This window comes from Episyrphus balteatus, chromosome 2 (assembly GCF_945859705.1).
Source record: "Episyrphus balteatus chromosome 2, idEpiBalt1.1, whole genome shotgun sequence".
Lineage (NCBI taxonomy): Eukaryota > Metazoa > Arthropoda > Insecta > Diptera > Syrphidae > Episyrphus > Episyrphus balteatus.
This window is the reverse complement of record NC_079135.1, coordinates 123,124,141-123,412,498: the sequence shown is the minus strand read 5'-3', so window position 1 is coordinate 123,412,498 and position 288,358 is coordinate 123,124,141. Positions and strand designations below refer to the sequence as shown.

Below are 288,358 nucleotides of genomic sequence, written 5' to 3'. Positions count from 1 at the left end.
CATAAATAATTTTTTGGAAGAAAAGTTTTAAAATAAAATTGGTATGCCATTTTGTAGAAATCACTAATCAAAATCTAAAAACAAAATTTCAAAAAGACTAAGAAGATAGACCTTATCTTTAAACTTACATTTGAATTTAAAAAAAAAAATCGTTGAAGCCGTTTTGAGAAATTTCAATTTTACTAAAATCGGTAAATGACAAGTACCGTTATTTTTGGTCCAAAAAAATTAATTCCAAAAACCCCTCTGGAGAGTCGCCAAATTAGAGTTTGACATTAATCGGTCCATCCGTTTAGGCCGTAGCTCCTTATACAGACAGGCAGACGGACTTCCGGGACCCACTTTTTTGGCATTGTTTACCATCGTAATGTCATGGAAAAATGTTATCCCAACTTTTTTTTTTTGTACGAATGCATAACTTGATATATGGTACCTATATCGCAAGTAAAAAATTGCTTCCAAAAAGATTTATAGAACTAACTAAGGGTGGATCGATTTTATTTTTTTTTTACTGATAGAAAGTTGTGCCCTACAAATATAAATTTTAAATATTTTCTAATACTAGTCCAAATACTGCCCCAAACTATTTTCTACCAAAAAAACTCGAAAACCAAACGAGGAAGAGGACATCTTTTGACTAAAACTATATTTAATTTGCTTATAAAGTATAATTTCAAATAATTTTAAAGTATTTTGGCTTTTCTGTTATTTTCGGTCACTGTGGTGTATACGTAACTTTTTTTTTAAATAATTAATTTAAAATTAAATTAATAGTTTTATCGATAATTCTGCCGTCCCAAAGGCATAACAAAGAGTTAATGTGATAATGAACACACTGAAGTGTAAACAAAGCAAGTATATCTGTGGCAATGTGACAGAGTAGCTTATGTGAACATAAGAAATTTTTAAAAATTACATTTTCAATATTATTTTTTTAAAGATTTTAATTCTGATAATTGTTTTTATATTAAAGAGAAAATATAGATAGAAGTAGATCTGTTTTCATATCTTTTGTTTCGACTTAAGCTACTCTTATTGCCACAGATATGATCGCTAGAAATGTTATATACTACTATTTTTCCTACTTTTTACCTTAAAACACACAAATCTCAGCCTAAGACTGCTGAACTTTGTCACTTAGCAAAGATTTCAATGTCAGTATTTGCTGAAAATTCTCTGACCTTAATTAATTGAATTAATTTCCACTATTTGGCAACCCTGCATTATCAGCTACGCGGCGTTATTCTTAGTTTTGGACTGTGAAGTGAAGGAGGACACTTTTGTTTTATTTTATTCGCACTATCTGGCTTCCTTCTTAGCCCTGGCCTAAGCACCATCGAGCAGATGTAACACTTGCCACCGAACAAGCGTGATGAGTAAAGCCCTCAAATTGCCAGTTGGGTTTGTTGGAATTTTGTGTTATAATTTGTTTTTTTTTTTGCGTTGCGTTCGCAAGTATCTTATTTTGTGTCCCAATCCCATTACCAACCCCCACCCTCTGATGTATTCAATGGCATTCCTCATCATTGTTGTTTTAAGCTGCTGGCTTTTCCCATTGAGAAGGTGAGTCGTCGTCGTCGTAGTCGTCCAAGAAACATTCAGAGAGAAAATAAGATGCTCCTCCAACACTACCGCAAGACATAGCACCCGTGGGGAAATATAAATGTGAACCATCTCTTCCGTAAGTTTTTTTTTTTTGTTGTTGTTTAGGGTAAAACAGAAGAAAAGAAAAAAATAAAATGAAATGAAAACAGAAATTATTTTAATTTTACGGCCGTAATTGACATCGATGTCGTTTTGCCACCATCTCGCACCGCACCGCACTGCTTTTGCACATTCAACATCATCACAAAATCATAAGACACAAGATTCGTTCTACTAAACAAAAAAGAGTCTGTGATGGTCGGTCCCTACTACCACCGTTTTTGCGTTTGCGGTGGTCATTCATTCCCGCAATGATGCGAATTTAATTTGTGATTTCACATTACGCACTTCATAAGCCGCACTAAAGAATGCAATAAATTAGCGATATGGCCCAAAGGAAAGAGATTTTTGGCGGGCAGTATTTTCTTGTGTGTTGGCCATTTTGCGATGAGGTGTTTTTTTTTTTTTTAGTATCGCGCAGTTGGGTTGGGTTCGCTGGGTTATGGGTCTGGAGTTGAGCTCGTCTATTACCACAATCTAATTTTTCTAACTTTTTTTTTCTTTATTTTTTTGGAGGGTTTTTTAGTTAAGAACAAGGGAGTTAAAGTTTGTAATTGGATGCTTGGAGATGAAATATAAGCAATTGTAATGGGCAATCAAATTGCTTTGCGGATCATAAAACAAACGTGGTCCACGCTGCTATAGAAGACTTTATTTTTATTCCCAAAAAATGGTCGAAATATAATTTACTATGAAAATTTAAATGGTTCGCTTTGGGGGTGAGAGATTGTTTTAAAATGAAGTTTTAAGTTAAAGCACAGATTTTTTGAATATTCTTATTCTATTTTTCTTTAACTTTTATCTTTTATCTTAATTTGGGCTTAGTTTATTTTATTCCATTGAGCAGAGGTCATGAATGATTTTGTGACATAATTCATTAAAAGGGCATGAGGCCTTTTTGAATTTTGATTATGTAAAAATGTCTCTGTGATTAGTTTTTAACCATTATGGCCAATTATATATGAAGCGTTCAGAATAATAATGGGTCAAGTCCACTTCTCTACAGGTCATAATAAATTAAATGTTTTATGTTATCTTAAATAGAATGATAGAATAAAATTCTGGAGAAATAGAGCTATGAAATATTTTTGACGTGATAACGTCTTATAAATCGATGAACCATGGCAGCCACCACAAAAAAGTGACGCCATTTTCTAACGTTACACTCTCGCACTTTCGCAGTGCGGTAAAAAATTTCAATTCAAAATTAAAAATAAACTATTAGAAAGAAAATAACCTAAAGCTTAATCCAAATGAAGGATTTTGAAAAATTCCGTCATTTAATAGGGTAAACAGGAGTAAAACGGAAAGATGAAATTTGGACTAAAATCTAAAAGCGAAGTTGTAGAGAATTGATTTTTCTTTGTTATAGATAGATGAGATTAATTTAAGAATAACTGCATTTAAGAAAAAATTCTAAAAAAATTTGAAACTAAGCTATAACGTTTTGTTTGAACGTTGTACACGTGTTGAGGCAATGACAAAATGATGATTTTGGGTAAAGGAAATTTTTTTTTGACAATTCTAAAGATGCCAGGTTAAAGATGAGGGAAAAAAACTTAGGAGTCTGATACGGATTTTTTTTCCAACACTCTGCGTTTTGAAATATGAATTTTTGAAAAACGCCTTGTTTTTTAGCGGTATTTTTGGGTAATTTTTGTTTTTAGGTTTTTTTTTTAGCGTTCAAAAAATCTCAAACTTATAGGACATGCCTCACGCATTCATGTGCAAAAACTTGAAAACGTTTAGTGTGTTTTGATTGAATAACGGAAGAAACAAGTTTTTAAAAAACACGTTTTTTGACCGTTTTTAACCGATTTTCATCGTTTTTTATTTTTATCTTTTTTTCTTTAATAGATACAGGAATAAAGTATATAGAGTAATGATAGACCATGACCACGACTAAATTAGTGCGAAGTTTCAATCATTTTCGTAAACACAATTTTGAGATAACGGTTAAATAAAATTTTAGAAATCAACAGATTATAACTTTTGACCAAGAGCAGATAGAAATTTTATTAAACTTTTATGAGCATCCTGATACAATTACCTTTCATTTGGTATATCGCACATAACGGTAGACTAACTACAAGCTACACAATGTTAAATCAAGAAACTTGCGAAAAACCTCAACACACCAGTGGAGATTTGTTGCCCCCCCAACAGCCAACAGTGTGGGAAGTACCGTAATCTCAGTCTTGAAATTCGAAATGGTTGACTTTAAAAAATTCTAACTTCTCTTGTAGGCATCTTTGAAATGAGATTTATACGTCATTTGAAATAATAAGCTTTCACATTGCAAATTTGTTTAGAGATTGTCAAACAAAAAAATTGATTCCATAGCCTGAGAACATAAAAATAAATGTTTTTTTTGCTTTTTTTAATGAACTTTGATCGAGTTCAAAAAATTCTAGCTCTTTTTGTAGATGTCTCATAGACCCGATCGACAATAAGCTTTCAGATGGTATAAAATTTTTTATAGGTTGTTAGGGAAAAAAATAGAATTAAGATAAAAGATAAAAATTCATGTTATTTTTGCTTTTTTTTTGATGAAAATGATTGTTTTCAATAAATTATTTTTATACTTTTTGCGCATAATTGTAAAATTTTAAAAATGGATTTATTCTTAAGAAGAAATACTTGGCTTTTAAATTGCATGATTTTTTTTTGTAAGCTTTTAAAATAAAAAAATTAATGTAATGAGAAAATAAAAAAGGTATTTTTTTTATGCTTTTTCTTGTAAATTATAATTGTTTGAATAATTAAACGCTTCAATTGATTCAATTTTAAACAAAAGCACACAACCTGTTTTCTTACGACGTTATCACGTAAAATCATCGTCCGTAAACCGGCTTTACAGACAACCTCTTTTTTGAAGTTAAAACTTCTTTAGTATCGTAGTGATTTGAAACAAGATGAAACGAAAACGCGACACGACTTCAACTTGTTATAGCTTTTTTGTTTTAATAGATAGATGAATGAAATTTGTACTGTAGATAGGTAATTAAATAAATTATAATTGTACAAAATTTCAATTAATTTCATATTCAAAATTCGGAGATAACGGTAAAAAGATGTTCTTTTTCAACACACGTTATATCTTTTGATCTAGTGCACATACAAATTTGATTTAACTTTAATACGCATGCTGATAACATAACCTTTTATTTGAGATATCACACATAACGTTACGTGCTCTACAAGTTACACAATCTTAAATTGAAAATTTTAAAATACCTCAAAACACCTGTGGAGATCTGTTGCCGATGACCAGCTACCAGTGTAGGAAGTACTATACCGTTATCTCAGTTTTAAATTTTGACATGATTGGCTTAAGAAATTCTTACTTTTTTTGTAGGCATGGTAGAAATATGATTGAAGCGTCATATAAAAGGTAAAATAAAAAGCTTTTAGATGATATAAAATTAATTATAGGTTGTCATTTAAAAAATATGGAATTACAGTTGATGGAATAAAAAAAGATTGATTATTTTGTTTTTTTTTTTTGCAAGAAAAATTATTTTTTAAGGTTTCACTTCTACCGCGTGTGAACTGCACACATGACTTTTTTTTAAATTTATGTACCCAAAAATTATTTTTTATTGTTTTTTAAATTTTCAAAAAAATCATAAATTTTTCATACAGGATATCGAATGGAATACTTAATTTGAAAGCTAAAATCATATAAAAAGTTGTTTTAAAATCAACCATTAACCCTCTGTAGGCACACCTCTTTTTTGCGAATTTGGTTTATACTTTTTCATGTCGCTAGAACTTTTTTGGTCTGATTTATTTTATAGAGAATCATATATGAAATTGATGTAGATTTTTCCGAGGAATTCGAATATTGTATTTACAATTCCAAAAAAATTTATTTTCAAAAGACTTTTTGTGACCACTTTTTATTTTTGTCCTGCCAAATTCGCACCCGTGTGCCGACAGAGGGTTAATACTTTTTGGCCATTTTCACTATTTAAAATTAATAATAGGTAAAATTAAATATTAGCATTTATTATTCATTTAAAATAAGAGCAGTACGTGAAACCCATCAAAGCAAAAATGCATTTTAATTAAAAAAAACTTCTAATTTTCGACGAATTTTAATAGAAAAACTGCTAATATCATAATTATGAAATAGATGTTTCAGGAGCGATCCTTGAACATAAAAATCGATTTTTTGACCATTCTAGTTGTACATATCACCCTTTAAGAGTTTTGCATGAGATAAAAACTTCACCATAAACACAAATTATAAATTAACTCCAACTAGATTATCGGAAACACTTTGAGCAGAGGATTTCTCAAGTGTTTTTCATTCTGATACAAAATAGCCATAACATGAAACCATACGCTTGGTATGCAATTAGATAACTACGAGTACGGCTAGTGAAAAGTTGATTTCAACTTTTAATAAAGAATTGGTGTGAATAGATTTGTTAAGAGTTATAAAAATTTTATTTACAATATTTTTCCATTCAAGAAATCCATTCAGCGTAAGTTATTGATCATTTGAATATCTCAACCACTTGATTTGTTGGTCGGCTGATTGAAAAATGAAATTGAAAAAATTTCATCCTAGTTCTTTCAAAAGTTCCATCAACCGAAGAAATTATAGGTAATTTTTTTAATATTTTATTTTACGCTTCAAATGATCAGATAGATAGAGATTCTCTACTCCATCAAATAAAAAATATTATTATTTAAAAAGAAAAAAATACACACACTTATACAATATACACATTTTATGAAGCATATTAAAAGGTTTGGTTGGTTGCCCGAAAGTTTTGCTATAACCCACTGTATGCTCGATCGAGCTGAAATATTTGCACTTCATCCCCTAATTAACATTCACATCCTATTTATGGATCAACGGACTTTATAAATCCACGAAATAAGTCTACGCAAACATTTTTATAGAAAGAAAGAAAAAAAGTCGGATCCACGACCACTCCACTATACCAATCCCTTGCAAATAATTTAATTTATCTCTCTCTTTCTTTTTTTGCTCTCTTTTAACAAAACCCGAGAACGAGAACAAAAAAAAATATATAGGTATATAAAAAATCGAACAAAAAGAAATTTACGGCAATCACCATCGCAGGAATCTGGTAGAAAAATAAGCATGTGGGAGAAATTAATTCAACTCAAACCTGCGAAAGTCCTTCAAATAAGCGATACAAATAAAACAAAACCAAGTCAACTAAAAAGGTAGCTTTACCCTTTTGCTATACCTACCAGCTCTGTCGCAGCTTCAGCTCCTTCACTCTGCTGCCTTTCACTGCACTTAAACTCACAAAACTCGGCCAAACCCATCACAACATGATCATTGCCGTCGTCGTCGTCATCGTCATCATCGTTATAAAGTCCAACGACGGACTTTGCAATCATACGTATAGCACAAAAAGGACTCTCACAGGACACTCACTTTGGCACTCGAGAAGAATGGGAGAGCCAAAACTCACACACACAACCCCATTCACGCATCACACTCCAGCACAATGGCTGCCCACAAAAGTGCATCTCACACACTATACTCTCTCTATGCCATAGAGATAGACTACAGCGCCACCTACCGGATGGGGTGGAATGGGCATAAGAGTAGGCTGCGTATATAGCCAAGCATCTGGATTGCCTTCCAGCTACCGCTAATATGAAATTCGAATATCACATTATCGGTGGGATTGCAATAAAATAAAATAAAATAAAAAGAAACACACACAAGGACCTCTCCTTCTACCCCCCCAAATGGTGAGGGGCAAAACAAAACCAAAAAAAAAAAAAAAAATTGAAAAAAAAGATACAAAAATAAAAATAAAATATAAAATTTCAAAACAAAACAAGAAAAACTTTTACATGCGAACGTTTCGCGAAAAAAAATCCACAACATTTTTATATCCTTCTCTAATGCATTCATCGATGATTGGGCATGTGGCCCACTGTCGCACTCCGTATTCGCATCCAGCATCCACACACATATGCGTGTGTGTGTGTGTGTGTGTGTTATGCGAGACTGAATGCAAAACAAGGAGCACTAGATAGATTGGTCGCACTACACGCACGAAAATAAAAATACCAAACGACCAGTGTACGCGATTTTCCCGTTATATTTTCCACGAAAGCCCACCAACAATCATGGTGGTTGGGGGTGATTTTGTGTTTTGCTTTTTTTCGTAACTTTTTTTTGTACTTTTTTGTACTTTTTTGTTTTGTTTTTTAACTTTTTTTTTTTTATTTCGTTGCCATACACTTTTTTAAACGTGTTGACATGTTCTTCGTTTTTTAGTTTTTTCCACGGGGATACCACGAGCCCCCCCCGCTCACACTATACATACACTTGATATGTGCGATATGCGGATGGTAGGCTCAACAAAACCACCCCCTCATCACGATGAACAGTGCCAATTTAATTCCTGGACAGTATCGAATGCGAATATGCATTCTGGTACACGGTAAGGATGTGATGCGATTCAGTTTTATGATTGGAATTGTGTGCTGGCATTGATTTTGATGTGGATTTTCGTTGGGGACTTGTGTTAGCCAATTTGAAATAGAATTCGATTAGTTTTAGAATATTTATTTTATGTTTCTATTTTGTTTTATTTTTGATAAACTATGTAAGTGTGAATTATAAACTCTAAAGAATATTTTAGACTGGAATGTCATTTGGCACTTTGAAAGTTGTTAAATTGAATGCATAGAAGTTGTTTGTTCTGTCAATTGTTTTGGATAAAAATTTTAATATTTCCATTCGATTTTATATTTTGCATTTCTCATGGTTTGCATCCAAGTTTTCTTGAATTTTTATTTAGGAAATAAGAGAAATTTATTTGACCCAAAAATCGATCAAAGTTATTTGTTGGTATTTTTAAATAAAAAAAGTTCTTAAAAAGTGTAATTAATAAATACAAAAATTAATTTCCATTATTTTCAACCAATAAGATATTTAAATTAAAAAAAAGTTACACATACGCCACAGTGAACAGCAGTTAGGACGCAAACAAAATAATTAAAACAAATTTACAGCTGACTTAACAATTACACCAGCTCACCAACTAACCACTAACCCAACAAAACAGAAAGCAAAATGGCGAAAGTTGAAGAAACTTTTTATTTTCTGACCAGTTATGAAAAAATACTAAACATCCATAACTCGAACTTCCTTAAGTCGAAGTCTCTAGAAGTCGAAGTTTATTTTTAAGCACTTTGCGTACATAACAATTTATATTTTCATTTCTTTAAGTCAAAGTTTCTCTAACTCGAAATTTTCTTCTTTCATTTTGAGAGTTCGACTTATAGACATATGATTGAAACTATTGCATACATTCAAAACAAAGTCAGAGTGGCACCTCAATTAACTATGGGGTTATGATGAAAGTGAGAAACTCACACAACAAGCAGAGGCGTACATTGAGCTGCCGGGGCCCCGGGGCAAGACTCCTTTGATATTTGGGGGCCCATTTGATATAGAAAATAAGAATAAATAAAAAAGTACGTATTCACCCTCCTTTTTTTAGGGGCACCTGATGTATCATTTGTTGGTCGCCAAGACTATTCAAGTAACATTTTTTGGGGCCCTAAGACAATATATAATTTATTTTTTTTTTTTTTGGATCCCTGAGGTACACAATGGTGTGTACGCCACTGACACCAAGACACAGCCACGTAAACCCTAGCTCAAAGGCCACACCAACAATATTTCTAAAAAAAAAAAATACACAACCATACCAATAATCACTTAGAAGCTTGACCTGACCAAAAAAGTTATGCAAAAGTGACAAGTTTCAAACGAGATACATAATTCCTAGCACATATACAATTTAAGGACCATAATGAAGAGGATCTTAGCATCAAAATGTACCAAACAATTCTTGGAATAGACCTTGAACGTGGTCAATAATTACTATTAAAGGTAGGCTGTAGAATGTTCATATACATTTTAACAACAACCATTTCAAAAAAGGTTAAAACCATCAAAACAGGTGATACCAGGAAACATGAACTCCAGAAAAGTAAATGACAGCTACAAAAGTCCTGGGATGGACTTATTCTACGAAAACTTATTCCGTTCTCAAAACTAACGGTTTAAAATTTCACCCTCAAAGCCAAATTTTGAATGAAATAAACATATAATTTATTTAAAATAAAAGTTTTAATGATAGCAATAGATTAACTTTTGATAGAGTTTGAGTAATCAAAACAAAAAGTGTTATACATAGTAAAACAAAAATTTTCTGTTATGGTATATTTTTTACCGACTTCCAAAAAGGAGGAGGTGTTTGTTACCTTATAACTTTGGACTGAGTGAACCAATTTTGATAATTCTTTTTGTATTAGAAAGCTGTGTGACTGCCATTTCAATTTCGTTCAGTTCTTGCCATAGGAACTATTACAAAAACCATAAAACCCAGTTTTAGCCATGGAAGTCGGTTATGTTTTTTGATAAAAACGATTATTTGCTTGAGTAAAGCAAAAAATGGGAAAATTAAGATACATATGTTTGAAATTCGAATAGTCAATCTTCGATTAATTTCCATTTGGAAGGAAATTTAATCTTCTGTTTTTATTTAGAGCAATGCATATGACTATGTCAGCCCGAAAAAAAAATACCTTTAAAAAGGCAAAAAAACTCAAAAAATGGCTTTTATTTACTTTTTTTATGTTTTTTTTTTTAGACTGTTTTGGTATGGAATTTTTTTTTTTTCAATTTTTAAAAAACATTTTTCCGATATTAAACTTGATTCTCTTCAACAAGTTTTAAAACATTTATCAAAATTATGCTTTGTTTACGAGATATATTGAAAAAAAAAAACAAAAAGGGGGCTTTTGCACCCCTATCTTCAATTTCGACCCTCTCATTTAATAGCACTCCGCGGTTTTATCTTCTCTTATAACATATTCAACGTTTTATGCAATTAAAACCCGTCAACGTCTTAGTTAAGACATAATCAGTAGCCTGAAATCCTGGATTTATTCTGTTCTTCAAACTTATGAAATTTTTCACCACCTGTAACTTCGACAACCAAAATATTTTTTTTCGTTTTTTTTTTCGACTTAGATGATGTGTCGACGTCTAAAGTGAATTTCGAAAAAAAGTGGCGACTTATTCCGTTCTCACAACTGACGATTCAATTGAAGTTTTCGGAAAAAAACAATTTTCTCAACATGAGTTCTTTCGACGTATTAATAGAGCCAAATTTCTGATAGAGGGAATTGATCAGGGATAAAGTTTCTTAATCCACCTCTGTTCTATACTAAAAGCTCTCTGATAGTAGAAAAAGACGTAAGGCGTCTTTGAAAATACATTACAAAAGATCCGATATAAAAATCAATTCAACTTTATTTGGCATACTTTAGAAGAGCCGTGAGACTATCAATTCTAAATTTTTTGAAGAAACACAACTGACAAAAAGTCAATGACTTGAATATAAACTTTGAAAAGCGAGGAGTGGTTCTCAGCCAGTACATGTCCTCTTGCAAAAAAGTAAAAAAAAAAAAAAAATACTGTAAGCTCCGAGTTTTTGTAAGTAGTATGGTTAGGTATCGATATGTTATTGCTAATAATCAGGGATAGGATGTTGTGGAATTTGCCTTTTTTTCTTGCTTAATCCTACGACATTATAGATTAAAAACAAACACGTTTCACGTCCCCCTCGTGCCAAATATATGTATTTTATTTTGCCTTTTTTTTGCCTTTTCTTTCGTTATTGCCTTTTTTTGCCTTTTCTCCTGTTATTGCCTTTTTTTTTGCCTTTTCCTATGTTTTTTTATCTTTTTAGCGTCTTTAAAGTAATGCCTTCACACAAAATTGTATACTTTATTTTTTTGTTCAGAAGTGGATACCTTGAAAGATATGTAAGTTCCGATCGGAACGGGCCATCGTTTCTCCTAACGGATACCTCGATAGGCCTGAATATCCATATTTAGTATTCACTAATTATCCCACACAAACAAATTCGAGTGAAAAGATCTACCTATGCAACTTGTTTGTCTGCTATTGCTACCATTTATTGCCTTCTACGGTCTATTGCGCGGCCGGCAACCGACACGTTCAAAAGCTAACTTCTTCTTCTTCCTTTTTCTCGGCGCTGTTATGATCTGGATGTCGAAGGGATCATTACCTTCCCACTTTACTGCTTCACACTAGTGATCCGCCTGTGGGGTTCAAAAGCTAACTACTCAAGCTAACTTACGCCTAGTACGCAGCTGAAGCGAAACGAAAAATTTTGAAGTCTCCAAAGTCAATAGCGAACATATTAAAGAAAAAATACCACAAATAAAAAAATTCAAGAAAAAACATCAGAAAATAAGTCTTAAAGCAAAAACAAAACAAATTTAATTTCGTTCAAAATTTCGTGAAAATTTCGTATGGAAAGTTTTGTATGGAAAATTTTGTATGGAAAATTTCGTTTCGCTTTAGCTGCGTACTAGGATTTACCGTATACGGCATTTTTTGATTTTTAGTTAATATATACATAGTTAAAATTTATCTTTTCTACAATTGGACATCTGAAATTCGTTTAGTATTCAAAATATTTAAATTTTTGTCCAAAATGAGTTTGCCGTATACGCCATGAAAATCAGAAGTTTCTTTTGTTCATACACGTTTGTACGTCAAAAAAAAACTCGACGTATGTATGTATGTCAAAACAATTCTCAAAATTTTCATAAATTGCAATAAAAATTTTGACGTAAATGCTAAAATTTGGTGTTTACGTCAAACAATACGTGAATATCTCAGCAACGAAAAAAGATAGAAAAAAAGAATAACTGATTTGAAAACAGCACCCTCGAAAAAAAAAAGTTCTTTAATTCGGCTCAACTCGTGTCTACAGATGTAGAGAATTCTTTTAGCCCCTTTAAAGTACTCTTAAGGGACAATCACAGGCGCTTGTTACCTGAAATTTAAAAAAAAAATCATGATTGTTCAAATTACTACAATTAATTTTTATATTTCATTTTTTCTCTCAATAAATGCCTTTTTATGCCTTTTTGGGAGTCTTATTTTGCCTTTTTTTAAGTTTTTAGGTCCACAAGATCCTATCCCTGCTAATAATCAAATAAATTAATATTACACTGCTGGCTAACACTGCTAAAAAACATATGAGTTTCTTAAGTATTTTTCCAAAAACCACTGTCGAAAACTATCACTAACCAAAAAAGAAACCTTAAATATCATACGAAAGCTTGTTCGATATGAAAATTAAACAAATTAATGAATTCTGTTCTTACATAGGTATCACCCATCCATACTTCCGTAAAGCTTCGATTAGTTTTTGGGGCATGTGCTAGTTTTGACCTTAATAAGGTCTTTGGCAAGCCTATTTAGCAACTTTAACGAAGGTCATAAGAAACTTAGACGAAACTGTGGATTTTGAGCACAGGCTCTAAATTTGATCGACTAATTCTTCACATGGAAGTCAAAAAATATCGCTAAAGTGCCAACTGTTTTTATTTTTGTGGTAGAGTATATTTTAGTGCATGTCTTGTGTTAGTTTTTTTAAGAAGTATTAACCGATTAGCCATGTAAAAAACAAAATAAATTTATTTCTAAATATTGTTTAAGTTAAAAATGCAGCTCAACGATTAAATTTTACTAAAAATGCTTTTATTAGCAAATATTTTTCTCAGTGCATTTCAGCCCTTTCCTATGTTGAATACTTTTTTCTATTAATGCGTATGCACTTGCATTAAAATTACCCCATCGCCAACAATTCTCTGTCCACCTCATTCTCGATCAACGCGCAGCCATCGATGTTAAAACAAAAAGAAAACTAAAAAACAAAAAAATATATCCACACAACACAAAAAAAAGTTGATACAAAAAAAAAAAAAAAAAAAAAATAACAAAAAAATAAAAACTGTACACTGAAATTATTTCCGCAGGAGAAAAAAATACAAAAAAAAAAATGCAAAAAAAAAAAAGAAAAAAATTATTAAAATAAAAAATTAATAGATCGGGGGTAGGGTTTACACATTTGGCAGTGCCGCACGAAAAAAGAACATCCCTCCAGTTTAATGTTTTTCAATGTACGCACATTGGAGAGAAGAGTGCTATAAAAAAATATTTATTTTTTTCTACACTTTTTTTTTTTTGTTTTGTTTTTTTTTTATTCATTTTTTGTGTTTTATTTTTTAACTTTTGCATACTACATATTTTGATTTTTATTTTATTTTTGTTTAAATTTATTTATATATGCGTTTTTAATTTTTCACGGGATAAAAATCAACCCTATTACATAGGAGAGTTCGGTGAGCAACACTATACACAGAGACAACATTGTTGGCGTGTGGGGGGGGGGGGGGTTAGTGGTTCGAGGGGGGTAGTTGCATCTAAAAAGCACGAGTTAAATAGCCGAATCGTTCGTTTTCAGGAAAAAAGTTTCACTGGCGAATAGGAGTGTGTTAGGATGTGGCTTTTTGTAGGGAGATGCTGCTCCAACCCAAAAAGAGGATGTTCTATAATAAGTTTTTTTTTTTTAATTATTTTTTTTCTATTTTTTTTCAACTTTTTTTTTTTTTTTTGTTTAGTTATATGTATGTATGGACTGGGTGGCATAATGCCACCCTCAGCATACCAACATTATATTCCTATTAACTCACTTCAATAGCAATTGATTTTCTATTTAATATACAATCTGATTTTAATTAAACTCTCAAGTCACAAGCAAAAAACAAGCCTTTAATTAAACTCCGGTCTGGGTTGACATGGGTTCTGAATTTTAAAAGAATTATCTATCTCTCATCTCTGTATTTTATATTTTTACTTATTAGGAAGTATACATTCGCTTTTGTGATAAAGAAGAAGTTTCTAGTCCTAAGGGATATCCGCATATTGATCGGGACTAATATTAACTTTTCATAGAAATTGAGATACAAAGGATATCTCGTGTAGCGCGAAAAGAAGATTTTTTAATATCAGGGTTTTTTTCTTTTTTCTTCTCAATATGCTGATTAGCTGCCTTGAACCATCTTTAACTCTAACCAGTTATAGTTTAATATGCGTTTTGAACTTCATTTTAATTTAGATTTTTTAAGTAATTTTATGCTGGTAATAAGAAAATTAAGACTGATTTTTAAATAACGTTAAACAAGCTCATAGAGTTATTTCACAGAGAAGCAAATCGTGCCAATTTTTGAACTGGTTCCTGGGCAAGCGATGAACATACCGAAATCAGACCAACTAAGATATTTTGAAACAAAAGCACCACAATGACTGCAGTGCACAGTGGTGTTTTTTTTTATGCATTTTGGCTTTAAAAATCTTTTGCATTTGCATTTCTTGACTAAAATCAATAAAATTTGCCTTATAAAAAACTTTAGATTAAATTTAAAAAAAGTGTGCCAATGTTTTGTATACAAAATTTGCTTCAAAATGGCCGCCATTAAAATTATTAAAATTGAATTTTATACTGATAAGATAAGTAAGTCATCATATGAAAGTTAGAAATCTAGCTTTATTGATATTAGTTGGGTAACTAAAGCTCAAAAATTGGCAATATTAGGGAACCCGGCCGAACAGCTTAGATTTATTTTAATGATCTTTTTTTCAAATGTCGGTAACTAAAAATATTTTAAGTCTATAGATTAAAAATTGCCGGTGTTGCCGTTTTGATTTTTTAAATTTAATTGAAGATTTTTGTGAACAAAAAAAAATTTTTCTTAAATTTCATAAAATAATTGATACCAAAAGATTGTCAACGAAATTCAAGGAAAAACAATATATGGGAGTAAGGGACAACCTTCCATCGTTCAAGCGATAGATGCAATTTTCTTATTAATTGACTTCAAACACAAAAAAAAATATTTGAACACAACGGCAACACCTACAATATTTAAATATACATTTTTAAAAAGTTAGAAGCTTAGTCACATTTTTAAAATTAAAATTAAGACAATTGAATTTAGGACTTTTGAAGAAATGGTAATTGAACTCAGATTTTGAAAAAAAAAAAAAAATATTATTGACATTATTTTAACATGTCCTTTTTAAATAAAATGCATTTATTTTTCAAATTTTGTAGGCCATATTTATTATGATTTGAAATTATAAAAGAAAATGTCAATATGTATTAAAATTTATGAAAAAAATTACAAAGTATTTCATTTTCGAAGAACTTTTTTTAATAGAAGTTTTGAACAAAAATGTAACTTATTTTTTTTTAAGTTCAACATTTAAATATAATTTTTTTTATTTATTAAATAGCCTTTATTGAAAAGCACATTGAAATTGAAGTAATTTTTAATTTTTTTTTTCAAAAGTGTGATATATATTACCTTTTCTGCTTCGGAATTCAACTGATAATATTTATGGCCAAAAATTTTTTTTAAATAAATTCATATATTATTAAAAAAAGTTTGGAAAAAAGTCATTTTAAATTTTTTTAATACCTAACATTTTTTTTTTAAATTCTTCTAAATTTATATAAATAACTCCTAATTAAATGTAGCGGATTTAAATTTAAGAGATAAGAATGAGCTCCTGGCTTTTTAAAAATGTATTTTAAAATATTGTAGGTGTTGCCGTTGTTTTCAAAATATTTTTTTTGTGTTTGAAGTCAGATTGTGAGAAAATTGCATTTATCGCTTAAAAAACTCGTCAAAATCAGAGCTGTTCGTCCGGGTTCCCTAATAATTTGCTTTAGTTACTCTACTATATCGAGAATGAAAAAAAGATAAAATCTTAATGAACAAAAATTAAAAATTTCAAAACCGAAGTTCCGGTAGGGTGCGTAAAAGTAATAAAATAGACTTTTTTTCTTTTAAACTGACAACTTTCTTGTAAACTTTCATAATAAGTTTTGCTTTTTGGCTGAATTATTGTTGCCAACTTTGTTTTGAGGTAAACATTAAAAAAAAAATAAATACCGTTGAATTTATACTTTCCAGAAAAAAAATCTATAAATATAGGTAATCTTTACAAAATTGTTCCAACTCCGTAAGCCCTGATCTATTGTTTGTTTTCTAGGCTCATTTTTTCAGTTACTGATAATTTTTTTGTTAGTGGTCCGCACACTCTCAAAGCTTGAGGACCGTTGATCTAGACATTAAAATACATTAAAATAAAGTCTTCATTAATCCGTTTTGGAAAAAATTTATTTTAGAAAAAAAATTGAAATCTTATTTTAAAACCTGAAATTGATTTTTTGGAAATTTTATCAAGAAAAAGTTAAAACGGTACATTTATTAACGGTTCAGCAAATGTTTTTTATTTTGAAAGAAGGAACTTATGGGCGACAGTAGTATTTCTTTGTATAGAATTAAATGAGAATTTAAAATTTATCCTTAAGGGGGGAAATCCCTCTGAAATTTTTGTCCGTGCCGCACAGTGGGGCGACCAATATGGCAATGTTGAAAACAATTCAAAAAATAAAACAAAAGATATCGGTGTTTTTTGTTAATTTTCCGTCATATAACATTCCTATGCATCAAAACCACACTCATTTTATCTTGGTGCATGATTTCTCACTCTAAAACGAGCACTTGAAGTTGCTACATTAGTTGCATTTTAATTGTGTTGTAAAAAAATTAACAAAAAGGTTTAATGTTCAACTAGCTGCCATTTTTGTTAAAATAACAGTATAATTCTGATTAAACATGGAATCGAAAGATTCGGTTGTATATTTTATCATTAAAATAAAAAAAATTTAAATCAATGAATTATTTTGCTCTATTTTGTATTAAATGTAGAGTGTTTAAAATTGTTAGTTGGAAATTAAATTATTTTCTAAAAACTTTAGCTTAAAGTTAGTTTCCACACACTTCCACATTGAGATTTTAGTATTTTCATATGCCTTGAGTTATTATCTGTGGAATTCTAAAAAGAAACGGTGCTCATATGTGCTCCATTTTTTGTTTTAGTTTTTTAAAGTACATCCTCAGTATATTTTAAAAGGCTTACTTTTTGATCCAGCTTTATTAGGAAGGTTCTTATTTTTGAGATATATATAGTTTTTTGCTCCCATAATCTCATATGGTTGAAAAAAAATAAGAATTTACATTCCTCAATGAAAGTTCCTGACTTAATTCTAACCCGTTTTTCCAAGGAACTGAAGTTTCTTATGGGAACAGTATGGGATTTTAGTCCTTGCCTTGAATGGTAAACTTTAGAATCTAGCGCTAATATTGCATACTTTACTATAGCACTACAAACAAATAGATTATCTCACTTCCACATTAATTTCATCCATCAAAAAAATTAAAATAAAAAACGTTGAAAAAATGGTCAAAAACTTTGGGGCAAAATAAATATTTTTCCCCTTTATTCGGTGAAAATCATTTTAGAAATAGAAATTTTTGCACACTAACATAAATCAATCTCACCTATAAGAACTATAAGTTTCAGATTTTTTGCAAGCTTTCAAGAAATCCTAAAAAAAAAATACAACTCAAAAATACTCCTACAAAATAGCTGTTTTTCAAAAATTCACGTTCTACGACAAACGGTTGTAAAAAAATAATTTTTTTCTTACCATGTCATTTTACCCCTATTTACCCTATCTAATTATTGAATTTTTAGAAATCCTTTCTCAGTGTTCACTTTCAGGATATAAACTTTTAAATAAACTATATTAAATTTTGTCTTTTGGCGTCATATGAAATAAGATGAAACTCCAATCTATACCACATAGCACTTGCCGTTAGCAAGGAATAGTCATCCTTTTTCGTATTTTCAGCACGGGTTCATCGATTTATAACATTTTACCACGTCACAAATATAATTCAGCCAACTAAATTTCGCAAATGAATTAATTCCAACTTTTGGGGTATCTTGCCCCATTGTGCGCCGTGCAACGTAACTCAAAAACTAATGAAGCTTTCGACTTGAAATAAAAGGCAAGTTACTTGTCAAATAATAATTATAAATAATTGGCCATTGCATGAAACTAAAATATTAATAAAATAATTACAATAAATATTTTTTTTAAACAATTTCTTTATAAAAAAACATTGTGTTTTTTAGTTTTTTTGGTCTCTAATTTTTATTTTAGATTTGTTTTTACTAAATTAAGGTTCATGCAATGCGTATTATTATATTTCATTGGAAAAAATATCTTTTTTGATCATAAATAGCTTTCTGGACCAGGGCCATTGCACGGCGCAAACGCGAGGCGTCAACTTCAAAGAGCTGTAGAGCCGCCATTTTGTTTTTTTTTTCTTACTTCAAAAAAATTCTATCAATACTTCATAATGTCAATAATATCATATACTTTTCCAAATTTCAGCAAATGCTTTCGGTTTTCCAAAAAAAAAAATATTGAAAAAGCTGTCTTCCAGAGGGATTTCCCCCCTTAAATATTCTGTAAAGTGATCCGTGGTTGAGGTATTGATAGCTGATAGCTTTTTGATGAAAATAAATGTTTCAAAAAGATCAACATTTTTTTTTTAATGCCTAGTTCTTGCAACACATAAAGTTAATTTATGCATTCGTTAAAAAAAATCGAGTCTGCCTGTTCGTATGAGGAGCTATGGGATGGGTTGATTCACTTCAAACTATGTGTATTTAGCAGTACTGAAAACTGAACGATTAAGTTAACAAAAACTCAAACAAGGTCTTTCTTTTACTGAATTTTTATTTCAAAAATCATTAGATACTAACAATAACTCTCAAACGTTTTTTAAGTTTAAATCTGACTCTCTTACAACGAAATTTCTTAAACAAAATATAATAAATAAAATGCATACTTACATATTTTGGAGCTTAAATTCAATTAAGATGTCGTTTTCTTTTTTGGAAAAAATGGAAAATGTTTCGTTTTTCACCGCTCTTACGATTTTGACTAAAAAATACTGGTCTCAATTTTATTATAAAAAAAGAGTTTGTCTGTAAAGCCAGTTTACGGCCGATTATTTTACGTGATAACGTCGTAAGAGAACAGATTGTGTGCTTTTGTTTACAATGAGTCAATTGAAGCGTTTAATTATTTCGAACAATCATAGTTTACACGAAAAAGCTTAACAAAATTACCTTTTTTCTTTTCTCATTATATTAATTTTTTTATTTTAAAAGCTTACAAAAAAAATTATACCAATAAAAAGCCAAATATTTCTTCTAAAGAATAAAACCATTTTTAAATATTTGCAATACGCAAAAAGTATTAAAATAATTTATTAAAAACAATCATTTCTTATGAAATAAGTGAAAAAATCACTTCCATCGCCCAAAAATCCCCAAATTTTTGATATAACAACCTATAATAAATTTTATACTACCTGAAAGCTTATTTTTGAAGTTATACTTCTTATGGGAGGGTGAGTATGAAAATTTACTTTTTGACAAGAATGTCAAAGGGATTATGACGCGATCACGATCACACTGGGTAGCAGGGCTGTCGTTTCACCTTTAGAGTAGGCAGTACTTTAGTATTTAAAAATGCAGTACGCCGCAGTACGGCAAACATAAAACACACAACACGTTGCAAGTTACATGTTTCATGTGGCAAGTTGCATGTGGCAAGTTGTATGTGGCAAGTTGCATGTGGCAAGTTGCATGTGGCAAGTTGTATGTGGCAAGTTGCGTGTGGCAAGTTGCATGTGGCAAGCTGCATGTGGCAAGTTGCGTGTGGTAAGTTGCATGTGGCAAGTTGCGTGTGGCAAGTTGCATGTGAGAAGTTGCATGTGACAAGTTGCATGTGGTAATTTCCATGTGGCAAAATTGGCAAAAGCTCACATTTCAGCTCAGCTCACAGCTCAGCTCAAATTTGAGCTAGCTCACTTTTGAGCTAGGTACCATAGCTCAGCTCATTTGAGCTGAGCTGAAAGTGAGCTGAGCTGAAAGTGAGCGCCCCCAACTTCCAACGCCTATATCTAGGAATTTTGAAGAAAATGAAAAAAAAAAAAATGTTTGATGCCAAAAGATAGCGGGGACTCTAACCTACATTTGGGTACAACTCTCATTCCTGTAGGTACACGCGTTCTCAAACCGGGAGAGCTTAAAAGTAAAAAAAAAAAAAAAGCACGATTCTGAAAAAATAGGCATGATGTGGCGGTTTAACATGGAAGGCAATTTTTTAAAAATCTGACAATGTGCAAAGCGTAGGCCCATGACACAAGCTTTCATTTGGCATCATTCCCAAAAATTGCTCTCAAGCGGTTTAGCTTCTAGGAGCGTTCAAAGATTCGGGAATTTTTCGAAAAAAAATTTTACCCCAACTTTCAAAGGCGATTTTCTCGGAATTTTGAAAAAAATCGAAAAACCGGATTATACCACTATCGGGTAGCTGAGAATATAAGCTTTCATATGGCACCACTCCCCTGTCTCTAGATCAAAGCGTTCGAACGCCTATATCGCGGAATTTTGAAGAAAATGAAAATAAAATTTTTAATGCCAAAAGGAAGCGGGGACTCTAACCAACATTTGGGTACAACTAACATTCCCTGTAGGTCCACGCGTTCTCAAACCGGGAGAACTTAAAAGTAAAAAAAAATTAGGCACGATTCTGATAAAATAGGCATGATGTGGCGGTTTAACATGGAAGGCGATTTTTTAAAAATCTGATAATGTGCAAAGCGTAGGCACATGACACAAGCTATCATTTGGCATCACGCCCAAAAATTGCTCTCAAGCGGTTTACCTTCTAGGAGCGTTCAAAGATTCGGGAATTTTTCGAAAAAAAATTTACCCCAACTTTCAAAGGCGATTTTCTCGGAATTTTGAAAAAAATCGAAAAACCGGATTATACCACTATCGGGTAGCTGAGAATATAAGCTTTCATATGGCACCACTCCCCTGTCTCTAGATCAAAGCGTTCGAACGCCTAGATCGCGGAATTTTGAAGAAAATGAAAATAAAATTTTTAATGCCAAAAGGAAGCGGGGACTCTAACCTACATTTGGGTACAACTCCCATCTTTGTAGGTCCACGCGTTCTCAAACCGGGAGAACTTAAAAGTAAAAAAAAATAGGCACGATTCTGAAAAAAAAGGCATGATGTGGTGGTTTGACATGGAAGGCGATTTTTTAAAAATCTGATAATGTGCAAAGCGTAGGCACATGACACAAACTATCATTTGGCATCACTCCCAAAAATTGCTCTCAAGCGGTTTACCTTCTAGGAGCGTTCAAAGATTCGGGAATTTTTCGAAAAAAAATTTACCCCAACTTTCGAAGGCGATTTTCTCGGAATTTTGAAAAAAATCGAAAAACCGGATTATACCACTATCGGGTAGCTGAGAATATAAGCTTTCATATGGCACCACTCCCCTGTCTCTAGATCAAAGCGTTCGAACGCCTAGATCGCGGAATTTTGAAGAAAATAAAAATAAAATTTTTAATGCCAAAAGGAAGCGGGGACTCTAACCTACATTTGGGTACAACTCCCATCTTTGTAGGTCCACGCGTTCTCAAACCGGGAGAACTTAAAAGTAAAAAAAATAGGCACGATTCTGAAAAAATAGGCATGATGTGGCGGTTTAACATGGAAGGCAATTTTTTAAAAATCTGACAATGTGCAAAGCGTAGGCCCATGACACAAGCTATCATTTGGCATCATTCCCAAAAATTGCTCTCAAGCGGTTTAGCTTCTAGGAGCGTTCAAAGATTCGGGAATTTTTCGAAAAAAAATTTTACCCCAACTTTCAAAGGCGATTTTCTCGGAATTTTGAAAAAAATCGAAAAACCGGATTATACCACTATCGGGTAGCTGAGAATATAAGCTTTCATATGGCACCACTCCCCTGTCTCTAGATCAAAGCGTTCGAACGCCTATATCGCGGAATTTTGAAGAAAATGAAAATAAAATTTTTAATGCCAAAAGGAAGCGGGGACTCTAACCAACATTTGGGTACAACTCCCATCCCTGTAGGTCCACGCGTTCTCAAACCGGGAGAACTTAAAAGTAAAAAAAAATTAGGCACGATTCTGATAAAATAGGCATGATGTGGCGGTTTAACATGGAAGGAGATTTTTTAAAAATCTGATAATGTGCAAAGCGTAGGCACATGACACAAGCTATCATTTGGCATCACGCCCAAAAATTGCTCTCAAGCGGTTTAGCTTCTAGGAGCGTTCAAAGATTCGGGGATTTTTCGAAAAAAAAATTTACCCCAACTTTCAAACGCGATTTTCTCGGAATTTTGAAAAAAGTCGAAAAACCGGATTGTACCGGAATTTTTTTTTTTTATGATAAAAAAAGAAATATTTTACTAAAAAAATAGAAATATATTTACTATTAAAAAAACCAAGAAAAAAATCACGAAAAATTATCTGTTTTATTTATAAAAATATCCATGTGTTAAAATAATTCCATTAATAACAAGAACCAAACATCTTAAGCTATAGTGTTTTATAAAAGTTTAAAATATCCTCATATTTTATTATACTTTCCAAATAAAAATCAATGTATCCCTCACCCATCACAGCTCAGCTCAGCTCACTTTACTTTAGCTCACCCAACAGCTCAGCTCACCGACAGCTCAGCTCACCCAACAGCTCAACTCAACCATCAGCTCAGCTCAACCATCAGCTCAGCTCACTTTCAGCTCAGCTCAAATGAGCTGAGCTATGGTACATAGCTCAAAAGTGAGCTAGCTCAAAATTTGAGCTGAGCTGTGAGCTGAGCTCAGCTAGCTTTTGAGCTTTGTAGCAACCCTGCAAGTTCCATATTGCTACTACTAGGGCTGAAACACACACAATTCTCAAAAAATTACCATATCGCACATTTTATGCGCAATTCATTTACTTTCGTTAAGCATATAACGTACGTTCTGAACCGCACAACATGAGTAAATTTCACAGAATAAATTGAAAACTACATGGACGCAAGGAGGATGAAAGAATTAATTTATTGTTCACTTGATAAAAATGTAAAAAAAACTAAGTGTGGATTGATTACTTCATAATAGAAATTAAAAATATCAAATGAAATTCATTTACAATGAGAAGTATAACTTCAGTCGCGTGTACATGTGTACACACACTCTTTTTTTTTTTTTAACTCGATCAGTTTTCATCAAAAAAGCAAAAAACATATAATTTTATCTTCTCACGCTATTTGATCAATTTTTTCAATAACAACCTATAAAAAATTTTATATCATGTGAAAGCTCATTATTTCACCTTTCAAATGACGTTTCACTCTTATTTCTGCAAAGCCTAAAAAAAAAGTTATAATTTTTTAAAGCCAACAATGTCGAAATTCCAAACTGAGATTACGGTACTTCCCACACTATTGGCTGTTCATGATCAACAGATCTCCACATGTGTTTTGAGGTATTTCGCAAGTTTTGTATTTTAACATTGTTTAGCTTGTACTGCATGTATAGTTATGTGTGATATATCAAATGAAATGTAATATCATCAGGATGCTCAATAACGTTTAATCAATTTTGTATTTGCTCTGGATCAAAAGATATAATCTGTTAAAAAATAGAACTTTATTTTACCATTATCTCAAAATTATGTTTACGAAATTGATTGAAATATAGTCCTGTCTATAGTCTGTCTTCAACATAAATTTCATATATTTATCTGTTGAAGAAAAAAAGATAAAAATAAAAAAACAGTTAAAAACGGTCAAAAAACTCCTGTTATTCGGTCAAAAATCATTTTAAAATACCAATTTTTTGCACATGTATGCGCACAGTAATAGACTACATGGTCTATTCTATAAGTTTGAGATTTTTTGAAAGCTACGAAAAATTAAAAAAATAAAAACTCACGAAAAAATACCCCAAAATAAGTAGGTGTTTTTCCAAAATTCATATTTCGAAACACAGAGAATAAAAAAAAACCGTATCAGACCCCTAATTTTTTTTTTATTATCTTTTGAATGACGTTTTTAAAATTGTCAAAAAAAAATTTCCCCTACCTATAATCACTAATTCGTCAAAAGTCTACTTAATGTCTAAGTTTTACAAAACCATTTATAACTTGGTTTTGAAATTTTTTAGAATTTTTTTCAATCATTGTCAGTCTTGTAATAAATTTATCTATCGATTCAACTCTTTACATTGTCGTGTTTACAAAATAGCTAATTTTTTGAAATTTTGTTTTACCCCTATTTACCCTATTAAAAGATTGAATTTTTTAAAATCCTTCAAATTTATTTAACTTTAGGTTATTATCTTTCAAATAAGCTATAGAAGATTTTTGTATCTCTAATATGTAGTTTATTTTTAATTTTAATTGAAATTTTTGCCGCGATGAAAAAGTGAGAGAGTGGAACGTTAGAAAATGGCGTCACTTTTTTGTGATGGCTGCCATGGTTCATCAAAAATGTTATGGTAACCTTTATTTTGAAATTTTCAAACAAGAATTTTTGGATTTAAAAGAAAAAAATTCAAATTTTTTTTTGAAAATCTGTTTGTTGAAAACGGGTCAATGAATTTGGCCGGCATACCAAATTTTTTTTTTAAACTTTTTATAAACATAAGAAACTATTTAAAAAATGACAACTCTAACGATTTAAGATCTAAAAATTCTTTGTTTAATTAAATATTTTGTGATATTATCTATGTACCTATTTCGTTTGGAAGTCAAAACCTCTTAAAGACATTTATAATTTTAAAAACAATATTATTTTTTTTCAGTTTTGAATTAAATTTCTTATAGAATTAAATTAATGATAACCTTTAATGAATTAAAAAAAAAAACTTCAGTATTTTCAAGCAAATGTCAACATAAGAACAAGTAGATGCGACCAAGTCGGACATTTTATTGTGTCGTATACATTTACCAAAATTATATAATAGCCTTGACATTTTAGCAATTTCAATTCTTAGAGTTCCTTGGGGTTTATTCCCGATCTGTGAAACTGTGAGGTGATAAAAAATTTATCATTTCAGTTTTCATATGAAAAATGTTTGAAGTTTGTTTTAATTTTTTGTTTTTATTTAATTTTTTAAGTTTGTTTTAATTTTTTTATAAAACCGAATTTATTATTAAAACTTCACTTCACAGTTTCACAGATAGGCAATTGACCTCCTGCTCGCTAAATAAAAAATTAAAATATTTATTTTTCTTAAAACAAGAAAGAATTAAATTTATAGAAGAAATAAATCGGTTATTGCATCAAAAACACCTTCAAGGAGTCAGAGAAATATTTTAAATTTCTTTTTTTTAAACAATTTTTCAATTTTTTTTTCTGTATCTACCTACCTACTTAATAAAGGAAAGTGTATTGACTTTTCGATTTCGTTTAAATGTGTTAAAGATTTGTTAGCACGATAGCTTTTCTTGAAGTTTATACAATAGAAGTCAGTTAAAGCCAAACGTTTGAAAAATTAAAAAAAAAAAGTCAAGAAAGCTTTTTCAGTTTTTTACATTTTGAAGTTTTAGATCTTTTTCGTTGCCAATGAGCTTAGTATACCATAAAATTACTCTTGGATGATTAATTTATAGGTATTATGTGTTTATGCTACTAATAGAAAAGTGTTTATTCCTACCTTATTTTCAGACTTTTCCACTGAAATTTTTATATAGATTGTCAATCAACCAAGCAATCTTTGTTAGTCCAGCTTTGTAAAACTCCAACAAAATTGAGTATAATTTCAGTCATTCCTCTCCCTGACCTGACTCTCGCACTAGGAGGAGTCCCAACCCATTTCTATCACACCATACGCACTCACACACATATTATTATTATTTCTTTTATCACGTGAAAATATACAAAAAAAAAAAATGGCAACCATAATGACAAACGAAAAAGTTTTTGTTATTTTCATTTTTTATATTTTATATCACACATCGAATGTGTGTTCTTTCCCGCTCTTCAACTACCTCTAACTATACCTTCTTTTATGTTCGTCCATTTTTGTTGTTGTATATTTTCGGAAGCAAAAACCACCCAAAAAACCCAACTCCGGTCCCCAATCACCTCCCCTACTCATATATGCATCAACAATTTTTTAATATTACATTAACTGAATGCATGTACAAATTGTTCTCCCGCCGTATAACTGCGTATATTGTTTTTACCTATGTGCATAGTGTTTGTATGTGGGTTTTTTTTTTTTTTTTTTAATTTTTATTTTTATTTTTCGATGGTTGCACTATAGGACCTTTCTTCTACAAACTAACTACCCCCCTTTTACCTTCGCCGCAAAACATAATCTTCTGCATTTTTTCCCGAATTCACAACACGAAAAAAAAAAACGAACACAAAAACTCCCCACGAGTCAGTTTGTCCAATTTTTTTTCCATGCGTGTCACACTCACTCACCCACCCACCAACCGTCCCACGTGTTCACGTGTGTATGATCGACCAATTGTGCGTCGCAATGTGTGCCGCTTTGTGTATGGTGTCGCCGTTGTATCATTATTATCTTGTCGTAGATATTTTGGCAATACCCTATACCCTTACCCTCTCTCCCCAAAATCCAACATCACACACAACAACCATATCACACACCCCCTACCCACTTCATCCCTAAATGCAACATCAAAGTGCTCCACTCTGCTGATGGGAGCGAGAGTATGTGTGTGCGTAGCTTTAGTTTGTTTTGATGGCTCCTCTCGTTAAACTTGTTCTATTTTTATTTTTCATTTTTTGGGGACAAAACACGAAAAAAAGGATCCCTCGTCCTGTTTTTTTCTTCCTTCTTCTCTATTCTTACACACATGTTAAAAAATACCCCCCTTTTTTTTAAACTGTGTGGAAGGGGGAGAGAGAGATAAGGGTAAAGTGTGTGCAATTGGGGATGCGCAGGGTGGTATCGCTTTTTCCAATCTCTATATCCATCGGTGCATCGCTCCAAACAGCTCCAATAGGCCTACTATACTACTCTTCTATACCAACTTGCTGCACTGCCATCCACTGCCACCTCTCTCGCGCTCACTTTACGGCCAGAAACAACCGCAACAAACTGAACTGAGAGTGTACCATCACACCAGCTCCATCACGAGGATACAAGCACCAGCTCCTTTTTTGATCCTTTTTTTTCTATTTTTTTTTTTTTTTTTTTTGTTTTACTCCTGTGGGCGCATTCAATGTCAATGTGTTTAAAAAAACGAATTGGATCCTTTTTTTAGTTTATTTTTATTTTTGCCAAGTTTTTGGTGGACGAACCTTTTTTTGTGTTGCTGCGTTTTACGGGGCTTATTATTATTGACTGGGCTGCTAAATGATGTGTGCGTGAGCGTGAGTGCACTTTCGAGTGTTGGTGCTACTGCTGCTGCTGTTATGGATGCTCACATAATGAGTGTTGTTGCATTTTGGTGTAGGACACTGAATAGGGGTGGGAGGGGTTGCATTGAGCGAGGGAACGAGGGGTAGGTATAGCATGTGATTGCATTTTCTGTGCGAGAATGCATCGCACAACAACAACAGGGGGAGGCTCTGTGTGGAAAAATATAAAAATTGTTATCCTGCATGTTATGCGTGTGTTAGGCCAGTCAGGATATAATTCGCTTGATTTTTTCTACTTTTTTTTTTGGTTTATTTTTAAAGTTTTTTTTTTTTTTATTTGGGGAATGGGGGTTGATTGGGGATTTTTTTTTATCGCGCGCACACGAATTTTTATTTTCCGCTCACACATTTTATTTGTGATGGCCGTGCACAGTAGAGCTATAGCTTGATGACAACGAAGGACGGGATGGTGGCGAGGAGAGGGGAGTCGCACATTTTTAGAGGCAAATTTTGGCCACTGCACTGTAGTGGCACGCATACACTTGCAACACGCACTACCAGAATTTTTATTTATTTGGCAGTTTTTTTTTTTTTTTTTGTTTTGGATTTTTTTATTTTTATGCAATTTCTTTTTTCGTGTGTGCATTTTTTCTCTCGTTTATTTGCACACACTCAGAAAGCTTGAATATCGTTGTTCCGTGTTTGGGCAAACGATAGGCTCGCTCTTCTAACCGGCCTTCCCTCTTTGGCCCTTATCCCTCTCGTAATTTTTTTTTTTGTTTTTTTTTTTTTTTTTACACACATTTTGCTTCATCTTTTTCGTTTGGTTTTTTATTTTTTGTTTTTTTGGAACAAAAATTTTTATTTATTACACTAAACTTGTAGTGGTCTGACGATGATGATGACGGTCGTTTTCGGTCAAAATACATGCCTATAATGGGTCTTTCCCATACCATTGCATCGTGTGTCGAATAAAAATGACCCTTCTCGCCCTTTTTCCCGTCCCTTATTTCCGCACTTTTTAAAAGCGGGAATGGTGGTGGTAGTGCTCACGATATTCGCAGTTAGCTAGCAGCAGCAGAATGGAGGAGAATGGTGTGTACCTGTGTGTGAGCTCAGAGCTGCATCTTTTGGACTATGGCATTGCATTTTTATAGGATTTAATGTTGATCCTTTTTGCGCTGTTGTGTTGTTCCTTGTTTCATATTACTTTTTTTTTTATTTCTCTCCCAATTTGGATTATTTTTTTATTTTTTGGGCTGATTTTTTCGTACACACATTCGTCGATAGAGAGGAGGACAAAAACTCAAACCGTGTAGTTTTATGTTGTGTGGTGTGTTGTTGTTGTTGTTGCTTGCTGGTTAATATCGAAGAGGAGCTCCAATGTGAGTGTGTAATACTATAAGCAGGCGAGTAAATATACATTTAAAGTAGACGAGAACATTGACAAACAAAATGTAAAACAAAAAAAAAGCAAAGCAAAAAAAAAAAAAACCAAAACGAAGAAGAATTTTTTTTTTTTGGAAACAAAAATTTACGAAAAAGCAACTTGCAACAGCACACAACACACATAGAATGTGCATTGCTGGTCCTCCAACACTACACATCACATCATCATCATCAACATCATCAGCAGTATAGTAGCACATTAAATAAATACAAATAAAAAAAAAAAAAAAGAACAAAAAATATACCTATACTTCTCATCATCTCTCTCCGCACCACCAAAAAAAAACACCACCATCAACAACACAAATAACAACAACAACAACCAAGAAGAACGCAACATCACAGCAAAAACTTTGACCGTAAAATAATTTTTCGGATAGTTCAGATCCGTTTAGATGAACAACAGAAAGCTTTTGGATTGGTCGTGTTTTGTGCAGAAGTTGCCATCCGTATACTATTAAAAATAATAACCGTTTGCTGGGAAATATATTTTTATTTCAAAAATATTTTCCAAAACTAGTAAAATTCCTTGAATAACTTGTTTTCAACTAGTAAAATAAAAAAAATAAAAAAAACTTGTTCAAAATTTTCAAAACATTAACTATTTGAAAAAATGTGAAAAAGTGAAGAAAGTTTTTCAACTTTTTTTTTGAAAAATATTTTCAAAATAAAAAATATTAAATAAAGTGTTAAACCTACCTACAACGAAAAATATTTAAAAAGAAAAAAATATATATATATATACAAATACTGTCCACAAAAAGGACTTTGGAGAAGAAAATGTCTCAAGTTTGTTTTTGAAAAACTAGTGTTTCTGACCTACATATTTAGTGAAAAAAAAAGTAAAACTTACTTCCTGAAAACTACAAAAAAAAAACTATTTTTGGTTAGTGTTTGTTTGGAAAAAAGCGCCGAAATGTAATTTTTTGTTCCTTTAAAATTTGTTATGATACAAATTGTTGCATTTTTAATATATATTTTTTCCTGTGTTTGTTTTTTTTTTTTTATATTTTCCAATTTTGACCGCGCCTTTGAATGTGGTTACTAAAATTGAAGGATTTTATTTTTTCTTTCTTTCTTAATTTTGTCTTTAAGTCAAAGTGTAATCTAATATATATTTCTTTCGTTTTAGAAAAAAGTAACAAAGTTGGTCTGCTGATAATATTAATAAAAATAAAACAAACAATCAAAACAGTTCGTGAAAGGATATGTCAAAAAACTAAAACCAATTTCATAAAAAAAAACTAATAAAATAAAAAACTGATTTTTGTGGAAAAACTGTTCATTTTATTGATATAACAATACAAACTTAAAGGTGAGTGTTTTTTGTCAATAAGATAATTTCAATAAGAAAACAGAATATAAAAAGATTGTCAATCTTTGAAAGGATACAAGTAACCAATCTGCGCATAAGCAAAAATCTTTGCATTCAAAAGAAATGAAACTAAAAATAAAAATTTGTTTTGTTACTCAAAGCAATCATTAATCATAAAGACCTGTGAAATCTGTCTTTGGGAGCTAACAAGTGGAAATGACATTTCAAAAGTAAGATTAAATAATAACATAATGCAAATTGACCCGTATTTTGTTATTTAACATCATAAAGATAGTTAATAGTTAATTTCTGCCAAAATTACTTGTGTCAATTGGGCATCAACGTTTTTCCTGCCAAAATTACTTGTGTCAATTGGGCATCAACTTTTTTCCTACCTCCTATAATCTTTATTTTAAACTACACTTAAGATTGGCCGTAAAACATGGTACATTACAACTGTCATTAGTTTTGCAAAAAAAAAGAAAAAAAAACTAGCAAAATAATGAATACACTTCTTATTCCCTTTTGTTGTTCTATCAGTTAAACTTTCATCCTAGCAAAAAAAAATATTAGCGCAAAATGTTAAACGATTAGGTAAATTGCTAAAGCTATTTTAGTCAGTTACTTAGCCAAAAAGCGGACTGGTTTTCAAATTAGTAACTTACTAAATTGCTTTGGCAATTTTCTAAATCGTTTAAAATTTTTTGTGAAATGAAGAACACACACTATTTACACCATATCAATATTATCAGTTCCACTTGTTAATTTCCTATTATCAAAATTTACAGATTTCAGACAGTTAATGATCAACAAATGCGTCAGAATATGATAGAGACTATAATGTGTCAGTCGTGTAAAGCAATAAGCCCACCATAAGTTCACATTACACCTTCAAATAGCTAGTTTTGTGTAAATATCTTAGCTATAGAAAACAAACAAATAATTGAGTCGTTATAAGTGACAGTAGTTTAAGTCCATGCAAAAAAAAAAAAATAAAACATTAAGAACCTGCACCAAAATATTGAAACAGACATGTGAGGTAATGTTTTCTATTATATTCTTGACCAAAAAATCTGTAAAATTGTTTCTTCCGTTTTGTTAAATTAATTTCTTCCGAAATTACTTTCAAATGTATCCTATATACCACTTTCACTTATAACGCTACTCAATTAGTCAGCATACTTATCTCGCTTTATATCAACTGATAAAATTCTATACAATTTGTCTGTTTTTACATTTGATTGTTTTTTAAGATCCTCATAAAACTGCAAGCTTCTTAAAGCTTCTTCTTATTATATCATGTCTTCGCCACAAACACGTAGTTTATATTCTTCTTTTTAAAACCTAATCTTTTTTAAATAGTTATACTCACTGAAAATCAACTAATTGCATGAAATCCTTTAAGTTTATCATAGGGTCTAAGGATAAATGCTTACTTTGTTATCAATTTTTTAACTGCTGCACAAATCTCCAATGATGATAATTTAAACAACATACAGAAGTCATAAAATCGTAACGCCCCATATTATTTTTGAAAATCAACCTGACAATTCATTATGTCATCCCTCTTTCATCATTTTTTCCTAAATTCATAGTTTTCTTATTTGTGACGGAATGCATATAAAAACATTTAGTACCATATGGTTTCTGGTTTTGTTTATTTGTTTTACAATATTATTTGTCGAAAATCCAAAACAAAAAGTCTACTAAATTGTATTACCAGTTACTTTTTTATCGCAAAATCTTCGTTTTTTGTTATATTTAAACACAAAATTTACTCATATTTACTTGCCTATAGATTTTTATAAGGTAACTTAACTCTATAGCTATATTGTTAAAAAAAATTAAAGCCAGTGTTGAGGACACCTAAAAACCAAGACATTCTTATAAACTTCACTTGTACAATAGCAGTTGCAAATACTTGTTTAATATACAATTTTTATCTTTTTACCTTCTTTCTCCTTGTCTTATTAATTAATTTTACATACATTGATGAATCAACACTTCATGAAACATTTTGATCAATATGTCTAGTTTCTTCGATAATTTTCAAAAATACCTTCTGTATATCTTGTATCATTATAATTCAAGATACTGATTTTTGAAATACAAAATATTGTAATACAGCATTTTAATATAAAGTATTTTACTTAAACAGTATTTTCAGTTACATGATTCTGAATTTATAGTACATAGCTATTTTGAAATAAAGAATTTTGTTCATAAAGTATTAGGATCATACATTATCGTACAGCATTATACAGAATTTTGATCGTACAGAATTTTCAAATACGGTAATAAGACCCGCTCCTTAATTTCACATTATCTTTGTTTAAAGCTATTATTATTCATCTCAAAAACTTATTATGTCAAGACCACTAAAAATCTCTGACTTGGAGAAATCGTGTTCTAACTTAATACGTCATTTAACTTGTAATCGATTCCTTTATTCACTACGTCGATCCCAATCTCACATCTGTTCCCTATAAGCTTAAACTATCAATTCCAAAGTTTCCATACTTTTGCATGGGTTTCCAAAAGTCTGACTGTTTATAGATTAAATGTGGATTTTGATTTTAGTAATTCAATCAATTTATTTACAATTTATATCTACAACTGTGATCCCATTACATTTCTTCTTAAATAATAATTTTCTTTTTAAAACAGTTTTCAAAATAATGCAAGTCAAGTAACTATCAAGAGGAACGGAAAATTTATTGTAAAAGTTGATATGCTGCTTCCGTATAGCAGTACTGATACCTGTTGGCATTTGGTGGAGAAGTAGATATGTATCTATAATCATATAAGAAAGAAAGCACAAGCCTTGTTAGTAGTTTGGATATCGTCGGCTTAAGGTGAAAGACTGCTAACTCAACTTTTACAATTCTTAGAAAAATATTAAAAAATAAAATATTTCTTGATATTTGAGTAAATCCAAAACAAATTAAATTATTTTTAAGACTCCTGCAGTACTTAAAGTAAAAGAATTGATCAAATTTGATACCGTTTTTGTTTTTAATCAATTTATGAAATCATTATTATGTGGAATTAGTAGGTGGCAGTTATCAGGTTTGCATTCTAAGCCGACAATATTTCAGAATAGGGGTCAGAGCTCATGGAATTTTTCCTGACAAGGCTGCTTCCACTGTATCGCTTGTCACTAATAATATATATAGACCTTTTACCTTTGCTTTTATAACAGCAATGAAGTTATCCAGGATACCTGTATTCTTTAAAGTAAGCCAAATAAAATCACTTTTGACGCTGTAAAAAGCCTTCTTGAAATCTATTAACAGCAGGTGAAGTGATGATCGACAGTGGACTACTCAATAATGATCCTCAATATGTTGAATACATTAGAAAACTCGTTTTTTTTCAGCATCAAGTGTGGCTTCAGATGTTCTTTTATGCTTTCCAGAACAATTTTCGATAATATCTTTTTTTTCAACCACAGGAAGAACGCAAATCCCTCTCCACTTTTTAATAAGACTGAAGATCATTTCTTTTTCCACTCTTCCATCCAGGTTTTCTTGGTAGCAGAAATCCGGTTGATGTTATTTGTGTTTCTTGTAACTGTTCTACGAAAATGCCGTCAAGTTCTAGCTTGTTGTTCTTTAAGTACTTTGATCGTGTAACAGATCTGATCTCTACTAGATAGTGTAGAACATAATCGATAATTCGGGCAGATCAGAAAAAATCGGTTGCACATTTTCCAGCAGGGGAAACCGACGAAGTTACGAATACCAGAGTTACGGGCGACAGAGTTACGGCCGTCAAAGTTACGCGAAACCGAAGTTACGAAAAACTAGAGTTACGAATTCTAAAGTTATGTTAAGCTATGACATGTGATTTTTGGGTTAGCAACAATTGCGAGGAACGACATGGAATTATGGAAATACAAACAAGAGATTAACATTTTTCTCATTGGTCAGAACTAAATGAGTAAAGCGAAAATGGGTGTTATTTAATCTTGTAAAATTTTGATTGGATAGGTATAGATATACATATATGGTTTTGTTTTTGTGAGAAGATCGCAAAAACAATTAACTTCTTATTTCTTTTTGACGTTATTTTGGTGTCTTGAACTGTTGTTGCAATTGTTGCCAACCCAAAAATCACATGTCATAGCTTAACATAACTTTAGAATTCGTAACTCTAGTTTTTCGTAACTTCGGTTTCGCTTAACTTTGACGGCCGTAACTCTGTCGCCCGTAACTCTGTTATTCGTAACTCCGTTACCATTTCATATCAAAAAGAATCCTTTGCTTGTAGTTCGATAAAATTATTGAACTTCAATATTCAACACACGCTGACACATACTTAACATAAACTGATCACTGATCTTCACATATCCCCTAGAAACTTATCAATAATCTCTAAGGACATAATAATTCTGTCAACTTTCCCACACCGAAATCATCATCATTACCATCAAAACGAATGAAAGAAAGAAGAAACTAAAAAAAAAAACACATTAAACCAATCAACTAAATCTATAACTAATCCCAAGGCTGTGATCACAAAAAACTGAAAAAAAGCACTTAAACTCATAAAAACTCATTGCCAAATATGACCTCCGTAATTTGTTGCAACAAGGCCAATATACAGCAACAGCCCAGCCAAGCATCATACAATCCTCCAAAGCATTACGACAGACCATAAAATTAATCCGGTTTTTGTCACACAACCCATCAGCTGTATCCGCATTTCGAAGCAATAAAAAAAATGCAATTTCAATGAAAAAATGCAAAAAAAAAAGTGAAACCACATGCAAGTATTATAGTGGAGTATTATAGTTGACTCCTAAATACTCAAGATCATCAAGTGGATGACACAAAATCTGCCCCCGCTAAAATAATACCGCATCAAAACAAATCACATCCACTATCGACACTATTGACCAACAATACCATAAGAGCCAAAGCCAAGTTCCGTCGGCATTTGATTTGAATCATCATCGCATCAAATAAAAAACCAACAACAACAACTACTACCATTTCCTCAACTAGAGGCACAAAGTGGCAATTAAAAGGGTGCCACTGCATGCATAAACAAATATCCAACTAGGAGATAAATGTTTTTCGACTAAAATACACTTCCGACACTCTCGGTGAACCACACACTTAACTGGAACACCCGCCCTAAGAGCTCCGGCCGCAAAAGAGCGCGCTCTCCCACAAAAAACCCGCACTAGCTCGGCTTTGGCAAACAAAACACGCGAACGGAAACAACAACAACAACAAAAAAAATCACATTCTCCTGCTATCTGGCCAAAGCACTGATGCAAGACCAGAAACTAGCTTCATGTGCATACAAGTCCCCATTCCCTACATTCCTGCCGCAACTATTCCTCGTCTAAGCACGGGACGGACGGATCCTATGAATAATGTTCCCCACCTACTTTCGGAATCAGATTTCATTCAAAAAGCGCATTGCACACGTGATCCCGTATCCTGGCGCTAGGTTTACACAAAACAAACTGTAAAAAGAATAACTCATAGAAAAGTGCTGCTTCAGTATGTGAATGTGGGCTTGCACGAAGTTGAGTCTAGTCGAGTTTAGTTGAGGCTGAGTTTGAGGCAGCAAAGCGTGTATAGAAAAAGCCTGGCAAAGCGACGGCGTTTTTTTTTTTTTTGCTGCCACCTTCTGGTCTAGGGAGCACTTTTCATCGTAACGTTGACGATGCGGAGTTCGGTAAAGGGAAGAGCGGGAAATTGCAAAGTGGGTGCTATGGCATTCAACGTCGTCGTCGGTCGTCGTCATGCTTAGCGCCAACTACACAAAAGAACACAAATAGAGCTACTCCGTCCGCACTCTCCGGGAAATAGGGAATCCCCATGAGGGAAGTCCGCAATCCGCTTTTGCACCACACTGCACCTTGCTTGCTGCCATTGCATCCACATGGCATAGAGGAGGACTAGGAGCCAACAAGTTGATGTTCAATTCCTCTCTTGAGGACGTCGGTAGTCGTCGTCGTGATTGCAAATTGCTGTTGCTCGTGCTGCTTGCGCTGGTGGCTCCTGCATTAACTGCTGTGGTTAGTCGGAGTTGATGTTTTATTGTCGTCGTCGTAACCCGTCGTCGTCTAGTTCTCTAATGCAGTGGGTTGTGGTGGTGCATCTGTGCATCAGTGCACCGCATACTTGACCTGTTTTTGTGCTTATAGCAAGCACATGCGGTACGCTCTGAGGGTCTGCTGCTATGATGCTGTTCGGACACGAAGACACGAAGACGGAGTTTGGTGCAACAATGGTGGCCAGAAAGTGGTTTAGTTTATGTTACGCTGGAAGCATGCATATACGACGACGGTGATGACGAAGTGATGATAAAAGTGAAAACAAAGGGGCGCGATGTGATGCGGATATTAGGTGTAAAATGGGTGAAGGACGCCAGTGGATTATGATGAAAATAGACGAGAAAAAAAAAAAGGTTGGGGGAAGAATTGGAGGAAGAATAAATTTGCATTTAGAAAAAAAAAACTGGCGGAAATTTTATTCAATTTTGACTAAATGGTTTTTGCTTGTAAAAAGTTTATTAAACTGTTTGATTTGAGTTTAAACTTACAAAAAGTTTTAACATTTCATAAAAAAAAAACAGACTTGAAAAACAATTCGAGCTATTCAATATCAGCACCTACTTGTAATTTAGATTTGACAATTCAATACGCTGACTATACCTAGTTGAAATTTGACAGATTTGATAGACCAATTCGGGTAAAACTGCAATGTCAAAAATATCTCTGTTTGTTTTTTAGCACGCTCTGAATTCCATTTTTTTTTTTTCAACCGTCGATAATTTTAATAATGGTCTTATGAACTACTAACAAACAACATAAAAACCTTGCAAACAATCACAATTCCCTCTTCAGGCTTATTTAAAGGTTACATTCTTTGATATCAAACAATTCAGGGTGAAAATGACTAACTAAGACCTCTGGAAAACTCCTAAGGGTGCGGCCAAACAATGACCTGGTATGGATTTCAGGGCTATCAAAAATCGCCGATTTCAAAGGTTTCCAAATTTTCTGAATACCAAGAAATTGACTTTATCTTATTACGAAGGAAATGAAAAACACTGCAATTTGGTTTAAAAAAAGAGATTTTTAAGTGGAAGCCAAAATTCTTGATGCGACGTCTTATCGGCATTTTGTATTATAGAAAACTTTCTAAGTAACGGTCTCAAATAAGCAAATAATTAGATGTTATGAAGAAGTAAGTGAATTTATAGGCAGAACGAAATGTTAAAAATGCCAACATTCACAAAAATGAAAGTGTCCAACGAAATGTTACTTTTTTTCACAAAATCAATTTTTCAGTATCAGTAGAATAATATTAATTACACTGGTCAAAAAGGTTTTTGCCACAAGAACCAAAATATACTTTTCTATATGTTTTTGATGTGCTGAACTCGAACCTGAAATCAGAAAATATTTATTAACCTCCGTTTTTAAAATACAACCGTTAGAAAATGCCGAAAAACGTCAATTTGGCTGTATACTATATTAATGTTTAAAGTTGTTGCTTAAGCTCATGTAGGTACTTGATGCATTTTGCTGTGAAACAAGCCTAAGTATTCAGAATTTTAAATAAATAAAATAAACGACTGGGTCTTGTCTTTGCTCTTGCAGTTCAAAGCACTTTTTTGTTAGTTTACTTGTATATTTTAAAAGCTCCCTCTATATAAATTTTAAAGAAATTTTGTTGATGTTGGGGAAGAGCCGACATTTAGGGCAAAATTTTGTTAGTTTTATTACGTCTGTAAAGTTTAATCAAAATCGTAAGAGCAGTTTTTGAGTAATTTGCTATAACTTGAAAAATTTGTATTGGAGGAACACAAAAAAAAACAAAAAAACAACTTTCAGAATTCCATAAAAATCATCTATACTTACCAAATTTGAAGAAAATCCGTCCACCCGTTTAGGCTGTGGAAATGTATACAGATGGACGCACAGACGCACAGAGACGGACGGAACTGCCAGACCCATTTTTCAGACTTCTCCATCATAGTAATGTTGGTTTTAATTAAAATCTCAATTTTTTTGTTCGATACCAAACCAATACTTGCCCTTGTCTATAGAGCAAGTTAAAAGTTCATAAAAAGTTAAACTGAAAAAGCTAGCCGAAAGTCAACTTTTTTGTCTTGTAATACTAGCATTTCTGACAATATACAGGAATTTGTCGTGGATTGTTTTTGATTATATCTTTGATATGATTGATTTCAGAAGCCGGTTTTCTTATTCCAAAAAAAGCATTCAAAAACCAAAACTTTCGTGTCAAAACAAATTCAAAATGTAAATCAAACGAGTAGGTAGTGCATACCAAAATGAATCTCTTAACGTCAGAAAATTAAATAGAGAACACGTTTAACTTTGTGCTCAGTGTTGAGAATTTTTTTTAACATTTAAACACACGAGTGTTTATAAAACATTCAAATTTGCAAATATAATAAACATCGATTGATCAGTCCTAAAATGAAGAAGTATTCTGTGGTAAGAGTAGTCCAAAAAAGTATTTTATGTTTAGAAAAGATTTTTTCACAAGTGTTTTTCAGAAAAAAAAATTCCCTTCTTTATTTTTTTATTATTAGTAAGTTTCTCGGAGCTAAAACATTAAATGAGATCAAACACAAAACCATCCGTGAAATTAATTCTCAATAACACAAAAAATTCTAAAAGAAGATTTAAAAGCCATTCATATATTAAATTTTTGAATATAAGGAAAAATTTCCAAGGAAATGTACATTCATTTTATCAAAATGTTGCTGAAATGCATATTTAAACGACCCAAACCAAACTATACTTATAATTCTAAACAATGATTCCAAGTATCAAATATTTATTTGTATTAATTTGATGTAACGATCCGCATAGTCTCACATTAACTAATGAAAAATAATGCCTTTTGAGTAGGTACTTTTGCAGTAGGAAATCATGACATGTTTCTTTAATTTCCAATAAAATATATGAAACATATTTTTTATTATTAAGAACTCATATTTAAAGAAAAGTCAAGTTAAATGTCAACAAATTATCTAAAAAAAAAAAACAATTTAATTTAATTCAAAAATAGCTTTATAGTTGCAACAAATCACTGGACAACAATGGTTTTGTTTCAAATTTTCAAATTTTTCTGTGTATGAAAAAACTCCCGAGGTGACCAAGAAAAATTATTTTTATGTTTCTTGCCTATTAATTGGAAATTCATTAGGGGGAAGCACACAATCTCCAAGATTTGAATACAGAAAATACAGAAGATCCCAAAAACCCAGAATTCCAAAAAAAAAAATGTATACAGTTATATTGTTTTTTACATGTTTAATTTTTAACTTTACGACTTGGATTATTTTTCGAAATCGAAATCCGGAAAAATTATATAAAATGCAAACTTACGGAAATTTTTCATTTTATATAATTTTTCGGGTTTCAGGATTTTTGGTTTTCGGCATTTTGGATTTTCTGTATTCTGGGTATTCGAGATTTCGGATTATCAGGATTTTGGGTTTTTAGTATTTCGGTTTTTGGGATTCTCACCCCAACCCATATCATTACTCAAGATATAACCGAAACACAAAGAATGGTTTGGAACAAAGGTCATAGACGTAGCCGTTTAAAAGTGATTTTCGAGATCAAGAGGTGTAACTTTCCATGAACAACTTAGTTCTTTTCAAGACACATTTTATTCGTTTCTCAAGGTTTTTAGTGTTCTAAGAAAAACTACTATCGGCCATGATTTCGACACATTCGAATTTCTAAGTACGGTCTTAAGAGTTCATGATAACGTCTATGTTCTAGAATTTTCACGAAAAACTAATTTAACGCTGATAAATTATTAACACCATTTAAATTAAATGACGAAAAACCTAAATTCGAGTTGGTAGAGTTTAAATTAAAATAGATTCGAAATTGGAAAGCTCATAGTAATCAAAATCATATACAAAAACTACCTTTTACTTTTCGAAAACCTTGTAGTCAAAAACCTATATTTTTGTCATTTGTACATTATTTCTGTTCCGTACCTCTTAAAATTATTAAATTGCAATGTTACTTTTTACATTGAAAATTAAAAAATGGGCAATAAATTAGAGGTTCTAAAATTTAAAATATAAACGAACTTACATCTTTGATTGTAGAATTATAGCTTTCACTTTTATTAATATCTAGAAAAAGTTTCACGGTGACTTTAAAAATACAAAAATAAATGCTTTTAAGAAAAACAGAGTTTTTGTTAAAAATTTTTGGAAACAATTTTACATTTCTGTTCTTCAAATTTAGGTGAAGGACTTTCAAAAAAAAAGGAAACAAAATAAAATACAACAATTCCCAATCCAAAAATAAGGGCAGCACGAACAAAACGAATTAGTTCTTTTGCCCTCATGTTATACCCTATGTCTTCTGCCAAGTTAATTACAGGTTCGTTCGATAAAGACTCGAATCGCACCTATACTGCCGAGTGTCGATGATGTCATATTTTGTTCAGCACACACTGAATTCAATATGAGAAACACTTGACTTCTGAGCAAAATTGACAGTAAAAACCAAAAAGAAAAAGAAACAAAACAAAAGAATAAAACGGAACTTGAACTTCCACAGTTTTATGAATCAACAGTGTTTCGAGTAGCCTGTCGACAATGTTTTTTTCCTACATTTCGTTGACCATCAACATATCGATCCGAAGACCGACGGCAAAGAGACCGGAACTGTACACATGTAATATTCTTACATGTGCATGTGTGTGGAGAGGATATATTTGACATTGTTATGCAAGAGACGAGTATACTACCGGCACTTTATTTCCTTTTGTCTTTGAATTCGCCTCATCCTTGGCAAATTTACCACAGAGGCAAGGACATGGACTTTTCTGCATCGATATGAAAAAGCCTGCGAACGTCAACTCAGAAGTCATCATCATCATGACGTGCGCATGGCAATTTCAACACTGCTACCACGTTAACTTCATAAATACCATCATCAAGAGGTTATTTTTTTTTTTTTTCTTTTAACTTATATTTTGGTTTTGGCCATCTTCAATTTATTTCTTTTTCCATCATCCAACAGCATCTGCTTGAGAAAAGTCTGAGAATTAAAGAGCCGAACAACAGGTGTTTGTTGTATGCCATACCGCCTTTACGATTTGACACTTTTTTTTTTGGTGTTGTTGTAGTAAAACCACAACAACTTATCATGATCTCGTCATTTACAAAATTTATACAAGCCTTAATAAGTTGTCTATTTTGTCAGGCAACAACAATAACAAAAAAAGAGACACTATTTGGTTTGTGATTATCCATCTGATAGAGCAAACTCTAGCCTAGCTCTCTATTTAAGTGATTTGATGATGGTGAATGGTGAACAATTAGCGCTTTTGGCCAAATTTACATTAAATGAAATTAATTTAGCGACGGCAATAGCAGCATGATAGTCTCTGTGACTCTCTCTCTAAATTGAATATTACAATGAATTGACTGTGGCATGTAAATCAAATAGATGACTGTTAATTGCTGCCATTAGTTTGGTTTAAATGTCATCATGATGGTGTTTGGAATTGATTTCCGGCATACCACAAATTAGAGATAACAGACGCGCATACTTACAATGTGGCTGAAACTAATAAATGTCAAGTTGGAATATATTCTGGTTGAGAATTATGAGAAGAAGGTTTTGTGTTAAACACAAGTCAAATGAAATATAAAAAAATAAATAAATAAAAGAAATTAGGACATAAAAGTGAAATATTGCACAAAACTATAACCTAAATATATTTTGGTTAGATTGACGGCCTTCAAAATGCTTTCATTAAAATTTCACAAAATTAATAATTTAATAATTAATTTTTAAATAAAATTTATAATTTCTTTTAAAATTTGTATTAAAAAAGGACCAATTTTCTTTTTTAATTAATCAATATTTTAAAATATCTATTTAAATAAAAAAAAATTAAATGACTTTAAGGATTTCGTTTTTTTTTTCTAAAAGTCTTTGTTATACAAAAAAAAAATTGCAGTCAAAAAGTTTTTTTTTATTTAGTTCACATTTCTTACAAAAGATGTATTTAACAAAAAAAAAAACCTTCATGGGAATAATAACCCTGGTGCAAAATTTTGACAACTTATCTAATCCAAGGGGTTAGGGGCAGTTAGTCAACAAAAAAAAAAAAAAAACCTTTTTTTAAAGTTTATTGCATGGAAAATATTATCTGAAAATTTCAAACCAATGCAACAAATACTTTGCAATATATTTTATTTTCTGGCTCGGAATAGAAAAGACGTATTATTGTAACCATTGTAACCAAAGTCAACTAACAGTGATCACTGCAATTGAAAAACCACTCTTTGGATTTTAATGAAATTAAAGACAAACAAATTTATTCCTTGATCGAAGAATATGGTTTTTGTACAAAAACTTCCATTTTGTTCAACTTTTTACCGACTTCCAAAAAGGAGGAGGTATTCAATTCGTCTGTATTTTTTTTTTTTTTTTTTTTTTTTTTTTTATGTTTGTTACCGCATAACTTTGGACTGAGTGAACCAATTTTTATAATTCTTTTTGTATTGGAAAGCTGGTGGCTGCAGTGTGGTCCCATTTTAATTTCGTTCACATTTAGCCATAGGAACTATTTTAAAAACCATAAAACCCAGTTTTGATGCATGGAAGTCGGTTTTGTTTTTTTGCTAAAAATGATTATTTAATTTTTTGTTCATTTTCAAAAATATCTCTAACTGCAATTAGACAGTTAAATTACATGCAGGTCACTCAAAACCAACACCTTTAAGTTACTTCATATGTGTTATATTTTATTTATTTAAATTATGTTTCTGGGTCACTATGGTGTATGCGTAACTTTTTTTTTAGAAATCATTAATATTCCATACAATTCTATTCTATTAAGTAACACGAATTAAACGTGGTTGTTTAACGTTTGACAGGCCAGCTAAGAAACATAATGTGGATCAGAACTTTTAAGTTTCGATATTGGCAGTAATAGCTCAATAAACTTTAATATATGTAGAAAATTTCCCGATATAAGCTTTAAGGCTAATACCACTTCTTCCAAGAATTGAAGTGATCTAAGCGATGAAAAACGAATTTTTAAGTTTCGGTAGGATTAAAACAAAACCTTTATTTCGATAAAAAAAGATATAATAATAATTAAGTAGTTTTTTTGTAGAGTTGTATTAACATTCTGATATTCTTTTTACGTTTCTGATACAGTTTTTTACCATAGCATGGAACAATTTTAATTTGAAACAAGATAGGTATTATTGAATGAAAAGGAAAACAGTTTTGAAAGATAAATTTTTTTGATTCATTAAAAAGTGTTCTAGTTTTTGCATATAAGATCATATTATTTTAACTCAAAAATTATAAAATTCATTGCATTATGTGTCTTTTCATTGTCTTTTTTTTAGGTGCTTGATCCAATCGTAAATTAAATTTATCCTTTTTAATGTCATTTTATTATTATTTACATTTACTTGTTAATATATCAATTAGCTATTCGTTTTTCATTTGCCCAATAGATTTTCTATATGTATGTTTTATGTCACGAATTTTTTAATGAATATTTGTAGATTTATATGTATTTGGTAATGCATGCTATTTTGGTCAATAGATTTTAAATGCAAATAAAAAAAACTTTATTCCATCTTTTACCCAATGTTTCGTCGATATTCACAACTTCTTCAGGGGTTTTTTATTGATCTTAAATTTAACATTATAATGAAAACATTTTTTTGTTTATTATTTTATACAATTTGGTTAATTTTTAGAACTTACATGTTGTTTTTTTTTTTTTGTTGTATTTTACATTGTTTTTTGTTTTGTTTTGTTTTTACTTTTATTTTTTATTTTTATTTTCATTTAATAAATTAACATTAAAAACAAGAGACTAATAAATTAAAAAGACAAACATAAATTATCACAGTGTAGTTTCAGGTACTTATGTTATTGCTAATGCGTATCTTACAATGGTGGATTTTAGTTTTTAAAGACTCACTTTTATTTTATGTTTCTCACTTTTCTGCTGTGCACTTTTACTAAGATGAAACGGATAAATTACTTGCCAAACTGGAAATTTATTTCTTTTACGGTTTTTTATTATTGGTTCCTTTTTAAAATTGTTTTAGTTTTTATTTCCACTAGCCGACCCCGCCCTCGAAATTCGACTGCCAATTTCTTTATTTTTTTTATTTGCACAGTTTTAAACACAATTATACCAAAATAGTTTCATTATTTTGTATAGTATTTGTTGTTGTTTTCTTGCGATTAACTACACTTTTTGAAGACAAAATACACAGCTATATATTATAATATACATACTTTTTGATATTTTTTAAACCTGATTTAGATATTGTTGAACTACGTTTTAACTACGCTCAACTACGTAAAAAAAGTATCGAAAAAGAAAATGTGATTCAATCATTCAACCTCCACCAACTTCACTCAAATTTGTCATTCACACCATTGTATGGCTTTGTAGGTTCTCGTCTTAGCTTAGCTTGTAGAAGTTTAAATTTTCGGAAAGGAGAGGGCGTTATTTATAGCACTTCAAGTTGGAATGATATTTGTGAAAATTTTAATGAATGCGTTCAGATATTAATAAGAGATTAAAGATAGGTTCACATTTATTAAAGGTGCGTTCAGGTGTTGATCTTCACAGTATACAGTAGTAAAAAAGTAATCCGTGGTACTGTGTGGCAGTGAAGTTTTAAGCAAAACATCCCTTTGAAAGTGAGAATCGACATTTTTTAATCAAACAAATCAACTCTTAAGGTCTTACCACACCAACTGCGTCGCACGATAACGTTTTTTTATGTTAAAGCCACACCTACAAAGACCTAAAAAGTGAAAAAAGTGGGAAATTTACAAAATTATTTTTTTTTATTTCTTTCTAGCGCTATTTGTTTTTGGAAAAAACTACAAAAATTTTGTTTGAAACCAAAAAATAAGCTTTTTGCATCATAATTTTTAATTTTGTGGTCGTAAAAACTGTCACAAAATGAGTTTGAAATTTCTATCACTTTTTGACTTTTTGCAAAAAAAGGCTTTTTTCGCTTATTTTTTTGTATAAAAAACTTATTTTATTGTATAAAAACAATTTGTTAACTCTTTTTTAAAATTACTCTAGAGAGAAAAAAAGTAAAAATACCTTAAAATCAAAAATAATGATGCAGAAAGCTTAATTTTTGCTTTAATAAACAAAAAAAAAAATAGCGCAACAAAGAAATTAAAAAAAATTAATATTGTAAATTTCCCTTTTTTTATTGTTATTGTAGATAAGAAACAAAAAAGACGTTTTTGTTAGTTTTCCCTGAACCTCATAAGATAAACGTTTTGTCATGCGGCATTTGGTGTGCGATAAAATATTAGTGCCTTTTATGCAAAAAAGTAAACTTCTAAAAGTTAAAACTTGGTAAAATGGTAAAGGAACTGTCAAATTCTTGGGTTCTTTCAAGAGAGAAAAGGACGAAGATAGGTTTCATTTGTATCAAAAGTGCTTACAAAAGATTGGACCTTAGTATCCTACTAACAATTTTGCTTCTATAATGCTTTATAGATACAACAATTGCATCTGTAAAGCTTTATAGAACCAAAATTGTTTGCCGAGTAATAGACTCGATTTTAATAGAATTCGATTTTAACAAAAAAAAATTCATGGTAATAAAACAAACATCTTACTTCTAAACTTAGATAACTAAAACAATGAAAGTTATCCATAGTTAACATGCGATCTTAAAACAACGCACCAATGTGAAACCACCTTAATGTTTTTTGATTTTCGCTGAATGCTTTCATTCATTCATTCAGTCATGAATGACATTTCATTCCAGTCGATTGGAAATTTTCCAACAGATATTCCAGTTGTTTTTGTTTTGGCTTGTTTTTTTTTTCGGTTTAAAAAAGTAAAAAAATAAATAGATTCTGCACTTATAGAGGCCATTCTCTATCGTTCAGTGTATAATTTATGCCCCTTCGGTTTTTGTGGGCCCGGTATTTTGTACCACAAAAACCATGTTCGCCGTTTTATTATATGATTCCAATAAAAGAAAATGTTTTTGATTGAGTTGTTACTGAAACGTTTAGAGCCAAACTATACCAAAACAAACAAAAATTATAGTAATAAGAACTAAAAACTTATGAAATTTCGTATAAAATCTAGTATTTCGGGATGAGAAGTCAATGAAATTGATGTATTATTTCATAAGCGTCTGACAACTCTTTGTAATCGAAGTTTCCTTGGCTTAATAAGCGCAAAGCCTTCTTTTTCGAAAATTTATTTTCTGTTGACTAGTTCTAAAATAAACCATATAAAACTCTTAAATCATGGAAAATACAAGCCTTTAGTTTTTTTCAATACTTTCAAAAAGTTCTGTGTCTAGTCAAATTGTTTTTGAAGTGAAATGTTCTGGTGACATAATTTTTGGTGGCTATTTCTATTAAAAAAAAAAAATTTATGAAATTATCATTTTTCAATTTTTGTATTATAAAAGAAAAAAAATATTACAATTAACGTCAATTGTCCATTTTGTATGCGGCTTATGGTGCAAAAATTCATAAAAAATTTAATAAAAAATTAAATAAGAAAAAATGTATTATTACATATTTACATATTTTTTTCGTGCAGAAAAACTGTTATATTTGTATTCTCAAAATCTATTACTTTGGAACTACTGAAAAACAAATTGAAAACAAATGAAACCATTAGAAACAAAATCATATGCAGGTCTGAGTACGAAAAATCTATTTAATTCAAATGCTTAATTTTATCATTTTCTAAGACGTGTTTACAAGAAAATAATTGTATACCCAGGCAAACAAACACACTACTGAGAAAGTCGCCATTTCAGTGCTTTTTATTTAAAAGTATATTACATTACATTAAAAGAAAGCAAAAACTTATTTCTTAACTAAATTTAATTGTGAGATCTTATCGCGATAATAATAAGTATTCCTCTCAAGTTAGATACTAAATTAGGAACCTTTTTATGTACCTACTTCTTAGATTCTTATCTATTTTCTTACTTGCCTTTTTTAATTCAAGATACAAAATGAAAAACGTCGATATTGCGAAATTAACCACCGATAGCATATACCAACTTGTCTACAACGAAACATAAAATTACAAGAATTTAAACTGAAACTATCTCTTCACATATTGCGTCTTAATGAATCACTTTTTATAAAAATCGTTAACTGCAATCTAATCAGTTTTGTGTTCAAATGAAAGAAATTATTATCTATCAATCGATTCATCCAAAATATCCCCATATACAAAAAATGTATACGCAAAAAAAAAGCCCACCGATCATTAACACCCTCTAAAAATATAAAAAAAAATTCCTTTACTTCCAATCAACTCTTCATAGCTTTAACAAAACTTTTGTTTCCAGTTTTCAAACATCACGCAAGCCCAAAAAGTAAAGAGTCAACTTGAACAAGCAAAAACGAACAAAAATTGCCTGTAATATGCATGCATTCGAAATCATCTCGTCTTTTTTTTTTTTTTAATCTGGCCCAAGCTAGCAAGAACACTCTGAAGATAGCAAACATACGATTTTATAATACCTACTTTTTTATATTTAGGGGGTCATTGGCCCCAATTTGATGCGAGAGATGAATTCTGTTGTGTATTATTTTTTTTTTTACAAAAATGTACGCCAACGTAGAAACATACCTACTACACCAGTGTGCTTGTTGCATTGCACTCCAATCTCAAGTTGCTATGACGCCAACCCCCAAAAAGCCACACAACAGCAAAACCAAAAAAAAAAAAACCTAAAATAATCTCCAAAGAAGAAGGCGGGCTAACGAACGTCGTATCTAAGTATCGTCGACCGCCGAAAATTCATACTTAACTTTCTTTATATACCGTGTTCCGTCCCGCATCAATGTAAAAAACGATCGCACACACATAGAAACATAGAAGCAAAATTTCTATGTACTACTAATACATAGCAACAATAGAAGGTTCTCCGCATATAGAAAATATATCTTCCCAGCGACCCGCCCCCTCTTCCTGTGCACATCCTGTCCCCGATGCACTCATACTTAAAAAAAAGATCGACGATCTGCAAATATTTTTTTTTTTTCATTTTTTTAATTTCGCCAAAAAAACTTGCACATGTACAGAATGTTGACATAAACAAACGAAGAAAACGAAGAAAATAAAAATTGCACACAGCTTTGCGCCAGCCCGCCAGAGGTCATTGTACTCCTCTCTGCCGAAAAAAAAAAAAATGTTGTTTGTTCTCAAAGATCGCAACGAACCAGAATGAAAGAGCAGAAAATAAAATCAACTTGAGATCGGTCGTTTCATCGTTCTTCTTCTATTGGGCTTACCACATGCATCAAGTTGAGAGTTATCACTGGTATTTTATGTCTGATCCTTCTGAAGCCATCAAGGCAGGAATAGCATCGCAGGATCGTCAAGTATCAAATATCCAAAAAAAACAGTGACTGGTGGGATTTCTTCAAAAGAAAGAACAACACACAACATAAATTCTACCCTCGGTTGGTTGGATAACGAGGATGAAGATTCTCTTGGAAGATCATTGAATATGCGCGGGAGTGCGTTGTCCTTTCTCGTATAGAGCCTGGACTGAGATAATTACTGGGTTCCTTGATCGATGGCTAACAATAACCTGACCCAACAATACCGAATGAAGACAAACGAACACAACTCAACTTGGCATATGGGTGGTTGGTTTGTTGGTGGGTATTGTTTTGTTGTGGAAGTAAAGACCCGAAAAAATTGTATCTGACGTGATAACCATAAAATCGAAACACGAAATCACACTGACCTGCCAACCGTTGTTGCTGCCGATACTGTCTCCGGTTCGCCATCTCCCAATCATCATCACCAAAACACACAGCTGGAGAAGATTTTGTTTTGCGATCAAATTTAAAAAGAAAATACCTACACACGCAACTGAATGGCTTGTTGATCTAAAAAAGGTGTACAGCGAGCGGCATGAATTCACAAGAATAAATTAATTAAATACACCTCAATGATCAATTTGCATTGAGTTTGAATTCTTGTTTTGATGAAATTGATCAAAAATTAGTCATTTTGTTGTTTTTTTTTTTTGGGAAAACCCTTTGTATCACGTGAAGAATTTACTTGTAAGAATCTTGTGAATTGCAATAACAGTTTTTGATTTTTAATTTTGTTTTCGAAATTATTTTGCAAAGCGTGGAAATTCTACTCAACAAAAGCATATATTTTAGTATAAAAAAGGGTTTAAAAAAACTCTTATTTTAAAAACACTTTATTTCTATTTTGTACTTTAGTTCCAATTGTATAGGTCTAAAAGTTCAATCCTTATTAGAGATTGATAAATAATAAAAGTCAACTCCTTTGAATCATTGCTCAAAAATAGAGCGATTTACGTACGAGATTAAATTTAAAAAAAAAAGTTACACATACACCCCAGTGACCCATTGAGTTCTATTTATAGTTAATTCATAGAAAAACCAATGTTGCCATTTTTAGACTTTCGACTTAGAATAAAATAATAGATCGAGACGGCAATGACGGGGTTAATATAGTTGTTGCATTTTGTCATGTCTAATATTCAATGCAATTACAATCAAAATGTACAGATTGCTTTTTTTTAGCTTTGAAAAATAAAGTAAGTTAGCTTTAGTTAAATTTATGGATGGTTTAAATCTACTCTTTACTATTTTTTTAATTAAGAAAAAAATATACATATTTAAAAAAAAAAACGACTTTCAATATTTTATTTTCTATATTTTTACATTTGATTGTTTTTTTTATTTTCAATTTATAATTTAATTTCGAGTATTGTTTTCACATCGAAAATTTTGTTTCGATTAAAAAAAAATATTCATCGAATCGATTTTTCGAAAATTAAATGTTTTTCAATTTTCTTTTTAGGTTTTTATAACTATAAAATATGTCATGCCAACTAAACTTAAAATTGATTTTAGCTTTGAAGAAATTATTTATGTACTTATGCCAAATTTTAGTAAATACCTAAAACAAAAACTCGAGCGATTTTAATTTTTTTTTATTTTTCAAACATTTAATATTTTTAATTTTTTACTTACTTTCACCAAGTTTTTATAAATAAAAAAAAGAAAATTTCAGAAACGGGAACTACAAGAACTTGCCGTACATTTTATTTTTATGTAGATGAAGACTAAATTGAATCGTTTATTTCAGAAACGACATAAGTCCATTAGCATAAACTTTTCAGGAGCAACAAAAAACTGTTTTTTACTTAAAATTCCACAACACTTCAAATTTAGAGTATGCCGAGTTATAATCTAGCCTAAGATGCATTTAGAAACCTTTAAAATATAAACTTTTTTTTAGGTCTTTGCGGGTTTTTAAGCCCTTAAAGTCGGTGGACTTATGTCGTTTCTGAAATAAACGAAATTTTTGTGGTAAAACTTTTGTTTTTATTTAGCTATAGTTTTTGAACCCTACTTTCGATTTTAATAAATTAAATAGCAGTAGATAGAGTAAATCTTTACCTTTTTATAGATGTATAACTTAAAGGCTTGCGTGTCATGATGTTTGCCAAAATAATTTAAAACTGGTAAAATGTCATATTATTCAAGAGTTAAAAATGCTGCCACCACCAGAAATCTGGATATAACTTTTGAATCCTGAGTACAATTTTAATGAATTTAATAGATATAGATAGAGTTATTCTTTACCTTTTTATAGATATATAACAAAAGGGGGTGCGTGTCAAGATTGCTGCAAAATAATTTAAAACTGGTAAAAAGTCATGTATTTAACAGTCAAAAATGTTGTCACCGGGTGAAAATTTTCCATATATTTTGAACCCTTTTCTTTCAGTTTTCGTATTTTGGGGGGTCTGACATACTTAATTTTTTTTTCAGAAGATGAATAATTATACATAAATGAGAAATTTCCAAAAAAAAAATTTTTGGAAAAAGTGGACTTATGCTGTTTCTGAAATAAACGATTCAATTAATATACCAAATATAATGAAGTTGCATTCATCATGAAGCAAACACCTTTGGTGTAAAAAAAAAAAAAAACAATTTCGTTTCGCTTAAGTTTCATAATTGGGGCGCATTAAGTATAGCTTTTTTTACCATCTAAAGAAATTTTTTTAAATTTTGTTTTATCAATTGAAAAAATATTCATTGAAAAATAAAAAAAAAAAACTATTTCTTGACCCCGACGTGATTTGAACACGCAACCTTCTGATCTGGAGTCAGACGCGCTACCGTTGCGCCACGGAGTCGTTGAAATATTTCTTGGTAATTAACAACCAGACAACATAGATATTATTGTGCATGTAATAACTCAATAGTGAAATCAATATTTTGTAACTGTAGACTCTGAATATTTGTTATCGTTATCATTATTTAATGCGTTACTATTTTTAAGCGAAAACAAAAATGTGGCTTAGGTATATTTTTGTTCTAAAAATAAACAGGTTTTGCATACAAAAAGTAAAAGTTTGTTAGTGAATGAGAAAATTTCTTAGATAATTTTGAAGATACCCTGTCTATTTTACTGTCAAAATAATTATTTAACAAATTCTTTGCTTTCACTCATCTAAAGAATTTGAAAAAAAAAACGAGATTTCTATATAAACTGAGCAAGTAAAATGGTAACGATAAGAGGATGAAGGTGTTCGCTGAAATTTTCAAAAATTTTCAAAAATTTTGATTTTTCTTTAAAAAGTGATCTGTAGAAATAAAAAAAATAAGAAAATTAAAAATAAATTAAATAAAAAAAAAACACACATTTAAAATATTTTTTTTTTTCTAAACAAAATAAATCAAATTAAAAACCCGTAAAAAAATCAAAACGGTAAAATTTGATTGACAATAAATACATATATTAAGTCTAAATTCATGTTAACGTTAAACTTGGAATCAAAAAAACACAAAAGGACAAAAATTAAAAATTTTTCAAATTTGTATTGTTTTTTACAGCCAACCTTGTACCTATTGGTTTTTTTAGTTATATCAATATTTTTTTTTACTTTTGTCCAATATGAGGTTTTTACAAGTTGAGTATTGTTATGATTTCAAACGTAGTTTGAATAAGATTAAAAGTTGTGGCGGGGAGGAGTATTCATTTTTTTTTTTTTTATAAGAAATGTTTTTATAAGAAATCTTTTTTTTTATATCGTTAGAGTCGTTTTAAAAAAAAAAATAATTATTTCTATATTGAAACTTTTAACATTTTTCAATAGAAAAACTAAAGAAAATCCTTCCATTCGATTTCAAGGCATTTATTAATAAAAATAAAGTTAAAAATAAAATCAAAAATTATGTAAAAACGCTTCTATACAAAAAGTTCGTTAAAATCGATTGAATCCTTTGTAAGAGAATGAGAATACGGTTCTTGATCACTTAGCGTTACTAACAGCATTTATCTATACAAACTTTTGAATATAGTTGGCTTAGACTGAAAAACAGCTAACTCCACTCTTACACACTGCTTAAACATAAAAGAAAGGAAAATATTGCTAAATGTTAAAAGGATTTAAAATCTTTTTGTATTTTTCGTCAATTTTTTAAATAATTTGTGGAGTTAGCAGGAGTTGGCAGTTAGCAAGTTTTCACTCTAAGACCACGAAATAAAATTTTGGTCACTCCTCCAACGGTATGAACCATAGGAAGACGTGATAATAATGATAAATTCTAGTTTTAATAACATTTAAAAAAAGTCCATGCTACTCTGGCAAAATGAAACCTTAGTTAAACAATACAATATTGTTTTTTTTTTTGTATAACGTATACCCATTAAATACTCGTTTATACCCTACTTGCAATATCCCACATGACTAAAAGTACCAGAAATAAACATTTTATTTCCCTAATAAGACTATGTGTGTTCAGTGTTGGCTTTTTAGTGATTTATTGTTATTATTTTTTATTTATTATTTTTTATTTATTTGCTCCATTCTTTTCCTCTTATTTTGTTTGCTGTCTGTTCTGTTAGTGTGTTGTGTGCTCTTTGCAAAATATTAAAAAAAAAAAAAAATAAACACACAAATACACATTTTTTTTTATCAACCAATTTGCTTTCTTTATTTTGTTCGTAGATCGCTTTTTTTAGGCGGTCATTGACTTTTATAAAAAAAAAAATATTACAAAATGCGTTTTGCTTAATGCAAAACATATTGAAACTGAGTACATATGGGCTCTCTCTAATGGAATTCGAACAGATGAAGTGGGTTATTTTTGTGACAAAGCAAATAGAAAGGGAGTTTCTGTAGAGGTACTCAAAACCTCATTTAAGAATACTGTATATAGACTTGTAGTTGTAAATTTTCAAAAACTAAGTTTTTTTCAAATTCAAAATTGGTTTATAAGCCCACTGTCGACCATTTCGATAAGAAACCATCAAATGTAATTCATGAAACCACCAGTGTTGTTATATAGATCTGGAGGCATTATACTATTAAGACCAAATTTTTCAGATAATTTTAGCTAAGCTTAGAAAAGTAGTCCTTAATGAAAATAAATTAGAACAAATGAAGTATTTGGATCCCTAATTAAAGACTTGTGTACTTGGTTAACCTTTCAAAATTACAAGGTTGTTTGAATTCGAATATAACAACCCTGAAAAAAAATCATTAACAAAGACGATTCTTATTAGATGAGCTTGTAGTTTGTTAAATTCAACGTTTTCGTGAGTTTCTATATTCTTTCTACTGGCCTGGACTTGAAATTTAAATAGGAGGGGGATTTTGTCTGATGTACATAAATAAACTTATACAGAAACAAAAACACACTAACACTTTTAGGCAATATACCTAACCATAGTACAAAAATCTAGAAAAACCGGATGCAAGGTTCAGTGCCTTCCTGTGGTGAAAAATCACAATATTTATAAGGATTTCTTATTTCGGAGCTTAAATTGCAACAACAAATACAACAACAAATTTGTTCGTCCACCATGCAACAAGTTTCGGTTCTTTCTGTTTTTTTTTTTTTTAGTTTTTGGGAGAATGTTAGTTTTGTGTTATGCGAATGTTAGGGACTGTATAGTGTATAACCCGCATTAAGGATGTTTTTTTTTTGAGGTTTTTTTTTCGTAAAGGTAGGTAAAAGGAAATAGATAATATTTTTTTTTGTTGCCGGGTGAAACTAAGCAATGCAGTAATTTTTTTGGTGAAATGTTGCACTGTGTGGTTGTATGATGGTAGACCTTTTGTTGATTAAAACAAAAAACGGATGTGGTTGTTATATACATGGGTTTCTATCGATGGTGCAGCATATTGCAATAGCAATTGTAGGGATTCATGGTAATATTAAATTGATGGTTTGGAATTACTTATTTACTTAGTGGTAAGGTTTTAGAAATGAGATTGTTTTTACTCAGTGTTAAAATTCACCGAAAAGCCTCCTGTTGGATAAAGAACTAGGTGAATTAACTTTAACGTCTGGAAAAAAATATTCTGCTTCAATCTACCTAGGATTTAAACGAAAATAGGTATAAAAGTAAAAAGTAAAAAGAAATTATTCCGAAACTATAAATTTTGTAATGATATAAAGGGTTGAAGGTATCAGAAAATACTATAGGTACAAACTAAAAGACTTTACTATTTTCCACAAATTTAAGAACAACAATTTCAAGCTTATTGAATTTAGAATTTAAGGCTGCAGTCAGTTATCTATTTGAAATGTCGATTTTTCTTTTATAATGACTTAAAAGGCCTCTATAATTTATACATAATGGATTTTGACCATAAACTGATTTATTATTTACCATAAAATAAACTGATTTATTTTTTAAAAATTTGGATTGATACATAATTGGCTAATTTTTCTGTCCAAATTTTTTTGACCTTAGGTACTTATTTATGTATAATGCAAAAAAATTTTTAATTTTGGTTTGATTTATTATACCGTTTTTTTGCCGTTTTCTGTTTTTTTTCCAAACAAAACGAGTTTTTGTATACAAAAACTGGAACAAAATTTTAATATAAATTAAATAAATTTTTTTTTAAATACACTTTCTTATTAAAAAATTGAAATTATAGTGGAGTAACTAAAGCTCAAAAATTGGCAATATAAGGGAACCCGGCCGAACGGCTTAGATTTTGATGATCTTTTTTTCCAAACGTCGGTAATTAAAAATACTTTAAGGTCTATCGATTCAAAATTGTCAGTGTTGCCGTTTTGATTTAAAACATTTTTTTTTTCAAAAATTTTTCTTAAATTTCATAAATTAATTGATTCCAAAAGATTGTCTAGGAAATTCAAAAAAAATATATATATGGGAGTGAGGGACAATCTTCTATCGTTCAAGCGATAGATGCAATTTTCTTATTAATTGACTTCAAACACAAAAAAAAATATTTGAACACAACGGCAACACCTACAATATTTAAAAATACATTTTTAAAAAGCTAGAAGCTTAGTCACATTTTTTAAATTAAAATTAAGTTAATTGAATGAAGGGCTTTTGAAAGAATGGTAATTGAACTCAGATTTTTGAAAAAAAAATTATTGACAAAATTTAAACATGTCGTTTTTAAAACTTTTTCGTAAATAAAATGCATTTATTTTTCAAATTTTGTAGGCCACATTTATTATGATTTGAAATTATAAAAGGAAATGTCAATATGTATTACAGTTAATGAAAAAAAATAAAAAGTATTTCATTTTCGAAGAACTTTTTTTAATAGAAGTTTTGAAAAAAAATTTAACTTATTTTTTTTTTAAAGTTCAACTTCTAAATATAAAATTATTTTTTATTAATTTAATAACCCTTACTGTTAAAAGTTAAATAGCAAAAATTTAAAGTTCTTATTTACCAAAGTCTTTGAGAAAATCAATTATTTCAATGCAAAAATTCAGTTTTTATCAAAAAAAAACCCATTGAAATTGAAGTAATTTTTAATTTTTTTTTTTAAACTGTAATATATTACCTTTTCCTCTTCGGAATTCAACTGATAATATTTATGGCCAAAAATTTTTTCAAATAAATTCATATTTTATTAGAAAAAGTTTGGAAAAAAGTCATTAAACATTTTTTTTTAAACATTTTTTTTTAAATTCTGAGTTTGAGGACCATTTTTTAAAAAACTCTTAATTAAATTTAGTGGATTTAAATTTAAGAGATAAGTATGAGCTTCTGGCTTTTTAAAAATGTATTTTAAAATATTGTAGGTGTTGCCGTTGTTTTCAAAATATTTTTTTTTTTTGTGTTTGAAGTCAGATTGTGAGAAAATTGCATTTATCGCTTAAACGATGGAAGATTGTCCCTTACTCCTTTATACTTTTTTTCCTTAAATTACCTAGAGAATGTTTTGCTATCATTTGTTTTATGAAATTTAAGCAAAAAAAATGGTTTTGTTCAAAAAAAATTTAATTTTAATTTTAAAAAACAATACGGCAACATCGGCAATTTTTAATCTTTAGACTTTAAAGTATTTTTAATTACCTACGTTTGAAAAAAAATCGTCAAAATCAGAGCTGTTCTGCTGGGTTATCTAATATAATTTGCTTTAGTTACTCTACTATTAATGAAGTTTTCGAAAAGAATTATTGATTTTATTTGAAATTTTAATTTTGAAAAATACCTAATCACTATAAAATAAAAATGTATTTTATTTTGTAGTGATTATATTTTTCAAAATTAAATAAATTTTTACATGCTTTACATTTTGCATGCTTTTTCTGGAATTCAATTTCATTTTAAAGTGTAAAAGTTCAAGAACAAAATTAATGGTTTCTTAAATTTTGTTTTCAATTTATATTTTCATATTTTTATATAAAAAGTTTAAATTCGTGCAATTTAGGTTCGTGCAATTTTATTTTTTAACTATTTTCAAACTCAATATTTTGTAAAAATTTCATTGGGTTTGGTAGGATAAATGTGTAACTTTAAATATTAGAATAATTCAATTGATCAATACAATATTTTATCTACACAAATTTATAATTGTATTGATAAGAAATTCCATCTATAGCATCAATTTCACTGGTTTGCAAAATTTAACTTTTTTTCCTCCTTCAAATAATTTTTTGATATTATGAAAGATTAGACTTTCCTAAATCTAAATCTGGTTTCAGAAAAATTCTATCAGGTACCATTTTTGTAAAAATGCTTTTTGAAAAATGTGAGTAGTTTCTAAAAAATCACCCTTTTAGATTCATTTGAACTTGTATAAAATTAAAACTATTTGTCGCATTGAGCTCAAATTTGGAGGACTTATTCTTCATAATATGACCTATCGATTGAAACCAAATATGTTCTTTTACATTAGTAAATCCTACATGAAAAAAAGCACCTAAATTAAGGAAAATGTAAAATATCAATGCCCATTATATTTAAAAAGTCAAATATGTAAAGAAAACCAAAATAAAATACATTAAACAAAATTTGTACGTGTTTTGTAATTTTATATACTATTTTTCTATTTATAAACTTCTTATTTGTAATAAAACATTTGATAAACTGCCTTGTAAAGCTTCAGATTTGTTTCTCCTAGAAACAATAGTACACTTTTCTTATAGTTTTTGATGTGCTGAGTTAGAATCGGAAGTCAAAAAAATTCGATCACGTCAGGATTTTAAGATATTCGCATTAAAGTATCACAAAATCAAAATCATAAATTGAAAATAATGAATTTTCAGTAAACTGGAAAATTTTTAAAAATATAAAATGTTTTCATAATTTTTTTTAACTTTGACCTCGAATATCTTTAGAATGGTTAGATTAATGAAAAAAGTTAACAAGACCTTTTTTGTGAAGCAATTAATTTCCAACAAGAATATGTCTTGCGCGTTTGATTTTTATAATTTTTCAATTTGTTACAAAATTAAGAACAAAAAACGAATTTTTAAAGATTTTTTCGATTTTTGGACCTCAAATATCTATTCAACGGTTAGATAAATGAAAAAAGTGTATAAGGCCTTTTTTGTAGAGCGTTCAATTTCCTACAAGAATCTGAAAAGAAATTTGCTAAAAAGTCAATCAATAAAAAAATTATTTTTTTTTAGTAGAAGCTTGATGTAAAAATGGAAAATTGCAAAGCGGAGGACCTTCCCCTTAATATAAAGAGCTCATATTTGGTGTGTATATTCTAGAGGTGTCTAGCAATCGATTTTTCGGAGTACCAAATCAAAAAAAAAAATTTCGATTTTTTTGACCCACCCTAATGTACATATTATATTAAGGATACTTAAAAGGCTTTAGTTTGAAAACACGGATTCTATGAATTATCTATACAATCATGTCTAACCTCGCATAAAACAAGTTTATCTATTTTTTGCAATTTTGTGTCTCACTTAATCAGTCAGTGACTATCCAAAAATAGATTTGACAAGTTCGACAGAAATTTTGTTTTATAGATTTATACACCTCGTATCTTCATTTTTATATATCACAAGAAAAAAAAAAAGATAGAAGATAAAGAAGTTTGTAAGTACATCAATCGTCAATCTTTTACAAATGCTTTGAAGAAAAAAAAAACCCATATTTAATAATTGATAAGGATAATATTGTATAGAAACTTCCAATTTCAAACTTATCAGTCACCAATTTTTTAACAAAGGTTTTTTTATCTTTTTACTTGCAATAAGGTCACTTCCATAGAAAATTTGTACAGCATATGATAACACCCCCCTTTTGTAAACACCTCATTCAAATAAACAATTGAATTTCAAAATGTTTTATAAATTGCTTTTGTCTATACTTCAGACAAAAAAAAAATCAAGATAAAAATTAATAATTTTACACTAAAATATAGAATATGACTTGACTAGTTGAATGACCGATATTTTTCATTTCACATGAACCATCCCCTCTAGTATACAACAAAAAAAAATTTAATTCATATCGCCTGATGAACACGTTAACATTTTCATGTACCTACTCCGACGTACAAAAGCACAAGAAACGTGTTAATCACTCATAAAATCGGTCAATTCGCTGTCACTTATTCGCATTCGCATTATCCAACGCGACCTACGACACCTCATTTTAGGCACCTACATTACCAAAATGACAATAATTTAATTGTGTTTGTATAAATTATCGAACAACTACCCTCACATTGTATATATATTGTGTGTGGTTTGGTTAGAAAAGGCCTTGATCAGAAAAATGTTTGTTTTGAAAGTTCAAAGACCCCCTAATAATAAAAAAAAAATTCTGCAGTATTGTAGTACTGCTGCATCAGAACGATACAAAAGGAAGAGAGGGAGGAAGGAAAAGGAAAAAAAGTTAAATAAACACAGTTCAATGCGTCACAATGAACTCAGTTTGGTTGCAATATGTGAAATACATTCTAATGACAAACTTGACAAAAATACTAAACAAGATGGAAGCTATACAAAGATCCAAAGATCACTGACTTTTTAGCAACTTTTTTTGTTCGATAGCAACGCCAAAGTCGAATGCAATGCTTTTATTTCTGTTTTTATTTTTTTATAGCATTCTTTTGGACTAATCATGACAAATGTGTCGGCTTTTGTTTGCATGATGCAAGTTGTGTACACAAACTTTCCTCCAAATCGAGATATGTGGTTTAAGAAATTTTGCGAAATTCTTTTGGTAAAAGCTTTTTTTCTCACTCTTTTAAAGATTGATGATTTATCACACCTGTACCTGTATAGAATCCATTTAAAAAGAAAGATCGAAGAAATGATCTTTGTGGATGTTGTAGGTACATAGAAACTACATTCAGCCAGTTTGCTGAACCAGACAGCTTATGAAATGACTCAGATATTTTCTAAAGTTATTTATTTTTTGTATTTGGAAAGCACCGTTGTTATTAATGATCAATTCTTTATATGTGGTCATTAGCTTATGATATTACCTAATGTAAATAAAAGATATAAGTATAGCTCTGCGCATACGCAAGTCATGAATTTTTGGATGCTGAAGTTAATGATTTCTGGATATGATCAATAAATTTCTTCTTTTTTTTTTGTCAGTATTTGTATATACGAAATTTTAATAGAATTACAAAGGATGGGAAGTTTATGTTCATGTTTTACATAGGCTTTAACTAAATTAGGTATTTTGGTAAATAATTTAGGAAAGGTTATTGATCCTGACTTTAGTTAGGAACTTTCGTCGAAATACTTGAGCAATGTGATGATTTGAAGTTTTTCTATTACAAATACAGTGACACACAAACTTTAAAATTAAAATAATTTTAAATAGATAGGTAGGTACCTACTATTAATCGAAAACTTTTTAATATTTTTGAAATTTTCTTAAAATCTAGAATTTTGAAAGAAAAAAAAGTTTAAAATAAATCTGTATAATCAATTATATTTGTTTGAAACAAAATTACAAATAAGTTCCACATACGCAACAGTGACCGCTTAAGGTTAAATTTTAGAAATGTATGTAAAATTTGTAACCACTGTTACATACAAAATAATAAATATGATTTGTAAATGTTCGCTTTGATTCTTAAAATATCTACATAAATAAAAAAATTACTCACTTGGAAACTTCTAAAATGATCGCTTTTACGCGGTTTGAATCAAAAATGCATATGAAAATGTAAAAATCAACTGTAACCTCAGTAGATTCAACAATCCCTGAAGTCTAAGACTAACATAAAAGTAGCTTGATTTGTCATTCACGGAGAATACAAAACAAAACATCATATTGTTAAAAAATTGCGGTACTAACGATGACTTTTTGCTCAACCAAATCCCAAGTGTAATTTTTTTGGCATAATAAAATAATTTTCAACTCAAGAAATTGACGAAAAACAAAATGTACGACTATGTAACACGAACTTGTTCTTAGAGTTCAAGTTGCTTAAAATTTAAAACTTATGAAATTCTGTAAATTTATATTTACGAAAAAAAAAAATATAAAAAAATTAAATTCGATTTTCAAGGCTAAAATTATATTTTAAATAAATTTGAAAAAAATGTACACAATTTTATTTCTATTTATTAAAATGAATTTTTCGACAAAAAAAATATTTATTGATTTTGAAAAATATATTTTTGAAAAACAATTAAAAAAAAAGTATGTATGGTTTTTTGTAGTAATTATTTTTATTTAGAAACATTAAATATAACATTTGAATTCCCCAATTTCGATCAAAAAAATCGAAAAAAAAAATTAAAATTAAAAGACGCAATTTATTGAAATTTTGATTTATATTATATGTAACTGCTTTCCAAAAACGACAAATTTGAAGTGGATCGGTCCATTCGTTTAGGCAAAAATTAGTTTTCACTACAGAAATACTGACAGTTAAATCAAAAATAAATTTTAACTTATTTTTTTTTTGAAAATATTTGTGCAAAACAACATTCATATCATTTAAAGAAACCTACGTTTAGTCTACAGTACATTTTCCGTTCAAAGTTACGAAACTAAAATAAAACAGTTGGCGATGTTTTACAACAAATAGATCCAGCTCGAAGGACCAAATAATATTTTATTTTTGAAGTGAAAACTTCTTTAGTATCGTAGTGATTTGAAACAAGATGAAACGAAAACGCGACACGAAACATTCAACTTGTTATAACTTTGTTGTTTTTATAGATAGATGAATGAAATTTGTACTGTAGATAAGTAATTAAATAAACTATAAATGTACAAAATTTCAAATTATTTCATATTCAAAATTTAGTACGCATGCTGATAAAAATAACCTTTCATTTGATATATCGCAATTAACTGTACGAGCTCAACAAGTTACACAATCTTAAACTGAAAAACTTGAAAAATACCTCAAAACACCTGTGGAGATCTGTCGACGATGACCAGTGTAGAAAGTACCGTAATCTCAGCTTGAAATTTCGACATAGCTAGTTGGCTTTAAAAAATTCTTATTTTTTTCTAGCCATGGTAGAAATATGATTCATACGTCATATAAAAGGTGAAATAACCTTTCAGATGATATAAAATTTACTATAGCATGTCATTTAAAAATATATTTAATGGTGTTTAAAGAGAAAAAAGATTGATTTTTTTTTATGAAAAGTGATTTAGTTCGAAAAAAATAAGTTCTTTTTGTAGATGTTGTATAGACATGGACGATACAAATATTTTTAGCTGAATCAATAAGCTTTCAGATGATATAAAATTAATATAGGGTTGTCATATAAAAAACATGTATTTAAAGGAGATAGAATAAAAAATAGGTAGATTTTTTCTTTTTTTTTTTTGCAAGAACATTTTTTTTAAGGTTTCACTTCTACCACGTTTGAATTGCACACATGACTTTTTTTTAATTTTAGAAATGTTCAACTTACAATGTATCTTCTTTAGTAAATAAAGGTTTAAAGTACATAACATATGTATGTGAATTAAAACACATTTTTTTGTATTGAGTTAAAACCGTTTAAACCGATAAATTTCATTTTCTTCCATTTAGTTAATATAATTTTATTTTATCTAACTACCTAAACAACTACCATACAGATTTGTTAGAATTTCCATCCGTCGAAAGGAGCATTTCCTTTCAATATTCTATCCTTCCTTCACTGCAATACTCTTCCATATAGAAAGAATTTCCTACACACAAATTTACCTATCTTCTATCTAATAACATAGAACATAGTCAATAGGAAATTTATGAATTTTTCTTCGATTTACTTTAAATTAAATCAAAAAACAAAAACAAAATGTATATATAAATAAATAAAATGAACACAAATTCCGATAAAAGGATGTCATCCCGACATCTGGTAGGAAGTATTGAAGCATCCTGATTTACTTCACTGTCACAACATTCCAGACCGGAAGACACAAGATTTTTTTTTTTTTTTTTTTACTTACATATTTTATTTTTTTTTTTTTCATTTCATTGAATTTATCATATAATTCCTTATTCTTCCGTTTACCTCTTATATTTTACACTCTCTTCTATACTATCATCAGGAAAGGAAAAATAATTCATGTCATTGCTAAAAATGCAAAAATCTTTCAAAAAAAAAATATATACATATATATATCGAAAATAACATGAATGTCACCTAATCCAATACCTTACCCCCATCCCTATGTTTTTTTTTAAACACATACGCATATTCGATATAGAGAGGTAAAAATATCTCCTCTATATTTTCAAACTCTATACATTATAATCCTCCTTCTTTCGAAAGACATCATTTCCCGGGAAGCCATTATAACTTTTTTTTTTGTATTATTTCGTCGTCGTTCGTTCGTTCCTTCGTTTCGTTCTTTCTATATTTTTATTGATTAAATAATCGATAATGCGCGGCATTATAATATCTAACAGTGAAAAAGAAGAAGAAGAAGACTCTTTCCATCTTTTTATAATTTTTTTTTTTTTGTTATTTGGCTAAAGAACAAAGGCAAGTTTGGTTACTTACCACCCTCAATCTCCTCTCATCTTTCCATTTTATTCATCCTCTCTACTCTATAGCTCTATATAAATTCACTACAATCTGTTACAATGCAAATCATCTTCATGTACTTTGTGCTCTAAGGCGATACACTGTGCCGTCGATGATGCTGCCGCCACCAACTAAAAGAGGGAATATTTTAAATGAAGAAGCAAAACTTTCATTTTAGAAACTTGATATATTTTTTTTTTTTTTTTGTATTTCTTCTTGGAAACCAGCTCACTACTCTCACTCCCACTCTCATTCCTACAACCCAAACCCACCTCTAACACAACCCTGTCAATGAATGAAATTTTTCAAAAGGAATTTCAACCCCCTCCTGATGCTCGAATAAAATATCTTAAGTTTCTTATAGCTAGCTCTACCTCGTGCCAAAGAAAAGATGCGAATAAAAAGTTGAACAAAAAAAAAAAAAATTCCATCACCGCCCTTAGCACCTCTCCCGTTATATAGCATCAACATCAACACCCGCCAAATTTATCATCCCTTTTTTTTGAAGTTGTAAGTTAAAAATAAAAAAAAAAAAAATCTCCCAAAAAAAAAGAAAATCGAAAAATCTTACAGAACAGCCCTCCTTGAAAATAAATCTTCCATCCAGAGCCCGTGTGTCTTATAAAAATCGACACACAACTAGTGGCATATACACATCAATGTCGATATTGAAAAATACAAAAATCCTAAAGCCTCCCCCACCCCCATCGTCGCTCGTATATACACAATTATAGATTTTTCTTGTACATGTAATAGCACCCCCAGGGTAAAAACGCCGCCCGCTGCCGCACCAGGCTCTATTCAAAAATACTTAAAAATAAAAAAAAAAAAAATCTAGCGAAAAAAGAAAATTATTCTTTCTAACCCCTGTGGCACTAACCAACAACCACCCTTACTCAATAACAACTATCTCTCTACTAACCAATTCTATCTCGTTCTAATGCCAAGTTTGCGCGTTCTCCCTTGCTCTCTATATTTCTAATCTCATCCCTTAGTGAAGAAAAAAACCCAGCATCTCGTATAAAAAAACATAAAAAGTAGAGGAGATGTAATAAAAAATAGAAAAACGAAGAACTTTTGAATTTCATAATCGGGATTTTTTTTTTGTTTTGTTTTCTTCTTCTTTTCAGTTTTGGCCTCCCTTTTCCATGTTTCTAGTCTCTACTTTGTTTAGTTTTTATGCCAAATGCTACCCCTAAATTTATAAATTTTTTTTTTTGAAAACTTGTATCGCGGGGGAGAACGAGGAAGAAGAAGTGCCAAGAGCATCAGCGGCGTATAGAAAAACTTGTTAACTGTATGAATGCGACATTTTTTTTTTGCTTACTTCTTCGCTCTATCTAGCTAAAGCAGTAAAACCCCAACCCCATTCCGATGTATATATTCAAAAAGCGAGTATCGCGCGCGGTGTTAAGTTTTTCTTATATTTTTTTTTTCGATGGGGTGGAATTTTTCCAGTTTTACACCCCCAACCAGTGCCTGTTTCTATCTTTTTTAGTTTTGTTCTCTTTTTATGAGCGAGCATCACAGTTAGAGTATAAAGTATAGAGTTTTTTTTTGTATTTTTTTGAAAAAAATCAAGAAAGAAGGAAAGAATCTTTTTTAAACGATAAAAAGCACTTCATCTCTTCAGCTTCTTCTTCCTTCATTTCGTCGTGGAGGAAAAAATAAAAATCGCGCATTTGGCGGCGCCCAAAACTTTTCTTCGACGAACACAAACCATTTCTCTCGATACACAACCCCAAATGAAACAAGTAAAAATTAAAAAAAAAAAAAAAAAAAAAAAAAAACTAGAAGAAAGAAAATAAATCCTTGCTTCCACCTCATCGCTGTGCCACTTTCGCTGCTTCTGGCTGCCATTATTGCCATCTCTAATGGCTCACACAGAGAGAGTATGTGATGGTGTACAGTTACGGATTCGCGATGCTATAAAAATATTTTTCATTCCTTCATTTTATGGATTTTATTTTATTTTTTTTTTTATTTTTTATTCTTTTTAGGTTCCTTCGCTCATTTTCGTTTATATTATTTATTTTTTTTTTTGTTGTATTTTTCTATTCCCACTAAAAATATTGCCCTAGCACAAAGTTTTTTCCCGGAATTCTTCATTCCGACAACCTTCAATCCGCCACACTACCACCCAAAAATAATATCCCCTTTTTTTTTTTGCTGTGGGAAAAAAGTTTGGGGGAGGGGATGGAAGGGGGATCGTCGACGGCAAATGTTGGAAGCTATATAGATGGAACCCTTGAAAAAGTATAAGAAAGGTCTCCATGCTGCTTTTGGTGTTTCTATTTGTAGTAGTTGTAGTGTGTTAAAAAAATGTTTTAACAAAATATAATAATAACCCCCCCCCCCCCCCCCTCAAAAAAAAATTGTGAGAAACTAAAGCAAAAAAAGTTTGTCTTTGATTGTATTGGTTTTCATCATCATCAAATTTTTGGGGATATATAGATTGTGTAGTAGTTTCGTCGATTTTGCAACAAAATTTATCTAAAAAGCAAAAAGGGTGTCGAAGATACACTAAATATGGAGATGATAGAAATGGAAGTGAAACACAAGGAGCTCTTCTATTTTTGCTTCTTCTCATTTGGATGTAAAAAGTTGCAATAATGCAGTTTTTTCTTCTTTTCTTTTCTTTATTTTTTTTTATTTTGTTTTTTTTTTTTTTATTTTATGTTCACTATGAGACTGATGGAGATGAGTTTTGAAGAAAGTTTTGACACAACAGCTATTGAATATCATTAGCTGCATCAAAAGCATCATCATTGTCGTAAAAAGGATATAAAGGATGAGAAAGTAAATAATATGCTCGTAGTTTTTATGCGGATCAATGTAATTATTGGCTTTTGAGAAATTTTGTAAGGAAGAAATTTTGTAAATTCTTGTAAAACTAAGACACCAAAAACGGTTAGGTTGATAATGGAAAATTTTTCAAACAGAGAATAACCTTGGAGTTGAAAAATAACAACAAAAAAATGGTGTTCCTCAAGGAAGTGTTTTAGGACCACATTTTTTTTTAAATTCTATTCGTAATATTCTCCCTTCAAAAAAAGTGCTCTTCTATTCGCCATTTCAATAAATTTGGAACATATACCTAAGTGTTTTTCCACCTTGGATTTACCTTAGTACTGAACTTATATGAACCACGTTAATTTATTTACATTAAAAACTCTCTACATTTACAATTAGGTATATCTTCAAAATAGAATTGTTATCTATTCATAGAAACCTTAGCCAATGTTTTTGAACTTAAGTGCTTCAGTACAATAACTTCCCACATTTTATATATTTATGTGGCCTTGTACACCTAACTCTACAAAAAAAAAGTGAGTAATTTATTAAAAGAATATTACAACAATATTTGTTCATATAATTTATTATTAGAAATATAATAAAATAACCTCGCCTACATTGTTAAAAAGCTAATCAGTCACACACGTTTCAATGACAAAAATACAATAACAACAACCAAAAAAGAAGTACCTAGATAATATATATTTTCTTAGCAAATATAGACTCAACCCAATTTGGATTGACGATTATTATTAAAATGACATATACAACCAGAATCAGCCTAAAAATGATTATGTTATCTCAAAGAAGGTAATAAAATATTGTGAAAGTGCAATGTAATTTGATTGCATTAATATATATAGAATAAATTCTTCGTGAATTTTATTATCAAAAGCAAGACTAATCTTTTGTAATAAAAAAAAAATAAACAATTTTCAATGTAATTAAAAAGGTCAAAATGTATAATAAAATGAAACGTATCTCTTTTTATTTAATACTGAAAGAAATTAATTAATTAAATTAAATTGATTTTAAAATAATGCTCTTAAAGAAATTAGACATACTAAATAAAAGTTCTAATTTTATTTCAATAATTAGGAATTTTACTGCTTCTAGTATCGCTGGTTAATGTACGGATTTTCAAAAAGAAACTGTGCAGCAAGGCCAAAGTCGGTAGTTTAAAAAAAAAAAAAAACAAGTCAGCTTTATCAATACATTTGCTTATACAAACAAATACATATTTATTATTTTATTACAAATTATTTGATTACAAAAAGTTGTCTGTACGTGACGTATTTTCTTGAACTCTATCATTTTTTGTACTTTTCAATTGTTTATTTTTATTTTATTAAAATACATCAACTTATTACCTATTTAAATGCAGTAATTTCGTTGGATTAGCTTATAATTCTGAAAACAACACTAGTTTTTCTCTAACAGTTCTTGTTTTCAAATTATTCATACATAAGTACTAAAAAATACAGGGAGCGGGTCATAATTCTGCTTGTCAAAATTCTGTACGACAAAATTCTGTGGGGTCAAAATACTGTAATACCATAATTCTGTACGTCATTATACTGTAAATACAAAATTCTGTACGTCAAAATACTGTATGAACAAAATACTGACATGCAAAATTCTGTTTTGTAAAATTCTGTACGGCAAAATACTGTATATCAAAATTCTGTAAAAATGCTGTAAAAAAATATCGTTTTGATAATGTAAAAAAGTGCGCGCGCACTTTTTTACATTATCAAAACGATATTTTTTTACAGCATTTTTACAGAATTTTGATTTACAGAATTTTGATGTACAGAATTTTGAAATACAGTATTTTGACCAACCAGAATTTTGCTGTACAGAATTTTGACTTTCAGAATTTTGTTCGTACAGCATTTTGCACATACAGAATTTTGACATACAGTATTTTGGCATACAGTATTTTGAATACAGAATTTCGCAACATACAGAATTTCGACCCCAACCCAAAAATACATTCGAATGCACAGATTTTTTTTTGACTTTTTGTATTTTATTATTTTTTTTATTTACTTACCGAACCCAAATACGCTCAATTTGAAATCATTTTTTTATTAAGACATGTGATAAGAAAAGCTTAAAAAAAAAACAAATAGTATGAACCTTGCCCTAAAATATGAAAAATTAAAATATGTATCTCAAAAAATATTCAAAATTGTTGGCCAATGACATTGATGCCATTTGTAAAAACTATAAAGTCCAAGAGTATAGTGAACTGGTTTCATTATTTGTCTAATAAAAATACAATTTGTTTCTTTGGCACCAAAACTTAAAAAAAAGGTTGCGCATACACCACAGTGACCATTTATGTTTTAACTTTCAACATTGATACAAAGTCTGTTATCACTGCAACAATAAACTAAACAAATTTAAAAAAAAAATGGCATGTCATTTAAAAGAAAAGGAAATTTAAATCGACACATAAAAACAAAATCTCAAAACAATTCATTAATCAGTTTTCAAAAAATTGAATTTTCAAAAAAAAAATAACTAATCCAAACATTATTTTTTTTAGAATTCTTAATTTTAACATTAAAGTTAGGTACTAAAATCTTTTCTTACAAAAATTTTCAATGAAATTAGTTGAATCGTTAAAAGTCAGAAATAAAAAAATCGGTTCCATAGTAGGTAGCATTAATAACAATTCAAAAAATATTTCTATCTATTCAAAAAGTAGTATATTTTTCTGATCATAAGCGAGTTTTGTCTTTCAGATAAATTAGCTAAATTTTGGTTTTGGATTTTTAAAGCGGAATTTATAGCAAAAAATAGGTACTTTTACGCTTATGTGAAAAGCTCCTATGGAGACAGATCATTATGGAAAAATGTGAATTAGTCTTTTTTTCACAATTTTACATTGGCTTGAGAAAAGCGGAAGTGCACTTTAAATTTATAATTTGATATTTTCGTTCGCTAACTTCAATCTTGTTTTCGCGGATTATTGAATAGCAAAAAGTTATAGCTTCAAAAACGCAGTTTAAAAAAAATTTTAAAGTCTTCAAATTTAGGGCGAGCCACGAATTTTTTACAAAAGTAACAGTAAGACATTTAAATCGTTGCATAAAAATTGATTGTTCATTATTGTTTAAAGTCCAAAAATGTTGTTTTTGAAAATAATAGTCTTTGAAATTGGATTACAACAAATTGGGAAATTAGAAGGAAGACTAAATAGCAAATGACGCAGGTACAATAGTCAAAAAAGGATAGGAAAGGATAGGATAGATGAATGAATTTTATTTGGCCTTAATACATTTTCAAGTTAACCATTGAAAAAAAAAATTAGTATTAGTCGAATATAGTCAATTTTTTCTTAAACAAATTTTTGCTGGCTTTCTTTTGATTTTGAACACAACAAAAAATAACATTTTCACAAACGAATTATACCAACATCATTTTAGATTAGAGAAGTGTCTTTAAGAACTTATTAACAAGCAAGCCTTAGGACAGAATTAAAATTTTATTTTCTAACGCTTGCTAAAACGTTTAGTTAAATGGATTAACAACTTAAAATCAACGAAAATCACGTTGATTCAACTATTTTTCGGAATGATTTTGCGTTGAAGACGAAAATTTTAAAATCAAAGTAGAATATCTTTAGTTTAAAGTGGATTACCGTTATAAAAAATCTTTAAATTAAAGTTGTTTCAACTTAAAAAAAAAGCATCAATTTATTAAAAAAAAAAAAGAAAAAAGGGGCAGCAGCCGCTGGGGATCGAACCTACAACTCTTAGGTTACTAGGCAAATGCATTACCAACGTGCTATCTCCTCACTGTTGAAAATTAGAGTGATAAAATGCAACTAAAACTGAAGTCCGACAAAAATAAAAAAATTTCTTACGTTATTTCAATTTTATTTTGAAGAAGTTTCATGTTAATTTTGGAACATTACGTTTTTGGAACAACGTTGAACATTTTACATTTTATGTTGCGTTTTTTCCCTCAGTGTATTAATAGGTACTAAAATATCTATTACAAAGCTTATTTCATCACTCCAAAAGTATATTTATCTATTCCTCCAGGCTTATTAAAAATATGGACCAACAACAATTTCTCTATAACAAATTTACCTCCTCATATTACCACATAGTTATATCTAGCTTTTGATATTATATAATAACTTCATATATCACACAAATAAGTTGCTATAATAATGCATAAATCTATCTATGTGTGGTTTTTTTTTTAAATTACAATACCAACTATATACGTACAAACAGTGGCATTGTTTTCTGTGCTCTCGCCATGGATTAAACTTTAAAACGAAATTACCCCATAAATCCGATTGTAAAATAACAAAGGGCAAACAACACACAGCGACCTCTCTCTCTCTTTCTCACTTGGCCTTTTCATATACAGAAAGATCCTTCTATTGTAGAAGCAAAGCATCGCATCATCATCATCATCATCTGAGCCATCTAACCAAAAATAAGCACAATTCCTATAATATCCCAAACCCCCAATGATATGCAAAAAAAAAAAAAAAAAATCTAAAAAAAAAAAATAATAATAATAATAAAGTTTTTTTAAAAAAAATTATTATAAAAAACGCTTACTCACAAACGAATGCCGATATGAAAACGAGAAAAAAATATATCCCTATTCGCCTATCTTTAACACTATACAACACTCTCCTTCGCCACAACACATTACATTATCATCCCTTTATAGAAGTTTTTTTTTTTTTTTATATTTTTATTTAAGTATGGATTTTTGAACCTAGTCCATCTACCTACGTACCCTTACTATCCCCAAAAAAAATGCCACCTTATAACTGTACTCTGTGCACATTACATTAAAACTTGTATGATGTGTTTTTTATGATTTCGTTTTCTCGCTGTTGTGTTGTAGTTGTTTTTGTTGTTGTGGGTGAGAGGGAGGATGGTTAGGGTAAAGTTTTGGGGTGGTGTCTGTGCCTTTTATATTTTTTTTTTTATATTTTTTTGAATCTCGAGCTAAAGCTTGAGCTTCTGGCTGCTATTACTGTTGCTCTCATTTCTCATTTAGTTTCACATAATAATAATAATAACACAACAAAATAATGTATAGGTAGTACCTTTGCCATCATCATCGCTGCCAACGCTGCACTCCTACTCTTCGCTAGCTCTACGAGCGGATATTAAAAAAATAATAACATTTAACACACTGAAAATGGGTAAGGCCGAGGACAAGCCAGCGCTATGGAAGGGAAGGGGGGCCTAGAGAGGGGGAGCATATCAGCACAAATGGCAGTGGCAGATTGCGGGAGGGGGTACGAGGGGGTAGGTGGTTCATGGCAGAAGAAAGGACGAGCGAAAAAAAATCCCTAATAATTTTCGGTGATGCGCAAAAATTTACCCAAAAGCAGTAAAAAAACGAATATACAACCCGAATGACGGGGACTTGGGCAAGGGGGTGTAGAAGGGCAAGGCGGTTCTTTTAAACTTCCACCTAGGGTATAGAGGTAGATATAGGTACCACGAATATCACAAAGCCCCTTTTACCGCTCAGTTACTCTTCACCTAATCTGGCACTATTTTTTATTTTTATTATACCCTCTGCGCTCTCCTTCCTAGCGACGATTTTTTTTTTTTCTTTCTTTTTTTTAAATGTATTAGTGCCTTAGAAAAATTATACAACAATACAAAGGGGGCGGTGGAGTGGTTGATGATGGAGTTATTTTTTTTTTGTTTGCCTCTTCTATATTTTTATTTCATCCATTTAAATTTATTCTGAGGGAGATTTTAATTTTTTTCCACCTTACCCCCAACCCCCGAAGGGAAATTTTTTTATATTTGTTTGTTTGAAATCGGTTTAGATAACTTCCACTACTTACACAAATGAAAAAAAAAGCAGAAAATCCCCCCCAGCAAACGAAAAAAAAAAAAACAAAAAAAAAAAAGTTGGACCAATATGTCCACGCTGTGTGTATCCCAATGGTGCTTAATCAGGATACGTGCATGTAGTAATTTTATGTAAATTTTTTTTATTATTTTTTTCCCTCAATAAAGGTAGAAACCCCTTCTAATCATACCCTTGAATTTTTTTTTTTTTTGTCACTTTACTGAGAGTATGTACCAAGGTCCAGCATCAAGTTCGTCGACACTCTCATGTTTGGTGGATCCAGCCAAAAAAATTGTGCGAATGTCGTTTTTTTTCCTGTGTAAGTTTGGTGATGGTAACAAAAAATTAACCAAAAAAAAAAAAAGAAAACATTTTTCGTATGAGTGAAAATCATCATTTTGCCCTTAACGAGCAGCAAGGGTTATGAAAATTTGTTTTCATATCAAAAAACAGATCCCATTGAATGGTTATTATTACCATTATGCAGATAACTAACGGTGTTTGTAGAAATGTTTAATTTTTTTTTTGTTTTTTTCTCAATCAAATGTAAAGTGATGGGTTAGGAGACCTTTTTGTATATTATTCGAGGGTTGCAACTTATTTGATTGTTTATGCATTTAAGTTGCAACTTTTGAGGTTTCAAATCATAACACTGGCATTGAGAAAGACTTTTTTACATTAGAGACGAAAAGAGTAATGTAAGTGTATTATTCTAATATTTTTGTTTATACTAAAAATAAATCAAAAACTTTAAAGTTTTTCAATAAAAAACAAGAGAAGAAATTAAATTCTTCCTTATTTCGTGACCTTTCTTTATTAACCCTTTCGAACCCAAGCTACACCGAAAAAAAAACCAATATCAATTTAACATTTTTTAAGGGATCGGGTCAAAATTCTGGCTTCAAAATTCTGCTTTTCAAAATTCTGTTTTTTCAGCGAAAATTCTGTTTTTCAAAATTCTGCTTTTTTTCTATTCTGTTTTTCAAAATTCTGCTTTTTAAAATTCTGCTTTTCAAAATTCTGCCAGCATTATATTTGAACAAAAAAAATTCTGCTAATTCTGTTTTTTTTTTTTATAGCATATGCACTGGCTAAAGAAAAATACACCTCATCAATGTAATTCAACATTGGTAGGTACTTTCCTAAATTTTTTTATTAAGTGTCGCAAATATTTTTTGAAATGCATATACTGACTTTCTTTCAAATAAAATATGTATACTAATTGGAACCGATGTTGTATATTCCTTTTCTTATTCAAATTTTTGAATATTCATCTTTATTTGATAAATTAATAAATTTTTAGTTATCTTCGGAAATGTTTAGTATTAAAAACCTTTTCTTAATATTTTCAAATTTATTCATTAATAAAACAAAAATTAATTCGCATTTAAAAAATGACAAATTATGTGTGTAAGTAATCAAATAAGCAGATAATTTTTCAAAAAGATGATTTTACAGAATTCTGCAAAAAATTAAAAAAGGGTTTGGAAAATGTTTAAAAGCGCGCGCTTTTTAACATTTTTTAATTTTTTGCAGAATTTTGAAAATCAGAATTATGAAAAGCAGAATTTTGAAAAACAGAATTTTGAAAAACAGAATTTTGAAAAGCAGAATTTTGAAAGCAGAATTTTGTTAAGCAGAATTTTGAGAGCAGAATTTTGACAAAAGAATTTTGACCCCGGCAGAATTTTGACCCCAACCCATTTTTTAAATATCAGCCAAAAATGCTCTATAAAATGTGTTTTATGATATTTAAAATATTAAAACAACATTTTTATTATCAGGATGATATTTAAATGTCACATTTTGGAAATTTTTTTGATATTTTATTATCATTTTTTCATATCAATTTCTCATTCCAAATTATTGAAAAATATTAAATACAAAATTCATAATTTGTACTAATTTAAAGGCGCTTTGTGTTTTTTTTCGAAATAAAATGTATGATTTACTGAGAAAATTTGATCGGCACTAAGATTTTACTTCACATAGTTTGGGAAAAAATAACAAAACAATTATATCACCTATAATAGAAAAAATAATATCACCATTATTTTGTAAAGAATATTCAATTTCAGTAATGTTTTGAAAAAAGAAAGAAAATTCTTAAAATAATAAAAATAATAAAAATGAAAAGGAAAGAAATAGGTTTCATTATAATAAACTAAAACGTAAAATCTAGTCAAAATTGATATTTTAATTGTCAAAGTGAAACTTTCACTATCCACTTTAACTTAAAAAAATGTCAAAATGATATTTTAATTGTGAAAGTGAAATTTTCACTGTCCCACCTGAAATTAAAAAATGTCAAAATGATATGATAAAATATCAAAATTGATATTTTAATTGTTGGACGACTTTTGTCACTGAAAAATGTTAATTTGATAGCTGTTATTATCAAATTTTTTTTCGGTGATGAAAATCAATATTAAAAAATGTTTTTTTTAGTATTATCGGGTCAAAAACATCACAACTAAGAAATATGAATAGCAAAAAGTTATTTTCCAAAATAATAAATAGCAAAACTATGTGTTTTTCTCATGCTGCATGTAAGTAACCTGCACTGCCTATGACCACCAAAAAAAGTCGGAGAACTGAGAAAATAACTTTTTATGAAACTATAATGTATGCTAATTCTTCTAAGCAAAAAAAAAACACTTTCTGCATTAACATTTTTATATCTTTTTTTCAAAATTATGACCATATATGTGCCCTTAATTATGAAAGTGGACTAAGTCACTCCTAAAAATGGCATCAAATCTAGCCTAAAAGTAATTATTATTTAAGGGGTAAATTTTATTTGAAAGCGAAATTGCAGTAAATAAACTCCTTTATTGCTCCTCTAGTGATTTCATAAAAGAAATATAATTAAATCGTTATACGAAAATTATTATGTAAGTTTTTCTTCAAACAATGCAAAAAGTGACTAAGTCCACTTTCATAATCATGGGCACATATAAAAAAAATTTTTTTTGCAACAAAAAAAAAATGTGAATTTCAGTCCCTTTCTCGATAAAAAAAAATTAAAGGTATGATATTTGACTAACTTTTTGTAATAATCCGGTAACAAGGCATTATTATCTTTCAATTAAGCTATCGTTACCTAAAAAATTGTTAAATTTAATATTTTTTACGAATTTTTAAAAAAAAATTTACATGAGAGTAACGCTGGGACCGAAAGGGTTAAAATATTTTGTTCTTTTTCGTCGGCTATAGGTCTGATTTGAATATATATTTTTTACCACAATCGAAACGTAGATCGAGAACTAGGTAAAAAAATATATATTCAAATCAGACCTATAGCCGACGAAAAAGAACAAAATACAAGAGAAGAAATCAAGTTGTGTACATTTTTAAAACTCAAAATCACTTAGAAGGTGAATAAATGAACTTTATATTTATTTTTTGATTATTTTTAAATTTTTAGCTGAAAATTGTTGAATTCAATTAAAATTTTCGCCTTAAATAGTACTCATACGCCATACACTTTTTTTTTGTATTTCAAGTTATTTTAAAGCTATTACCCTTTTCATCTCAAGATGAATTTTGTCATATTAAGCATGATATTTTCCTTACTCATTTTTTCTTAAAACAAGCGTAACACAAAATCACAACCATTTTGAAATAATATCTAATCATTTTTCCATTAGGAAAAATCGGTTACAATGTTTTCGCTTAATTTTTTTTTTAATTTTTTTGTTTTTGTTATTTTTATATATTCTAATTTGGCTAATTGAAAGAACTCCAAAACAAGTAAGCAATTTAATTTCTTTTATTAAGATGTATTTTTAAAACAAATATTTTCAAAACCGTTATGACCGTTATTTTTTTATTAATTTTGTATGTATAATTTTTTGGAAAATTCAAATTGAAAATAAACTAAAGTTGCAATTACATTTTTTAAAGTTAAATAAAACTAAAATTAATAAAAAAATATTTTTTATAAAAGATATTATTTATGTTTTTACATTTATTTTTATTTTCAAAATTGGTACGCCATTTTGTTGCAATTTATTAATCAACACATCCTTAAAATCAAAATTTCAAAAAAAAAAACAAAAATTCATTGTCTCGTTTTCGAATTCCAAAAAATATTTTTTTCAAAATTTTATTTTTCATTTAAATTATATATAAATGCTTTCGCATAAAAAATTTCGTTAAAATCGAATAAGTAGTTTGGCAATCTGATTTAAAACAAAAACAAAAACTGTTTTATGGCAGGTAGGTATCGTTAATGAATTTCGACCTTGTCAAAAACTATTACCTGAATTTTTCAAACGAATTCGATGGACCTTTTTTTGAGAAAACAAAACTTTTCAAAAATTGGTCTTTGACAGGCATTTACCGTTATTTTTAATACAAAAAAAAAAACTAAACTAAAAAAAACGCCTCTGGAGTCTCCACAAAAACGCTAAATAAATCGGTCCATCCATTTAGGCTGTAGTTACTAATACAGGCAGACAGTCAAACAGACGGAATATTATTTCCTTATATTAAAAATCATAGTGGTATTTGTTTAGATTTTTTTATTTCCAGTAATGACTTGAATGACATTTCTGAGTTGTTTGTTACCAACACATATAGCCCAAATTTAACAAAATAAGATTAATTTTTTGAACTCCGTGATTGGCTTGACTAAAGAAAAATTGTGTGTGTACTTACGAGTTACAACGCTTTGGCTTGAAAAAAAAGTCGGATGACCTAGGTTCGAAGTGTTTTTTTTTTTAGCTTCTGTCACCAGAAATATTTTTTAAATTTCAAAATGCTTTTTAAAGCTATTAAATTTATCAGTTTGCCTTCCTACTTGAATGCTCAAAACAGGCAACAAAAAAAAAAAAAACACTAACAATAGAAATCTCTATCTTTTCAAAAAAAAAAAAAAACTGATTGACATAACAAAAACATTAGAATTCTAAAACCGCAAATTCAACCCAACCTATTACAACAATACCGATTTTGACATGACAAAAATAAAAAAAAAAAAAAACAAAATTAACATGGCCGCATCAAACTTTTACTTTCGCTTCAACTTCACTTAAACAAAAAACGAAACAAGAAAAAGTAGAAAAGTAAGTAAGACAAAAAAAAAAACTTGATTTCCGTCACAATTCCACCTCGTCAACCCTTATCACGGATGACAAACACAATCACATCGAATAAAGTATAAAAAAAAAAGTATATAACTTGCAAAACCTCACCACTTTCTTTAACTTTTTTTTGTTTTTCTTTATTTTTTAAAAAACAAAATCCATTTTTTTTAAGTATTATTTTCTATGCAAAAATTTATAATAAAACAAGACAAAAAAAATAAATTTAGTTCTTTCTAAAACCATCAAGGAAACAAGTAAAAAAGATATCCTTTAGGCTCAGGCATAAGTCAGATTTTCAAAAAAAAAAAAAAGATGAAAAAAAAAATCCAACATAGCGAATGTCACAAACAGAGAATGCTTCAAATCAAGGATCTACCATGAATAACCAAGAGAAACCAAAAAAAAAACAAAAAACAAGAAAAAAACAATTGAAAAAAGTAAAATGGATGGAAAATAAAATTGCAGTTATACCAGCCACTTTCAAGCACAGACTTCGTCATCATCATCCTTCTCATCATCATCATCGTCGTGATTGTCGTCGTCGTCGTCCTAGAGAGCTGCTCCAAGAAGAGCCAGTGCCGCGCTGCTATAACAGCTGAAAGAGTTCATCATCGTGGTAGTCGTCAAAGTTATCATCAACTTGAAAAATACACTTTTTTTTCTTCTTCTCTCTTCTCGTTCTATAGAATCGTCCTCGTTGTCGACGTCTTCCAACAATTTAACCCTTTTTTTTTTAATTTTTATTTTTTTTTTTTTCTGGTGTTTTTCTAGAAAAGGGGTGAACCTGACCCTTTTTTTTTCAGACAGACAAGACAACCTACATACCGGATATTCAAAATGAGGGTTGATATCCTGTAATTGGACGACACAACACGGACGGAAAAGTTTATTCCCAAAAACTATCCCGCAACTTAAATAAATTCTAATTGGTCAGAGGTCATACTCGTTGACCTTAGCCCATGTAAAAGGTCCAAGTTAAGCTAAGCTAATAATTGTCAAAAACCGGACCGGACCACAAACAACCCTCTCTCTTATGTCCACTTTTTGGTGAAAAACTTCTCTGATCCTCTGGTGACAGAAAAATGACAAACAAACAAGAATGTATGTGTGTGAGATGATGATGATGGAAATTAGACACCAATATAGTTATGTGGCATGTCCTACACTTGAATACAAATGAGACCGGTAACCTCTCTATCTACCATCCCTCTTAACCTTTTTGACATCTATTCACATACCTTATACCTACCCGAGAGCTATCCTGTCACCGCTATGTCATCATGTTGATGATGAAAAGGACGAACAAAAAAAAAAAAAAAAACGAATCAATTGTTTTGTCACCCCTAACCCCGGTCTATAACAACAGACACAACATACACAAAAATACAACATACAACGGGACACAATAAGGACAATGGGGGATTGCCTATATGCCTTTGCCTATATGCCACACGAAAAGAAAATATTGTTACCGAACATGGATAACCCCAGACCGAGTCGGGCTAAGCCGGACATACATATTTTGGAAGATCCTGAAAATTTCCATTTTTATCTGAACGAAGACATCTCTTTCCTTGGAGCATATGTGTCAATTTGCCAAAAAAAAAAAAAGAAACACCCAACAAGTGTGTGCGTATCTATATTCTGTGGGAGATTCAGGGGGGTGGGTGGAGGTTAAGATATGTGTTAAGACGCACTATTGGGAAAGGGACAGACTAATATATTCATCCCTTAAGCGGGTGAGCCTTGGAAGGAAAAGATACTCTCTTGAATTCGTATGTGGATATGGTGAAAGTGAACCAAAACAAGGAATGAGATTTGCGACGTCCTTGGACGTGAATTTTTGTTTTTTTTTTTTTTTTCTTCTTTTTGTATTTGTTGTTGTTTTTGTAACAATATCATCCTCATAGTCGTCCTTGTTGCCTTGTGAGAGAAATTTTCCTTCTTAAGGTTGAGTGGAGAAATTGTGGCTTCATTGGCCTTCATCACTTTACTTTCACCCCCAACTCCTACTATATCCAACCCATCTCATCACTTTAACATTCATTCAGCAAAGAGTCCGGAAGTCCAAACACTTAAGGAAGTCCTGGAGCTGCTTTTGCCTTCTGTCAGTCGTGTAGTGTCGCGTCGCGACACATTTGTGTATATATACAAAAAAAAAAAAAAACGATGAAGACAACGCTAAAGACGACGACGACGACGACTCTGACTACGATAGCAACGGCAACTTAGCCCCGTCTTAGTCTTATGGGGGATGGGAGAAAAAAAAGGGGGGGTTGGTTTTTGAGATAACCAAAAACCTTTTTCTTCTTCGTATATTAACCAACAAGGACGTTAAGTGAAAGTCTGGTGTTTTTTTTTTTTTCGGTTGTGTGGCTGAGTTTTGGTTTGTGAATGTGTACTTTTGTTGGAAATGTGGGGGAGGGGGGGGAGTTCTGTCTGGGGGATGATAGCGTTTTTGTTAAAGATTCACCTGTTGCCAATGCATTTTGTGTGCAAAAAGCATCATTTTCACACCGAAATGCTTCTTCGTCGTTTTTCTCGGTCTGTCAGGCAGGCAGAAAATGGGTGTGTATGTGTTGGAAGTGGGGGAGGGGGTTAGGATTCTTCGCATCAACCTCGGGAGAGAAAGTTGAGGAAGACCCAAGTATCGAAAGTGAAATTTTTAGTCTGAGAAGGATGTTTTTTCCTTCTTCCTTCAAAAAAGTATCCAAAGTGGGCATTTTGGTTTCATTTGTTTTTTTTTTTTTTTTGCATGAATGAATGAAAGAGGGGGAAATTTGGGGGTCGCTGTCGGTCTCCATCGTCATCTTGTATCGCATCAAAACTCATTTTGGGGGTTGCTATGGGGAAAAGTACCGGCTTTTTGTGAATGAAAATAAAGGTCGATTTGAGACAGAGCGGTTACTAAAGCTGTTTTTCATGAAGCAGACAAAAAATATGCAATTGAAAAATGTTTAAGTTCAGAAAAAAAAAATGAAAGACAAAAAAAAACCAATTGACATATCCACAGCAAAAAAAAATCATCAAAAAGGAAGAGTGAGAGTTGCTTGACAAGGTGAAATGAATCCACAGAGAGAGAGAAGAAAAAAAGGACACATATTGCGTCTATGTGGATAGTTTTATATGCATGTGTGTGTGTGTTTCTGGTAATAAGATATCCAGTTTATTCATATATCATATGCCACGTAAACTAGTTTATGAGTTCATTACACTAAAAATAAAAAAACAACAACGAAAATTAGCCAAAGAAGATATTGGTATTTTGGGAACTCTTGAAACAAAAGTGATCATTAGCATATGCGAAGACGTATTGAATTACTAGAAAAAAGTTACTCTTTTTCCTTTTTATGGGTAATTTCTTTTAAAATATGTTTTTTTCTTCTTTTTTTTTATTATTATTAAAAATATCGATAGCCATTTGATGGGCTTTGGTCATATTGTAATTGGCAGAGGCGACATACTGCTGTCAGACTTTGATGAATTGCACCTTTTGGGTGATGAGATGGTTTTACCAATGATATTATATTTCACTAATTTGTATAAAAAAAAAGTAATGTAAAGACAGTAGCTGGGAAAGAATGCTTATAGAAAATGAAGTCAATAATACATTTTTGAGGAAGGAACAGTTTTTGAGGATGATAATAATATCCTTTAAAAGAAAAACTGTGAAGACTCAAAAAAGATGTACAGTCAGTTTAAACATACTAATTGGATTGGTATTTACCTAAATGGCTAAAAATTTTGTCGTAGTTTTTAAGACTACCTTTGGAATTAGGCCTTTTTCAATAAAAACACTAGTTTTTAATATTGCGATTTTATTACACAGTTTTTAAATAATTTTCTTAATTAATTTCAAATACAAAACATTAATTATTAAAACATAAGAAAATTTGAATTTATAACTAATTCCATTGTAAGATACTCGTCTTCTTTTTTTGATAAAAGAAAATTAAATTTTAATTAAACCAAATGCAATAAAAATGTTTTGTGTCTGAATTTAGGGTTATCGCTACCTGAAAAAATACCCATAGGTATAAAACTATTTTTGTTTAGAAAAATGTATTTCATAACTATTTTTTCTTATGAAAAATTCAAAAATATGAATTTGTACTGATTTGAAGGCGCTTTGTGTTTTTCGAAGTAAAATGTATGAATTACTGACTAAATTTTATCGGCAATAAGATTTAACTTCAAATATGTAGTTTTTGAAAAAAAAAAATAAAAGAAAAAAAATATCAGCAATATTATATTTGTGATGAATAATCACTTTCAGAAATGTTTTGTTTCATTTTTAAGAAGAAAGAAAGAAAATACCCAAAATAATAAAAAAGAATAAGAAAGAAATATTATAACAATAAACTTTAATTTAACATTTAACAGAACATCCTTGTTTTCAATACAAACATATTAAATTTCAATATATCTAGTATTAAAAGTATAAAATTTTAATTCAATTTTGGTGTTACCTCATAATGCAACCCAAATTTTCGTAAAAACTACCCCACAATTTTTTCAGTTGGGTTCGGTTTATTGCATTATTGACCTTAAAATTTAGATTTGGCCCTTTTGATTATATTTTATTTCCAAAACTGAAAAAAGAACTTCTCAGAAAATAATTTACGGATGAAATAGCAAATTTCTGCCTTTTTTGGAGAGCTTGACAAAATTTTTGTACGAAAAATGTTAAAAATGCATTTAGCTTAAGGATGAATTAAACATGTTACATTGTCTTCCCCTTCTCTGCCATTCCACGAACTTTTTGACCACCGCTCGTACATTAAAAATTAATTTTCTCTTGAGATATCGCGTACAAAAATTAGTTAATTAATTTAATTTTTTTAATTTTCGATCTTAAGTAAGAGCAATTTATTCGTAAAAAAGATAATTAAATTTCGTAGCTTTTGCATTAAATAAATTATAGTAAATTCTACCTATTAATAAATGAATAAGTGAATAAAAATTATTTTTTGCAAAATATACATTCACAATAAAAAAAAAACAAAAAAAAAGCAAAAACGTGTTAAACATTTTCTATCCGTGTATTTTTTACTATTATTTAAAATTGAATGAAGGAGATATTAACTTAGTATTCCATTTAACTTGACCTAATTTTGGATCTGGAAATGAATGGGTTAGTAACAGTTCAATAACTTGAAATTAAAAAAAAGGTGTATGGCGTATGAGTACTTTTTTACATAAACGTAGGTAATAACTTATTTTTTCGTAAAATTCTGGGATGTGAAATAGGAGCTTTCATATAAAATAAACAAAATATTTGAATTAATTAACAACATCCAAAGCAATGCAAAGAAGCTTAGTATTTCAAATTAAACAAATTGCCACATATGACAAATTATACACACAGACAATAATTTTTGTTTAACATGAATATTCAAAACCCAAATCGAGAAAAAAAAGACAAATACATAAAAGACTATGTGGCATAAAGTTGTTCATATATTATAAAATAACTTAAAGTAAGGATTATTCAAAAAAAAAAACATTAAAGATAATGAAAATAATATTAGTTAAAAAAAAAATTCTTTTTTAACGACCAAATCCGTTAAAATTTATTAAAACTGGAAACAATATGTATATTTCTTCTATAAAAATAAATTTTGGAAAAAAAAATTAAATTAGTAAAGCCATTTTATTAAATATATTTGCCTAAATAATTTATAAAACTTTAAGAAAAAAATTTCAAAATTGAATATAAAACCAAATTTAAAAAAAAAACAGTTAATTTCTTATTGAAAACTTGATTTTAAAATTTTTGGTTTTAACACAAAAAAAAATATAACGTAAGTACTCTTACATACCTATCCTATACGTATACATATTTAAAATTTGTGGAACTGGATTAATTTACAATGAATAAAACAATGTCACTTAAAGATAGATCTTGTTTAAGAAAGTATACAATGATGTTAAAAATGAAAAAAGTTCATATTTGGTGAGTATGTTATAGAGGTGTCTAGCAATCGATGTTTCGGAATCGAAATACATGATTGTATACATGATTGTTTTCGTCACAACCGTGAAAGAAGGTCCTAAAAAAAATAAAAATCAATTCGAAAAATAGACCAGGGTCGATAATTTTTAAAACCAAAAAATATCATAGTAGAATGAAACCCATTGGAAAAGGAGGTGAATATGATGAAAATTAAAGGAAAAATAAATTACGGGCGAGCCGAGTTCGGGAAGTGGGTGGGTTGAGTTTTTAATGGTAAAAAATGGTATATCTCGATTTCCGGCAAAACTACAAATCCTATAGAAAAAAGTTGTATGCCAAAGTTGTAGGTAATAAAAAGATCTACAACTTTTGTAATAACAATTTTTGACATAAACTCAAAATTTATGTGAAAAATTCAAAAAACCGAGTTTTTGGTTTTTTATCTTTTTCAAAAACAAAAATTTTTCTACGAAATTTGGTGAAAACTTACTTTATTATGTCCCAAATACACTGTAATTTATTGGATTTAAAATATTAATTTGTTTACCTTATTTTGACTTAATACCAAAAAAAACACCCTAATTTTCAATCGAAAATTCACGTGTCAAAATATCAGCTTTTTTCAAAAAGTCAGTGGGCATTTCGTTCGTTAAAATGTCTATTTTCTGATTGAGTAATTAAAGTGTAAATTTGAATAAATAGGCCAAAATTGTAAGCAATGATAAAAAAATTTTTTCGAATTCTAGCTTTTTCATTTTTTTAATTTTACGAGAACATGTTCTATAGTATACTAATGTAAATTTTTTTTACACCATCAGAAAATAGACATTTTAACAAACGAAATGCCCACTGACTTTTTGAAAAAAGCTGATATTTTGACACGTGAATTTTCGATTGAAAATTAGGGTGTTTTTTTGGTATTAAGTCAAAATAAGGTAAACAAATTAATATTTTAAATCCAATAAATTACAGTGTATTTGGGACATAATAAGATATGTTTTCACCAAATTTCGTAGAAAAATTTTTGTTTTTGAAAAAGATAAAAATAAAAAACCAAAAACTCGGTTTTTTTAATTTTTCACATAAATTTTAAGGTTATGTGAAAAAATTGTTGATACAAAAGTTGTAGATCTTTTTATTACCTACAACTTTGGCATACAACTTTTTTCTATAGAATTTGTATTTTTGCCGGAAATCGAGATATACCATTTTTTACCATTAAAAACTCAACCCACCCACTTCCCGAACTCGGCTCGCCCGTATTTTATTTTTCCTTTAATTTTCATTATATTCACCTCCTTTTCCAATGGGTTTCATTCTACAATGATTTTTTTGTACTTTTTAATGTTTTTGAAGGCTGGTCTAAAACTTCTTTCAGTCAATACTTTTAGACAAAACTAAAATTCTATTTTTGGTTGTTGTCTATTCAAACAGAAAGAGAAAGAAATTTTATATGAACTCACAAAACTATGATTTTAAAACATAATATTATTATATTATTAATATCTACATTCAAATGCTTAGTCGTCAGCTTCAATTAAGCTATACTACCGACTAGTTTTCGAAAGAGAATTAAGATTTCCGGATGTAAAAAACTGAATAATAATTGTTGATTTCTTCGATAACTATTACCAGAAATGCTTTTAATTCAGAAAATAGAAATTGTTCAAAGTTTTTCCCTTCTTATACCTGTGACCTTCGAAAGTTCGAGGTATTACAAAAATATTAGTTTTAACTTTTGTCTTAAAAAGATTTTTTGTGATGTTTTCACTAAATTTCTAAAATTGTTCTTTCTTCTAAATGTTTTTTTTTTTTTACATACACCACATAATTAAGGTAAGCTAAGTACATCGATATTGATCTTTTTCCATTAGTACTCCTTTATCCAACTTATTATAATGTACCCTGAGGTCCTTTTGTTTTAACAAATTGTTTGCAAGGTAACAAAGTTTTTTTTTTTTAAATGCTTTAAGCAAAAAAACATTAAAACCAAATTATAGATACCAACCAAAGCAACCATCATATATAAAACCTAAAGATAAAAACACTATACACAACATTTTTAATATCTTTAGAACGAAACAAACAAAAAAAATTGTATATCCCCAAAAAACATATTGTAAGCATATGAGTATTTCTATGTGTGTGTTATTATTTTCTGTGTGTGTATATTTACTTCCTTTGTAAAAGACTAGAAAAATAATTAAATTTAATTTAAAATTCAAATCAATTTGCAAAATAATACGAGTTGTTAGCTAACATAAAACTTTTTCTTCCCGCATCATTCTAACATACATAAACACACGCACATTGCCAACATACATATACAAAAAAAAGCATAACTACCTACCTTCTTTTTTCCTATAGCGCTATTTTTTCCCTCCCCCCGAGTTTTTGTGTTTTTCAGCTTTTATATTATTTTTCAGTTTTTTTGTTGCTCGTTTTCTCCTAATTTATATATGTACACAACATCCTTTTGCCATACAAACAAACGAATGAATATGCGATATGTTCGTCTCGTATGTGGTGGGGGCCACCCTTCTAGTTCCTAACAACACACAAAAAATAGAATAGCACAAGAATAAGTTCACGCAACGGGGGGAAAAAGGGGACTGAAGAGGGTTTTTGGACGGGAGTTGAGTGGTACGGCATCAGTCAGTTGATGGAGTGAATGTGGTGTAGTGGTGTATGCTGGAAAAAAGTTGCCCTTAACCGCGAACGAAGGATTGTTGGAGGAGGCCTGGCATTGTCGCTCCACTCCAACGTCATCCCGCCGCCGCCGCCGCAATGCCACGCAGCTCAGAGCTCATCTTCATCCGCACACACAAAACGACGATGTGTTAGATATGAAGGGATGCCAAGGCCAGGGGTATAAAAAAAAAAAAGTTTTTAAAAAAAAAAGAAGCAAAAAAAAAAAAACGTATAAGTTGTGCCGCGCGCTCTACGACTGATTTACATTTTTAATTGTATATACACGAAGGTATAATGCCACTTCATTCCGCTCCTCCTCACGTCTCGTCCTTTACTCCACATAGCTCCGCTCTGCTGCTACAGCTCCCTTTTGGCTTCGAGAGCAGCAACTTTCACGCGGGTACGTGTTCGGATTGCGGGTTCAGGACTATTTTACATTTTGGTTTATTTTTTCTTAGCCCTGGTGGCGGATGGTGGTAGTGGGCGTACAACGTACACAGCGCACTTGACGTACGTACACACTCAGCTTCGTTGGGTTTTTTCGAAGGTTGGCTACGAATGAAAAAAAAAATAAAAATATAAACGTCCTTCGCTCCCGCCTGGGTCCCGGCTTATTCCTTATTTAGTCTTTTTTCTAACAAATACACAAAAATCCTTTTTTCCCGAAACTAAGTACGTCGGGATGCTGGTTGTTGTCACCCGCCCGCTACCTCATCTATATCGTCGTTCACGTTGCTGTGTTATAGCCGCGTCTCAGAGTATATTGTCGTTGTCGTCCTTGGTGCTTTTTAGAAGAGTGAAGCCTGCACTCAAGTGCTGTATAGGGGGAAGGATATAGTGTGTTTAGAGAGAAAGAAATAGGTTTTTAGGGTCTGGAATGGGTAAGGGTATAGTATAGAGAGTCAAGGCTTGATGGGAGCCGTGTAATATTAATGGCAAAAAATGGGGGACTATACCCCAGCAACCCAACACAACCCTTGTGATGTGAATTGTGGAAGGGAAGTACACAGCTTCAGCAGCAGCAACCAGCGACGAGAGCGCACATAAAGCAAATTTATTAGAAAGTTTTTTTTTTTTTTTTTTTTTTTTTTTTGTATTTTTGTACAAACTGCTTTTTCGATGGTTGTTTTTCTATTCAAAGTCGTTACGAGTGGGGTAGTAAGTAGGTAGGTTTGGTATAGTGGGTATAGTGGTTTGGGGGGCAGAATGTATGGAGGGCAAAAAACGTGAAGGGCACCAGCAAACAAATTGTGTAATATTATATATATTATATATATGCGAATGTGTGTGTTTTTTTGTTAATGTAATGTTGTACCTACAGATGGCAAAAGAGATAGGTTTTGGCATCACAATGATACAGATTTTTTTTTTTTATTCCAAAAATAAAATATAGAAGGATATAAGTATTTATATGTATGTAAAAGTATGTAGGTAGTATATTTACTACTTGAGGTTTTAATTGTCAAAAAGTTTTCGTTGGCGTTTGTTGTGATTGCGTCTGGTGAAAAAAAAAATCCTTATTTTTTCATTTCAAAAAATAAACACACATATAGTACAGAAAAAGTGAGAGATATGTAAAGATACATATGGATTTCAATAACTTTTTTTTGTGAAGTTCAAATGAATTTTTTAAGTACAAATGGAAAAAGATATAAACTTTCAGCCTTTGCTTATTTTAGACAGTTGAGAGTATAGAGTGTATGCATATGTTGTCTAATATTTTTCAGTTATAAATTGAGATGGGTACTTAAATTGTTCATAAGAGAAACAATTTTAAAATATCAAATGTTTGTAACAGCTGGCTGGTAAATTTATTAATTTAATCTTATGCTATAGTAATATCATTGTGACGTCATAAGGCTAAGAAGAAGAAGAAGCATTCAATTTAGTTTTTAATTTCGGGCCGTGCCATATTGTATGTGACATTTGGATATTCATTAATCATCAGGAATCACGGTGAAAATTTGTGTAAAATAAATCTTTAACATTTCATAAAAAAAATAATGGTTTTTTCCTTGTTCTTTTAACAGTATTTTCTGATTTGGGTAATTTTTTTCAAAAAGTCGTTCCACAATCCTAAAATGTTTTAACGAGTTCGGAAAAAAATACTAAAAATTATTTCAAAACTTGCAATTCGCTTCTTCTGATTGAATAGCACTCTTCGAAAGGTTCGATAAATTAAAAAAAAAATGTTCTCCATAACAGAACAATTGGGACGTTTAAGGGCAATTCCAAAGATAAGCTATATTTTTTTTTTTTATTTTTCGTTCTAAAGGATGCACTTTGAAAGGCATATCTGACCCAAGTAAAACAATACTTAAAGAAGGTGTTAAGACTTCTTAAGAGCTTCTGACATAGTTCTTTTATAATTATTTATTGTCTTAGATAATCACATTCGTCTTAATTACTTCTTTATTCCTTCTAAAGTAGGTATCTATTACATCTTTGCTCTTAAAAGGTTTTCTTAAATGCGTATAATTCTTCATGTAAAATTTGGTCAAAAACTTCGGATTATTTGTTTTCTTTTTTTATTTTTAATTACCTTTCTTTTTTTATAAGACAATGTTATTTTCCAAATAAATTTTAAAATATAGATATAGTTGACTTTTAGCCTTCAGGTTTTGTTGATTCCTCGCAAGCGACAAACCTCCGAAAATAATTCAAGGATAAATAGGTTGGATTTGAACCCAGAACCTCTGCTGGCGTGACAGTCCATTGTACTAACCATTGGACTATGGGGTACTAAAAATGAAAGAATTTAGTTTATTTTCCAATGAAATATTTTTTAAATTCTTAAAAATGTAAGAATCACTTAAGGAACAGTTGCAAAAAAAACAATCTATCACGACCTTGAAGTGGTGAATTTTGTCTTTCAAAAGCTGCAAAAATAGTGGGTTCTGCAATTCTGTCAGTCTATCTGCCTCTGTATCAAGCAACAGTCCAAACCCAAGAAGAGATTTGCTTAAAACGTGGTAGGTAATGGTTTTAGGTGATTCCTTAGAGTGGAAACTGAATTTTTAAGGCCTGCTGGATAGGGTTGTTTTCTCAAAAACGGATCTAATTTTTATTGAAAAAAATACCTACTTTTTATATAAAACAAGTATTGTTATTGACGGTTCATTGCATAGAAAGTTTTTATGATGTCTGATTTTCCTGTAAACGACTTAACCGATTTCAACGAAAATTTTTGTACATAAACGTTTATGTACCTATGTATATAATTTATAAAATTAAGAAAAATTTGCAAACAAAAAAGAACTTTTTTTTATTAAAAAAAAAAAATTTATAAAGCTATAATAAACATCTCTTTTTTGAATTTTTTTTTTTTTAATACAAAATTTTAAAAAATGTTGCACGCTATTAAAAACCTTTATGAACACAAAAAATCAACCAATTTTTCTGGTTTAAAAAAAAAATGTTTCAAAAAAATATTTTCCCTTTGATCCTTGTATAGACCAGTGCCAATATTTTTTGAAAATAAAAAAATTATTAGCAGCATATGAGTGGTGGGAAAATTTAGGATAAATGGTATATGAAAGGGGAAAAATAAATTGCCCACAAAAAAATTGGAGAAAAGGGGGTGGGTGGGCGAAAAAGTGGGGTGGGTGTCAAAAATCATGGTTTTTTACGATTTCTGTCAAAACTAGACGTCCTATCGAAAAAAGACAAATGCAAAAGTTGTAGGTAGTATAAATGTCTACAACTTTTACTCAAACAATTTTTTTCTAGAACCTCAAAAATATTGGAAAAAATGCAAAAATACAATTTTTTTTATTCTTTATTTTTATCTTTTACAAAAATCGTTGGATTTTAACAAAACTTGGTTAAAAACTACTTTGTTATGTTTTCTATCTGTTAAATATGTTTTTTGAACAAAAAGTGAGTTTTTGGATTTTTGACGAATTTAATCTGAAAAAATAGCCTATTTTTCAATCAAAAAAGTTACCGAAAAAATTTTTGATTTTTGTAAAGTTTGAAATGAAATTATTTAGATTAAAACCTATTATTTAAGATTGTGTGGAAAAACTATACTTTTGTTTTAGAAAATATTGAGAAAAATTGAAAAAAAAAAACAAAAAAACGATTTTTAAGATCGATTTTTCCGTAAATGACAGTAATATTGGCGAGAAATAATTTTCCATAGAAACTAAATTATACTTTTCTAATGGCCTTTGACCTTCTTAATTTAAATCTAGCATTAGAATAGCTCTAACGTGAAAAGTTTTTTAGATATTGAATTTTGAACGTCCAAAACACTATTTTTGTGATGTTTTGCATGGTAATATCTCAAAAACGTGATGTGATAGAATTTTTCTGACTTCGGATTCGAGCTCAGCGCACAAAAAACCATTAGAAAAATACTTTGATTTTTATAAAAAAAACTTTTTGACTAGTGAATTCGAACAAGGCATTCGATTTTTTCTTCCCTGTTCGAATTCACTAGTCAAAAAGTTTTTTTTTTAATATGCTATTGCAGGTAATAGCATATTAAAAAAAAATCTTAACGAAATAAGAATATAAACACATCGTAAGATATAAATCCTGATGTACATTCAGGGTACTAAATGTGGAAAAAACCAGAGGCACGTAATTCGGAGAAAGACCCAAGGCAAATTCACTAGGCGATAGGAAAACTTACATCAAGAAAACATCTTTTAAAAGAAAATGTCTAAAACCTAGATTTCTCTGACTTTCAATCAAGAGATTGGGAAGTTTTCGTTGCATACACAACATACATTTTATTTAAAATATGCGGTTTTTCTTTCTATTTTGTGTCGATTTGGTGACATGAAGTTGTAAACTGTGAAAAACTACACTTTGTTGTTTTAAAGTTCACATTTTGTTTTGACGAAAATATAAAATAGACATCATTCACCCACGAAAATGCAATTTCATTTCTGCTTCGAAACTAAAAAGATCAAAAAGCTTCAACAAAAAAAATAACAAAATGGAACATCAAGCTGAGGCAACACGACCGAGGTCTAACGACTTACAACCATGTTTCTTGAATAGAGTCTTATTTTATCAGAGCATTAGAAATTAGATAAAATATTAGAGGCCAGGCTATTAAGTATAAACGCGATGAACGAACTTCTACGAATGCCCTTCCGAAGAGAACAATATCATAACCCCTATGCAAAGGTAACACTATTATAGTAATAGGTCAAGCAACGAGCATACATCATCAACTCTGACATTTTACTACTTTAGATAGGTAATATTTTAATTAGTTTATATCACCCATTCATAAATCTCATGAGGACTTGACCCTTGCCGGAAGGGTTTTCGGTGGGCCGAGCACTCCCTTCCTAATCTACCCGAACCGGACACATTTGGTTACAAAGGTTATTCCAATAGCTATCCCAAACCCCTATGTTCTAAGTGCAAATATGTCAAAGGTCTTAGACAAAACTAAAATCTACATACTTAAATCAAGTTTATTGTACTTTTTTTTTGATAGCTTGCAATTAGATTCACGCATGGGATCCTTCTTTATCGAATAAAAGATACAACAAAAAAAAACCCTTATAGGTAGATAAGAATAAAACAAGTTTTTGACTTGAAGGCTTGAAATCCATAATCAATATGATATACCTAAAAATAATACCTATTTCTCAATTTTTTTTTCCTGGTGTTTTTGAACTTTTGTTTCCCTTCAAATCCGACAAAAAAAAGTCGGAAACCCTTTCTTCCCCATTAATCATCTCGATATTCCCTCACCTTCAGCAATGACCTATGACCTATATATTCTCGCGATTCAAAAATTCTCCCTTCTCTCCTCAATTCACCACCAAAAAAAAAGACGAACAAAAAAACATTTTTTTTTTCAATTTTATTTTATTTTTTGTGTTTTCTCAAAAGTTTGTGTTTGTGTTTGTATTTGTATTTTATTTTCGTTTGACCAAAGGAATGCGATTTTTACGGTTCACTGGCGCAAAGAAGAGGTCAACTCGTACCCTTTCTATAAAATTTGTATTATTTTCCTGTATTTTTTTTTTTTTTTTACTTCCTCTTGTTCTCTCTTTCTTTTGCTTTGTATTTTTATTTTTTTTCTCTCTCTCACTCTCTATTCCTCCAATTCTATACCACACATTAAATATTTTATATATATCTGTATAGTAGAGAGCCTTTTGTATCGGGAGAAAATCTCAAAAAAACTGATTCAATCAATCAAAAACCCATGATTAATCTAAAACCTCGGTTCGGAACAAGTCCAACCAAAAAAAAAAAAGGGTTGTTTTTTTTCGTTCGTTTATTTTGGTTTTTGTTTTTAATCCCCTTTTGTGAACTAGAGATGGATACCTTTACTTTCGCAAGCATAAGCATAAAGGCATCAGCTTGTGCCCGATGAGATGGCCTATGGCTCTTACGATTAAATGAAAAATAATCGGTCAGAGGAACTATACTAGGTATATAGGTAGAGAGAGGTATGAATCCTTTTTTTTTATCCTGTTAAATTTCTATTGCTGATGCTATGCCCTAATCAACCCTTTTTTTGTGTTCCTTTGGAAAAAAAAAATAAAAAACACCAGAAAGAGAGTTTGAAAAACTAGGCAAGTACACACTGAAATCACAAAGAATGAGGGTGGTTGGTGGCTGGTGGCAGGCAAAATAATAGCAAGAGAATAAAATAAAATAAAAATTTTTTTTAGTTAACAATGTGGCCCAATGAGCGTCTCTTTCGCACACAAACTTAAAAATACTCCGCAGTATTTTTTTTCCATTTTTTTGTATTCGATTTGTCGTCATCGTCGCTCTTCTCTTTATGCGCGTCTCTACTTTCTAAAAGATTTTCGCTTAAAAAATGATTTTTTTTTTTTTTTTCATTCCTATCCTATACATCCTCCACACCGTTTTTATCGTCGTCATCGCTTTACAACCATTAAGGGTAGTTTTTGAAGAAATAAAATAGGAAAAAAAATAGTAGTAGTAGAAAAATATAAACTCGTAAACGACAACAACAACATGGACTAAACTCAGTGGTTGAAGGTAGGGGAGGTCGGGGAGGGTTGGAAAGGGACAAAGAAACTCAGTGAGGTGAGGCATAAAGAAAGGGAGAAAATAAAGAAACTGCTGAAAAACTGTTTTCGACTAACAACACACTCTCTAAATCGATAGTAACTTTTTCCGCGGAGGCTGTGTAGTATATGAGCCCAGGCAAACTGCGAACTATACCACCCCCCTAAAACACTACCCAGTCAAACATTTTCAACTATGGAACTTTTTAAATTTTTAAGAAGCAAAAATTGATTGGATTTGATATTTATGTTGAAAAACGTTCCTACAAATTCTTATATTGCAGCTTTTGTACTTGCAACTTTTTAGTTCCACAACTTTTTGGCTACGCAAATTTTGTCCCCCAATTTTGTACGGCAAAAAAACATTTCTTTAGCATTGTTGTCAAAATTATAAAACAAAATAAGTAAATAATTTCGACAATCAGTATTATTGTGTCGAAAGGTCTTATATAGCTGTTACATCAGTAAGGCAATCTCAGCAACAAAGAACAAGAAAAAGGAAACAACATGTTGCCGAAGACTTAATAGCATCCAACAACAAAATTTTGCAGGTGAATTGAAAATCAGTGACTGATTTTATAGTGGTATATAGACTTCACAAAATGGCTAACAAATAAGGTTCTAGTTTGTGGGACTATTTTATTAAGTTAAGAGAAGCAGATACATATTTTTCAAGAAATATGGAAAAGTCATGTTGCGAAGATTTCTACATTTTGTATGGGAAGTGACCCTCTTTGAAATTGTCTGAAATTTTAGTATGTTGTTCTGTTGAAGCTCCTGATCAAAAGCCGATATGCGCAGAAAGTCGAAAAATGGACAGTTTTTAAGATAACGGGTTATTTCCGATGACTATCTGAAACCTTTTATAAGGGATAGTAACTCTCAATATTGTGTTTTGGGCTATTTATTAGTGGAATCCATAGGTTTTTAGGGTCACTGAAACTGAATACGAAGACCATTCTGACCCATCACGTCAGATTTTCAAGATAACCTCAAAAAATGTTACAGCCTCGAAAAAGTTTTTTTTTTAATCTGGGAGTGCGACTATGTTAATTATATGTTTTTTGGGTCGCTGAAGCCAGATTCGAAGTCTATTTTACTCTAACACGTCAGGTTTTCGAGATTACCTCAAAAAAGAAACGAACAAATTTTTTTTTAGGTTACCGCGGAAACCTGACGTGATAGAGCAAATATTCAAAAGGACACTGAATAAAACAAATTTTGATTTTTAAGAGTTTGGTAATTTGAAAAAAAAAAATGTTCATGTCATAATTTTTTAAATAAGAGGGGACTAACAAAAAAAAAGTGATGTAATTTGTTGGAATTACCAATGTTAGTTCAGAAAAGTTTAAAAAGTTCTATTCGTGTACTGAAAAAAAAAATCACTTCACACTAATTTATATTAGTTGTTACTTTTGAAAAATGTTTGGATAGATTTTACTAAACATGTAGCTTTTCTAGGTGCTTAAATGGCAAACCAAAAAAATCAATAATTTTTACACATTAAAAAATATTTGTTTGTTATGGTTTTTAAGGTGAAATGAAACAATTCAACTTTAGCTTCTTAACAGAAATGTTATATGGACTACATTCAATCAAGTAAAACGCAAACACCAGTGGATTTAATTTTTCTAAATTAAAAAGGTCACTGTGGTGTATGCGTACTTTTTTTTCTTTATGTGGAGAATAAAAGCTAATACTTTTATAACTTTTAAGCTAAGTGTAGGATAGCGAAAATAAAAATTGGGCTACCCTGAGATAACCTTGGGAAAACAGACCACGGTTTTAAACTAACGACATTTTCATTGTAAAAAGAATCACAATTTTTTCAGTTTTTGATTTGAAAAAAAGTTTTTTGTTGTATCTTTTAAAAAAATAGTAGAATAAAAAAAATAAGTTAGGCTTACGTTGGACAAATGAACCACAGTGCAAAACCAACAATTTTTACACTGAACAAAAAAAAAATTATTTGTTTGTGATTTATGAGGTGAAAAAAAAAGTAATGTCGTTATAATTTTAGAACCTACTTAACTTACTTAAATTTAGATATGTGAGATAATAAATAAGATATTGAGAATATTGAAACTGAATTTGAAAGAAAAAAATAAGTTCTTTTATAAACCGTGACAAGTTTAGTTGAAGAAGATTACATTACGCCAAAATATTGCTTCGAAAACAGCAAAAAAATGGTTTTCGTGATTTTCTAACTTGAATATCTAAAAAACGTGAAGTGCTAAGCTAATTTTGACTTCAGATTCGGAATCAGCACACAAAAATCCTTTATAAAAGTATAGTTTTATTAAAGGGACAATTTCTAGTGTAATTTGAGTTTAGAAGTTCTAACGATTGTCCATCGCTTGCTTCAGTGAAATCTAATTGAAGAAAATTAAAGAAATTGTTTGACGACATTTCATTTTTTTTTTCTGTCAAATTGGTCCACTGTAGTCCGCGCCGACCATCATCACCATCAGCATCATCATCATCATCGTCTATATTGTGTTTCTTATTTCTATTTCTCGAGGCCTTTTTTTTTCTTTTTCTTAAGCTACCGTTGTAGTTGTATAGTTTAGAAAAAGATATAAAAGCGATAAAGAAAAAGAAGAAAAAGAAAATATATCCCAAATCCCCCTCAACCTTCTATATTTCTACTCCAAAAAATACCCACATCTTTCTTCATCCTCTTTAAGCGAACTATAGCGATATTAAGGATGAAGTAATAATTTTTAGCAGGTAGTTTCCCATCCTCTAGTTTGTGTTTGGAGTTTTCTTCCTGTGTAAATTTTTAGTTCAATTTCGCGGGCTATATAAAACTAGGCAAAAAGCAGTGATGTAGTAGTGTAGTTGGTAGGTTTTTTTTTTTGTTTTGTTTGTTTGGGTTTGGGAGTTAGCGTTAGAAGAATATTGGGATGCTGTTATAAGAAAAAAGGAAGAAAGGGCGATTTGTTGCTGAATGTTAGTCGTCGTCGTCATCGTCGTAGAGAGCCCAAAAATAGAAAGTAGAAAGAGGGTGGTGATTTGAAAATGAAAACTTTTGTGCTTCCTTGTGTTTTTCACATTTCTCTTATTTTAAACAAAAAAAAAAAACAAAATTTTTTTTTTGGGGTTTTCTTTGCTAAGGTCCTTTTTTTTTTGTTGAAAAAGATTTTTTTTTTTTTCTTATTTTTCTTCATCGTCGTATAGTCGTCCTTTTGCGCTTTCATAAAATTTTGTATAGATACTAAATTTTCTAGTTCCTTTTATTTCCTTTCTGGTATTAGTGTTTATTTTCTGAAAAGAAGATTTATATATTCCCCCCTCGTAATAGAAGGGGGTGAGTTACGACCGTCGTGTGCGCGTTCTGTGTTTAGAGATGTAAAACGGGGGGTCGGTTAGGGGGCAAGGCATGAGGAAAGCTCGTTTTCGTTTTGAAATAACTATAAAAAAATTAAAGGCTGCCGCTATTACACCGCTACTGTTATAGAGCGAGAGTCCTTCCTTCTTCTTTACAGCTACCGCGCGCGCCGCGACTGTATAACAGGACGATTTTTTTTTTTTCTTTTTTTATATTTTATTCTTTCCTCGTCTCGTTGGATTTGGCTTTGTATTACTTAGGTACTGATGGGATGTTGGCAGTGAGTTTTTTTTTTGGGGTGTGAGTTGTGGGGTTTTGGATTTCTCCAAGCATCCCTGTGCTTCATCTTTTTCTTTTCTACTGCTTTAGAGATTTATGTTGGTGATTATTTCTAAGTTTTTGTATAGGTAGTAAGCAGTAAGCTCGTCGTCGTGTCGTTCGCTATAAAATAGCGCGAGTGAGCGAGCATCCCTTTCAAATGATGTGTGTGGTGGGGGCTGCGAAGAGAGGGATTGAGACGAATTGTATTAGAGAGGGGGTAAGGGTTTTTTCTATTTTTTTTTTTCTGATGGTGCCTCTTGTACAAGGACGAAGAAAAGTAATACCACTGTGCTGTAATGTTGTGATGTTACTTTATTTTCTTATTTTTATTATTCAAGTCGTCCTTCTTCACAGTTGCTGGTAAGAGTTCTGAGATCGAGAGATGGAGAGTGGTAGAATGTGGAACTAAGGATTTTTTTTTTTTTTTTTGGTTGCTTCTGTGTAACGGCACTATACCCTCCGCACTATGCTGCCGCGTTGATTGTGTGGTGTCGTTATAGTTGTTGTAGGTATTGGTACCCCTAACAGTAGCACCCATCCATCTAGCATCCTTTTTTTCGGGGGGGTTTTTATGTGTGTTTGAATTTAATTTCTGTTTCTTTTCATTTGGGAGGGGGGTTAGGGGTGACAGCAGAGGGTTGAGAGGGTAGGTCGACATAAATCGTCCGCTATCTTTATATTCAACTATGAAATGTAATACAATGATGCGAGTTTAAACGACATTAGAAGGCGCACACAGGGTGGTTAGAGGGTGTGGGGAAAGGTGCTTTTTTTTTGTATTATTTTCAAGGGAGCTAGAGCTTGTGCATAAGGTAGAAAAGTAGAATAACAGCAGTGGCAGCAGCAGCATTAGTAGCAGTTCTGGAAGGACACAATGGGTTGTCGATGAAATATCTAAAGTAAGAATGGAAAAAATGGGGGGTAAAGGGTATATTTGCCGTAGTATTATTGCAGAGGATGTGAAGGGATATTATTATTGCTTTTTTAGTGGCTGAATGGTTAAGCAGCAAAGGGAATTAGAAATGTTTCTTCTAAAAGGGAGATGAGTTTTTGTATTATATTTGAAGAGAGTGAGAGAGAACGAAGAAATGAAATGATGTTGATGGGTACAAGTATAGTATAGGTAAAAGTGCGGAATATAAAAAAAGAAATGAATGTGCCTGGAAGTAATGGATAGTTCTCTTCTTTTTCTTTGAATTTATATCAGGGATACATATTTTCTTTATTTATTATTTTTTTCCTTAACAACTTCTGTATAGATTTTCTTTTCTTTTTATTTTTTATTTTCTTTTTTTTCATCGTTCTAAGTTTTGGTGGATATTGATTTTTGAATTTAGAGAGGGTATAGAGCAGTTTTTTTTAATGGGAGCTTTTAGATGATTTTTTTTAGAGAAAGATTTATATAGGCATTAATGTGTACATAAGAGAAAAATAGTGATAGAAGAAAAAGCAATAAAATTTGATAAATTGTTAGATAGTATTTTGTGAACAGTTTAATGATTTTATATTTAACTGTCGTTTTTAAAACGGTCGCCTACCTATTTAATAAATACAAGCTCAAACAAAGTTACCTAAGATTGTCTTTTGTACCTAAAGTAAGCGTAAGAATCTCTGGATATTTTGGAAAACAATTGAATATCTAGTGAACTATCATGTAAAGTAACTTTGGTGTTGCTTTGCGTGATTTTTAATTAAAAAGAAAACAAATAATTTCTGTGCAGTTGATTCAATACTGAATTCAAATGTTTTTTTAAGTTTTATAAGCTAAAATTTATGAACACATAGTTCCTGCAAATTTTGTTCAGTTCTTAAAAGAAATTTTATTTTGTATGGAATTTTTACATACCGTTTTGAATTGAGTGCAACGAATTCTGCAAAACGTGATATGTGTCTGCCCGTGTATATTTTATACCCTTTTCTGACATACAGTCACTGTACACTATACAGTGTTATGTATTATTATTGATGAAATAGAAATCCTGCAATTAATAATATTTCTTATATTTCTCAAAAACGGTTCCAAGACCCAATTTAACCTCCATTCAATTTAAAATCGTCATTTAAAAAGAGAAATTTAAAAAATCGATGCGATTGAATATGAATAATAATAAATGTTTTTATTTTTCTAAAATTCAAAAATACTTTAGTTATTTAAATTTAAGTATGCATAATTTTAAATTCAAATTAAAAAAAAAAAAACCATGTAATAATTAGTTTCAGACAAAGTATGAAATAACAGTTTTAGAAAAAATATAATGGAGAATTATATAAAATTCAAATCAAGTTCGCAATAATCATTTTTTTAAACAAGTTTGCACCTTGAAAGACATAATTAAAATTAAAGGAGATAATTTCTTGGAACATAACTCATGATAAAAATCATAAATTTTAATAAAATATGAAATTTAAATAATTTTTGTTCAAAACGATTGATATGATTACAAAAAAAAAACAATTTTGTTTTGAAGTTTCAGAAGCCCAAAAATTGGTTCCTCCAACATTAACTTTAAATTTTCAAAGAATTAATTTTGAAAGCTAAAATCAATTGGAGTTTTACATTTGCATCTCAAAAAATTTAAAAACTGATTTTAATACTTGCAAGAAATTTCAAGTTTTTTTTTCATATTAAGTAATTTAAGAAACACGTTCTCTTACACTGTTATTAAAAAAAAACAAAAAGCCTATATTTTTATAAAAAATTAAAACAACAAACATTGTAAATTACAAAATATGGCACCTGTAATCAGAGTTGTAAAAAATTAATTAAAAAAATGCATTTGAACTATGTACTTAAAAGACAATATTTATTGGGAAACAAAAATTCTTTAAAAATGTAACTTTCCTATGCAGAACAATTTATTTTTTAATTTCAATGCAAAATGTGTTTATTAAATATTTTTTTTCTAATATTCTTCGAATTTATAAAAAAATTGACTATTTGGCCTCATATTATTTCAACAACAATATTCCGGTAATATTAAAACTAATTTAAAAAATATTCAATGCATTGCTATAATATTTTTGCATTGTTTTTCTTAATGCAAACATTTTTTCTTTGTAATTACATATTTTGTATGCAGAAAATAGAACAGAAAGTTTTTTTTACTACCTACAAAAAAACTGTATGTGCGTTACATTTGGTAATTTAAAATTTTTTTTATAAATTAAAAATAAAAATAAAGTTTTTTTTTCATAAATTACAAAAATTACTTATTTTGAGTCAAAATTGTTTTAAATTATGGATATTTTTTTTTCGTTCAAAAAAATCAGTAATTGTATTATCACTAAACAAAGAACAGTTTTTTTTTGGTATAATTTAATACCTAACAAAATATTTATATTTTTCTTTTCAGATAAATTAAAAATCAATTGAAGAAAACTATTCTTAAAACATTTCATTCCAACGGGTAAGTTTTTTTTTTTTAACATAAATTAATTTACAAATACAGTACATTCTCGATTAAGGCAACTCTTGCTTCACGCAACTCCTCGATTTTCGCAACACCTCAATTTTTATCAATATTGATGCAGTAATCGCAATTCGCAACTCTTTTGCAAAAATTGACTCGATAAGTGCAACTTTCAATACAAAAATTCGATGAACCGAACAAAATTTAACCCTTATAGAAAAATTGTTGATAGTTCAAAAACTGCGAGATATGTCAATTTTAAAAATCTAACAAACTAAAAAATCGAAAAAAAAAAATAATTAAATTTGTGTAAAGAACTTAACATCATGTACGTAATTACGTACTTTCCTTAATGAATTCACTTCCATTTGTTTCTTTTCATATCAATTATATTTTAGTGAACACAAATTTGTTGCATTTAATATATTTTTTGTTAGTGTTGGTTTTCTGATATTTTCGCTTTTCATCTCAGATCGAGCCTAAAAAATATTTACTCGGTCATTGCAACCACCCTTGTTTTAATTAGTTGCGGTAATCGAGAATGTACTGTAAATACATTTTATATTTCCGAAAAAAAAAAATTCAAAAATTTCATGAGTGGCATTTAAATAGAAGAATTTAAAAAAAAATAAAAAAAAAAAACAACCAAAATGATAATTTGACCCCGACGTGATTTGAACACGCAACCTTCTGATCTGGAGTCAGACGCGCTACCGTTGCGCCACGGAGTCTTATGTTCATTTGGTGTCAAAATGCATTCAGTCTGAGTGTTACTTTTGAGTGCAGTTAAGAACTACTGTGCAATAAATTTAATTTTAGAAATTAATTGAATTCGAATTTTAAGGTAATTTTTGCAATGAAATTAAACTTAAAGGCTGTTACAACGGGATTATTTTTACTCACAATATACTGATAGGTAATTTATTTTCAGCACTATTTCTTCCAATAGTCTCAAAAGTTTTCCTCCCAAGACTCAATAAAACCAATGTCTATGTCAAATGTTTATGATTCTAATAAAAATAAAAATTCTATCACTTTAAATTTTACAAAAGAAAATGCTTTGAGAAGTCAGTAGATTAAATCGATAGCCCACTGAACTAATTTAAAAAAAAAAATGATTTTGTTCTTACTTTCTGGACCACCAAAGAAAATTAAGAAAAAGAAAAATAAGCAAGCAACCAGTAGGTACCTTAAACCTATACCACCATTCACTCTTCCAACTTCACTTATATATAACTCGTAGGTAGGTCGAAATGAAAACGAAATTATTTTCCAAAGAAAATGTCCTTCCACCATATCGCATCGCAGAGAGTAGAGATCGCCACTCCACATTGTTGCCGGTACACGCATATCCTTATACCCCATCACAGACATCTCCAGAGCGAAACGAGCTTCGCAATGTGCGACTTTCTTTTACCTTCTTTTCAGCATCATATTGAGAAGGACTTTTGGTTTTTGTTTTGATTTCCTGACTTTCCTTTCCATTTTACCATTCAACCCCAAACCACCTTCACCCATATTCACCCCACCCCCCCAAAACGCCCACAATCTTTCTGTCAGAGTTGTACATTTTACTTACATTTTTCGTCTTCTTCGTTGTTGTCGTCCTCGTCGTCCTTCATGTGGGGTAAAAATGGTGAAAGTGAATTTCTCTGCGAAGATATTGCGTTGCGACCGACCCGACCTCCATATTCCATAGCGAGTGCTCGCTCTCATAGGTAGGTTGTAGGTATAGATAACAATGAACCGACAGAACAACAACAATTACGAGTACAAGCAAAAAAAAAAATCATCACAAAAGTCCTTGAGACGGACGACCACCACAACGACGAAGAAGACGTCGACGACTATGATGATGATGATGATGACGGCGGCGACTGCGAAAAATTACCTTGGAAGCACACTCTTCTGAAAATGTAATGAAAATGATAGACGAAAATCATCCAATCGAAGGATATTGAAGGACGAGAATATGTACACACTTCTCGTAGGTGTGTGTGTATGAATTTATTAGAAATTCTTGTTGATCATATGGACTCTTGCTCTTGCTCGCGTGCTAATAGTCAATGGTCTGTGACGGTAATATGCTTGTATCTAGCTATTAAGCGGGTTTTACTTTTACCTATATCCTTTTTTGCTTATCATACTGCGCCACACATGAGTACGGTAGTGAATCCTTTTTTACTTGTTTTTATTTTTTTTTTTTTTTTTTTCATTTAAAGAACAAAGGACATGTCATGAACACTCGTCTAATGACTTTGTATAAATGAGAAAAAAAAGGGCACTTTTAACCCGCTCTAACTTTCCAGGACCTCCAAAACAAACACAATCAATACTTTTATACCAACAACAATAAAGAACAAAAAATCCTTTACATTTAGTAGGTATACGATGCTTGAAACTTATCTTTTTTCTTTTGCAACCAACCCCCCCAACCCCCATTTCGGATGTAGTTCCTATCCTAATTCATCCTAATCCACCACCCCCTTTAACTTTGAGAGAAAAAAAAATTAAAATTAAAAAAAAACCCATACAAAAGCAATATAGGAATAGAACCAACAACAACAAGAACGAGAAAAAAAAAGCGACCTTTATGTCGCGATGTGTATATTTCTTTCAATTTTTTTTTTAACATCTCCACTAATACTATAGCACACTACTTGTAGGTAGGTAGAGGAGGTAAGTTAGTATCTGTTAAAGCATAGAAAAAGAAGCGAAAAAAAAAAGACGTAAAATAAAAAAATTGTTATAAAATATAAATTCATACCTACATAAAATATCCACTTACAACTACTAGGGGATTTTTTTTTTTTTGTTTTTTTTTTTTGTATCAAGCAACGTTACTTCTTGATCAACCCCCATTGCTTGTCGTCATCATCAGTGCCGCCCGACAACGACGACGACGGTTTTATACACAGAGCGTTACCGCCGCCGTCGCCACTACCGCCCGACTTTTTCACTTTTTTTTTTAGAGGCAGAAAAAGCAATAGCAATTCTTCTAAGCAGCATCATTCTGGCTGAATGTAGCATAGAATAGAGTTGCCACTTGTGCAGGAAAATCGTCCTGTGAAATGAAGAGAAAAAAAAAAATCCTTGAAGATAAGTGGGTTTTAGAGGAAACTTATTATAAGCCTATATTATATTATATTGAAGCATAGTTGGTTCTTGAGATTTGATGGGTTTTTGAGTTGTGTATGCAGCTGCTGCTGTTGCGAATTCTTTTTTTGTTTTAGTGGAATTGAAACACGTGACGGTGTGGTAGTGGTGGTCAAATAGAAATATGGTAGGTATAATGAGGCGTTAATGAGAGAGAAAAAGGATCAAATTCTGACAAATTTGAACAATGAAAGTTATCAAAAACACAAAACTGATGAAAGAAACTTCACTCACTTAGTTTGTTAATTTGAACCTTTGAATTTCTAGAAAAAGCTAGAAATTTTATTTTATGATTTACTGTCTTGCTAGTTTCTTTTATCCATATTACAGTTTGTCTTGGTAAAGATTAATTTCAGATTGAACTCTGTAATTAAATAAACTTTGCGATAAGTTATAGAGGCCTGAAACTTTAAACACAGCTCAAAACTAGAGAACAGTGATATTACATTCTTTCTTGCAACCAATTATAAACTAATTTTCAATCAAATTAAACCTTTATAATGTAACCAATTTTTTTAATATATTTTGAATGTAAACGCAATTAGCAGTCGTTTCCAAACCAATATGAAACTTAGTCAATTTTAGCAAAATTTGATAGATTTCAATGCAAACAGCAACAAAGAATAAGTACAAACTTTGCAAAGTATCCGATTATTATGGTTTACAAATTATTTTTTTTCTAAAGTTATACATACATTTTTGACAATAATAGATTTATTAATTATAAATGAAATTAATCATTAATGTGGTACTGAGTTACCACAAAAACACCAGTTATTGAAAATATAATAACCTCTGTAATTGGAAATCAAAACAAATAAAATTTTGTGGATAAATAAAAAATAAAATTAATAAATAAATAAATAAATAAAAAAGTTGAGTATACACCACAGTGACCCATTCAATTAAAAAGAAATACATATTTTTAAAGGTATTACTTTGTTGTTTTGATATTGCAGACCGTGTATTTTGAACACAACAACGAATTTGTGTAGAATAAATCATAAAATGTGCCAGAATTGGCGTCACTTTACATTCACCTGCTATAAATTTATTTTTCAAGTCGGTTGTAAAAAAAAAAAAATTTTTTTTAATCATAAAATGTATTTTTTTTTTTTTTTTTTTTATTTTTGAAAATAATTGTTAATTTTAGTATTAAAGTTACTAAAAATAATATATAAATTTTCGTAGAAATTGGTTGAGTCGTTTACGGTAAAACCAGGAATCAAGAAAACACTTCTGTGACAACTGATAATTTTCAAAACAATTAAGAGAACTTGCAGGTTCAAAGAGATCATTAAAAAATGTAAGAAAAATAAAATGCACGACTGGGTCGCACCATTGAATAATTATATATAGAAGTGACACCGATAGTTTCTAGCGCCACAGAATTTTATTTTTTTCGGCAATTAGATGTACTAAAAAATGTCCAGAGAGAATGGGGCTTGTCCTAGAAAATTATATTTCCAAAAATTTGTTTTTAAAAAAGGAAATTTCACTAATACAAACATTAGAAAACAAATATCAAATAAAAATAAAACGTATCGACATGTCGACATCCTAAATTAGAAAAAAAAAATAAGGAAATTTTACTCACACATAAAACATAAAACAAATATCAAACAAAAATAAATCTTATCGACACATCGACATCCTATAAATGAAAAAAGAAAATATGGAAATTTTACTCATACATACAAAATTACACAAATATCAAACAAAAATATTGAAAAGTTATTTGACATTATAAATGTATCCATAGTAACTCAAAACTAAAAACAAAACATTTATATTAACGACGAGAATTTGAACAAAATTAAATAATTATTGTTGTATATCCTAGGCACGTTATAGCTTATAGGGCATGAAAGTTACACTTATTTCAATAGTCCTATTAGCGTAGGTGACAAGGTGATTGCTCTTTACTTTTGCTCTTTGAGTTCGTATCCCCACAGAGATTGCTATTTTTTTATATTATATTTTTTTTTGGCAATATTATAAATACATATATAAAAACTCCACCTAAAAACTTTACTTCATGACAAATAAATTTGTGCCAAAGAAATCTGAATAAGAAGTTTTATTCACAAAAACTTATAATTAGTAAATTTTAGTTTCTACGGGCCTTACCAATAATCAAATTTAAGGCTGACTTAAATATTTAACTGAATTATATATATTTCACCCTACCAATAAACAATTTAATACTCAGGTACAAGGCTAACGCTCGGCTAAATTTAATAGTTGAGTTTCATAACGAGTACAGCTTTTAACCTGAGTTGTTTTTATACACTAGTCCAAAAAGTTAAAGGAACAAAGCAGAATTCGTGATACCTCCAACAAGTACCTATTCAATTTGATTTCTTCTACTAAGAAAGATTTGTAGAAAAAAAATTTCAAAATCGTTGGAACCTTATAAATAAATTAAAACAAAAAAAATCAAAAATAAAATTGGTATGCAATTTCGTAGAAATCACTATTCAACATTCAAAACTAAAATGTAAAAAAAAATTAATTTCCGGTTTTCGAAAATTTGATTTTTCAAAAAAAAGTGTTCAATTTTTTTTATCCAAAAACTATTATTTTTCCAAATTGTCTTTCTGTTTTATATTCAAACTATATAAATATTTAAACCATATAAAAATTCTTTAAAATTGAATTGGCAGTTTGGCAGAAAATCAGATTTGAAAAAAAAAACGGTTCTACGGTAGGTTAATAATAATTTTAAAACATTTCCATGATTGCCCAAAAACTATTTTATAATTTTTTTAAACAAAATTACTGGTACCGTTTTCGAGAAAATAAAACATTTCCGAAATTGGTATATGGCAGGTATCGTTATTTCTGGTAAAAAAAATTAGTTCTAAAAACCCCTCTGGAGAGTCTCCAAAAAATACTTCATACCAAGTTTAATGTTAATCGGTAGATCCGTTTAGCTATAGACAGACAGACTGACAGATGAACAAAAAAATCTACTATTAGTATTCTCCAATGGAACAGGGCTATAGTAATGCAATATCTGATTGTTATCTCAACTTTTTTTTGGTGAGAATGCATAGCTTGACTATATAGTATCATGACAAAATAAAGAGCATGTAAAAGCTACATTCTTCTAGTTTTAGGATATTAGAACCAAATATTTTATTTCAAATGGTGAAATAGGAAAATCATTGGAACTATCCAAAACCACATTTTCATACATTTGCGATCAAAATAGACCTTTTTACAGTTTTTTTTTTTTTTCAAATAAACTCAAATTCTTGTGAGTTTATTTCAACATTTTATTAATTATTATCGTTTAAATTTTAGATTAAAAAAAAATTAAAAACAGAGAAAAGTATCCAAAAATGGTACGAAAAGATTTTTTTTCCAAAATTTAACATTTTGTAAAAACTGCAAATTTGAACAAAGCCGTAAATCCAAAGTTCTTGTTTGCATACATAAATCATTTTAAGCAAATAATCGAGATAGTTTCGTATTGTATTAAAATATTTGAAATATGCATTAAAATACTTTAAAATAATGTGTAATATGGCCATATTGTATGAACTTGATCCTTACCTACTCTTGCATATGGGGTTTAAGAAAATAGTAAGTATATGCTACAGTGCATGCAGACAACATTTAAATAATGTGAACTACAGCTAGATATTATTACAAAAAGCACCCTAGTCAAAATTAAATAAACTCTCTATAGTTGAAGAAAAATCTTCTTGTCGTTAATAAAAACAGAAAAACAAAATCCTTTCAAATATACATAAGAATCAAACATTCAAAAATAAATGTTCAATTCAAAATATTACAAAAATTAAAAATAAATTCAATTTGAATATTACAGAAACAAAAATAAACAAACACACTTCTAACACAAAACAAAACTAATACAAATACACCAAATATAAATAATATAGTAGTTGTGGTTACTTAGTAACCAAAAGTCCTTTTAAGGAATTTTTCGGCCATCGAATACACAATCCTAAAACGATTGTGGCGCCACTCTTGTAACGATTGTAGCGCCACCCCTCAAACAAAGCGGATGTTTTTTCCGGTGTCACTTCTATATATAATTATTCAATGGTCGCACGTACTTGCTCGTATGGTAAAAGTAGCTCTTATCTTAAAGCTTTCTATGAAAATAAATTACTGTAAATTATAATTTAGGTAGATTATACATAATTTAAAGGAATTTCACCAGTATCTAATGTAAAATATATAAAAATTCTGTTCTGTTCACAAAATAAAGGAAACCATCTGATTTCTTGTATGAAAAGGAATTTTTAGAAAAAAAAATTTTAAAATATTTTTTCATTAATAAAAATTTTCTAACATTTTTCAAAAAAAAAGTTGGTATGCTATTTTGAAGAAATAATTAATTAACACTTAAAAACAAAATTTTAAAATATTTCACTAACCCGTTTTCAAAAAACTAATTTTTGAAAAGAAAATTTTGAATATTTTTTTTTAAATCCAAAAATGTGTTTTTTGAAAATTTTGTAAAATTTTAATATTACGGTTACTTAAACGCTTTTTATAAAAATTTTCGTTAAAATCAGGTTAGTTTTGTACGAGATATTCAGAAACCCAAAAAAAGCGTTCAAAAGTTGACTCTTTTGTGTAATACTGCAGGCCAAAATAGTAATCAAAACCGTTAGAACCGTTTTTGACAAAAAAAAAAGAACTGTAAGCAAGCAAGATTATCTAATGAAAGACAAAATGCGTTTTTTGTAGCTCCATCTACGCACCTTCGTTGGCTTCTTATTTTTGAAAAAGACTCGGTCGTTCTCATATTAAGCATATACCTATTCTATCACCCTAGTACCTACATACAAAATTTCTTCTTCCTTTTCATGAATAAATAAAAACAATATTCAATAACAATTAGTATTATTATTTTTTTTTTTTAATAAATTTATGAATAAGCGGCAACCCATTACAAATCTAACAAACTCCAAGACGAAAAAAAAAATAAATTGCACGACTGGGGTCGCACGTACTTGCTCTTATGCTTAAAGTAACTATAATGTTAAAGCTTTTTATTCAAGAAATTTAAAATTCGATATTTTGAAGAAATTTCATAAGTAGTATAAAAAAATTAAATCTGTTTTTATAATTAATAAAACTCCGTTTTAAAATATCTTAAAAAAAAAAACAAATATGCCATTTTATTTCTCGTATAAAAAGGTATTTTTAGAAAAAAAATTTTGAAAATTGTAGGAGCCGTTTTTTAAAAAAATAATTTTTTATATATAAAATTTTTTTAACATTTTTCAAAAAAAAAGTTGGTATGCCATTTTGAAGAAATAATTAATTTACACATAAAAACTAAATTTCAAAATTTTTCATTGATCCGTTTTCAAAAAATTGATTTTTCAAAAAAAAATTTTGAAATATTTTTTAAAAAACCAAAAATGCGTTTTTTGAAAATTTTCTAAAATTTTAATATTATCTTTACTTACACACTTTTGTATAAAAATTTTCATTTAAATCGGGTTAATTTTGTACGAGATATTCAGAAACGAAAAAAACCGTTCTATGACAGGTACCGTTAATAACGGTACAAAAAATATTTTTTTTATTTAAAAAGTTGGCCCTTATGTGTAGTATTACACACAAAAATTTTAATCAAAATCGTTAGAGCCGTTTTTGAAAAAAATTAACTTTTCTATTTCCGTTATATGGCAGGTACCGTTAGTTTTGGTAATAAAAAAAAAATTTCAATTTCCCCTCTAGGGAATCACCAAAAACTGCTAACTACCAAGTTTGAAGAAAATCACTTCACTCGTTTAGGCTGCAGCTCCAGATAGAGACAGACGGACAGACAGACAGACAGACAGACAGACAGACAGACAGACAGAATTGCCGGACCCACTTTTTTGGCATTCTCCATCATCGTAATGTCATGTAAAATTGTTATCTCGAGTTCGATTTTTTTTACGAATCCTAAACTTGCCCTATAGTACCTATATCGCAAGTAAAAAAGTGAAAAGTACCTACAGAATAGAAAATGTTGCTCTGCTATTCAATAGAAGGGATGTAACTACACACTACCAGCATAAAAAAAGCTCTTTAAATAAAAAAAAAATATATAAATAAAAAAAAGAAAAACCAAGATGAGATTTTTTAACTGTGAACACGTAGTTAAAAATAACGGGAAAAACCTGCACACACGCACATATATACAACAACAACAACACACTCTAATATGCCAGTAACACTCATACACAGTTGAGCCTGAGCATCGGGGCTTTATGTTCAAAATATAGCAAAAGACCACCCCAACAGAATGGAGCGAAGAAACAAGAAGAAACTTTAACTAAGGTTGTTGTAGGGTAGTAATGGGCGCAGTGATGGCAGGGGATGCCGCCCGATGCGGTAGTGGTAGCAAGTTAGGTGGGTGCGCGTTCATTTGTTCGCATTTCGCTCGCTAGCAATAAAAGTAGTAATCAGTCGCCGAGTTAGAAAGAGATGAGCATTAGATGGGAAGTTAAAAAAAAAATATAAACACAAAGTTTTCCTCCTTTTTTTGAAAAACATTTCGAGGGGCTTAAAACAAGTGGTTTGGGAGGTTTTTTTTTTTTTGAAGTGTTGTTGGTTAATTCTTAAACATAAAGCGTCGCTAGAATATCGTCTAAATAACATTCTTTTATGTACCTACAACATTTTATGTTCTATGTTTTTGAGCTTAGGAATCATGTAACTATTCTATGTTTGTTGTAATAGTTGATGAAATTATACTGGAGATGGTAGTTAAACTAAATAATAGGTAGGTATTCGTTTAATTTCTAAGCTTTAACTCTAACAATAAAAATGTGAGATGGTTTTAAATTATGTGCAGAGTAAACTACAGCAAGAAGACTAGGTACACACAAGAACACACAAAATTAAAAGAACAAGTTTTCAACTGATTATATTATAAGTTGAGCATTCCCTATCAGTTTCACATTCCATTTTTTTCTTGTCGGTTTTAATGAAATAAAAAAGTTATATTCGTTTGAGATTTTGATATGGCAACAAGCATTCATAATTTTATAGTTTTAAGAGTACAGAATACTTAACTGAACCCAATTACTTTCATATTTTGCAACAGTTCCAGAAATCGCATAATAAAATTAATTTTCGAAATTTTGGTCTACGCGGTCACTGTGGCGTATGTGGAATATTTTTTTTAACAAATGTTTGTTTATTAAAAAACTAGTTATTTTTGCTGAACAATTAATGGAACCAGTGTTGCCAAAGCTAGCTATCAGACTTCTTGAACTTTTCACTCGCTCCTTAAAATTTTGATTTTCGATTTATCACAATTTGGCTCTTTTAATTTTAAACTTGGCGATTTAAGGCTCCTTTAAAATCGAAGCATTTTACAGCAGAAATCCACCAAGTTGTGAACAGAAAACAAATTTGCATACATCTTTCATTTCATATTCATTTAAAACCTAATTAAACGCCCCTAAATGAGTAAGAAACCTAGAATATATCAACAAAAAAATTATTTGAAAATAAAAAAACAAAAACCTTATACCATTAAAATTTTTTGTGTTGTTTTTTTGGACCATTTTTGAAAGTGGCTACTTTTGGCACCAAGATATTTTAAAATCAGCTCTTTGCCTCAAAAATATTCTGGCAACACTAAAAGAAACCAGTAAAGTACTGACCTTTGTGGGCTTTTCAGGAATAGGGTCTAACTAAATGATGAACCAGATCGTTAAGTAAATGGCGATGGTATGGTATCAAAATTCCTTTGAGAACATTGAAATGCGGTTAAAATTCTTTAATATGGCTATTTTTATGGTCTAATTTTAAAAATCATCTGTAATCTTGTTCAATAAATGCCAACACTAAACTGAAGAGAAGGAGAAATGATGCAAAAAACAATTTTTTAAACGCTTTAAAAAAACAACAATCAAATTCCATTGGTAAATTATTTGTTTTATAGGAAATCAAATAACATACATACTTCTTTCGGAGGATAATAGCGTAGAAAATTGTGTTTTCGTAATTTTAAATTTAAATAAAACATATTGAGACAGTAACTGATACTATACATAAGATCAAGTTGTACGCTATTACTTTATTATTACTTTTTCGCTAATAGCTCTGTTAAAAAGTTACAGAATTTTTTCTGAAAAAGAGATTGTCTGTAAAGCCGGTTTACGGACAATGATTTTACGTGATAACGTCGTAAGAAAACAGGTTGTGTGCTTTTAAAATGAGTCAATTGAAGCTTTTATTTATTTCAAACAATCATAATTTGAAAAAGCTAAAAAAAAATACTATTTTTCTTTTCTCATTATATTAATTTTTTTTATTTTAAGAGCTTACAAAAAAAAATTATACCATTAAAAAGCCAAATATATCTTCTTAATAATAAAACCATTTTTAAATTTTTACAATGCGCAAAAAGGTATAAAATAATTTATTAAAAACAATCATTTCTTATAAAAAAAAAATGAAAAAAATCATTTCCATCACCCAAAAATCCATTTTTTTGATATAACAACCTATAATAAATTTTATACTACCTGAAAGCTTATTGCTTCAGCTCAAAATATATATATAGATCATGTCTATTAGACATCTACAAAAAGAGCTAGAATTTTTTGAACTCGATCAATTTTCATCAAAAAAAAGCAAAAAAAAGCATATAATTTTATGTTCTCACGCTATTGAATCAATTTTTTTCAATGACAACCTATAAAAAATTTTATATCATGTGATATATTTCACCTTTCATTTCATAAAGCCATACTTAAATTTGTATAATGCGCAAAAAGTATAAAAATAATTTATTGAAAACAATCATTTTCATCAAAAAAAGCAAAGAAAACATGAATTTTTATCTTCTCACGTCATTAATTCCAGTTTTTTTCCCTAACAACCTATACAAAATTTTATACCATCCGAAAGCTTATTGTCTTAGCTCAATATATATATCGATCAGGTCTATGAGACATCTACAAAAAGAGCTAGAATTATTTGAACTCGATCAAATTTCATTAAAAAAAGCAAAAAAGATCTCCACTAGTGCTTTGAGGTTGTTCGCAAGTTTCTTGATTTAACATTGTGTAGCAGTTAGTCTATTGTCTATTTTTAAAGAAATAAGATATTTTTGAATAATTTTTAACCTGATGTAGGTAGAGTTTTTCACATGCAAATACGTGTAATGCAAGAAGTCTCATATACATATAAAGTTCGCCTATTACCACAAAAAAATACCAAACCATACAAATATTTTCGTTCATTTCCTGTGTTTCATTTGACTGGACCACCAGCTTAAAAAATAGAGTACATATTGACAGATACCTACTCAATTTTATAATATTGATAAATAATTAATAGAAACTAGACAAATAAAGTGCTTTTTTCAAATGGAAACATAGATTTTTAATTGATATTTAACAATTCTTATAAACTAACACTCGTTTAAAATATAAAAAAAAAAAAACAATTATACGAAACTAAATTGAATGTCATGATTACTGTCAATTAAATTGAATGTGTTATGCATTTTTTCAAATATTACTTAATACAATGTCATGTCATTTTATTGTTTGACTGAAAAAAAAACCTATTTCAACAATCAATTTTATTTTAGGCTTAGAAAACAATCTTTAAATTCTACATATGTTTTGTTGACTTTAATATCAACAATTTATGTAGTTACCCTTTGCCTGTTAGACTTTTGTTGAAAATAATATCTAAAATTCTTTGGTCGTAGTCGCAGCTACAAGAGGGTTTAAAGTTCACAAAGAAAATAAGATTGAAAACTGTAATATGTTTGAAAATTGATGATAAAAGAGTTACTGTAGTAGGTTTAACGTTTTTTGATACCAGAATGAAAGAGCTTACTCCAAAACCTCAAAAATGAAATTTTGTGACTTAACTCTTTAGTACCTGAATAGTGATTAATTAAATACATGGGTCAATATTCTATTTAGTGTCTAAAAAATGTTCCTTTTTTTGCAAGCTTTACAGATGCAATTGTTGCTTCTGTAAAGCATTATAAAAGCAAAATTGTTAGTAGAGTTACGTTGTTCCTATAGTTTCAAATAGGAATATCAGAGAGCTTAATTATATGATTTTAAAAATAAAACTGAAATTTGAAGTAAAATAACGCAGTTAGTTGGTTTTGATCACTTTCTGTTTAAACTGTCATAAATATAGAAATATCATTCCAAACATATCGGTGCAAATGTTATTTTATAAAAGATTAAAGTACATATAACCATTTTATGTCAGCTAAAATATATGTAAATATATTGATAAAAATGTCCATATTTTTTTTTTTATTTCAAAATTCACTGTCCAAAGGGACAACTTTTAAGGCACTAAATAGTATTTTGGCCCACATACTAAAATCAAAGCTCCAACTGACTGATTTTAGTGACAAAAAAAAACACCTAAAAATAAGCGGATTCTATATTAAATTAGGCGGATTTCTGCATGGTTTTTTGTCAAGATGAGTTCTGTGTTAAATTAAACGGACAAATCTTCTTAGTTTCTTGAATATGCAAATTGAAAAAAAAATCCACTTGGTTTAAGAGGAAAATAATCTAACTTTTATCTGGAAACATTTTAATTGAAAAAAAAAAAATGGCATCCACTGAGGGTCGATCGTACAAAGGCGAGTGCTTTACCATATCATAGGCCAATCTCACTGTTGGTAAGAGGTATGCTTCAACTAAGGCTGTGTGCGAATTGCGTTAAAATGTTAGTTAAAATTTGACGTTTGGTTAAATTTTGACACTAGTGTGGTAAATAAAATTGGTTAAAAATTACCCAGCTGCGGAGCAGGGTAAAATTTGACACTAGTAGTTAAAATTTGACGTTTCTCAAGATAGAATTGAAATTTTAAATGTAAAAGTAATAATACAAAGTACTTTTTCCAATTAATATTCATCTTAAAAAATTGAAAATCTACAAATTGTTTGTTTGTTTTTTTATTTTTTATATTTCTATTTTGTTGGCAGCAGAATGAGTGTTCGCAGACTGCATTAAAAATTTCTTTTTGATCGTAATGAAGTGGGAATTTATCATTAAAAATAAAAAAAAGTATGTGAAATTGAAAATTTCTTACATTTTCATACTAGAATATTTAATTTTATATATTTTCAGCTGGGTTTTGTGAAAAAAAAAATAATTAATTGAATATAAGAAAAATCATTTTTGAAGGTAATTTTGTTTTATTTTGAGGGAATTTTAATCAAAGTAGTGCCAAAAAAATGTCCCATTTAACACATTTTAACCCAATTCGCACAGCAAAAAAATAAATTTGATCCCTTTTTTTAACCAAACGTCAAATTTAATCGTGGAAGAAAATTTAACCAACATTTTAACGCAGACGATAATTTAAAAAATTTTATTTTTAATTGATTTCTTATGATGAAAATTCATATCAAAATGAAATGAGATTTAACTTAAATTTAACAGATTTCAATCGGATTCCTCTTACTTTAAGCGGAAATAGTAGATATTGTTTTAAGAGGGAGGATTTAAAAGTAGGGGTGTATTATCTTATTTTAAGGTGCCCATTTTTCTCCATGTATGAATCAGACCCATCATATTAGAATGAGTGAGCCCTAAGTCGTTGCTAAACAAAAATTTTTACTTATTGTTGGTCTTGTAGGCAATGATGGGGAGATGGTATTTTTAATGAGGGATTATATTGCGACTAAAAACTTATCACCTTAACCGAGGGTCATATGCATAAATCGCATGAAAACAAGCCATATTAGAATCCTTTTAAGCCACCGCCAAAGGGCGTCATACTGCAAGGTTTTGATAATTGTTATGCTTCAATATATTTTTAATTTGCAAATGAAAATAGCTTAACTTAAATCGCATAGAAAGTTTATATAAATCGACTGTATGGATGTTGTCAAACAAAAGAAACACTCCTGTGCATTCAACTAGATCTCCTTTACGTTTAATTTTGTTTTTTTTTTTTCGTTCAGCAATGACAAGTATTGTTGAATGACACTCTGGTTTTTATTTTTATTCTCCCTCTAATGATGAAATTGTGACCCAAGTAACAATAGCTTATAGCACGTATAAATCTCGCATATACAATATAACCACCATCAAACACACTGAGCCATCATCCATCCATCCATCCATCCAAGCATCCATCCATCTATTCATCCAGGCAAAACCTTCCTATTTAATTCAGTCGCTTGTTTCAAAGCATCTTCTCACCCTTGAAGCTCCTCTAAGCTTGTGTCTCGGTTTGCAAAAAAAGTGCGTTTTGTGTTTTTCTATAGGTATTATTTTGCACCCCTACATTGGCGACTGGATGATGATGATGATGATGACTAGGACCAAGAACAACAACAAATCCCGAATGATGGAATTTGTTCAAAACATCCATCGTAAATTAAGGGAGGGGTGGTGAGGAGTGATGCAGGGGCTGATTTGGTAGTGCGGCATACTGCCACTCAGTTATACTATATGTACCATCAACCGCCCTTCTAAAAAAAACCCCCCTTTGTACTTTTTTTTTGACAACGGTATGACGACAACGAAACGGTTTCATGGCAGCGCAAAGCGCGGAGCCAAACAGGGGGGTTATACACACGATAGAAGAGCGGAGTGTCATGTCGTTTGCCATAAAAATTAAAATTGTAAAAAGCTGAAGGAGCACATCACCCGAAACGAAACGAACACGAAAAAGCGGAAAAAAGTATTTTCTAACACACACCGCCCACTAAAAAACTCACACACATGTGTGTGTATAGAAATTTTTAACTAATTTCACATATAGTTAAAAAATTATATACCTTACCGTTTGTTGTTGTTGTTCCGTATTACATATACGCACAACTCCATCTCGATTTTTATGCGAGTGAGAGCGCGCACATAGGTAATATTCAAACATTTTTTTGTAATTTTAATTTGTATACCATTTTTTTTTTTTTTTTTTTTTCGTTGTTGTTGTTGTTGGTAGGTGGTGTATACATGTACACTTTATTGGGTGGTAGGGTTAGTTGGGGTACAAAGGGATGATATACAAAAAAAAAAGAAAAAAAAAAAGTTTGAAAAAAAACCCATCCGCGGAAACGCACCATGACAGGGAGAGAGGGTAAGGGTGAAACGATTTTCCATTATAGTGAAAAATAAAAACAAAAGTTTCCAAAAAATCCTATGGGTTCGAGGTTGTGTGTTATAGGGTAAAAATGTATATTTGGTAGGAGTATAGAAGCTCCAACGATGAGTAATAGAAGTATCTAAGGGTAGTGAAGAGAGAGCGAGTGATGCAGAGAGGAGGCAGGAGGTGAAATGGAGGAAGTTTTGAAGGGGTGCGACACAACACTTTGGAGCAATTGTATATGTACCTATACCTACAATATAACACAGCCATGTAACACCCACTTTCCGCGTGTGGTGTTATTATAATAAAAACCCCACATACACCTACTCACACTCTATTTTTTTTTGTGTGCTTCTTATTTACATCAAAAAATTAGGAAGCTGTAAAATGCGAATGGCAACTAGAGGGATTTTTCTGTGGGGTGAGAGAATTGCTCATAGTTAGAGGGTGGAAAAAAAATGTTTAAATATTTTATTTCCCCGTTAATATTTTTGTTCCTAGTGTTTTAGGTTTTTTTTTTTAATGTATCTTACATACATGTGAGTATGTACTTACCTATGCATATAGATATTTATTACATTTAAAAAAAAATGATAAATTGATGCTTAATTGATATAAGCTTTTAAGACTTTTTTTTTAGTTTTTCTTTTAGTTTAAAATGTCGATCAAGGAAAAGTAAATTATTTGTTTAAAAAATTTGACATTATTTTTTTTTTGCACAAAAATAGCAAAATTACCCTCAAAATCTTTAGAGTCCTTTTTGAAAAAAAAAAATACATTTTTTTTCTATTTTCGCTATTATCATAATCCATTTCCTATTAAGTAAAACCCAAAACTGTTAACTACCAAGTTTGAAGCAAGTTGTAGCTCGAGGTACATACAGACAAACATATAAACCGAATTAAGTCGTCGCTAACTAACTAATAGAAATAACTTAAGAATCCAGAAAATCCAGAATCCTAAAAGCCCAGAATCACGAAAACTTAGAATCCCGAAAACCCAGAATCCAGAAAATAAAATAAAAAATCCCCAATACCTACCTATAAAAAAAAAACAAAAATAGTAGTCAATAAATTAGACGAGAATTCCGTGGTAGGTACATCACAAATTTTGAACTTTGTTGTATCTTGTTTCGAATTTACCTAAATAATTTGGACCTTAAAAATGTTTAGAATTTTAAGTCGGTATTTCTATATCATCATTTCAATATTTTGAAATTTTTGACCAAATCAAAGAATATTGAAATTAAAAACTAACAAAAGAGTATTGGAATTTTTAAGTAAACACCAACACTCACAGTTAATTATAATTTAATCTTCAGAAAAGGGTTCTAAAAATATCAATTTAAAAAAAAAAAATGGATTTGAAAATAATAAAAAATATTTATTGCAAATAAAAACAAAATTGCATTAAAAATAAATATTTGTTGCAACTAAAAATAGTTTGCAATAAAAAAAAATTGTATAGCAAATGTTTAAAATTTGCATTGAATATAAAATTTTTATTGCAACTAAAAATATTTTGCAATAAGAAAAAAAAAATCAATGCAAAATAGGTACATTAAATATTTTTTTGAAGTTATACTTCTTATGGGAGGGTGAGTATGAAAATTTACTTTTTGACAAGAATGTCAAAAGGAATTTTGACGCGATCACCCTGGGTAACAGGGCTGTCGTTTCACCTTTAGAATAGGCAGTACTTTAGTATTTAAAAATGCAGTACGCCCCAGTACGGCAAACATAAAACACACAACACGTTGCAAGTTACATGTTTCATGTGGCAAGTTGCATGTGGCAAGTTGTATGTGGCAAGTTGCGTGTGGCAAGTTGCATGTGGCAAGCTGCATCTGGCAAGTTGCGTGTGATAAGTTGCATGTGGCAAGTTGCATGTGGTAATTTCCATGTGGCAAGTTGCCAGGGTTGCAAAAAGCTCACATTTCAGCTCAGCTCAGCTCAAATTTGAGCTAGCTCACTTTTGAGCTAGGTACCATAGCTCAGCTCATTTGAGCTGAGCTGAAAGTGAGCGCCCCCAACTTCCAACGCCTATATCTCGGAATTTTGAAGAAAATGAAAAAAAAATTTTTGATGCCAAAAGGTAGCGGGGACTCTAACCTACATGGGTACAACTCTCATCCCTGTAGGTCCACGCGTTCTCCAACCGGGAAAACTTAAAAGTAAAAAAAAAATAGGCACGATTCTGAAAAAATAGGCATGATGTGGCGGTTTAACATGGAAGGCAATTTTTTAAAAATCTGACAATGTGCAAAGCGTAGGCCCATGACACAAGCTATCATTTGGCATCATTCCCAAAAATTGCTCTCAAGCGGTTTAGCTTCTAGGAGCGTTCAAAGATTCGGGGATTTTTCGAAAAAAAAATTTACCCCAACTTTCAAGGGCGATTTTCTCGGAATTTTGAAAAAAATCGAAAAACCGGATTATATCACTATCGGGTAGCTGAGAATATAAGCTTTCATATGGCACCACTCCCCTGTCTCTAGATCAAAGCGTTCCAACGCCTATATCGCGGAATTTTGAAGAAAATGAAAATAAAATTTTTAATGCCAAAAGGAAGCGGGGACTCTAACCAACATTTGGGTACAACTCCCATCCCTGTAGGTCCACGCGTTCTCAAACCGGGAGAACTTAAAAGTAAAAAAAAATAGGCACGATTCTGAAAAAAAGGGCATGATGTGGCGGTTTAACATGGAAGGCGATTTTTTTAAAAATCTGATAATGTGCAAAGCGTAGGCCCATGACACAAGCTATCATTTGGCATCACTCTCAAAAATTGCTCTCAAGCGGTTTAGCTTCCAGGAGCGTTAAAAGATTCGGGGATTTTTCGAAAAAAAAATTTACCCCAACTTTCAAACGCGATTTTCACAGAATAAATTGAAAACTACATGGACGCAAGGAGGATGAAAGAATTAATTTATTGTTCACTTGATAAAAATGTAAAAAAACTAAGTGCGGATTAATTACTTCATAATAGAAATTAAAAATATCAAATGAAATTCATTTACATATATTGAATGAGAAGTATAACTTCAGTCGCGTGTACATGTGTACACACACTCTTTTTTTTTTATATTCGTCAAATATTTTACAATTTTGGCTATTTGACCTTACATAAACATTTTCAACTAGGTATAATATTAAAGATAATATTAATCAACTATAATATTAAAGATAATATAAAGTTAAAAATTTTAAGAAAATCGACGAGTGTTAAAATAAAAAATAGTTAATGCATACATTTTGCGGTGAATTTAATTTTCAATGTAGAAATTTTTTTTAATGCGACATATTTTTAGTTGCAGTAAAAATTTTAGCATTTTTTTTTATTGCAATTGTTTTTTTTTTTAATGGAAAATATTTGTGCTTGCAATAAATGTTTTTTTTTCTTCAATGCAAATATTTTTCAGTTGCAATAAAATTTTTTTTATGCAAACAGTTGTAATAAATATTTTTTTTATGCAAATTTTTCTTATTTGCAATAAATAGTTTTTTTTTAGTTCTAATGGAAAACAAATGCATTAAAAATAAAATGTTTTTTTACTGGGTTGCACTTGGTTGCTCTTATAGTAAAACTTTCTCTAAATGTTAAAGTTTTTTATTGCACTAATATAAGAAAAATTGTAATATAACTTTATCCTTAATCTTATGAGAATTGTAAAAAAATTGAATTGTTTTTAAAATAACAAATGCCCATTTTTAAATAATCTAAATCTTCAATTAAAGCATGCCATTTATTTTTTTGCGTAACAAAGAATATTTTAGAATTTTGGAACTGTTTTTTTTTTTAATTTTTTTTTATAGAAAAATTTTCAAACATTAAAAAAAATAGGTAATCATTTTTATCAAAAAAAAACAAAACCGTCTTCCATGAACCGAAACTGGGTTTTATGGGTTTTTTGGTAGTTTATCTAGAACCGGACAAAATTGAAATGGGAAAACACTGTGGGCACTAGCTTTCGAATACAAAAAGAATTATCAAAATTGATTCACTCTGTCCAAAGTTATGAGGTAACAAACATAAAAAAACAGGCGAATTGAATACTCCTCCTTTTTGGAAGTCGGTAAAAAATAACAAAACAAAATAGGTATTAACTTGTTTTCAAAAAAATTATTTTTCAAAAAAAAAAAATTTAATATTTTTTTTAAAGTACAACAATGAGTAAAAAATTTTATTAAAACATCAATACCTAAGGATAATGTTAAAAATAAATAAAATGGTTTTCACTTCAAAAGAAGGACCTTATGTACCTATGTCCGACAATAAATGTTTTTTTTTTAATCAAAATCATAAGGGCCGTTTTTGTAAAAAACAACCTTTTTCATTTTGGCCATATGGCAGCTGAAAGGTACCGTTAGTTAAGGTCCTAGAAATCAAATTACAAGTTGGAACTAAATCGTTTCAACTTCAACGGTTAGGACTTTAGAGAGACGCTCTATCATCCTCATCATAATACCTATCATGTCTTATTTTTATATCGAATAGGTAGGTGGGTGTTATCTATCAAATTTTTAAATTTTCTAATTTTAAACAACCATATCATAAAATCAAAATATAAATAATCTTACTTGTAGCGCAATTTCAAAACCAGACAAAAATAATCCTCCATCTTCTTTCATCTCTCATAATATCCAGGATCAAAAAAACAAATCTGTTCTTCCCACAAAATCATCTTCAAAAGAAAAATAAAAAAAAAAAAGAATTTAATTATATTATCAACTCCATTTCGATTGCTCAGGTATTGTACAGAAAAAAAAAAACAAACAAACAAACAAAAAAAAAGGATTCCACAAGACGACAGTCGACAACTTACTCTCACCCCACAATATACCATATCTCTACACTTTTAACCCCATAACGTGTCTGAAAACAAATCCACACTAAAGCAAAGCAACAGAAAAAAATATAATACTAAGTTACCTTACCTTACCTACTGTATACACTACCCCCTGACAAAAATGTAAAAAAAAAAAAAAAAAGAATCCAAGAAAATAACTACACCAACGTCCATAAAAACTGTCTACACGCACCCAAAACGACCAAAAAGAATGAAAAAAAAAATCTACAAGGATCACACAGAAAAATTTTAACACCTCATCTCTTCGATTACACTTTGCCACTCAAAAAAAATTGTGCTCAATTGCCTTGTTTTTTCTTTTTTTCTTGTCTTCTTTTTTTTTGTAGTGTGTGTATAAAAGTCACCCATCATCATCATCAACGGTATTTCTCGTACTTCACACAGCCTCCAAAAAAAAAAAAAGAAAAAACTCTCTACTCTCAAGAACAGATCCTTTTTCAAAAAGAAGACAAACAATACAAAATAGAACTTTCCCCTCCACCATCACACACTAACAACACAACACGCACCACGAAAAAGTAAAAGAAAATCTACCAACCTCCCCCCATCCCCAACTAAAAATAAAACTAGAAAAGAAATAGAAAGAAACCAACAAAAAAAATATCCTATCCAAACCCCCCCACAACTTGTCGCCACCACACAAAACACACGAAAAAACAACAACAACGGCAAAAAATCCCTTTCACTTTCCCCAATTTTTTCCATCAGGATTCGCTCGCACACAGGATTTGTGTGTTGGGAAAAAGAAAGAAAACTACACAAAAGAAAAACGAAGAAGCCGGTGTTTCCCATTTTCCAATATGTACCTACCTACAAAAAAAAATCTTCGTCCTTTTTCAGAGTATCCATCGAAAATCCACACGACACACGGGACACGGCTCCAACTTTGATATAGTGTGTGGGCTTTTTTTGGCTCTCTTTCTCTCGCGTAATCACAAAAAGAATGAGAATTTTAATATTTTCTATGAAAAAGAAACTAGAGAAAGGGGTGGCTGTCTGTCTGAGTCTGAGGCGAAAATAAAACTCACAAAAAAAGGATGTCTCTCAATTTTCTTTTTTTTTTTATAGTCGTGTGCAATTCTACGAAGGGGATGATGAAGTTGTAAGTAGGATTTTTTTTTATATACTTTATAGCGACAAGGACGAGAATTGAGAATATATCAAAAGAGAGTGAATTAAGTTCGAAGGGCGCATTTCTCTTAATTTTGCCCAAAAGGATTCCCTTCTTTTTTTTTCATTGTGGTCTTTGTTTGTGTGTGTGTGTGTGTCTGTTGTGAGAGCTTATAAAGACAGCAGTAAAAAGATTTTCGCTGAGACCCGAGAAGATAAGAGAGAAAACTCTGCCACGCGACTTTGGCGCGATTATTCTAACAACGGTACAACGATAAGAACGGCGAATGAATAAATAAATAAAAAAAAAAAAGTAACAGAGCGGAGACGGTTTATATTCTCTTTGGACGATGTCCTTTCTTTTACTTGTGTGCAACTCCAAAGGCGATGAATATCCTCTTCGATAAATTCATCGTCCTTTTAGACTTCTTGTAGTCCTTCTTGTATTGGAAAATCTCACAGAATGTGAATGGAATCGGCTATTCTCTGTTTCTGTTACTTTGGGCTGCTGTATTTGGCCAGTCAGTGTATCATTTATCCTTCTTCGAAACTGTGTAAGGACGTGTACTGAGTATTTTAGTCCTCGCGATATTTTGTTTAAGTTTTTCATCATCCCTTCAGTTATTTATGCGGGTATTTCTAATAATAATATTGATAACGATAAGACTCCCCGGTTAACAGTTATAGTTGCGGTTTTATTTTTTTTTTGCTATAACTTTGGTTTGGCTTATCACAAGGATAATCCTTTGGTTCAATAATTGGTAAAAAGGATTTTATTCCACTGTTGCTACTGATTTGAAATTAATACGTTTTACTAACTCCCCCGCGTTTTCCCCTCCCCCCACATCTCACTGTTGTCCACAACCTTGAATCTCACATCATTCCTCGTAATTTTGTTGTTGTTGTTGTGAATTTTTTTGGGAGAGCAACAAAAAAAAATCCTATCGAACAACAACATGTGCTCGACGTGTGTGTATTTGTGTGTATGTGTGGTAGAAAAAAAGGAGGCATCCAAAGGATATATTTGAGTGTATGTGTGTGTCTCTCGCGTGGATTTTTTTCCGTTCTTTTTCCACATTTATATTTTTTTCCCAATCGAGGGGGATTTTTTTTCGTCCTGTTCGTGTGTAGGTGGAATGGGAGAGAGAGGGAGGTGGGTGGTGAAATTTTTGTTGGAGGACTTTTTTTGTTTTTCGCTCCCAATATTGGGAGGGATGTTGTGAGTTTTTTGTATTTTTTTGTACTCCCAACCAACGCTGCTTTGATTCTCCTTAATTTTCGGTGGAATTTTTATGAATGTATTTGATTATTATAAAAAAAAAAGGATCCATCCGACATTATTACACATTCATACATAGAGAACCGAATGGAAAAAATAGGATAATAATAAAAATAGGAAAAGAAAGGAGCGGTGTGATAGCGCTCTGGCTTGTTGTACTTTGGGTTGGTTTGGGGTTTTTTATTATTTTTTTTTTTTAAGGGAGCACAAAGCTGGAATAAGGATATTTTTTCGGGGGTTCTGTGTGTTATATTTTTTTCCACACACTCAGTATCTTCTCGCTCCTGGAATCTCTGAATCCTAATGATGGCGAGATGGGCTTCGTAAAAATGATGGTGATGGTGAGAACGAGTGTAGAGTTTACCTAGTGTGTTGTGTATAGAGTCAAAAGGGGGATGAAAAAGCACGACGAAGGATGTCTTCTCATCGACAAGAGCGAGGGGGACAACTCAGATTGGCAGCGCGGGGGGAGAAGATAGATTGTATTCCTTGCCACGTTCGTGTGCAGCGGCTTTTTACTACTTTTTTTTTCCTTCCTTTTTTTTTATTATTCCTCCTGATTCGCTCGTTCGTTGGGTTTGAGTTTTTATTTTTTTTCTCCGCCGCGTGTATTTTGATGTTGTATTTTTTCTCTCCCATTATTTATCCTTTTCGTTTGGTGGGTTATTTTTTTTTTTTGTTGCTTCTGCTTTAGCTTTTTTTTCATTTTTTTTGTTGGTCCTTGTTTTGTTGTTGTTGGTTGGTTGGTATGGATCTCCTCGCATTCGTGTGCTATTCTGGCAATGGTGTGTCATATAATAATGTGTGTGTGTGTGATTATTATAATGGTACAAAACTAAAATACACATAGCATCATAACGTTTAGAGCCAAAAGATTTCTAACCGCCAGACTAGGCAGTCATACATAGTTGGTTGGTCTCTCGTCCGTTCCGTAGTAATATTTGTTGTCACATTTTTTTGTTGGATACTTTAGATATTATTATCAGTTTTTTTTGTTTGTGTTTCTCTGATGTTTGTTTGAAACTTGCTATAATAATTATTGCTGCTAACTGATACTTAAAACTTAATGTAATTGCTAAAAATTGCTGTTGTTGTTGTTATAAATAATAATTTTTGTTTTTTTGGACTTTGGGTACTTTTGAGGTGAATTAGAGATTTTTTGAAATAAACAAAAAATTCTGAAAGTTGTGTTTTGTTAATCGAAAAAGTGCAAATAAAAAATACCGAAATCAAAACCAAGTTTCTGTGTTTTTCGGGAGTGACGAATATTTTACCGGTTTTTTTTTTTTTGGTTTTTGACAAACACACTCAAGTGTGTGACTAAGATATTTTTGAAAAGTGTTTTCAAAACATTGTGTTTTTTTCTGTTTTCTTTTTTTTTTGGGAAGAAGAAAAAAAGTGTTAAAGAATATTTGTTTTTCTTGTATTTTTTTTTTAGCTATCGAAGAAGTTAAAATAAAATATTTTTTTTATTAAAAAAATAATAATAAAGTGCAATTTCTATAACGAGCCTGAATTGGTAACAACAAAAAAAAATATTTAAAATGCAAAACAACTTAGGAAAATTTTAAACTTTCAATATACAAATACAAAAAGTTTAAAAACGGACACAAAACTACCTATACTCAAGGATTAAAAACAAACAAAAATGAAATAAGAAAAGGAACGAAAGCGGAAAGAAATTTAATTTGGAAACTTTAATTTGTGGCGTAAGTGAATAAATATTTAAATTTTTATAATAATATCTACCTTCGTTTATCCATACCTTCTAAATTTTCAAATAATTGAACGTAATCTATTCAACTATTTCACCAAAATTTTTGTTCGCCAATCCAGGGAACATGGTGAAATTGAAATGTTTGAAATATAAATTGGTAAATATAGAAAATGTTCGAAATTCTAATTAAATTTTTATTGAAATGAATATTACTGTGTCTTGTGTAATTTGATTGAGTTAATTTCAATCTTGTTCCAAAAACTACATAAATTAGATAGAGGTAAATTTTTTATCAAAAAAAAAAAGAAAACGAAAGTTAAAATTACCTACGTGTCAATACAGAAGTGCGTTTTTTGGAATTCGAACAACTTTTTTAAAGTAACCACTTTTTTACAGTCAAATAATTCAAAATAATTCGAATTTCCAAAAATTTTAAATCACGAAAGCTAAACGTTTTTGCTTAATAAAATTCAAAAGTAAGAAATTTGTAGGGCAGTTAGATTTTTTTTTCGGCGCTAAGGTTAAAACTTTTAGCAAACTCACTCGAATCAATTTTCATACCTAGGTATTTATGTTAAGACTTTTAGGTAATGAGGTAGTGCAAATAATTTTATTTGAAATATTTTTTGTAAAAAACTATCTTAGCTTGGGCACGGGCAGTAGGTACAAGATAAAATATTTCAAATTACGTTTCACCTTTTAGAGTGACAAGTTCTTTTTTTTATGCAAATCTGAAAAACGCAAAATTATTGGACCTTAGTCTACCAACTTTAAGATATCCAAAAAAAATCTTTAGTTCAAAACAAAAATAATAATAATACCTAACTTTATATTTTAAATAAAAAAAAAAAAACACATCACACACTGTCAGAAAAGTAAAAAGAGACATTTTGTGAAAAGTATGTAACAAATTTTTTAAATTATCATTTTTTTGAAATGAAGTTTTGAAAAAAACTTTAAATGTTGACACAAGATATTGTTCTAATTCATTGTTCCTGTTCAATTTTGTTTTAAGTTTCACGTTAAAATGCCAAAGTTTGAAATTCAAAAAAAAATACCCATACCTACCTATGTAATTTTTAAAAATTATTTTACTTTTGGTTCTTAAAATTAAATAAGTAGGTATACCTTTTACATTTTTGAGAGCTGCGACCTATTGCGCCAACAATTATGACTTTTCATTTCTTCAACCATAACTTATTTTTATGTTGATGAATCATTTTTTGTGTTTTGTTCAATTTTTAATGTAGTTGTTATTTTTATGAGTGAAACAGACATTTCTATTGCCTAAATTAAATACCTAGGTACCTACTCTTTGTTTTGTTTAAAAACAAATAGATTTTTTTCTTTTAAAAAATATTATTGTCCTAAAAACTTTATCAAAAATTGCGGAAAAAGAATCTAATTGATAACCCAACATTTTTTTAATATCAAAGCCCGACTAACAAATTTGCTTCTATAAAGCTTTACAGGTGGTAATATAACTCCTGTAAAGCTTTTAAGAAGGGATATTGTTTGTTGGGAGTAGCTAACAGCTAACCAGAAAATTAAATTGACTCGTTTCCAGCAAGAAGGTACTAAGTGAAATTTCTTTATACTTTAAATTTTTCTCACAAATTATGATGAAAACTTCTGACTATTTTTGTTACTGACAATGATTTCATATACTTTGTATGAATTCAAAATATTTATAACGCTTAGCATTCCTTAGCGTTTCCCAAAAATGTATTTTTGACATCCGAAAAATTAGTTTTTTGGTTCACAGTAAATTATTTAAGTGAAAAAAAAGATTATTCTTAAAAAAGAAAATGTTTTGGACTTTAACAACTTTCCCCCGGTTTCACAATAGCGGAAAAAGTAAATTGAAATATTCACGTAAAAATTTAATTGAATTAACAACACGAAAACACCAAAGAAATGATAAATTTTACTAAGATTGGTCTGTTTTTGCTATTTGCAATATCATCAATAGTTTTAAAAATTTGGTTTGGGATTTCCGGTGGTACAATGACATAAGTGCAAAAGCTAATAAAATTCAAAACCTTCTAATAAAATAAAGATTTACTAAAAATGCTTTGAGTGACAATTTTATTTTAATATCTTTATGATTACACCTACATTTTCTTTAAAAATTAAATTAAAAAATACATACATATGTATTAATAATATTAATTAAATAAACAATTATTTATCCTGAACTTCAAAAAAAAAAAAAAAAACAATATTGAAAGTTGAATAATTTCAATTCTGATCATTCTTTTTCCCCGCGACCCTTCACTCGTTAGAAAAAAATAAACCTGCCTAAACATATCAAATTATACAGCTTCAAAAATTATTTTAAAATATTAAATATTCTGATGAATACAATTACCAAAAATGACAAAAGTGATTTTGAGATCGTTAAGAGACATTTTTTTACATCTAAAGTCCAAGTTAATTTCTATTTTATATGAGTCATATCGAGTTTTGAACTGTCTACTACAATTTTATCTGGCTAAAAAATATAAATCTATACAATTTGTAATTAAATTTTAAACTTGAAATGGTCTTAATCATTTCCGCAAAATAAATCACAACTTATGTAAAATCTTATTAACTTAACTCTCTGCAAAAATAATACCAAAATTATAACAGTTTATATATATTTAAATAAATATTTTTTACGGACTTGTAATGTTTAAAAATTTGTATAAAAAAAACGTAGGATCCGTTTATATTATAAATACTTTAATTCAGTAAATAATATTAAATTACACTGGTCTGCAAAATTTAACTTTTTTTTTCTCCTTCAAATAATTTTTTGATATTATGAAAGATTAGACTTTCCTGAATCTAAATCTGGTTTCAGAAAAATTCTATCAGGTACCATTTTTGTAAAAATGATTTTTGAAAAATGTGGGTAGCTTCTAAAAAATCACCCTTTTAGATTCATTTGATCTTGTATAAAATTAAAACTATTTGTCGCATTGAGCTCAAATTTGGAGGACTTATTCCTCATAACATGACTTATCGATTGACATGAAATATGTTCTTCTACGTTAATGTTTAAATCCTTCACTTTTTAGTAAATCCTACATGAACAAAAACACCTTAATTAAGGAAATTGTAAAATATCAACGCCCATTATATTTAAAAAGTCAAATATGTAAAAAAAAAAACCATAATAAAATACATTCAACAAAATTTTTACGTGTTTTGTAATTTTTTATACTATTTTTCTATTTAGGGCCAATTTTTCAATAGTCAGTTAAACAGTCAGTTTGTACTTATTCCTAAGGATAGAGAAAAAATCAATTTTTCAACAGGCAGATATAGCTTATTCCTAAGAATAAAACTATCTGCTTCTTTCAGAGACGAATAAAAATTATTCTGAGGAATAATCTCAACAAAAATATTGTGTCAGTTGTCAAAGCTGTTTTGAAAGAATTTTGAAAAAAATACAGTGGAAAACAAGAAAACAAAAACAATCATTAATAAAAATGACGTTTAATTTTAAATATTTTTGAATTTGACAATTTTTTTTTGTTATTCTGTAGAATAAATTATTTTTGATTGAAAAATTCAATGTTTTTATCTGATTGTTTATGAGCCTAATAACTTTATTCGTAGAACAGTTAACTGACTATTTATTAGAAGATTGAAACATTGGCTCTTAGAAATATTTTATTAGTAATAAACCTATCGATAAACTGCCTTGTAAAGCTTCAGATTTGTTTCTCCTAGAAACAAAAGTATACTTTTCTTATAGTTTTTGATGTGCTGAGTTAGAATCGGAAGTCTTCTATCACGTCAGAATTTTGAGATATTCGAATTAATGTATCATAAAATCAAGTTTTTTTTTTAGAAAATCTCAAAAAAAACTACTATATCTAAAAAACCAGAGCTGACCGAAATTTTTTGAGTTCGGATTCAAAATCAGCATACTAAAGTCCATTTGAAAAGTATACTTTTGTTCTAGGGAGAAAGATATATTAATTTTTAGAGATCAGTTTCTTTATGGTAAGATATGCTAAACCCACTAAATTTACTTAAATTAAGATATCTCGGAGAAGAAAAGAGATATTGAGAAGATTGAAACTGAATTTTAATTGAAAAAGATAACATTATGCCAAAATATTTCTTCGAAAACAGCAAAAAAAAAATGGGTTTTGAGATTTTCTAACGGGAATATCTAAAAAAAACGTGACATGCTAGGTCAATTCTGACTTCGGATTCGGAATCAGCATACGAAAAGCCTTTAGAAAAGTATAGATTTATTTAAAGGAGGATTTCCTTGCAGACCAGTGTGATTAGAGCAGTCACGAATATCTATTTAAGTTTCAAACATAACGATTTCATATTTTAACTCTTCAACAAGTTAGGTAAATCATTTAAGTTTTTCATTTTAAAATTCTAATGCCATTATTTCAAAAAAATGTTATCAAATTTGTTTTAGTAAGTATATTTGAAATTCAATTCTCGGCCAAAAAAAGGTGTTCAACTTGTTTAGTCTTTTATTTGAACATGCACTAGAAAAAGATTTTTATTTTATGAGCTTTTAAAAAAGTACTATTATTTCTGTAAAATCTACATACCTTTTTAAAGTTTGGCTTTTTAAATTAGATCATATTGCATGAATTCTTGGACATTGAAATAATTTTTTCTATATTGTGTTTGAAAAATTTGACAACCGAAAAGTTGAAAAACAGACTACATATTTGCATCAAAAAACATTATATACGGAATACAAAAAGCTGTTCATGATCATTTTTTTTAAGATTAATTTATATATTTTTTTATATATTAGAAAAAAATGTGTATTTTTTTATTTTGCATCAAATTTAAATATTTTACTAAGAAAATACTTATATTGACTTGATTGAGATTAAAAATTGTACACAACAAATAATTTCAAAACTTCTGACACAATATCTTACAAATTCACAGAAAAAAAAAATCTAAAACAATTAACCAGAGAATGTAGACTGCTTTCTGCCTCCATGAACATGAACATACACAATATTATTTTTTAGGGGGTGATCGACCGCTATAATACAAAATGATTGTTAAATTTCCTAAAATAATATTATTTTGTTCTGTTTTTGTATTGTTTTTTTTTTTTTGTTCATTAATTCACACAATCTGTTTTATTTAAACAATATACACAACAACAAAATTAAAGCTTTTTTTGATGGTAGATTGGTATAATGTAAGTATAGTAGAAGAAAACGTATAGAGTGCGATGAACGAACGACATAGATCAACTACCTTTATCTGGTACATTTGTATTATATATTTTTTTTTTACATTTTTATCTCTGTCTTGTGTTGAACAACCCCCTTCAACCCCCAGATATTTAACCCCAAAAATTGCATCCATAAAGTTTTTTTTTATTCTAAAGCCATTATATGGGTAACTGCTGTCATCTGTCTTCATTTCATATATTCGTTTTCTTTCATTCTTTCCGTCTTTTTTTTTTTTATTTAATATATCGTTGTTTTTTTCTTTAACAGAACTGATCAAACATTGTGTTAACAATATTTCGTACAGTTCATTTCAGCTTTTTACAACGCCACCATCCCCTTTCAAAACCTCCAAATGATCGCTGATCACACTTCAATGTTTTATTAATCAAGTATTGTATTTATAGTTCAAGAAGTAAAATTGCATTACTTCCACAAGTTACCTAAATGAACACTTTTGACAGCTGTCAGTTTTTCAAGTCTCATTTCGAAGTTATATTTTATTTGCATTTTGAAAAAAGTCTTAGTTCGAGTTTTGAAATGATAAGGTAGTGCAATTTTTTTTTTTACAAAGAATGTTTCAAAATCAATTGTTAAACTATTTTAAGGTGGTAAACGTTTTAAGCTAGAGAGTGAACCAACAACACCGTCGGTAAGGTAGTTCACTTTACTATTTTCAATGTATGTAATTTTTCTGCAAACAAATTAAAGGGGCAACTTAAGGGACGATAAGGTAGTCCCAATATTAACATAAAGTGTCAATTAGGTTTTAACGAACTCGAACTTCCTTATCATTTATATTGCAGTGCACTCGCAACTGAATTTAATGTTTTTTCCCTTTTTTATTTTAATATTATCTTGTTTAAAAAATTGTTCAACAGTTGGACAATATATTGGAGACTTAAAAACACCAAAGTTCTTAAAACACAACACTACATTACCGACTATTATATTTCATTTGCGTAGTTCTTGTTCTTGATTTCCTCTTTACAACAATTTTAAGCTTTTCAATTTTTTTTTTTATGCCAATTTTTCAATGGAAGATCATTACGTTCAAAACAGATTCTAAAAATTCAACACATAAAGTCTGGAGGTGTCAATGATCGTTACACTTTCTTCTCCTGTGACCCCATCTTCTTACTTATTATTATTTCCTTGTATATTCTTATTATATTATTTTTCTTAGTATTGGAGGAGAAGATTTCTCTGTAATATTGCAAAAAAAAAAAGGGGTTGTTTGTTTAATTAGCCAGGAAGAGATCCAATCACTTGCACTTTGCTAACAAAATAATAATAAAAAAAGAAAGAAAAAAGCTCTCAAAAAAAAAGCTCCCAAATGTATCTGTGAAAGATCACCTACAACACTGTCCATATCGGGGGTCATTGCAGGGAGGGGATCACTTTGCCTTTGTGTGGGCACAAGAATAGTCGTTTTAGTCATGTTGGGGAGATCCAAAATTGTTGAAGTAGATTTTTAGGGAAAAAGCACCCATACAGAGGCAAATTTTTGGCTGCAGTTTTTTTTTTTTTTTTGTATCTTTTTTGTCGTTGCCCGGATCGACGAGGACGGACGAACGGGCGGACGATAAACGACGTGGAGAAGAGATATGCAATCATGGCCTTCATTGTGTGTGCATTTTTTTTAGCAAATTCTCCTACATACATACATGTGTAATACCTTTATCTGAGTGAGTGTTTTTTTTTTAGCCAACTTTCTTGTATTATTTTTTTACTTTTTGTAAACAAACGACATGACGAAGACGGCGGCGGCGGCACAACAACAACGAAAAATAATATGCGACTACGACCAAAGCGCGAGCGGAAAAAGTGCCAAAAAATGAACAAAGTCTAACGAAATAACTTGTATCTGGCGAAAAGGCGGCAGCACAGAAAACGTATAGCAGAGTATAAAGAGCGCACAGGGTATCTCTATACTCTTACTATGGTGTATAGTTAATATACAACAACACTACTAAATATATAAAAATATAAAAAAAAAACAAGAAACCTATTATGTGGTGTGCGTTTTTGTGTGTTGTTGTTTTTGTTGTTGTTGTTGGTGGTGCGGCGCGCCTCACCACCGCAACAACAACAACAACCAGCAGCAGCAGCAGCACCAGCACCACGGCCCTCCGTGTTGTAAAAATTTTATACAACAAAAATTTTTTGATTCAATTTGAGTTGCATTTTTACGAAATTCAGTTGAGTTTTTAATTCAATCGGTAAAGGTTTAGTTTAGTTGTGTTCTAAAAAAAATTTTTATTTTGAGCAACGCAAAAAAAAAACCAAACGATAAAAAATAATACCGAAAGAGGACAGTGCAATAATATACACGCGACTCTGCAAGTTATAAAGCCCGCATAGAAATTTTTGAATTTTTTTCTTTCCCATATCCCAGGAGGGGAACATTGAATATTTTTTGAAAATTTCGGACAATGATCATATTCATAGAACTAGTAACATAAAAGGATCTATAAGTTTTCAATTAAAAAAACTAGAAAAAAGTGAATTTTGAAAAAAAAAAAAACACCCTGTGCTTAGAATTAGAAAGTACCTAGTGACACAAAGAATTTCAAGGACAATTTTTCAACTATTTTTGTCTATAAAATAAAAATGACAGTTATAATAAAATAGTTGTTTGTGAATAAAAATAAAAAAAATAAGGATAATTTCGTGTGACGATTTGAAAAAAGTGAGTTTTAGTTTTTTTTTTACAGGATGCTAATTTTTTTATCGTTTTTTTTTTTTTTTTTTTGAAAAATTATTTTTAGTATCACAGGTCATTGGATTTTGCTTAGGTTTTTTGACCTTTTTGAGAGGTTATGACTTGTGTGTTAGTATACCTACTACAATTTGCGTCATAAGTGAACTTAAATTTTTAATGAAATATTTGTGTTTTGGAAAAATATTTTCTTTCTAATATTTTTATTTGTATTTTTTTTTTTGGTTTAAATAAAGAAAAAGTTAATAAAATTTAGGGCCATGTAAATTTTGGAGTTTATTCTTTAATGATCTTTTTTTTAATAATTGTGGTCTTTTAAGTAGGTACATAATATAAGAATGTGCGTCAGTTAATTTTATATTCATCATATTTGAACATTTTTTAACTGAAAAAAAAATCGCCATTCAAAATTTACAAAACAATTAAGTGACAATTTTTTTTTTTTCAATTACATAATTGAATTTGTAAAAATTTCAAAAGTTCTTTTTTCTGAAATAAAAAAAAAAATATTTTTAAGTTTTTAACAATTTTTTTCAGTGTTTTTTTTTTAATCTAATTTAAAAGAAAATTGTCTGCACATTTTTTTCTAATTTTCAAAATTCTAAATTCGAATCCTAATGAATGAAATAAGTGGACCAAATTAAAGACATAATTATACTTATGTCGCTTTTCCACTAATATCCTGCTTTTAAATTTTGGACGTGTGTTTGTTATAAAAATTAAACATGTTCGAAACTTAAAACAAAAAACAAATGTCATATTAAGGAAATATATTATACGCACTACGCTACCGACACGACACATGATTTGCTTCTCCCAAATGCTATAGGAAGTGAACATTATTTAATTTCCAAGTTTTAGATTGCATTAAAATTTCAAGCTTGTAGTGTTACCTACTGTCCCTAAATTATCTTCTGTTGTTAATTTTTTTTTATTTTCGTGTATTGGCATTTTTATTGGTTATTCAAAATTTAAAATTATTTAGAATATTTATTTTTATCATATTTTTTATAATTGTGTCATTATCAGATCAATATGTACTACTTCTATTCGCGTATATCACAGATTTGATTTTAACGTTTTTTCCTTTACTTTTTTATTTTGCTCTCCACGAACTGCATTTTCATAATTCAATATAAAAAATATTGTTAATAAGTTTATATGAAAAACAAAAATCATAATAACAATTAGAAAAGGAAAAAATTTTTGTTTATTTGAGACGAGTTCATTCACGTGCACAGAAATGTTGAATTCATAAACGCATCTCTGCTTTTGCATCAAATTTTTTTTTTTAATGGAAAGAAAACTCTACTTTACCTACAAAGCATCACGTTTGCACCAGAAATATCATCTGTCATTTAGTTTGTAGCACCATGCGCAAGGGACTTCCTTACCTACGCATATATTTAGTTGATAAAATTAATGTAGGTTAACCTGACTCATTACATAAAATTGACCGCATTTAATCTTAGGTTTCTTAATAAGAATGGAAACTATGAAAATGTAGTCTAATAAGTACAGTAGGTACCTATATAATATTGAAGTATTTTATGGTTATGCGTTACGTAACGTGAATGTTTGCAAATTCAATAATAATACGTATCTACATTTAAAAAAAAACTTGTTTTGCTAGCGTCAAGAAAATACCCATCATAACTAAGTACACTACTTTATCGACAATGCTTCAAAATATTTTCAGCAAAATTATAAGCGAAGGGATGAGCAACACTTTACATCACAAACGGATCACATGGAAAAATATGATAGACATGATGTAGTATGTCGATAAGGTAGTGTTCCAAGTCATTCAAAAGTGAACAACAAAAAATGTAAATTTACATAATGCAATTCATGGGTAGGGAGGACGATAAAAACCTCCGTGCTTGTCTAGAGCTTATTTATTAGAGTTATTTTAACTTGAAACTATTAATACAGTAGTTTGATTCCACGATACCGAATCCTGATGAATATGTATGTCATTAAATTTCAAACATAATTAAAACAGTTTAGTTCTAAAAGTCACATTGACGTTTATTAAATTTGTCATCTCGTTGCCTACGCCAAATCATAAACTTGTAAAAGCTAAATAAAGACAAAAATACAGCTCATGTATAGATAAGATATAGACCATAATGAAAATGCCGTCGGTAAATTTGCATAGCAAACTAAAAAATAAAAATAAAAATGAAAACCATTCCAATTCTCCGGATTTTCTAAGCTTTATTTAAAGTAAAACTACGCCCACTTTATGATGCCCTTCATATAGCATCCCTTATAGCATTTTATTGAAAAAATCACCCCAATCACATACATATACCTACATATATTTATAGAAAAGGAATTAAAACAAAAAAAAAAATCTCAATTTCTATTAAAATGCATTTTTAAGCTACCCACAATTATACATGCGTAGGTATAACCCAATGCCAAATTGGTACAATGCCCACCCGCTTTATTTTTTCCAACCCTTTTTTTTATACTGCGCTGTGTACAATTCTAAAACCATTGTCATATCGTCCTCGTCGTTTTTTTTATCGTCGTGAAACATTTATTCACCACCCCATCATTTTAAGGTCCACCATCATGTATACAAACTACTGTAGAAAAAAAAAAACTAACTACTGCAAAAAAGCAAAACCAACCCCCATTTTGGCACAGAGAAATATCAATCTTAGCCTAAGCATACAAATCTATTACAATACTTTTTTCTATCGCCTACTTGTAAACAAAAGGACACACATTCAAAAAATATAACAAAAACAATACTCAAAACAACACACACACAAACACATTCACAGAAAAATCCATTACTGCGGTTCTCTAGAGCTAACATAGTAATACTATATCGTATAGCAGTAATCGTATAATATAAAATAACGCATTCCACCCCTCCCGTTACTTCACTAGTATACAATCGCCCACAGTAATGCTGTAATAATTTCCAGATTTATTACAACATTTGTTATCCCGCGTGTCCTGCTTCTTCTTCTTCTCCACCTCCTCCTCCACTTTCCTCCGTACCATCACTATGTGAATATAGCCAATTCTGAATTCAATTCCATCCATTCCAAAGCCGGCCAACCCGTTGGCCTTGCCACACTAATTCACTATAAAAAGAAGAAGAATAAAAATACTAGTTCTCTACTACTATTTTTTCTCTGGGCAAAATTGCAAAACGCTCATCTCTCGAATCGCACTTTACTTTACACAAGAAAATAACAACAACAAAATGAAGAAAAAGAAATCCCTGAGAAAAAGAAAATTGTATAAGATTGAAATTTAAGTACAAATCGATTGTCGTCCGTCGTCTGGGATGGGTATGAGAGAGAAGAGTAGGTAAGGTAGTTTGTTGTTGTTGGAAACTGTGCAAGCTTCAGAAATAGGAAAGGGAAGTATAAGGTTATGGTAAGGTGGTATAGAAGATTTACTTTATGCAGTGATGATCCTTTCAGAGATTACCTACTCTATGTTGTGTGTAAAGATATGTGTGAATGATGAGAGAATATGAGAGGTGGTGTGGTGTGGAGAAACCTGTAAAACATTCATATCCATTTCTACTAAAACCGGATATTTCTAGTAATTCCTGGGCCACAGAAGAGCTCAAGAGCATTATATAGTTGGTAAAGCTTTATTTTTATTATTTTTTTGTTGTGTTTAGTGAGAAACAACATTAACAGTTTTATTCTTCGTTAATACCGGATGCGTCATAACAATCTTTTCCTTGGAACTGGGGAAGTTGTAATACATATTTTATCAATCAAAGATGATTTTTTGTGGTGAAAATTAATACCAATAGCAAAGAAAAAAGGAAGTCCAAAGGGGAGTTTTATTGCCAATCTATTTTAATGTCTTAAGTTTCATTCTTATTTAATATGCATGAAAGAGTGTCAATTAAAAAACTCAGTAACTATGAAACCAATCTGTTCTGTCAGTAGCATCTTTTGTCACCCTGTCGCTGAGTTAAATCTTTTGTTTAAACTGTCAATCATTAGAAGACAATTCAATAGTCGAATATGTGCCTCTTAAGAGGATAATATTGGAAAACTAGTCAATATCTAATTTAAAGTCGGTAAGGTAGCGCGAACAAAGCCTTACATTTCATTTAAGGTTTCTTATATGATTGACTCGACTCTGAAACTAGCCCAAAGTTGTAATACATTCTTCTCTTGTAAACAAAAACTTCCTTACCGACTCTAGAAACTGACTCTAAAATGTCTTTACAACTGTTAAAAATTCAAGCCCACTTCAAGAGCAAGTGACACTTCACCGACAGCACTTACCAATTTGCAAGTCTAAGTACACAAACTGAACTTCCCTACTAACAATTTTGCTTCTATAATGCTTTCAAGAAGCAACAATTGCATATGTAAAGCTTTATAGAACCAAAATTATATGTCGGGTTACACACACGATAAACAATTTTGCTTCTATAAAGCTTTATAGATTGTTGAGCGAGTAACCATAATGATCTAATATTAAAAACGTCAAAACCAATTAAAACTACATACCTATAAGTGTAAGTGACAACCAAATGTCAAATTGAATAAGGAAATCTTATCAACAACTACTGTCAAACTTAATTAAAAAAAGCGTGAGGTGAAATTTAGATAGAAAATAAAATAAAAACAAAGTAGGTAGTAGAATCAAAAAGTAAGTCCATTACTTGCCTCCTTTTACCAAATCCCTTTCTTTATATTAGAAGCTTCTAAAACCCAATCACTATTTTGACACTTATCTTACTTATCCCCAGCTTCATTTTACTTAACGTTATTCAAAGATTCCCTACGCTCATTCTTCTTCTTGGTGATATATTTTTTGTTTTCCTTACAATTTCTACTCTTCTTTTTTTTTACTATTTTGTTTCATCAGAAGACACAACTACGAACGGCTAAAAGAATAGCTCGTTTCAAACAGACGATCACGCAGAAGGATCACTCTACAATATACTTTTTTCTGTTCTGTTTCAGTCAAACATTTCCCTTTCGTTCGAGTGCATGTGTGGAAAAATTTTCTGCGCTCCCCCTATTCGTGTTATATTTGCATAAATTCGTAATACGCGAAATTGGTTGTAGTTTTTGACGTTTATCTGTCAAATGACGGGGTGTATGATCGTGTGTGGTGAATAAAGTGACACAAAAAAAAGGAATAAACTTAATAAATTATCCCTCAATGTCTTCTATTACCTTATTGCAAATATAATTCGGGTAAGTTCACTGCAAAAAACTAAAACAAAGAAACGGATTAATAAATTGTCATAAATCTTTCTATACCTACATTTTCTCAGAATATCTATATCACATATAATAATAATAAAACTTCACCCTCACTTTTTTTTCTTTATCAACATCTTCATTGTCTTGTCAATAGAATCTAGTGTTTTTTTTTATCTTCTCTATAATCATATATGTGGGGGGACAGTAATAAATAAAAAACCGCAAACAGTTCTGCGGGTAGGTTAGGTAGGTTAAAGTATTCCCATTGTCAATGACAAACTCTGATGTCTAGATTGCTTCTATTCTTCTATACACTTTCCATTCCCAGACGGTCATATGAATATACTCTCGTTCAAACATCCGTCACTATTTCTCTCTCTTTTACTCTATAATAGAACCAACTCATTGTATCGGTGCGGTGCGGTTTTGACGGTCAAAACAAAACGACAATAATCCACACACTATATTCCCCCATTTAGTCTAGACGGATCGTTTGTTATTGCCATGATCATGTTTTTTTTTTTTTTGCTTGTTTTGTCTACACAAATTTACAACACAACTTACACACTATTAAGCATCACACACAATACTATTGCCGTCGATCAGCCCTACCCTAGAGCCCACTAGAGAGCTTACAAGACACAGGACAAGGGGTTGCCTCTTCTAAATACTTGGATGTATAAGTAGACCATGAACTGTTCGACTAGGAACTTTGCAAACACTTTGGCACTGGGATGTATTTACTTGGAATAGAGCCTTGGTGCAAGATATTTTATAAGTCCAGCATTCCCTGAAATCTAATTTTTTAATTGTCTATGTTACTTTGACATATCTGTATAAGTGACAAAAGAAACGTCAAAAAAGGTATCATCTGTCAAATTTTAGTTACATAGCCGTTTTTGGAAAATTTCGATACAAACGTGACCAAAATTGTACAGCAATTGACTGTACTTTCAAGGTAATAAATGCAATTCGAATTTATCTATGCAGAAGAGCATGAGTAAATGTACTAGATCATGTTCCCATGAGTAGTTTGCCACCCCGAACGAAATGCGTCTAATATGTAAATGTGCTTTTCTGGCCGAGTAGATGAAAATATTATATAGTTGGTAGTACTAGATTATCGTTTTCTTCTACTCCAATAGAAGTCTGCTACTAGCCGCGTTCCTTTGGAGGTGGTAGTTTGTATAAGTAGATGATTAGTAGATCTTGTACTACAATTAGCACATGTTCAATTGTTCGAGAAGATAAGATGAGTAGTTGGTGGTATTAAATTGCTACTCATGAGTAGTCTAACGCCTTCAAAGGAACGCAGAGATTGAAAGAAAAAATAGGTTTGTTCGTTTACTATTTGTTTTACAAAATAGATTAAAACGTCAAAAGTCATTTCATAATTTTATGTTAGTTATCTGAACGCATCCAATGTGAGTCGTTCACATTCATCATGTGTTAAAGTCAACAATGAAGTTTGGGAAATCTTAGATAAATTAAGGTGGAAACAAATTAGAAGTCACAAGAAGAATGTTCTTTAAAGTTAAGAAAATTAAAAAAAAAAACTGACAGCTCCAGCCCCGTGAATACAGATGAATCTATTCAAAGCTAGCACTATATTGTATAGTTTGGTTAAAGCACTTTCGATTTCAATTATATTGTGGTTTGGCCAATCTATCTTTAATCTACACACATAGAGAAAAAATATACTGATACGGTCATTACACACACACATACATATCTTCCTTCACAATCCGCCTGCATGTCGGATTCAGAATTCAGTGTCGTTCCGTTGCCTAGATCTTGAAAATAAAAAAAAAGAACATATACAAACGTTGTTCTGCTTTAGTAGGTCTCTGCTGTTCCCAGTTCCCATCGAGAATATGTCTATCTATAGATAGAAAAAACCGAGCCACCAGTAGACGACCAAGTCTAGAGAGAGGTGACGTAATCGAAACTACTCCACTAACACATTTTTTCTGGAATCTTGATTCTTTGCTGGTTCTTCGTTGGCTTGTTCTTTTTTGCTCAATTTTTTGCTTTATTTTCTCGGGTGCGCGTTATGTTGTGCTATTCTTAAAGTATAGATAGAGTAGGTATAGTTGGTTCTTAGTCTTCTTTGTTGTGGTCTTTTTTTGTTTTTTGTTCATTTTTGCATTTTTATCGTCGTCGTCGTCGTCGTCGGCGGCGGCAGTAACGATGGCTTCTGGTCTGGACTTCTGGGTGGTGGTGTGTGGTATAGTGCGGTGTAGTGATAGTATGAAGCTTCGGAGTACGCACAAAATGGATGATGATGATAATGATGAACAACATGAGTTAACTTCATTATAGGAACGTTTTTTTTATTCTTCTTTGGAATTAGTACCTATAGAAAGGTGGTATATACACCTACCTATACATTACTAATAACAACAACAAGACAAAAAAAAAAAACGTTTGATGACTAGTTTTTTTTTTTGGAAGAGGTACCATACCAATGTTCAATGATGTGTAAACTGTACAAGGTGTTAGTAATGGAACTAGTATGGCTTCTGGGAAGCATATGGCCTAGTTTGTTGTGTTTTAACAGGAAACTCTGGTGTCAAAAGGTATTTTTGTAAAGCTGGTTTTTTAGCGACGACCCTTTTGACAGATATATAGGATCTATATGTTCTTTTTTTTTATGTAGGTTTTCGTTCCCATTAAAAGTATATAAAACTAACAGTACTTGGTCAGGTTCTAATGATATTCATTTTAGACATTTGGAACTAAATTGAACATTGACAGTTTACCTATTCAACTAAAAAAAATAGTAATCAAACGAAGCTTTTATGCGTTTACATTCAGATGAAACGAGATTGGCTGTGGAATAATTTTAACCTTGGCACCTACTAATACTGCCCTTATTTAAATTGTTCGCATGGAAATGTAGAAATCTAACAGAGCTAAAAGTGACAGTCATAACTTTGATGAAACTGACAGATACCAAATTCGAAGGATACTAAAAAAAATGGTTTTTAATCCTTTTTTTATGAATTTACTTGCTAAATACTTATGAAAATCTTAAAAAATAGTTAAAACAAATAAACAAGTGTCAGATTCATCAAAGTACAAATGACGTTTGAGAGAGATATGTACTTATTTCTGTTGCTTAAAAACCCTATTGAGATGATTATTTTGACAAGTCTAAAGCAAAAACTGATGAAGAGTTCTGTTTGTTTCCTTAATTAAAAAAAGGAAAGAAAAAAACTTTCATAATTTTTACAAAGCTTTGCAAGTTTGTTCTCATCTTATATAACATCCCCATGTTTTGCATTTGAAATCACTTAAAATTATCCTAATTTAATTGGGTTAGAAATGCGTATAAAATTACATTTTGTAATATATAACACTTTTTCATTTTTACTAAAGTAAACAAACAAAGCTAAAACGAAAGAAATTATCTCAATTAAGGTGTAACCACATACAATTTTGTTCTTAAATTTGCGCAATTCCCATCTAGATGATGAAAAAATACAAAGATCTATTATATTATAACACTTTGTAACTTCAACTTCTATAATCTGCGTTGTTTTTATTTAAATGAATCAGAAAAAAAAAAAAGAAATATTTCCCGACGTAGTACGTATACACAACTGCTAGAATATATTGGATATAATCAGGCATAGCAATGCCCTACTATATCCGATGGCCTTGACCATTGTTACATTCAATTAACCGTTAGAAAGAGAGAAAAATAAAGCTATTATAACAACAAAAAAAATACTCTGTGTCTGTCTTGTCTATACAGTATTTATTATTTCGTTTCATCTTTCGTTTTTTTTTTATTTATTTTATTCCTGAACTAAATGCCCTATACTACAAAGCGGGGGATTTTCTGGTACTGTATCTACTTAATAAACATTCCCCCATTCTTTACTATATTCACCGAGCAGGGATGATAAAAAAAAATGAAAGTAGAAAAAACTAAACACATAAGCAAACAGAACTATGACCATGTAGTCGTCTTTTACAAAGAAAAATACATTATATATAGGAGCATTTTATGATTCGAAACCAAATCAAACAGAACTAAATAATCATCTTTCTTCATTACTTCTGAGGTATCTCAAATCTCCTAATCTGTAAGTTATTCGAAATCATTAAAGACAAATACACAATAGTTCTTAAATAAGCATTATAGGATTATTATATGAACTAATTTGACATCCCTGGTTAAAAACCTATCCAATGTCATATACATAGTTTAAATGATATCGTGTTGGTGTGTGGGAAGAAAAGGAAATATTTAATAGGCTTGTTAGAGTAGAACTGCGACTCCCTTGATCATTTTATTTAATTAGAATTTCCAAGGAACTAATTTAACAAAAGTTATTGTGATCGTACAAAAAAGAGAAAAAAGGGTGACACAGTCACAATAGAGAATACATTTCTTAGAATTTTGTCCCAGAAATGGTTTCTGGTTCCCGATTCTATTCTTTAGTTTGTGGAATTCACATTAATCAAAAGGAAATGCGTTATTGTGAATATAAAAGTAGGTAACCAGTTTAAATGTTTATTCACAATCGTAAATTAGACTAAAAATAAATAATTCATAAAAATAAACAAATTTAACATTACGATTATAAATGTGTGATTATTTTACATAACAAGCAAAAAAATTAAGTTAAAGTTAAATAAAATTGCATTTATCTAATCTAAATTTATAAAAAATGAAAAAAAAACAACAATCACAAGTCGCGTCAACACTGCGCTAGTTCAATGTTTGCTTTTTAATCTAACCTTGAAGATGTTATTAAACCCCAAGAGTTTTTTAACCTTTTGTCAAAAAAACACAAGCCAAATGCAAGGGGGGGGGGACAAATAAACACATGAAATTATTTCTTTTCTTTATTCTAAAAAAAAGCTATAGAACAAATTTAGCAAATGCACACAGCCAAAAATATATACAAAAATCAAAAAAAAAAGTGCACACACAAAAAAATGCAAAAATAAACTATACGAGAATTGGGGAAATTTTTTTTCAAATGTGTATTATGCCTGCGTTACCTACCCCTTATACTTATTGCATGCATGTGTGGACTGTGTAATCAGCAAGTCAGATTCTCCACAAATGCAACTCAAATGCTATTGCCAAAAATATGCAAAAAAAAAGTGTATTTCAATTCAAAACCAACACAGTGAAAGTTTTTTTTTGTAACTTGCGTCCGTCCGTTGCGTTGCATATAAAAATCTATTTGCCCCAAAAGTATTTTTATTTTTATGTTGGCCTCTCTCTGACTCTCGTAGAATAATAAAATGGTGCTGCGCTGCTATAAGCTGCATGGAGGGTAACGCACTCGCGCATGCTTTTATACACACAACACCAAAATAATTGTGAATTGTGCCAATAGGGGCAAAGTGTTATACGAACAGAAAACTGCATACAAACAGTTTTTCTAACACAAATTCAAACGAAAGAAATAGGAAGAGAGAGAGAAAGAGCTTTTTTTTTGCGATCAACCATCAACTTTTACAACTACAAACAAAAAATATCTCTCAATTTATTTTCAAAGAGAAATGTATTTTTGTGTGTTAGAGAGAGTGTTAGATCGTTTTTAAGGGGGAATTTTGTGTGTGAACATCTATTTGTGTTTTGTATAAGTAAATTCTAACACAGTGAGATCTGCCGAAAAAAATATGTCATATGTGCATGTATTTATGGCCCTGACCTCTTTTAAAGTTAACTTGAACTTGAATCGACAAACCTAAATAGCTAAGACTGTTACTGTCACTGATCACCATTTAGACTCTATTCACAATAAAACAGAATTAGAGTAAGATAGCAATAGAGGGAATATATTTTAGAGGGTGATTCAAGTTTATCTACCCAACCCAAGAGTCTACCTTACCCACATGATTTAGTTATAAGTTATTTCATGATTTTTATTAATTTTGTTGGTTTCTCTATTTTCTATTAATATGAATTTGTTCATTCCATCATAGAGTGGTTTCTGTTTTAATTATCTAGACTTTTTTTGATTGGTCTTATCATGTATTCATATACCTATGGCAAAAACTTATAATAGATTGCAGATATGCATGCGCGAAACTTTAATCGTTTTTAGAATTAGAAAAAGAAAAAAATAAAAAAAAAATACATATTTAATCAACAATAAGTGTGCAAGTCATAATTTTGATGTCGTCCGTTCTACTACACACACTATCATAGATCAGACAACCTTTGGATTTTTAGTACAATATGTTTTTTTCTTGTCTTGTATTTGTTGTTATTTTTTCTAATTTTTTGGTTGTTTTGTTTTTTATCGCGTGGGAGCTGTTTCTATAATTTACTTTCGTGGGTTTGGCATAGTGATATAGATATTAAACCGTTAAATTTTTTATTTATTTTTGTTTTATAAAATAGGTACATTTAGATATATCTTTGCATTGCTATGGAATTTTTATTTTAAGATTTTATTTTTTATTTTGTTTTTAGATCTAGCAATTATTTTAGATAGGTTGGTAATACAGATGATTCAATTGAGAGAATCACATGATTAGTCAGTGAAAAATGCTACTTTTTCTAATGAATAAGACATGATAACTGTTAAGGAGTAAATAAAATTGGTCCTTCGAGCTGGATCCTACTCATGTGGGATAAATAAATAGAGAAAAAAGTGGGTGTTGTGCATGTGTTGAGGATTTTGAAAAAATTAGTAATGCAACACTGTCAAATAGATTAACGATAAAGAGCAGTTTCATATGTTAATTGAGTGTCGGTAAGATAGTTCATATTTTTACTGCACTACAAATACAAACTATGTAGGTATAGTTGTAAGCCATCAGCGATAAATAGAATGTTAATAGAATGTTTCAACACTTGTGAACACCTCAACTTAGATAAATCAATCACTTTTGAACTATACCTATGAAACTTATTAAAAAAAGTCTGAGAGCAAGTATATGTATCAGTATCAGCTAACAATGATAAGGTAGTGCACATTTATGTAGCAACAGAAAATAAGGCTAAACCCACTCTCAACGCTTCAACTTTGTTCGCACTCGTGTGAACTCGAGTTTGTAAATTTTGAAGGTTTACAATATAGCAATTCGTTGTAATCAGTGGCTGAGTGAATAAAAATAAATGTCATTTTGACACCTGTAAAAAAGTATACTTTCACTCTGATACAAACGCCGGAAAATATTATAAACCCAAAAAATAAATCCATTATAAAAGCAATTAATTGTACAGCTCAGTCAAACACTTAAAATGATTTGTTTAGTAACAAAATCGTCCAGAAATTAAAAATTGCTATTTGTTTTATTTTGCCATTTCACATACCTACCAAATGTCAAATGCTTCAAAAAAGAATTTGAAAGAGTTTGTATTTTTTTCTATTGCAACCTTTACTGATTCTTTGTTAATATAATTTTTATTATAGAGTAATTCTCATTTACGAAATTACAAGTGAACGAGAACTTAACGAAACGCACCAACACAAAACAAGCGTTCAACAACTTGCGTTTCCACCTTAAAGACTTGCCCTCAGTTTCTACTTGTCAATTTTCAAATCAAATTACATTTTTGACAGAAAAGGGTGGGCTATTATATTTTTGACATCAGACACCCTATACTGTCAAATATATTCGTCCTTTTTATAACGACAAAAGTGTAAAACCACAATACACGACTGCTTCTATTTTAAGGATCCGTTCACAGTGTGCTTAATTTTTACACTTACCATTTTTAAAAGAATTATTTAACGCGTAATCCATTTTTGTTCGAATAATTCTTTTTGTATGGTAGGTTAGTTATTCATGTTTGGTTGAAAAAAAAAAAGAACAAAGCAGTAATTATAGAAATCTAGTAAAGGGAAATTCACTTTCACTTTGGTATTCTCTTTTTTCCCTCCCTGAAAGCACTCATTTTTTATCTGTGTATTAGATCACTTAGCAATTTTGAATGACGCATAAAATGAATAGCTTAATTTGAACTTTCATAGGTTGTCGAACTCTGCTAATGAAGCTTGAAAGCTTTTTCCATTGTAAAATAATTTTTACGCACTTTTATAAACATTTCTGGATATTTGTTCCATTTTTATTGGAAATTTGAGGATTCACTTTCATAAATCGCACTTTTGTAAGAGAAAACAGGCTCACAGATTTTCCTCTAAATTTTCCATTCATTTGATCAACCACAACAACAACAAAAATTACCAGATTCCGCCATAGTTCGTACGGTTCGATTAGAAAACTGCAACTGATCGAGGCAAATAATGTAAAAAACCGTTGTAGTATATCCCGAACCAAACTTACACAATTATTACAAATACTATTACAAGCAAATAGTAAACGAGTATAAATTTTCCTCCCTCCCTAGAGAGAATAGTGTAATAGACGAGAGAAAAACAAACTATTTTCAGTTTTTCCTTTGGTATTTATCTATTTTTTTTTTGTTCCTTTTTTCTTTGTGGACTCTTTGAATGATGGTGTGTCTGCTGGTGCGAATATACTACACGACAACACTATACACCAACGAAATAGCAACTAGTTACTTGAAGCATAGAAAACTAGAAAAAAAGGTCTTCTCATCTGGAAATGCGTGCTAGTGTTGTTGTTGTTGTTGGAATAAAAATAGAAGAATTTGTACAAAAAAAATAAAGCTTTTTTTATGCTCTTTTTTAACTCATAGGCCTATGAATTTTATGATTGTGTATGATAAGAGTTTTTTTTTTGTAGACCAAATACATATAAATCTACTTTGAATTAGATGAGCTTTTTAATAAGTAGATAAGTTTTATACAATTTACGAAAAAAAAGATACCGAATTATGTGCAGAAAAACTCTACAAAACTCACTGTCACTCGTAATCAACAGAATTCTGCGAATTTATTGTATATAACCTAGTTTTACACGCACTACTTTAGTAAGGAATGGTAAGGCAAATGCACTTTATTTGTAAAGTGTAATTTATGACCATTTTCACTAGCAAACACTTCTTTAATTGAGTGTCGGTAAGGTAGTTTTATTTTTTTTCGTAGGAATTGACACTTAATTTACCGATATTGGCCACTTAAGTGTCACACTCGACAGACCCTTAAGTTTCTTGAAACAATACCGACTATTATAGGTTTTTAGTGTGCGGCACCTTTATTTCAAAATATTTCAAGCACAAATGTCAAAATTGAGTTTGATGTCAATACATAAATAAGAAACAAAAGTAACGTTATTCTTGTACAAAGACTCAAGTAGTTGACTCACATTTCATCCTATCTAAAAATGTTGCTTCTATAACGCTTTATAAATGAAACTATTGCTTCCTTCGGTAAAGCTTTATAGAAGCAAAACTCTTATTTAAGATTGGATCTTGTTGTGTATAATGAGTTTTTTATAAGATTGAAATTTAGTTTGCAATATTAGTTAATTAAATGTCACGTATTTGACTGCCCCTGAATTTTCTCATCTTCATAGCCACTGCAACTTCAACGTAGCATTTTGAATAGAATCTGTCAATTTCACGTTCTGCTAATACCCTACCCCATTGACACAAGTGACAACATCTCCAGTGATCTTGTCAGAATGTTTCCATTTATTTTCATTTAATACGATAATGAAAGGAAATGGCTTAGTGCTGGCAAAATTATTGAGAAATTATGATTCAAGTAAATGGGACTAATTTACTCGTAGGTATGTTTGATTTCAATTTTAGTGACACTTTCTTAAGGCTTAAACAGAATGCCATGTTTGTTTGAAATCGTTAGAACATTTTTGGTAATGTAGTGTAAATTAATATACATATTAATCCAAAAGCATTGCATTCAAAGTAATTAAGTTCTCAAATTAAAATCCTTTCACTTCTCTCAATGATAAACCCCCGAAGGCTCATAAGTTGATAAATAGGTAGGTAGCAACCTTTAAAGTGTCTTGCATTTAAGTTCACACGAATCGTGAATATAATTCCTGCCTGTCTGTCATAATCCATCAATTTTAATGGCACCTGCTGAGTTAAAAAGTTAAAGGTTCCTTTTTCTTAATAAATATTATTTCAAACAAAAAAAAATCCTGTAAATAGATTAAAAAAAAAAAAACAAAATTCATTCTATTCGCGACTCGCACCTCTGTCATTTTCTGACCTTGATTGAGATTGTTTACCTACTTCTTCTATCTCTTTTTCTCTCCATATATCTGTCTTATTCCTACTCACCATTTCATTTTTATAATATTTAATCTAAATTGCATATCTAACCAAAAAAACAAACAAAAAATATCTATCTCAATAAGAACCTCTATACTATTTTCTGTCTGTCTGCGCAGATACATTCCGCTTTGTCTGGGGATTTGTTTTGTGTTTCTTTTTCTATTCTCTTACAAAGGATGTCCGTCCGATATAACTAAAACCACTAAAAAAAACCAGTTCCTAGAGATCGTGCATTTTTTCTAAAAGTGCAGACAGCTTTAAAACATGAAAAATCACTGAAGTCCTTTTTTTAGTTTTTTTTTTTTGATTTTTTTTAACAAAACGAAAAGAAATAATAAATTCCTTTGAAACTAGAAAAAAAAAAGAAAAACAAACAAACAATAGCAATAGGAAACAGATTGAAATCGCAATCAAGAAGCAGAGAGACGAAGAAAATAATATATATAAAACAAAAACAAAGTCTAAAAAAGTATTTGAGTTTTGAGATACTTTGGAAAGCAAAAGACAAAAAACAAAAAAAAAATCTAACTTTGTGCTTATGTGGTTGTGAATTTTGGGGGTATTTGTAGATATAAAGCTTTTTAGAAGCTAATAATGCTTCTCTTCTCACCCAATAACCACATACCTACTATTATACTCAGCAATATCTAATCTAATGCAATTGTATGCGTTCCATGACAAAAACAACAACAACAAAAAGTAAGCGTCTCCGTCGTAGCTCGTTGTTTTTGGCTCCGTCGTCGACGTTGTCTAATAAATGTGAGCAAGAAATGGAAGCTAAACAAAAAAAAAAAAAATAATACAGACCGCGAAAGGTAATTGACCGTTTGTCCGACACTGCCACTAGGTTAAGGTGAAGGTCATTCTATGCATGCGAAAGAGAGAGAGTAGATACAGATAGATTGTGTGTTGAATAGCAGCAAAAATATCAAGTTTATAAGTGTCTGAGAGTAGTAGAAGTTTTTTTTTTTTGAGAAAACTAAGTCATATCTCACTCACACATGTTTAAATAGTTTATTTGTTAATAAATAACAAAAGAAATAAAATTAGAATTTTAACACTAACATTTGCATAGATTTAGTGCGCGACTTCACGTGCCATTGATTCATTATATTCTTTTGCATTCTTCTTTTGCAGGCTAAAAAAAAAATAAAAGTAAAAAATAATTTAAGACTAGCGAGTGATAGTGAAAAAAAATTTACTGCAGCACCTACCTTCTATTTTTTTATTATGCTTCATTAATTTTTGTTTTATTTGTAAGCTTTTAATTTATTTGTTGACGAAATCTTGACGAAAAATTCATGTCATTTTTTTTTATTTCTTGGGTTGGGTTTCTTTAAAATTTGAATAAAGAATAATTTAATTCATTCCGTTTGCAGACTATGAATGATTCTTTTTTGTTTTAAATTTTTTATTCAAAATTTTTCAATTTTTAAACACTTAGTCCGGGATCTATGACGATTCTTAGATCAGTTTCGCAGTTGGTACAGTGTAGGAATGATAAGGTAGTGTCATTTTTACATGGGAAATGACACTTTACAATATCGGCCACTCAAATGACTTTTCTGGACAGTTTCACAGTCAACACTCTGTTTAAGGTCGGTAATGTATTGTTGCTGTACATATTTTAAAGAAATACGTGCCATTAATATTGGTGGTGAAACTGTTTTAGGATCACTTTTACACTCAAATTACTGATACTTAAAATGTCCTATATGATATGATCAACTGTGAACTGCCCTATCGACTTTAACCTTCAATGATGATGCTACTGATTTTAAAGTCACATAAATTTCGAATTTTTAAGATAATTTTTCTAACAGAACATTCCAGATTAGCTGTCAAAATTTGGCGATCATTAAATATAATTTTTTTGTTCACAAAACTTCAGGTGGTTTTTGTACCAAAATTTTTCGGTGGGTTCTAAAGTCAGCTAGGCCAAGAGAAATGTTTAAACTAAAATCATATAGTGAAACTTGAGCTCTGTGGCGTTCGTTGTAAAATAAAAACCCAAGTTACTCTGACTTTTTTGACAGTTGATTGACATTAATCAGAGTTCCCTGGATTCCAAAACCTAATTATATTTTTTAAAGTTTATAGATTAAAGATGCAACCACAATCACTTAAATCAAACATAAGTTTACCTCAAAAAAGAACAAGTCGTTTCTGTCAAAATGTTGAACTGAATGGAAACCTTCCAATTTTTTAAAAATTTTGATTTAGGTAAAACTTTTCTCCCCTTTTAAAAATTCTAGAGACAAATGTTCAACAAAACGTCCATGGTGTCTTTATTAAATACCATCATTGTTTACTACACAAAAATACCTTAGGGCTTAGGCTTTACATTCAAGCACTAATTTCGTGTGATTGATGTAAAACAATCGAACAACAATCAAACAACCAATAAAAAAAACACCTTTTTTATACAAAATCCTATTCAATATGATATAGGTTCGTTCAATCATGCACAGATCACAGACATGATGCCCTAAAGGTGTTGCATTCATTCTATGGTCAATCTATTTTAAACAAAAACATTCATAGTTCTAAAACCCTCAATGAAGTTAGGGAGATACTCGCCACCTTAAAAAAGAACTATCTAAACTACGAGTGTTGTCGAAAAGGTCAACAAGTAGTGCTTAACAAAACAAAAAACTGAAATAAAACAACAAATGCTTAAAGCACTTCCGACGCAAAAAAAACCTCAACACTGCGTGTCTATCAAAAAATTGTTCTCATAAGTTTTTGTGTTGTCCCGTCAAAGTTCGTAACTTCTACTTTTTACCTTTTGCTTTTCTATGTTTTTTTTTGTTGTTGATGATGTTCTTTTTTGTTCATTTTGACAAAAATTTCAAAAAAGGACACAAAAAAACAACATTCTGAACGAGTTTTTCCTCTTTTACTATGATGCAACTACATCACAACTCTCTGACAAAGCGACCATGAGGTGGTGTTGTATACTTTTTGTGTCCACATCAAGGTTGCCTGCTGCAACAAATTCTCTACCCCATCCTTCTTTTTTTTTCTATGAATCCTTTTTATAACTCTCGTCGTCATCGTCAACATTTTCACCACGAATGAGCGATGCCTTTTCTGTAAAAATTTTGTTTTTTTTTTTCATTTTGTGTGCCCCTTAAAAAAAATATACACTTTCCATATAAAAATGCCGGTATAGTAGTTTTTTTTTTCTTCCACCAACGAAATGCAAAACAAGAAAAAGAAAGAAATGCGATGGGCGAGAGTAGTAGTATAACAACAAGATCAACAAAAAAAAAAAAAAAACAACAAGAACACAAAAAAAGCATCCTTCAAATCGTTTTTATGCTCCTAGAAAAATATTATGCACACTGCACTCTGTTGCATGTGAATAAAACTTATCTCCACTTATCCTTTTTAACATTTTCGGTATTCATTCCACAAAAAGGCACCTCTCTCTCTGTGCTGGCATCATGACGGGGGGTTGAATATTTAACAGAAAACCAGGACACACACGTTTAGGTATGGTAGGTATGTGTGTTGTGTGTTTGCCTCTGAATACAACACCATGCAACTGGCAACTGTGGAATCGGCATCGGCACCTACTAAAGATGAGGATGAGGGAGGACACTACTATACTCCTGGTGATGCTGGGCTCCTCATGAAGGACATGTACATTTTGCACACATGAAGCCTTCACGTCGGCGTTGGTGGTGTGTAGTAGAATGAGTAAAGTGTACAGAGGGCGCCTCTCCTAGTAGTTTTATAAGCTTTGTTTCTTTTCTACAACTGTGGAATGCTCCTCCATACCCCCCTCTACCGTACCGACACATTGCATTGGTTCGTTTGGTGTACAACACACAGTAGGAGACTTCAAATAGTGAAAGCGATAGCGTTCCGTTCGTTTGCTTTTGTTTGGTTTCTCGTTCTCATGGAACTTTCACTTTCACTTTGGTATCCTACCGGTGTGTTGGCGATGTGGAGGTGGTGTTTGCGAGGGGGGAGGGGTAGACCAAGTGCTGTTGGATGGATTTCATGTGTGCTTTTTTTTTCATGTTATAGACGACGACGACTGTGCACACGGGGGTCGTGTCAAATCTAAGGCGAATGTACTGGCCTGACACTCCCACAAATAATATATATATAAATGTCACCCTCTCTCCCAAACCATTTTACCGACATACTCCTTCGTCATCATCTCACCCCCACATACATATGGTATACATAAGTTTCGTCTGACAAACAACAGGTTGCAGGGCTTTCCTGACCTTGGTTGAATTTTCTTCTCTGATGGGACACCCCCCTCATACCATACTCACATTCATACTCACCAAGAGTCCTCGCCTCTCCTTCTCTGACAATTGGTATATATTTTCTCTTGGGTGGGTTTTCTTGTGTGACAAGTGTCCCCAAGTGGGGTAGTTTTTGTTAAATTTCAACTTGAGTGCGTGTGTATAATATTATTATGTCCGTCTCTTCGTATTATTATCAAAAAGAAGAAAGAAAGAAGGAAAATTTATATGCTAATTTGAACAGTTGACCTGGACGGGTGGTGTGAAAGGGTTAACAGTTTTTTTTTTTTCTTTACTTTCTCTTTTTTACATCGGTTCAAGGATATTTATTTATTTTTTAAGGGCAAAAAAGAGACTCAAGGTCGGTCGAAGAAAAAAAAATGACACAGATAAACAAGAACAACAGACAGTTTTATTGGTTAGTTAGACGTTAATTTTAAGTATAACCTAAGGAGCAGTTTTGGCAGTTTATTTGATTGTTGTTTTGGGTAGGTGTGTATAACCGTTAAGCTTGAGAATTTAAGATGTTTGACATATTTAATTCAACAAGTTAGGTGTTGTTTCCTTTTTTAAATTTTGTATTACTTTAAGGCCTGGTTTTACAGTAAGCACTACATAACTGCAGGGTCGATAAGGAAGTTCGCATTTGTTAATATCGGCAACTTTTGTGATACAGTCCTGAAATTTTTGTAACCATTTTTGGAAAGTAAAGTAAAGCTTTCTATGAACACTTAAGTTTACGGTCGGTAAGGCAGTTCCATTTTTTTTCAATAGGAGCCACTTTAGTGCCACTTAAATAATTGGGCAAATATCCATAAGAGTTAGTAACACTTTTGTTACCAATTTTGGAAAGTTAAATAAAGCTTTCTATGAATATTTATGTTTACGGTCGGTAAGGCAGTTCCATTTTTTTTTTTTTTCAATATGAGCCACTTTAGTGCCACTTACTGAACTGTGCGAATGGTCCTAGGAATGAGTGACACTTTTGTATCCAATTTTGAAAAGTTAAGTTAAGCTTTAGGGTCGGTAAGGCAGGTCTCATTTTTCAATATCAGCCTATTTATGAGCACTTACTCAAGTGTGTAAATGGCCCTAGGAGTTTGTATCCAATTTTGGAAAGTTAAGTTAAGCTTTTTATGAACACCTAAGTTCTCATTTTTCAATATCGGGTCACTTTTTGGTCAATTTTGTTTTATTTTAATTTGTTCATTGAATTGCGTTCTAATTCTGTGTTTTAAAAATATCTATACCTTGGACTTAAAACTCATTTATTTACCTCTTTGAAGAACAAAAAACCAAGTTAAACAACAGTTTAAAACAAATAAAGCCGCTAGATAATTTGTTCAGGTGTAAAAAAAATTCAAAAATTTCCCCAAACTAAAAAAAAAAAAACAAACACAAAAAAAAAAAGCAAACAAATAAATAATTTGGACAATCAAACAAAAATTTGAGGAAGGCACGTGTGTTTGCAGTGCAAATAAAATTTGACAGTTTGCCAAAAATAGTTGATTAAAAGATCATGCTTCTCTCTCCTCTCTCTCTCTCTCTCTTTCTTTGCTTTGCAATTTTGCACTCTATTCTCGCAAGTTGAATAAAAAAATTCTTAGACGTGGTATATATAACGTTATTAATCTCTCAACAATAAACTTTAAGATATGATTGCTCAGGAACTATTAAGCGCGTGTAGAAAAAAAAAATTTAAAAAAAAATTAAGAACGACTGTTTTAGAAAAAAATAGAAAATAGCATACAACTATAAAGGGGCGGAGAAAAAAGACAACCTTGCACTATAATAAAAAAAAGTTTAAAAAAAAAGATACATTTCGCCTCTTAAGTGGGTGTACGCGATGTACGTGAAGAGATATTAAATTTTTGTTTTTTAGAAGATTTTTGTTTATGGCAATTCCTTAGATGGAATCTGTTAATTTTTTGTTGTTGTTACTTTAAGGCAGGTAAATATTTGCTTAAAGAGTTGTTTTGTTTTTTTTTTTAGGTAGGTATTCTTGTATCTTTTTGTCAAATTTGATTCAATAGATTTGAATAAAGAGAGTGAGTGTTTGTCATTATTGTTTAGCGCATTCATAGAGTTTTTTGTTTTTTGATTTTTGTGCTGAGTAAAAAATATATATAGACTAAGTTTGGTGTAAATTATAAAGTAAATAAAGTTATAAAATGCAAACTGTAACAAAAAAGGACTATCGTTTTTATTTGTGAAAAAATCTAAAATTTGTTTGTGTAAGAAAAATTTATTTAGTTTCAGAATTTCTATATGTGAAATGCATAATTGATATTTATTAACTATTATCAAATCATTAAATGAATAAAAAAATTCTTCCACAATGTCATACCAAAACAAATACATAAAATAATAAACACTTAGTTGGCAACGAAAAAAAAAGTATGGGTAATCGTAGTTATAGATATCTCAATTATTATTTATTTTTAGGTCTTAAATTAGATTCTGTTTCTATGCATTTTAACTTAATTTCTTTATTTTTTTGTTTAAAATGTTATCACACTGCATCGTTATTATTTGTTTATTGATCAGAAAATTTATTTTTATTTGTCAAAGCATTTTTTTTTTGTATTTACAAATATTTTTTTGGATAAAAGAATAGGAAAAAAATAAACATTATCCTGTTGAAGAAATCAAATTTTCTATTAAAGATTTAAAGATCCGCCTTAAAAACTTTCTTGCACAAGCTCTGCTCTAATGTCAGAAGCCCACACACGTGCAGACGTATGTGCAAACAAATAAATTTCTACTGTTTGCAAGATAAACAAAAATGTTTGTGTGGTACTAAATTCAGACCCCTCCCCTCTTTTTTGTCATCAAGGCTCTTATTAGATCACATTTAATAATGAAAATGAATTCATAAAAGACTTCACCGTTCATTTAATCCAGTGAATTCTTTTAGGGTGAAAAACAAAATTATATAGCATTTTAAGTATTGAACTTTCCCTGTTCTTAAAAAATTTTCTTCCATTTTGCTGATTTTACCTACTTTCGATCTTACCAATAGCACACGGTACTAGCCTTTTTAGCGAAACTAGCCTTTGAAGAAGTATGTTTTTTCTCTTCGACTTGCTCTATGTTTCACAATCAACAGTTAACACGTTGAGTGACGGTAAGGCAGTGCACATTTTTAAACAGGAAGTTTCAAATCAGGCCACTTATATTTTAGTTACTAACTAATAAGCTTCTTCACCCAGCTAAGCTTCTCAAGTTGGTTGAGCAGAGATTTAACACGCCCTCAAGATAAGACTTCAATTTCACTTTATTCACTAGCTCTGAAGCAGGCTTTAAGTCTAACTTATTCAACTGTGCAAACTGACCCTTATTCTTTGTAAATGAATTAAGTAATCAAATGAGCTTCAAATAAGGGCAAACTGCCCTACCAATTTTTTTGCGATGAGTAATCTCTCTGCTACTTGGTTAGAATAAGTAGAATTGTGTGGCTCTTAAAATGCCTTAATAAAAAATCCTTCAAATTCAAATTCCGGTGCAGCTTTTTTCCCAAACATCTTTTCTTGTTAATTCAAAAGGTAAATCATATTGAAAGGTTTTTTTTTTTTTTTTTTTTTTGTTTTTTGTTCTATTTTGCAACAGAACTGCTTTACCTTATTTTTCCCGACGGAAAATAATTTAACTACAGCATACTATTACCAACGTTACGGAAATTAGTTAGATTCACATATAAACCAAATTGAAAAATTTTTTTGCCGTGTTCCAAACAAAGCTTTTTTGTAAGACTCGCAACACTGCCTTACCTTCAAAGCATCAGTTTTTGCATCTGATTTATTTTGTGATGCAAAGATGTATTGCATTCACCATTTTCTTTTAAAAATTTCAAATGTTTTCACAAAACAATGAACTTTGCTATAAGCACCCAATGTTTCGTTTGACTTAGCCCAAAAAAAAAAAAAATAATTTTTTGGCAAAAAAAAATCGAATAATGCTGCGTATCAAACATTTTCTATAATTCCATATAACAGTTGAATTTCGTAACGCATTTTTTTATGATTGACCACACACTTCAAATACTTTGTAAAATTGCAAAATAAATAAAAAAAAACACAAGTAAGAAATATGAAATTATTTTTGCAATTTGACATTTTTTTTTTATTTCGATTGACGTCATTTTCAACTTTCTATAGTTTTTGTTCTATCTTATACGTCAATTTGACTAGGTTAACAAATATTGACATATTGTATGTATGTGTGTTATTATGGAAAAATGTAATACTTTTTTTTGTTTTATTTATTTCAATCGCAAGAGAACTTTAAACTTCTTACATTGACACATTTCTTAGACTTTCCGGAATTTGGTTTGTTTAAACTAAACTTAATTTTAAATAAACACATTGGGGGATAACAACAACTAACAATCTCTTTTTCAAATAAACACTAGTTCGATTATATAGATGTTCTCCATATATAGAATTATAGACAAGGTTTTACCCACCATGTGAATTTGTTAAAATAAAAACCACAAACAAAAATAAAGACAAACAAAAAGGTTTGACATTTTTTTTGTATGAAATATTTTTGAGAAATCTATAGAGACAATTATGAAGACTATTTTAGATTATCCTCTGTGATATCACGTTGTTTTCACATTAAAATTGTCCTTGGTAATGAAAATAAAGCTATTTCTAAAAGGTCACTAGGGTGTATACGTACTTTTTTTTTTAAATAATTTTATTTAAATTGATATCTTAATACAGTAAAATAAGGAGAAAAAAGGGGTAAATCTCGGAATGAATGTTAGTAGAAATTTTTTTTGCTCAATATCTTCCTTTTGCCATTCTATAACATATCTCAAAAGTCTAGAAAAATCTCATGTCCGCTTGTCGCGATTTCAAGGTCAAATCGCGAAATGCAGATTTTCAAAATTAGCAAAAATAGGCTATGGTATTATATACACATATGATACATGATTTCAAGCTATTTTTTAATGCTGATTCCAAAAAATCAAAAATCAAGACAATCTGACGTCTCTGGAAAAAGTTATACCTGTTTTTCATCTGTCAACTCATATTATTATAACAGTTGCAAACTTACTGCCGACAAACCCTTAAAAGTTATGGTAGATGAACCAAATTTTGCATGAAGATTTTAGAATCCATCATTATTAAAAATCAAAACAATCCATTACAAAAAATATATATACCTACGAAATAATGGTATTTTTTTATGGAGCGGCAAATTTTAGGATATGCACTAAAGAAGATTCTTGTTCATCTTAGGAATAAGTGCTAATAGGCTATTTTTTTCATTTTAATCTTTGTTTGGATATTCTTTAACTACCCTCAAAAATCTAAAAAAATCTCATGTCCGCAAGTCCTAATTTTCTTGGTTTGAAAATAAGGTGCAGATTTTAAAAGATCGAAAAACTTCACTTCAGATATTTGTGTCAGATCAACATGAATAAGGTGCATTACTTTTCAGGGATGGTCAGGTTGACTTGTTTGTGAGTTTTGTTGGAATAAGTGTTAAAAAATACCTTTAAATCATGTCGCTTATGTTGGTATACATATACAAATTTAAACTTTTCTTATTAATTTTTTAAAATATGCACCTTATTTTCAAACCAAGAAAATTAGGACTTGCGGACATGAGATTTTTTTAGATTTTTGAGGGAAGTTAAAGAATATCCAAACAAAGATTAAAATGAAAAAATTAGCCTATTAGCACTTATTCCTTAGATGAACAAGAATCTTCTTTAGTGCATATCCTAAAATTTGCCGCTCCATAAAAAAATACCATTATTTCGTAGGTATATATATTTTTTGTAATGGATTGTTTTGATTTTTAATAATGATGGATTCTAAAATCTTCATGCTAAATTTGGTTCATCTACCATAAATTTTAAGGGTTTGTCGGCAGTAAGTTTGCAACTGTTATAATAATATGAGTTGACAGATGAAAAACAGGTATAACTTTTTCCAGAGACGTCAGATTGTCTTGATTTTTGATTTTTTGGAATCAGCATTAAAAAATAGCTTGAAATCATGTATCATATGTGTATATAATACCATAGCCTATTTTTGCTAATTTTGAAAATCTGCATTTCGCGATTTGACCTTGAAATCGCGACAAGCGGACATGAGATTTTTCTAGACTTTTGAGATATGTTATAGAATGGCAAAAGGAAGATATTGAGCAAAAAAAATTTCTACTAACATTCATTCCGAGGTTAAACCCTTATTTGACTGGATTATCTCTTGAAAAAAAATTTTTTTGTAGAAATTTATTTATAATTCAATTTTCCTAGAAAATATCATTCAATTAAATGTATAAAAAAATGCACTGGCCTTGAAAATAGAAACCTTTTGCAAATAATCATCGCTCGATCAACAAACCCGAGAAATATTTTTTTTTTTTGTTTCAAACAACAAAAAGAATTCTACTCAGCGATTTAGACAAAAAATCGCTGAATAAATAGAAACAAATATATAAAATTAACATAAAATTGGAAATTCACAATTTATTGCAATTTATCTTTTTTTTTTTGTCTTTAATAAAAGGGCATTGTATCATTTGCACTAGATTTTGACTCTTATGAATTTAGCAAGGTCAGCTAAAAAATGTTCTAATTCTTTGTTTTCTTTAATTCTTTTGCATATAAAAATAGAAAGAAATATAAAATCTACCTCATAATGATTGTTGGTTATCGACAAACTATTGCTATACAATTTTTTTTTCAAATTCTTTCAATTTTTTTTGCAGTTTAAAAAAAAAACATATACACTCTCATAAATAAATAAAAAATTCAACATAGTGTTGGAAAAAAAAAATAATAATAATAAAAGAAATATAAACGACTGCATGGCGGGGCATAAAAAAACTATGACTTTATCGCACTTATTTTTGGACTTAGTCTATACTCATGCATGCTTCGTCGTGTGATCTTTTCTTCATTGAATTTGAACTTTCAAGGTTATAAGAGGTTTTTTTTTTTGCAATTTCATTTTGTCTATGAATTGTCTTCTTTGGAGTCTTTCTTAAGGTTCTATTTGATTTTTATCAAGGCTTATCATGCAAATGAAATCCTTTGTTCTATATAATCAGACTTCCTCCTTTATATTAGTTTTTTTTTTATGAAAGCTCAAATCTAAAAACTAAAGATAGGAACTATACTGTGCAGGTTTCTCTCATTAAAAATAAAAAAAGCACCACCCAGCTGTCATAACCAAAAAGCGTTCTTTTGTCAAACGTGTGGAGAAGATATAATTTGTGATTATTATTTGTGATATAATTTTTTTTTTCTAAGGGGGTTTCTCTTAGTCAGCAAGCAGCATGCATGCCTTTTTTTTTTGTTTGTTTGGATTTTTTTTTTTTTTGGTTCGCTTCAATTCCACACACCATCACCAAAAAATTCAAACCACTAGACTAGAATTTGTTATTATTTCTATGTCTTTGTGTTTCGGATGTGTTATTTTTTTAGGGGAAATTGCATAGTGTGTGCGGTGCTAAATGCCCGCTGCCGCCACCGGGTGGTGGCACTACAAAATAAAAAACGCGATTCCAATATCAATAAAAAAAAATATAAGAAGAAAAAAAAAACACTAACCAAAAAAAAAAAAACATCATCATAATGAGAAAAAAAAAAATGAAATGTATTCACAGAAATACCGCTTGGATTTGCCGGTATAGGAGTGTTATTTCGGCTAGTTTTTTGGCAGTGCTATTAATGCGCTTTTTACTTTAGAAGCTACTACGCGAAGAGCGCGGTCGTTAAACATTCTACTTTTTTTTCTATCTCTTCTAATAATATAAGTTAAAATTTATTTCGGTTTCTCATTCAAATGATTTAATTAAAAAAGGATTCATAAATTAGTTAATTTTGATCTCAATAAATTTTGATAATTTGTGATACATTTTTCTGGAGAAAATTTAGTGATATTTAGTGATTTTTTTTCCAAATTAATTAAAAAAAAAATCTCAAAAAAAAGCATTAGTGGATATTGAGATATAAAATCTTTTAGTGGAATTTTAAGTGTCTATACCAAACAAAATATATACAAATCTGAATTTTTTTTTTCTTAGTTCATATTGAGATTTTATCTCGAGTGTCTAAATGTACATTATGTACTTTATGTGTAGTTAAACCAAAATAATTAAAAAAAAAAAAAAAAAAAAAAATATATTTAAATTTATTTGGAGAAATATGCAAAGCAGCAAATTAGGTAAGCTTCTTTTAAGATAAATGTTTAAAACTTAAGACATTTCCAATTCTATAAAAAAAGACAAATGAGTGGTATTATTTAACTAAGGATTTTTGAGTTTTAAGAATTCTTTATAAACATATTTACCAAGTGTATTTTCTTGCTTTAAGGAACTTTGGTATAAGAAAACTTGGTTCTATTTTGTAATGAATGATTTTATAAAATTTAAAAAAAAATTACATGAAAAATCTAAAATTTTGAAAATGGGTTCATCTGTTTTGTTTTTCAAAAAAAGAAAGAAATTATCACGATTTTAAATTATAAAAAAGTTTTTTCTGTTCTGATTTCTTGTAAAAAGTTGAGTTTTTAACTTCTAAGAAACAGAATCCAACTTTTTTTTAGTTCGTAAATTGGTTTTTGAAATAACCCATTTAAAACACTGTGTTAAGTAAGGTATTTAGCAAAACACTCAATACCTCCTGGTTATAAATCAATAACTCAAATCCAAGTTAAAAATAAAACATTGATTTTCAAAAAAAAATAATACTTGTTTCAAAAATACAGATTTAGTTTTTTTTATTGTTTTTTTTTTTTTATTAGCTTATATTAAGTTAAATTTCAATTAATATTGGGTTTCCAAAAGTTCAAATGTCCTGTGTTTTAACAGTTCTTCTATAATTTGTGTACTAAGTTTTTAACTAAGTTAAGTAATTAAAATTATTTAAAGTCGTCCAAGTTGCTGTAAAAAAATTACTGTGCAGTATTTAAAATGAAATACTACTTCAGATATTCAGAAAACCTACTTAAATGGAACGAAATTGGACCCACAAACGAAAGTTGCATTTCTGCCTTAGAGTTTTTTAATGGGTCTTTTGACTTACTGCAAAAAAAAAAATTGTATAGTAATAGTTTGTCGATAACCAACAATCGATAAGTAGATTTGTTTTTGTTGTTTTAATGAATGATATTTCCTAGGAAAATTGAATGATACTGAAATAAAATTTACATACAAATGTATAAACAGATATAAATTTAATAAAATTATTTAAAAAAAAAAGTACGTATACACCCCAGTGACCTTTTAGAAATAGCTTTATTTTCATTATCAGGGACAATTTTAATGTGGAAACAATGTAACATCACAGAGGATATTCCAAAATAGTCTTCCTCTTGTCTCTATATACTCAAAATTACATATTTCAAATAAAAAAAACTTTTTCACTTACTCAGTATTAACCAGGGTTTTTCATTTATATATTGCATCTGCTATTTATTAGAGTTTTTTCCTCAACTTATCTTGGTAATTAATTTTTTTTTTTTCTTCGATCAGTTCTATTCGATTTTTCCAAATTCTAATTCTTAAATGAGTCGACAAAAACTACTTGAATTGCTTTCTTTTCGGGGTAACTTCGAGATAAAAATTGAATAAAAACATTACGACAGAAATTAGCTTCTTAGTTAAATTTTTTACAAGAATTGAAAAAAAAAACTGTAAAGTTTGTCTCAAAAGATACAAAATCCCAAACTTTACGTTCTTTATTTTATTTCATTAAAAAAATCTTACTTCATGAGAAATATGAAAATATATTTTATTTGCATAGACAAATTATAACAAGTAAGTAGTCTTCCTATCAAAAAGTCATCGAATAATCATTTTCTTGTTTATTTTTAAATATGTATATAATTTTAAAAATAGCAAACCGATAACAATCTATTTCTTTGAAACTAAACATGACTTGTCTTGTTATAAAATCCCACTATAAAATGACTCATTTAAAATTTGGTATTTTTTTTTTTTATTTTGCTTAGTAATTAAATACTAGTTTCCTTTTCCTCTTGTTTAAACAAAATAATACAAACAACAACAATTTTTTCAAAATCTACCAAAATAAATAGTTCTCAAAAAAAAACTGCGTGTGCATATACTCATATGACTTTGAAAACTGTATCTACAGACAGTAATTAAAGTTCTCCCCAAAAAAACCAAAAAAAAAAAAAAAAAAACATTCAACTAATATACTCATAGAATTTTTATCGGAAAGTGAAAGCAGCAGTTTGTTGTTGCTGACGTATAAAAATAATATTATGCCATAATGTCTTAGATAACACATTTTAGTTTTTGCACATTTTTTGCATTGCTAATAAAAAAAAATTAAGATTAGAATAGAAAAGTTTGTTTTATATTTTTTTTTCTGTGCGAAATTAGAAAAAAAAAAATAAATAAGTACCTACACTAATAAAAATTTGATAACGATTAGATATATACAATGTATTTAGATAATTTTGCATAATCATTATTAAAAAAGTTTAGTTTTTGGCTGCAGTTAGTATTTTTTTTTTTCTCTCCCTCAAAGATTTTGTAATTTAATTAAAATTATCTTCTTACAAAAATTAATTCTAATTTGTGTTTATATTTTTTTTTTATTTTCAGGATAAACTCACATAACCACAAAAATCATCATGGACGATACACAACATTTTTGTCTGCGATGGAATAATTACCAAAGTAGTATCACATCGGCATTTGAAAATCTTCGCGACGATGAAGATTTCGTCGATGTGACATTAGCATGCGATGGGCGCAGCATTAAGGCTCATCGGGTGGTCCTATCAGCATGCAGTCCATATTTTCGTGAATTGCTAAAAGTAAGTTTAAATTTTTTTGTTTTTATTTAAATAGAAAGTTGCAAACTTTAAATACAGTCAAAGTCCTCTAAGACTTATTCATTTTTCTGTCGCATTATTTTTAAAAATAACTTGTCTCTTGGATAAAAAGTAATGATTAGACTTGTTTATACCAATAAGATAATCATAGAAAAGGGATCGATTAAGTCAATTCCATCAAATTATACAGTAAAATGTTTTATTGAAGCAAGAAACTGAATTTTAGACCAATATTTATACCATTTAAGGGATATCTTAACGAAAGTATGAAAAGCAGCGCTTAGGCTCATCATTTGTTTCGAAAGAAAGATAAAAATAAGTGCTAAGTTTATAACATTCCCAGCACTTATATGCTAAGCTTTTATATAATTTCTTTTGTTATTCCAAATAATAAATTTTGATCAATTTATACCATTGAGAGATTGAAGCAATATTTGATTAAGGAATTGTAAGAAATTAGTTTATACCAATTAAAAAACGAATACAATTCAGAGGTTATGCTAATCAAAGTTTGACAATAGAATGTTATGATTGTTGATACCATTCAGTAGACTTTTGTCTTAGCATTGCATTACTCTGTTTTATCAATAAATAATTAAACTATTTATACCATGCAGATGGTATGAAAATTTATTCAATTCCATGAAAAAAATGATAATTTTATACCATTCAAAGAAACAAACATTGCCTCGTGAAGTATATTTTATAATTGTATACCAATTTATACCAATCAAAGCTGTATGGAGTCTTTTAATATATAAGTTTAAAAATGATGTTTTAAATGTCTTCGCATTTCTATTCTGATCCGAAAAATACTTTCTTTGTCTACATAATACCAACTTTCTACCATTAAACAAAATTTGTATCTAAAAGTATCGCATCGAAGTGCCTAATCTTTTAAAATAATTTCATGTATTTAATCTAAAACAGATACATACATTTTAAGTTTTTGTGGAGCTGGCAGCAAACAAATTTTGCTTTATACCAGTCAGAAAAAATGGAAAATTAAAGCTGCCAATCAGTATTTAAACCCTTCAATAAATACATTACTATCATTAAGGGCATTTGTAAACGTCATTATAAATCTCGAGAAACATAATGTAGGTCAAACTGTCCTTATTACCCTCTTAAGAATCGTGTTTGAGGCATGTGACTGTAACAAAATACGAAACAAAAATTAAGTTAGACTGCTTGTCATACTTCCTCCAAACGGAAATACAATCACTTTTCCTCTGCAGATATCATTTATCTTTTTTAGTTATTTTTTTGTTTGTTTTATATTTATAAAAAGGCTTGCGTGACTACTTCCTTCTATAATACTCGTCCACGTTCCTATATATTCTTTACCAGCACCAACCGGTATAATAGCATATACGCAGAGAGTGTAGGTTAAAATATATTAAATCCTTTATACTAAAACTAAACTGCAGTATATTTTTTCCCATACCAAAAAAGAGCAAAAACAAAAAACTACTGTGAAATGCTCAGCCGGCTCAGTTTCGAGGACATCAATAAAGAGATCATTTTTATTAGGCACAGACAGGTTAGGTATAAGGAAACCAGATACAGATACACTATAAAAATAAAGGGTTACACGATTCACACGCATGTGCACCTTGCTTTGATGGTTGATTGTGACTTTTTATATAAGTTCCCCAAAAGCGTAACGAAATCGGCCCTAAAATATAAACTTGAAGAAGCAAATAAAAATAAAAAAAAAAATCCCTCGAAAGAAACAGAAAAAAAATAAAATAAAAACTCACTTACCCTGAACGAAAAGAATTTATAATATTAATGATCTGAGAATAGTATATTGTTTGAGTGTATAAGTATGTTGGCCACTTTTTATTTTTTTTTTTTTTTTTAATATTTTTTTGTTGAGTGTAAGTGACGTTTGCTTGACCTAGATTCCAAGTCTTAATACTTCTTACATCTGGGATGCGTTTGTTTTTTTTATATCTTCTGTTTTTTGTTTTTTTTTTTATTCAAAATTAAAACTGCAAAAAGAAATAAATAATAAAAAAAAATGTGTATAATTGGAATTGGTACATCTGTTCCCACAGCCAGTTTAAACCATTTAAGCTTGTTTGTGTGTTTTACATCAGCCACATTAATTTAGGCCAGAAAATGAATTAAATTTGTTTGAAAAAGAATAAAAAAAATAAGGAAAATTTATAGCATTAATTTTCCCTAATAACTAAAAGCACGATGTTACACTGGGGTTATAAAGTGGTTTATATAAAAGCATAATTCGAACTTAAAGTAACAACCAACAAATTGGATTAAATCAAACCTGAAATTTAATTTATGAGAGGAGGGCCCACTTGCAAAATTGTAATTTTAAAAAGTGAAAGTTAAAAAATTCAAGTCATATCAAAGTTAGAAATGTCAAAATCAAATTCAGAAATGGATACACTTAGTCACCACAATTGGGCTAAATTGTCCATTTTAGTTGAGTCATATTGAATATGAAATTTTAATTAGAAATGTGTCACCACAGTTACGTCAAAATGAACTTCAGAAATAAAGACACAATTTAGTCACCACATTTAGGCTAAATAGCTTACTTGGGTTAAATTGCTTATTTCAGTTAAATCATACTAAATTATAAGTTTCAATAGTTAAAATTTTCAATTTTTTCTCAAACACCACATTTGAGCTAAATTGCGCAATTCGGTTGAATCAAGTTGAATTCAGGAGATCAAAAGCTAATACAACAAAAAATAATGACTCCAAAACTGGAGACACAATTTTGATTTTTCAAGCCACCATATTTGGGCTAAAATCCTTATTATAATTTTAATTCATAGTTTCAATTTTGTAAGGTTTTGAACACAATTAACCCCTAATTGCAAATAATGAGTTTGCTAGTCACCACGTTTGGGCTAAATTAAATTAAGTGACTATTTTCAAAGTCACCCCAGTTGAAGTGAACACGAATGAACAACTTACGGTTGAGTACAAAAAAATAACGAAGTCAAAGAGTGTTTAAAAATATCCTAGTTACCACGTTTAGGCTAAATTGCTCATTTCGGTTGAATTTTGTTAAGTTTGGACCTCAGTTAAATTTCCTTCGTTTGAACAACATATGATTGCGTTGAAAGACAACGAAGTCAAAGCATCTTTCTAAATTTCTTAATAGTTACCATGTTTGGGCTAAATAGCTCATTTCATTTAATTTCATTGAACTATACATATTAAGTTTGGACTTTCAATGGGATAAGGTTATTCAACTTCGAATTCAGTTCAAAGCAATGAAGCAGCCACAGCCTATTAATAAATTTCTAATTCACCACATTTGGGCTAAATTGCTCATTTTAGTTGAATCATTCGAAGATTCATCCTTTTACAAGAGGGATTTCAAATAAACAATAGGTATGCTTATTGGCACCACTGTGCTTATAAGAATTACCACCAATCCATTAGCAAAGGCGGAATAACAATTCATTTTAAAATAAATATCTTCCAAAGGATTTGATATACACATTTAAAAATGTAGAAGATATACCAAAAAAGGCGAAGACAACAATAAATGACACGACCGCCAACGACAACGCAAAATCAGCAGCACAGCAAAAACACAAACGAGCAACTATAATATCCTAAGTTGAACAAAAAAAAAAAAAAAAAAACCCAAAACAACAAGAAAACGACTTAGTTTTTTGGCTAACAGAAGAAAAACTTTTTCCTACTGCCTTGATGTGCCAGCAGTGTGCTGTGCCTGCTGCCTGTGTGCTTGCACGTAAATTGCAAATTTAAAATAGATTCATTTTATTAATTAGGTTGCCATAAAAGTTTCCTGTTTTTCGAAAACGACTATACGACCCGCTCTCTCTTTCTTCTCATCAAAAAACTGCCTAACTCTGTTTATACCTCAAACGGGCCCAATCTGTTTCCTTTAAATACCTAAAAGCCAGTTTTGAAATGTAAATTATAAGAATGGTAGGGAGTTTCGTTGTTTTTCTGAAGAAAGGGGAAAGAGTAGATAGGTGACTGCAATACAGCAAAAAAGATATCCTTGTAAAGGATATAAACAAACAAACAAACAATTGTGTAAGTCTTTCCTTTCTCCTGTCTTTTCCTTCTTTACTATAGACTTGTAGAGTACACACACCCTCCTGTCATCGCCACCGTCATCGTTTACTGCCACCCATTTCTATGTCGTCGTTCCTTATTTCTTCTCTCTAATGTAGGACATCATGACGATAAACTATTTTAGATGGATACAAAAATAAAACAAAACAAAACAACAACAAAAAACAACTATAGAATGAAGTGAATCAAATTTCCGTAATTTCATTGTAAGCTATCTGTACATAGTACTCTACGTTTACCTTTATGTTTCATAAAATAAACTTTTAATTTTTTTTTTTTTTTATTATTATTATTTTCCTTGAACATTAGTCTTAAAAAAAGAATAAAAAAATAAAAAAAAGGACCAACAAATTATCCTCCTTCGTTCAAAGAAAAGCAGCAGCACAGCAGAATGAGAACTTACTAAAAAAAAAATATAAAAAGAAACTTCGTTTTTGAACAAAGTTTTACATACCCGCCGCTAACTTCATCTAAATCAAGTTTCTTTTTTTTTTTGGGGAGACCCCCCAATTTTTCGTCCTTTTTTTTCGCCTAATGAAAACAACACACTGTGTAGAATCGTAAACAATTTTTGGAGAAAATAAAAAAAATTAAAGAAATTGGAGGTAGAGGAGCATAAAATAAAACAACAACAAGAAAAAAAATATATATATAAAAAGAAAAGAAATTAAAGTGTAAAGAGTATATAAAGCAAAAGTAAGTTTATTACAACAACAACAATGATCCTAGGAAATTCTTTTATAGAAAAGGATATGAAGGAATTTTTGTACAGAAGTAAAAAAATAGAAAAAAAATTGAAGGGGAGAAAGGGACTTAGACAACTTAAAAACTAAAAGCAAAGCATGAGTTTTTTTTTTATTTTAGATCCTTGCTGCACTCTTTACATACATATATCTACTCCTCTGTTTAAATATATACTTACTATAGCTGCTAGAGTTTTGAGATATTTCCTTTTGTTTGTTTAAAAAAAAAAATGGATAAAAGGCAGCAATAGATTTTTTTTTCTCTGAAAGGACAAGAGGTTAGAATGTGCAAGGATTTTAAGTGAGCAATATTTATACATGCAATACTAAAAATGAACAAAAAAAATAGTGCCATAAAATATTATAGACTCATTATGGCGCTTTTTTTTGTTAAAGAAGTTATGAGATAGATATGCGATGGGAGGAAATTTTTATGGACATTAATATGCATTAGAGTTGGAAACTATGTAATTTTCTTTTACAAAATGGAGTTATGACACTTAGTTTGTTACATTCTTTTTAGTGCTTCTTTTGTGTCGCATAAAAAAATATTAATTTTGTTACATTTTAAGAATATTTTGCCTAAGAAAGTTGCTTATGTTTGTGGGTTTTCACTATAGAGCAATAAGAGTTTATTTCCATAGATCACAACACTACCTTATCTACAATTTGTTAGCTTCAATGATGTCTTAGATCTTGTTCTTATTTTTATAGTCTTCGCTGTCTTCATCTCGAATGGGACAATAATATCCTCACTTTACTGATTTACCTTAAGAATCTACCATCTACGTGCTTGTTTGCCTTCCAAAAACGTGCGTCGCGTCGGTAGTACTCACGGTTTTGAATTGTTCCATTTTTGAGGTCAACTGAAACCAATTGTTGTTGCATTTTTTGTATAAGGAGTTTTTAGGTTTTCATCTTCTTCTTAAGGTACCTTCAAAGGTACTGTTTTATTTGTGGATACGAAAAGCTTCACAGTCGTATAAGTGGAAACTGGAAACTTAAGCTCAACTTTAAACTTTCCCTCATAAAAGATGCACTGCACTACCATCCTTTCCTTTAACGGTTGACTGTGATATTGGCCCTTAAGTTTTTTAACTAAAAACTTACACTGTAGGTACTCTCATCCATTCACTCAAATGTTGGCTTACCATAAAAGGTTTACTGTCGGTAATGTAGTTAGTTATCTATCATTGCTAGGGCAAAAAAGGCTTCCCGAAACGTGTTTTCTTTATAAAATGTTACCTATGGGAATACAAAATAATGCAACTCAGATTTGACAGCTAAATGCATCGCTGCAACAAAACCACTACATAGTTTAGAAGACCCTTTAAATTGAATTAAAACAAGTTATGTGCTGCCAAATCTCGTTTGAATTCAGAAAGTAGCAAAAAATATCTTGCTATTATATGCACTAAAAATGCATCATGTTATGTAATTTTTTTTTTTTGTATAACCAACTGGTTTCTCCCGACTAACATTAAACTTGTCCAATATAATATCCACAAGCACTGTCATTGTAACAAAAATAGAAAGTTTCCTTTTTGAATAAAACACACATCTTCCCTCTCCTCAAAGATACGTAATTTGTTAAAAAAACATACACAAAAAAAAAAATAAATTCAAATAAAATACCTACCATGAAGTCGTTAAATTCCCTCTCTCTATATTTATATCTTTATGGTAACTATGCGTTATCTCCCTGCAGTCGCCACTGCTGATCGCGTCTAGATGCAGTTTTCACCCATTTTTTTACAACAACAAAAAAACAAACAAACACAACAAAACACAAAAAAAAAAACAAACAAGACTTAAGACAAAAAATAACCGGGTCAGGGGGATCGTAAGAAATTTCTTCAATTTTTCAATTGCTTCATTTGTTTTCTCTTATATTTTATTTATATTTTATATATATAGCATGTAAACACGCACGTTGTGTTAACTTTATAACTGCATTCATTACATACAAACATAATATACAGATGTATGGATGCAATGCATATATAACAGTTTTGCAGTACTAACTTAATTCCTTGTGTGAACAACACAAAAGGCGAACGAAGAAAGTGGGACAAAACCGCAAAAGATTGCAACATGGGAAATGGGAATTTGCTTTGGATTTCTTTTTTTTTTTTATCCCTTTTTTTTGTTTGTTGTATTTTCTGCCTTCATCTTGAAAATATAAAAATAAAAATGAAAAAAAAAAAACAAAGTGTAAAAACCAATTCAATGGAATTTCAACACCCAAAGTCGAAGAGAGAGAGAAAACCACATTATCATCATTTCATCGTCATCATCAACACTTCTTCTATTGAAATGTAGGGCAAGTACATCTCTGGGTTTACACGATACATCTCTCATCTCACTGACATCTCTTCTACTTCGTAGTGCTTTGCTTTGTTTTGTGTGTGAACATTTCCGGTCATCGGACGTTTTGCATTATAATTGTCCAAATACAAAACAAGATGGCCAACAAGGAAATCTGTGATCTCCTTAGATAAAACATAAAAACACCCTCTTTTGCTAAATGTTTTCAGACCCGTTTGGTGGCCATCATCAGGTCCAGGGATGTGATGAGAAGGGGAGAAAGATTAACAAAAAAAACAACAAACGTTCGTTTTATGCTAAATTACTGCATTTCGACTGCAGTTTAAAAACTAATTAAAATAATACTGCAGTCAATTAATTATTCATGTTTAGAGTAGAAAAGAAGTGATGGTGGTGGGGCTTGCTGGCTGGTTTGATGGGCTCTATACCTCCTCCACTTCCTCTATACAAAACACTGTTCCTATTAAATTTTTATTTTTGTTCTGTTCAAATAAGCGCTTCTGCTGAGCAGAGCAGTTCAGTTCTTCTATGCTGCAAAATAGTGCGACGATGGCGACGACGACAACGATGACGACACAAAACACCAATACAACCACATTATTCTTCTACCCATTGGCAATAAGTGGCGCGGTGGGGCGGTGTAGCGTGGCGGCAAGGAAGAAGAATAAGAAGAAACCCTCGACAGCAGCGCCTCTCACAGAGTTGCAAAGCAAATACAATGCAAATCTACAAATCTACTTGTAGATATACAATTTTTTTTTGCTTCGTTTTTTTTTTTTTTTTTTTTTTGTTCTTTTGTATAAATTCGTTTTATTATATTATCCTTGTGCAATTGCAGTTTTGCCTTCGCATTCCACCTTTTCCGCCATTCCTCTGCCCTCTGGGTCATTAAACAAAAAATAGTTTAGGTTGTCGTTGGCCTTTTTTTCGCGAAGCAAAAGTTTTATCTCTCTGTTCTGTTTCTCTATACAACTTTATAATATTTGTTGTTCTTTTTTATTTTTATTCTTTTTTTTTTGTATAAGATAGGGTAAAAGGGGGTGGCATAACTTGATGGGGTCGGTACATAGTTGTTGTTGTTTCTTATTGTTATGTTGAATTGTCAGTTCAGTTAATTTGTGCTGGACCTAGCTTTTTTTTCTATTCTGATACGATGCAGCAGCTCTCGCTCTCTAAGAAATCCTTCTTTTCTTTCTTTTGTACCGACAGCAGAAAATTTAGTCCACAGTAGTAGTTGTTGTCGGTTGTATAGTGTGATGGGTTTTGTGCAGTACAGTATTGTTGTTGAACTACTATCTACTACTTCTACTGGCACAGGGCGAAAAAGATGGTAATGGTGCACAACATAGAATGCAATGGGCATTGGACAATTATCTGCTTGATAATGCTTCTGCAGGTTTTTCTTTTTTTTTTATATATTTAAACAGATTAACAACATAAGTTGACGTTTTATTCAAGTTTTATATTTTTTTTTTTTTTTTGCTTGCATTTTTCTTTGGACTTTGTTGTGTTTTCTTACTGGAAAATCCAGTTTTGTCGCAGTGAATGGGAGAGTGAAATTGTGTCGAAAGTTACAGCTACATAAAATGATTGAGCTTAAAGAAAAGAAGATTTTTTTTCTTCTCCTCTAAATTAAGAGAATAAAAAAAAGGCAATTGAGATTTTACACTGCAGGATTTGACGGCAAATTGATGATTGTATCTTTTTGTAATACAAAATATACCTATTTTTAAATACGTTTATATTAGATTAGAATAGTTTTTAAGATGTTTTCAGCTAAAGGTCTACTTTACCGACATTTGTATTCACTTTTTTTCATTGTTTTGACAGTTCCTCATGCTGATTAGTCCAGTTTGTTGATCGTGAAAATATGAACTTCCTTAACAACATTTTAATCTAGTCTTTACTTTTTATTGACATTTACCCACACTGAATATTCAATTCCACTTTTTTTAGCGTGTAAATCTGAACTGGCTTACCGACATTTCAATCTACGTTTTACTTTACCTTGGCATATTCTCACGCTGATATAGTTTCTCAAATAATATGAAAAGTCGTGATAGACAGCAATTAAAAGGATTTTAAAATTAGACGGAAAAGTACATGCAAATTCCTGATATTAAAATTTTAAAAACTCTAACTATAAGTAACATGGCACATTATAACACTCAAAAGTTAATTTAAGACTCAAAAATTAATCTTGACACTTAAGTTGTTAACCAATGTTCTACAGTTAAGGGTCTTCCCATGTAAAAATGTGCACTACTTTATCATCCATAAACATAAGCATAAGACCGGTCTTTTAATTTAGAAATGGTAAGGTAGTGCCAATTTTTTTACTTTAAGATTGTTATGGAAGTTTCCAATATTAGTCATTTAGGCCTAACTTTTCAACTGCGACACTGCCCCTCAATTACTCTTTGAAATAATGGTAAGGTAGTGTGCATTTATTCATAAAATTCATTGAAATTTGCAAATATTGAGCAATTAAATGTCACCTTCTCAATTGGAAAAACTTTGTTAAAAACTAGACGTAATAAAGTCATCTTTTGCACCTTTCCAACAAGGCTATTCTCCAAAATCTCTTCAAAACTTCATGAATTAATTCTTGTTAATTTTTTGCATCAGTAAAAAAAACATTTGCCTATTTTTATTCCAGAAACTTCCAGCAAAATCAACTTCCCCACAAAGCCTCACACATAACACATAAAAAAGCAAAACCAAAAACAAAAAAAAAAACCCAAGGCTAGCTAGAATTTATCTGTGAGTCATTAGGAATGGAAAATTTAATGCTTCAAGTTTTGCTCCATTCATTTTGTGCTATGTGCAGGAACTTGTGCGCATTTTTCTGTGCCTATTTACTTGTGTGCCAGAGAGAGGATGTAAAGTAAATCGACAATGGTCATAAACGATGAAAATATATGCCTGGTACTGATAGATACCGTTTGTCAAGCCTATAAAAAAAGTGTTTTAAAAAAACAACTACGAAAAAAAAACAAGTATATTTGCACAGACAAACAGAGAGCCCTCTTTATACCATTTTAATCTTGTGCAAGATCACATCAAGTGATTTCGCACTTTACTAATACAAACTCAAATCAAGTGCTGCCTACCTACTAAGTAAAAAAATATAGACGTTGCATTTTGCCTCTTCTATACTCTTCTGGTCCCTCTATCTGTATCTGATGGTTCAAAGTCAGTAGGGCCATCAATTTTTAGACACATTTTTTTTGTTGCCATTGTGTGTGCACCCAGCAGCCATATCAACGTCTCCGTCGCCGCAGCAGCAGCGGCCTCTATACGCAGTCAGTTGACCTAATTTCTGCAATTGGAAGTTGTAACTCAAAGTACTTTTAAGAGTGTATTTGTGTGAGATGGTGATCGAGTGTGCTGCCACGCTGCACCCTTCGTTCGCCTCCGCCTCCACTATAACGCTATCGATCCCTTTCGTTTCAAGTTTGTTTGCTTGACATTGCTGCTTGGTTGGCAATGGATGGTGTATGCATTTGCAATGCAGCACAGCGACAAAAGCGACACACTAATAACAAAGTTAAATAAAATGTTTATTACTTTGTGCAGTTTTTTGTTATTTTTTTTTGCACTGCTCTTTCCCTGTCCCCTTTGAGTTAGTCCCTAAAAATAAATATGATCTACACATACGGAGGCAACTTGACAGCCAGAGCCAGTCACTCTGACAGCCCTGACGAGTTTCGTAATTCGAATTTCGCCAGCTCGATCGGATTGAAGGCTGTTTTCGAACAACCACACTGACAATGACGACTTTTGCAGCATGCATTTTTTTTTTTTTGTTGCTAAAAAACTTTTATAGATACTTTCCGCTTTTGAATTGTTTTGTACCTATAACTTGTTTTTTGTATTTTCTTAAAAATTTTTGTTATATCCTCTCTTTTGATGATATTGAGTAGAATATAGGTTCAGAGGAGAGTCAGCTTCATTGTGACTACTTTTTGGAAGAGTTGCCTTTCTATTTGCTTTAGGTTGCCACTTAATTTAGGTTATAGCTGTTTGTTTTGTTTTGTATTTTTTCTTCATATCTCTATATTGTGGCCCAACCTTTTTCTGTTACATCTCAGGTGTTTGAGATTAAAAAAAAAAAGCAAAAAAAAAAAGATCGAAAACGCATTGCAGCTGTACCTTATGTGGCCTTGCATTGGTGCATATAAAACAAATTTTATTATATCTAGACGAGGAGTTTTTTTTTATTTTTGTGTGGAGGCCACACAAATTTTTATTTTTTTAGGCTTTATATTTTTTTCCATTTTTATGTGTTTTATTTAAGTTTTTTTTTTTCTGTACGATTTACGATGCAACGATAACAAGGTGCGCATGTGCACTTAAGTTTATAATATGATTGTATTTTTAAGGCTTTGCAATCATTTAGCACATTTTGGTGATATTTATTTTTTTTTTGTCGTGGAACGATGCAATGAGAAAAAAAAAGCCTTTAAAAATGTCATTCGCTTTGTAAATGATAATATTGTTAAATATAATTTGCATATTTATTTTATTTGCATTTAACATTTTTTTAAGTGCGATTGTTTAGTGAGAATAGCTTTGACCTAGAAGTTTATTATGAGGGAGATATAATTTAATTTTCAATGAATTTTGAGTTTTAGTTGGGATGTGAAATAATTTCTTTTTTTTAATTTTGTGGCAACTACCATTAAATTAAGAGGTTTCTGATTAAGGTCATGTGTCAAAATGGGTTTGAAATGTATTCAATTTGAGATCTAGTTTTTCTTTTTTAAGTTTGAGATGGAAATACCTCAATTTTGTAGTACTTATTTGTATCAAAAACAAATTTGATACATTGTCGGTAATGTAGTGTCACGAAAACATTCATGCCGTAATGCAAAGAATCATTACTCCCTATTTAGGTATTCTTAGTTATCCTATTAGAATTAGTTTCATTGTGAAGTCAACGCTTTAGTTGAATGTCGGTAAGGCAATGTACGTTCATACATTGGAAATGTCACTGTCGACTTTTGATTTGGCTCCTAATTCTATGATTCTGACGTTTCTTGCTTCAGTTTGCTATTACCTACTGTACGCGGGGTCTTAAAAACATAGAAAAGTCAAAGTTGTACAAAAAAAAAAACACCCTGATGTGCTCTGTGCATAATGTCAGTCGGTGTCGATAATGGGGTTTGAATTTTAATATCTACTACTTTTTTGTAAATCAGTGCTGTCTTCTCTAGATTTCTTATAAAAACATTATTCAAATTAACTAAAACTGTTATATTTTTATATTTTTTCAGAGCACACCCTGCAAACATCCAGTTATTGTTTTACAAGATGTAAATTTCTTAGACCTACATTCACTGGTTGAATTTATTTATCATGGTGAAGTTAATGTTCATCAGAGATCATTAAGTTCATTCTTAAAAACGGCCGAAGTACTTCGAGTGTCCGGTTTAACACAACAGCAAGCAGAGGAAACACATAGTGTAAGTTTTTCTCTATTCTGTTATATTTTTACATTCTGTTATAATTTAATTTTCTTTCTATTTTAAAATAGCAATTAGCTCAAATCCAAAATCTTGCTAACTCCGCCGGTGGACGTACCCCCGTTAATCATCATCCATCCGTTCATGAAGACCCACTATTCCCGCGAAATACTGGCTCACCACCACCCGGTCCCCCCGGTCACATCAGTTCTCAATTATTTAGACGAGCTGCAGCAGCAGCCTCATTACGTCGGGACCGGAATAATTCAACTCCGTCCGGTGTAGATGAATGTACAATGAAACGTCACCGACCCGACAATGGCATTATACCCAGCAATAATAATAGCCCTGACATTCGTAGCACATCTCCACAATTAACTCCGGCCGATTTCTCAACGATTAAGCATAACAACAACAATACACCACCGATTAAGGATGAGAAACGTAAGAATTCACCATGTGGTGAATAAAATTAAAATTGGTACAGATGTTGTAATAATTTATATTTGTTTTGTATACAGGAAATGGACCCACAAATAACGGTATCTCAGCAATTGATAAAGAACATTTCACACCATCCCCACGTGCACGGTCTACTGATGATGTCAAATCGGAACCTATGGAATTGGTATGCTCCAATAATAACCCAGTGATGGATGAACATAGTAATGATTCGACTGGTGAAAATGATGCAAATCGATCAAGCAGTGGTGAATGCGGTAAAGGATCTCTAAGGTGAGTTTAATAATAAAACCCAAACTAAGAAATGACATTTAAACGTCAAAAAATTATTTTTATTTGTCAAATTTTAGCTCAGGAAATGATGATGAAATAGAAAACAGTATACATACGCATCAACCACCGCCATTTCTAATGTCACCTGCTGATTCGAAATTGTTTCCAACGCCTGGATCATTTAATTTCTCCATGGCAGCGTTAACAGATCCTGCTACACTAGCAGGTAATATTTTCTCTTGTTTGTTATAAACTGTTATACATTCATATTTATAACTTTTAATCATTTGTCTATTTCAGGTTTTAATTCACAACTTCAATCTGCAGCTGAAATGGCAGTGTCCCCACAAGGTGAGCATATTTTTTATTTCTGTGTGAATAGTATAATTATTGTCTTTAACAATACTTTATATATTTATAATATCTCTAAAATACATTTAAATAAAAAAATTACAATTTCCCTATCCCTATTTTGGTAAACATTACTTAACTTTAAAATTCCTTTTTATCAAATGTTCCAATCTCAGTATGTGAACAAGGAAAACAAACTAAGAAAAGGATTTATTATTTTATAATTGGTTGAGTGTTTTTAATTTTTTAGAAGTATACGGTTTTTTGTGACTTAAGTTAATAGTTTATCATTATTTTTTTTTGTAACTTTAGTTTTGCGTGTGATGAATGCTAATAATTTTAATTTTAATTTAAGTTTTTAAATTTAATTTTTTAAAAAGTCGTTAATAAACTTAAATCCTTTTCTAATAAATTCCTTGTTCGTATGACTGACATTTTAACACTAACTTCTTATTGGACATTTGCTATTTCTTCCTTATTTGATTGTTTCCGTCGCGGTTAAATTATAATAAATACAAAAATTTGAACGAAGAAAAATATATAAATAAAACAAAATTACCTACCTAATTAAAAAGCGAAGATTTTGAGTTAAAATTGGAAAAAATAAACTTTGAGAAATACTTTTTACTAGGTTATTAGATGAACTACTTTTTAAAGTTTCAAACTTTTATGAGGTCTTATGAATTGTCAAATTTTTTCTACAGAGTATTAAAAATAAACTGGCGACCAATGCGAAATGCCTATACTTCCAACATTGACACCACCAAAATAACTAAAAAGTTAAGATTAATGAGAATTCTAAGGTTCTTGAAGCATCAGTAACATGAACACGGTTATTATGACAGTTTTGTGTTTGACAGTTTGAGTGGTGAGCTGCTGCAAAGTAAATGTCAATTAAGTAGGTAAAGTAGTTCTATTTAAAAACAGGCACTGCCAAAGTGGTAAATTCAAAACTGATCCTAGGTCTTATCTGTTGCTTGTCATACTTACAAGTGGGCCAAGTGTCTAAGTGTCAAAAATGTGTCATTTTACACTAAATGTCAAATAACATGACAATTATATCTCTAAACAAATATGTTGAATGAATTATAAATTATTCATTAAGCATAATTACTTCTTCTAATTAACTACCATTTCATCAAAACAATATTTGTTCAATGTTTTAATTACGAAAACACAACAAATTAACTAAAACAAAAACACCTACAACAACAACAAAACCATATCAACCCAATTAAACAAGCCATTAGACTTAACCAAACTATTTCGCCCACACACAACACAAAATTTTCCCTAAGCCTTAGAGCCGTAAACTTTCACACATCGTTAAAGGGTTAATTATCACTTCAAAAAAAGCTTTTTTCCCATCAAAACAATCCGTTTTTCAAGTTCCTCCTCGACGTCGACGACCCGAACCGAAACCGTTAAAAGTCAAAACAATTCGACATACATAAACAAACACACAACATATCTGCATGCCTATGCTAAACCATATGTCAAAAATCTAAACTCCCATCAGGCAGTCATGATATCTCTTTTATGACAAGCTATGAGATTCGGATGATGATGGTGATCAGGGTTCGGACTTTACTTCGATCGAAGTAGATTTACTTCGATTTTGGGAAAAAAATAAAATCTACTTCCCTACTTCTCTCTTTCAGGATCTACTTCTATTTCTTGATTGAAAAATATAATAAATTTAGGTCCAATTTATTCACTCTCCATTATATTTAAAGGCCCCATTAAAAATAAAAAATCTGTCAAATCACATACAAATTTTAAAATTTCCCGTTTTTAATGGAGACTTTAAATTTAATGGAGTGTGAATAAATTGGGCCTTAGAGAAAGGGATTTAACTTCAATTTTAAATCTGGTCGAGGCATTGAGAAATAAAGCTCAACTGAAATCTCAATTGATGAATGGAGGTCAATTATTCTTCGAATTCAAGATATAAATAAAGTTTATTAAAATAATTTTGACTGATTTTGGAGAATTCCTGATCAAAAATTTGTTAGATTATGCTGAATTAACCGTTTTACCCCAAAGCACCGTTACAACCACTAGATGAGAAAGGTTTTTTGGAAAAGATCATACCTAATAAAAAAAGTAGATAAAGAAAAATAATTTTGTTGAAAAATAATTTTTGTAGAGTAAATTTTTGTAAATAAATGTTCTGAAAGTTTAATTTTGAAATCTACTTCCGAAATTTGGGATCTACTTCACTTTTTTTTCAAATTTGCTTCGAAATTTTGAAACTGAAGTCCGAACCCTGATGGTGATGCTGCTGGATGATGATGTGTGCTTTTGGGAAAAGTATGTGCAAACTTGTCCACAGGCTACACACACAAAACACTAAAACACACACACACAAATATATATAAAACGGAAACCCAAACATCACAAAGTGTTGTAGAGTAGATATTTCTCTATTTTTGTATCCACATCAACTAGGATAAATGATGCAGAAAAAGCACAAGTGTAAACGTTCCAAAAACTATTCAAAATGATTTTACCCGAAGGGAGGTTAAATATGGGAGCATGTCGTCGTTCTCGGTCGGTATCCTTTTATGAATTCACCCAACCCCCCACTCCCATACCACATAAATGTGTAGTGTAGTACCATCACACATCAAACGGCACCGAGATTAGAGGGCCTGCGGTTTATGCAATGAAAACTTTTACTTTTCCATATAACCTTTTTTGTGTGAATTATGATGTAGGAAAAAGGTTTAAGGGCTATGTAAAATTATTAAGCAAATAACAATTAGAAGAGAGTGTATAAAGTTAGAAACAGAATGATCCCAAAATGTGTTTATTGGGGATGGTGTGAGTTTATTTTCATAAACTATGAATGACGAGATACCAACTTGTTGCATGCCACCATATTAAGGCATGCATAAAATAGTAACCATCATCATTCTCTCATAATATAGAGAGTAAAATGGAATTTGAATGATAAAAGGTTAGGAAGCTCTTTGGAACCTGTATATAGAGTGATATAAAAATTTAGCATTTGAAAGTCATATAAAGGCTTATAACCTCTATTATGGGAGCGTCAAATAGTGGTTACTTTGAAGCATTCCGGGTTATCGGGTTTTGGGCTTTATCTTTGATGAGCATAAAAAAAGGATTCAGAAAGTACTTGAAAAACCGTAAGGATATAGAAATGTGATGGTGATTTTATGGTTTAGCTTTAACGGTTTATGAAGAATTTTATTGGTGTGGTAGGTTTTGGATAGAAAATATTAAGGAATTTTTTTTATATGAAAAATATTGACAGTTGTTGTTGAGTCCTACTCAAAAAGTCTGTTAAGGTTAGTCTTGAGGAATAACGTTTGATTTGTCAAGATCATTATCAATTACCTTCGTTTCAATAGAAATGCTCTAACAATGAAATGTCAACTTGACATTTAGTTTTTTACAAAATGCCGAAAAAAATACCTAAGTGTAAAGGCATTTCATTTTGACAAGTTATGCCATTATGTCAATGTCGCTTCAAAAAGCTACTTATGTTTGTCATAAATGAAGGTTTAAAATTTCGTTGTCAAATATTGAATCATTGAATATCTATTTCTTGAGAAATGTCTAACTGTCAATTGTAGTGAACTACACCTTACCTACTGAAATGGTTTTCGAAATATGACAGTTCTACCCAAAAATTTTTTATATGTAGGTATTCGATAACTCAGATTAGTTATATATGAAAAATGCTGAACTTACCGAACTCACCATTATTCAGCCACCAAAGCTAAATGCTTAAAAAGCATATTAGTAAAGTTTTCAAATCTGTTAAAGTGGAAATTGGCAACCCTTTCTTTAACATTTCCCATTGATGCTTTCTAAGAGAAAAACTAATGTCAGTGTCATCAAAGTGAACAATTTGACGTTTGAGAGAGAGATATTATTACTGTTTGCTTAAAAGCCCTATTGCATTCAGGAAATAATTCATTATCTTAAATCTTGGTAATGATAATTTTGTTTGTTATGTTTAAGTTCTTAACACAATGATTTTGATTTAATAACAAAAATTAAATTTTTGAAAGCGGTAAAAAATTTCATTTAGTAAAAAATGCAGAATTCTATAAACTCAAAAGTTAACCTCAAAATTACAAAAAAAAAAAAAAACTCAAAATCTTCGCTTATTAATAATAAAGAATCGTGTCCTTCCTTACATTTTTATATACCAAAAAGTTATAAAACAAATTAACAAATTAAATTTTTTTAAATAAACAAAACAAAAATTACATTAAACATTAAAAAAAATATATATTTTCTGTGAATTGGTTTTTCTGTGTGCTAATTTTGTATTCGTATTCTATATAATTATATATCAGTACATATTGATATTAAAATATTATTTCATTAATAATCGTGCCATTTAATTTTTTTTTTTTGTTCTTATTTTCATATATAATTAAATATCTTATCGTCGTGTATGTGTGTTTCTTACAAAAAAAAAAGAACAAAATATTAAATATTACAAAAAAATTACATAATATTAAAAAAAAAATCAACATTTTAACATTACTTATAGTTTTGTTTTAAATTTTAATTTTTTTTTTATTTTTTTTTTGTTGATTGCGTTAATTCGTTTTCGCTATTTTCATTTAACTTTATTTTTTTTTTAACTTGTTCGTTTCGTTTCTTTATCGTTCTCATTAAATAAAAATTTTCATCTGTTTTATTTTTTTCATTATAATTTTACATTCTTTTTGTTTTTTATTAATGTTTAACCAGAAACAAAATTAATCAAAAAATCATTTTTCCATCTTTAAAAAAACAAAAAAATGTTTCAAGAAGATTGCAGTGTTTATTTTTTTTTTTATTTACGAATACAAGAGTGTGCACCATCTTTTTTTTATATATATATATATATATATATGTTGTATAAAAAAAAAAACTAAATATTGATGATATTAGGCAATAACAATTTTTTTAATTTATTTTTTTGGTTTTATATTTAACACAATCAATTGGCTTAAAAATTTCCCCCCGATCATATTAATCCTAGTTTTGTTGTTATTAACCAATTTTAGCGGTTTTTACTATACACAATATAAAACAATGCAAAAGAAATATGCAAGGGTTATTATTACTATTTTTAATTATTGTTATAATATTTTTTTTTTGTAATTTATAATTTTGGTTTAATGATTGATTGGAGATTTACATATATATTATACAATTGTATACACATGGAATATGTTATACATTATATATATATACATGCGTGGGTGGTTTATTATTATGCTTTTTATGCATTTAGTATTTATATGTATATGATTATTATATAAAAAAATAAATACACGCTTTGGTAAAGCACTAGGGTATGACACATATGAATGTAATTAAATTTTGTTGGAATAATTGTACAAATCAAACAAACAAAAAATAACGAAAAATGCGGATAAATTAAAAGTAGCTCCTCTAGTGCTTAAGAAAATTTATAACATTTACAAAATTGTATTTATTGTAGGTAAATTAGTTGTAAGAAAACATATTTTTTTAATTCAAATAAATTGGATGATTATTATTTTTTGTTTTCCTGTCAAATTTGTGATTTTGATTTTATAATTATGCAGACTGTCAAAAGTCTTTTTTAAATAAATCTAATTTTTGTTTCTCTTAGTAAAACTCAGAAGTGTAAATATTTAAATTTGTCTTTATGAAGAAAAAAAAGTCTCCGAGCTTGTGTTATGACCTTAACATTTTTATTAAAAATTGACAGCCCATGAAGTAAACTTTGAGACTATTTCAAACTGTCATCGATTTCAAAGTTGGAAAATATATTTCGAACAGTTTCAATCTTCTGCTAACTTCCAAATGAACTGTCAATCAACGAATGTTGGCAGAAAAACTGTTATACAAAATAATGTATTTGATTGCAGTGTCTGGCATATCGTAATACAACAGAATGTACAGTGAGAGTTGAAAACAAGTAACGTGTTATACTGTTATACAAAAATTTTTATAAGAATCTGTGGAATCTCAATCATTACAAAAAGTAAGTGAGAGTTAATCACTGATCTCTTTAATACACTAGATAAGTGTTCTGTAAACAAATATAACAGTTGTTTTGTCAGCAAATAAACTTGACGTTTGCAATATTTTTAGTACATATTTGTATACTGTTATATAACATAATAAAAGGTCTGTTTGGGTACTGCCTAAAACAGAAATTTTTCTACTTTTTTCAACATTTTTAGCCCAAATCCTGTTTGGGTACTCTAGAATGGTGTAGTTTTGTACATTATTTTTGACAAAAGTAGAAATATTTCTGTTTTAGACAGTAACCAAACAGACCTAATATAGACACAACTCAATTGTCGGTCATTATTGGAAACTTAAGTAACATATCATAATCGAAAATAAGCACCGCCTTACCGTCCTTAAACGTAAACAGTGATGTTATATAATTCATTTTTCGAAGAAAAGAACAGTCCGTGTTAAAATCTTTAAGTCATAACAATTAAAAAAAAATAATTTGTAAATATTTTGGAAATTAAATTAATAAATTATTGAAAAAGAAACACGATACAAAATCATAATGACAGGAAAACAAAAAATGTAAAAAAACAAAATTTCAAAAAATACAAACATAAATTTAAAAAAACACACAAAATTGTAACTTGGTTAAGGCAAAAACATATACAAATTCTTTTATTTATTTTTTAAATTTTCTTATTTAAGTCTGGATATAAATATTTATACAAAAGGTAGCAGGACAATACACTCCTATACTAATAAAAATATAAGAATAATTTAACACCGCCCGCCCTACAAGAAACACAAAATAATATTAAAACAAAAAAACACACATAAACAAGTCGGATAAAGGGGTTATTTTGTATTTTATTATTGTATTTTTTTTTTTTTTTCAACATGATTGGGTTGTGTTTTCAACACATTATATACACACACACACATAAATATACATGACACCATCACACAAACACACAAAAATGCCAAAATGCTTTATATCGAGGATATATTTGTATTTTTTTTTTTTTTTTTTTTTTTGAAAATGTAGTCTAACTTTTTTTTACTAAAAATAAACACAAAAAGTATACCTACATTCGACATAAAAAATTGAATGCTTTTAAGGGACAAGTTGGAATTTATATAAGAGCGCAGGTTTAGCTAATTGATTTTCTAATATTGTATAAAGTAAATGTAGTATATGATTCCCCCCTTTCCCCCCAATTACCAAACAAAAAAAAAATACCCACAAATTAAAACGAAATTTTATATATATATGTATATGGAAAATATAATAAAAAACATAATTCGGATATATACGATGGTGATGGTGTTGAACACTATTTAAAAAAAAATAAATTGAATGCAAAAACATATAGTAAACGGACAATCAATTCAAAATTTGAATAACCCCCCTAAACAAAAACCAAAAATACAAAATAAAAAAAAAATAACTTAAATGTTAAATACAAAAATAAAAATCTTTTGTTTTTGGGCTAATGCGACGTTTTTTGCCTCTCTCCCCTCTTGTCGTCAGGTTACCTGACGACGACGACGGCGGCTATGACAATTCACCACCACCACAATGATTCACCACACCAATTCAAAACACCTCCCTCTTCCTCAGCTATTACAAGTACATCGTCTTCAATTGCATCTGTTTTATGCGGTACCGGCGGCGGCGGTTCTGGTAGCGTAGGAGGCGGCGGCGGCAACGGTAGCAGCGGTGGTTTAAACCTGTCCACATTTAGCACTTGCAATATGTCATCAACACCTGGATCTCAATTAATGCCTTCATCTATGGTGTGCTCTTCCACACCGCCATCTGGCGGCAGCGGCAACAATGTCAAAAACGAACGCCAATCGCCATCTTCATCACATTTACTTATGGCAGCAGCCGCTGCTGCAAACATGGCGGCGGCTGCCGGAAGCAGTGGCAGTGGTGGAAACACAATGAGCGGCGGCGGCAGTGGAAGTTCCATAGCTGCTGGAATGGGAATCGGAGGAGGTGGCGACGATTTTCGTTGTGATCCATGCAATAAAAATCTATCATCGCTAACCCGCCTCAAGCGACACATCCAAAACGTTCATATGCGCCCTACCAAAGAGCCAGTGTGCAACATATGCAAACGGGTCTACAGCTCGTTAAATAGCCTTAGAAACCACAAGAGTATATATCATAGAAATCTTAAGCAACCCAAAGAGGAAAACACCAACAATAGCGCTAACAATACCCATTCGCCATCAACACTGGGTCATAATCCATATTATTCACCATTAAATCATCGCTCATCATAGGGGTTCGCTTATTTCGATTATTTAGCTAATATAAATTATATATAAGATTAAAAAAACTATTTTTTTTTTAATAATTCTGAATTTCTCTTTTGAAACAAAAAAAAAAAATTTTCTATTAAAAATTTTAAAAGCAAACAACAAAAATGTGTGTGTAAATATAAAAAAAAATCATAGTTAGTTAAAAAAAAATATAAGAAAAACAAATTGCATTGAACAAGTTTTATCAGATATAGGATAAGTTTAAAAGCCGGTTAGCCATTTTATCAATAATAATTACACTGTAAATATACCTAGCCAACTTTTAATTTTGATTTTTTCTTATTATTTTTTTTTTTTAATTTTAATTAAATTTAAGTTTAATATTTTTAAATATTTTTTTTTACTTTGCATATCATATACCTAAAAAAAAAAAGATAAATATAAATAAAATATATTTTCTTCTTCACTTATGGAGTACGCAATAAATCCGATTAATTTATAACTCCTGTTGGAACCAATTGGCACAACGTGAGATAGAAATCCATCCTTATAAAATAATTTCTTTGTTTTCAAACTCTCTCCCCTTAAAAAAAATATTCCCTGTTTTTTCAGTATTAAGCTTAAAAAGTTCAAAACAAACAAACAAAACTAGCAAGACTTGGAATAGTAAAAATACTTTAAAGTGTTTTCGCTCCGCTTAGTCAGATAAACAAAAAATTTGACCGACTAAGTCTGGTGCTACCAAGAACAAAAAAAAAGAGACACTAGTGACAAAAAAAGTAAAATCTTTACAAAAAAAAAATCATAATCAGGCCAAAAATGTTTTCAAAATTTTGCTAAAACAAACTTTATTTTTATTTTTTTTATTTAAAAGTTTTTAATTTAATCCAAAATTTAAAAAAATTCAAAATTAATTAATGTGGTAATCGAGATACAAAAAATAAAAAAAAACAAAACAAAAAACCAATTGGTTCCAATTGGTGAACCTGTTGGATTTCGAAAATAGTTAATTTTTGTTTTTATAAAAATCAAAAATTGTTACATGATTTATTTTACTATACAGAAAAAAAAAATTAATTAGTAAAAAAAACCTACAACACTTACGTGAGATAAATTTTTATATATATTTATACAATACAAGAAAAATCTAACAGTTGTTCCTGCTTCCTTTTGAAAACAAAATTTTTTAAATATTTATTTTCAATGGTTTATATAAAAAAAAATATTTATTAAACTGGGCGGAAATTCGCGTTTTTTTTTTTTTTGTTAATATTCCAAAAAAAGATATCCAAACAAAATTAGCAAAATTTGTAACATTTTTAAAGTTGCCTGAAATCAAAAAAAAACAAAAACAACAAATCACTTCAAATTAAAAAAAAACAAAAACTACACTGAGATTACTGAAAGTCACTATTGTCTCTTTTTTTTCTCTTCTCTTCCTATATTCAATATAGGTGGAAGCACCAGCCTTATCGGTGGCGTTATAGTACCCGGTGGCAATTCAAATAGTAGTAACAATAATCACCATCACCACCATCATCCCTCCCACCACCACCAACCACAACAACAACAACAACAGCAACCACAAGTACCACCTCCTCATAGTCAACATCATCAACAACAACAACAACAACATTCTTCGCCGCATCTTCATTCCCACCATATGCTTCACCATCAGTCGCACTCAAGCCACCACGATTCATCAAAACCTCAACATCAAATCGTTGGCTCACAACAACAACAGATGTCTTCATCGTCTGGTTCTGGTTCGGTGTCATCATCGGCAGCACTACAACATTTACATCATCATAGTGCATCACCAATTGATTCGTTACATCATCATCCAATGCAACTGCATAGACGTTCTTTGTCACCAGGTGGCGGGCAGGGTGGATTAAGTGGACCATCTGGATCATCGCTGACATCAGCAACAAGTAATCGCCTCCTCTTGCCATTACCATTGACAGCTTGTCATCGTTGTGACGTTTGTGGTAAACTTCTTAGCACTAAATTGACACTTAAACGTCATAAGGAACAACAGCACTTGCAGCCATTAAATAATGCTGTTTGTAATTTATGTCACAAGGTATTCCGTACCCTAAATAGTCTCAATAACCACAAAAGCATCTACCATCGAAGACAAAAAAATCATCATTCTTCGTATTTCCATAGTAGTAGTTTGCATCATTCGTTAACAAATAGTAATAATAATGTTGCGGGTGGTAGTGTTGTCGGTAATCGCGGTAGTAGTGCAGCAGAATTATTACTATCACCAATAACACAGCAGCAGCATTCGCCAGGTGGCGTTGTTAAACCATGTATGGATTTCTTATAAGAACAACATCACTTTCTGAGGCAACTGTTTACAGTGTGCGCCCAAAAATTTGCCCAGTAAAATGGAAAATGAAAAAAAATATTCAATTTTTTAAGAAAAAAAGAAAATATATCTCAAAATTTGTGTATGCGCGCGTGTAACATATTGATAAAAATGCCTCAGATAGACTGAGAAGTTAATAGAAAATACACACACAAACCAAATGTAAAAAAAAAATCTTCATGTAAATATTCAAAAAAAACTCTTCATCTTTAAAATAGAAAACTTCATTTTCCATTTTTATTAACAGTTTTCGTTTTGTCCGTCTTGGACTGTGTTTATTTGCTGCTGCTGATGTTTCTTATATTTTTCTGATCTCTAGATGCATTATTTTATGTGTAAACTTGAGAAGAATACCTACCTAAATGCGAACTGATAGAAAGAAAAAAGATAACAAAACAAAAAAAATATGAAAAAAAAGATATATATATGATAAAATGCAATTTTCTGTGATTATTATTTTGTTAGGCTTTTATAAAAAAAAATGTATATTTTTGACAGCGAGTTTTTTTTTTTTTTTTGAATTTTAAATGAAGAAACGACAATTCGCAGACTGATTTAGATATGAATGTTTTATTGATAGAATTTTAATTTTGTTTCTTCTTGAAATGATCTTCTGTTTGAAGATCTTTCCATATTTTTCTCTCCTAGAGTAATTTTCTTGAAAACGTCAAAGCTTATAGGATTAAGAAAATAAATTGACTTCTAGTACTTTTTTTTTATCAAGAGCCATGTTCTCTTAAGTTTTTATCCTTAAATTGCACTATTGCTTAATTGTTATAGTTTTTTTTATCCTATTTTGGTTCATGACGTACAATACAAAATACAAGCGCATCTGACATTCTCTTTTGGCTAATTTAAATTTGTTTAATGACTTTTGATGGTCAAATAGATAAAATTTGTGAAATATTGTGCAAAAATGACGTAATATTGCAAATCATTTTCATTCTGTGTTTGACTTAATGTTGCTGAAGTTATGGCTGACGTGAACTTCTGTCGATAATAAAGTTCTCACTGTGTACGATACAAAATTGCATTTGTGCTTTAAGATGAAAATGAAATCATATCCTGTTTCGATCAGCTCACGTGGATTTGAGATTTATGTGGCAAAATACGTAAGAACTGTCAGATTGCAAAAAAAATTGTGTCAAAACAAAATTCTTGTACATTAAACGTCAAAAGTTGCAAATAATTTTCATTGTGTCCTTGACTTAATTAGCTGAACTTTTAAATATGGCTGACATGATATAATGTCAGTAGACAAGTTTCGATTTATGCACCGTGCACAATGGTAAATGCTAATTTATTTTTTTATTTTTGAAAGTCAAATTTTATCCTATTTTGATCATTATGTCAGATTTTAAAAGTTTTTGTACAAGGGAAAAAGTGCATAAAACGTCAAACATGTGGACTTAATTTTGCTACAGTAAAGAATAACATACACCAACGTCGATAATGAAGTTCCGCTGATGCTTCATGCACAACTGCATAATGCCATATTGTTAAAATGAAATCAATAAATCAGAAAACCAAATGAATTCCTGTTTTTCGAAAAATTAATTCTACATAAAAATTACCTAAATAAAAGAAAATTACCCTGTATAATTTCATTAGTTTGAAACGTGCGATGTTTTCAAAAGTCAATTGTTTTCTTATCCTTAAGCATTAAAAAAAAAGTATAATTACTTTTTTTTATTAAATATCCTGCCCTTTCAAATACTAATCTTAAATGGTTAGATTTTGTCTTAAATATAAATAAATAAAAAAGAAACTAATAAATTTAAGTAAATCGAATATAGAATAGACTTCCATGTGCAATTTTTGTTGACAATATAATGCTTAGGCTTCGTTTATTGTTTAACTTTTTTCTTTTTTTTTTATAATTCACAACTCATATAGTTAGTTACCATTCTGATTCGTGTATGAAAAAATATAGGTTAAAAGAAAAAACCTTTTCACTTTCATCATTAAACAAAAATGTGTAACAAACCCATTTAAAAAAAAAAAAATCACCCCCTCCCTTAATCGGAATTAATGTGTACTCTAAAGTGTAATATATTATCTACTTATAAATATATATATATAATATATACACCCTAAACTATAAGATAAAATATTGTATAATATGCATAAGTGTTTGTACAGAATTCATTTTTTAAAACAAGAATTTTTTATGTAGAAGTATTTTTTCTTTATTTTAAAAAATTATTTTTTTTTATAAATTTTATTTTCCAAAATGATTTTATTTTGAAAAATTCGTTTTTTTAAAACGAAACAAAAAAAAATACTTAAAATTATATTTTTAAATAATTAAAAAAAAAAGTATATAATAATATAACAATTTTTTAACTTTTGGACTGATAAATATAAAGAAAAAACTAAAGTTAGATGGTTAAGAGAATAAAAAGATCTTTCGGTAGAAGTTTTTTTTTAGTTCCATTTTATACTTGTTGTTCTTTATATTTTTTTATCATCGTTCATTTAAGGTACACACTAACATGTGTTCTTTTTTATATTTTAGTTCGTCATTGATTTTTATTTTATTTTATCATAAATATATTATTTTGTTTTTCCTTTAAAAAAACCAATCGAATTCATAATATTTTTTTTGTTTTTAAATATCGAAAGGACTGATAGGTTAGAATGTCTCATTTCATTAAGAAACATTTAAATCGGCAAAATTTAATTTTCCATTTTTTTTTTTTTTTTCAAACTAATAAAAACTTAAGAAAAATATATATAAAAACAAAACGAAAGAAAACTTCCCAAATTATATAAAAATAAATTAAAAAATTTAAATTAAAGAGAAACGAATTGTGATCATGACTATAATTGGCATTAATATTTAGGCAAAAAAAGACTAAAAATATACAAAAATATAAAAAAAAAATTAATTAACTAAAACATATATTTAAAAAGTAAAAAAAAAAACACCAAAAAAACCCCAATGGATATAAATCAAAAGAAAGAAAGAAAAAAAATATTTTTTTTTCATAATTTGCGCAAAATTTTTTTATTATTTTGTTTTAAATGATTTTAATTTTTCTTTTGAACAAGTTTTGCTAAGCAATTTGTGATTGTCCTAAGACTGAATTTTTCTCCCTGCCCTTCCCCTTTTTTTCTTCGATTTTATATCAAAAACTTGAATTATAAAAAAAATCAAAATTTTTGTATACTTTTATTTAACAAAAAAAAAAATTAAAATTTTAAAACTAAAATTTTATTTAAAATTTATCAGGCGAAGAAAATTAAAAAAGAGAGAGTAAGAATGAATGAGAATTCGTATTATATTATACACTAGAAATACTAGATATAAACATTTTTATTTATATATATATATTTTTTTTTATATATGTATACCTACTTTCAAATACATTATTTTTTTATAATTTATTTATATTTCATTGGATTTCATCAAAATTTTTTAAGTTTTTTTTTTGATAAGAGTGATTCTGAAAGAAGAAGAAAAATTTAAAACAAAGTCTGAATTTTATTTTTATTTGATACCAAATTATTTTTTTATTTTACAAAAAAAAGAAAGATTTGTTTTTTTTTTTATTATTAAATATTATTATGAATGTATTTATTTTCAATATGAAAATATGAATTTATTAAGAAAACAAAACAAAAAAAATGTTTAAAAAAAAATCGGTGCATAGAAAACAAAGTTTACATAAATAAAAAAAAATAATTATTGTAAATTATGTGTTATAAGTTCTTATTTTTATGTTTTATAAATAACATGCTTTTTAAATGTTAAGTTTAATTATTACCCTTTTGCTTAAGTTTAATCTTTTTCTGTATAAAAAATATATATAAATATTATTATTCTACAAAACAAATAAATTATATTTCCTATCTCTGATTGATATAACACATGATTAATAAAACAAAATAATAGAGCATAATTTAAACATAACATTTATAAAATTTTAACAAAATAAAAACTGAAAGTTTATGTTAAATTTAAATATATAAATAATAAACAACAAATAAGAAAACAAATTTATGTCAACTGTAAAATGCACTATATGTTAAATGTAAAACATAAAAAAAATATTTTTTTTATTATTATATAATTTAGTTTATATTTTTCCTTCTTATTAGCAATTTTAAAAAGTAAAACAAAACAACAATAAATATATTAATTAAACAACAGAAACTGTACACATAAATAATGAAATCATATAAAAAACAAACAACTAAAATATAATATTACAGAATATAGTAATTATTTAGTTAATTAAAAACTTTGTATGAATACAATGATTAAGATTAAATGTTTTTATTTTCTAAAAACGGAGTATTTTTTAACAAAAAGAAAAAAGAAAGGAATACTATGCTAGATTTGAAATAGGTTCATAAATGGGAAAAAAAACCAAAATATTTTGAGAGAATTTAACCATTTTTAAATGCCATCCATCTATTTATTTTTTTTTGTATATTTCTTGCTTTTTGTCCATTTTTTTTTTTTTTGACATTATAAATGGCAATTCATATTTTCAAAGTCTTATAAAATGCAAAGTTGATATGTAGTTTTGGTGATATTTACATATTATAGAATATTTTCTAAGCATAAAAATTCAAACTTCAAAGTTGTCGGCAAGGTAGGAAACTCTATCAGGCTTTATTCTATTAGGAATGTTACTTTAAGGCCCAGTTAAGAGCCAGTCACAGTCGAATAAGTGCTAGTTAAGTGATCAGTAATAGAAACGTAATTGACTTTTCTATGTAAAAAGAACAACTACCTTATTTTCCCTAAGCTAAGGAGATCTAAAACTGCTCCTAAGGTAAGGCAGTCTAAATTTAAACATAGAAAGTTTCACCTAAATTCTTAATATTTACCACATAAATGCCACTCATTCGATTGTGAAACTGTCATATAACAAAAAATAAATTAGAGGGAAACACCCTTTATCGAAAAGAAATGTCAATTCATTGTCAACTGTCATTTCTTAACTTCAAATAATTCTTGCATGTTTGTTTTAAATGGAAACACTACTTTACCTGCAATGCATGAAATATTTGCAGATCTCTGTTCGAGATGCATATAAGAATTGCACTTAGGTATTCAGTTGTTTTAATTATCATATTCCATCAATTTTGATAGAGTTTTTACATTTTTTCCTTTTATTGGAGTTAATTTATATTCTGTTAGACATTTTGTATTGTTGAATTAAATTTATCAATACACATCCTTTATCATTTCTTATCATTACTTTGTTTGCTTGAATGTTTCTTTTTTTTTTTAGTATAATTAAAGCTTGGAAAGAATCTCTGACTTTTCGGTAACAAAATTGATTTCACCTTTGTTCTGATTTCGGAGATATCTGAATCACAAAATCTCACTTCAATTAGGAAAAAACGAAATTTCCGACAGCAGATCCCTCTATCTGAAACACTTCTAAATTATAAATCAAACACACAATAAGTACTGTTTGATTTGACATTTGAATTTAACAAATCTCTGATTGCAACTTAGGCTAGGTTCGGTAGAAATGGCTGTTAGGAAAACGACTGACACACTTAGACCATTTATTGGTCCGTTGTGCAACTTAAAAGTTTCACTTTGCAAACAATAGTGCCGACCTGTGTTATTACATCCAATATGTCATTATTAAAATCACTGAATAACTGGCACTAAAAATGGTTAAATCACAATAGATAACCTCAACCACATACATTTTCTTCAAAATGAAAATATTATGAAGTAAAAATGTCTGATTACAAAAAAAAATTGTTTGAATTCTTTCCTTCTTGTCGTGGGTCGTTGTCGTTAAACCGCAGGAGATAACGTGTATATGTTTCAAATTACAAGCATCTACCACCACCTCTCGCTCTCAATGCAGGGTGCATCCAGAGACAACTTGAAGCAAGTATATTTTATTTATGTGTGTTACACATCATACTTTCTTGCTGTTTGTACGTATTGAAGCTATCAAAAGACATTTACAACAACAACAAGAAAAGAAAATCCAAGGGCATATAATGAATACAATAAAAAAAAAATCTGGTAATTTTATTTTTTTGTTGTTGCATGGGCGCTCCATGCCTGCACGATTTCGATGACCTTGACATACTTTTAATTATGATCATTACCATGAGTCATTTAAATTGAACAGACATTGCAGTTGTTGCATTCTCTCGATTGCATTGTGAATTATACACAAAAAGGGTTTCCTTATTTGTTTTGTATTTTTTTTTTTTTTTATATTCGTCAACAAAAAAAAATTATTTCTCGCATTGTTTGTAATTGTGAATGGCTAACAATATATAACCAATAATGTAGGTTCATTGTGTTATGACCCAAAAAGAAAAATCAAACAGTGCAATTACATTTGTTTTTGTTTTTATTGATTGTTATTGACTTTTATGGTGTTACCATATTGAAATTTCTGTTGACTTTAAATTAAAGGGGGACTTTTTTATTAAGCTGTCTTTATCTGTTTAGGAAGGAATTTTATAGGAACTGAATTTGTTTTAAGCTATAAACACACTCTTGTTTTTTTATTTTTAAATTGGTATTTAATGCTCCTATACTAACATTATTTTGTGTGTTTGTCTGTTATGTCTTTATTTTTTTTTTTTTACATATTATCTTCATTTTACTAAATATCCACCATATTTTTGCAATTCATGCGTACGCTTAAGCTGCAAACACATTATTTTTTCTCAAAACCCTAAAGCTTATTTAAAAAACAAAGGAATAGCTAATCGAAATACTACTTTTAATTTTAAATAAAAACACTTAACATCTTTTTCTGTTAATATCACATAAATAGATAAATGTAAAAAATTGTATAAATTCAAACATAAATTTAAAAAAAAAAAGTACATAAATAGTAAACTACAAATTGAAAAAAAAAAAAAATAGAAATAAACATAATACCATCTCATTTTAAACAAAAAACAGAATCCATTAAAATTAAATCCATTATTAAGTAAGAAAATAAAAGTAAAAAAAAAAACTACAAGCAAGTTCTACAGTAAGAGAAAAAAATGAAACAACAATTTATAGAAAATAAAATTTGTTTGTTATATTCGAATTTGAAACAAAACAAAAAATCCATATAAAAAAACTACTTATTTATTAATTATTTTCTTAATAGTACATAAAAATATTATTATTATATTATTATTTTTTTTATATCTTATCTTTTCTTTTCTAATTAAAAAATTTAAAAGAAAAAAAAACAACTATTCGTACATAGTACATAAATGAATACCTTTTTAGAGAATATATATATATATATATACATAAAATATTTTCGTAAATAAAAAGAAAATTATTGAGTTATTAAAGAAAATATAAACAAACAAAAAAAAAATCGTAAAAAATTGTGTGTATTCTTGTGTTTTCACCATCGCTATAATTTTTTTGTTGTCGTTGTATTTTTGACATTTAAAAAAAATCTCAACAGATTTTCTCTTCTTTCACTTAAAAATAAAAACATATACTAGATGTGTGTGTGTTTGTAATCTCTCCTTTACTTGGAACGATTCTTATACTAAAGAAGAAGTTAAGCTTTGGGGGCCTGAAGTTTGTGTCCATCTTTATTCATCTTACAGGATATACATACTATGAGGTTTATTAATTTTATTTATTTAATTATTTATTTATCTAAATATATTTGAGTGCACACTCGGCAATAAAAAAAAAGAGAGGAATTTAAAAATATAATTCGTATTATAAGTTTTTTTTTTTTGTTATTTTTTAATTCTAGTAGTCGGAATGAAGCATTTATATTTTTAAGAACATAAATTGGAAATTTATTTTTTTGTTAATAAAGAAAACCTATAGAATATAATTCCCATACTATAATCGAGAAATAGGTAGGGCCTATAAATTCCACCTTCTATCACTTGCTACCACAACCACCATACCACTACAATCGATACAACCACTTCTATCTCTCTCTCTCGTATCTCTTTCTCTCTTAAAACAAAATAAATATACATTATTATATTCCTTAAAATCTCTGAGATAATGGTGTAAAGTTCTAAAAATCAAAAACAAAAAAATCAAATCGAGTGTGTGTATTTTTATAAAACCTAGTTAACCAAATTTCCAGGCTGTTCACCCAAGAAACTGTTTTCATGCCAGCTCTGCGGTAAGGTACTGTGTTCGAAAGCTTCACTTAAACGTCATATTGCCGATAAGCATGCCGAACGTCAGGAGGAATACCGTTGCATCATATGTGAAAGGGTCTACTGTTCACGAAATTCCTTGATGACGCACATATACACCTATCATAAATCACGACCTGGCGAATTGGAAATGAAAGATATTAAATTCTTTTAGGAGGTGCTTGCACTTGCCAACCATCAAGTGCTACCAACTCCCTTCGTATATTACTGATCAAACAAAAATACAAAAATGAAAAGACAAGCAAAAATCAAAAAAATGACAATCAAAAGACATAAAACAAGCAAATAACCATGAGCAAAAAAAAGACAAAAAGTGAATGAACAAAATTTGTGTGTTGTGAGGAATATGCAAGAAAACTTGCCACACACACAAAAAATGATTAAAAAATTATAAATCAATATAAATTAAAAAATACAACGACAAATAATAATAATAATTATTATCTTCTCGAATTATGACAAGCAATGCCATATACACAATATTAGTATTAGAACAATAAATTTTAAAAAAATCAAAAAAACACTAAAATACTAATTAAAATTAAAAAAAAAAATAACTATCTCTATAGTAGTGATATATAATCAGTAATCGTATCGTTAACATTGATGTGAATATTAAGAAAAAAAAAATAACTACACTACCTGTGGACAATCGCCTTCTATACATTTATACATACATTTTTTTAGTACTATCTACCTTCAAATCGTAGTCAATTTATATACATTTATATACATTATGTGCGGATATTATAATAAAAAGGCATCATCTATTATGCTGCTGCACCGTCTACACCTACGCCTCTACCTCCATCACTCCGTTCAACACAGGAGCTTCACACACAACCAGTGCCATCTACTCTGCCTACAATCTACCTTCATCCTCAGAAAAGAGAGACGAGTCCTTTTAACGTTCGCCAAGGTTAGAATAAAAAAATCTCTTAAATCTCCTTCTACAAGACAATTAAAAAAAAAAAAACAAGTTTTATATCCTGTTTTTTTTTACATATTTTGGGGAGCTTTCTCTCTCGCTCTCTCACTCTCTCTCTCTCATCTGCTGTAAATTATGATATCTCTCTGTATATTTCTCACTCACTCTCTATCTAAGTGATTATATACCTCTCTCTCTGTCTCTCTCTCATTAGAAATTTGTAAATTATATTGTTTCATTGAGAAAATTTAAGAAAAATAAGCTTAGTTTAGAATTGCATCATATAATTATATTACTTTCTAATTATTGCCTAATTTTATACTCTATAATCTATTCTACTTGTATTATAAAAAAACAAGGTTTGATTAAATAAAAAAAAAAACTATTTTATCATTCACTCTTAACATAATACGGACAACAATTTATATAGCTACCATCAAGGCCTCTTATATTTTTAGATACTATTTTTATTTAGTTTTCTTTGGAAATTTCTCTGCGAAAATTGTCTCTTTTCTTTTCCCACATTGATCTACTTCTGCTGTTGCTGAAAAACTTAACCTACATCCTACAAACTATTGATTGGTCTATTATCTTCTTTCTACATTATTAAACAAACAAAAATGTACAAAACAAAATTATAATATCAAATCTCATCTTTTCATCTCTTTTGGGTTGTAGATACTACTTTTATTTCTCTTAATTTAAAATTTGATCTTAATTTTTTTTAGTACTAAAGTGCTTGTACTAAAAGCTTTTCAAAAGCTTTTTATATTTTTGAGCTAAAATTAGACATAACAATTGGATATAAGCTAGTTTTAGCACTAAAATTAAGTACAATTGTAATTAGTACACAATTTAGTACTTAAGTTCTAAATTATTTTTCATTTAAAAAACAAATTAAATTTAAGTAGAAAATAAAATTAGAAATAAATTTAACCAAAAAAAAAAATTATCTCGAGTAGATTTATTTCAATGCTTTTAAGAATTATATTTTTATATAAAAAAAAAAGTTAAAAATTAATTTGTAAAAGCTAATTATTACAATTTATTTTATATACATATATCAAACTACTACAATTATAAAAAGAATATTCTCAAAATTACAAGCAAATAACTTCTAAAGAAATGCATCTTCCGACAACTATTTTTTATTCTCTAAATTCTATTTTAATATTTTTTTTTTTACTTAAACTTTTAATTTAATTTTTTATTATTTTGTTAAATTTAATTTTTAGTACTATTTTTGTTCTATTATTGTTTAACTTTGAATGCCGTTCTCATAATGTGTGCTTTTAAAGTTATTTTTTTTTTTTTTCATTTTCAAATTTTATTTTTATATACAAAAAAACTGCTTTATAATTTTATTTTCTATATAGAGCTTTTAATGAATATTATATTACTTTTGTTGTTTTACAAGTAAAAAAAACTGAAGTCTTCACTTTGATTTTCCTTCTTAACTATATTTATAATAGAAATTATGTGCATTTTGGGCTTTTCTTTGATGAAGCTATAAATAGGTTCTTATACATAAAATATAAGCATGCTAGCTAAGGATTCATAGAATATTTATATAGTCTTCTTTCATTGCATTGGAGTTTGGTGAAATAATTTTATAATTTCATTTTGTGTTACGTTTTTTTTTCTCTTGGTTTTTTTTTTTAATTCTTGCTATGCAGGAGGATACAACTTCAACTGAATGATAACTTTTGGTGTCATGTTACTCTTACAAATTGTGCTATTTTTCCAAAAATAGTATGTAACTACATTTATTTCGATGAGCGTTCGAATAGATACAAAGATGACAGAATCCTTACAAATTTGCATTACGAACAGATCTGTTGCACTGCTGGTAAGGTAGTGGTGCCAGTTAAACAGTTCCAGTTTCCTCACATCTTTTTTTTAAGCAAACACAATCGGCACAGAAAATACTGTCAAATGTAAACCACGACTATGACTGTGTGAATTATTTCAAACAAAACAGTGCTTTTTTAACTTCATTTTTTCTATGGTTTTGAGCACTACCTTACCTGCAATATATCATATTTTCTTAACTAATTGGTGGCCAATGTTGAAATCTTGAGCTACAAATCTTTTGAAAATATGTGAACTACATACCTTACCATTAAACATTTATTCGGAACTTCTTCTTAAATGATCAATTAAAGAGCCGCCCTTAAGCTTACAGATGTAAAGGCAGTGTATTTTTCATCAACGGAAGTATTTATTAAGTTCCCTATATTGACCACTTGAGAGCCACTTACCTAAGTTAACTTTAGAAAATGAACACTGCCCTATCATTTCTTCACAGCTTAACAGTGTGCACTTAATTTTACGGACGGTAAGAAAGTTTTTTTTTTACATCCGAAGTCTCACTAACGTTCATTTTTACAGTGACTAAAAATATTTTGTTGTTTTAAATTGTTGCAGTAATTACCAGTGTTTTTCGAAACTCATTACCCTTGTACTTTTCTCAAGATAAGGCATCTTTGTCCATGAGTTTTTTTTTTATCCGCCCCTTAATTATCTATTGAATAAACTTTGAACAAGGTTCAAACTTTGCTTAGCATTTAGGTCTTTTATAAATGAAAGCTTACATCTTGCAGGCAACATCACATAGCTTTAATTCATATCCATGCCTTCATCAACGCAATTCTCATGCTTAAATGTTTGATTTGTATCTCATCGTCCATCGCACCATTTAATAAAAAACACAAATTCAACGCCATTCCATTGAAGTTGCATCCTTTTATCATGTGAGTAACAATTAAAAAACAAAACCTAATTTTTATCAATTTTCATTTACCTACTAGTTTGTGTTTTGTGTGCAGCTTTTTGTCTTGTGTAATTTGTAAATATTGGAAAATATATATAAAACAAAAAATTTAAAATTAAATAAATTTATAATAAAATTAAAAAAAAAAACTATAATTTAACTTTAATTTTAAAACATTACAATTTCTTTTTTTGTTAAATTTCATTTTTCTCCAAAAATGTAATGTTTCAAAATTGAAGATTATTTTTTATTATATAAAAAAAAATATTATAAATTTACAAAAAATTATACAAAATTGGATTTAAAAAACAAAAACTTACAAATTTTTTTGGTTTTCTGTTTTTTTCTTGTATATTTTTTCGGTACACGAATTTGTAATGTGTTACTCTACCTACCTACTACTACTACTACCAACCACCAACCATCTACCAACCATCTTCTACTCCACCTATATACCAACCTGCACACAAAACAAAAAAAAATGTTTCAAAAAAAAAAATTAATAAATTTAAAAAAAATCGTAACACTAAATTAAAAAAAAAAAAAAAAATAACATGAAATTACAAAAAAAAATTGAAACAAACCCAAAAAAATAAACCACCCACCAGGCCCCCAAATTGCTGCTGTCTCAGCCGCTAATGCGCAACTAGCACAAACACCACTGTCAACATCGTCATCGTCGACAAATTCTACCTCATCCCCTTCGCCGATCTCACTGACATCACCGAATTCTTCGCTGGCGTCTGGTGGCCTCCTTGGCGCTATGCACCATCACCATCATCACCACTCATCGCCGCCACCAACGCAATCACCACACCATGGTATGGGTGGTGGCATTGATCAAAAGCCACAGCTACCACTACGCATGCCTCCACCCACAAGTGGTGGCATTAATGAGCCACAAGAATGTCCATACTGTCGACGCACCTTCTCCTGCTATTACTCGCTCAAACGTCACTTCCAGGATAAACACGAACAATCGGATACCCTGTATGTTTGTGAATTCTGCCATCGTCGCTATCGCACAAAAAATTCCCTTACAACGCACAAGAGTCTACAACATCGCGGATCGAGTGGCATGCTAAAACGCCTTCTCAAAACATCAGCGATCAAAAATGTCCTTGTGCCACATCATCATCATCATCACCATTCGATGACAGGACATCCGAGGGCAACAAGCTTGTTTGATTTCACCAGCGAGTTGGGACAGCCGCCGCCAGGCATCCAATAGGACTTAAGATGGAATGCGATTTTTTAGAGAAATAAAATTTAAAGCTTTTTGTTTTATTAATTTCCTTTAAATCCTTAATTTCTTTTGTTTGTTTTACAAAGAAAAAGAATGAAAAAAAAGAAAAGAATTTAAATTTGTTTAAGTTTATAACTTTTTTTTTTTATAAAAATTTGGCGAACGTGCAATATTTCATGAGAAGAGTTTCTTTTTAATATTTTTTATTATTATTTTTTTTTGTTTTACATAAAAAGTTAAAGTTATCTCTATAAGTGCTGTAAATAATTATGAATATATATTTTTTTTAATTATTTTAGTTAAAACTTAGAATAAGTTTATCAATTTATTAAAAAAATACAAATATTCAATTAGTTTTAAAATAGAATTTAAATAAATATTTTTATTGTTTTATTTTTTATTTTTTTTTTTTGAAAATCTCCACACTTAAAATATGTGGAAGTGTTTTCATGTGGAAGAGAAAGAAGGACTTATTGTACAGTTGTCAAATGCGTTTTTACGTTTTGTAATTTAAATAAAAACAAAAAATTATTATACATATATATTATATATTTTATCCTTATAAAAAAAATTGTTTTGGTTCTTAAAAAAAACCTTATCTTAGATTGGGTTGGAATTTTTTTTTTTAATTTTAGTTTTTTATTTAATAATTATATCTTAAGTAAAATGTTTGGTTAAACAAAAAAAATTTCTCTAAAAAATAATATTCCAGCGATAAAGGTTAAAATGAAAAAAAAAAAAACAAAAACAAATTATCAAAAGGTTTCACCTTGAAAAAAAAAAATATTATATAAATAATTAAATCTTAAAATTATATACATTTAATATATATTTAAAAAATAAAAACAAAAAATAAACTATTTGTAAATGTTACATCAAGGAATAAAAATTTAAACAAACAAAAATATATATATATTTCAGGGATAGCACACATATATATATATATATTTATCATCCTTTGAGTGTAAAATATTTAAATATTAGATAAAAATTAACAAAAAAGAAAAACAAAAAAAAACTCAGTGATTTTTCACCCGTGAAGTACAAATGACAAAAACAAATGGAAGAAACATAAAAAAAAAATCTTTTTTGAAAATTATTATTACAAACAAAAAAATTAAATATATATAATATTCATATCTTCAATATGAAAACATGCATTTTTCTACGTCTAAAAAAAAATAATTTTTAAATAAAAATCATATTAGAAGGACATTATAAAAAAAAAAAAAACATAAAATAGAAGAAGAAAAATAAAAAAACAAAACATGTTCAACATATTGTTATTCGCACATATCCAGGCTCTCAGGTATTTAATTATTTGCTTAAGAAAATTTTATTTTTTAATAAACTAAAATTTATACTACAATAAACCGGATGCAAGAATTTTTACAAAAATAATAAACAAACAAATTCGGATGCTCCATCATATCAAACAAACAAAACAAAAAACATAAACAATTTTTGAGTTTTAAATAAAATAAAATCATAAAAGAAATAAGGATAATATAATAATGTGTATTTTGTAGTATTATGGTGTGCCATCTAAACATTGAAAAATAATCACGAAGTAAAATGCGTATATATATTTAGTGCGAAGGTTTTTTTTTACAAAAGAGTTAAAAATTCAAATGAAATACCAACAATTCAATTATAATCTTAGTTATCTCAATAACATTGAAAACATATCTTTTTAAATGAAACTCAAAAGCTTACAGCTAAGCTGTTATCAACTGGATATCTAAAAAAAAAACTCACGTTGGGCGCCAATTCTTTTGATTACAAAAAGAAAAGAATTTTGTTGATTGACTTAGGTCTTAATTTGAAATTCACTGCAGTAGACAATTTCTTCTGACTTAAAAACAAAAAAAAAACCTCACATTGGGCGCCAATTACAATTCGTTATTGATGATATTTTGTAATCAATATGCAATTAAATAGAATTTGATGTTAATTTTAACATAAAATAAAACGTTGAGGTGAAATCTCAACTATCATCATCACTGCTCAGTTAGACTTTGATCAAAGAAATTCAACTCATATGACAAATTGATAAGATCATTTTGACAATGGAGACTTAACGTTTAATTAATTTTTTTAATTCATATTCATATTTTAACCTCTTCTGTCAATTCAACCTTTGCACAAAATAATATTTAGGATTAAGTTTTGTAAATAAATTAAAAAAAAAATAATAATATAATATAATTTAATAATTTTTTTTATTTAACTTTTTTTCTCCAACTGTGATCATTTCGAAGCAACAAAATTCTAGTTTGGCTGTTATTTAATTTTTATTAATTTATTTTTTTTTTCTTTTATTAATTTTTTTTATATAAAAATAAATTATTTTTCTGTAATTTAGAAAAAAAAATTCAAAATTGTGGTTCGAAAAAATTTCAAATTATTTTCTTATACTTTATTTTAACAATTAACAAAAAAAAAATGTTTGAATGTTTTGAGTTTAATTCATTCTCTGAAATTATCCAAGTTGGAGCGTGTTGGAACTCATATCATATTAATTTTTTTTTTCAATAGAAACTTAAAGCCGTTATACTTCACTCAGTCGTGCCAATTTTTTATACATAAATATTTTTTTCAATCAAATAAATACAAAAGATATTTTTCAATGAAATAGTTTTTTTTCAATAAAATAAAAAGCACACAAAATAAAATAGGAAAATTACAAGTTTATATTTTTGTCAACAAAAACAAAAGGACCACACAACAAAAAAAAAAGTCTCAGGTTGTAATTTTAAGAACAAAAATAAAAAATAAAATATAAAAATAATATCCATTAAAATAAATTAAAAAATAAAATAAGATAAATATTATCCACTTTTGTCCATCTATCCATATTTATATAAAAAAAAAAGAAAACAAAACATAGGTACATCTATTTACAACTGTGGACTACTTTTTTGAAAAACAATTTTATCGACGTAGTTAAATATAAAAGTAAAACAAAAAATAAATAAAATATTTTACAATTATTAATTGTACTAATTTATTAATGAAGATCATGAAATAACTTCTATTCGTACTTCGAAAACAATAAAAAGATATAAAAAATTGTAAAAATATGAAAACAAAAAAAAAATTCACACTGAAATAAAAAATAAAAACAAAAAAAAAACACTTTTAATTAAATTAAGGCATATCAAAAACTAAATACATACAACAAATCAATGTTAAAGCATAGGTAAAATTAAAATTAAAAAAAAAACTTAGTCAAAATTATGAATTGTAAAAAAAAAAAAAAACAAAATATAACATTTTGGAAAAATACTCGTCGTCGTCTTTTTTTCGGAATTTAAAACAAAAATCTGTGATTTAATAAAAAATTAAAAACAAAAATTTAAAAGATATATATTTAAAATTAAAGAAAAATCCACAAAACAATTATTAGTAAAAAAAAAGTATATCTTAAAAAAAAGAACCTTTTCAAGGATTTTTTTTTCTTATGTAATTTAAATTTTAAAAAATAAATAAATATGAAGCTGTATTTCTTATCTTCAAAAAAAAATTTCGGTTAAATCATGTGCCAATAAAAAAAAAAAGAATAATTATTTAATTTCTATATAAATCATTCTTCCTTCTTAAGAGTGTACATCAAACAGTGTGAACTATATTTACAGACTTTTTTCAGAAACGTCAGTTGCCAAACAATTTTTTTAATGTATATTAATCTATAAATATTTTTTTTATAGAACCAGTATTACAGAAATGAAAAAAACAAAAATAATAAAATAAATATTTAAACAAACTAAGCTTCTAAACTTTTTATCTTCAAAGTCCGAATTTATAATCGTAGATGTAAAATTAAATAATAAACAAAATAATAAAATAAAAAAACACAAAAATAAAAAAAAAAAAAAAATCATACAAATTTTTGATTGAATCATTCATGTGTAAATGTAATTAATACCAACTAAGAATAAGAAGCATTTTATGTATATAATAAAGTAATAATAAATCACTATATAAATATTTCCGTTTCTTATAGTTATTTTTAAATTTAACAAGAAACAAAACAAAACAAAAAATAAAATAGATACACACAGTGAAAATAAAACAAAAACAAAAAAATTAATTTTTAGAAGAAGAAGATGAAGAAAAAAAAAAATATATCATAAATGTGTATAACTTTGCCATTAATATAAAACAAGAAAAAACAAAACAATTATATTTTTTATCTTAACACAAAAATACAAAAAAAAAAACACAACAAGTATAATATTATTATATTTGAATTATAAGAGTAGATACAGAATCAATTCTTTTTCTGATTGAAAAGAAAACAAAAAATAAAATAACTTAATATAACAGATTTATCTTTTTTATTTGTTCTTTATTTTTAACAGGGTGGTTATAAAATAACAATAAACAGGGGCATATTTAGAACGACACAAACTTGTGACAAAGATCGTAAAGCTGGTGAATGTGCCACATTTGTTTATCAGCTTATCACATTTACCAGTTTACAGCGTTTACAACGAGCTTACACTGTTTCACAAAATGCTTTCAATATTGAAATAGTTTTCATTGGCTTGTAAAGGTAAGGATTGAGATTTTAATTTAGGCTTTTGAATGGCGTTATGAAATGGTTAGACTAAATGAATAATAAGTATTACAGAACAAGCTTCTGTAAAGCTTCACAGGTGATACTGTAGCTTCTATAAAACTTTATACATAGAAGAAAAATAGTTTGCTGTGGTAATTGACTTGACTAAAAAGTTAAAATTTTAACTTTTACAAAGCTGACATTTGTTTATCCATTGAAAAACTGAAACTAAAATATATTTTCATAAATCAATTCTTTGAAAAACTGTTACATTTCAAAAAAATATTAAGGGCGAATTTTGCACCGAGTGAATCTTTAGGGTCAATATTGTTAACATAAGAGCACAATCAATACTTGGGGATGGCAAGACAGGGCACATTTTTATGTAGGAAATTTCAATTAGTATTAACAGTACTAAATTAATAAATTTGTGGCCCGACATCCCTTGAAGGAGCAAAGCCTAGAGAAGTGACCAAAACACTTAACCCCATGAAAGGGTTCTACTTTTAACCGCCGAGTGCGAACTTCGGCGGTTAAAACTTCTTGGAAGTTTTGTCAAGTCAGTACCCCAGAAAAAAATGTTTAGAGGTGGTGGAGGCTGGGATTCGAACCCAGATCTCTGATCCAGTAATTTCATTTTTGTTTTTAATTAAAAACCGAATGTACTTATATATAAAAACTAAATACATAGGTACGGTATTTTTATAAACACACTGTTAAAGAAAACAATTTTCTTACACTTAAAAATAAACTACAATTAAAAATTATAATAACAAAATCAACAAGCTGCCTTCCTGACAGTACAACATAAAAAATAAAATGCATATAATAATTTTTAATTTTGACCACTCTAATAGTGTGAACAAAAAAAATATATTTGATTATTTTTTTTTTTCTCGGTAATTTTTTACAAATTTACACATTGTATGTTTATTGTATTTTACAAAAACAGCTCAACTCAGGTACAAAGAAAAGAAACTCAAACTGAAAAAAAAATAAAAAACATAATTTTTTTTAAGTATAATAAACCAACAACAATTGTACCTCAGGATGTCAATTTTTTTAATTTATTATTTATAAAATTCCATTTTGAAAAAGTAAATGAAATTATTTTTGTCTTTTGTAAATAAAAATTAAAACTTAAATTAAATATAAAACAGTCTTTTAAGATAAATAAAATTATTATACTTAAAAAAGAAAACGAAGGCAGTATTTTTTTTTCTATAGAATGGAAATATCAAAATATCCAACTGCAGAAATTGAGATCACAATTATATTAAATTTTAAATTATTAAAAAAGAAACATAAATCTACATAATATTTGAAACTGTAAAGTGAGAATATAATAGATTAAATAGATTTTAACTGAAATAGTTATTTTACAGAATGTGAATGCAGCTCATTACAAACAACATTACATTTATATTTAATGAATATTGTAAACGATTATGACATAGTCAATAAAATTTAATGAAAACAAAAACAAGATAATATTTAAAAATGTATTATAAACAAAAACAAATGCAAAAAAAAAACACAAAATAAAACCCAATGAGAGGAAAAATAAATCATATCTTTCAATTAAAAATCGTTGTTTTCATTTGTTGGTTCTAATTGTTCGAGTAAAAATTGTAGTGTAAAACCAGGTGCTTGTCATGGCTAAATATCTACAATTTCAATTATGTTTAAAAATAACTGTATAATAGTTATAAAAATTCGAAATTGAAATGTTCGTTCACATCAAAACTGCCGTGGAAACGATACTGACAAAAAAAAGTTTACGTATACACCAGGGTGTGCCAAAAAAGCCTTTAAATGCTAAACACATTTGTATGTATGTAGTTTTGAAAAGAAGTTTCAATTAACAATCGCTCTATATAAGAATATAAGAACAGACGAGTATAACATTCCACATTCGTATAATGAAAAATTGACGGTACGGGTGAAGCTTGAGTAAGTGTTCTCATGAGTAAGTATGTGTTCATTAGAGTGACCGCAAGAAATCGTTTTTCGAAATTTGGTCGAAAAAATGTTCCGCCTTTGCAGATTTTTATATAGCCAAATTTTAGCTCGATTGGATAAGTCTAAATCAGGCTTGTCAAACTCAATGGCATTCACGGGCCAAAATAGCAGGATCTAAATTTCTATGGGCCGCAAAAAAAGAAATCATTAGAATTTTTATGAAACAGATTTATTTTTATAATAGAACAAGAACAATATGTAGTAATATTAATGTTTTCTGCCTGATACTTGGCATCTCTTTTCTGTACCATCTTCTCTACTTGTGATGAAAATTTTTTAGAAGTTATTACTTTTAAAACAGACCCAAGGTGTAATTCTGTTATTCTGGATTGAACAAGTGAGTCATTTCGATTCATAAGTGAAAACTGCTGCTCGCATCGATAAGTGCTTCCAAACATACAAATGATTTCATATGCCAATTTTCGTGTGTTCTTAAATCTGCTTGGTAGATACTTGTAAAATTCAGGCATCCCAGCTTCATCGAATTTGGAACTTTAAACGGAGCCACACTGGATTTCGATTAGCTCCATTTGCAAATGATTACGTACTGATTCTATATTTTTAAACCCGTATCAAAAACAGATTAAAAAAGGATGGATTTTTCGGGAAAAAGTAGCGAATTTTTTTCATTGGTGTTCATTTAAGAAAAAAGTAGAATTTTTGGTTATTTGGAAGTCGACTTAAATTTTTTGTACAAATAAACGAATTCAGAGCTTATTCCCGAAAATTCACTTAGGATGAAACAAATCGTATGGAACTTTTTCACTGCTTTCCCATTGGTCAAACTGCACTCCAATACTAAATACAGCAAAAAAAGCTTGTTTTCAATACAAAAAATGTTTGTTTACCTTTTCACCCATCAAGAACTCATATAAGCTGGAAATTTTAGATTGCGACATAAATCGCAAAACGTTAAAATCTCTGCAGTGAACATCGTGTTGAAATGGAGAAATTCAAAACAATTTTATTGGATTCCCCGGTTTGTTTGTGTTCATAAGAGACATTTAAATTTCATTTTTTAAACAAAAATTGAATGTAAAAATTGAAAATGCAAGTTGTACTTAAATTAAGCTTGGGCCGCACAAATATACGATGTAAGTCGCATGCCTGGTCTAAATGGTGCCGACACTCGCTCAAAGTATCAAAAATCTCTGTTTTTTCACTGTTTTTCGCAGAAAATTAGCTCCGCTAAAAATACGACAAAAATTTTTTTCGATGGGAGTTGCGGTCACTCTAATATTCATTAATGAAATCAAAAACTTAATCAGTTCAAATACCTAGCAGAAATGTCAAAAAAATGTCCTGGCTAAATTATTCAATTTCAAAACCAAAAAGTGTCCGAGCTAGATTATTCAATATCAAAACCAAAAATCAAATACTAAACTTGGTAATTTCTGTAAAGCTTCTATAAATTCATTAAGCAGGCTTTTCCGAAAACAATCTTTTTTCGTTTTAGTTTCTTTAACAGTATTTAAACAATCTATGAGAAGTTAAACAAGTTCGAACTTCTATAAGCAATTAAATTCTGAAGCAAGCTCAATACAAGCTGTATAAAAAGTAGTACCTGCGAGATCTCAATTTATAGAAGCTGTTGTGCTAGTTGGGTAGTTTACTCATGAGTAGATCTAGTACTAGAATTAACACATGATCTACTACTCGAGGAGATAGGAATGTGTAGTTGTTGTACTAGATTTCTACTCACGAGTAAACTACCACCTCCAATTGAACTTTAATTATAGTTCTGGTTTTACCCGGAACCTTCCTTTTTATTATTTTGGAAAACAACATAAACAGATTACCCATGTGTTTCACACTTCAATTATGTCGATAATGTAGTCCAAATAATGACATTTCTCTTCTTTAAAAAAAAATTTGACAGATAAGCACAAAACTTCAAAATCAAAATTATTCCATATTTACCTTGCAAGAGAAACACAAAAATTTATTAAAAAAAAATCTTTTTATAAATAATAAATTATATGAAATTAATTATTTAAACTAATAGAATTTAAAATAAATAATCCAAGTACTTAGAATAATTAAAAAATTCAACATTGTCATTAAGGTGACTTATTTAAATAGAATAACCAAAATAACCCAATGGGATTGATGACAACCATTATCGTCCGATAAGAACTCGAAAATAAGCAATTTTTATATAAAAATTGCTGATTCACAACAAAAATAACAAAATAAAATATGGCTCTCCAAATTATAAGGCAGAGCTATTTAGAAATACCAACAGTTACCAGATTTTATATTAGCGCCTGTGTCATAACAACATTATCCGTGGTAAGTTACCCGCAACTCGTCAGTGTTCAATGATTCCCACGTCATCCTTATTTTATTTGTTTTTCTATGTATTTTTTTGTGTGTCTTCTATTTTGACAGCATCTAGATCTAGTATCACCACTTCAACTATACTTTCATCCCATGCTGATAGTTAAAAAGCTTCAGCTATGGCGATTTGCAACGACTTTCTTATTCTTCGGGACCGTTAGTTTTGGCTTTCTCTTTAACATGATTTTCACTTATCGCTACTGTCGAATGCTGGAAGAAGGCTCCTTTCGGGGTCGCACTTCTGATTTCGTTATGATGTTCATTTTTGGTGGATTGCTAATGACGTTCTTTGGACTTTTTGTGAATTTGTTGTTTCTGGGTCAAGCATTCACATTGATGTTGGTTTATGTGTGGTCTCGGCGGAATCCTTTTGTACGAATGAATTTCTTTGGATTACTCAACTTCCAAGCGCCATACTTGCCATGGGTATTGCTTTGTTTTTCGATGATTTTGGGAAATACAATTTGGGTGGATATCATTGGTATGGGAGTGGGACACATTTACTATTTCCTGGAAGATGTATTTCCACAGCAACAGAATGGATATAAATTCCTGAAAACACCAAACTTCCTGTAAGTTTTTTATATATTCCAATCCTCATTATTCCAATAATTTTAGGCATTTTAAAACCCAATATGTGGAATAATTCCTAGTAGGCTGAATTTTGGTATAGACCTTTATAACGGCGTTGTAATGAAGATGTGAAAAATCGACATTGTATCAATGCCGGCTAAAAAATTTATTAGGGTCAAAAGGTCATGAAAATCAGTTTTTCTTTTTGGTTTATGTGGCTCAATTTTTGAGGTTTTTATCGAAGTAGATTGTATTCTTTTGGTCTCAATCGCTCATATAAGCAAGTAAATACAGATTATTTGAAAAAAAGGGTAAAAAGAAAAAACATGTGTGCAATCCACACGTGGTAGAAGCGAAACCTTCAAAATTGTTGATTGCCACTTTTTACCGTTTTTTCTGGATTATAAATGGGTAATTCCATGAAAAAGTGGACACGAATTTTGAACAAATTATGCAGTCTTTTTTACTTTTTTTATTAGCAAATTACTATTTACAAACGGCAACTCTTTATGCAAGTTGCAAGAAAAGATTCTTTGTTGTATTCCCTTATGGATAGAGATAAAATTTAGGGGTTTAATAATCTTAAAGCATTTTTATAGCATAAGCTTGCCAACAACAGAAGAATTTCACATGAAAATGACGGATAAACAAGCAAACTGAAAATATGATGATTGTAATAGTGACGATGACAATATCCCCTCGTGAGTGCTAAAATATGTTAACATTTAAGCAAGCTTCGTTACACACTATTCGATTAAAAAAAAACTTGAGTGAAAATGCATCTTTTCTTTACTTTTGGAACCACAAATCGCAGGTAACATGAGTTACCAAAATAATGTAACGTGAGTTACCTAAATATTTTAAAATTTTTTCTCGAAATATTGAAAAAATGTTTGGTTTTGTCACTCATATTAAAAGCTTGTAATTTTGTATGTATGGAATCTTCATTGAAAACAATTTAAGATTCTTATGTCGTTTTCGATTGGCCGTCCGGAAGCATTCAGAAGCCTTCTGAAAGCGTTTTATTCACAAAAACATGACAGCTTAAACGCTTCTCTGAAGTAAAATTCTCTTCTCTATTTCAAATCAGAATCGACTCAAAATTACTTATACATAGAAAATAAATGTCAAACAAAATTTTCTCGTACAAAATTAAATTTTTTTATTTGATTATTCACTAACACCGATACAAACTTTCAGAATTGAGTGGAAACGATTCAAACTGTTTTATTGGATTTCAGAATGAGTGAATCCTTGAGTGAAACCAATCGAAAACGACATTAATTTCACATAAAAACTTCATACTGTCGGACTCTTAAAATTCGTATCCGATTTTTGTAACGTGAGTTACCATCAAACTTTTATTTTTCCAAAGCAATTGTTAAAAATAAAGACAATTTTTTTAGTTAATTATGAAAGTAATAATTATGCTCCATTCATGGATAGTAATTTCGTATCAATTTACATTAAAATTGAAGAAAAAAAAAATTATTTATGTGTTGGAAATTTTTGTGAATGTAACGTGAGTTATCATGGAATTGCCCAAATATAAAATTAATTCTATACAAGATAGTTATCATCTATCAACGGTTTAAATTTCATTTATTTATCTATTAAAATAAAAAAGATAAATAAATAACGTTTTCATTAACTTTCTAATGACATCTGTTAAATTGTCAAAAAAAGTTTCCCCCACCTACATTACTTAACCACTTTGTCAAAGGTCTACTAAGTACATGTTTTCATTTAAAAAAAAACCCCTTCAAAACTTAGTTTTGAAATTTTTAAGAATTTGTTCAATACCAATACCTCAACTCTCTACAATTTACCGTTTAGGAAATAACTATTTTTTACTATCTCGATTTACCCTTATTTACCCTATTAAATTTTTGAATTTCGAAAAATTCCTTCTTATTACTCATTTTCAAGTTAACACAAATATCAAATGATATATCAACGATTTTTATATCTATTATATATAGTTTAAGCTGTGCGTCTCTTTTTCGTTTCATCGTCTTTCAAATCACTTCGATACTAAAGAAGTTTTCACTTCAAAAATGCAAAAAAAATGAGATAAAAAATAATAAAAAAAGGAAAAAAATATTTTTTTGGAAATTGTGCATGTTTCCCTCTTTCTGCAATAAGCGCCTTCATTCTTCAGGAAAAACTTTTTAAACATGATTTAACTGTAGTTTTGAGCTTGTTATCAATCTGTTACTTACCGTAAAGCTTTTTCAGCAGCTAATTTTGGACTGTTATAAGGTTTCTAAAATTTCTAGACCGGTCCAATTCTTTTTTTTTTTATTGAGGAATAACGTGACGACACTCTTAACTTGGAAAGAACTCCATCTTGCATTAATTAAGAAGCTACGAGCCTCAAAATTTTATTCCGAACTCGAAGAATTAAGCTCCTTTATGAGTTGGTACTGTGTTATGGTGTTTACCACAATCCACAATATAAAAAGAACCTTATCCTTTCCCTAAAATAGCAGAATAGCCAATCATGAATGGAGAATGTTTGATCGTTGGAATAAGGTACTGATAGAAGCTCTGCTATTCTGAAAGAAATATAGTATTTTCTTGTAACAGGTTTTGAGATTTGATTAATGCAAAAGGAAAACCTGCGTAAAAAGTTTTTTTTGGGTGAATTATTTGGTTTTATAGACAAAAATTAATGTTATTAACAGTTGCCCATTAAAATTCCTATGATAAAATACGTAGGGACTATTGAGTCGTTTCTGCATTACCCTAGGTATCGTTCTTAGATTTTGAACAGTTTTTTTTAGTAGAAGACCAGTCGAGCAGAGCTTTTCATAGTACCTTATTCCAACGATTAAACATTCTTCATTTTTACGTGACCTTTTGACCCTAATGAATTTTTTATCCGGCATAGATATCAATGTCGATTTTTCACATCTTCGTTACAACGCCGGAAGAAAGGTATAGGTACATATACCAAAATTCAGTCCACTAGGAATTTTTCCGCAGATATAACCTAAAATTACTAGACTACATCGAGTTACTTGAGTTTCAATGTACTGGTTTGTAAATTATGTATGTTTTTATATTTTTAGAAAAGTCATGTTTAACGAACACATAGATCGAAACTATCAACCAATGCCTGAAGATCGTCCTGGAGGCTTTGATTGGGGCGAACAAATTGGTGAAGGTAATCGACTTGAGCGTGATGATAATCAAGCAGCAGCTGCTGGTGCTCGTCCGCATCAAGATTAAAAATGACGCCAAATATGTAAAAAAAAAAAAAAACAAATAGAATCCAACAATCAAGAATTAAAGACAACATTTTCTGGCTTGGAGTTCAGCAATAATTTTTTTTTTTCTATTCATAAAAAAAAAAAAAATAGAAAAGAAAAAAATGTGTTGATATAAAAATAATGTTCATTTTGCAATACAACTTAAAGTTTTAATTTTTTTTTTTTGTTTGTTTGTCCTTTTTTCTATATTTCTTTTTTATTGAATAAGTTTATGGTTGAAAAAAAAAAGAGAATATGGTTAGAAAAAGACATGAAATGTAATATAAAATTACTAATTTCTTTGTACATAAATATAAATATATAAAAATTTATTAAGGACTTGCGGAAACATTTTATAAAAAAAAAACACTTTTTATGTTTCACTTCCACACTGTTTATGATTAATTCATTTAAGAGGAAATAGCTGCAACTATCAATCTATAAGACTATAAGAGCAATACAAGGCACGGGAACAACTTGGAACGGAGTTCATAAAATAAATATATTTGTTGTGCCACAACACTCTCATGATGGGGCAAAGCCTAGTTACTAACAACTGTCAACCATTCTTTAAGTTTAAGCAGAGATGTACTTTTTATTGCAATAGTACTCAATTCCTCGCAAGAGGCAGTACCCATGACATTTTTTAGGTGGTGGAGGCTGGGACTGAAACCCAGACCTCTAGCGTAATAGTCCATTGCACTTTCTATTGTGTCGCGGGTTACTGGAAATAAGTTCACAACAGGGTAATACTGAAATGGAATGTTACAGGGTGGAATCTTGTCAGGTTAAGGTTGTTTGGATTTTACACAAAATAAAAACCGAATAGTTTTACCGAAAACGTCTTTTAAATCACGTGTTTTTAGTAACCAGGGGTCGAACTACGGCATACGTTCGCAAACGTATGGTTGCTATGCGTCCTTATTTGTTTCTATTGATTAAATAGAGAGAGCAATAGTCAAAACGTTATGATCGTAATCGTGTGCCGTAATTCGACCCCAGTTTCTTGAAACTGGAATTTTCAAATTTGAAGTATCCTTTATGTTATTATCAGTCTACTTATGCCGTAATTTTCAAAACGAGCATCACCAAAACGATAATATGTGACGAACTGTATCATTATCGTCTCGTCTTTTATTATGAAATTGCATACTTTTGAGTGCTTAATTAAGTATTAATTGGGTTTATCAAGGTAAACAAATGGTGTGTGCCCAAAATTTGCAGTTGGAATTAACAAAGCCGAATTATTTTTATTTTTGAATATAATACGATGGTGGAAGAGATGAAAATATTTTGAATACAATATTACAATTTTTTTTTCTTAAATTGTTGAACATTTGTACTATTTAGATTTTAGACAATAACAAGTATTTAATTCGACTCAAATTATGATTTTTGAGGTCGCCAATGTAGATCAATTAGCTGATGTGCTGGATGTAGTAAAAGCGTCAGTTCTTTAACTATCACTGGCTATAAACATTTTTGAATTTCTATAAAATTAATGTTAGTCCAAAAATAATGCAAAATTTCTTTCAAATTCAGAATTTATGAATTAAGAAATTATGAATTTGAACGAAATTCTTTTTATTTTGATGATATAAAAATAAATTTATAGTCATTCATAAATTTTATCGCCAATGATAAAAGTTACAGAAGCACAGTTTCTATAAAATTGATAAAAATCAGAAAAGTTTAATTTTGTTTACAAATTAACACAAATAGATACTGTAATGTTTTATTCCGGGTTCACAATAAAACTTATTTAATTTCCACTTATATTTCCGTTCAAATAAGAACACACTTTATTTCAACTCAATTTACTTTTATTATTCGCTCAAACAAACACACTTTTAAATCACTTTATTTACTACTAACAATTCGCAACACTTTATTTCACTTTGTACTGTACTCTTTCACTTTCAAGATTAAACTGTGTCCGGTCGGTGTCTACGCTGCCTTTTATACCGGAATCTCGAGACTCGAGAACGTCCTCGAAGGCTCTCGTCCCTGTCTCTCGAAACTTCCTTTCCAGGAAGGCTTCCAGTCTAGTGGGATATTTTGAGATGTGTTCAGTGTGGGATATTTTGAGATGTGTTCAGTGAGATATGTTCAGTGGGATATTTTTAGATGTGTTCAGTGAGATATTTTTCTTAATTACTAAAGGTCCGTTCACATTTCTACCTTTGCAGTAGTAGGTAGTGTGTTCAGACTTTTATCTTAAAAGTAGTTCAGTAATTCATCGTTACATTGCCCCCCTCTTAGGATTGTTCGTCCCGAACAACTCCATTGCTTCTATCACCATTATAACGATGTAAACGGTCACAATGAACTACCTTTAGTTTGCCTCTTACCCCTCTTTGTATACGGTAAACCACGTCGTTAATTCTGGTTATTACTGTGTAAGGGCCTTCCCAGTTTTGTTGTAGCTTCGGTGATAGTCCCTTTTGTCGGTGGGGATTGTAAAACCACACAAGTTCTCCTTCTTGAAACCCTGTTGCTGTCGCTCGTGCGTCATATCTTGTTTTCATCCTGTCACTAGACGCTTTTATATTTGTCCTTGTCCGTTGGTGAATGTCAGCCAGTGTTCCTTTCAGTTTATCTACGTACTCATCCATTTCATGTGGCTCGTTTGGAACACTTCCAAATTTTATCTCACTTGGCAGACGTATTGTTGAGCCAAATAGGACTTCCGATGGTGTATGTCCAGTAGAACTATGTGTTGCACTTCTATAAGCCATCAAGAATAATGGAATATGTCGGTCCCAGTCTCGTTGATTATCATTGACTACTTTTGACAGGTGTTCCTTAAGTGTCCTGTTAAATCGCTCAACCATCCCATCAGATTGTGGATGAAGCGGTGTTGTTCGCGTCTTCTTGATGCCAAGGAGTGAGCAAACCTCTTGAAAAATCTTAGATTCGAAGTTCCTTCCTTGGTCGGAATGAAGTTCCATGGGTACTCCGAACCTGCTCACCCAATGAAAGACAATCTTATCCACAACTGTTTTGGTTTCCTGGTTTGGAATGGCAAATGCCTCAGGCCATTTGCTGAAGTAGTCCATCACTACAAGGATGTATCGATTTCCGTTGTTGGTTTCGGGAAAAGGACCTGCTACGTCTATTGCAATTCTCTCAAAAGGTGCACCCACATTGTACTGCTGCATCTTGCTTTGGATTTTTCTAGCTGGTCCTTTGCTAGCGGCACAAGTATCACATTTTCGGCACCACTTTTCAACGTCTTCTCTCATACGTAACCAGTAGAATTGCTGTCGTAGCTTTTCCAGCGTCTTGTTGATGCCTAAATGGCCTCCAGAAGTTCCACCGTGCATCTCTCGGAGAACATCATTTACCTTTGACTGAGGTACGACTAGCTGCATTACATAGGATTTACCATCTGCGGATTCCCACTTACGCCTGAGTAGCCCTTCTTGCACATGAAGTGAGTCCCATTGTGCCCAATATGCTTTTAGAGTGGGGCTTCGGTCGGAGATGTCGGCCCATTCTGGTTTCTCTTGATGTTCCTTCCATGCAAGGATGGGTTCGATGTCCGAATCTTCCTGTTGGGCCATTCTGAGTTCTTCATTACTCCAGCCGCAAATGGGATCAGCTCTCGTTCTTCTAACAGCGACAACTTCCTTTTCTTCTAGCCGTGTGCAATGTTTGCAGTCTTGCTTGCACGGGCGTCGAGATAATGCGTCTGCATTTGAATGCAGTTTTCCTCTTCGATGTTGAATCTGACATTGATACGTCTGAAGTATCTCGATCCATCTTGCTACTTGACCCTCTGGATTTTTGAAGTTCAAAAGCCAATTTAGTGCACCATGATCTGTGCGAAGAAGGAACTTCTGTCCATAGATGTACTTATGGAAGTGCTTTGTTGCCAATACTAGAGCTAGAAGTTCCCTTCTGGTCACGCAATAGTTTCTTTCTTGTTTCGAGAGTACCTTGCTGAAATAGGCAACGACCTTTTCTTCTCCGTCATGAACTTGCGATAAAACAGCACCAACTCCAACATTACTTGCATCTGCGTCAATGATGAATTGTTTGCCTGGAGTCGGATAGGCCAGCACAGGAGCTTCACATAACCGCAGCTTCAGTTCCTGAAAGCTTTTCTCACACTCACCTGACCATTTAAAGGGTTTACCCTTCTCCGTAAGTTGGTGCAAGCTTTTGGCGATTCTCGCAAAATCCTTCACAAATCGTCGATAGTACGTTGCCAGACCGAGGAAACTCCGAAGTTGATGCTTGTCCTGAGGGGTTGGCCAGTTCTTCACAGTGTCAACCTTTTCAGGATCAGTCTTCACTCCTTGGGATGAGATGATATGCCCCAAATATTTAACCTCGGTCTTGAAAAGTGCACATTTCTTTGGATTCAACTTAAGATGTGCTTCTCGTAGCCTTTGGAATACAGCCTTTAGGTTTTCACAATGGTCATCAAATGTTTTCCCGTAAACGATGACATCATCCAAATAGACTAGGCAAGATTTCCAGGTTAATCCATTTAAAACGCACTCCATTAAGCGCTCAAAAGTAGCTGGGGCATTGCATAGCCCAAACGGCATGACATTAAACTGCCACAGACCATTTCCTGTGGAGAAAGCCGTCTTCTCCCGATCTTCTGGATGGATTTCCACCTGCCAGTAGCCACTCTTCAAATCCAAAGTCGAAAACCATTGTGCTCCTTCCATTGCATCTAGAGTATCACTGATTCTTGGCAGTGGGTAGCTGTCTTTCTTCGTCACATCATTCAGCCTGCGATAGTCGACACAAAATCGAGTGCTTCCATCCTTCTTTTTGACGAGAACTACCGGTGATGCCCAAGGGCTTTTGGAATTTTCGATTAGCCCGTCTTTCTTCATTGTTGTTATCATTTCTTCAACTTCACCTTGTTTGGCCAAGGGGAGACGTCTTGCTGGTTGACGAATCGGCCTAGCATCTCCTGTATCGATTCGATGCTGCACCAGTTGTGTTCGGCCGTATTGCCCGCTGGGTGAAGAGAAGATATCAGCATACTCATGAAGAAGCCTTCCCGCAACATTAAGCTGATGTTGACTCAGGTTGTCTGAATTGAGAATTTGTTTCTTTAGTTTCTCCGAGTTCATAGTCATCTGTGTATCCACCTCGTTGATCTTAGTTATTGCGGCCACAGATTCACATTGCCCAACAACTTCTCCTTTCTTAAGCTTGATTGGGTACGGTTTGATGTTAAGTATCCGTACAGGTACCATGTTGTTCTTTGGTGCCACAAGAGTCTTCCCGATGATGATGTTTTGGGAACTTTGCTCAACTTCTGGTTCAACCATGAGGTATCGATGGCTTCCAAAGTTCCCCTTTAACTTGGTCCACACAAAAACTTCTGAAGAAGGAGGCAGGCACATGTCTTCTTTGATGACAGTTCTAATTGTTGTCGAGTTTTCGTTGCCATAGACCATTGGAATCTCTACATTTCTGTATTTCAGGACTTGATTACCTATATCCAAAATGATTCCATGCTCCTTCATGAAGTCGATTCCAATGATGCACTCGTCACATATATCTGCCACCAAAAACACATGTGAAAACTCTAGTTCTGCCATACGGATCGTAAGACGAACTTCACCGTACACCCTTGCTGCTTCTCCTGTGGCTGTCTTCAGACGGTAGCTGTTGGTGTTATGTAGCCATGTCATCTTCACCAAGTCTCTTCGTACAATAGAGGCGGTGGCACCGGTGTCAATTGTAGCCACGTGTTGTTTGTTGTTTATGGTCGCCTCCACTGTCAGACTTTTGTTGTCTCGTTTAGTCTGTGAGACTTGAATTGTGGTTCTGGGGCCATCGATACCAGAAACCAGCTTCTGCCCCTCGAAGTTGGTCCTTACTCGTTTCCCGAATGGGAAACAAGATGAGCATGAGTGTTAGTTGTATCGCTTACCTGTTGTTGGGCAATATTCCTGTTTCCACAGTGTTCGCAAGCAGTTCTTCTTGGTGGCAATCTGCACTGCCGCTGGAGATGTCCTGTCTTGTTACAGTTCCAGCATCGAGCAGCTCCGTCTCGCTGGTTTCTTTGGAACGCGAGTTTTTGACAAGAGCATTCCTCCACTGCAACTTCTCTTACCCGATGAACGCCTTGAGAAGCCTGTTCTGCTGCTTCCATAGTCAGTGCAAACGCTAATGCTTCAGGAAGGGAACGTTTTCCAGCTGTTCGAATTGCTCGCTGAAGATTTATATCAGATACAGCACGTACAAAGGCTTCTGTCGCAAACTGATTGATAATGTCGTCTCCTGCTGTCGGATATGCCAGATGAGCCAACCTTTCAATATCTGCTTGAAGTTGTTGCAGAGTTTCTCCTCTTTTCTGGACTCTTGTATTGAGTTGGACGCGGAAGACTTCCTGCATATGGCCATCTCCAAAGCGTTTTTCAATGACCTGGACAAGAGCGTCAAAGTTACCATTCTTTTCTGGTGGTAACGTTTGTAACAACTCAGCAGCAGGACCTCTAAGAGCAAGAGTCAGCGCTATACATTTGTCTTCGTCATCCCAGCCATTTGTTGTTGCAGCTGCCTCAAACTGTTTCTTGTAGATCGACCAAGAACTTTGTCCATCAAAGGTTGGTGGATGCATTTCCTTCTTCTTTAAATACTCACCAGAACTTTCTCGCACCTTAATTTTTCGAACCTTGTCAAGTTCTTCGGTAAAACTTTGCATTTTCACTTCCATTCCTTTCAATTTGTCATCGAATTTTATTTCTACTTTTTCGAGTTTTTCTTCAACTTTCTCGAACTTTTCTTGAGATTGTTTTTCAACACCTTTGATGGAAGCATCAAGAGCAACGAACTTGTTCTCGATAGCATCAAGCTTACCTTCGATGAGGTTTTTCTGTTCATCTAGAAGGTTCTTCTGGGTTTCCAATTTTTCGAGAAGATTCTGTTGTTCACTCTTTTGCTCGGTACGTTGTGCCTCAATTTTTTCGAGAACACTACTCTGTTGTTTTTCTAATTGTTCTCTCTGTTCCTTGCGTTGTGTCTCAATTTGTTCAAGAAGATTTTTCTGTTCATCCTTCTGTTCATTACGTTGTGCTTCAATTTGTTCAAGAAGATTTTTCTCGAACTTAGCAAGGAGAGCAGACATCACGGACGACATATCGGAAGCGGAACCAGTACATACTTGTTCTTCTGGCATTTCAATTTCGAATTGAAATGTGTCCAAATGTTCGTTTATCTGGGTTAAGTGATCCTGCAGACGAATAATGAGGTCATTTTTCGATCCAGCAGTAGGAAGACCTCGCTTAGTTAATTCCGCCTTCAGCTCAGTCAAACTTAACTGATTTAATGTCTTACCCATTTTAACTTTTTAAAACGCGAGCACTTTTACTTATTTCAAAATGTTTTAAACTTTGTTTATTTTTAAAACACACGCGCACTTTTTACTTTATTCGCGAAATTATCTGATTCGCACAAATAAATAAGTTTTATCCCACTTCTGACACCAATGTAATGTTTTATTCCGGGTTCACAATAAAACTTATTTAATTTCCACTTATATTTCCGTTCAAATAAGAACACACTTTATTTCAACTCAATTTACTTTTATTATTCGCTCAAACAAACACACTTTTAAATCACTTTATTTACTACTAACAATTCGCAACACTTTATTTCACTTTGTACTGTACTCTTTCACTTTCAAGATTAAACTGTGTCCGGTCGGTGTCTACGCTGCCTTTTATACCGGAATCTCGAGACTCGAGAACGTCCTCGAAGGCTCTCGTCCCTGTCTCTCGAAACTTCCTTTCCAGGAAGGCTTCCAGTCTAGTGGGATATTTTGAGATGTGTTCAGTGTGGGATATTTTGAGATGTGTTCAGTGAGATATGTTCAGTGGGATATTTTTAGATGTGTTCAGTGAGATATTTTTCTTAATTACTAAAGGTCCGTTCACATTTCTACCTTTGCAGTAGTAGGTAGTGTGTTCAGACTTTTATCTTAAAAGTAGTTCAGTAATTCATCGTTACAATACCTATTTAGCTATAACGAAAAAAGAAACTATAGCTATCATCTGCGACCAAAGTGATTATTGAATTTATGGAAATTAACACCTTAGACGAAACGATATCTTTTGGCGATAATCTAGTTACGGAATGACCCCACAGTGTGAAATTGAAATTTGCTAACTTCCTTTTTTTTTGCGTAATATAGGAAAAGTTTCGACTTAATACAAACAATTCCTTTGCCATCACCTGATGATGTTCATAGACATGAACGAAACGTCGTGACAAAAATATATTTGTTTTCATTGACCTAAAGCCCAGTTTAAAAACATTTATCGACAAAAAGGTCATCACCATCAACATATTATAATGCAAACAACTTTTATTTCAGCTGAATTTTGAATTTTTTGATTAAAAAATAGTTTTTACATCAGTCATCCAGCCATATTGACCTTTTTCCAATTCTTATGAGTTTTCGTTAAAAACATATAAAATCAACAATTGTTGTCATGATCTAATTACATATGTATATCCAGACATTATCTTTAAAAATTTTAAATGTTTATGTTTTATGTTTTTTCCAAACATGCCCTCGAATCATTTCATAAAGCATAGTGCAAGTATTAACAAACCATATACAGTCGACTCCCTCTAAGTCGAACTTTCACGGGACTCGAAAATCGGTTCGAGTTAGAGGGAAATTCGAGTTAGAGGGATTTATTTAATATTTTCTCTTCAAAATTGTTCATTAAAAATGGTGAAAAAGTTCGACTTAGAGGGAAATTCGACTTAGAGGGAGTTGACTGTATATTGAATAAGAGCTTGATTGCTTACACCTTTATACCGTGTACTGAAATAAAATTTATTATAACTCTAGTCTACCGACTTGTACGTATTGCACTACAATAGATTTTCCATCTGGACTAACGTATTTGTTATTGCATAAAATCATAGTATAGCTAATAGTATTTATATTAATTGGTTACTTCGAACGCCAAAAATCTGTTGGTTATCTGTTCCATTAGTTCCCAAGATAATCAATGAAGAAACTTATTCAATTGTGGATGCCTTGTGATGCTAATAGCCAAAAGTGAACGCAAAGAAAATGATTATTTCTATGTTCTCAATTTTTCTACGGTTTCTGCATAAAACTCATCATTTTTAGTTTGGATTCCAAATGATACAATAATGCAAACAAAATTGTTACAATAAGTTAAACAGTTGTATGAGAAATAGAGAATTCTTTTTATAATTTATTCACTCTTTTGAATATTTAAATTCATTAAAGGTCATGAGATAGATAGCAAGAATCTGCGCTATTGTTCCACTAGATTCAATGGAAACCGTCGACTCATGTAATTTATTACTTCAGTTTGGATTTGAAAAATCGTATAGCGATTGCTATAGACAAAAATTACCAATTGATAAGGACTATGCATTGATTAATCAAGGACATTTTTTAGCTTCGAATTTGTTACAGAGAAAAGTTTATTCCTTACATGAATAATAATTAATCTTCCAGTTCAAATTACAAAACTAAAACATATAATCACAAGAAAGTGTTCTACTCCCGTCTAGCTTTTAAATGGTTATATAAAAAATAAGCCCAAGATTTTGTTTTTTTTCGTCGCTTAAATTTTTGGATTATATTTGCGGAAATTTTAACACTTCACAAACAAAATGAATTGGTAGGCTTAATTAAATTAATTGGTAGTAGTAATTGAATCAATTTGAGGATCCTCAAATTTGAAAGTGGGGAATTGTGTCATGTCGACTCCAGCACCACCATCGTATTGTTTGGCTACTCGTTCCAATTCATTTTTCAATTCACGTTCGATTTCGGGAGTGGAGTCAACCAATTTTCCGCCGCTATTTTAATTGGAAATATAAATCAATTAAAAAAGGATTTAGAAGTTAATTCAATTAATATTAACCTGCTCTTGCTTTTGTATTCCTGAATTTTCTCAAGGAACAACTTCTGAATGGGATCTGAAGCTTTGTTCAAAGCAGGGGCAAAGACTCCAAAGTTGCGTGAAGCACAAACTGCGGGACGCACGACTTTAAAAAGAGCGGTGGCAGACATCTAGAAATATTGATAAATTTATATTAAATTATTGTTCAATTAAAATTTTTATAAAAAAAAGTTGCATAACCTTACCATTTTGGCAGAAATTTTCTGGTGAGGACGAATGTGAGCAGACCGAAATGACAGATATAATCAACTGACAGCGACAGGTCGAGTTTACAAAAAGACGTCTTTCTTTCCATATTCCAATATTCATTAACGCACACTAATGCAGGAAACAGGTATTCAACACAGTACATACACTCATAGATTTATGTGTTTTGTGGATTTTCACCACTGTAGTTCTACACTATATAGTGAAAATTATATATATGTGAAAATTTCAACTACATTCTCAATAAAACTGGAAAAGAGGTGAATATTTAGTAAAGGATGTGTTCACAAACATTTAAAGTTTAAATTGACTGATAAACAAGACAGTTTTTCCAACAATGGTTGTACTTTTTTTTGTTGTAATCGTGTGAGAAGAAAAAAAGGAATGAAATTACACGTAATTATAACAACGAAGCAAAATTATTACATATTTGAAAAATCTTCGGATTCTATGCAACACTTTGACCAATAAGATTTTTGCTATCTTCTTCCTTAAGGCTTGGCCACACTGGAGGGTATGCGGTAGCGGTACGGGTAGCGGTGAGGGTACTTGTATGAAAAAAATTCCAAACTGACACATCAACGTTCAGGTGTGGAATTTTTTTAGTACAAATTTTTTTAGTGGCCAAGCCTTTATCATTCAATTGCTTGTTAACTGAACTTTAGTCACCTGAACTTTAGTCACCTGAACTAACGTTCACACGAGTCGACTTACGCCGAAAGTCGGCATTACGGTTTAAGCAAATGGTTAAAAATTTGATTTTATGAGTTTTATATTTAAAGCATTATCATTTTTAAAATACAGAAATGCACAAAAATAAAGAAAAACAGTGCGTGTTCTGTAAAGGCTTGGCCACACCGGAGGGTATGCGGTAGAGGTACGGGTAGAGGTAACGGTACTTGTATGAAAAAAATTCCAAACTGACACATCAACGTTCAGGTGTTGAATTTTTTTAGTACAAATATCGTTACCGCTATACCGCATACCCTCCGGTGTGGCCAAGCCTTAACTCTCACATCTTGGAAATTGGTCGAAAAAATGGATTTCGAAAATTCACAATTCTTGGGTCGAATTATATGACATAGACGATTTGCTTTTTAATCAGTAGAAAAAGAGACATAATAGTCAATACGTTATTCGGTTCATGAGTGAAAATTTTTCTTCCCAAAATACTTTGGTTCGCCGGTTTTTTTAAAACCTATCATTTTCCGGTAAACTAGTTTCTTAATCTTCAACAAAATTTAAGTGAGAAAACAGCTATTGTCTAGACACTAGAGCCATAAACAAAAAATACTTTTTGTTTATGACTAGAGCCTTAATTACATTGTCTACTTTTTGCAAAAGTACCTACAAAAGTAAAAATATTAACGCAAAGTTTTAAAAGATTTTGTAAAATGCTAAAGCCATTTAAAATTTTGCATTATTTTCACACTAGTGCAGTTGGTTTGTAAAAAAAGTATAGAAATTGGATATGAACCATAAACCGAATGGTTGTTTTCCATTGGTAAAAAAAAAAACGAATCTGTCAAAAATATTATTTTAGATCTTTTTAACATCATTTTTTTTCACAGATTTAGCGCTCATAAATGTTTCACCACACAACTGAATAGGGTGATGGTGAATATTCATATAAGCGCTTGAAGAATACCGGTTTAAAATCCAGGGTTCTTTTTGAAATAAGCGTAAGGTAAACGATACTGGAAGATAAAAGATAGCCACGATAAAAGAGAGATTATGAAAAACGAGAAAATCATATGGCCAAACTGAACCGAAAAAAAAAATATTTTTTGTGAGGCTCACATGTATTCTAACGGCAGACGCAACAACATTATGACAGTTTAACTAAACAAAAGTTAACAATAGGCAAATGGTAGTTGTAAAGATTAACGATTATCGTTGAAATAAAACGATTATCGTTATACGAAATCGCATTTGAACGATAAGAAAGTTATTAAGAATGATTTATTGACCAATTTAGAGTTAATAATCGAAAAAGTGGAGAAGATTAAAATCTTGTTTTCCTTTGGCTTTTTTTGAAGGAAGTTATTTCAACGGTAATCGTTTTACAAAATAGGAAATTTAAAAATTATAGTTTCTCTATCCAAACCTAAAATAGGACAAACAAAAAACTAATATCGGTTAAACATTGGCGGGGCTATAATGGATCTTCCTTCATCTTTCATTTAACACTTACTTGTTTCTTTTAAAAAAATGTGTCCATCCTTTCAAACCTAGAATTCCAACTACACAAAATATAAATTTATTTTATAATAAAACAAAAAATTTATTTATTTTTAATTATTTTTTTTTAAATTTGATCTCTTTATTTGTTATTTTCTATTTCAAATATCTAATTGATTTAGCTAGCTTAACTCGATTATAATAATAATTTTATAACCGATTTCTTTCTTTTTAATATTTAATTTGTATTTATTATTATTTATTTCAATTTTCGTTTCCAATTCTTTCCAAGTTCTTATTATTTGTTTGTTGTATTAATTTGTTGCTATAAATTTGCATTTGTTGGATATTTGTAGGTATGTTTGTTTTCCGAAATTATTAATAGTTCTACTTTCATTTAATTATTTATTAATAATTTTATTGATTACTATTTTGTTCGAATATCTTTGTATGTATTGTGATGATTTATTAACAACTGAACTAAATACTTACACATTCATATCATTCAAATCGCATTAATTCTTTCAAATGAAGGTATCTATTTATAATTACAAAAAAAAAAAGCCACAAACACAAATTATTAACATTATTAACAAAAACCTAAATATTAGGCAGACTGAAGAAATGAAATATAAAGAAAAACTGTTAACTGACAATCTAATGTTGATCTGATTTTTGTTTTTTTAAATTATGAAATTAAAAATAAAATGATACAAAAAAATATGATTTGTTTAAAAATATTGAACCAATTGTTGTGAAATTTTACACCATCATTAATCTGCACTTTATAATTTGAATCAGTCTTCTTCTATGATCACACCCCGAGGTATTTCCAGAGTAAGAAAAAAATCATTTCATTTATTGATACTATGATAGTGAAAAGGAGGACAAGGATAATGGACGGCTTTAAAGATGGCCACCTGAACTTAAGTTCTGAACCTAGAGTCTTTGATTGGTCAAAACCAAATGTCACTTAGCTTTTTATAACATCTGGCCAATCAAAGTCTATAAAAATTCAGAACTTGCATGTGTTCAGGTGGTCTGCGTTGAACCCTGGGAACAATTTTGTTTTATTTTTTAACAAGACAGGTTTATAACAAGAGCAGTCATTCTAGCTGAAATTACCAATCCCATCGTTCAAAGGTGAATAGAAAGTAACCAATCAACGCGAATCGAATCTACAAAAACACGAATAAAGCCAATTATTTAAGAGAAGTCCCTTTTTTTGTTAAAAACACAATCTTTTTTTAATTTGTCAGTTTCAAGTTAGACACACAAAATTCCTTAACTATCCATTTAAAGTTTTTGCCGATATTTATCAACTCACACGCGCAAAACCTTTGACTCATTTATGCGAAAACAAAATCTAAAAAAAAAAAAACAAAGTCTTTAATCAATTTTAAATACTTAAAGTAAAAAGTTTTCGTTTTTTTGCATTTATAGGAAGCAATATATATAGTAACCAAACTAAAATAATTTTAAAATAGCACTCGTTCGATTTACTCAGCGTAAAAGGTATAGACAGAAAAAAGTTAATAACTCTTTTCTATCATTACTTTTATATCTCGCTTATTTGAAACTAAAGGTTTTTTTTCTTCTTTCTTTAAATTTCTAAATTCTAATTTTATATAATAACTACTATATTTTTTATGTTTGCCATTCTATAGCGAGCTCCGTTTTTTTTTCTCTTTTTTAAATGTATTTATGTTCTGTGCTTGCGTTCAGTCCTTTAATTTTTAAATGTATCGTAACTACTTTTTGTTGTGTAATTTTTTTTTTCTTTTTTTTTAAATTATGTTTACTTAAAACTACTAGCTTAAGAACTATAAACAGAAAAATAATATACAATAGCGGGAGTGGGTGAGGTGAGCGGTAAATTGTAAAAACGAGAACAACAGTCGTTAAGGATTATGAGAAAAATCACAAAACTAAATATTAATAACGACGTTGAACTCAAATTACAGCGTACGAAAAAAAAGCTTTTTAAATCTTTTTTTTTTTGTATACTCTTTGCAAATCGAATATATCAAAGAGCTAAGACGCCAGTTCTTGGAGGTGAGAATGTAGTTACATAAATCGATTTGCTTTACAAAATACAAACTAATAGGTTTTACAGAATTATTTTCACATTGATACAGTTGCAAGTACCACGGTGATATCATCTGGCTTTCCACCTAAAAATAAATAAAAAATACAAATAATGAGAAATAATGAAAGGAAAGATATTAAAAAGATTTCTTAACTAACCGGTTGCATTGATATTGTTTCGTCTTGCGTTGATCGCAAAAGGCGACATAAATTCACTATCAAAGGACAAGGAGCGTGCCATTAACGCAAGTGAATTTGCAGTCATTTGAAGTTTCACGGGATCGGTAACTCCTTCGACCTTAAAAAAAAAAAATGAAAATTATTTCTGTTACCTATTTAAAAAATTAAAATTGAACTTACATCTTTGAGAACATCAAGAAGAAGCTTCTCGGGCACATTATCAAAAACTCCGTCTGTTGCCACTAGAATCACATCACCCTCCTTCACTGGGAAGCTTAAGGTATCAGCTGATTCAGGACTATCGCTAAGGACATTATGTCCATGACCGGGTGGTGGCAACGATAGTTGGAAGGGTGTATTGAAATAATGTTGTTGCTCCTCGGATTTGTGAATAATTTCACCTTTGCGAACCACAATGAAGCCACTATCACCAATATTGGCTGTGTACACTGTGCTATTCTCTCGATTTAGTACCAACACACATGCTGTACTACTACCTGCAATAAAATATAAAATAATAGAAACATTTCAGATGTTTGTAGGAAAACAAAAAATCTTTTTTAAAAAAAATAAAACGTAATTTAAAAATTGAATTTGTTTGGCTTTATGCCAAAGCAAACAAGCAGCTGAGTTCTTCCAGTTATTATTTTTTTTAGTATTTTTTTTAGTTATGTATCAGACTCTTCGTTTAAAAGTCAATTTGTATTATTTATGTAATTAAAAAGTATATTTTGGCAAAAATAACTCCCACCTTTTGAATATTTAAATAGATTTTAATTTTGGTTTTGGATAATGAGTCATTGCAAAGATAAATAAAAAATGTATTTTCTTTTTTATAAAAACTAGACACAATTTTTGAAAAAAAAAACTTAAGAAAAGACTGCTGAAAACAGGTATATAATTAAGCAGCAGGGTTGAAAAATAATATGCATGATTGGGTCGCACGTACTTTCTCTTGCCTTGCAGTTCAAAGCACCTAATTTAAACTAAATTGAAGATTATATATAGGAGCAAAAAAATGGAATCAAACTTTGCGTTCTGTGAAAATGATAATTGATCAGGATGTAATTGACATGAATGTTAATGGTACAATTTAAAAGCTGGAAAAAAATCTTCGAGTCAATGCTTAGAACTTAAAAATCTCTTCACTTTATAAATATCCAATCAACATAAATGAAATATGTAAGGAAATAAAATGCACGATTGGGGTCGCACGTACTTGCTCTAGCAGTTTAACACACTTTTATGTTGATTTACTTGTAGATTTTAAGAGCTACCTCTATAAAAAATTAAAGAAATTTTGTTGATGTTGGGGAAGAGTCGACATTTAGGGCAAAATTTTGAAAAATTTGTATGGGAGGTACACTTTTTTGACTTTTTTGAGAAAAACTAAAAATGCAGTTTTATTGCAATTGCTTCAAATATTACGTCTGCAAAGTTTAATCAAAATCGTTAGAGCCGTTTTTGAGTTATTTGGGTTGAATTGAAAAATTTGTATGGGAGGTACACTTTCTAAGCAAGATATTAAAAAACAAAAAAAACCAACTTTCAAAATTCCATAAAAATCATCTGTACCAAATTTGAAGAAAATCCGTCCACCCGTTTAGGCTGTGGAAATGTGTACAGATGGACGCACAACCGCACAGACGTACAGACGCACGGACGGAATTGCGAGACCCACTTTTTTGGAATTCTCCATCATCGTAATGTTGGTTACGATAAAAACCTCAAATTTTTTTTTCACACGAAACCAATACTTGAAATTGAAACAGAGAGTAGTATCTGGAAAATTTAAAATTTAAACAAAATTGAGTGCAATTAATTGACAGATAGCGCTTATAATATCGTATGCATTTTTATGTTTTTACCAACAATTCAAAGTAAAAAATTCAAGCTTTAAGATGAGACCATCAGGTTTCGAAGAAAAAATATTTTATCCATTGCAATTTTTGTTTTCATATACGAATTTATTTGATTCCGTTTTTTTTGCTCCTAAGTGCATACATTTTAATGAAATTGGTTGATGTACGGGAGGAGCCGACATAAAAAAACTTTCTTGTCTATTTGAGTTGTTTAAGGAAAACTAAAAATGCAGTTTTATTGTAATTACTTTGAATTAGAGCTGCAGCAAATCGTGTGTATTCGTTACTGAAATGCGGGTATTCACTTCAGTAACGAGTAACGGAACGTTACTTTACAAACAATATCATTGCTCGTATTTTTCCTTACTGGTGCTGAAGCAAAGAAAAATACGAGTAACGATAAGATTCCAATTCCAATTACAAATCCGATGTATGAGATACGAAACGATACACTTTGTCGCATGTCGCATCTCGCATTGGAATCGTAATCGCAGTCAGAACGGTTTTTCAAAAGTTTCAAAAGGATCAGAAACGTTAGGTGCTAACAAGTTTGTCAAGTTTCGCTTCCCTGACTGGCTAGCTTGCAAAAATATTCTTCCAATTTTATTATATACCCTGTATCACCCTAACTCGTTTTACTGGTCTAACTAATCAAAGTGAACGGAAAGCGCTCTAAGAACATTTGTTGAAACGAAACTGAAATATTTAAGTTGAACATAAACTTTTATTCTCTACTTTTTCCTCTGCATAAACTGTTACATAAGGTTTTATTTAGAATTTAAATTCATAGTTCTCGTTTGAAGAAACGGCTCTAAATGATTTTGATCGAAAACAAATTCTCGATAATATTTGTAACGCACTGTTAGTATGTTTTAAGTTTATACCACATACATATGTGTGAGGGAATACCATGATTAAACCAGTCGAGCACCAGGGTATAGATACTAGAGTTTTAGTGTAGTATGGTACTTATGAATACAAGCAGAGTGTCCAGGTATAAACATAATACGTTTCCGCCCCCTATCCACAATAGGGCAAACATTGAAATTTGATTTCAATTCGCTTGCAGTTATGGTACTCACAGTTGCTCTTAATGGAACTTTATAATTCTACGTCAATGCTAAATAAACTAGCAAGTTCTAATTACAATTTAAAAATTTTTTTTTGTGTAATAAGTTGGCAGGTATGACATGGTCAACAATTTTCTGCCTGGTTACTCCGAACCACTTATATGATACAAAGGATACTCTTAATATGCAAATAATACAAATTTCCAACACGTGAAATTTCAAAACTGAAAAAAAATATTCAAACACTTCAAAGATGATAAATCAGTTTTTACTGGGATTTTCAGGCAGCCCATTTGGTGTTTTAAATCCTAAGTGTCATAAATAAATTTAAACACATGTTTCTATTTAAGAATGATTCAACTCGTACTTATCGGTATTCTTAAACTGTACGTGGTTTGAATTTTATTTAATCCACGGGAGGTAAACAAAATCTGTTTTTTTTTTTTTTGTTTTTTCATCTTATAAAATGTCAACTAATAGGCATTTAAGTATCTCTCGAGTGCATCTGCATCGTCGTCAATCATATGAGTGGAAATTCGATCGTATGTTCACAAGCAAACTTAAACACATGAGAATCATAGATTTTTTTTTCTAAGAAAATGTGGTAAAGATGTTTCACATATTTTTGCAAGTAGGAGGTTCAGGGCATTAATCGTTATTGTTAGAGAAAAAAAAAGGTATTTTCACAAGTTCAGTATGATATTGAAATTAATATCTGTCACACTTTTGATTAAGAATATGAGATCATAATTAATATTTTACGTAAAAGAATTTAATGTTCGTGTATCATGTAACTTAAACTCTAGTAATTGTAATTCAAAAAAAAAATTGTCACTTAACAAAGAGGTGAAGAAGAGTTGACAGAAATATTATTTAAAATAACAAATTTATATTGAATTGTTTACAACTCAGACTCAGATTCAGCAAAAAAAAAAAAAACAAAAAATGTAAACACAATCGTTTTTATTGAAGTTCAAAGTACACTCAACAAACGCATGCACATCTCACAAAATAGAAAATATATTTCAATCAAAGTTAATTACAATTAATCAACTTGCGTATATTCTAACTTAGGCATCGTAGTAGTAGGTGGAAGATCGCTGATGCCACCTTTGGTGGACTTTGTATTATCATCGTTTAGATATCTGTCGTGTGTACATGAGGTATTGGTATGCTTAAAGCTTTTATCTCAACTTCAAATCTAATTTTGGTCTGATAGAACCAGTTTTGTTTTTTTGTATTTATTTTGTGTATGTGAATTATTTTACATTTTAAAAATTAGGTTTGAGGCTGAAGTAATTTAATTTGTTTTTACATACCACCAAACAAACAGCTCTAATAAAATGAAGTGGGGAGTGAAGCGGTTTTAATTTGCTTTTACTCAAAATTGCCTGCAGCAATTTGAACTGAAAGAAAAGTACATAATGCGTCCAAATTTGGGATTTAGAACATTGTTCAGGATTATTTTAAGCAATACTCATTTAAATTCACTAAAAAAAACTAAAGATTTTAAAAACAAGGAAAGAATATTCAGCCCTATCGGCAATCTCACGTGAGAAATTTCCCCGGGAGTAGGTTTTCTCTCCCGGGAATTTTTCTCCTTATCGGCAATCTCCATCGGAATTTCGTTTTCGGGAAAGAAGTACAGCCAACTTAACAAAACAAAAAAACCTTCGAACACATGTATTCGAAATTTTTGACAACTCTAATTTGATTGTATTTAGTGCACAAAAACAATTAAAATGTTTAATAGTCAATATTTATATAATTTTTTTCTTTGGTGTTGATTTGTGGATTTTTATTCAATAATTTTTTTTATTTTTTGCCCAACTTATTACTTTGTTTGTTTCTTCAGATGGACATGTAATTAGTTTTGTGTTTTTAATTTTAATTAAAGAATCAATCAATAAAGTTTCTTAAGCTTTGTTTTTTTTTGACATGATAAACAAATAACTGAAATAAATTGAGGCATTCCACATAATTTGATTATTTCTTCGACCAAAGCAGTAAACTAATGCTCTCGGAATGGTCTCCTTTAGTTTTTAATGTTTTCTTATAGTTTATTTTTGTCTACTATTTTGCGTTATCCAGTTGCAATATCATTTGCTTTTTGTTGGATAAAGGAAGTAAATAATTTAATATTTTTAACAGAATATTTTAAAAGAAAAACACGTACATTTTGGCTTCAAAATATCTGTTCCCCATAAAAAATATGATAGAAATACTTCGGGGGAGAAACTTCATTCCCAATAGGTATTTTTGTGTGGGAATTTTTTCCTAGGAAATTTTTCCATTCAAAAAGTATTGCCGATACCGATTTTTCGGAATAGAGAAATTTTTCCAGGGAAATTGTATTGCCGATAGGGCTGGTAGTCTTTGTTTTCTTTTAAAAGGCTGCCGAACAATAGCTCAGAAAATTATAGCCTGAGAAAAAAAATCCTTTAAGAAAAAAAAAACAAGCTATCTATCTCACGATTTAAATGCAATTTTTCATCACCTTGCATTTCGAATCATTTTATTTTGTCAGATTTAGGTTAACTTTCAAATAGTCTTCTCGAAAAAGTGCTATTCAATCCTTCCTGTACCCCTATCAATAATATTAAGTATATCCGTATTTTAAGGAAAATTTACTTAAATATGCAAATTGTGTTTTTAACCTCTTCACAAAAAGGTCCCTGTAATATTAAAAATGATTGTTCTATAGTAAAACTTTCACATCTTCCAAGTCTTTTGTACGACCTTATAAGATTCCCCTTAGAAGAGAAGTAAACGTTATCTCCACTGATTTTATTAAAGCTTTTAAAATTTATAACTTTTGAATTATCCTCCCTTGATTTGGAACCTGCCTTCTTGAATTCAAATCTTCTTACTTGGTTAATCAGCGTTTCTTTCCGCATTCTCTCAAATCTTTGTCTACTTCCTCCGGGATTCCTCAAGGCAGTCACTAAGGTCCTCTTCTTTTCATCCTTACTAAAAATGATATCGATATCAAACGCCGCCGCCACCGCCGCGCCAATTGAAAGTTGTTCAAAACCATTTTTTCGACTCATGACTCTACTCTTTTTCAAAGAGATTTGATTAATTTCTCGGTTTGGTATTTAAAAAACTCCATGAATCTAAACAAAACTAAATGATAATCAGTCAATTTTTCTCGTAAAACACCAAATCTTATCCCCTTTCCTTTATTCTACATGACCAGCCTATAACCATAGTGGAGTCGCCTCATGACCTAGGAGTATTATGTGACCGAAAACTTTATTTCCCGTCACATATAGACGAAATTGTACTTAGAGTCAACTCTGCTATCGGCTTTGTGAAAAGAAGGTCTAAACAAATTTCCAACCACTAAGTGAAGCTGTCTTTGTATATAAAATTTGTTCGCCTTCTCCTAGTCCGGTCTCCTTATCAATAGGCGTGTTTTTTTTTTTTTTTTGCAAAGCTATCCGCAGTAGGATTTCCCAAATATCAACTCTGAAGGAAAATGTATGTGCACGCACCAAGAGAATAAAAAAACGAAAACTTATACACGCCAAAATTCAATCTCCACATTGGTTAAGCTTCTATTAGCTTCTAATGTCATTTCCTCTGTTTCGTATTTTGGGAGCTTTCTTGGAACGATTCTCCCTATTGCTCCACACTTTGATTAAAGGGCACAACGACTCCAAAGAGGTTCTTCCGTTCAGGGTACTTAAATAAAATTCACTATCACACACCTTAACCAAACTTTTTCAAGTCGAATTTTGTATGAAAACTATGTTTGGGGAGCCTATAAAGGTATCATAATTTTTTCTTCCCTAATTTTCAATAAAGGTGCAGTATTAAGTGATAGAAACAAATTAGTTTATGCCATATACAAGACCATAGAAAACTTAATCTTTTATATTATAAGTATTTTTATTATAAAACTTAATTTGTGTTATGAAATTCTACACTCTGTTTACTATTTCGTTTTCAAAAACAAACAAATCGCATATATCATCAACAACACTTAAAAGATCATCAAAAAAAAAAAGGTCAATCAAGTCTGACGCCACAGTGTCAATCTCTCTCTCTAAATCGACTATTTACTAAAATTAGATTTCAGTAGACATGTGTGTCTACTAAATTCAATGTTTCGAACAAGTAAACATACATATGAATGTAAATATTGATTAAATGACTGGTCGTACTTTTTTTTCAAAAAACTGTCTGTATTTGTGGTAAATAAGGGAAAACTCCACCAGACTTTGAGTAACTATCATAATAATCGATACAAAATTAAGAGACAACATTTTAAATAAAACTAAAATTGAAGTAAATTCTTGAGGAGTCTTATAATAATACCCTGCGCAATTAATTTTTCTTTTGCTTTTAGTTTTTTTGTTGTTGCTTTCAAATCTTATTTTTCGAGTGGATTGATATATAAAATGAAACGTGATGTTATGTGAAACTTCTTATCTCTGTTCGAAAGTTTCAAATAAAAAAATAAAATAAATAAATACAAAATGACATAAGGAAGAAACAATAATAATTCATAACAATATAGAAATACGGAATACACTCCATTAAACCATTACGATTAGTTAAGATAAGACAGTAATAATAATTATTAATCCTAAGGAATGTTTAACTTACCTAAGATAGGTTTCTTTTGCTCCAGTAATTCACAGTAACTATACGCTAATAGATTTACTGGTCGTTGTGGATTAAAATTAACACAATGGACTAGACGTTCGCAGGTTTTCATAAGGAAGGAAGAAAATTCACCAGGATCAATACCATAACTTCGCCATCCACCAACACCATCGGCGACACCTTTAAAAATAAAAAAGAAACAAAAATTAGTAAATCAGTTAGATTAACTAGAGCATGAAAATATCCGCATTTTATTTCACAACAAAAAGATCTTGCTCGAACTACATGACAACTTAACCAACTAGGTATATTATTATAAAAAAAAAGAAAATTGTCTAACAAAAATAAGAGGTGAAAACACTTTTAGATAACAAAACAAAAAAATTAATATTGCTTTGTAAAATGGGATTGTCAACAGATTCATTTATCAACTTAAAGATTTAATCGTTCGACTCTTTTTTGTTCATAGTACGGTAGGCCAGTTACTGTTGGATTCAATTTCAACTCATTAATGCAGTTTACATTTTTCCAGACTACACTGGTTATTACATGGATAGATGGGTTGATGAATCAATTTTATCGAGTTTTATGTTGATATTTATCTTGTTTCGTTCGGTTAATTTATTCGATAACTTTAAAAGAAAAAGCGATGATTCTTTTTGAATTATAGGGTTTGAAAGTAGCAATTAATTTGTTTCTTTTTTTAGAGATTTTTTTTCCAAATATAAATAATAAATATAAATATTTATAAATATTTTTTCAGCTTTTGTTTTTTTTTTGTATGTGGGTTGATTCTTGACTATAGGAATTAGAATTAAGTCTTTTTTTTAATTCTCAAACATTTAGTTAATTAAGATTAATCGGTTTCGGTTGAATTAACAACCAAAACCAAAATTAAACTTTTCTACGTTTTGCCAAATAGTTTCATCATCAGTTGTTATTTCAGTCTTGCAATCATGGATTTGACTTCTCATGAAATTTTACTATTTCATTCCTGTTCTTTTAATGATATTCTCTTCGATTCACGTTTTTGTTCTGGGTACATATGTATGTACATATTAATCTGTTCTAAGTTTGGTATGTTTTGAATAAGAAGTGGTTTTTTTAAATAGGCACAGCTCACGTTTTACGTAGTGGATGAAAGCTACAATATATCGCTGGATACATTTTTAAAGGTTCAAGTGACCTCAACTGCAATGCGTTTCGCCCAAGTATGGCAGTGGGCTCATCAGTTAGATGCTGTCATACTCTTACTAAGATTTTGGTACATACGCTTATAAAACTCACAGTCTGAATAGACTACGAATTTAAATATTTTAGGGGAACATGGTTACATTCTTGCACCTAAAAACATATGCGTTCTTGCACCTTAAAACAGGCTTTTACATATATAAACAAAGAAAAAAATAATTAAAAATAACTTCTATTTTAAGTGGAGTGATTGAATATAATCCATCAAACACCTTATAATGTCCCAAAAATTAATAATATCTCAAATAATTTGTTCAATACTAATCTAACTTATACTTTAAATTACACTTCGATTGACCCCTGCTAAATGTACACAACTTATATTTTCGTTCTTTATTCTTAAGTCCAGTTATAAGCTTTTGTTAAGAGTACATTTATGTACTTTCAACAAAATATAAAAATAATAAATTTGTTCTCATTAAACGAAATTGTGAAATATGGAAAACACGAGCGGTACAGGTTGAAAATCAAAATCCTTTTAACAACCAATTTATCAATGGTCACAAATTCTGACAAAAGTATATCATGAAAACAATAAATCGCACAAAAAAAATTCAAATAAAAACACCAAAACAATGACAAAACGAAGAAGTTAAAATAAATGTCTCATATTTGTTTTGAATTGAATTTACAGATAAATAAATACCAAATTGCCAAATGTTTTCAGTAAATTTCTTTACAATTTATCAAAAAATTATCAAATTGATCAGATGCAACAAATTTATTCAAAATTCCTAAGCTTCAATATGATTAAATTTCTTCTAAAAATTTCTTTGCTTTAATTTTGTATTATTATCAACAAATTTTTTGTCATTTAACCTATTTTTAAAGACTTTCCACTTAGGGCCAATTTTTCAACAGTCAGTTATACAGTCAGTTAGTACTTATTCTCCTGATAGAGAAAAAATCATTTTTTCAACAGGCAGATATAGCTTATTCCTATGAATAAAACTATCTGCTTCTTTCAGAGACGAATAAAAATTATTCTAAGGAATAATATCAATAAAAATATACTGTGTCAATTGTCAAAGCTGCTTTGAAATAATTTTGACAAAGAATACAGAGGATCACAAGAAAACAAAAACAATTATAAATAAAAAAGACGTTTAGTTTTGAATATTATTTAATTTGACAATTTTTTTTTTGTTATTCTGTAGAATAAATTATTTTTGATTGAAAAATTCAATGTTGTTATCCGATTGTTTATGAGCCTAATAAATTTATTCGTCGAACAGTTAACTGACTGTTTATTAGAAGATGGAAAAATCGGCTCTTAAAAGAAAAAAAAACATCATAATTTATTATGTTTGTGTAATTTTTTTTAAATTTTTTCCTCACATTTTGTTCTGCCTCCATAAATAACTAATTTCTGTTTATACAAAAAAAAAAAAATTGGGAAGGTTGATCACGAGTTTGAACAATTGCCAAAAAATAAAATTAATTTTCAGACAAAAATTCAAAACAACAAGTTATAAATGAAATGAAATTTTACAATAAGGTAATACTCTCAAATGAAGAAGAGCGAGAAAGTTGAGAATTTAAACAAGTAAACAAAAAACGACAAAAGGGGTATTAAATGCATGTGTTGATATATTGAAAAGTAACATTACACTAAATGAAGTGTAATTAATAAAACCATGTTTGTTGTTCCTTCAATAATGAACAGCAAAACAATCTCATTGAGGTTGTGAATAAATTTTCGAGAAAATATCGTAAACGATATGAGAATATGTACGAATTCCATTTTATGTATAAATTTTGGCTAAAACAAGTCAAATTATAAAAGTCCAAAGATCAAATCCAAAAAAGAATATATTAGTCTGTCGTCGAACTAAAATTTATTTATGAGCCAATTCTAAGTTGTAATTATTTGAACATTGCTGCTGCTGCTCTTATGACATCATTAGTTGATGCCGGTTCAACTCGGAATAAATTAATCAGTGAGATCTGGTGTACAAATGGAACTACTAACTGGTTTATTGATGATGAACGTTAATTAAGAGTTCACGAGTTTGAGGTGTGTTCAATTATAGTTCGTTTGTTATTGAAACATTTTGTTTGTTTATATTTTCATATGTATTGAGACTGTATAGTACAGGAAAGTTAGTAAAAAAACAGGCATTTTGTGGAACGAAATACAGGACGGCTGAATTTTTCAAATCTGAAAAAGGGGTATTAGAAAAGCTTAAGTCCTGGTTTTCGGGACGCCACCCCCCTGGCGAAATCCGCCATTTTGGAAAACGCGAATCACTCTATATTTTCAAAACTATGAGTCCTATAGAAATGGTTGTCAGACCAAAGTTCTTGGAAATTTAATTATCTTTTTCTTTGTAGTACATTATTTTTCTCAGCGGGCAAAAGTTTTGAGGTTATGTTGTTTTAATTTATTTTTTTTCGGTTTTCTTAAGATTATAACAATCCTAGTACTAGTTACATAATTTTTTAAGCAGTAAAAGTTATAGACCATCAAATTTCCAATAATTTGGTATATTTTTGAAAGTCATGCGATGTATGAGTCAAAAGTTATTGAATTGAAAACTATAGTCTAAGTACAGAAAAATTAGTAAAGAAATCAGGCATTTTGTGGAACGAATTAAAGGGAGGCTGATTTTTTCAAATCTGAAAGAAGGGTATTAGAAAAGCTTAAGTCCTGGTTTTCGGGACACCAACCCCCTGGCAAAATCCGCCATTTTTTAAAAAGCGAATTGGTCTATATCTCCCAAACTAATGGCTTGATCGAATAAGTTACTGAACCAAAATTGTAGGTAATATAAATATCTTTTCTTGTGCATGCACTGTTTTTCAGCGAGGACAACACTTTTTAGGTTATGTTGTTTTATTTTTTATTTTTTCTGTTTTTACTGTTTAAAAAATTATGTAACTAGTACTGGGATTGTTATAATCTTAAGAAAACCGAAAAAAAATAAATTAAAACAACATAACCTCAAAACTATTGCCCGCTGAGAAAAATAATGTACTACAAAGAAAAAGATAATTAAATTTCCAAGAACTTTGGTCTGACAACCATTTCTATAGGACTCATAGTTTTGGAGATATAGAGTGATTCGCGTTTTCCAAAATGGCGGATTTCGCCAGGGGGGTGGCGTCCCGAAAACCAGGACTTAAGCTTTTCTAATACCCCTTTTTCAGATTTGAAAAATTCAGCCGTCCTGTATTTCGTTCCACGAAAAAGTCTATCTTTCCTGTACTAGTAACAAATATTATTTTCCTAGTTTGAAATACTTTTTTTTCAGTGAAGTTTTAATAATAATACATAATTTAATTTTTAAAAACAAACGCAAACTTGTCAATTTTTCAGTGGGAGATTAAAATTAAGTACGACTTGATAGCGCTGAATAAATTAAGAATAATTATTTTGATATCATATTTAGACCCTTTCGCATGCATACTTAAGAAATTTTTTTTTTTAGTAACTGGTTTTAAATTTACTAGCGAAATTGATAAATTTCTTAACTCATGACTGAAAAATTTAACTTTGGAAAAGTTTGTCAGTGCTAAGTTACTTCTTGGTTTACTTGGGGAAATTAATGTTGTGAAATAAAATAACCCCGAGATAAACTCAAGCAGTCTTTCAGCACAGGATTAACTTCATCTTTTAAATCGATGTTCGAAATTATGAAAATTTAAACTAACCATAAACAAACAGTCTTGCCAGTATCACGAAGAAATTATATAAGAAGTAGCCGAAACCCCATCCGTAAAAAAGAATCAGTTACGAAAAGTCGAATCGCTAGCACGGAAGTAGCAAAAAGTATCAACTCCAAACTGGAAGTGGGTTATTAAACTATAAAGCAAGCTCTACGAAACATTTAAAGTAAGAAGAGTGGGGAAAAGTAGATGTATTCAAGTAGTATTGTCAGCAGTTTCTTTATGGAAATCATTTGGACAGACAGGGTATGAGGAGAATGCACCAAAAATGAAGACACTACCTCGCCGCCAAGTAAAGAAGCGGTTAAAAAACCTTAAAGAACGTCAAAAACTTTGGCTCCGATGATCTGTTTGAGGAACATCGAAGTACGGAGGGAAACATGACCTTAGCCTTGCAATAACTTCTGAAGCATACCTCTGCTAAATATCTTTTTAAAATGTTTGTGCTACGTCTTGAAACCATTCTTCAACAATCTAATCAATACGTTCTACTGCGACATTCGACCAGTCTGATCAACTATAACCAAATCATCACACTGACAAAAATCCCAAACTCTTTTCAAATTAAGACCTACCGTATTATTTATTATTAACTGCAAAGTCGCATATGAAAGCAAACATCTATAGAAGCTTTTTGTCGCTATGACTTAAACCGGGATTCCTAAAGAAACTGACCAAGTCGCGTAATGTAAAAAAAAACTTGCTGTGCAAAGTAAAATTGGAAAATAGCTCGTTCAAATCATTCTAACCTTGGTTCCGGGAAGGAAGTGCGTTATCATATTATTTTTTAACATTATTCTAAATCAGATAGAGGTTTCTAAATCAGGGCAGGTTTAACAAATTAGTTCAACTACTTGGAATCGCGAATGTCATAGTAATTTAGTCCTTTTTTTAATTAACGTATCATTTTAATTAATTTTTGCCTAAAAAAAAAACAACAACCTAAATTTTTAAACGTTGTTTAAATGTACAAAGTTATTCAAATATACATATAGCGAAGATTAAGTCTTTAAAGTCTTCCATTGTTTCATGACCTTGAAATACCCCACACACAAAAATAAATCAAAATTAGACATATTCTTGTTTCCAGCTTGTGGTGGCAAACTAATTTAATTATAGCCTTAAACCAAATTATCTAGATATATATTTTTTCCCTCAAACAAACTGCTAACTAATTTGATTTTCATTTATTTTTATAAAAAAAAATGTTATAATATTTGTCGCCATCGATACTATTTTTTTTTTTGTTTTTTTGTTTTGTTTAAACGAATTGGCGATGTAATCAATTTTATCGATAAAAAGAGGGTGTGTCAGTTACAATAGTCAATGAACTGTACTTTCACAGAATATCATCTTTTTCCCTTCGAATTCTAAGAAAACTTGTATATATGTATAATTGTGATTTTACATACATACAAAAACAAAAAATACAATCATTAGGCATATGGAAGTAAAAATTAATAAAACTAGTTTTCGCCGCCAAAATATAACTGACTCTGATGCTATTCTTCGGGTCTACTAGCTGAGAAATTCTAGTTGTGGCGCATTTATATGAATGACGTAAAGGCCAACAGCTCAATTACCCCACACCGGTAGAATGTTTTTATATTTTCTGTCATAAAGCTTTTATAGGTACTAAGAGCGATGAGCAAACGAATAATAGCATAGGAAATATTTTTAATATATTCATACATATGTTTGTATTTTGTATAAACCTAACGTTCAATTGTCTTATTGCACAAGCAATCATCGCAGTCGTGAGCGACGACGACGCTACTTAGGGGGTGTACTAGTGAGTGGTTATATATGCAATTATGTACTCACACAAGGTGAAAGTGATCTAATAAGTTACCTTACAGTGTAACGACTTGGATAGAGGATTATTCGCATTGGACTTGTGTCAGAAAATCTTTTTTATAAGGTTCACATGGCACATGCACGAGTTAAAATTGGCTCATATAAAGTTTTAAGGGATGGTAAATTGAAATTGGCACATGAAGTTGTAAGGGATGGTAATGGGGAAAATACATTATCTCATTTGGACCTGAGATATTGGGGTAGGAAAATAAAATGTAAGAAAGAAAGAACGCCTATTTTAAGCATTCTTATTTTTATAACGAAATCTACGATTTTCTTTAATCAAGCTGTCAAGATACTCATAAAAGAGCTTATGTCGAATTCCTTTCAATTTTTTGAATCGCCTCAAAAAAATCGAATTTTTGGTGTTAAAAAGGAACATGAAAACAGACCGAATTCTTTTTGCGATTGTATGTGTGTCATTTGACAACAATTTTTACACGAACGTCAAGCTGAAACCAAAACAATTTCTGCAAAATAAAACCAGAGATTTCTTTGATCAATAATTTTGTTTATTTTCTTCGGTAATATAGATTTATTTTAATCAGAATCAAAGGGAAATTGCAGTTATTATTAAGATCTGAGTGAAGATAAAGTAGAAGGTTATTATTTTGGCCGTATGCTGTGGTTTTACAGAGAAAAAATTTTCTGACGACAATTACGAGAAGAAAAGTCACAGTAATTTGACTTTTTCACAAGAACTATGCCAGGAAAAAATATATTTTGATCGCACATTGTTTTTTTTTTTTATTTATTTCATATTTTTCCGCAATAAAAATACGATATTCAATTAAAATTTTCTCTTTATTTGAAGTTGGTGTTCTCAAATAAACAAACAACACGAAGAAAACTTTCAGCTTGACGTTTGAGAAATGTCAAATGTTCCAAGTGTATGTGCAAATCCGTGTAAATCTCTCAAAAAAGAAGGATTAAAAAAAATTCGAATTCTGCTTCGTTTGAGGCGATTTTTTTTTCTATGGAACATGATTTTCAGAAAAAATTCGCTTCGAGATCGCCGAAAATTCGATTTTTCAATTGAAAGGAATTCGACATTAGTATCTATCCTAGACTTCCTATTTTACCAACTGATACTGATATAATTTTTTTGGTAACGCAATTAAATTTCAAAGTCACTAACAAATTTATAAATATCTGACCATCAGTTTGGCGACTTAAAAAACAATCTTAAATTAAATTGCAAAAAAAAAAAAAACAATTTTCTGCGTATTTATTGTTTTGTGTTCTATTTTTGAAAATTCTGTCTGCAACCGCTTCCGACTAATTTTGTTTGCAAACAAAAAATTAGATACTTTTTTTCGATACCATTTACAGAACCTTAACCTAAGCATACAGTAAATATCATGATCACATGCATTATCAGGAACTTATTTCACGTGAGTGTTATTGGTTTTGGGTACGTCTACGCTTGAGGTATCTTTTCTATTTGTGTATTATATTGCTTTTGAAAGAAAATAAAAAAACAAACACTTGGATGGATGCCATAATGTACTTTAAATTTTCTTCTAGAGTAAAATATATTTTTTTTCAATTCTAACACACAAGTGTAAATTGAAGAAAAAAAAATGCACATGAAGATAAAACTATCAAGGTAAGTGGAAGAAAACACCACCACCAATTGTAAAGAGAAATGCCGGAAAGAAATCTGATGCATGAGTGCGTATGCACATAAAACAGAACAAGGACTGATAACAAAATTGAATGCTTAGAAAAATGATTGTTATTTAAAAGATACAAAAAATATTCAATCATCCATGATATGTTGAAAAATGTTTTTTTTTATTTAACTATAAATATTGAACATTAAGTGCAATTTCACCCCGTTCATAAGCTGGATTTACATATTATAACAATTTTAAATAGGCAATTGAAACATCTGGCACAAGACGTACACAACACATATGTATAACTCCACTTTATTCAAAATTGAAAAAATACTGTCCATAATACATACTAGAAATCAATATAATTACAAAATATTATTTTTTCTGCCAGCAGATTTGGAATGTGACCTTGGCTCACCAATTGATGAAGTACTGTCATAAAAAAATTGTTTAATGTTACCTAGAACATAAGAATTTTAATAATGAATCTTATATTTCCACCTATTCTTATTATTCATTGCGAATTTTCTGATACAATGAAAATTAAAAAAAAAAAAAAACATTTGTCTTGTCCTGGACCATTAACAAGCCTTAAGGAGGAAATAAGGTGGGAGATGTCCATTTGAAAAAACAATGTTCAAAATCATATTGAAACATTGGTACTTTTGAGCGAAATAAGTCTTAGTTTTCCCACAGATCTCTGCAGTGGGGGAAACACAACTTAAAATAATGAAGAACATGAATGTAGAAAGGCATAACAATTGTAGAATATTAATAGAAAAACACCGAACACAACTAAAATCGGCAAAGAAGTGGGTGCTGTTTGTGATATATGGACTTATCTTCTTTTTTATCGAAAACTTGGTTCTATTGTTCAAATTTCATAGTAAACAGTCCTACTACACTTTGGCCTGAGATAAGTTGCAAATAAGCTGACATAGTGAAAAACACTAGTTTTTAAAATCCTTTAAGCAAAATAATTTAAAATAATTTATGCTCTTTTATTGTACCACTTTCCGGATAAAAGTATTTCGCAGAAGAATTCGACCTACAATAGTGGAAACGTTCGAAATAATTCGAGGACCGAGGGAAAGAACGATCAAAAGTATCATTTCAGGAAATGAATATGATGTCATCTTATAGGCCTTTGAGAAAGGTATTGGCATATGAATCGTTTCCAAGAAAAAAGATAACGAAAAGGGGCAAAATACGAAGGTAAAGATTAAAGGTATCGCGAAGCAATTTTATCATAGTCCAAGTGTTGACGATCAGCTACTCAACTTGAATGATATGAAGAAAGAGTAAATGAAATTAAAAATACGAACATCGAAGTGGAATAAATGGTAGATCTTCCTAAAAATTGTATGAATTAAGTTAAACAATTTTTTGCATAACATTAATTTCTTTTGTAAATTTTCCGATTTGAAGAAGTGTAGAAAATGATTGGAGATATGTAAATGATACTTGCATTGGAATAGAGGATACTGGGCCCTATGACAAGGTTAAACATCAGCTAAATCAGCTTTATAATACAATATTTTTCTATAATTACACCCGCTACGATTTTTTATTCGGCCATTTTAAAGTAACTTAGAGGACATTTTGACGTTTGATAATCAGTTTATCTCGTTGAAGAAGCAATCTTTTTTTAACTTGGTGAGTCTTAAGGGCTTATGATAAAGTTGATGTTAGAAGTTTCACGAAAAATTACTTAAACGTAGCTTAATTATTCACAGACACAGACGTAAACGCGTCTTCATTTTAGCAACATCAAGTTGATAGAACAAACATTATGTGATGCAGTTTACTTTTAATGAATTTCAATAAATTTTTCGGAGAGAGCTGGCGGATGTTTAAAGAATTCTAATTATATAAGCTGCGTTCCTTTGGAAATATTTATCTACGCAGCTATAATGAACAAGGGAATTTTTGAGGAGCGTTTTTTTCAAAAATCAACAAAATTATTGGAGGTTTTGCAAAACTCAACAAAATGGCTCGTTTTTGCAAAAATCCACAAAATTTGCCTGTGGTTGGAAAGTAATTATTATTATATGGGTTGTTTGGTTTTAGTTGTTTATTTGTATATATATGTACATAATGTTGTAAAAAGTGTACAGCTTTTACTTGAATAAGTTTTTTCTTAGAACACATTAGAAGTTGTAAGGGTTGCTCAAACCGACCGTGTTTTTTGAACGGTTTGATGTGTATGTATGATTACAGATCTTATACACCCGTTGTTTCTGTTCCAATGGAAGTTCCATGAAATAATGAACAAGCCAATCGAAGGAACACTGGACATAGTATTCGACCTCCAACAGAATCAACCCTTAACGAAGCTTTCTATCGAAGAAGTTTTTTATTCAAGACAAGTGTGGCTTTACAACATGGGAATCGTTCACCACATAGAAAACGTAACGTTTTATACTTGGCCAGAGACGGATGGCACAAGAAAAGCAAACAAAGTAGCATCTATCGTTGTGGACTACTTAAAAAAGCTTGAAGGAAGCCTTAAGACTCAATCTGGACCAAAGCCAAAAAAACTTTCTGACTCATGTGCTTCTCAAAATAAACACACGATTTTGATGATTGTTCTATGCTCTTTTTTGGAAAAAAGCAAAATGCTCAAAAATATAAACCACTATTTGCAAATAAGAGGTCACAGCTACATGCCACCAGATCGTGGAAAAGAAATATAGGAAGAAAGAAGTAATAATTTCTCCTGAAGAATATTGCAACGTTCTTCAAAATCATGGAACCGTAAGAAAAATAGGAAAAGGCTGGACCGTGTGCGACTACAAGCAGGATTAAAATAAGCGGATCTCTTGTAACGGTTACACCTCTAAAAAGCCAATTTTCTAGCGTGTCCAAAAACTGCCAATTTAAAAAAGTTTCCCCAGAAAACAAAGTTTTGGAAAAAAAGATGGCTGGCGTACAGAAGCTAATGAAATTTTTTCGGATGATGCCACAGATGAGTCCACAGAGGGTATGAAAAGACACTATGCCGACAAAAGTTAATGTTTTTTTTTATTCAATATTTATTTTAGTTAATATTAATATAAGTTCATTTCAATGTATGTATATATTTCTTTAATAAATAAGCTTTTTAATATTAATTTATCTATTTATTTATTTAAAAGATAAATAAACGTTTTTGCAAAACTCAACAAAAACATGTATTTGTTGCGTTTTGAAAAAAACGCGGTGTTTTCGTGTTCAAAATACGGACGAATCTTTCCAAATATTGAAATAGCAATTAAGCCTGTCGATTAGCTATTCAAGAAAAAACAACTCCTCATTTCTACTTTTTGAAAATTCGGCTTTGTATTCAAATGGGAAAGAAAAAACATTCTCCTAAAAAATTTGAAAAAAAGCATTTGTTGAGTTTTGAAAAAAAAACGCTCCTTAATTGCCCGTGGTCAGGCTATTAAATAAAGATTTCATTTATGTGAACAACACTTAAGCAATTTTTGGAACTTTCAACGATTCTAACGTTTACAAGTTTTTATTTCTATAAAATCTTTGTTACTACTTTGTTTGGAGATCAAAACATTTTAGAAACCATGGTGTTTGTATTATCTTTTAGAGTTATCGTAATTAAATTAGGTACATACATCTAATCTGGTTTGACTGTAAATAGGTACCTTGCCTCATTTGTAATTCACTTTATTGGTCCATAAAATTATATCTCTAACTATGTATATCCACTTATAGAGAATTTCTATACTAAACCAAAATAGCTATCTTGCTAAAAACCCCCTTAATCATATCAAACATTGAATTATGATTTTAATTTCAAATATAAACAAACAAACAATAATTATTGCATTTCACCACATGATTGACCAGAGATCAAACAAACAAAAAAAAAAAAAAAACGCCTGCTCGTACTTTGCCCCCGGTTTTGAGACAGAGACGAAGGCAACTCATACGATTATATTGCAAACGACTGCAAAATCAGAAATCACCCTCAATCTAAGAGTCCCCGAGCAAAATCTTGAAATTCATTATAGCCTGAGAGAAGTTTGATGATAGTCACCAGATCACTCATGTGAGTGAATGGCAAACAAAATGCAAATAAATAAAAAAAAAAGAAAAAACGCATTAATGCAGTCCGCGTGACAAACTGGTTGCCTACCTATTAAAAAAAAAATATACAATGCCTTCCAGCTCATAATCACCTGCAACTTGTCCTCAATTTGAGATAACACGACAACAAGAACATTACAAACAAACAAACAAGCCCATTAAATCCCCTGCTATTCACAAAAATCCAAAAATTGAAAAAAAAGACAAAAAAAAAACCTTCAAAATGTACATTTTATTTTTTTGGAGCTCCTACATAAAAGTACGCAACTTATTTAATGCGCAGAACTTTGCCTTTACGAATTCCAAAAAAAAAACGAAGAAGAAAAAAAACTAAAAAGAACTTGATATGATTACGAAATGAGAAGATATTTTATTAAACTTTCCATAAATTCTATTGTCATTGTCAATCTTACCCAAAACGTCTGCAGTTGATGTGGAGGCCTTGAACCAGGAATCTTCTCCATATTTGCCGGGTTTGTATTTGGAAGTTAGGAAATCTTTTGGAAATCCACAAACGACTGACACAAAATGTGGTCGGGATTTGCTTGACGCACTAGGCTCTAATAAAGTTGAAAAACCACTGCGGAGCGCCCGTGAGATCAATCTCGTTGTCCAGCTTAATGAATGCATGTTTTCTATTGTTTTAGTTAATTTAAACACAAATTATTTTGTCACAAGTTTTTTTTTAATTTAATTTATTTTCTGATATTTAACACAAAATCAATTCGTGGTCGATTGTAAAGGAGAGAAAGGAAATAAAAAATTCGTGTCGAGAAAATTGATTGACATTTTTTTACTACTACGATGAATTGCGTTTAATTGAATTTTATTTGAGTCCACTTCTTTTTTGTTGATTTAATTTAAAATTTTCGATTTTGTTTCGATTTTTATTCGCTGGCTTACTTAAAAAAAAAGATAAAGAATTATTAATGAATTTGTATTGTAAAATCGACCTCTTTCAACAAAAATATCTGTGAGTAGAGTGATTCTAGTGGTGGATGGAAATTTTTCATGAAAAAAAATCTGGGCTGAATGACTTTTCCTCAGCAAATTCAGCGCGGGCAGCCATGTGACTTTTCGAATTTTTGTTTGTCAAAAATGACCTGTATTGCCGACAATGTGGGTAGGGTAGTTAATTATGCTAGAGATGAGCAGTAAAAAATTATGCTAGGTTCACACTACCCAGAATTACACAATTAAAGGGAATGAAGGCTTGGCCACACCGAAGGGTACATGCGGTAGCGGTACAGGTACTTGTATGAAAAAAATTCCAAACTGAAATGTCAACGTTAAGATGTCGAATTTTGTCCATACAATTACATGTACCCTTCGGTGTGGTCAAGCCTTAAGGCTTGTATGAAAAAATACACGTACCGCTACCGCATGTACCCTCCAGTGTGGCCAAGCCTTTAAAGGCTTGGCCACACCGAAGGGTACATTCAATAGCAGTACGGGTACTTGTATGAACAAAATTCCAAACTGACACATCAACGTTCAGATGTGGAGTTTTTTTCATACAATTACCCGTACCGCTACCGCATGTACCCTCCGGTGTGGCCAAGCCTTTAAAGGCTTGGCCACACCGGAGGGTATGCGGTAGCGGTACGGGTAGAGGTAACGGTACTTGTATGAAAAAAATTCCAAACTGACATATCAACGTTCAGATATGGAATTTTTTTCATATAAATATCGGTACCGCTACCCGTACCTCTACCGCATACCCTCCGGTGTGGCCAAGCCTTAACTGTGGCATTAAGACACAAAATTGTAGTCACACACCACAAACATTTTTCACAAATAAAAAGTGTGTGTACCCAAGTACACGTGATTGAAGTTAATACTCACTCGCAGATATTCACTTAGTAGGTTCGTACCATACAACAATTATGAGCGCTAGATGGTGCTACTTGCTAATCCCTTTGACATTTATTTTCAAAAAGTAAATTTTCATACCCTATAGGCCACTTTTTGCAAAAAGTGGAAAATTTACAAGAATAAAAATTTTTTTCTTTCTATTGCCATTTAATTTAGAAAAAAAAAATACACAAATTGTTTTATAAACCAAAAAATAAGCTTTCTGCATCATATTGCTTTTAGTTTTGTGGTCAAAAAAACTGGTACAAAATGAGTTTGAAAATGTTCACTTTTTGACTTTTTGCAAGAATCGAGGGTTGTATGCCTTATGCCGACTTTGCACGAGTCGATTTTAGCCACGCGATATGTAGTACGGCTTAAGTCAACTAGGATTTTCTATGGGGATTGTCACTTAAGTCACTTGCGATTTACGTTTACACGAGTCGAAAAGCTTCGCCACGCGGCAAAAATCAACTCAACGTGAAAAGTCCCCATTAAACATGGGCAAAAGAAGTAACTTCAAAAATGTTTTTCTTACGACTAATTTTTTTTATCAAAAAAAACTGTATACTTATAGCCTGTTTTCAACAGCCCAAATGAGATAATTTCGCAAATTAAGTCAGTTCAAATTTAATTTTTTTATCTATACGATTTGACATTCCATATGAGGTAATTTGGCAAATTATAGCTGCGTTCCTTTGGAAATATTTATCTACTTTTTAGTACTTAAAGCTGATTTGAACTACTTTTTCAGTATAGCAAAGTAGATCAAAGTAGTTTTAAGTACTAAAAAGTAGATAAATATTTCCAAAGGAACGCAGCTTATCTCATTTGGGCTCTAAAGGCTTGGCCACACCGGAGGGTATGCGGTAGAGGTACGGGTAGCGGTAACGATATTTGTATGAAAAAAATTCCACATCTGAACGTTGATATGTCAGTTTGGAATTTTTTTCATACAAGTGTGGCCAAGTCTTAATGAAAACAAGCAACCTTTAAAGCTACTGCTACACCAGAAACTTTGATGGCATTGATACAAATGTGGAACGGTACTTAGTAAATTTGTTTTTATAAAAAACGCAGAGTTCAATTAGTTCAGCCTAGTACTCCCTCTTTGGTATCCTTTACAAAGCCTGCTGTCTTTTTCTCCACACGACCTCAACAGCAAAGACAAACCGTCATTAGAAAAATTGTAAATGCAAATTGTTTCTATCAAAATTCACATAGTGTAGTCCTGCCTTTAAATTATCCTCCATAATAAATATTCAAACAAACCTTTCCAATGGTAATACAGTTCGAATCTGTCATATAAATGTCACTTCCATCACTCACGAAAAAATCGAATAAAAATTTTGTTTTTGTTTATAAAAAAATAAAAAACTTTTTTAAAATCTAAACTTGTTTAAAATAAATTATCAATCCTGCAGGACTCAAGCATGTTAGACGGTTGGTATTGCCGTAGTTTGGCAAACGAGCAGGCAGCTTCATCACAAAATCAAGATGAAGAAATCGACCCCAACGATGGGGAGTCCGGTTCGGAAGAAAGCCAAGACGAGGGACAAGATAATTTCAATAATCCCGTCGATTATAAAACACAATCACGCTATTTGAAAAGAAAATTAAAATTTCTAATTTATGTTAGTACTATTTTTAAATGTTGTCTTAAAACAAAAAATTCAATCAATGATTCATTACTTTTGTTTTGTAAAAGGAAAATGAATTCTTCCAAGATGCTCTTCGTTCGAGTCAACGTCGTTTGTTAAAAGTTTCACGTGATAGATCATTTCTGTTGGATCGTCTTTTGCAATATGAAAAACCAGAAATAACATCATCAGAAAGTGAAGAAACTGAATCTTCAGATGACGAAGCAAAAGAAGCAAAAAAGTAAAACAAAATATCCTTTATTAATAATTTGTTTAATTTTTCGTTTTGTTGAAGACGCAAAGCTGCTGAAGGTGCCCCAGCAACTGGGCCAGGTTCAGGCCGTGGACGAAAGAAAAAAGCTACTCAGAAAACAAAAACAGAAACACCCAAAAATAATGCTAGCAATCAACCCGAAGGCCACATGACCGCCGAAGAAGTTGAAAGACATTTACAGTCGAGGCAGTCCTTGGCAGAGTTGGTTCCCGAAAGAGCTCCACCAACCGTTCCAACTGAAATGTTTAGCAATGAACCATCATTGGATAGGTAAGTCTTGGGCCCAATAATGTTTTGGTATCTTGAATAGTAACCGTTTCTATCTCTGCAGTGAATCTAATGACCAGATGATTGAGACTTCACCCAGTAATATTGGAGAAGAATGTCTTAGTGTGGAATATAATAATTGAACTCCTTAAAACTTACTTTAAGTTTGTTAAATAAAAATAAACATTGAATTTAATCTCGAACAAATCAGCTTATTCTGTTTACAAGATGGACAGCTAATTAAATGAATATTAACAACGGCCAACGTTGGATATATTTGATTGAGAAGTTTAACATTATGTAAAAGATATGAACACGTTAATTGCTCTTTTAAGAGCGAGCATATTAAATGACCGCGATGATGAAAAATGACCCTCATTGCTAATAGCAGGCCAAATTTTAGTTGCTACTGTCATACAGTTGAATCTTACCTTTAAACATAGTTTGATGCCTTTTTGTCGTAGGTAGGTAAAGATGGCGGGCCCAAAGATATTGGTATCAATGACTCCTTTTGGAATGTTCACTTATGAAGAGACGATCCTTGCCTGGCCAATTCATTCACCTTTTCGTTGCCTTCAAAACAACTTTGACCTGAAATGCACATAAGAGTGATATAGAGTCTTTCACTCAACATTGAAAATTACCCTCTGCACTACTACAATTCAGAGCATGTCGAAGTCGAAACAATTGCTGTTATAGCTGCTTAACTATCTGTTAAGAAAGCTAGGTTTTCATCCTCATCTAAATTTTTCCTGAGTATTTTGCAGACTTCTTTAATTGTTGGCAGTTCAGCTTGGAACACACTAGCAAAATTGGGTAGCAAATATGTATGCACGAAGGTTTAGAGATAAGAGCCGCACACGACCACAAAGCTCTAGTCGTAATCTCGCTATCTGTTCTCTCCACTTTTTTGAGTTTTTGTTGAAGTTATATGCTCTGTTGACTGCGGGTCACTGGACAATAGAGCCGTAGGTTAGAATAGGTCTCCAAATCGATTTTTAAGTTAATAAAATCATTTTTGATTCGACACCCCAATTTTTTCCAAAGGTTTTGCTACAGGTAAAGAAATCAATGCTATCGTCTTCTTGACCCGCTTTAGTCCTCTACTTTAAAAATCGCTAAGGACTCGAGAAAAGATTCGGTTAGGGCATTGTTTAAAGCCCCTTCTCAATTGTTTCGTGGAGACAAGCTATAAAGTCGAAAACACGAATCTTATTGTGCTTCAAGGCAGATTATGAAATCTAATTTGAACGAGTACACGAGTCGAAAGAATATATGGAACCTTAGCACTAACCACCACCCGATTTTAAATATAGGAGATTAGCTGAACTGGCCTGCTAGGGAGGCATAGCTAATGCATGCTACTTATCTGCCAGGCTAAATTAATACATCGTTATGTCAAAAACGGTGTTGAATTATGGAAAGTGTTGTCATTTTTTGCTATAATATTCGATTGACCATTTACCTTTATATTATTACAATGTCATCGTCAAAGCTAAAACAGTGTGTTAGCCATTCTAACAATTCTTCTACTACAAAACACCAATATAAGGGTTATACTTATACTAACTCTTCCTATGGACAACATCTTGTCCAGATCATTTTCTTTATTGTTTTGCTTTGTAGCTGTCTCTTCTGTTTTTGTTCACAAGACCTTTAGTTCAAGATCCATTGAAAATGTTGCTGAAAGCCCCATTTACCCGTATTTCTAAGGAAATAGTGCCAATCTTAGGAGTCAAGTAAAAGTAAATAAACAAATCTTATTCAAATACCTTCCCTTTATTGCAATAAATTACAAAACCAAACATAAAATTAATTTTCATTATTGTGCTTTAAAGACTCCCACCGCAAGCAACAAATTCCTCCTTGTAAAATGCAACGTTAGAAAAGGCGATGATTTAGTTGGAAAAGCCCTCAGCAAATATTCCGACCCATCATTTATCTCTGGATTATGTGAAGCATTATGTCCACTATTAGCCAACTGATAATCTTCAGTTAACTTCGAAAAGTCCCACAACGTCAAATAACAATCTAATCCACCAACAGCTAATATATTACCATCACGACTAAATGACATTGTATGTATAGATCCAGTATGCTTAGTCAATGACGCAATCAATTGTCCATGTGTTATATCCCAAATGAGTACTTGGTGGTCAGATGATCCCGATGCTAAATAACGACCACAAATTGAAAATGCCAAACTATATATAGGTCCCTTGTGTCCAGTCATTAGGCGGACTAATTGACCATTAAGAACGTCCCATAAACGAACGGTTCTATCACTCGATCCAGTTGCAATGTAGTTTGAGTTCGGATGGAATTGAACACAATCGACATCAGCCAAATGACCGCAGAAAATTCGCAATGGTTGATTACAATCGGTAGCCCAAAGACGAGCACTTTTGTCATACGAGCATGTAGCAAAGTAATAACCATGTGGAGAGAATCGAACATCCCACACAGGATACAAGTGGCCTTTGTAGACTACCACACATGTCCAAGTGTGCAATGACCACAATCGAATGGTTGTGTCTTCCGAACAAGAGAGAAGAAGATTCTTCTCTGGAGCAAATGCACACCGATAAACTGGACCACTGTGTCCAAAGAACGTCCGCGAAGTCTCTGCCGTTCTATCATCCATCATTCGCACCAAAACATCCTCGGCGTCTTTATCGATGTCTTTTAGCTGTTCGGCGGTTTTCATTTCCCTAAGCTTTGCCGGGGTCAATGACCATACTTTAATACTCGAGTCTGTAAAGCCCACAGCCACCATCGAGGAATCCTCTGAGATCTCAGCGCAGGTTACACTATTCGCACCATTTAGAATAGTGTAAAAGCAAACTGATGGAAAGGAATCTTTTCCCAGAGTGACTCTCTTCGAGGATTCCCGAAGGGCTTTAAGTTTTTCCAACTTATCGGCATCTTTTAGCTCTGGAAGAGGAATACGATCATGAGCCGGTGCATTCGGATCAGACTTTGACTTCTTCGAGAAGAGAGGATCTTTTTTTGGTTTCTTCTTCTTTGGTCTGTCCGGAGCATCCGGATCATTCTCATCTTCCTCTTCGGCAGGTGGATTTGTTGTTGTTGTGGTCAGACTTTGAAAGTCGACTTCTTTAAGAAGACCAAAGAACACACGGACTTTATTGTCCTGGCGACGTGCTTCACCAATTATTGCTCCAGCTGTAGCATCACACTGAGCCTTGCTACGAGCTGTTCCTTCGTAAGTATCAATCAAAAGATACTTGGTTACAATTTGGGACAGAATTTCCAACTTTCTATCTTGGATATGTCTCTTAAAGAGAGAATGCGAATCTCTAGACATCCTTATAATGAATTTGTCCTGTTCCATGGCAGTAACCAAATCATTGTTCTCCATTTGAGAAGGTTTAGTGATAAGCAAAATGTTTTGTAAATCTTCTTGATAATAATTGTCTAAACCTGGACCAAATTTCTCAACAAATTTTCTTGCCTGCACTTCATGACCACTCTGAACGAGTTTAAAATAGATTTGCACCAAAATTGGATACAATACAAGTGACAATTCATGTTTGTAAATATCTAAAGATTCTTCAACAAAATTCCGTAAATCATTAAAAGCAATTTCATACAATTCTTGATCGCCACCGCTGCCAGGAACAGTGGCATTTTCTCCATCTAAAGCACCAGCTAGAATATTATTTAAATCAGCATCGTCGACGACAATGTCATCTTTTATGTTGGCTTCCTTTCGCAGAAGATCCTCGGTTTGTTTGAGATTGTATTTTTTGATAAGTTTGAGGATTGTTATGAGTTCGCGTTTATCTTGCGAGAGACTCATGATGATGGTTTATTTGTTTGTTTTTGAAGAATATTATAAGGAATTTGTGTATTGGTTTGAAAGTTGATTAAAATAAGTATTTTTATGATAAAATTTATTATTTTAGAAGAGACGAAAAATGTACTGTAGCAGCGAAACACCCAAAACAATTTTTTATTTTTCGTTTGATTTTTTTGGCGTCAAATGGTTCATGGTTGACATTAGTGACATTGCCAGATTGAAAATAAAAAAATAATAAATAAATATAATTATGAACTGTACAGTTCGAAACAAAAGCATTTGGGAAAATTCATAGTCATTTTTTTATATTTTTTTAATAGAAATTTCTTTAATTTTTATGGGATAAATTGAATACAAGTCATTCAAAAATTTTATCATCAGTGATAAAAATTACAGAACAAGGGCAAAGTTTATCTTATCAAATGAGATAATTTCGCAAATGAGGTCAGTTCCAGATTTCAAATCAAGTTCTTTTTCTATAAAATTTTAGATAACAAGGTTTTTGCCACAATAACCAAAATATACTTTTCTAGTTGTTTTTGGGGTGCTGAATCCGAATCTGAAGTCAGAAAAATTTTATTGGCCTTCGTTTTTGAAATATTACCGTTAGAAAATGTCAAAAAACGTAATTTTGGCTGTTTTCGAGGTTATGTTTTTATGTGAAGTAATTAATTGTGAATAAATTTGTAACGGTGCCAATAAGAGCTAGTTTTATTCATTCAAAAAATGTTTAAATCTTTCCGATATCTCTTTTATTGCCCGAGATATTTAAAATTTAAGTAGCGGTCTTTGAATCAGAAACAACACTGGCCAACCAAATTACACTTTTTTTGCCACAAGAATCAAAATACACTTTTCTGAAGGTTTTTGGGTTGCTGAACTCGAATCCACAATCAGAAAAATTCTATTAGCCTTCGTTCTTAAAATATTACCGTTATAAAATGCAAAAAAGGGTTTTTTTTTTTTATAACGGTTATATTTCAAGAACGGAGGCTAATAGAATTTTTCCGATTGCGGATTTGAGTTCAGCAACCCAAAAACCTTCAGAAAAGTATATTTTGGTTCTTGTGGCAAGAATTCTGTGGCCAGTGACTTAAACTTTAGATTAAGTTTAGTTTCTCTTTGACTTATTAAATGAAACTAAAGATATCTCGAGCAATAAAAGAGATATCGGGAAAATTTAAACAGTTTTCGAAAGAAGAATATCTGTTCTTATAATAACCATTACAAATTTGTTTATAATGAATTACCCCACATAAAAACAGAACCTCGAAAACAGCCAAAATTAAGTTTTTTGACATTTTCTAACGGTAATATTTCAAAAACGAAGGCCAATTAAATTTTTCTGACTTCAGATTCGGATTCAGCACCCCAAAAACTACTAGAAAAGTATATTTGGGTTCTTGTGGCAAAAAAAAGTTAAATTTTGTTGACCAGTGTAATTAAATTATGCAAAATTATCTCATATCGTCGGCCTTATAAGGAAACCTCGTAACTCCCAAAATCAAAATTTTACAGGAGAGACAAAAGAGTAGAGAAACAACAGAGTAGTTGGGGAGTAAAGTGCTGTACAAGATTTAAATTAAGTCTATTTAGAGTTTTCGGAATGACTTCAAATATTCTGGATAGCTCCGCTGATATATTTTCTAAAAAATAACATTCAAAAGTCATTTTCGGGACATCGTCTTCGTCCGGAACACGTCCGGGACATGTCCGGGACACGTCCGGGACATGTCCGGGACACGTCCGAGACATGTCCGGGACATGTCCGAAACACGTCCGAGACATGTCCGGGACACGTCCGGGACACGTCCGGGACATGTCCGGGACACGTCCGGGACATGTCCGGGACATGTCCGGGACATGTCCGGGACATGTCCGGGACATGTCCGGGACACGTCCGAGACATGTCCGGGACACGTCCGGGACATGTCCGGGACACGTCCGGGACATGTCCGGGACACGTCCGGGACATGTCCGGGACACGTCCGGGACATGTCCGGGACACGTCCGGGACACGTCCGGGACATGTCCGGGACACGTCCGGGACATGTCCGGGACACGTCCGGGACATGTCCGGGACACGTCCGGGAAATGTCCGGGACATGTCCGGGACACGTCCGGAACATGTCCGGGACACTTCCGGGACATGTCCGGGACACGTCCGGGACATGTCCGGGACACGTCTGGGGCTTGTCCGGGACACGTCCGGGACATGTCTGGGACATGTTCAGGACACGTCCAGGACATGTCCGGGACACGTCCGGGACATGTCCGGGACACGTGCGGGACACGTCCGAGACATGTCCGGGACATGTCCGGGACATGTGCGGGACATGTCCGGGACACGTCTGGGACACGTCCGGGACATGTCCGGGACACGTCTGGGACATGTCCGGGACACGTCCGGGACATGTCCGGGACACGTCCGGGACACGTCCGGGACACATCTGGGACATGTCCGGGACAAGTCCGCACGGAGAAAAATTATTCTAGTATTTTATACTCCATATGACTAGTAAGGAAATTAAAGTAAAGAGCCCTAGATTTTAAGTAAAATTTACCTTACGTATTGAACATTTCTTGGCTCCGTAAAGTAATTTTTACAAGACAATTATGGTGAACAAAATAAAGTAGTATATACCTTACGAGTAGCAATAATTTCTTTACGTAGAGTAAAATAAACCTTCATCCAAAAAAGTGTACGACTCTTTTCACTTTAAGATTCTAGTAAAACATATTTTACAAATTTAACTATTCTATGAATAAGTTTTACCTTACACTAAGGGATAATATTACCTAATTCTAGGAATTTTCCCCATATCTTAATTGCTGTCATTGAAAAGTCTGCCATTTTGTTTTCCATTTGTTTTGGATATTTTTTTTTGTCAAAGCTTTTAGGTGTCCGGGTGCGGAATAATTAATAAAGAAATAAAATGTAAAAATTTCTTTTCCCATTTGTGTTTTTCTTTTATAAGTGAAATGTTTTCATTACTTTTTGTGTTCTTTTATACGTTATTATTGGCTCCGTAATTACGGATAGCAAATTTGTTTCTTGTGTTAGAATTATATAGGAGTATCCATATGCATTAACATCATTCAATCCAATTAATTCATGAAGAATTAGAAAAAAATTAGATCAAATAAAGTCAATTTCATTTTTATTGATGATATTTTCCTAAATAAAATTGTTTGTTTGCATCTTACAAAAATTATAATAAACTAGGTAATTTATGTAATTATTGAAAAACATAACAGGGTCATACGTTACTTACTTCTAAATAGCTTTGAGGATTAAGTTCGTGTTACCTAGTTATGCTTTTCAATAATTACAAAAATTACTTTTTTTGTTTTAATTTTTGTAAGATAAATGCATACAATTTTATTTAGAAAAATGTCATCAATAAAAATGAAATTGACTTTATTTGATCCAATCTGTAACTAAATTATATACCTTCCATAGAGAAGTTCAATTTACTTTAAAAATCAGTATTTTCAGCCTTATAGTAAGGTAAAATAAGTACCTAACTTTCTAGTAATTTCTATTAGAAATTCATACAAAAAAAGGCTTTACTGTAAAGTTAATCATAAGCTATAAATTTACTAGAAAAGTAAGGTAAATTCCATTTTATTGGGGAGTCATCCCTATTTAAACTTTACATTAAAGTTAAATTTACCAGAAATAAGGTGGTTCATACCTTATTTTTTCTCCGTGCGGGACACGTTCGGGACATGTCCGGGACACGTCCGGGACATGTCCGGGACACGTACGGGACACATCTGGGACATGTCCGGGACACGTCCGGGACACGTCCGGGACACGTCCGGGGCATGTCCGGGACACGTCCGGGACACGTCCGAGACATGTCCGGGACACGTCCGGGACATGTCCGGGACACGTCCGGGACATGTCCGGGACACGTACGGGACACATCTGGGACATGTCCGGGACACGTCCGGGACACGTCCGGGACATGTCCGGGACATGTCCGGGACACGTCCGAGACATGTCCGGGACATGTCCGAAACACGTCCGAGACACGTCCGGGACACGTCCGGGACATGTCCGGGACATGTCCGGGACACGTCCGGACATGTCCGGGACACGTCCGGAACATGTCCGGGACACGTCCAGGACATGTCCGGGACACGTCCGGAACATGTCCGGGACATGCCCGGGACATGTCCGGGACATGTCCGGGACACGTCCGAGACATGTCCGGGACACGTCCGGGACACGTCCGGGACATGTCCGGGACACGTCCGGGACATGTCCGGGACATGTCCGGGACACGTCCGGGACATGTCCGGGACATGTCCGGGACACGTCCGGAACATGTCCGGGACACGTCCAGGACATGTCCGGGACACGTCCGGAACATGTCCGGGACATGTCCGGGACACGTCCGAGACATGTCCGGGACACGTCCGGGACACGTCCGGGACATGTCCGGGACACGTCCGGGACATGTCCGGGACACGTACGGGACACATCTGGGACATGTCCGGGACACGTCCGGGACACTTCCGGGACATGTCCGGGACATGTCCGGGACACGTCCGGGACATGCCCGGGACATGTCCGGGACATTTCCGGGACATTTCCGGGACATTTCCGGGACATTTCCGGGACACGTCCGGGACATGTAGGGGACACATCCGGGACATTTCCGGGACACGTCCGGGACATGTACGAGACACGTCCGGGACATGTCTGGGACATGTCCGGGACATGTCTGGGACATGTCCGGGACACGTCCGGGACATGTCCGGGACATGTCCAGGACACGTCTGGGACATGTCCGGGACATGTCCGGGACATGTCCGGGACACGTCCGGAACATGTCCGGGACACGTCCGGGACATGTCCGGGACACGTCCGGGACATGTCCGGGACACGTCCGGGACATGTCCGGGACACGTCCGGGACATGGCCGGGACACGTCCGGGACAAGTCCGGGACACGTCCGGGACAAGTCCGGGACACGTCTGGGACATGTCCGGGACATGTCCGGGACACGTCCGGGACATGTCCGGGACATGCCCGGGACACGTCCGGGACACGTCTGGGACATGTCCGCTACACGTCCGGGACATGTCCGGGACACGTCCGGGACATGTCCGGGACATGTCCGGGACACGTCCGAGACATGTCCGGGACATGTCCGGGACATGTCCGGGACATGTCCGGGACACGTCCGGAACATGTCCGGGACACGTCCGGGACATGTCCGGGACACGTCCGGGACATGTCCGGGACACGTCCGGGACATGTCCGGGACACGTCCGGGACATGCCCGGGACACGTCCGGGACAAGTCCGGGACACGTCCGGGACAAGTCCGGGACACGTCTGGGACATGTCCGGGACATGTCCGGGACACGTCCGGGACATGTCCGGGACATGCCCGGGACACGTCCGGGACACGTCCGGGACATGTCCGGGACATGTCCGGGACACGTCCGGGACATGTCCGGGACATGTCCATGTCCGGGACACGTCTGTGACATGTCCGGGACATGTCTGGGACATGTCCGGGACATGTGCGGGACACCTCCGGGACATGTCCGGGACACGTCCGGGACACGAACTAAGATTTTTAAGAAATAAAAAATGTTTACTTTTTTAAATTTCCCACTTTTTCACTTTGTAGGTCATTATAGTTATGACTTTAGGCTTGGCTTTCGATTTAAAAAAAAAAACTGAAAACCGACCATTGTTGCCGTTTTCTCAGATATGCATCAATAGATTTAGTAGCATTTTTGGGTGGAGTATTCTTTTATGCCAATGAATCATAATCAGCAATTAAAACTCTGGAACGAATTTGTTCTATTCAAAAGGTTTTATTCGATAGACTATTAAGTATCCTCGCTCGCACCAACCTTATCAATCACTATGAACAATAAACTATTAATAAATTTAAAGTGGACTGTATATTTAATTCGTAATTATAAATAAATAAAACACAAGTTTATAATTGCAATAGGACTGGACGTCCTCTTTATTGAGAGATCTTGTTAAGACTGACTATTCGGGTGTGTGTGGAGGAAGAAGGGAAAAGGAGATACACATAATGTTTCGCTGATCTCCTGTTCGTTGAGATGTTGTGTGTGTTAAGATATTCTCCTGCGAGTAGGCACGGATTATTTAACATCCTGCCCACTTTAAACCTTCGGTTTAATATTTGATGATTGTTGATCTTCGATGCGTTGGGGGCTTCTTCCGAATAGCATTTGCTCAAGGACATTGGGAAAACCATTGGCGCCCCTGAGTGTTTGTTAATGCCAATGGAAAAAACCAAGTCGATTCGGGTATTATGTAAAGAAGTGACTATAGTGACAGAGGAGATCGTTGTTCAAATGAATCTCCAGACTGAAAGCCTGTTAGATGCCTTGGAGACTTTGATTTGAGAGTCGGGAGAATATCGTAGTTGGCGGTTTTAATGAACCAGAGTTTTGAAACTTGAAAATGTCAAGGCCAGTTTTGTTGTTGTGAAAGCTGTTGTGTTGTGTCATATCTGCTATTATTGCCAAATATAGATATCTGGAGATTCCTTGGTGTGTTTTCAGTGGGTGCATAACTTTTTGATGAAAATTTTTCTACTTTGTGTGGAAAAACTTGATCCGTTTTATTTTGTAAATTTTTGGTGATGATTGTTGTGAGACTTGTAGATACTGCTGAATTCTTGTGGTTAAAATTGAAGAGCTACTGAAACTTGTTGGTGAATTCTGTTGATGGTTTGATGAATCACAAGTTGGTGCTGTGGTGTGGTTCTTGTAGTTCTTGCTGCTGCTTTGGTTGTTATCCTCGTTAAAATACTGATGTATGACGAAATATTGCTGCTATTGATATACTGCATTGTGTGCCTTGTGTTGTGGGTTTGATCTGCCTATGAACAGATGTCCCTGCCCACTTTGATTCTACAGAATCAAGAGAATTGAAAAAGCTGTGTCGTGGCTCATATGGCTTTCTTAGCCATTTTTCTGTGTTGGAAATGCTCGGAAAGAAAAGAAAATAAAGAAGAAAATATTTAGTCATGCTTCCTACTTGAAGGAATATAAATTTTATAAATGTATGTTTGAAATGTGCATGTTTTGATTTTTTTATATTACGTTTTATCTCGTGCGCCTCTTGTGGGCTCATACTTCTAATTTATTGTTAAAAGGTTACCCATTGTAGGTAGGTCCTTTTCTGCAATGTCAAAAGGTTACCCATTGTAGGTAGGTCCTTTTCTTGAACGTCAAAAGGTTACCCATTGTAGGTAGATCCTTTTCTGCAATGTCAAAAGGTTACCCATTGTAGGTAGGTCCTTTTCTTGAACGTCAAAAGGTTACCCATTGTAGGTAGGTCCTTTTCTGCAATGTCAAAAGGTTACCCATTGTAGGTAGGTCCTTTTCTTGAACGTCAAAAGGTTACCCATTGTAGGTAGGTCCTTTTCTGCAATGTCAAAAGGTTACCCATTGTAGGTAGGTCCTTTTCTTGAACGTCAAAAGGTTACCCATTGTAGGTAGATCCTTTTCTGCAATGTCAAAAGGTTACCCATTGTAGGTAGGTCCTTTTCTTGAACGTCAAAAGGTTACCCATTGTAGGTAGGTCCTTTTCTGCAATGTCAAAAGGTTACCCATTGTAGGTAGGTCCTTTTCTTGAACGTCAAAAGGTTACCCATTGTAGGTAGGTCCTTTTCTGCAATGTCAAAAGGTTACCCATTGTAGGTAGGTCCTTTTCTTGAACGTCAAAAGGTTACCCATTGTAGGTAGGTCCTTTTTTGCAATGTCAAAAGGTTACCCATTGTAGGTAGGTCCTTTTCTTGAACGTCAAAAGGTTACCCATTGTAGGTAGGTCCTTTTCTGCAATGTCAAAAGTTTACCCATTGTAGGTAGGTTCTTTTCTGCAAGAATGTACGCGTTGTAAGGACGCACACTCTAGTCCAACCCAATGTCAAAAGGTTACCCATTGTAGGTAGATCCTTTTCTGCGAGAATGTGCACCTCGTGTGGATGCACACTCCTAGTCCAACCCAAAGTCAAAAGGTTACCCATTGTAGGTAGATCCTTTTCTGCAAGAATGTGCACCTCGTGTGGATGCACACTCCTAGTCCAACCCAAAGTCAAAAGGTTACCCATTGTAGGTAGATCCTTTTCTGCAAGAATGTGCACCTCGTGTGGATGCACACTCCTAGTCCAACCCAAAGTCAAAAGGTTACCCATTGTAGGTAGATCCTTTTCTGCAAGAATGTGCACCTCGTGTGGATGCACACTCCTAGTCCAACCCAAAGTCAAAAGGTTACCCCTTGTAGGTAGATCCTTTTCTGCAAGAATGTGAGCGTTGTAAGGACGCACACTCTAGTCCAACCTAAAGTCAAAAAGTTACCCAACCCAAAGTCAACCTAAAACACCAAAGTCAAACCCCGAACACCAACCTTGTGTACCTTATTTTATATATGTACAGGTACCTAAATTTTTTTTTTTTTTTTTTTAATATTTCTCTTGCACAATAAACCCGTAAATAACACAGTTTAAGTTAGTAAATACATACATAGATGTAAAATGTAAATGTACTAGGATTTTTGTTCTGCATGATACTCTTTGAAATTTTTTATGATTTGATTTTGCTTAGTTTGTTGAATTTTGTTTATTGAGTTTGCTTTATGACTCTGCTTCCAATGATTTAATTCCTAAGTTAATTTGTGTGATTTGAAAATAACTAATTGAACAGGTCTCTTGCATAGGTGTGGATGAAGAACTTTTGTTTTTCTTATAAATTTAGTATTTTTCAATTCCTAAACCTTTTTTAATGAGTGCGATCGATCTGATATAGCTGCCTTTTCTTGAGCAGTTTTAATGGATACTGATTTTTTTTTATTATGTACACACGTGTTCGAAGTGTTTTGTATTGTTGAACATTTGATATCAACTGATGTTTTTGGTTTGAATTTAGTCTCTTTAACAAATGCTTCATCTTTGTTTCATGTTAGAATGTACGCCGGGATGAATTTTGTCTTCTGAACAAATGATTCATCCTGCGAACGCACACTCAAAATTGATTTGTGAAAAGGGCACCCTATGTAGGCGATCTGCTTTTTTGTAAGAATGTACGTTTTGTAAGAACGTACACTCAAAATGGAATTGAGAAAAGGACACCCTATTTGGGCGATCTGCTTTTCTGCAGGAATATACGCTGGGATGAATTTTGTCTTATGAACAAATGATTCACCCTGCGAACATACACTCCAAGTAAAATATAAGAAGTAAAAGGTTATCCTTTGTAACAACTTGTCTGCAAGAATGTGCGTTTTGTAAGAACACACACTCAAAATGTTAAATTCACCCTTGTAGGTAACAATTTTTTTTTTTTTTTTTTCGGAAGAATGTGCATTTTGTAAAAACGCACACTCAATATGAAATATCAAAGGTTTACCCTTTGTGGGCAACAACTTTCCCTCAAGATTGAGTGTTTTCACACTATGCAGGCAAATCCTTTTTTACTTGCGATATAGGTACTATAGGGCAAGTTTAGGATTCGTAAAAAAAATCGAACTCGAGATAACAATTTTACATGACATTACGATGATGGAGAATGCCAAAAAAGTGGGTCCGGCAATTCTGTCTGTCTGTCTGTCTGTCTCTATCTGGAGCTGCAGCCTAAACGAGTGAAGTGATTTTCTTCAAACTTGGTAGTTAGCAGTTTTTGGTGATTCCCTAAAGGGGAAATTGAAATTTTTTTTTTTATGATTTGCTTTTGAATGAGGTACAAGCGCTCAAGTTTTGTATGCATTACTTCAAACAACGAAATGAATACATTTGCATAAAGTTTTATAGCCTTAAACTATAAAACATTAAAGGTTTTTTTTTTTTTTTTTTTTCTTTGTTTTTGTTAAGAAAAGTGATATATTTTTTATTGTCTTGTGTCCAAATCCTATCCAAGGAGATACAACAACTTAAAAAGCTTACAGCCACTATCTATCAATCGCTATAACATAGGAAAATGTATTTCAATTGGCTTTGTACCTAAGTAGGTAATTGAATTATGACCACAACTCAATTAAGCCTTGGCACATCTGAACTTCAAACTCACCACGATACCTACCTAAATCAGAACGAAAATAAAATACAAATAGGTGTCATTAAATAATTCTTAATTGCCTGTGATGTGGCTGTCTAAGATTATGATTCCTTCCCTCATAAAAGAATTTCGCTCAAAAATACCTTCCTACACCATCAAACACGAATTCTCAATCTGAGCCGACAAAAAATGGTAATGATCTTACTGTATAGTAAAATGTGTGGTGTGCAACCAAATGTACGCCTGCCTACCTACTTGACTGAACCAATGACGAGAAAATTCTTTTTCTACAAAAAGGGCAATAAACAACCTAACGGAATTTTCTATTTCAAAAGCTGCATAGATTCTTCACAACAACAAACCCTAAAACAAAGGAAAGGAAATTGTTCGCACAAAAAACGAATTGGGCTACATACATACTTTTGCAAAACAAATAGACAAATGCGTAGCGCGTAGGTAAATTCTCGAATAAATAGATATATTCATATACACATTGGTGTAGAACCGCTATTTCTATTTTCTTGCAAATAGTTTGGCGGGTCAAAAATGGTATTTTAATGTGAGAATTATAATTTAAATTTATTTAAATTAATCTTCTTGTTTTTCTTAATAGGTACATAATGTAGATATGTTTTTTTTTTATAATTTTCTGTTTTTTTTTTTTTATATGTGCCAAACCTGCCACAATTGGACAATGTAGGTACCTACTACCTACCTACATAGAGAAAGAGAGATGGTCCTAATTGTTATTCGTGGCAGTGGATATTTTTATTTGCTATGTTTTGATTCATAAGGACCTAGTAGGTACTTTACTTATCGTATCCGCGATCATCTCATCGCATATTTTGTGTGTGGAGATGTATATACGTTGTTACTTGGCACTTCTGTAGGTACACAGACTCATCACTAAAAGAAAACAAATCTTCCTAGGTACCTGCACCATAAAAACAATTCGCGATTTGAACGAAAAACACCCATAAAATTAAAAAGAGTATTTAATGTGTACTCGAGTGACCCCGACACAAGCAAGGCATCCTTAAATTACTGACGAAAACGAAAACAAAACTCTCTTGCTACCTATACAAATTAAAAGGGTAATAAAGATGACCTAACGGGTTTACTTTCTTAATAGCTGCACGACATATACCACAACAACAAATCGATGCAAATAGATTAAGAGTGTGCATATTTACCACCCATGTTTTTGTTTTTGTTTTTGTTTTTTTTTTTTTTTTTTTTTTTGTTTTTTTTTTTTATTGAGGGCACAAGAAGCGTAGGTAGATAGGTACGTACACCAAAAGAAATTTAACTTGATGAAATTTATCTCCACCAAAAAGAAATTTAACTTGATGAAATGCGTCTTCTTTTAATTTCAGTTTCATCATAGTAGGTATATTACATACACTATATCGGTACATGTGCACAGTAATGTGTGTTTAAATAATGTAGGTACCTACACCAATCGTTCATCATGTTTTTTTTTATATAAATTCGGTACCTTGATATGCGTACCTAATTCTTTTTGTTATATTTATCAATGAATTATACCTAGATATTTCCGTACCTACTACAAAACGAATTTGCATTCCTTTTTGTACCTCTCGGCTGTCTCATGCATTCGCTCAAACATAATTAAATTTAGCATTACTTTATTTGCTGGGCATAGGGACCCAGAATCAGAATAAAAACTTGGACGTCTACCCAAAAAAAAGAAAAAAGGCAATATCTACAAATATCCGAAGCTAAAACGGCGCGAGATTATAAGTATCTAATAAAAAACAACATCATCTAGACTTCAAAAAGAAATTCTAACGATCCTGTGCGCCTTCCCATGTGCTGGATGGAAGGATCACAAAGCTACCTGCGGGCTGCGGCATAAACACAATTTTCTATCGGAACGAACAACAACAAAAAGGGTAATGTGCAGTGACATGCGACACAAATAATGTAGGTATCGCTAAATGTATGACGAAAACAAAATTCTTGCTACACACAGAAAAAAGGACTATGGAGATGACCTAACGGGGTTTTCTTTTGCCACAGCTGCACAACATCAAGCATACAAAATATAGAGAAAAGAATAGATCTTGAAGGCATGAATGTTCAAGTAAATATGGAGATCATTTGCATATATGTAGTGCAAAAAATATCAAAAAAATCCACTTTCATGGAAATATGTGTATACTTCGGTGGTTGATGCTTGTATTGTGTAACATAATAGCCCGTGTCTCTTGTTATGTGAATTTTTTATATTGAACCGCGGCGGTGTTTCCTTTTACTAATTATTTCTTTCATTATTTTTTTATTGTAGGTATGCGTTAATTTCATTTTTTTTCTATGTAAAGGTATGCAGATGTACATATGTTTGCACGTCTTTATGCACCTAGGATATATTTTTACTCGTCATGATTTTTTACTTCTGATGACAGGTAGGTGTATAGTGTATTAGATATAACCAAGAGGTAGGTACCAACCTAGGTATGTCTATATATCAGTGAGAATTTTGTTTGTAGGTAAGCCATGGAATTAATATCCAATAAAAACTAAAAATGATCAATGTGCCTACATGCTCGCATGCTAAAACTTAGTTAGATTATTAGGTAGACTACCCACATTTTTTTTTTTTTATTGGAAATCGAATTTGGAATTCTTTTTTTTTTAAACATCTAGGTAATTGGGATAATTCTCCCATGTACAATAGGTATACCATTTGTAAATAGGTTTGTTTATTATTTGCCTGAAGAGATTTGGTTGGATGGTCCTATTTGAAATTTTTAATATCATGAATTTGCAAAGACTGTTATGTACCTATGTAAATTGATATTAATGACTTGATATGACACATCCTTTAGTTATGCATTTGTATGTAATGTATGTATCTTTAAAAAATTTTTTTTTTATATTCCTCAATTAAAGCAAAAATAAATGTCAAATGGTGGGAGCGCGTGGAAGTGTTTTTTTTTTTTTTTTTTTTAATTAAGCTCATGATAGGTATGTACATAAGTATGTAGTACATATTATACATATTATGGACATATGTATGTATTTTGACAAATACAAATATGTAAATGGTGAATTGCATTGGAACATATTACTTACTTTTATAGGTATAGGTACCTATCTTGATTAATTGTCTGTCAAATGATTTAAGTAATTGTTCAATTGATTTATCCAAGATCTGCTTCTTGAATTTCCCTTTCGATTGACCTCCTTTGAAGATCCACGTGTAGCACAATCACATTTATATAAGTTTGTATGTATTGGCATTTTTTTGTTCTTATGTAGGTATGCTTGTTTTTAATGTTTTTTTTTTTTTTGTTTTTTGTTATTATTCTTGTTTGTCTTTTTTCTGCACACGCGAGGAATTTTTTTTTGTTTGTTATTCCTTTTTTTGTTTTATGGCGGTATTTCTATTTTTTTTTATTTATTGTTGTTTTTCTGTTTGTATCTTTTTTTTTTTTTACTTCACTTGCGTGGAGTTTGTATCTATTTTGTTTTCAATAAATTTTTCGCACACTCTCACTTGAACAAAAACATAACTACCGATAACGATCGTGGTTGATTTGTTTATTAGTATTTTTTGTTATTAACGGCTCTGTATTATACTAATGAATGTACTTTTAAGAGGTGCATAGCTCAATATTGGGCTACGAAGGACCATGAACAATAAACTATTAATAAATTTAAAGTGGACTGTATATTTAATTCGTAATTATAAATAAATAAAACACAAGTTTATAATTGCAATAGGACTGGACGTCCTCTTTATTGAGAGATCTTGTTAAGACTGACTATTCGGGTGTGTGTGGAGGAAGAAGGGAAAAGGAGATACACATAATGTTTCGCTGATCTCCTGTTCGTTGAGATGTTGTGTGTGTTAAGATATTCTCCTGCGAGTAGGCACGGATTATTTAACACACTATATTATACAGAAGATTAAGGTTTATAATTATAATAGAAAACCTAAACAAATAGATTCACAATCAAGATCCTTTATCTTTCACTTCGCCTCAAAAAAAACAAACACAAAAACACTATTTCATATTGTTTTGATTTTTTTTGTATGGTGATGAGTAGAAAATCAAACAAACAATTGAAAAAAGAATCAAAACAATTTTTGGGTTCAACAGATACCACATCATTATCTGAATTGTGAGGTTAATGTTTTTTAAATACCCATCCTTTAAGGAAATAACAAATTTAATTTCGGAATCAGTAATTTTGAAGATTTTGTGAGAATTGGTCATGGACAATTTCCCTATATTTCCTTGAGAGTGTGAAAGTGTTTGAAAAAGAAAAAAAAGAAAATAAAACTCAAGTGAACGTTAATTGTTTATTTTGAAAGTAAGCCTAACGAAAACGTTAGTCAATAGGTGAATAGATTTTAATGGATCAGGCTTTATGTGCATTAAATATTTTAAAACATTTTTAATTAATTAATCAACGATTATACCTTCGAGATTAATTAGTGAGTTCAAAAGTGAGTTCAGAATTGATAAGGAAATAACAATAATAGGTTAATGCCCTAGCCGTAAGCTAGCTCTGAAGCAGAATGCAGATTTTGTACAGTGTTATCTCTCGAGGAACAATTGTTCTAGCAAAATGCCAAAAAACTTTATGCACTGGTAATTTTGAAGAAGTTACAAAGCTCATTTTATATAAGATACCATTAAAAGATCATAAACGTACTTTTGTCTATGGAGAAAATTATATTCATTTTATTTGTAAAAATGATATAATTTACTTATGCGTAACTGACGAGGTAAGGATTTTTTTGTTTCCAAATAAATCCTAGCTTATATACATATTTTTTAATTACTTCAGATGTTGCAGCAAAAAAAAGCTTTTATGTTCTTAGAAGATATCAAAGAAAAATTCACTAAAGCCTACAGTTTGACTATGTCAACAGCAGAAGCTTACGCTATGAATTCAGATTTTTCAAAGGTTCTTTTGATTCAAATGGATTTTTATAGCCATTCCAAGGAAATTGATATTCGTTTGAATATTGATGAACTGAAAAAAATCGCTCAGGAAAGTTGCAGTAAGTTAAAATAATCTATTAATTCATTAGCATAAAGTAAAAGTAGTTTGCTGAATATTTTTTAAAAAGATTTATTTATTATTTAAATTGCAAAAAAAAAAACAAATTTAACGCAATTTTTAAGGTTTTTGCAATTTAATCAAAATGTTAAGGGTGTTTGGGGAAAACTGACTTTATATTCGGATTCAGCACGTCAAATGCATACGGATAGATAGGTCCGGTCAAAAGTACTGGCACTTTTTTGTGTGGCTCTGTCTTATCTTGGGCAAGAAAAAATGAACAGTGTTTAAAATTAATATCTGAGCAACCAAAAAAAAGTATAATTTTTTAAACTTAGTTACATAGAATAACATTTCTTCTAAAAATTAAGAACTTAAAAAATTTTCTACCATAAAGCCTATAGTACTCAGCTGTAACGAAACGAAGAAATTTTGAAAAGTACAAATAAAAAACATTCAAGAAAAAAACATCAGAAAACATGTTTTAAAGCAAACAAGCGGTACACTAAGAAGATATAAAAATAACACAATTTTTATTTTCAAGACTTGAAGTTAAAAGTTTGAATTTAACACACTGTAAATTTCATGTTTCTTTTGTGTTGGATGTTTTTTTTTTTGCCAAAGCTTATAGGTGGCGGGTGCGGAATAATTACCTAAAAAATAACAAATATCCTTTCCCATTTGTTTTTTTCTTTTGCTAGTGAATTTTTTTCCTTACTTCTTGTGTTCTCATAGGGTAGAGTTGCCTAATTCTGGCGCTCTCCAGTAGCCGGCCACCTTTCAGAAAAATCCTTATAACTAGTGATTTCGTAGGATTTATTCCAAATTTTTGCTCTTATTCTGTTCTTTTAAATGTCTCTCCTAAAATTACAATATTCTTATTATTCTTGTTATTCAGTTTTCTTAGAAAAAAATAAGTTTTTGTGAAGTGATGCAATCGGGTATGGTTTTTTTTAAATTTTACTGCCGAAAGCTACTATCGTAATTAGTGTTTTGTGGAAACAATTTCAGAGCTAATTCTTTGAAATGTTGTTATTCTTATTAAATATATATTATTCTTCAAATAAAATAGGTTTTAAATAGGAAAAAGATGTGAATTTTGGTAATTTTAAGGCGAGCCGGAGATAGAACACAAAAAAAGCTTTGAAATTCAAGAGTTTCCTGTATTCGGCCCCCTTTTATTGATAAAAGTTTAAAAAATGGGGAAAAATAAATACTTTTTTAAATCATTTGATGTTATAACTTATTAACAATCAAAATTGTTTTTAAATTCTTAAAACACAAAAATTTAAATAAAAAACATTCAATTTATTTAAGCTTGACCTTATAAAGTCAGTGGCCGGAAATGGGACACTAGATGGCCGAAAATAGGAAACAAAGGCCGGATTTAGGAGAATCGGACTTTTTTATACAAAAACTTAAATAAAATATTTTTGGGAACTATTATTAACTATTTTTTTTTAAACATACTGAAAAATTATTATAAAAAGTACATTTTATTTCAAGAATTATTCGAAAATGTTGATAGTTGACGTTTCTGTGCTTTATTTTATGAGATAGAATCCTTAAGGGGCCGGCTACTAGCAACTCTACCCTATGCGTTGTTATCTCCTAATTACGGATGGCAAATTTTCTTCTTGTGTTAGAATGGTATAGGTATTCATTAACATTCATGAAGAATTAGAAAACAATTTCAATTTCAATTTTCCTAAATAAAATTGTATGTTTGTATCTTACAAAAATTATAATAAACTAGGTTATTTATGTATTTATTGAAAAACATAACAGGGTCATATTTACCTAATCCTAAATGGCTTTGAGGATTAAGTACGTGTTACCCAGTTATGTTTTTTGCAATAATAACAAAAATCACCTTTTTTAATTTTAATTAATTTTTATAAGATAAATGCATCAATTTTATTTAGAAAAATGTCATAGATAAAAATGAAATTGACTTTATTTGATCCAATCTATAACTAAATTATATTCCTTCAATAGAGAAGTTCAATTTACTTTAAAAATCAGTATTTTCAGCATTATAGTAAGGTAAAATATGTACATAACTTTCTAGTAATTTCTATTATAAATTCATACAAAAAAAGGCTTTACTGTAAAGTTAATCACAATTTACTAGAAAAGTAAGGTAAATTTCATTTTACTGGACAGTCATCCATATTTTAACTTTACATTAAATTTTAATAAATATGATTTAAAATCATGAAAATATAAAAAAATATAAAAACCAGCATAAAAGTGTTCATATATGCGTTTCGCCCCGATGTAATGGTTGGGCTCATCAGAAGATGACCATTACACCTTGTCTTGACGCATATTTTCCCGAATAAATCGAGACTCCATATAATCCGAGCTGCATAGAGCAACTGCGAATTATATAGTTGCTACAAGTCTTCAAAGAAGATAAATTGTAGCTATTTTTATTTCCTTGCTATGGCACTGAAGAAATATTTGACTGTTAGCAGTCGAATTGTTTTTTCCTGAACACCGTTTATTTTTAATAAATATGATTTAAAATCATGAAAATATAAAAAAATATAAAAACCAGCATAAAAGTGTTCATATATGCGTTTCGCCCCGATGTAATGGTTGGGCTCATCAGAAGATGACCATTACACCTTGTCTTGACGCATATTTTCCCGAATAAATCGAGACTCCATATAATCCGAGCTGCATAGAGCAACTGCGAATTATATAGTTGCTACAAGTCTTCAAAGAAGATAAATTGTAGCTATTTTTATTTCCTTGCTATGGCACTGAAGAAATATTTGACTGTTAGCAGTCGAATTGTTTTTTCCTGAACACCGTTTATTTTTAATAAATATGATTTAAAATCATGAAAATATAAAAAAATATAAAAACCAGCATAAAAGTGTTCATATATGCGTTTCGCCCCGATGTAATGGTTGGGCTCATCAGAAGATGACCATTACACCTTGTCTTGACGCATATTTTAACGAATAAATCGAGACTCCATATAATCCGAGCTGCATAGAGCAACTGCGAATTATATAGTTGCTACAAGTCTTCAAAGAAGATAAACCATTACATCGGGGCGAAACGCATATATGAACACTTTTATGCTGGTTTTTATATTTTTTTATATTTTCATGATTTTAAATCATATTTATTAAAAATAAACGGTGTTCAGGAAAAAACAATTCGACTGCTAACAGTCAAATATTTCTTCAGTGCCATAGCAAGGAAATAAAAATAGCTACAATTTATCTTCTTTGAAGACTTGTAGCAACTATATAATTCGCAGTTGCTCTATGCAGCTCGGATTATATGGAGTCTCGATTTATTCGGGAAAATATGCGTCAATACAAGGTGTAATGGTCATCTTCTGATGAGCCCAACCATTACATCGGGGCGAAACGCATATATGAACACTTTTATGCTGGTTTTTATATTTTTTTTATATTTTCATGATTTTAAATCATATTTATTAAAAATAAACGGTGTTCAGGAAAAAACAATTCGACTGCTAACAGTCAAACATTTCTTTACATTAAAGTTAAATGTACCAAAAATACCACACCTTATTTTTTCTCCGTGCGTACATATACACAATAGCCAGGGTTCTGGAGCCAGTCAAAAACCATGAAAAATTAGTAAAATTATCAGTTTTTCAAAAATTGTTTTTAATTCAGTGATAATACATAATTTTTTAATATTTATTCAAAAATAACTATTCTTAAGCTTAAAAATGCCGTTTCAAACAAAAAGATATATTTGATAGATGCCAAACTATAGTAACATGAAAATGACGTTTTCCAAAAGTTCGAATGCGGGTAGCGGGGAAACCACGCAACTTAAAACTAAATCATCATGAATTTGCTTCCTTGCAGTCCTAGAGAACATCCCTACAAAGTTTGAGCAAAATCTAAAATGAGACATATTTTTTTGTAAACGGTCCTTAAAAATTGTTGTAGTCGAGAGTGGTGAAATATTTTGTTTAACTTTCTTATTTAATCTTTTAATAATGCAGCCCTGTACTCGTTTTACAAATTCATCGACTTTCCCTGGATTCCGAGGTATAAATCTAATTTAACTCCACTAAAAATAAATTGTCGCCTTGTCACCTTGTTGCCATATCGCCTTGTCGCCGTGTCGCTTTGTCGCCAAAATTTGATTTTATTTTTATATCCATGTTTTACAAAATAAAAAACTGTTCGAACTGTACTACTACACTCACCCTTAAATTTTTGACAAGTCATTGACAGAAAACCTACAAGTGAAATGTCATCCTTCTTCTCTGTGGTTCTGTGTTGACATTTCGACATTTTTCTTGTGAAAAAAAGAAGAAAATTTCTTTTGCGAATTTTTGCTTTTATTAAAAATAAAATTCATTCGGCCGTCCATTTCGATAAAAATAAATAATGTAAAATTAATCAACAATCTAAAAAAAAGAAAACAATTGAAGTGGAAAAATCAAAAGTAAAAAACTCCTCCTCTATCATTGAAAAACTGAGCTGTTGATTTACACAAAAAAAAAGAGTGTGTGTACACATGTACACGCGACTGAAGTTATACTTCTCATTCAGTATTATGTAAATTAATTTTATTTGATATTTTTAATTTCTATTATGAAGTAAATAATCCACACTTAGTTTTTTTTACATTTTTATCAAGTGAACAATAAATTAATTCTTTCATCCTCCTTGCGTCCATGTAGTTTTCAATTTATTCTGTGAAATTTACTCATGTTGTGCGGTTCAGAACGTACGGTTGATGGTTAACGAAAGTAAATGAATTGCGCATAAAATGTGCGATATGGTAATTTTATGAGAATTGTGTGTGCTTCAGCACAAGTAGTAGCAATATGGAACTTGCAGGGTTGCTACAAAGCTCAAAAGTTAGCTGAGCTCAGCTCACAGCTCAGCTCAAATTTTGAGCTAGCACACTTTTGAGCTATGTACCATAGCTCAGCTCATTTGAATTCCGGTATAATCCGGTTTTTCGACTTTTTTCAAAATTCCGAGAAAATCGCGTTTGAAAGTTGGGGTAATTTTTTTTTTTCGAAAAATCCCCGAATCTTTGAACGCTCCTGGAAGCTAAACCGCTTGAGAGCAATTTTTGGGAGTGATGCCAAATGATAGCTTGTGTCATGGGCCTACGCTTTGCACATTATCAGATTTTTAAAAAATCGCCTTCCACGTTAAACCGCCACATCATGCCTTTTTTTTCAGAATCGTGCCTATTTCTTTTTAATTTTAAGTTCTCCCGGTTTGAGAACGCTTGGACCTACAGGGATGGGAGTTGTACCCAAATGTAGGTTAGAGTCCCTGCTACCTTTTGGCATCAAAAATTTTATTTTCATTTTCTTCAAAATTCCGCGATATAGGCGTTGGAAGTTGGGGGCGCGAAAAAACTTCTGGGAGCTGAACGCTTTGATCTAGAGACAGGGAAGTGGTGCCATATAAAAGCTTATATTCTCAGCTACCTGATAGTGGTATAATCCGGTTTTTCGATTTTATTCAAAATTCCGAGAAAATCGCCTTTGAAAGTTGGGGTAAAATTTTTTTTCGAAAAATCCCCGAATCTTTGAACGCTCCTGGAAGCTAAACCGTTTGAGAGCAATTTTTGGGAGTGATGCCAAATGATAGCTTGTGTCATGGGCCTACGCTTTGCACATTATCAGATTTTAAAAAAATCGCCTTCCATGTTAAACCGCCACATCATGCCTATTTTATCAGAATCGTGCCTAATTTTTTTTTTACTTTTAAGTTCTCCCGGTTTGAGAACGCGTGGACCTACAGGGATGGGAGTTGTACCCAAATGTAGGTTAGAGTCCCCGCTACCTTTTGGCATCAAAATTTTTTTTTCATTTTCTTCAAAATTCCGCGATATAGGCGTTCGAACGCTTTGATCTAGAGACAGGGGAGTGGTGCCATATGAAAGCTTATATTCTCAGCTACCCGATAGTGGTATAATCCGGTTTTTCGATTTTTTTCAAAATTCCGAGAAAATCGCCTTTGAAAGTTGGGGTAAAATTTTGTTTCGAAAAATCCCCGAATCTTTGAACGCTCCTGGAAGCTAAACCGTTTGAGAGCAATTTTTGGGAGTGATGCCAAATGATAGCTTGTGTCATGGGCCTACGCTTTGCACATTGTCAGATTTTTAAAAAATCGCCTTCCATGTTAAACCGCCACATCATGCCTATTTTTTCAGAATCGTGCGTATTTTTTTTTTTACTTTTAAGTTCTCCCGGTTTGAGAACGCGTGGACCTACAGGGATGAGAGGTGTACCCAAATGTATGTTAAGAGTCCCCGCTACCTTTTGGCATCAAAAATTTTTTTTCCATTTTCTTCAAAATTCCGAGATATAGGCGTTGGAAGTTGGGGCGCTCACTTTCAGCTCAGCTCAAATGAGCTGAGCTATGGTACCTAGCTCAAATTTGAGCTGAGCTGTGAGCTCAGCTGAAATGTGAGCTTTTTGCAACCCTGGCAACTTGCTACATGGAAATTACCACATGGAACTTGTCACATACAACTTCCCACTAGAACTTGCCACACGCAGCTTGCCACATGCAACTTGCCACACGCAACTTGCCACATACAACTTGCCACATGCAACTTGCCACATGCAACTTGCCACATACAACTTGCCACATGCAACCTGCCACATGAAACATGTAACTTGCAACGTGTTGTGTGTTTTATGTTTGCCGTACTGCGGCGTACTGCATTTTTAAATACTAAAGTACTGCCTACTCTAAAGGTGAAAAGACAGCCCTGCTACCCAGGGTGATCGCGTCATAATCCCTTTGACATTCTTGTCAAAAAGCAAATTTTCATACTCACCCTCCCATAAGAAGTATAACTTCAAAAATCTAAACAAAGAATTTATTGGTCTCGTCGTTGTCGTCGTCGTATTATTTCAATACTTTATAATTTCTCATCCCTCGGTGAGTAATATAATACAATAACAAGCTCCAGTCATCGAAGTGACTTCCATTTTATCAGTGCGTTATTTTCAAGAGTTCTCTGATTACAAAAATAAAAGTTTATATTTATTCTTCGTTCTTGATTCGTTTGTTCTTCTTTTAGGCTAGATAGTGTTTATTTTTAAGTCTCACAATGCCGATCTTGTACAGCGTCATCTCACGAGGAACAACCGTTCTGGCCAAATTTGCCGAATGTGTTGGTAATTTTGCCGAAGTCACTGAACAAATTATGTCCAAAATATCCCTCGAGAATCACAAATTAACTTATTCCCATGGAAATTACTTGATTCATTATAATTGTGAAAATAAAATCATCTATATGTGCATTACGGACGATGTAAGAAAAAGACACTTGAATGAATTTGTATATTTCTTTACTTTGAATTTGTTTTTGTTTTTTTGTAGGAATTTGAACGAACAAGAGCATTCTTATTTTTGGCCGATATTAAACAGAAATTCATTCAAACTTATGGCTTGACTGTTGCCACGGCCATTGCCTATGCCATGAATTCAGAATTTTCCAAGGTTCTGGCTGAGCAAATGGTATTTTTCAGTCAGTCAAGAGAGGTCGATGCTATATCGAGAGTTCATGGACAAATTGATGAACTCAAACATATTATGGTTAAAAATATTGGTAAGTTCTTCAATAAGTCGACTATTTATTTGTTGTTGTTTTTTTAGAAAGTAGGTAGCTTGTGGTAAAGGGTAGTAACTACTTTTTGTTCCATATTCAGTTCATCTATGTCACACATCCATTTACCACTTTAAGAAGCTTATGTTTCTCTAGGAAACTGTTTTGTGGTTTTTTCTTTGATCGATATGCACACAGATTAAAAAGTATAATAAACATTGGTTTGGTTTAAAGTTTCGGGAAAATAATAATAGTTTCATTGTCAACATAGAGATTGATATCAAATCAAATTGAGGCTTTTATTTTAGTAAAGAAATGGAAAATATTCCAATGTTGATAAGAGACCAATTCTAATTTTTTTTATTTTTAAAATGACCTGCGGTATTTTTTATTTATTCATTTGACAATGCCCCTTCGTTGTTGTTAAGTAAATAGGCTATTATGAGTCAGAGAAAAATTATCACATTTTTTAATGCCTAATTTTTGTTGATCTTTTTATTATTCGAGGGTCTGAGATTGTAGGCCTTGTGACGTGAATGCGAATAAAACAATTACTTTGACTGATAGTTAAATTTGTCCGAAGATTAATACTTAAATTTACTTAATGAGAAGTAACAGTATAATCACCAAAAGTTTATTTATTAAGCTATTTTATTGTACTTTGCACTTAAACAACGAGAGCACCTACTTCCATTTGATTTACTTTCCTTAAAAGGCTTTCAATCTATCAAGGGTCTCAGACTGAAACAAAAGGCGGCTCTTTTTCGTATTGCTAGCGTAATTACTCCAGTTGTCTAGACCCAGCATTTTGGGATTCACTTTCGCTAAAATAAAAGTGCGATCTTCTTTGCTTAAAGCTGGGATTCGAATGCAAATTTAGTCTGCATGCTTTTGTTTTTGGACTACATTCACATCTTGTTACAGCTTTCCATTCGCCCTTCTCGAACATAAAACAAAATAGTAGTCGAACAATGTTTCTTTCAAAAAGTTGTTGCAATGCAAGTCTTGCAAGACAAAATTTTGAACACTTGTGCTGAACCGAATTAGCATTGATTTTCTAGAGTGGATGTCAGCTAGACAGTTCAGTGCCCAGCTACTTTTCTCCAGATGCGAACATAAAGGTGGTTGAGGTTGTTTTCTAATTGAGAGCGCAAACTAAGATAAGGTCTTTGTCTTTCACGGTATCCATCGAGGTTGTATACGATAACTCCACGGGCTGGTGCGACGCGTCGGTGTTCATACGGTGCACATGACCCAACCATCCTAGTCGCTGAATTTTCAGCTTTCAAACCAACTACATATGTATTGTTATACTTATTTTTTCAACTGGGTTAAATTGGATCACAATTGGGTCAAACTGATCTAGGACGAAATTTGATCGTCCGCCATTTTGGTACTTGAGGGCCAACCATCTCGTCAACAATTACACGTGGTACTTTAGATGTTAATTTAAAGATTGCCGCAAGAACATTTTTTTTGACAAAGTAAATATACCAACAAATTGATCAGCTCAAAAAAAATTAAGCTATTACACCAAGACGCAAGAGGCCAAGAAAATTCGGAAATAGATTCGCGCCTCTTGGGTCTCCGTGTAATAGCTGACTATGATTTTGTGATACAATTCTCGTGTGTAATTCTTCCTTAAATGAGATGAGATTTTATACTTGAAGCACGATATAAGGAAAATTTAAGGGGTGATTCTTGGATATATTCTTAGAATAAAATTGTTCTATAGTAACGCTCTATCTAACAAATTGATACCACTTTTTGATGGTCAAGAAAACGCTTACCAACTTTGTTTTACTAAAGTATGTTGATAATTTTTCTCTTAATGCTAATGGGAAAAACTTTGTTAAGCACTTTAATCTTAGGAGAAATGTTATTCTTTTTGACTGCATTTCGAAAATGTTGATATCTTATTTGATTGTTCAGATATTAATTTTTAAGGATTGTTCCATTTTTCTTACCTGTTATGATTTTTGACTTTAAGTCCAATTTTTTTCGAGAAACTCGTGGTTAACACACTCGTGGTAATACACCAGGTTATGTACTTTAATCTTAAAACTTAAAAAAACTAAAAATATGAAAAATTAATGCTTGCTGCTAAAATAATTTTTATTGAAAATGTAGCTATAACAAACTAGTTTTGAATGCATATTAATGAATATTAATTGATTCTTACTGATGCCTCTTTTGATGACGGTTCGAGAACCCACTCTTCTTGTTCTAAAAGATTTGCTATTAATGTCAATTATGCAATGTCTTTCATTCTTCTCGATTAAAAAAGTCGAAACAAAGAATTTGGGAATTCTTTCAGGCCATTGAATTGGTACATGTCTTCCTATCCAAAAATTACCTTGAGCTTCATCACAATTTTTAAACTCATGTCCGTATTGGGTTGGAGCTCCATTTTGTAAGTTATATGATGCATCTGGTAAAGGGCATAAATTAATAATCGCAAAGATATAAAAAAAACGGGCACTGTCCTGCATATAAATTTAAATGATTGTTGTAACAACATTCTAAATAAAAATTATCCTTTAGAACAAAAATTAATTTTGCATTGGCTCGGTTTCTGGTTTGGATTTTGATGCAAGAGTTTTGGACTGGGCAGTCCTCGTGTAGCCACGTACATTACAAATGCATTTCACATGCACACTTGCTTTCGATTTAATCCTTCAATCTAGTGTGAATAGTTGTGGACGTATCAGAAATGGGTACTAAAAGCACGTTCAAACCAATTCTATCTGTTTGATCAAAAATCAATGAAAGCAACGCAATAATTTGTGAAAAATTGATATAATATGCAATAATATTTATGCACTTGTTTTATTGATTTTAATTATTTTTTTTGTTTTATTTTTTTTTTTTAATTTTTCTCAAATAATTTAAAACAATTAAAATTGAAATGAATTCAATCCCTTAACGTTTCTGACGTTTTCATTACTATTTTTTCAAACAGACAGCCTTAAGGACCGAGGAGAGAAGCTGGAACTTCTGGTCAATAAAGCCGAACATTTAGACAACAATGTAATGAATATTCATAAACACATTCGTACATTTAGTTTTTTTCCTTAACACTCGTCTTATTTTATAGTCTGTATCATTCCGCAATGCATCACGCAGTCTAGCTCGAAAGATGTTCTGGAAAAATATTCGACTTTACGTAGTAGTTGGTGTCATTATTGTTTTTGTTATCTACGTTATCATCAGCATGGCATGCGGCGGTCTTGCTTGGCAGACATGTATCCACAACAATTAAACTACTTACAAACCGAGTCTTTGAATGTTTGTCTAAAAGTGATACAAATATATTTTATTTTTCTCTTATTTTCTATTTATTGTTGTTGCTATCTTAAATCCAGCAAAATAAATAATAGTTAATCAAATGAACTAAGGAAAAATTCAACAAAATATAAGAAAGTAAACAAAAAAGACAAAATCAAAAAGAAAAACAAACAAAATATTATTCTAACTAGATTTTAGTGAAAGCTATTTGTGAATCCTTCTCTGATTATTAAAATATTATCCAAACTGGTACAAGGACTAAAGTAATAATTTTACATACATATTTTATGTTTTTCTATTATGTAGTTTAAAAGACTTACGGGGAAGGTAAAAAAAAATATATATTATTTATTGTTCACGCGTGATTCATTTATTATGAACATCAAAACAAGCAAACGTGTATAATCTTTAAAAGAAATTCTCAAAAAAAAAAAAAAAATGTCTTAAGATTTTAATAATTAAAAACAAAAATTACGCGATTTATTTTTAGTACATAAATCTTGCATCGAATTAGAATTATAAAAATTGATGCAAGTAATATATATTCGTAATATTAAATAAATTTATTTACAAAAATTGTTAAATCTTGTTGTTTGGAATTTGTATTATTTATTGGGAAACCATTTCTTCTTTTTATTTCATCTAAGTATAAAAATTCAAACAAGAGGTAAAAACTCCAACTGAACATTTTTATTTGCGTTTTTAAAACTGAAGTGGTGATAAAGGGTAACAACATAATACATGAAAATAATAATTATAAGTTATAACATATTTTTTAAAATACAATATTATCGTTTCACTGATCATTGAAAATTTCAATAATCAGTGAAATGATAAAATTGTATTTTAAAAAAGTCTTAATGAAAATCATTATAACACTTATTGCTTGCTTCACTGTCTTGAAAATGGAAATAAAATTTTTCAATGATGCATTTCAATGATAGCTTCACTGCCCCCTAAAGCTGTTTTTTTCGTATAACTTTGAAATTCAACTTTTCTAAAAATCTTTAGTTCTCAGAATTTACGCACAGACAATTTTATAAAGACCTATAGAATGTTCTCTTTGATAATTTGTTGAAATTGGAAAAAAACTATTTTCAATACTTCTTCCGCCTCAAAATTTGTTATTGCGAAGTACGATGAAACTATACGTTTCGTACTTTGCCTTGAAGCTTTAAAAAGCATGAATAATAGGGATTGTGTGCAAGTTATTATACTTCCGGAAAATTTTGAAATGTCTGTAAGTCTTTATTCTTAAAGATTATTTTTATAGAGGTAAAATGAGGGTTTAAGGTAGTTTGTGAAATTTTCCATTTCATTTTCTTTTACATTTTTTTTTACTGTATTACTGTATTGATCCACACAAGTCTGAGTTCGAATCCAGTCTATTACCAACTAGATTCTTCAGGGATACTGACTGCCTCTCGTTAAGAAGAGGGTATATTATTTACTATTATATTTAATTATTAATTTATAATCCATTTTCCAAAGAGTTGAGTTTTCAAAACAAAAATAATGTTGAGTTTTTATTTAAAAATCCAAAAATGATTTTTTTGTCTTAGCAGTGTTTTATTGCTAGCTCAGTAAAATTATGCATGTGTAAACAAAAGTATTCTTTGAATTAATGACAATTTGATCATTTAATTTTTTGAACTATGAATGTTTATTTTTAAATCGGGCTTTATTGGTCACCTTCTTCTATATGCCAATACTTTTCACCTTAATTTCTCGACTTTACTAGAGGAAGTAAAGATTTAATTGTTGGAACTTAAGATGAATAAGTATTATTTTGTTGTGGTTACAGACAAATTTGTTTTCTAAACTTACACATATTTGACCCTTCAACAACAGGGAATTAGTAATAAAATAAATAAAAGAAATTTGTTGTTGTTAACAGTGTAAAATGTTTTCTCATTTCAGTACTAAGTTTGAATAAAACACTGCTAATACTGCATTAATTAAAATTGTTTTTTTTTTTTTTTTTTTTTTGAAATTAGTTGAGTAGTTTATAAAAGCACTTAATCACCAAGTTAAAAGACAATGGCCCAAATATGAAACGATTTAGTAAAATGCAAGAGCCGTTTTAGTAAGTTACTTTGTTTAAAAGTAGTTTTTAATAAATCGTTTAAAATTTTTTCGCCAATAGTTCTATGTTATGTTTTCACTTAGATTTAGGGTGATTTACGTAATATTTACAGGATTTAACATTTACGTTTGTGCATAATGTAGATTTAAAATAGGTCTTATGTAAGTTTCTTAAGGGCCAGTGAGTTGGAAAATATTTAATTTAACTGCCATTATCTTGCGTTTTCGAAGTACATACATATGTATGTTACATAGTTATTAAAAGGTTTAAGTCATTCAAAGAATCAAAAAACTAGATAATTTATTTTCCAGTTCTATTTGTTCACGGATCCTTAACTTGGGTTACAGTTTCAGGACTTACCTATGTTTCTACGTTTTTTTTTTTTTTTTTAAACATGTATGTTTATATATTTTGTATTTATAGACAGCCTTAAGGATCGAGGTGAAAAGCTGGAACTTCTTGTTAATAAAACTGAACGCCTAGAAAACACTGTGAGTAAACTTTAAATTGTTTCCTTTTAAAGTTGTTTTTTTTTTATAACATTCTTATTTATTTAAATTATAGTCCGTTGGATTCCGACAACAATCAAGAAATCTTGCACGACAAATGTTCTGGAAAAAGATTCGATTCTACATAATAATTGGTGTCATTATGGTATTTGTTAGCTACGTTATCATCAGTATTTCATGTGGTGGTCTTGCTTGGCAGAGTTGCATTCACAAAAATTAATCTGTACAGACCGAAGTGTGTGTTATTGAAAGTGATAAAAAAAACTAATATCTTATTTTTTTATGTTTTTGTTGATAAATTATTAAAAAAAAAAACAAAGCATATACATAGTATTCTAATAAATCAATACCAAAACAATTATAAAATACTTTATTAAAATCATCAAATTAAAATTTCTAAGGGCCAATTTTTGATAAATCAGGAATGCAAATTCTAAGAAGCTAGTGAAATGTTCAAAAGCCTGTTTGGTGATAAATAGGTGGCTCTGGCAACACGGCTGTATACAATACATACATTTTTTTTTTAAAGAAATAAGACAATTTGTATGTACTTGAAGTATTAAATCTAGATGTAAAACAAGATTTTGTTTGTATCGTACAAAAAAACAAAAGAGGTTTCAATGAGGCATTAAAGTAAATAATTAAACAATAACATACATGGCCAAGATGTAGCATGTTTTTTTGTTTGTTATTCTTATTACAATAACTGATAACAAATTAAATTTTCTGTCTCAAAATGTTTGGTGCATTTTTATAATAGACCACGAATAATTTTCGACACTTCATAATCGGCCTTATCATGAATTCCATTCGTATCGGAAATTTGCTACAATTCCCGAAAAAACCATGACGGAATCCGTTCGTAATGAAACATTTTATAAAAACCGTATTTTCGGGAATCGCAGAAAATTTCCGCTACGAATGGAATTCATGATAAGTCCGAATATATTTTAATTTAAAATTTTTATCTTCTACCGCCATTGCCGAAACAAGTCCCAAACTGCCCATAATCTCTTAACATACAAAATCACCAAACAATATAGGGAACATCAAAAGTGCTTGAAACCAAATACATCATTAGACCTATAGACTAAATTACAGTACGCTAAAGTAAGTTTCTAGCAGTATTTAAAGTAATTGGGTTGAACACCACGTCTTAAACTGTTCATATTTTGACGAAATCTTGATGCAAAATTGAAATTAAACCATTGAGTGAAAACCAGTTTAAAAAGCCAAAATTTCACGATTATTGGTATTTAGACTTATCTCCTAAAAAAAAAATTTGCTGAATTAATTTTTTATTAAAATGATGTGGAATTTATCAAACTAAAATAAAATGTATTGACGAAAAATCAATGCATCTTATTATTTATTGTTTCACTGCTTAGTCTCTCGATTTGATGATTACTTACAAGAACTTTTATACAGTTTTTTGTAAAAAAGAAAAAGAAATTCGAACACATTGCTTTTTCATTTAAAAAAAAGAATGCATTGAATATTAAGAACTGATTTGAGCATAAACACTATCTCCTTGTTTCACATTACCGCCAACTCTCAAACCTAGCTGTATACCCATTCCAGGAGAATCAAATTTAGATCCAGGAATCACTCGATATCTAAAAATATAAGTTAAATTAAAAATAATAAGCTAATAAGCTTAAAAATTTGGCTTGATTATAAAATGGAATACTTTGCGTTTGAGTCAAATCTTTACGATTCGATTCGAATTTCATAATCAAACCAATTATTTTAGAAAAAATTTCTTACTTTTTCAAAGTTTTCAATGGTTCACCATTAGGATGACGTTCTGATGTATAAGGATTAACATTTGGCACAATGCATCGATAACAAGGTCCAATATTACGAAAGACAACTTCATTACCAATTTTAACCCATTGCCAATGGTCTTCATCGTAGGCTTGACCGGTGTTTTTGATATAGAAATTTGCCCTAAATTGCAATAAAGGCACCTTGTCAGTTGGATTTAAACGTGTATTCAAATCATCGACCGAAACATTATTAATCAGATGATAACTTGACATATCTTGGAATGTACCCTATATCAATTCAAAACAAATTTAATCAATTGTTATCTTTGAATTATAAATACAAAATACTTACAGTATCTTGTTTAGTATAAATGCCTTCTTTATAGAATCTACCAATTGGTCTTGTTGCAATTTCATGTGGATAATAAACTAAACGTAAACCCTCAGGTTTTCCTAAAATATACTCCGAAAACCATTTATTATAAACCTCTCCACATTCCAATACGTCAGCGTAGAAACCATATAAAAAGCCTTTGATATAGCTAGTTTTCGAACTTGTATCTAAAGTCGAATAATCAAATCGAAGATCTTCCATTCCCGGTGCAGTAAGCAACAATTCAGAGCGACTTAAAATTTTGGGAATTATTTTGAACATTTGTGGATAAGTTCGAGCAGTAATTACTTGTCCATTTTCTTCAATTACCATTAAAGCACGATCTTTGATATCATCTTTTCGAACGCCAAGATTCTCACAAACAGCTTCATCAAGTTCAATCGGACCACATGACTTTATTGGAATAAAATATAATTTATCAATAATGCCAACTTTTTTCCATTTCGTTGGAATGACTTCTTTTTTTGAGCGTTTGTAGTAGAAATAGGATAGAGCTGATAATACTGATACACCAACTCCAATTCCGATGCTAGTTAAAATCCTGGAGTCTTGAATAAAATTTAATAGAATTATATTAGTCTACTAGCTATCTATATTTTGATAATGTACCAACTTGTCATTTTACGCTATTCCTACCTTCCCCAGCGAATTCTGATTTCAGACTGATAAAAATGATGAAAACTAAATAAGTTGTTGATACGAAAGTTGTTTTATGAAGAAAACAGAAATAAACTCATCTGTCCAGTTTATTGCGCATGTCTCTTTAACTTTTTCTTAGGACGAGTTTATAAGATTCATAAAAAAATATTAAAATTGAAGAAAAAAAAATAAATGCACGTTTTGTTCGATCAAACTTCTTTTTAAGTTAAAAATACTTTCAATTTTTAAGACTCTAATTTAAAACTTTTATTTATGCACAATTCAAGAAATATATTAAAAAGAACCTGTAAATCATCATACTGTAATTCGAAAAAAATGTGTTCACTGTGGTGTATACG

At 30.7% G+C, this 288,358-nt stretch overlaps 8 protein-coding genes and 2 non-coding genes across 21 annotated transcripts; 4 read left to right on the top strand and 6 right to left on the bottom strand.

The window, feature by feature from the left end:
- Window positions 1-51,698: 51,698 nt before the first annotated feature.
- On the bottom strand, window positions 51,699-51,770 carry Trnaw-cca (transfer RNA tryptophan (anticodon CCA)). The gene has a single exon. It is a non-coding gene; the product is annotated as a tRNA-Trp (tRNA).
- Window positions 51,771-100,253: 48,483 nt separating this feature from the next.
- Window positions 100,254-202,996, top strand: LOC129911890 (broad-complex core protein). Of its 9 annotated transcripts, XR_008771708.1 has the most exons (9): window positions 132,929-133,446; window positions 163,710-163,924; window positions 176,388-176,576; window positions 176,648-177,020; window positions 177,098-177,311; window positions 177,389-177,537; window positions 177,612-177,662; window positions 196,365-197,359; window positions 200,750-200,862. XR_008771708.1 is itself a non-coding variant. In XM_055989888.1 (8 exons), the coding sequence occupies exons 2-8, from the start codon at window positions 163,739-163,741 to the stop codon at window positions 188,251-188,253; spliced, it is 2,043 nt and encodes a 680-aa protein (XP_055845863.1). In that variant the 5' UTR covers window positions 100,254-100,313; window positions 163,710-163,738; the 3' UTR covers window positions 188,254-190,430. The 9 variants fall into 9 exon arrangements, 8 of the variants coding, with proteins under 8 accessions (XP_055845863.1, XP_055845860.1, XP_055845865.1 ...); XM_055989888.1 differs by lacking the exons at window positions 132,929-133,446; window positions 196,365-197,359; window positions 200,750-200,862 and adding exons at window positions 100,254-100,313; window positions 187,373-190,430; XM_055989885.1 differs by lacking the exons at window positions 132,929-133,446; window positions 196,365-197,359; window positions 200,750-200,862 and adding exons at window positions 125,290-125,524; window positions 187,373-190,430.
- On the bottom strand, window positions 100,976-101,047 carry Trnaw-cca (transfer RNA tryptophan (anticodon CCA)). The gene has a single exon. It is a non-coding gene; the product is annotated as a tRNA-Trp (tRNA).
- A 6,888-nt stretch (window positions 202,997-209,884) lies between the features above and the next one.
- On the top strand, window positions 209,885-214,204 carry LOC129911889 (derlin-2). Its single transcript, XM_055989883.1, has 3 exons — window positions 209,885-210,265; window positions 210,365-210,885; window positions 213,961-214,204. The coding sequence occupies exons 1-3, from the start codon at window positions 210,173-210,175 to the stop codon at window positions 214,118-214,120; spliced, it is 774 nt and encodes a 257-aa protein (XP_055845858.1). The 5' UTR covers window positions 209,885-210,172; the 3' UTR covers window positions 214,121-214,204.
- Window positions 214,205-223,714: 9,510 nt separating this feature from the next.
- On the bottom strand, window positions 223,715-224,406 carry LOC129911888 (ATP synthase-coupling factor 6, mitochondrial-like). Its single transcript, XM_055989881.1, has 3 exons — window positions 224,261-224,406; window positions 224,037-224,185; window positions 223,715-223,971 (listed from the first exon to the last, which is right to left on the bottom strand). The coding sequence occupies exons 1-3, from the start codon at window positions 224,261-224,263 to the stop codon at window positions 223,806-223,808; spliced, it is 318 nt and encodes a 105-aa protein (XP_055845856.1). The 5' UTR covers window positions 224,264-224,406; the 3' UTR covers window positions 223,715-223,805.
- Window positions 224,407-227,683: 3,277 nt separating this feature from the next.
- Window positions 227,684-249,746, bottom strand: LOC129911887 (protein phosphatase PTC7 homolog). Its single transcript, XM_055989880.1, has 5 exons — window positions 249,176-249,746; window positions 236,278-236,457; window positions 228,912-229,228; window positions 228,711-228,849; window positions 227,684-228,637 (listed from the first exon to the last, which is right to left on the bottom strand). The coding sequence occupies exons 1-5, from the start codon at window positions 249,390-249,392 to the stop codon at window positions 228,588-228,590; spliced, it is 903 nt and encodes a 300-aa protein (XP_055845855.1). The 5' UTR covers window positions 249,393-249,746; the 3' UTR covers window positions 227,684-228,587.
- Window positions 249,747-251,913: 2,167 nt separating this feature from the next.
- Window positions 251,914-253,004, top strand: LOC129911886 (uncharacterized). Its single transcript, XM_055989879.1, has 4 exons — window positions 251,914-252,250; window positions 252,325-252,497; window positions 252,552-252,800; window positions 252,862-253,004. The coding sequence occupies exons 1-4, from the start codon at window positions 252,050-252,052 to the stop codon at window positions 252,938-252,940; spliced, it is 702 nt and encodes a 233-aa protein (XP_055845854.1). The 5' UTR covers window positions 251,914-252,049; the 3' UTR covers window positions 252,941-253,004.
- A 1,553-nt stretch (window positions 253,005-254,557) lies between these two features.
- On the bottom strand, window positions 254,558-256,767 carry LOC129911884 (transcription initiation factor TFIID subunit 5). The gene has a single exon (XM_055989878.1). The coding sequence runs from the start codon at window positions 256,615-256,617 to the stop codon at window positions 254,620-254,622; it is 1,998 nt and encodes a 665-aa protein (XP_055845853.1). The 5' UTR covers window positions 256,618-256,767; the 3' UTR covers window positions 254,558-254,619.
- A 19,437-nt stretch (window positions 256,768-276,204) lies between these two features.
- LOC129911883 (vesicle-associated membrane protein 7) lies at window positions 276,205-285,550 on the top strand. 4 transcript variants are annotated; one of them, XM_055989876.1, is made up of 6 exons: window positions 276,205-276,227; window positions 278,569-278,644; window positions 278,787-279,020; window positions 279,089-279,317; window positions 285,112-285,179; window positions 285,253-285,549. In XM_055989876.1, the coding sequence occupies exons 3-6, from the start codon at window positions 278,817-278,819 to the stop codon at window positions 285,415-285,417; spliced, it is 666 nt and encodes a 221-aa protein (XP_055845851.1). In that variant the 5' UTR covers window positions 276,205-276,227; window positions 278,569-278,644; window positions 278,787-278,816; the 3' UTR covers window positions 285,418-285,549. The 4 variants fall into 4 exon arrangements, with proteins under 4 accessions (XP_055845851.1, XP_055845850.1, XP_055845849.1 ...); XM_055989875.1 differs by having other exon boundaries at window positions 276,209-276,230; XM_055989874.1 differs by lacking the exons at window positions 285,112-285,179; window positions 285,253-285,549 and adding exons at window positions 282,277-282,344; window positions 282,412-282,720 and having other exon boundaries at window positions 276,209-276,230.
- Window positions 285,551-286,578: 1,028 nt separating this feature from the next.
- Window positions 286,579-288,087, bottom strand: LOC129911882 (mitochondrial amidoxime reducing component 2-like). The gene is made up of 4 exons (XM_055989873.1): window positions 287,974-288,087; window positions 287,319-287,908; window positions 286,965-287,254; window positions 286,579-286,813 (listed from the first exon to the last, which is right to left on the bottom strand). Exons 1-4 carry the CDS (start codon window positions 287,978-287,980, stop codon window positions 286,696-286,698), a joined length of 1,005 nt encoding a protein of 334 aa, XP_055845848.1. The 5' UTR covers window positions 287,981-288,087; the 3' UTR covers window positions 286,579-286,695.
- Between the last annotated feature and the right edge of the window lie 271 nt (window positions 288,088-288,358).

What these genes read in the sequence shown, in the direction of transcription:
- LOC129911890 (XM_055989888.1), top strand. Translation starts at nt 163,739, where the DNA reads ATGGACGATACACAACATTTTTGTCTGCGATGGAATAATTACCAAAGT. An exon ending in TGCGGTAAAGGATCTCTAAG is followed by an intron (nt 177,312 to 177,388) that starts GTGAGTTTAATA and finishes GTCAAATTTTAG; the next exon opens with CTCAGGAAATGATGATGAAA. An exon ending in AGATCCTGCTACACTAGCAG is followed by an intron (nt 177,538 to 177,611) that starts GTAATATTTTCT and finishes TGTCTATTTCAG; the next exon opens with GTTTTAATTCACAACTTCAA.
- LOC129911889 (XM_055989883.1), top strand. Translation starts at nt 210,173, where the DNA reads ATGGCTCTCCAAATTATAAGGCAGAGCTATTTAGAAATACCAACAGTT. An exon ending in TCATAACAACATTATCCGTG is followed by an intron (nt 210,266 to 210,364) that starts GTAAGTTACCCG and finishes CTATTTTGACAG; the next exon opens with CATCTAGATCTAGTATCACC. An exon ending in CTGAAAACACCAAACTTCCT is followed by an intron (nt 210,886 to 213,960) that starts GTAAGTTTTTTA and finishes TTATATTTTTAG; the next exon opens with AAAAGTCATGTTTAACGAAC.
- LOC129911888 (XM_055989881.1), bottom strand. An exon ending in GAATACAAAAGCAAGAGCAG is followed by an intron (nt 223,972 to 224,036) that starts GTTAATATTAAT and finishes CAATTAAAATAG; the next exon opens with CGGCGGAAAATTGGTTGACT.
- LOC129911887 (XM_055989880.1), bottom strand. Translation starts at nt 249,392, where the DNA reads ATGCATTCATTAAGCTGGACAACGAGATTGATCTCACGGGCGCTCCGC. An exon ending in ATCAACTGCAGACGTTTTGG is followed by an intron (nt 236,458 to 249,175) that starts GTAAGATTGACA and finishes TTATTTTTAAAG; the next exon opens with GTGTCGCCGATGGTGTTGGT. An exon ending in AAACAATATCAATGCAACCG is followed by an intron (nt 228,638 to 228,710) that starts GTTAGTTAAGAA and finishes ATTTATTTTTAG; the next exon opens with GTGGAAAGCCAGATGATATC.
- LOC129911886 (XM_055989879.1), top strand. Translation starts at nt 252,050, where the DNA reads ATGTTAGACGGTTGGTATTGCCGTAGTTTGGCAAACGAGCAGGCAGCT. An exon ending in AATTAAAATTTCTAATTTAT is followed by an intron (nt 252,251 to 252,324) that starts GTTAGTACTATT and finishes GTTTTGTAAAAG; the next exon opens with GAAAATGAATTCTTCCAAGA. An exon ending in AATGAACCATCATTGGATAG is followed by an intron (nt 252,801 to 252,861) that starts GTAAGTCTTGGG and finishes CTATCTCTGCAG; the next exon opens with TGAATCTAATGACCAGATGA.
- LOC129911884 (XM_055989878.1), bottom strand. Translation starts at nt 256,617, where the DNA reads ATGAGTCTCTCGCAAGATAAACGCGAACTCATAACAATCCTCAAACTT.
- LOC129911883 (XM_055989877.1), top strand. Translation starts at nt 278,817, where the DNA reads ATGCCGATCTTGTACAGCGTCATCTCACGAGGAACAACCGTTCTGGCC. An exon ending in ATATGTGCATTACGGACGAT is followed by an intron (nt 279,021 to 279,088) that starts GTAAGAAAAAGA and finishes GTTTTTTTGTAG; the next exon opens with GAATTTGAACGAACAAGAGC. An exon ending in TATTATGGTTAAAAATATTG is followed by an intron (nt 279,318 to 285,111) that starts GTAAGTTCTTCA and finishes TTGTATTTATAG; the next exon opens with ACAGCCTTAAGGATCGAGGT.
- LOC129911882 (XM_055989873.1), bottom strand. An exon ending in TTTATACTAAACAAGATACT is followed by an intron (nt 287,255 to 287,318) that starts GTAAGTATTTTG and finishes GAATTGATATAG; the next exon opens with GGTACATTCCAAGATATGTC. An exon ending in CCATTGAAAACTTTGAAAAA is followed by an intron (nt 286,814 to 286,964) that starts GTAAGAAATTTT and finishes TTATATTTTTAG; the next exon opens with ATATCGAGTGATTCCTGGAT.